The sequence below is a fragment of the Acipenser ruthenus genome, chromosome 1 (genome assembly GCF_902713425.1).
Source record: "Acipenser ruthenus chromosome 1, fAciRut3.2 maternal haplotype, whole genome shotgun sequence".
NCBI classification, from domain to species: Eukaryota; Metazoa; Chordata; class Actinopteri; order Acipenseriformes; family Acipenseridae; genus Acipenser; species Acipenser ruthenus.
Window position 1 is genome coordinate 55,794,088 of NC_081189.1, and position 288,358 is coordinate 56,082,445.

The 288,358-nt window shown below is 39.7% G+C and overlaps 3 protein-coding genes and 1 long non-coding RNA gene across 5 annotated transcripts; 1 reads left to right on the top strand and 3 right to left on the bottom strand.

Moving 5' to 3' along the window:
• Positions 1–44,680: 44,680 nt before the first annotated feature.
• On the bottom strand, positions 44,681–55,203 carry LOC117972586 (uncharacterized). The gene is made up of 6 exons (XR_004663625.2): positions 55,118–55,203; positions 53,787–53,996; positions 53,234–53,435; positions 51,013–51,171; positions 50,547–50,656; positions 44,681–46,347 (listed from the first exon to the last, which is right to left on the bottom strand). It is a non-coding gene; the product is annotated as an uncharacterized LOC117972586 (long non-coding RNA).
• A 13,568-nt stretch (positions 55,204–68,771) lies between these two features.
• LOC117421107 (proepiregulin-like) lies at positions 68,772–103,598 on the bottom strand. The gene is made up of 5 exons (XM_034035048.2): positions 103,462–103,598; positions 79,424–79,516; positions 78,276–78,405; positions 76,492–76,638; positions 68,772–70,895 (listed from the first exon to the last, which is right to left on the bottom strand). Exons 1-5 carry the CDS (start codon positions 103,493–103,495, stop codon positions 70,835–70,837), a joined length of 465 nt encoding a protein of 154 aa, XP_033890939.1. The 5' UTR covers positions 103,496–103,598; the 3' UTR covers positions 68,772–70,834.
• Positions 103,599–131,212: 27,614 nt separating this feature from the next.
• LOC117420600 (epigen-like) lies at positions 131,213–172,528 on the bottom strand. 2 transcript variants are annotated; one of them, XM_034034089.3, is made up of 5 exons: positions 172,339–172,528; positions 170,484–170,594; positions 146,213–146,333; positions 145,897–146,049; positions 131,213–135,434 (listed from the first exon to the last, which is right to left on the bottom strand). In XM_034034089.3, exons 1-5 carry the CDS (start codon positions 172,439–172,441, stop codon positions 135,380–135,382), a joined length of 543 nt encoding a protein of 180 aa, XP_033889980.3. In that variant the 5' UTR covers positions 172,442–172,528; the 3' UTR covers positions 131,213–135,379. The 2 variants fall into 2 exon arrangements, with proteins under 2 accessions (XP_033889980.3, XP_033889979.3); XM_034034088.3 differs by having other exon boundaries at positions 170,484–170,597; positions 172,339–172,527.
• Positions 172,529–188,308: 15,780 nt separating this feature from the next.
• LOC117420476 (albumin 2-like) lies at positions 188,309–213,206 on the top strand. The gene is made up of 13 exons (XM_059012916.1): positions 188,309–188,480; positions 193,331–193,388; positions 194,072–194,153; positions 194,446–194,654; positions 194,788–194,800; positions 195,242–195,339; positions 195,823–195,952; positions 196,224–196,444; positions 198,713–198,851; positions 199,148–199,371; positions 205,018–205,150; positions 212,712–212,879; positions 213,135–213,206. Exons 1-13 carry the CDS (start codon positions 188,309–188,311, stop codon positions 213,204–213,206), a joined length of 1,719 nt encoding a protein of 572 aa, XP_058868899.1.
• Positions 213,207–288,358: the final 75,152 nt, after the last annotated feature.

The following is a 288,358-nucleotide window of genomic DNA, read 5'->3' on the forward strand; positions in this document are numbered from 1 at the left end:
TTTGCACCATTTTGTGCTTCTCACAAATAGTATGTGTCTTAAATTCGAGTACAGTATAGTGATGCTTATATTAAAATCGCCAACAAAAGATGTGACTACCTGTGGCAATGTGCCCCGCCCCTGTGTGCATTTGTGTGTTATATGTTGAGTGTGGTGTGTTAATGTTGGTGTATTGTAGTTGGTACACGGGATATAATGCGGGTAATGAGCACGAGTGTTTAAAATGTATAATTGTATTTTGGCACGGGGATTGCACTTCACGTGCATTTAAAGTATGTAATAATATGTGAGCATGGGGTTGCACAGAATTAGTTCACATGCTGGGATTCAAGTGAATAATTAATTAGTAATTGAATCCCGGCACAACAGTATATATAGATGCACAAAACACTCACTCAGGGGTTGTTGTGTGTTCGGTGAGTGGAGAATGGGTGTGGAGAAGGAGAAAATAAAAAGTAAAACAAAGGAAAGTATTTTTACTCAGTTTGTTTGTACAAAAGTGCTGTGTCCTGTTTTCTGTTTTGTTCAACCTTTTATTTTTGTTTGTTTAATAAACGTACTGAGCGCAGCCATTGCGGATCAGTTTCACTCATCTGTCTGTGTGTTCCTTTCTGGCCTGACATCACCCCTGCAGCTAGCCTGTCACACTACCCGACTACACAAACAGCAGTGTGACTGACTGCAGAGAAAAGACGAACCAAAACATTACTGCACAATCTCAAATCATCCATGACATACATTTTCAAAGAAACGTTATTAGCTTCCTGAGGAATTCAAAGCCCTAACCACTACTCCACACTGCTGCCCTAAGCGCATATAATGCATGAAATGAGCACATGCATGATGTAAAAAAATGAAAAACTATAATAAAATGAACATTTCAAAAGAAGATATTGTGTAAACAGGTATAAACTGCTATATGTACATACACAATTGTAAAAACAAAAATAACATAAAAGGCTTTTTTTCACATTAGCCTACTGCATAGCATAGCATGACTTCAAAAAATGAAAAACTATTATAAAATAAACATTTTAAAAGAAAATAGTGTGTAACCAGTTGTAAACTGGTTATAAATAGGCCTACATACACAATTGTAAAATCAAAATAATTACTTATAAAAAAGAAAATAACTCTGTTCACATTGTGTAACGGGAATGCGCATTCAGGGTAACATTCAAAGTAACCCCCATATTAGCACAATCCACACAGATGTAACACTTATCAACTTGTCGTGTGCATTTACCACATACTGCTTTTTCACACTGGGCACAGATATCAGATGTTTATTGGTATTGTTTTCTGTTGCGTGTGTCACTTGATGCGCACTGTATCCAAGTTAAGCTGCGTTTCCCTGCCGCTTTGCAGTTTTCTGATCGACATGTTTCTGCCAAAGCTCCGTGGCCAGCATCATAAGATGATATTTTTCCCGGTGCATTCATTGTACAAAACAAAGGAATTGATGGCTGCCATGTCCAGTACATTGTAAAATACAGCCACTGGACACCGGTGATTGCTTTCATGGAGTACTACGTTTTGCGCAGATGATGGAAACTCTCTTCTCGTTTTGTTTACTCTTCCAACCAGGCTGTTTTGCTAATTACAGTGAAATAAAAAAATGTCACTGGTACCATTCATCCCTTTTCCTAAGCACGGTTACATCAGCCTAAGTACCACATTGTCACCCAGCCTCTGACCAGCTGGGAGAGTTTCATCTTTGTACAGGTATGGGTATCCGCTGCCAGCCAAAACTTGATCCCAAATTTGACAGGTTTGTTTGTCCAGCAACAATGTGCTTTTGTTGGAAACAGTTGCTTGTCCATGTAATGTTTTATGTTTAGCTTGAAACAGGCAATGCTGTTTTCAATGAAGTCGTTCCAAATTTCTGATGCCAAGGAAAATATATCTGTAGTTGCTCTCAAATCAAAACGCAAACATCTCAAGATTTATCGATAAAATTCTTGTAATAGTATAAGACAGCAGACTATATATGCTCACGTAGACAGCCAGACGGCAGTTCTCCAAGGAATTGATAAAATTACAATAGAGATTTGAATAACACGTATCTAGACTTCAAGAGCAATATTATATTTAAATACATACTGATGTAAACTCAGCGGAGGTAGAGATAACAAACTGGCTTGTATACATATAAAAAATAGCGTATTGTAGGTTATACAATAACAACAATAAAAGCATATATTGTTACAAGCTGTCAAAATGACTGCTTTTGGTGGTTCTAGGTAGAAGTGCTCATAACTTTTTTATTTTTGCAATTCTGACTTTCATACATGTATTTAGGAAAAGTCAAGAACAGACAACCGCATATCTTTCACACACTCAGAGTAATTAAAATTTTAAAAGTGAAAACCCTCAAAATGACTACCGTGGTGGTTCTAGTGTTAATACAAATTTAAGAACCAAGGTTATGAAAATCAAACATCTAACATGCAAGGGCAGCAGTGTGGAGTAGTGGTTAGGGCTCGGGACTCCTGACCGGAGGGAGGCACTGCTGTTGTACCCTTGAGCAAGGTACTTTACCTACATTGCTCCAGTAAAAACCCAGCTGTATAAATGGGTAATTGTATGTAAAAACAATGTGTTATCTTGTAACAATTGTAAGTCACCCTAGATAAGGGCGTCTGCTAAGAAATGTAATAATAATGTGAGTCTCTGGTTCATGTGAGTATCTGGTGCATATATGTATGTCAAATATATTGTATATACCCATACGGAAAATAAATATATTTTTAATATATGGAATTATATATTTTTTAAACCTGAAATGTATTTATAATATATTTTCTTAAACATGACATGTTGCTTAAATATATTTATAATATACTATAAATGTATTTTGTAAATCAACATATTCACATTTATACATTTTATTTTTCTAAATTATATTCAAAATACATTGTAAAATATGTTGTAAATAAATATATTCACATTAATATATATGCATGTGTAACCGCTCTTCCTCTGGGGAAGAAAAAGGAGGAGGATGGAATGCCATCAACTCGACTGGTTGGTTCATGTGAAACGGGGATATGACCTTGGGTAAAAAGGCCGGATTTGGACGCATGGAGACCTTAGAACCGTCTCCTGCGAAACGAGTACATGATGAATGCACCGAAAGTGCATGTAACTCGCCCACGCGTTTTGCTGATACAACCGATAGCAAAAATGCAGTCTTTATAGACACTAACTTTATATCCACTGTGAGATAGCGGGTTGTGAGAGACAGCAGGGAGGGGGTTAAAACCTCCCTGCGAGAGAAACATGTGCGGAATGCACCTTTTTGTTTGATTGTTTCTGCTTTTTCAGTTAATCAGTTTTGTTAATTGTCTTATTGTTTAGTTTAACTGTTTTATTATTTAATTATCCCATGCACCTGGGCAGTAATTGAGAATTTGGACCAGGTGCAGGGTATTTAAGAGGAGCAGTTAGACTGCTAAGGGCTGCTGAGTAGAAAGAAGCAGAAGAGAGGTGCTCTGCTTCCGAGCAGTGCAGAACAAAAAAAAAGAAGTGTTGTGTTAGTGTGTAATGCCAGGTAAACGGCTTAGCCGTCCTGCAAGTTAGTCAGGGAAATTACCTGTATAGTTAGTACTCCAAATCGGAGTTAGGTGTTTGTTTGTATTTTGTTTTATTTTTGTGTTTATTAAAATAATAGTGCGACAGTGCTGAAAATTCAATTTCTCTGTTTCTGTGTCGTATTTTTAAAGGGGCACGAACCCGTGAGTGGTGCAATCTTTTACACCACACTGTGGAGAGGCTTGAACGGTGCCTTGGTAAGGGCTTCTACCACCACATCAAGGCTCCATGACGGTAAACTGGTCGACCTTGGAGGCCGCAAGCGTCTTGCGCCCTTTGGGAACTGAGATGCCAGAAAATGGCAACCAGGTGATAACCCGTCAATGCGTACATGGCAAGCCGAAATAGCAGCTAAATACACTTTAAGTGTAGAGGGAGATTTCCCCTCATCTAGCAGCTTCTGCAGAAATTGTAATATCACTGCCATAGGGCAGGAGACCGGGTCATGGCCCTCAGCCAGACACCAACTCTGAAACAATTGCCACTTATACGCATACTGCGACCGAGTAGAGGGCGCTCTCGCACTCTGAATGGTCGATATAACCGCCGTTGAAAGCCCTAAGGCTGACAGGTGCTCCCGTTCAGGGGCCAAACCCATAACTGCATGAGTTTGGGGTTTGGGTGCCATAGCCCTCCTTGGGCTTGGGACAACAGGTCCGCTCGCAGAGGGAGCTCCCTCGGGCGACCGTGCAACAACTGCACCAGACTCGGGAACCATATCCTCCGAGGCCACCGAGGAGCGATCAGAATCACTGTCGCTTGCTCTACCCTGACCTTCTTCAAGAAGGCAGGGAGCATCGGAATCGGTGGAAAAGCATACAGGAGCCCTGGCGGCCATTCGTGAGCCAGTGCATCGACTCCTAGGGGGCTGTCGAGGTCCTTCACCGAGAACCATAGGGGACAGTGCGTGGTCTCTCGCGAAGCGAAGAGATCGACTTGCGCTGTGCCGAACCAGTCCCAAATGCGCTCTACCACCCGAGGGTGAAGACGCCATTTGCCTGCAAGAGGACCTCCTCTGGACAGGAGATCCGCTGCGTAATTGACCCGGTAGGTGAACCGCACGCAGAGAGGCTAAACGCTGTTGTGTCCAAAGCAACAGCTGTGTTACCATCCGGTGAAGACCGGGGGACCACAAGCCGCCCTGGCGGTTGATATACGCTACTACCGTGGTGTTGTCTGACCGCACCAACACGTGCTTGCCTAGAAGCACTGGCAAGAAGTGCCGAAGGGCGAGGTCCACCGCTCTGAGTTCCAGAGCATTGATGTGGGCCGACCTCCAGGGTCCTGACCACACTCCGCGAGTCCCCAACCCGTTCCAGACTGCTCCCCAACCGTGGTTGGAAGCGTCGGTTGTAATAACCTCCCTGCGGAAGATGGGACCCAAGCGTACGCCCTGGCGGATGTTCGACGGAACTTTCCACCAGCGCAGTGCTTCCCAGCAGGTTTGGGATACCCTCAACCTGCGGTGTTTGTCTCTCCGCGGATGCAACGCGAAGGCATTGAACCAGGCCTGCAGAGGTCTCTGGTGTAGTAAGCCCAAAGGAAGGGCTTGCGAGGCGGCAGCCATCAACCCCAGCATGCGCTGACACAGCTCCATGCTGACTGTTTCTCTCAACCTGAATAGGGAGAGACACCGTTCCAGCGAGGCAACTCTTTGTGGCGACAGGTTTGCTGACATGGACACTGAGTCCAGATGCAGACCCAAGAATTCGGTCTTTTGGCTCGGCACGAGGCGGCTCTTTTCTGAATTGACCTTCAGACCTAGCCGCTGAAGATGGTCTGTAACCATCACTGTGTGCTGTGCCAACTGCTCCTTTGACTGCGCGCAGACGAGCCAGTCGTCCAGATAATTCAGCAGTCGGACGCCTTGAGCCCGCAAGGGAGCTAAAATGGCATCCATACATTTGGAAAAGGTTCGAGGAGCTAGTGACAGGCCGAACGGAAGGACACAAAACTCGTACACCCTGCTCTAGAATGCGAAATGCAGATACTTCCTGTGACCCGGGCAGATGGGAACGTGAAAGTACGCATCTGTCAGGTCCACGGTGGTGAACCAGTCGCCGTGTCGGACTGACTGGATGATGTGCCTGTGCGTAAGCATCCTGAACGATAACCGCCGTAGGTATTTGTTCAGTACTCGCAGATCTAAAATAGGGCGGAACCCATCGTCCTTTTTGGGCACTAGGAAGTATTTGGAATAGAACCCCTGGTCGATCAGAGCAGGGTCTACTTGTTGAATGGCACGCTTCCTGAGCAATGCCTGTATTTCCACATTCAGAGCTGAGGACTGAACCGAGTCCTTCACTGCAGTTACCACCACTCCCCTGCAGGGGGGGGGGGGGTTTAACCGGAACTGAAGGGTGTACCCGGTGAGTATAGTTTTGCGCACCCAGATATCATTGGTGCATTGTTGCCAGGACTGGAGCTGTGGAACAGTGTAAGGGTGGGCTAATAGCTGCCTGGATGCCTCAAGGCTGCTTTGGCTGTGCTCGCTCACGAGGGGCCTGACCAGAGCCACGAGGACGTGACCTGCCACCTCCTCTAGGGCGCCATTCTACGCGCCGTGGTCTTGCAAACCCAGGCTGGACGCGCACTGACGGACCTACGGGGGAGGTCCCACTACCCCGTGGTTGCGCCTGCTGCTGTGGCGGTGTCCTACGCCATGGCTGTTCCTGAGGCCGCTTTGGCTGGAACTGTTTATGTGACCACATCTTAGCCATTTGCAGCGACGCCTTCCGCGCCTTGACGGAGCGTTGCAACATCTCCTCCACCGCCGGACCAAATGTGTGTCTGGGTGTAATCGGAGCATCTAGCAAAGGGGCCTTGTCAGGCTCCTGCACTCTCGCCTGCGAGAGCCAGAGCTGTCTTCTGGCCACCACCATAGACGCGATGCTCCTGCCCTGAGCCCGCGCGTTGAGCTGGGCTAGCTTCACCAGCAGCTGACTGAGAGTGCCTAGCTCGCTTCTGAGGGTCGCAGAAGGGCACTCAGGTAGGTCTCGAAGGAGTGCCGCCTGGTAAACCGTCAGTAGACTGGCTATATTAGACAGTCTAACTGCCTCCGTGGCCGCAGAGTACCCTTTTTTGAGGTGTATCTCTGTGGTCCTGCACTGCTTATTGGGGCAAGCTGGGTCTTTAGTAAACCCAGATAGTGTTGGCGTCTTCACTAACGCAGCGAACGCAGCGTCCACCGGTGGAAAGGACGCTAAACCGGCCTCACTAGCCCCTTGCATAGTAAAGGCCGAAGCCTTGCGAGACGTCGCAGGAGCAGAGGCCGGAGCCCCCCAAGTAGACTGCACCTCTTTAACAAAGTCCGGGAATGCTGGAAGCATCCTGGACTGATGGGACTGGGCTGAAGGCGACTTGAACAGAGATCGCCGGGGAAGCTCTGTCCCAGGCCAATCGATGCCCAAGTGGCGGGTTGCTCTCTCCACCACAGACCACACAGGGTCGTCAGTATCCATCACCTCGGACTCAGCAACCTGATCCGAGTGCTGGGAGGCTACCTCAGCCCCTATACTGTCCCCTTCCAGGATGTCAGATGCATCCCTGGAAATGGCATCAATATCCCAGTCCTGAGGTTGCAGTGGAAGGGAAACAGCCACTGGAGGTTGTAGAGGAGCCACTGGCTGGTTGGCGATGGGCCCAGTGAGTTGTTCTGGAGCCCGAGCATTAGCTAGGGACATGAGAAGAGACTGCTGTCCCATCATCATCTCCATGAACTGAGACATCTTGGAGGTGAGCTCTACCACCCCCGACCTGTCTCTGCATCGCCTGTCGCGACGAGGGGAACGAGAACGTCCTCTACGTCAGGGCGATCTGGAGGAGGACCTAGACTCCTGACGAGGGCATACGCTAGAAGGGGAGGGGCTGCGAGCCCTAGCACGTCTGGTGGGGGACCTCTGACCAGCTGTAATCTGGGAGGCCGGGCTCGTGGAGAGCTGCAGTCGCCCTGGCGGCGTCGCCGTAGACGACGGCGGGGCTGAGATGGTGTGGAAAGATCCCAAGGAAGGAGAGTGCCCACCCACTGATTTCTTAGCCCTTTGCCGAAGGGTGTATGTCTGAAAACCAGCGCAACGATGGCAAAAAGCCCTATCCGCCAGCGCGGATGCGGCGTGTTCTGGCCCAAGACATGCCACGCACTCATCGTGCAAGTGGCAAGACGTGCAACGATGGAAGCCCGACACTTCCATCGAACACGACATCGAAGGTGCGTCGAGCACCGAGCGTCTAGCGTCGAAGCGCCGAGCGTCGAAGCACCGAGCGTCGAGCGTCGAGCGTCGAGCGTCGAAGCGCCGAGCGTCGAGCGTCGAAGCGCCGAGTGTCGACGCGCCGAGCGTGTAGCGTCGAGGCGTCGTGCACCGAGCGTGTGGCGTCGAAGCGCCGAGCGTCAAGCACCGAGACCCAAGCGTGGAAGCGCTGCTCCAAACGCCGAAGCGCTGCACCAAGTGCCGAAGCGCTGACACCACGCAGAGCGAGTACCGAGCGTCGAGACGCTAGCACAAGACGCCTAAGCGTCAGCTGACCCGCAGAGCGGAGACGCTAGTGCTGGTACAGTGTCTTATTTGGTGAATACTTACCTTGGTGCTTAAGGGAGTATTGTGCTTTGTGGTCATCTTCTTAATGGTGAAAAGGGTTTTTTTTTTTTGGGGGGGGGGACGCTGCAGCAAGTGCTTAGTGTACTGAAGAGTGGCTGTAGGGCAAACCGTACAGCTACCACGCGGTGGGGAACACACAGCAGTGGAAGATTATAGAGGGCTGCAGCGCAGACTCCACCTACACACGCGGTCTAGTCCAGGCAAGACCGAGGCTGCAATACACGCGTGGCCAAGGCCAACGGCGCGCGTCCAAATAAAATATATATATATAACAAATATATAATATATATACAAACCCAAAAAACACACAATTAATATTAGAATAATATACTAATAAAGAAAAGACGAAGACCACGAGGTTAAACAAAAACACGATGTCGAAGCAAAGCGTGAAAGGATATATAAAGTAATATATAAAATATATATACACAATTATATAACCAATTTAACCAATAATAAATGCAACTGAAATAAACTCGGAGAAGGGGAAAAAACCAGCTCCTCAAGCCTAAGCTCAATGAGTACAGACAGTTACAGGCTCTAGTACCTACCGCTACCGATGCTGAAGACAAAAGAGGAAGAGAGTCTCCGCGCGCTGCGTATAGTAAGCTCCCAGGGGGGCGGGCTTACACGGCAGCTTTGCTATAAAGCTCAGCCAATCGCTACTGATGACGGCAATATCCTATACCTTGATGGTTATTCTCGACTTGAAAGGGAACTGGGCTAAGCCTAGTATTTAGAAGAAAAAAAAAGAGAGGTCAATAACAATCAAGGACACAATAGGCTGATCATATTTTAAGGCACCTTATTTATTTTATATTTAAACTGTATGCCCACCAATATGAAAAAAAGAATGAAATTGTAAAAATGTATTTCCAGTTTATTAGTGTTTTTTTTTTACTTTCATAGTTCTATTTTCAGCAACAATTCCATAGCTATTAGTGCATTTTTAATTGGAAGCAGCAGTTTTTTGTAACGTCTCATAGTTTCAGAAGAACAATGTTAGCAGGTCTACAGAGAAGCAGCCCAAACACCTGTTGTAATGCAAACAGCCTTTTAGCATATGTAGAAAGCTTTTCATTTTTGTACTTGAGTGTTTTATATACACTGAATTTTTACAAAATGTTGATATATTCCGTTATGTTTAAAGATAGTAGTTATTTTTAAGTGAAATTGCGGAATTCCATTCCTTTCTTATTTATTTGCTTCATATGTGTTTGGTGGAACACATGCAAAATATGGTGTGTGTCCAGGCACTTTACATTATGTAATATATTGTGAATACATTATATAATACATGTTGAATAATATATTTCTATAAAATACATGGACAATATAATTAATATATTGTTACCTGAAATTATATTTTAAATATATTTAAAATATGTTTAAGCAAATACATTGTAAATATATTTTCCATATAATGAAAACGGGCCAATTTTGTAATATGTTAACAATATTTTATATAACATTACATACATAGTACATATATTTTTCCATATATTTTATCATTCCCAAAGACTATGAGTTTTATATGAATAATATGTTTACAAAAATATATTTAATATATATATATTTTTTAGTATGGGTAGTGCTTCCTCTATGTCTTTGTGGAAGGGACTGCTTCCTGCCACAGGGTTTGTTTGGTTTTTTGTACATAAAGTTTGAAGTATTTTGAATATTTTTGTGAAATTTGATAGGTTAAGAACCCATTTCTGCAAAAACATATGAGCGCAGTGTGGCCAGTGATAATTAATGAATGAATTAATGACCACCTGTATAAAAGTGCAACTGAATGCCAGCTCCTTTGTTCTTCAGCTAGGATCAGGACGTTTTGTAAAACTGAGAGAGTATATGTTTAGTTTGGTTAGAGTAGTGTTCCTGGTACATCTCCCTTTTCATGGGAAGTAGCGCACAGCCAACCTAGAACAGAGTTTATTTCATAGCTTAGTGTTTTTGTTTACATTTGGGTTTGTATTGTTGTGAACACTTTTTTTTCAACCACGATTGAAAACACACACGCAAGTTTTTTTTTTATGGAACTGAATTACTTGCATAAGCATTTAATTTCCAAATTATGAAAAAAAATAATAATAATCTTATTGTGGATGCTGCTATTTAAAGGGTTAAATTCAGTAATCAGTAAAATTAAACAACTATTTAGAATGGGAAGATTGAAAACTGACTCCAAGTACTGTAGTAAAATACGTTTATGGTATTTGTTCAATTTATTGCACAACTGTGCAGAAATTCCACAGTACTTGCCTCATACAGTTTCATGTGTATATGGTGTGAAATGTCTGTACAAAGGTTGTATTTCAGTGATAGGTATGTTAACAAAGGTGGTTTTACAAATTGCCACATGTGGGAAAGTCCCCTGCATGTCGTGACCTGATGCTTTTTGGAATGCTTTGTCTCCAAAAGAAAGCTGATGAAAGCTAAAAGTCATATATTTTCTTGTTGAGGTAAAGGTGAGGAAACTCTATGTCCTGTCCCACTGTGCTCTCTCCCTCCCTGCTCTTTTATGTCCCACCTGCTCTCTTCTCTCTCTGTTAGCACCTTTGAGTTTCACGCTGTTGAAATCACCTCCCCTTGTTGCCTCCTCCTCATTGTTCTCTACCGCCCTCCTGGATCCTTTACTCACTTTCTTGATGAGCTTGACTTCCTCCTCCCTGCCCTCTACCTCCACCCCTGTTGTCCCTTTCATTTTCTGTCTTCCCAACACCTCTCTGCTCTCTGGCTGTTTCCCTCAAACAGGTCTGCATCACACCCAGCTTAAAAAAACCCCTCCCTTGATCCCTCATCCCTCAACTACCATCCTGTCTCCCTTCTTCCTTTCCTCTTTAAAACCCTTGAGCGAGCGGTACATCACCAGCTCTCTGCTCTGGTACATCAACACATTCTCTGCTCGACCCCCTACAATCTGGTTTTTACCTGGCACACTCCACTGAATCTACTCTCTGCCTGTGCCACTTCCCTCTCCTCTGTCCCAATTCTCCTCAACCTCTCTGCTGCCTTTGACACAGTCAACCAAACAATAACAAAACAACGATGCGGCTATGCCGTCATATACATAATAAATAAATCATAATACAAAACAATAAATTACACAGGGGTGGAGGGGGAGACCCCGTTTTAAAAATAAATAAACAAAATCCATGTACAGGGCTCTTCGCCCTGTTACAGCCTTCCATTGATGAACACTCGGTCGCTCGTGCCACTGTACCCCTCTGTTACGGTTCAAATTGCAAGTGAATTTAATGAATAATAATAACGTACATTAAGCCAATATTAAAGAATCTTAAATATAATTTCCTTTTTGATTATTCAGGAACGGTGAATTAAACTGGGTAGATAATGAACTTCAAAAAATAACCTTTTTTTAAATTTAGTAGTCGCACCAATTAGTTTTTTTTGTTGTTTTCTCCCTAATTTAATAGTGTCCAATTATTTTTTTGGTTTAGCTCAGCTCACCGCTACCACCCCCGCGCTGATTCGGGAGCGATGAAGACGAGCACACGCTGTCCTCCAATGCGTGTGCCGTCAGCCGACCGCTTTTTTTCACAATGCAGACTCATCTTGCAGCCACCCAGAGCTACAGCGTCGGAGGACAATGCAGCTGTGGGCAGCTTACAGGCAAGCCCGCAGGTTTGCCAGACTATTCACATTTTGTTGCTCATTAATGAACATTTCTCTACTGTGGGTGTTGTCGAGTCATTGAAAATGATACATTTTGTGTTTGAATTGAAAGTGGTCTCGAGGAGTTGAATGGGTCAAGTATATTTTCCTCTAGAGAAATTATGACATTTTGACATTACTACTGTGCTATTATGACTTTTTTTTCGAATGGCTCATGATGCTAATATAGCCTTCATCCATGTATTTTATATGTGAAATAACTGCAGCTTCTCTAATTTCATTCTTCAACATCGGTATCAGTCCCAGATGTGGTTTATTAGAACTAACAAGTTCTGTCATTTCTATAAATTTCTTCAGAAACTCCTCCAGTTCTTTCAGGAGATCCTTATCCTCTGGAGTTAAGCACTTCTTAAACTGACCAGTCTGCTTAGCACCTTATTTCTTTATTTCCATAAGTCCAAAATACTTTCAACCATGTAAAGTGTCGAATTCCATCTGGTGACGACACTTGCTATGAATGTGTTACAGTGATGCTGCTCCTGTGTACTGGTCTCAGTTTCAGTAGCTCCATCATTATCCTGGGTGACAGGGAACTCTGCATCAAGTGCTATGCCACTGTGCACTGCTTAAATCTTTGCCATCAATGAATCCATAGTTTCACGATCTTGAGTGTTTGAGATTTCTTCTTCTACATGCAGCCTCTGAAGTGCAAACAATTCACAACTGCCTTGCACCTATCTAACAGCAGAGCTATTTCTTTTACTTTGGAAATGCCATCGCTCATCAACAGTAAGTGGAAGGCATGTGCAGCACAGTGGGTATATTCCATTCACATGCAATAAACAGCTTTCTTTCTTCCTGTTCTCTGCACCATCATGTGTAGAGAACAAGTCAACATCTTCAACAGACAAGAAATCAGTACGTTTGCACAGACATGCTGAGCAACTGCTTCACCAGGTGTGTTTAGGCAGTACTTTACAGAATATAGTAACAATTCTTTTATCCCAGTTTTCATTTATGTATGCAATTCAAAGGCCCATATATGGTCTCCTATGATACTTGTCTGTCCATCCATCAAAAACCAAATTTAAAGTGCAAACAGACTTGAGGTAATTTTTTACCTTCAGTTTCAGGTCTAAGTATACATCCTGAAGTGCTTTTTTTCTGCAATGTTGACTGATCTGGAATGGAAATATTTGAAAAATTATTCTACAAAAAATGGAAGCCAGTGGTGGTTACTGTGTTGAAAGGCAGCAGATCAATGACAACCACACAGCAAAGTCTCTATTGAGTTCATATTGTGACACTGCTGCCCTGAAAGAATCTTTCTCATTGTTGCCAAACTTCAAAAGTGTCTGTTTGCGCACAGGAGCAGTTTTACCAACCTGGGCTGAGCTGCCTTCTGCCTTGCTCTTTGAGTTAAGACCATGTTCATCAAGCAGATGATCAGAAAGTGAAGATGTTTATGTCTACAAGCTGTAATTATCCACTCTGCTTATGTGACCTAACCATCTTTGTTGTGCTTGGTCTGTTGATCTTCAAGACAAAGTCCCCATTCACAGTACTGGCCCGGCCCTGGGCCACCCCATATTTAGGTCTGCTACCCCGTTCACATTTGTGTTTTTAAGGCGCTTTTGCACATTCACGTATGTGACTGAAAAGCAGGCCTAAAATGTGGCGAACTGCTTTTTTTATTTTTATGGCACGATAGCCTGCACTCAGAATGGAGCTATCGGGAGATACAGTAATCCTTTTGTAGCAGATGTTTGTTAATAGTTTTTTTCAATGCAGCACAGAAACAATGTTATGGTATATATTAAAAGAAAAAAAAACACATTGACTATTTTGACTTACTGTTATGGTGTGTAACAGGGTGACAGTCCGAGCTTACCCCCACCCACAATCACATTATTCTCGTAAGAACACAGAGCTACTTAGAACGCGGGAAACAGCAACTTGCTAGTGTTCACAGGTATAAATATTTATTTTCGTAATGGAAACTTCACTCAGACTGCAAATGACTATCAGGTTGTACACAATGACTGACATTCACAAGACAAACTAACGCCTGACCACCTAATAGACTGAACATCAGCATTACCCCTTCTCTTGGAAGATTACCGAACATATAGCTATAGAATAACATAACAATAACAGGCATTGAAATATAACACAGAGAAAATACAATTTTTTACACTTTACAAAAAGTTACAAGCTTACCAGTGCCATTGATCAATAAATATATACTTCAAATATTATTAAAAAAAAATATTCATGATAGTTCAACTCTGAGTCTTCGTCATCCAGATGGCTATTGTAAAATAATAGAGCTGCAGCATTCTCCAGCCAGATTGTCTGAGATGTGCTGGCGTTGAGCACTGAAAAGAATCCCAAGTTTTCTGCTGTTTTTCGTTTAGTTTCATTCAATTTATGTTTAGCGCTTACTATTATACAATCGTCTGCCTGCGAGTGTAACCTACAGCATTGCTGCATGAAGTACACAACAGCACATTACCATCGACTTGTTGATCCGATTAGGGATGATTGTTATTGTTTTCGGCATCTTTGAACAGCTCTGGATACTGACTGAAGTAAACTGAAGCCTCATTCAACACTGAACTTGAATACCAGAAGCAGTTTTATCATTACTTAAATTTAAAGCAAATTTGACTGTGTTAATATTTATATATGGTACTTGTATTGATTTGGTTATCAAACAAACAAAAAAAAAACTTTGACAAAGCATGTTTATTGCCCCTCCACAGATGTAATCGTAATCAAAAGACATCATAGAAAATCTGCGTTTTTCAGTGTTATCATAGAAAATCAAATTGGTCATGTGATATGAAAAGGCCGGCCCTAGTCTGCTTTGCATTCATACATATGTAAAGGACGGCCCTGGACCCGGATTTCAGGCCCTGCGCCGCATCAAAATGGCGGCCTAGGGATCGCATTTCTTTTTTGGAGTGTTCGCATATGAGAAAAGGCGGCCCAGGGCCGTCTTAAATCGTAAGTGTGAATGGGGTCAAAGTCTGCAATAAGCCAACATGATTTTTTGTTTTATTATGTTGACCTCTAGGCATTAAAATAAGTGATTTATATGAAAAGGTATACAAGGTTAGCGCAAAGATTTTCTTTTTAATAGAATAGAAATAAATAGAATATCTTTGGTTAGCTGTACCTGAGAAAATGCAGTGAAAACGAGCAGCCGTATTTAGCTGAAAACGAGGTATTCTCAGCACAGTAATAAGCTTTTAGTTTTGGTTTGAAGGCAGCAGGAGCATAGCCTGTGTTTTTTTTTTTTTTTTTTTGCTTGACAGACATTTATGCACAGCGATTTAGAGTTTTTTTTAGTTTGTTTGCACTTTGTTTTGTAAAATGAAACGGTTTGTGCAATTATTATGCACAGTGTGTTTGTTTCTGTAGGTTGTATACGCATATTTGCTTTGTATTTGTAGCGTATAGGCTACGTGCAACTACTGTTAAAATATGAACTGCTAAAAATGTTTGCCTTGCTTCAATTGGCACCATACATTTTCCGTCTTGGCTACTTTGCACTGCTCCCACCCCTGGGTATATAACTGTATGCCTGTTGGCTTATGATACAATAACTGATATATAAATGTTATGTTTACTCTCAAACTATTTAAAATGTGTTTGATAAACAGTAGTGTATATTTAATTGCATTATTGAATAAACTATTGATGTGATGTTGGTTGCCTATTGGCTTTTCAGCTTGTACTGTAGGAAATCTGTCCAACAAAACAGTTAATGATTGATCAGATCAGTAACCTCAATCTTTAGTTTTAGCCACCCTTCAAACATATTTATAGCATGATAGTATGTGTAATGATAGAACAAGGCTTTATGTTTAACCACCCCAGGAAAGAGTTGTATTAAATGTGACTATATTTACATTTTGTATTTGCAATCGGCAATACTGTAAATCATCCGTCTGACATTAAGAAGCCACTCCATTTTTTTTAACTATGAAAAGCATATCAGTAGCTTAGTTCTTTACCCTCTCTCTAGCTCCTCAAAGTCTATTTACCAGTATTAATTACAATAGCATACATCATTCTCCATCACAATTCTTAAACATCAGTCTATGTAGATTGATTCAGATATCTTAGGGAAACAAGTCTATATTGTGAAACCACTACAGAACAAAACATGCAAAATATATATACCGTATATAGTTAACTCTGTGTTTGTTAGGAATCACATAAAACATTTCTGTAAGACTATTTTAAAGGGAATCTTTTTGAATCTATAAAATAAACTGGATACCCTGAAACCGAAAAGCTTGATTTTAAGCCATTTTAATAATTTGTCGCCCCCCCTCTATTTGTCTTTGGATCAGCCCAAGATGTACAATAACCTGGAAACCAATTGAATTGCTATTAGATCTGATTGGAATATTTGTAATCAATTGAAGTGTGCTTGGGTGAAATTCTCAGTGTAGGTACTCATATGCGCAGCCAGGTGTAAATGTCAGGGTCTAATACTGTTAATTCCAGGTAAGTATAAGTTTTTATAATTTTTATAACCCTTTGCCCACAGGTTGTTTTGGATTTTGAACTAACCACCCGGACCTTCCCAATGAGTGTACAGGAACCACACAAACAAGCAAGTAAAATAATGATTTCTTTATCACAGGAAATTAGACAATTGAATTTGCAAAATCCCGTTTCAAACCACCTTGCACGGTATTTCAATACAAAACCTATTCTAAAAAAACACCTAAAATTGCACCAAGTAAAACCACTAAAGCCTTCCATAACACATTGTTAGCAGGCTACCTGTGACTTCAGGGGGATATTATTATTACAATTATTCAACTCCACACAATATATTACCATAACACAGTCCCGAACAATATAAGCAGCAGTTTGCTGAAACGATAGTTCCAGTATATTCACCTGAGCCTCAAAAGGACTAGAAAACTCAGTTTGTAGGTCCTGTATTTAACCCAAGTTGCCAAACACTGTTCCAGTAGAAACGCAAACAAGGAAAGTTGAAGGTAACCGATCCAAGAACCTCCTAATCTGTTTGTTTGTCCAGGTGCAAGACTTGTATTTAGCTCCCTTCAGTCTCAGTCCCCCCTCTCCAGCACCATGACACAGGATCCTGCAGCGGAAGAACAAACAGCACTACGTACACCCCGATCTCGGCCCTCCCTACACTGATTTGGTCTTCCAAACCGGCCACAGGTACTTACCTTAAGTAGGGTAGGACCTCGTGTCTCAGTTGTGTACAGTGAGCTGGCAGTCCATCCCTTGGTTGGTGCCTGTTTGCTCCTCCAGGGTGTTGGTCATGGAAGGGGGTGCCTTGAAGGGAAGCAGTACAACACCTTGTCATAAACCACCATCAATATTGGTAAATCTAAATATTTCTGCAACGTGCCTTTACTTCTGAATCACGTGTCAAACACCACACGGTCCTCGGTGCAATATTAACACTCTTCTTTTAATCAGAAAGCGCCGCTTCAGCAATATCATTCAAGGATAAATACTTAAGCTTTGCTATCAGTTTCTGACTGGTCCATCCTTCCATCAGGCTGCCATGTCTGTATCCTTCTGTATTCCCTTTAGAGTTCCAAATAATCCTTGTTGTTACCATCCCGGTCTGTCTGTCTGTCTGTCTGTCTGTCTCTGTCGGTCGGTCGGTTGGTCGGTCTGTCTGTGTCCTCCATTGGATTCCCCCTGGAACCACACACTCCCTTCCTGTACTTTTAGTTCCCTTTTTATAATGGGCTGTCAATGATTTAATTGGTGCAAATGGAAAACACCTGGCTGCATTTAGAATTGGGGAATGGGACTATTTTCTCCCGCTAATTACCTGTGCTGTATTACAAATAAAAACACATACTTAACAATAAATAACTCAACCACAGCAATACAAAATAAGCAACAATGTGCCTCCCTTTAGGTAATAAACAAAATAAAATGTGAAACTTAACAAGTGTAAAAAAACCTAAATACTAATCTAATAAATACAAAAGCAAACTAAAACAAAACATAATGTGCACAACCCAAATAATTATAGTCACTCGTGACATAAGCATTAAAAAAATTGACAATCTGAGAGTAAATGAATAAATACTTTTAAAATATATACATATTGGTACACGAAACATTTATGAATACAAAATAAGCCTTAAACAAAGCTGAACATACTGAAAGCTTTATACCCTCTGCATGTATCACTCTGTCATGTAATATAACACATAAATTAAACCTTAAATGATAAGTATTATCACACCATGCAGTAAGTGCTGTGGAGAGGGAATTTTGTTTCAAGATACCCTAAAAAAGGGATGATGTTAAAAAAGCAGCTGTACTATGAAAAAATGATACAAAAAGGTCAAACAATGCACAATAGGGGCTAAACTACCCCTCTAATTTTTAATGTACCAGGCACTACTCTTAAGTTGGCCATTTTAATCTCCATAGTATTCTCTGAAATCATACCCATACTTTTCAGACCCCGGGTACTCATCTACAACAGGACCTGGCCATGCTACAATGATAGCCTTGTATCAGAACATAAAATCCTTGTTTATTTCTTTGTTTTTTGTTTTTACTTATTACTTATCCTACAATAATATATTCTGTCTGTGGGGCTCCCAAGTGGAGCATCCAGTAAAGGCGCTCCACCTGGAGTGCAGGATGCACCCTATAGTCTCGACGTCGCAAGTTTGAGTCCAGGCTATTCCTTTGCTGACTAAGGACGGGAGTTCTCAGGGGGGGGCGTTCAATTGGCCGAGTGCCGCCTGGGGGTAAGGAGGGCTAGGTCGGCCAGGGTGTCCTCGGCTCACCGCGCACCAGCATTCCCTGTGGTCTGGCCGGGTGCCTGCGGGCTTGCCTGTAAGCTGCCCAGGGCTGCGTTGTCCTCCGACGCTGTAGCTCTGGGTAGCTGCATGGCGAGTCTGCAGTGTGTAAAGAAGCAGTCGGCTGACGGCACATGCTACGGAGGACAGCGTGTGTTTGTCTTCACCCCTCCCGAGTAAGCGCAGAGGTGGTAGCTGTGGGCTGAGCTTAAAAATAATTGGACATTACTAAACTGGGGAGAAAACAATAAAAATAATTGGCGACCACCATATACATATACAGTACATATATATATAGTCTGCTTCTTTGTTGTGTTTATGTGTAGATTAATTCCCATGATCGATTCCAGAAAAAAAATAGTCTATTTCAGGCAGAAACAGTGTAAAAGTGGACATCAAATTATTTTGTATTATTATTATTATTTTTTAATTCCTGGCATTGTGGTTCCTACACAATAAGCAAAGTAGCAGATAATACATTTTCGTAAAATAATATCACTAATATGGTTTACTTATGCCTTTTTTTTTTATGTACACACTAATGAAAACTCAACTGTAACTCAAATAAACTTTTCCAAAAAAATCTGAAAAGGGGGCATTATACAAAGAAAAAACACGTCACCGTTTTGTGTTTCATTTATTAAAGTTACGGTTGCCAACTGGACCCATAATTCCAGGACACTTTAATAAGGCAGTTCAGGTTTTTTTAGCTCACCACTAAATTACGAATTAATCAATTTTAAATCAACAAGTAAAGTGGGTGTGAATTGTGTGAGCAGCTTTAATAAATGTGTTTAATTGTTTAATTGCGGTGGCGATTCTATCCAGAGAGCATCATAACAACATGTATTAAAATCGTATTACTTGAAATTGTATATGGTAAACAATATCTATCAAAATAGTGCAATTCCATAATTTTGCATTCACCCACACTCTTTCCAGTTTAATGTTGTGGTTAAGGTTATATTTATTTAATATTTCTCCCTGCTTCATACAGTCTCTCCCCAATCAGACAAATACAGAAAATGAGCAAGCTGTAGATGTCTGATTGATGTAAACGATCCTCAAAGGAAGTAATTCCTGTCCCTGAACAGGTGTGTGGTTTTGGTAACAAGTAAGCAAAACAATTAAATTCCTTTAGTGACAGTTCATGCAATTCACACTCCGCTAAGAACCTTGGAGTCACCCTGGACCCCTGCCTCTTTTATTCCCAGCACATCTCCATTCTGGCACGCACTTGCCAATTCTTCCTGAGCAACATCCGAAGAATCCGACCCTTCCTCACCAACTGTGCTACCCAGCTCCTGGTCCAGGCCCTGGTACTCTCCCGCCTAGACTACTGCAACTCCCTCCTGGCTGGCCTCCCTGCGTCCGCCACCCGTCCGCTCCAGCTCATCCAGAACTCTGCTGCCCAGGAGTTTAAGCGACTTGCTCAGGGTCACACAGTGAGTCAGTCAGTGGCAGAGGTGGGATATGAACCAGTGACCTTCTGGTTACAAGCCCTGGACTTTCACCACTGGATCACACTGCCACACAAAGTACAGGCATTAAAATAAGTCTGGCATGGCGTACCAGTGAGTACCAGCAGAATTTCAACTATGGAAGTGTGTAATTATATAGTAATTGAGTAATTAGGTGTGTAGTTGGGGTATTTAAGGGAGCATGGTTTTTGCACTGTTAAGCTTTGACAAAGACAGTGTTGGTCGAAACGTCAGCTCTGTTCTGTCTTCGCAAGACTTTTGCAATTTTGGAATGGATCGGTCACTGTTTTTTGGAACTTTAAATGCATAAATATCAATTACTTATAATAGAAGTAAAATGGAGTTCATACATTCTGTGATAAAGCCCCTCTAGTCAGGATGGCCCAGAGCTTTCTCACCTCTTTTGTGTGAGTGTACCAAGAAAGTCTGAGTCAGTGTATATATTTTAGCGCAGTTTACACACTTTTATTATTTACAATGAAACCAAAACCAAAACAACAAATAAAATCCTAGCTCCCTTGGAGCACTAACAAACACAGTTTTCTTTAAACAAACCTAAACCTAAGGCAGGGAAGACTAACTCTTTTTACCCTGTAAAACCAAACACATATCTTGCAAATACCTTTCCTTTGTCTTTAAGTTTCTGTTCTTTGAAACCTACACCATACTTTCTTTTCCTGGTAGTGTCTACTCCCTTACACAACCTCCTCTCCTCTACGCTCTCCCATTCAGACTGTCTTCACTGAACCACCTTCCTAGACAAACATTTCCTTTGTTCTGTTATAGGGTGTGGCCAGCAGGGGAAATTGACTTCATGAATTGAATTCCCACCTGACAACATTCCACACTTTTCTAATTAAAATAATAAAGCAATTTATCAATTAAACCCTTTAACATGTGGCTGTGTAAAAGCATCCATCTTGACCCGAAGTTGTTCCTGTACACCTACAGCAACCTGAGAATTATGCCCATCGACCAGAGGTCCAGACATGAAGGCCAGGTGTCTGGGAGCCCAGGTCGAAGGATCCAACTCCCAGGCGCCTGACTGTTGTACAGGGGTGGTGGTCATGGCTGTGGTGGAGGGGGTCTCTTCACTTCCTCCCCCTTCTCTGTAGCCGGTGGCTGCTTTTCTGGAGACAGTGGTGCTTCGCCCTCTGGAGACGGCAGTGGTTCCTCTGGTTCCGTTGGTGGCAACTCCAGTTCTGGCGACATCAACTTTGGTTCCGGTGACGGCAACTCTGGTTCCAGTTGTCTGATTTGCATGTACTCTTTATATATATTAACGCAGGGGAGACATTTAAGGAGGACATAGAGATGTTTGGAACTCCTGTAAGTAGATTGTTCGTGCACTGGGCTTGCAACGTATCCAGATGACTTTTAAACAATCAAGAAAATCACACAGACTCATTTGACTTAAAGTTTTAACGAATCAGAGTAGTATTCGTACCCCTTCGGTTTATCAAATGCTTAATAATGAATCCAGTAGTTCACAGACTACTTCAAATCCCAGCTGACAGGCAATCTGGGTGTTTGTGGGAAAGTGGTTAACAGTGTGCAGGTGCAGGTGCAGGTGATCAATGAACAGACAGACAATTATAATCCAGGTGCAAAGTTGTTTAATGAGTTTGTAAATCCAGTGCCTGACGGCAAAACAAACAGTAAACAATAAATGATGCTAAGTAATACAGCAGTGTGTATTACTTAGATTGTAATCCCCAGGTTTGTTCCGAAATAATAGTCCTGTTCTTTATACACCCACACAAAACACAAAACACATACACAAGTCTGTTAGTGAGTGAATTAGTGCTCATGGTGCAAATACAGTTATTTGTGATACAAATGCAGTGCTATTCCAGGTTTGTGCTGGCCCTTGGCGACAGCTCCGGAACGTGTTAGCCGTCTACTAATAACAAGACACGATTGGAGACAAACAAACACAAATCCTCAGGTCCTTCCGGGTTCTTTTTCATTAACCAAAAAGATGGAACAGATTACATCGCTTCATCCCCTACTTATACCGTCACTCATGACCCCTTGGTAAATGATTGCAGCCGCTCCTCCAATCCACAGCTGCCACATAATTTCCCTTCCGGGTCGATGAATTAGAACATAAGAACATAAGAAAGTTTACAAATGAGAGGAGGCCATTCAGTCCATCTTGCTCTTTGGTTGTTAGTAGCTTATTGATGCCAGAATCTCATCAAGCAGCTTCTTGAAGGATCCCAGGGTGTCAGTTTCAACAACATTACTGGGGAGTTGGTTCCAGACCCTCACAATTCTGTGTAAAAAAATGCCTCCTATTTTCTGTTCTGAATGCCCCTTTATCTAATCTCCATTTGTGACCCCTGGTCCTTGTTTCTTTTTTCAGGTCAAAGAAGTCCCCTGGGTCGACATTGTCTATACCTTTTAGGATTGTGCATGTTTGAATCAGATCGCCGCATAGTCTTCTTTGTTCAAGACTGAATAGATTCAATTCTTTTAGCTTGTCTGCATACGACATGCCTTTTAAACCCGGGATAATTTTGGTTGCTCTTCTTTGCACTCTTTCTAGAGCAACAATATTCTTTTTGTAACGAGGTGACCAGAACTGAACACAATATTCTAGGTGAGGTCTTACTAATGCATTGTACAGTTTTAACATTACTTCCCTTGATTTAAATTCAACACTTCTTACAATATATCTGAGCATCTTGTTGGCCTTTTTTTTTATAGCTTCCTGACATTGTCTAGATGAAGACATTTCTGAGTCAACATAAACTCCTTGGTCTTTTTCATAGTTCCCTTCTTCAATTTCAGTATCTCCATCTGGCTTCCGCTCTGCTCACTCCACTGAAACCGCCCTCCTGTCTGTCACCAACTCACTTAAGTGTGCCCGAGCTGCCTCTCTCTCCTCTGTCCTAATTCTCCTCGACCTCTCTGCTGCCTTTGACACTGTTGATCACTCTATTCTACTATCATCTCTTGCTGACCTGGGGATCTCTGGCACTGCTCTGGCCTGGTTCTCCTCCTACCACTCCAACCGCACTTACCAGGTAACCTGGCTTAGAGCAACCTCCACACCTCACCCTCTCTTAACTGGAGTCCCCCAAGGGTCAGTCTTGGGTCCTCTCCTGTTCTCTCTCTACACCCGCTCCCTGGGCCCCCTCATCGCATCCTATGGTTTCTCATACCATTTCTATGCTGATGATGCTCAGATTTTCCTCTCCTTCCCCACCTCTGACTCCACCATCTCCCCCCATATCTCTACCTGTCTGTCTGCTATTTCCTCCTGGATGCACTCGCATCACCTCAAACTCAACCTCTCTAAATCTGACCTCCTTTTCTTTCCTTCCTCCTCCCCCTCCTCTGATCTCTCTATCTCTGTTCCTCTGGAATCTACCACACTCTCTCCCCTAAGAACCTTGGAGTCACCCTGGACCCCTGCCTCTCTTATTCCCAGCACATCTCCACTCTGGCACGCACTTGCCGATTCTTCCTGAGCAACATCCGAAGAATCCGACCCTTCCTCACCAACTATGCTACCCAGCTCCTGGTCCAGGCCTTGGTACTCTCCCACCTAGACTACTGCAACTCCCTCCTGGCTGGCCTCCCTGCGTCCGCCACCCGTCCGCTCCAGCTCATCCAGAACTCTGCTGCCCGCCTGGTGTTCTCTCTGCCTCGCTTCACCCACGCTACTCCACTACTCCGCTCTCTCCACTGGCTCCCGATCACCGCTCGCATCCAGTTCAAGACTCTTGTACTAGCCTACAGATGCCTTGACCAGACTGCACCCAGCTACCTCCAGACCCTCATCTCTCCCTACACCCCCACTCGACCTCTCCGCTCCGCCCCCACTAGAAGACTGGCTCTACCTCTGCTACGCTCCCCTGCCTCCAGAGCCCGCTCCTTCTCCACCCTTGCTCCGCAGTGGTGGAATGACCTTCCTACAGATGTCAGGACTGCCCAGTCCCTGACCAAATTCCGGCGCCTCCTTAAGACTCACCTCTTCAAACAGTACCTGTAGAACTCCTCTGTTTGTATCCTGGGACACTACCACCCTTCATTTAAATGTGCTTTATTTTGCTCTTATCTGCCCCCTATTTTACTGCATTTAATCCTGTACTTCAGAATACTGTAATCTGCCAAGTGTTTAACCTGTAGTATTTTGTATTTAATCATATCCTGATGTAACTATCACTATTTAATCATATCCTGATGTAACTATCACTATTATCTGCTGTATTATTGAATTGTGGTTTGTCACACTTGAACAAAAGTTATTGTATTTCTTGCTTTTATTGTATTACTTGTATTGTAACACTTGAAATGTATTTGCTTATGATTGTAAGTCACCCTGGATAAGGGCGTCTGCTAAGAAATAAATAATAATAATAATAATAATAATAATAATAATAATAATAATAATATAATGCACATTTTTATTGCCTGCATGCAATACTTTACACCTTTTTTCTATTAAATTTCATTTGCCATGTGTCTGCCCAGTTCTGAATGCTGTCTAGATCATTTTGAATGACCATTGCTGCTGCAACAGTGTTTGCCACTCCTCCTATTTTTGTATTGTAAATTTAACGAGTTTGCTTACTATACCAGAATCTAAATCATTAATGTAGATTAGGAATAGCAGAGGACCTAATACTGATCCCTGTGTTACACCACTGGTTATCTCGCTCCATTTTGAGGTTTCTCCTCTAATCAGTACTTTCTGTTTTCTACGTTAACCACTCCCTAATCCATGTGCATGCATTTCCTTGAATCCCTACCGAAGCTCCGCCCCTTTTCTAAATAACCGACTTTTTAACCCTAGGAACGAAGTGTCAAGCCAAACAGTCCAGGGTACTCTGTTCCTGTTACTTAGTGCCCTCACAGGTCAGGAGAGAGATTTACCACCAAGAATCATTGTCTTTCTGTCACAGTGTTCCAGTTCCTTCACAGGTATAATAGCATTAACACTTCAATACATTTATGGTTATAACACGTTTTGCCCTTAGGCTATGTATGCATAAAGCTAAAAACGCCCACCACTAAATCCTAAAGCATCCAAGATATCACTCTCCAATGCTAAAACATAAATCCTATACCTTATAGCAATTCATCAATATAAAAGAGATATACATTCAAAATAGTTCTTACCTTCCAATATTGTAAGTCGCCCTGGATAAAGGCGTCTGCTAAGAAATAAATAATAATAATAATAATAATATATATCTATATATATATAATATATGTGTGTGTGTAGAATATAATGTAAGGACAGGAACTGTCTTCAAAGGCAAAGAATTCTCTTTTGGTACCAGGGAGTTCCTGAATACAGGATATAAAGAATACATATAGAGAGATGTATTTTAAGATATAACACCTACTCTTAGACAAGGTTTTTGAGAGGGTTGTTGCATTTCAAGTACAATGTTTTTTTAACTCTTAATGGTGTATCTGAGAAATTTCAGTCCGGATTTCGTGCTGCACATAGTACAGAGACAGCCCTTGTCAAAGTTGTAAATGACCTACTGATAAACTCTGACTTGGGCTTTCCATCAGTTCTAATTCTTCTTGATCTAAGTGCTGCTTTTGACACCATAGACCACTCCATCTTATTAAATCGGCTCAAATACTTAGTGGGACTGTCTGGCCTTGTCTTATCCTGGTTTCAATCTTACCTATCTGATAGGTATCAATTTGTCTCTATTGGGGAGAAAAAATCTGCATTGACCAAAGTTGATTGCAGTGTTCCACATGATTCTATTCTGGGTCCATTGCTATTTTCATTATATATGTTACCACTGGGTGATATCGTCAGGAAACATGGTGTGAACTTCCACTGCTATGCGGATGACATCCAGCTGTATTTGTCTTTAAAACCTGGTGATACTTCTGTCAGGGTGTTATTTGCTGATTGCCTTGCTGACATCAAGTGCTGGATGTCTCAAAACTTCCTAATGTTGAATTCAGATAAAACAGAGGATATGCTTGTAGGCTCCCATAACCAACTAAAAAATGTAAGATTGCATGAGTTTGACCCTAGCAATCTTTTATCAAATCCTAAAACTGAAATAAAAAATGTGGGGGTTCTCTTTGATCCTGATTTATCATTTGAGTCTCATATTAGGGGAGTTTCTAAAGTATCCTTCTATCACTTGAGAAACATAGCCAAACTGAGACCTATTATCTCCTTATCTGATGCCGAGAGACTAACACATGCCTTTGTTTCTTCAAGAATTGATTACTGTAACGCACTCCTCTCTGGCATCCCAAAATGTGTGGTGTCCCGTCTACAGCTTCTTCAGAATACCGCTGCTAGAATTTTGACTAAAACCAAAAAAAAATGAGCATATCACCCCTGTTTTAGCCTCCTTGCGCTGGCTCCCTGTTCAATATAGAATTGATTTTACTCTTATTATTGACCTATAAAGCCTTGAATGGAGCAGCACCTAGCTATTTGCAGGAGCTACTGACCGCGTATCTCCCAAATCACACTCTTAGATCACAGGAAGCGGGGCTGCTCATTGTTCCCAGGGTCAATAAAATCAATACGGGAGGTAGGGCTTTTTCTTTTAGAGCACCTAAACTATGGAATGCACTACCTCCATGTGTCAGGGAAGCTGGGTCTGTGGGTATTTTTAAGTCTAAACTTAAAACACATTTTTATCTTAGTGGTTTTAATGCAACATAATTGCTAGCTTTTAATGATTATTTTTTAATAATTATTATTATTTGTATATTTTGTATTTTATTGTATTTGTATGTATTTATGTACAGTGCTTTGTGATACTTTGGTTTGAAAGGCGCTATATAAATGAAATAAATAAATAAAATAAATACTCAGTTTAATTATTCCAACCTGGGTTTAAATTATATTTCCCTTTCAACGTTAAAAACATCCTCTGCAGTAAGTTGGCTTTATTTCATGTATAGATGTGGTTTAACAATTAACAAAGTCATATTGGATAAAGGCTGGTAGAAGGTTCATAGCAAACTTCTAAGTCTGCAATTATAGATCTATTTTCACTTAAATCCAGGCTATCAAAAGCATAGTAAAAATGTAACAGTCCATGTGACAGGAATGGCTGAGTGGTCTGACGTCACGGCAGAAGAAGGCACAACAAAAACAAAAGGTATGGTGCAGTGGCGCGGGCGCCGTTTTATTTAAAGCAAACAAAAAATAAATAAAATATTCAAACAAAAACACTCGCTCACAGAGCAAAATAAAAGGGTAAACAAAAACAAATCATGAACACAAAATAACTGCAACACAGGTCAGGCTGGGCAGATTGCCTTCACTGTTCCTATGTTTACTTTCTCTCTCGTTCCTCCGTCACTCCTCTCGCACACTCTCTCCTTCTGACACCCACCCCGAGTTAGCGAGCTGCAGGCTTTTTATAACAGGTGACCATCTCCCGATTAGCAACAAATTAAATCACCTAATTAATTCGGGAGATGGCCACCTTCTGCACAAGTTTTAATTATGTTGTGGATGGGGCTTCCCATCCACATTACTAAACAGGATAAAATAAACAAACGGCTACGCCGTCACTTAACCAAAACAATAAAACATACGGCGCTCGCCGTCATAAATATAATACAATAAAAATAAATAAACAATACAAAACAATCTGCACAAGGGCGGAGGGGGAGACGCCGATCTAAAAATAAATAAACAATGTACAGGGCTGCTCGCCCTGTTACAGTCCCATATTAGCTATTCAATGCTTTAAACCAAACGTGACCTCCCTCCTTGTTTTTACAAAAATACTTTTCAGGCAAGTTTCAGACCACCTGCTTTCCTACCAAGATTATTCATCATTAACTGTAAACATTCTCTCAGACGTATGGCATTCTTACTAAATCTAAACATGGTCCTATGCTATTGCTCCCCCTCACTTGTTTTACCAGGTCTTCATGATTTAATGAAGCCATAGACAGTTCACAATATACTCCATTTCCTGTACCAGAAGATATTTCTTAAAGAGCAATCCTCTTAGAAACCTTGGATTTTAAACTGCTGACCAGTAAGTCTAGCTTCAGTTGCCCACACATAGTACTGCTTCGCTTCAGGCAAAGACAAGGGTTCCAGTCAATTATATTTCTTCAGTAAATCTACTGTATATTAAAGTTATTAAATACAGTCTGCACTATATTGTCTTATTTTCAAACTTAACAGTGCTCTGTTATAATAAAACATTTACACTTATATTCTGTTTGAATTATTCTAGAATACCTGTGTTTAGCTTAAAGACTTCTTTCATCTTACTTCTTTTTTTCTAAATAAGCTACTTGACTGTGAACATTTGAGTTAATTAAATGAGATGCTCGCTTCTGCCTTTCTCTCAAGGTTATAAGCCTTGGCACTGGTAGCTCAGACAAGTACCAGCTTAGCTCATTTCACAGGTGTTTTCTGGTCAGCATGACCCCAACCCAGCTCCGTTTTTACTCAGACTCACAAAGATCCAATAATATTTGTTTTTACTGTTATAACAGAATAAACAAGAATATTGAATCCTCTAACATAACTATAGGTTAATACAGAGTATATTATAACTTTTTTTTCTGAACAGTGTGTTTTAACAATGTGTTTAGTATTTCTGCTGTCTTTATATTCTTTAAAACACAGTACAGTTTTTACAACATTTTAACACACATGCAGTTTCACAAATGTTCAATTTGTATCCCAAAGATCAGCCTGCTTCCAGTAGCTGTGACAGTCTTGGGTCAGTTTCTGCTCTCAGTGAGTCTGTCAAAGCCACCACAGGTGTGGGTGACAGTCTTTAAAAGCCTGATACCTGCAAAAAACTTAAATCTTGTTATCTGGGCTCCCATCTCTACATTCTCATTCCCATCATCAGTGGGAAGACTTCAAATGAATTTAGCTTTTTCTATCAAAGAGCCGTCTATCTCTGCCGCATACACCTTTCACTAAAAAAAGGTGATTGCACCTTGTAAAAGGGAAGACGGGTTTTAGGGTCACTCGTGACACGTGTAGTGAATTATATATACATTTTATTTAAATATAAATTAGTCTCTAGTCGCCCACTCAGGGACGTCAAAATGTAAGAAATGAGACATACCATATTTAAGTTCTGGATCATGTAGAACTCGGATTGCCTGACAATAATCGACATTCACAGAACGTGTCAGAAATATAAATCAATATTTTATTTAAGAATAGGGTGCACAACGAATCTAATATTACAGAAAAGAATGGTGATTGGTTAAGATATGCGTGAATAGTATATAGTTCATTGATTTCATAGTCAAACAATTACAATGACCATAACAACATTAGCATACATGGTTAATATACTAATATTAATTATGGCTGATCACACAAAGTGTCTACTTTGCATTAGTATTTTCAATATACGTTTCTCGTTGTAATCGATCATGTTTCATATCAACATGTACGAGAATTAATTCAACTTCCCATTCAGAACGGAATCCAACATTCCAGTACCTAATTTAGCAAATTTGTTGTACCATGTTAATTTAGTTTAGACATGATCTACCAAACTAATAATATGTTATCAACTTCAATTGATTATATATTCAAATTAACTCAGAAATGGAGCAATGATCAAATTCTTTGCATTTATGAGGAAACTCCATCGAGTTGCACATTTCAACAAAACAAAATACATTTCTTACACACTCTAAAACAGGAAGTTATATTCTATTCCTAGAACAGTTTATGCACTAACTTGATAGCATTTACTACAGTTCATTTCTTGAGTCATAAAATATTTAATATTTGATATGTTGAATACTTATCGATTTTCAACAAAGAAGTCAATCTTCTTTGGTGATGAACACTGCAGCTTCTCTCTCTGGACACTGAAGCTGCAATGAAAGAAGATGATAATTTGCTTGGAGTACGCATTGCATTGCGTCAGCTCCCAATAAACAAATACTTATTTTCAAATGGAGATCAGCTTGTTGAGTTCCAATAGTCCTGCAGCATTATCTTTGACTTGTCGGGAGTTTTCCAACTGAATACAGTGGCGTTGATCAGACGTAAACTCACAGTTAAAAGAATGCGTTGCAATTGAAAAGTTATGTAGTTTGTAAAAGTGTTCTCGTTGCAAATCTTCTGTATGGCTAGTACATGACCTTAGGCCCAGCTGCTGGCTATGCTTCAGTTCGTTACATCAAGCGACATAGAAACAAAGACCCGCTTTCAGATCACGGCAGTGTCCTGTTTACTGGTTCCGTTTCTCGTAGAGCAAAGAGCTAGAGCGAGTGTTTAATGTCACGCAACGTGCCTAAACACTGGTTAGCTCATCTCTGAGCCACTCCATGGTCTTTCCCACAGCTCACGATTGGCAGTTCACTTGAATATCCATTGTCTTGTCAAAAGATGATTGACGGCTCTCCCCCCCTCTACTTTCTTGGGGGGTGTGAACAGGTGGCTTTGCAGGGGTGACGTCAGACCAGAAACACACTCAAAACAAGTAATGGCGGGGCAAATTGAAACGATACGGCGTTCAGTAAAAAATCATAACAGTACAAAAATATAAATTAATAAGGGGCGGACACCCCGTCACAGGGGGGAAGAAACTCACCCTTGTGTCTGTGTTTCGTCAGTCTGCCAGAATGGCCTGTGCAGAGATTTCAATTTGTGATAACGCAAAGGAATTTTTACGACTCTTCAAAGTTGCATCTAATCTACTTTAAGCAAGAGATGGGGGGGGAAGAGAAGAACCAAGAACATCTCAGTATATATTTAGTGCGGTTTGCACACTTTTATTATTTACAGTGAAACAAAAACAAAAACAACAAACAAAACACACATTTTATTTGTGCAGGGCCTCTGCACAATATATAATTGTGTTTTTTTTATATTAAATGGTTTATGACTGTTCATTACCTTTCGTTGTCACAACGCATTTCTGCATAGTGGTTTATTTTTGGTAATATACACAATTCGATGAAAAGACGAGAGGCAGCGATACTCTCTGCCTTTCCCTACTATTGAATTTGAACGTAAGCCGCTCTACTCAGTCTACCTTATAGTCTCGGCAATGAGTGAGAAAAAAGCACAGTGAGTCGCTGCCTTAACTGTGTCACCTGACTACACTAATTCCATTGCACAGTTAATATTGACGCATGCGTTCTTGCGGAAAAAATGCTGTGCAAACAACAGTTGGAAAGGCACAGACCTTCTCTGCCTTTGGGGGTGTGTCCTTGAGTTACCGCTCTTTTGCAAACCAACCAATTTATGCAAGCAAGTCTAACATCAACCGATCCGAAAAAAAAACAAAAAACGTTATATGTCAACTTAAACGGATCAAAACCCACACACAGAATCGGACCGATCAAGGGCGGCTCTCATCCCTGGCACTTATTTCCATTGAAAATGACTTTTAAAACTTCAGGCCACAGAGCAATTCTCACAGAGTTGTGAAACTGGCCAGTGCCTACCCAACCATTGACCTCACCGCACGTTACTGCTGTCACAATATCTCCAGTAATATCTGCTGTTATCAACAACAGTTCAAATTGCCTCCAGAGCTCATGCCACTCTGACTCTGCTCACAAAATAAAATGCATCCAAACTTTGGATGAATAGTTTCCATGCTCCTTTTCCTTTTGCTCCACGAACAACCTTGCTATTTCAGCATGTTCTTCCCCAGTAAGGGTGGTAAATATATTGCTTCTCTTTCGAGAGGCCATTTTTGTCCACCAGCAAAATCAACGTTTTAGGCACGAAGCAAAGGGAACGAAAAAAAGATGAACTTCAGTATAAGCCAAGTGGAGAGTTGCCTTGGCAACGAGCAGCAAAATAGAATAATGCACAGTTAAAATGTCTGCAAATCGGTGGCGGTTGGCCATTCAAAATCTTGCGGCAGTCCCAATATTTTACAACTTGGTTCAAATTAGGACAAATAAGACTGGCGGCGACAGCTTATGGCTGTGGCTCCGGGGGCTAGTTCGCACTGTTTCATCATACTACATCTAATGTTTTCCTGCCGCGTGTAAACGTTAGCCGCTATTACATTGGCTCAGTAAATCATGGGACTGATTCTGCACTAGATTGTCTAATTTCACAAACTTTGTATCATTTGAAAGTAATGTATTAATAAAACTGGCTTGTAATATTTTAATATGTTGAAATACTCGATAAAAGGTACTGACTTAGTACAGGACTGTGGCAAAATGGTTTGTAGTGCACAGGTGTAGAGGTGATGCAGTGATTAGAAACAACAGTCCAACAACAGTTCAATGGTGAAAACAAAGCTTTATTAATTGCTTTAAATAATAATACTGACTATACACAACGATGTGTAATGTCAGTAAAACCACAGGATTCAGTCCTGAAATAATAATAATACACACACTTTCAAACACCTACACGTTCACCAGTCCAACAGTGAGTGCTCCGGGTGCAAGTGGTGTTGTAAATATGTAAACAGTGAATACAATGGTGCAGTGAAGTCTGAGTTTGATGCTGGCTTAACAGCGACAGCTAATCAGACAGACAAGACAACACTAGAAACACTCACGGTTTCACTTTACTCCTCCCGGTCGTATCATAACCATAACAGAGGAACAGATCGCTTGGCCACATCCCCTAATATACCTTCAGTCCCGCCCCCTTCGGTTGCGAATGCAATCATGTCTCCTCCAATTCATGACTGACACATCGCCTACCGTATTAGGGCGAAGACTTCTGGTATTGTGGCTCCGCCCCCTTTCTGGATAGCCGACTTCCAACTGACCCTGGAATGAACGGTCAAACCATCCAGTCTGGGGCACCCTGTTCCTCTTACACAGCACCCCCACAGGTCGGGAGGGAGATAGTTGACTCGGATTCATTCGCTCACTGTCACAGGGACAGGAAATGTTTTATTTAAATAAGGGAAGTCACTTATAATACGGGACTGTTGTCAACCCTGGTCTGAAGATACTCAACTGCTAGCAATAATAATAATAATAATGGTTACCTTTCAAAACCTACAGAAGTAGCCAGGAACAAAACAGTTTTTTTTTTGTTTTTTTTTTGTCACTGAAATCAACCGCCAACAGCTGACTTTTTTGGAAAAAAAACAAAAAAAAAAACAGGGGAGAGCTCAAACGCACCGAGTCTGGTTCACTTGCTGGACTCAGTCATTTTGCACATAGGAAACAAACTATACAAGGTAACCTGATTAGGAAGTAAACATTTCACAGTTTAATTCATATTCTGAGGAAACAAGTAGAGCAACAAACTAAAATGGAACTACATTTGGGTTACCAGACTTCCCAGAAAAATTGAGATTGTCACAGTTTTAGCCATTAAAAAAGAAACAATCTTATGGATTATTTGTTTAATCATTCTGATTATGTGTAGACCATATGTTTAAATGGTAATAGCTGATCTAATTTTTAAATCTAGATTTAACATGTCAACCAGTTTTGAAAAAATTGAAAGTTGGCAACCCTAATTCAGAAAAATTAATGGGTATTTTAAGTTTATTTTAAAGCAGTTTGTATGTGCAGTATAATGAAGTCTGTGTGGTTTTGTCAAAAATAGGTAAACCGCAACCTCCAACATGGTGGTGCCGCAGTCTCGAAATTCAATGGGCGCTAGTCTTAAAAACAAACTTATACAATAAAATACACTTAGAAATATATGATTGTTTTGTGTCTAATGTAATCTAGGTAAATTGTACAATCCAAAGAATTATATTTTGTGAGATTTATATAATGCAGTGCTCCCTCGCTATAAGGCTGGTTATAACGCACCTCGATTAAAACGCTTCTACTCCATAAACAACTTCTCAGTCTAACTTCCGTTTCTGTCACTCCCTTTTGATAAAGTATGTAATTACTTTTTTGCTGCGAGAGGAGCTGCAGCTTTCTCCGGGAGACAGGACACTTCAGTTTCGCTTTATCCCTGCTCCGGCAGCCAAACCTGGGGCAAGCCCATTCCCTCTTCCCCTCGCCTGACCCCCTATCCTTCTCGCACTTGATTTGCTTGTCTGTCGCTTTGAACTGAACTCCCGACCACCGTTTAGCCAGGCTATTTATAGTTTAAAAACTGCTAATTAAAATGATCCATGAGTAGGAATGTTACCTTTTTTTTTTTTGTAGAAAATATAGCATTGATTAAATGGTGCTTTATGCATGGTTAATTCACGGAAAGTTAAATTTTTGCTTCACTATATGTGCATTATAAGAGGGAGTTATTTTATTTTAATTTACTAGAGTAATTAATGATAATTACAACACATAGAAATTGATAAAATAGTAATCTTAAAGTGCTCTTTTAACACGCGTATGAAAAACCTCAGAGTTTGAACCTTGTTAAAAAGTAACTAAGCTGATTAACTCATATTGTCATATGAAGTGCTTATTTGAAAGTATACTTGTGTAATTGTTAGTAACAATTGTAGTCCAGCCTTAGCTGTGATAAGTTATTAGAAGAATTGTAATTGAACAAGTTTTGTTTGGTATTTAAATAACAAATGCTTGTGTTTATCTAGAGTTATTTCGCTTATGAGTGGTAGGCGCAGGGCCACTGTCTGTGTAGTTAAGCTGAGGGAACTGTTAGCAGAGTGATGTCATCACCTGTTAGCAGAGCTGCACAGTTTGGACTGAGATTGAGACAGAGGAGTTAATGTACTGTGTTAGAATGAAATGTTGAACCTATACTGAATGTTGGGAAAGCAATAGGATTCCACTTGTACTGTAGTATAAATGCATTATTGAGAAACGACATATATAGAAGCATATACATTCAAGGAATAAGTGTTTACTTGTACTGCATTGATATATACGTGAAATGTTACCTCATGATGATTATCTAAGTTTTTTCCTTTCTGTACCATTAGTATTATTATCTAATAAACTGCTACAATATTTTAACCTACCTTGTTGTGGTTGAGGGTGATTTGTGTGTTCATTGTAATTCCTCGATCTTATACACATCATTAAATAAAATGATTATGATGAGGTCTTAATTAACGTGAATGAATATTCAGATTATTTAACAGATAACTAATAGATTGTCTGTGTTTAGTCGATTATCTAATATAGTATTCATTCAGGTTGATTAACGCACATTAATTTGAACTATTGTAATTATTCAAATTAATTAATTGTTTAAATTAATTATTAAACAAACTAACATAATTAGCCCCACACAGGTTTCATTGTCTTTTGCGACATGCAGTGACTTTTGAGCTCTGTAACCATAAAACTACTCAAACATACTTAAATATTTTAAGACAGATGTGTAGTTGATGATTACTGGGATAATCTAACTTCGATTTCAAAATTGCTATATTCACGTTGCATACACACTGTCCTCACAGGGAATAACGTGATCATGCCCTGTTCTTCCACTCTACATAAAGTACCCTGAAAGTATCAAATCCACCCTCATTCTTGACATTATCAATCAAGCTCTATTTCCAATATTTAAAGTGACAGTACCCTATTTTGGTGAACGGCCGACACTGATGCAGCCTGATTACAAAAAAAAAAGAAGGGAAGAGGCTTGTTGTGGTGATATCACTCCTTAGCAACAGCTGGCAGGCAATGAGAATCCCTACAGAATTAGTTTTTTTTGGTGAAAGGTTATCTTGACTTGTAAACATCCAATATACAGACTTCTCGGGGGTTAGCGGATGTTTTTACATTTTTTTTTTATAATAATGGTGCTATTTATTGTGGTTGTCTTATTTTTCTATTGCCTGTGTAACAAAAACTTCCCAGATTGCTGGCCTCCTTTTACCATGTAGATCCCCTCAGCAAGTAACTAATTAAACAGTTTACATATCACTGAAAAGTCAGGTACATATATTGCATTTTTAGATTATTTAAAACAAGAGTATTTTGCACAGTAACAATACAGTTGCAGATCCTAATTAAATAAATATTTCCTGATTAGTGGAATTAATAGATGTGACTGAATATGATGGGAAAATAACTTAAGGGGTGAATTTGATAAGCTTGCTTCCATTAAAGAATTGCTCTAGAACAGATTTCTTAATATGCATATAAAGTACTTTATTTACAAAATAACCTTTTCTTAGGTGCCAGGTTGGTACATTCCAGTCAGTCATGTATGCAATACCCTAAAGTTCTCTTTTGGAAAGCAGAAATTAGTAATATACCATTATTTTCTATATAGACATTTCACCTCTGTTACACATGCACTCTGATTTTACAGCATATTTTTGTAAAAAAAAAATGACAAAAGGAACATTTAGAATGAGTGGTCCCCTGCAGTGGCATTGCCAAGCCCATGTTGCAAGTAAACACAGCTTATGTATAGTGTGCTTATGGTTGCCCTGCCTGTGGACAAATAGGCACGTGCTGGGGGAAAGCATATGATAAGCCACCCACTCTTCCTAGCCAGCTCCCCAAATGTAAATAATTATTGTGATGAATTATTGTTATATTGAATGAGTTTCCCTGTCGTGTGAGTATTTGAAAAAAAATCCTTGTGCATGCGTCATTTGTGGTTGTATGTAAGTAATAAGACCCAACAACGTGGGCAGTATTGGGCAATACCGGACTGCTCGAGGGTTTTTCCCAGTACCGCCCACCCTGGAAGGTTTTATTGAGCTTAGAAAATGCAACTGTTACAAAAAAAATGACAGAAACAAGTTTTGTGGTTTAAATTAGGTGGCTCAAAGTTATCTGTCCAGGTGAAAAGGTACTTATGCTGGTGCTTTTTAGATGCCAGAAAATAAAAGCCTATTTTCGAAGAGAAAAGTACCATTTAACGCTGTGGTACCATTCTTCCAAAGGTTAATTTTACTGTATCATCCTACATGTAGGACTGTGTTGGTTTAATGTTGTTACTTTTTATTTATGTTGAATTTATTCATGTACAGTATAGAGTCAATTATCCAAACTAATTGGAACTGATACTAGTTCGCATAATTGATTTTACATGGATAATCGAACAGGTATTAATAACAATTACTGTACCTTTAACAATGTATAGAATAAAGTTAACATACACAAGTACTTACTGCACAAGTACCTACTGATGATATATATCTAGTAACCAGTGGTGTAGTCCTAAATCAAAAAGTACCAGAACGCCAACAAAATATAGATTTCTTAAACAATGATACAAATTCCTGTTTAATTTGTTCATTGAGCTTGAGGTGACATGTAATCGGTAATGCATGTGTAACAGGGTTAATCTTTCTTTGCACTTTATTTTGTATTTATAATTTAAGATGTGTCGTTTTTCTATTGCATTTTGATTATTGTATATTGATGTGGCTTTTATTTTTTTAAAGCACGTGTGAATGTGTGCAAGGGTATCGCGTTGTAATTGATTAATTAGTCCAATTGTTTGTGGCTGAATACTTTATAAAGCCTCATTAAGAAGAACGAGACAGAGCTGGGAGGAAGCAAAGCAGATAAATGAATACATAGTTTATAACATTACTGTTTTTTTTTCAATAAATGTGTAGCACTTATTTATTCTTTTGTAATATATATTAAATCTTAAATGTAAGTGTAGTTTTTGGCTGCTTTCAAAAACAAAATTTGGCTACGTCATCAGCATTTTTACTAAAAAGCATTGTTAGCCCTATTAAACTTTAGTACTGTAATTTCTAATAGAAGTTCCTAATGTTCTCTTCATTGCATCACAGGGATGACTGATTGAATCGTACAGTTGTGCTGGAATCAGGAGATGTGTGTGACTTGACTCTGCAAACATTTAAAATACGTGCCGGTAGACAGAGACTCAGATTCGTGTACTATCAGTAGTGGCACGTAGGGAATCTGGTTCCTAATGCCTATTCAATGGCTTGTGATTTCCACACGGAAAAGAGATCGCTTCATTGGTGCGCATCCATCGAAATTATTCTTAAGTTGATTTTTAAGTTAACTTAAGTCAGGGTTCTTCCTATTGAAAAAAGTATCGGAACCCTGTTCTGGCGCGTTCTGGCTCGAATACACCACTGCCAGTAACCTATTCTATCATATTAAGCATACAAAATTATAAAGGTTTACAAATCATTCAATTAATGCAATTCAGTAAAACTTTAACACCTATTGTTAAGGTAATGAAATATTGGTACTTCAACGTACCATATACCAAACTTTGGAATCATTAGACTTCAAAAATTCTGTAAAATGTTTCTATACTTTGATACTTGCTGTTAAGGCATTGTAATAACATGCAATTGAAATGAATAAAATAAAAGTTCTTAGCTGCTCAATAGCAGACAAGAACTCCAGCCCTTACTGACGAAATAGAAGAAAAATAAAGAACGAGGTGACTGTTTTAATTTGCTTAACTGTAACAATTTAAAGCACACAATGTTTCAGCTAATGTTTTGGTGGTCTGAATAATTTTGTAACTTTCCTTTGCCTCAGTCTGCTGGTCCTTTTTTTTTTGGCAGCTAAATCTCATTTTAGCAGCAGAAGCGGTGTGCTTAATACACCACATGTAATTCATCACATGATTACAGGTTAGGTTGATTAGACAGTACGGTTGATCACAAATCAGATAATTGACTTTCTACTGTATTTATTTTTAAATTACTTCTCAAACAACAAAAACAATATACAGGCCGAATAATTGTCAGCAACCTATGTGTAGTATTTTGGTTGTTACAGCTATATGCAATCACAAATGTCTAATTGTAAGCTTTTTTTTACCTGAGTGTTGATATATTACCCTTATGGAATGCAGTTTTCATATGGAGTGTCTCACTATTGGTTGTTATTTTTAGAAATACTGTACTGTAAATGGGTGACAATGAGGTCAAACGGTTAAGTTGTAAACAACAGCATATTAAGTAACATAAAACCTGCCCCTCCATGAAAATAGACAGTAAACGTATTATAACATGTAAAGATAACTTGAGATAATATATTAACATTGACTGGTAATGATTAGTCGGGTTTTTTCTATATAATGAAAATGAATCTGTATTGGAACTACAGTAAAATACCAGCATTTTCATCCAATTTTTCCTCACTGGCATCATTTTATATCTCCCGGTAACAACCATTACAGATGGATTATATTTTGTTTTAAATTGCTTATGATAGGTCTTTTCTGTTTGTCCGGCTGAGTGTTAACATCTATGATGAGTCTGTATCTGTATATGTCAGGAGTATGTCATATACAAGCTTTAAAGAGGAAATATTAGGTACAGGTGTGGAAAAGCATAGTGTTTTTATTATGATTCTTTAAAATTAGAGATGTACTGAGCCCCATATTAACTTCTCTAAATACAACAGGTTTTATGAGTTTTAGGGCTGCTTACAAAATGTAAAAAGTGTTAAAGTGTTTTTCTAACAACTTTGCTAGTCCTGCTTTTCAAGAAGCTGGGTACATTTAAACAGTCTTGTTTAAACATTTGTGTGTGTGCATAATGAATTAATTTATTTACTTACCTTCTAACCACCGGTAGTAATTATCATAACATTTTACATGAAAGGTCATGTTATGTCAATAGTACTTTGAGTTTACAGCCTGTAATGTACAGAAATGTGCTTTAGTAGTTTTCCAAGCTAAGTTAATGTCACAAAGTTAGAACCTAATTTGCCTCTATTTAAAACAATGTTTTAATGACCTACATTTTTTAAAGCAATTTTTCTGACGATTAGCTAAACCAGTAGTGTGCTTGACGGCACGGGCAATGTGCTCCTTTAATCCAATTATGTACCACCTGAAAATCATGTCTTGGATACCTCCAGAATGCTAAAGGAGGATAACTGCTAAGACTTTTCATCAAAACATGACAGAATTCATTCTAAATAGCTTGATATTTAAACTTAAGCCAGGTTATGAGAATAAGGTGCATTGTTGGAAGGCACAAGAATGCTGCAGTCCCAAAAATGACAGAAACATTCAGCACTGGATAGGACCATGCCATATCCACGATTTCCATTACACGAGAGTAGATGTTAAAACTTCATGCTGATTTGAGCTCGGCTCTCGCCAAGATAAGTACCAACTAAGACGTAGCTTTACAGTAAACTAATGTGATCCATATGTGTCTCCATCCATTTACGTTTCCTTCCATATGATGATGTAGATATCCTTCTGTCTGGTGTTAATGGCTGAAGTGTAATGCTGGCTCCAGGGATCAGCTTATTTTGCCTCCCTGGTGCATCAGCACACACAACGGCTGCGATGCTGGCTCCGGGGATCAACCACAGTGTGGCCTCCCCAGCGCATCAGCATGACAACCGTCTGGATTGAGCTAAGTAGGGTACATCTCTGGGGTCTTCAAGTGGGCACCTTCCATCCTCACTGTTTCGTCGACTAGCCCACGACACCTCAAGAGGGCTCGACGGTGATTCTGGCGTCCCAGCATCACCCCCCTCCGTCCCCCACTCAACTCAGCCCAGCTTACTTACCTGTACATCAGCATTTCTTTCTTTCTATTGTGCTTGAGATCCCCAGCCAGAATCTTTCTGTCTCAACCACAGCCAGTTGCTGCTCCTCTCTGCTGCTTCAGATAAGTTCTTCACTGTGCGACGCAACTCTTCGCCACTGAATCCGACGTCTCTGAGAAACCGGGTTGTAGAGAGTGCCACAAATCCTCGACAACCCACTTCCACTGGGTAAACCCGGACCCTCGCTGTTCCGCTTCAGTGGCTAGTTGAGCATACCACAGTTTCTTCCTCTCATACGCCTCATCTACAGCATCCTCCCATGGCACTGTTAACTCTATCAGGTGAACAAGGCGTGCTGATCCAGACCACAAGACAATATCTGGTCGAAGGTTAGTGGTGGCAATCTCAGGTGGAAAAATAAGCCGTTGACCAACATCTGCCAGCATTTTCCAGTCTCTAGCAGCTTCCAGTTGTCCTGGGCGAGGATTGGTTTTAACAGCTTTTCTTGGTGGTTGCTCTCCTGGGCGGAGGAATGTTGTCTTTTTTGTGTAATGTTTTGATGGAACAGGTGGCAACTTATTGGTCATGTTACGCTTGTCTACCAATGCTAAGGCCAAACATCGCAGCACCTGGTCATGGCGCCAAGTAAACCGTCCTTGGCTAAAAGCCACCTTACATCCTGTCAAAATGTGCCTTATTGTTGCAGGTGATGAACACAAAGGACATGAGGGATCCTCTCCTACCCAGAGGTTTAGGTTCTGTGGTGATGGGAGAACATCATATGTTGACCTGATGAGGAAACTGATCCTGCTCTGTTCCATTGACCATAGGTCTTGCCAGCCAATCTTGCGTTGTTCCACACTCTCCCATCTCATCCATTCTCCCTGCTTGGCCTGGGAAATGGCCTTTATACACCTCATCCTCTCCTCCTGCTTTTGCACCTCGTTGACTACCAGCTTCCTCCTTTGAGCTGGGGCTGCCTTGTGCCATGTAGGAGGAGCTGAACTGAGACCAAGATCCCCTCTTCCAATGGCATGGGAATTTAAATGCATTGGATTTTGTGGTTGAGTACCTGTTCAAAAGCCCCTAATCAAGAACCAGAAAATTCAATTTCAGTGGTGCCATGACCAGCAAGTTTGGACTATTGACCACTGGATGAAGGTCACGTGGTCCGATGAATCCCATTTCACGTTGTTTTGAACATAATGGAATGGTAAGGACATGGTTGAAATCTCATGAATCATTGGACCCTCAATGCACCATGCCACAGTTCAGGCCGCTGGAGGTTGTATGGGGAATGTTCAACTACTGTGATTTAGGAGCTCTCATCTTCTTGCAGGGCCAGGTGATGTTTACAGACAATCTAGGAATCTTGGCTGGCTAGGTACACAATGCTGTACATGTGTCCGGACACAGAGGCTATTATAGGATGACAATGCTACATCCATCAGACCCGATGGGTGTAGAACTGGTTTTGGATACTGTAATATAGACTTCACATATTTTTCCTGGTCCACACAATCTCAGGATCTTAACCCAGTTGAGGACCTTTTAGATGTGTTAGAACGCTGTATTAGGAGCCGTTTACATCCTCCTTGATGTAGCTACACTCCATCCACTTGGAGGAATGGTGCCAAATATCATCAGAAGCCCATTGCCATCGTGTGGAATCAATGCCACGATGAAATTCTGTCATCATCGTGACAAATCTCCTTTTAGGTACATTCTGGCCAGTCAGTGTATTAGTTTCTTAAAGAGGAGACACCAATTTTGCCATAACAATTTTTTGAGCTTAAGATTACTGTACTTAGACTACTTTCACGATTTTTGATTATTCGCGTTTGCATGTTTGATAATAGTGGGCAGATCGATCTAAAATGTTAATATTACGATCCTCGGCAGAGATCTGATAGAATCATGAGAATATACTCTACACATATTAAGTCAAGTGGAGAACAAAGGTAATACAGTACTATAGTATACCATGCACATTTAATGTTCTCACAAATGACTAGAATTGAATCGCAGTGTGTGTAACAAAACACATTTTAAAATGTTAAGGGCAGTATGGCAGTGCTGAGGACCTGCACATGTAAAAAGTCTATTTCCTGAATATGTCAGGGTTTTGTTTTGCATTTTTTATATTTATTTTTGTTGAAATTCCTATTTGTTGATTCACGCCCATGAACTATACCATTGCTGGTATAGTCATGTGGCTTTACCTGCTGAAACCCGCCCAAGGAGTTACCATTGCTGGTACCCTTGCAGCAGCTACCTGCAATTGCATTATAAACTGTAAACATTGTAAATAAACCCGGGTGGCTGTGTAGCGCTGTCAACCTCAATCCCGCTGTCTCTCTCTATCAATCTCTCATAGCCGATAACCTCATTCCTTTTACAGACAATAAAAAATAAACATTCTCATGAAATATATTGGGTTTTGGAGAAACAATGAACTCTGTTTGTGCTGTTGTATATTCAAGGAAATAAACTAATACATTCCAAAATGCTTTTTGTATATGTCACAGGACACACCCTTTTGGCTTCAGTAATGTCCTAGAACTTGTAGAAAGACACTTGTATGGAAATTAGAATGTGTCTCTAGTTTTATCTTACTTTCACAATGGGTGCACCCTGGGGTAAAAATATTTGATAAATAGGGATGAAGATGTCTCAACACACTTCAAAAGTGTTCCCAAACTGTGAGATATCATAAGTGGTTCCCAAACTGTGAGATATCATATGTCTGTGGAATCATTGAACCGGGTCTTCAGTCAGGGTGCCTAATGTCATGAGCCAAGCCAAGTTTGGAAACCCCTGCTATAGCAAAATCCTAAAGTGAAGCTGGGGCACATCCCTATAATGGTTGTTTTTCAATCGGGTCGATGTAGCAGCATTCAGGGTGTACATTATGACAAATCTGGGAAGAATTATTTTTTAATTTATAACCCTACTTTTAGTATCTCAATGGGGTTGCAATGTTGAAATGTTAAGGCTGTGACACAGAGCAATGAGGTAGTATGTTAGGACAGGTAACTATACGAGCAAGACACAGTGTCGGAAAATGTTGGGCGGGCTTCAGAGAATAGCAGTATGCAGTTTTTTTGTAATTTGTTTGACCTCATTGTCAGCCAAGACTGCCTGGAATGTGTATAACTCAGTCCTTCAGGGTGGCAGGATAGGGCTGCCCTTTTAAGATATACTATAGGATAAGTCCAAGGGATTGACATTTGGCAATTATCGTACTATATATATATAAGAGCATTGTAAATTGAGCAACCATTAAAAGCTTTTATCCAAGCCCGAGGCAAAGCCAGACCTGTGATAATGAGGGTGGTGTTTCTAGGTGTAACCAGTAACCATACGCATGTGAAAACAGCAACAGCTGGGCAGCACAGGAAGGACAAATATTGAAAATATAATTGGAATTGGAAAGGAATGCAATGAAAGTTCCTTCAACAAGTTATTTATACTATATCCTTAATATTCTTTTTTGCTATAGTAATTTTTTACCATCTGGGTGGATTCCATTGTACTATGCTCCATCTGTCACTTCCCTTATAAAGTTTACCAAGATAATTCTGCAGTTTTCCCATGTTTTCCTATGCTTATACTATGCATTTATCATTGTTTATGATTGGTTTTGACATGTTTTATCATATCTCTCTTTGCTTAACAATGCTTGTCTATGGTTAGCCATGTTTTCACTGTGCTATATTACACTTTCCTATACTTTTATTGTGGTGGCCTTTTATGAGGCTTATCCCGGCAAGGTAAAAGTTACCAAACTTCTGACCAGAAAGCACTCAATCAGTTAAATAGAAACTTCCAGACAAAATTGATGATTCTGCCACAGTAAAGTGTGTTTAAATAAACTGATAATATATGTTTTTTTTCTGTGTTTACTTTGATATACTATAGGAACTTGCAGTGTTTTTGGACAGTACTATACCATAGTATTTTATATGGGTTTCAGTATCTTTTACCAAAAAATAAATAAAAATGGACAGCCTAAACAATAAACTAGCTCCAAAATGTCTACAGAGAAAATTATTTAATATATTTAACAGATATATAATATTACTGATAATACTGGAACGTCAATGTACACTGTCGAGAGTTAATAATTCACTCTGGAATGAGTGGAAAAAGTGCTGTACCTCAAATATTTGAATTGAACAGACTGACAGACAAACACAGGAGAAAAATACAATTCAATTTATTTGTAACACTTTTTTTTATAAGAAGCACATATAAAAAAAAATAGAATAAATATTAAATACACAAATAAATATAATATAAATAGAATAGTGGCTGGTTCAGTGTGTATTACCAGGGAGTAATACCATCAAGAGGTTCTGGGGACAGTGGAACCTCAAGAGCGAAGCTGGAGAGGTTCCTGTCCCCAGAACCTAGAGATGGTATTACCCCTGGTTATACACACTGAACCAGCTATTATTTTTTTGTAATATATGGTTCCGAGTCTGAAAGTGAGAGTTACATTTATCGGTCGGGAGCAGGGAGATGCAGGCAACAGGATGCAATTCTATAGCAGGAAGTACTTGCCAATACATTGTCCAAGGCGTGTGGCAAATTGAGAAACACTGTGAAGCACGAACAAGAACTGGAAACTCTGAACATTTTTAAAGACTTTTTTGATTGGCGCTGGCACTTTGGTTGAGTAGATGACAAATTTGACGTACTCTCCAAAGAAGGTGCAATGGGAGCCGAAGATGTTCCCTGCTGTGACAGAGATAGGTAGCTCTTCAGCACTGCCAGATTGCTGGTTTTCCATATTGCTATTTTTTGGCTGTTTTTATCATGCATGTTTGTTCTATTCCTTTCAATTATGAGGTTGTCACTAGCGCAGGATGAATCAACACAATGCCCTGCATAGTATATCTCGCCCTCCCCGTCTTTTTTCTGGAATCCAGCAACCAATAAAAATGGCAAATCACACAAACACTCACACTTGCATTCAGCAAATCCAGAAAATTGTGAACCCTCCTACTTCTTTGCTCAGGACTGGTTCACATGGGGATTCTTGCGCATGACTGACACTCATGCATTTGACTGGGGTTCTTGTTTAAGTGTGAAATAAGGGGAAGTGAAAAGTAATTTTTTATTCGTCGTCAGTTTAAGAACAGTATCAGTACAAATGGAATTTATTTTTAAAAACTGTATCCGTTGACAGTTCTGGACAATTATATTTTTCACTACCTTCGGAATAATTTATTTTCCCCTGGACATACTGCATTGGATCTCAGCAGATGAGAAACAGCAGTGCTTGTACTGTAAATCAGATAAATAAATAAATAAATAAATAAATAAAAAGTGTCATAACATTTTAGTTTTTGTAATATATATATATATTTAAGTCTTAAATGTAAGAGCTGATTTTTGGCTGTTTTAAAAAACACAATTTGGCTACTCCTTGGCTGGCTACTTCCAAAATTTGACGGGGCATTGCAAACAAAATCTGGCAGCGTTGTAGCTGTTATTGGTGAGATTGTTAGCTGGTGTCAGTCCCTGCAGCATGGCTGAACATGTTGATGCGACATTTCTATTGCCCGTGAATCGGTGTTCAGATTCTCTTTCTTCGGTAATACTGTTTTCCTTTGAGAGAGCCATTACTTCACGTTGTTGGTTTTACTCGAGAGGGGAGTTGGCTTTTGGGTCTCCGCTCTGCATGATCCACACTTTCTGATGTATTTAAATGATAAGCCCAACGATAGTATTACTGGGTCTGAACGATAGTATTATCACTTTACATTCAGGGGTATTACAAGATTTGTTTTGGATGACGCACAGTAGTCTAGTCTATCCATATACTACAATATATTACACAGTTAATATATATATAAGAAACATTCTTGATGGGAGCTGCATCTTTAAGTTGACTTCCTGTGAAAAAAAAAAAAAAAAATTGCCATTATTTTTTTTGCATAAAGATATTATAACACTATAACCATGATTTAATATAATCTCAATTATTTTGTATATTCAGATCTCTAAAGGTGGTGATTTCAGTTTGATAGCATGTCTATAAGTTTTATATTTTGAGATTTTAAATTAATAATAGTATTTACTGTTTTATTAGAATCGTTTTTGGTCAAGAATTGACATACATGCCAGTGGTAGTAAAATATAGCATAACTTTCTTCAATAAGCAACACACTGCACTAAGTAAAAAACTGCCACAATTCTTCTAAGTGAGACACTATAAGTATGGTAAAGCATGGTGAAAACCAAGGTGAACCATAGTCTTGTACAATATGCATTTGGGAAAAGTATGGTAAACTGAGAAATACAGTGCAGATTTACCTTGGTAAACTTGCACTAAATTACTTTTTGTTCTTTGTCCTTTAAAACAGGTACTACTATACCTGTATCTATATCAGATACTACAGTCCCTTGTCATTTTAAAATGAGCACCTCCATACATAGTGGTATCATCTGAAATACCCACAATACCTCCATACCCATGGCTGTCTGCATTGTGGAGCTAAGAAGGAGTTTAAAGGTATGTGAGTTATTTCACCTTTTGGCAAAGTTCGAGGCAGACTGCCAGAGATCTTGGATTTTTGAATGGGTGTTTGCATAACATTATTGTGATGTATTGTCAGGAAAGTCTGACCGCTGCACAACGTCGGCTTGGCCGCCCATTGACAGTCACAAACTACCAGTTGCTTGCCAAGTCCATACCAACGCACGACAAATCTTGGTGGACATTGTCAGCTCCACAAACAGCCAATGTACAGCACAATGAGTTCTGCATAGAATGGGCTACAATGGGCAAGTGGCCTGACGGAAACCCCTGCTCACCCATGCAAATGTACAGCCATGTGCCGAGTTAGCAGGGGCAAAAGGGCATTTTGCCCCTCCAATATTTATTTTGTGATTATTTCAAATGAAAAATGTAAGCGCGGAGAAGGCTACAGCAATATTTTTTTAAGTTAGGTTAAAGTTTCCTTAATTTAGTTATTATTTTAGTCTTATTTTAATTAAAATGTTATCCAGAAGACATGGATAAGTGGATAACTCGTGAACCTCGTGACTCAAATGAACCAGATCAGTCTCTTCCATGCACTAGCGCTGATGTTTCTGAAATGTTAGAGGATTCTGAAATTGCTGCTGCATAGTAAATTTTGTTCTTTGTGCGAGAAGCAGTATATGTTTAAATTTTCAATGAAGAAAGGACAAGCCTTCATCTCAGTAGCTTTTGATAACGAGAAAGGCAACACAGCGATTTCAAAATCACACAAAAACTATGTGCCACAGGGAAGCAACATCTACAACGAGCAGCAGTTGTGATGCATAGTTCACCCCCAAGTCTCTGTATGCTGCTTTGGATAAAAGTGTCTGCTAAATGACTAAAATAATAAATAATAATGTACGTTTAAGTTACTTACGTTTTTTTGTCAGCATAACTGTATTGAATGCTGTGGATTATAACTGTTTTGAAGTTGACCATTTTAATTTTGGTATGTTATATTAATTTAGTATTTACGCTACGCTAGGGATAAAGAAAGTTAAAGAAGTGCTGCCCCTAATGTAGTCAGTGCCTATGTATACAGTGTAGAAACTACTGGGCCTGGCAGATGTTAGACAGACCTCTCTAAAGTTTTGGAGGACCGTTCTGATCTCAGATTAGTCACATGCCATACGTCCTGAATCACCACTATCTGGAAGAGACAAGAGGGGCAGTAGCTTCTTTCTTAGGACTCCTCAGAGGCCTGACATGAACTCTATTGAACACATCTTGGAACACCTCGATAAACAACTCCGGAAAACTCGACCACTACCTGCCAATTGCTATGAACTGCGGTCAAAATTCAAATTGCACTATGCCAAAATCTGGACCAGTGCATAATACAGAATCTCACTGATTCCATGCCTGCACTGATCAGATTCTGCTCAGTTTTGTGCTTATATGTTGTGTCTGGTATGAAACATGTTCCCTCTGTTTCAAGGTATGGTAAGGCACTGTACATGGTTCAGTGTGCGATTAAAAACTTACTTGTGGTAAAACTTTGAATGTTTTGTCAGGTCATCCCAAGCCTGGCACTCTCGCTAGCCTGACACCTATTAGTCCTGATTAGTGTGGAGTAGTGGTTAGGGCTCTGAACTCTTGACCGGAGGGTTGTGGGTTCAATCCCTGGTGGGTGACACTGCTGCTGTACCCTTGAGCAAGGTACTTTACCTAGATTGCTCCAGTAAAAACCCAACTGTATAAATGGGTAATTGTATGTAAAAATAATGTGATATCTTGTAACAATTGTAAGTCGCCCTGGATAAGGGCGTCTGCTAAGAAATAAATAATAATAATTAGGGGGCGTGCCTGGTAGTCAAGCTGCTTTTAGCCTCACAACAAAGCTTTTGATCACACTGTGCTGGTGGATTTTATTATTATTTGTTTATTTAGCAGACGCCTTTATCCAAGGCGACTTACAGAGAATAGGGTGTGTGAACTATGCATCAGCTGCAGAGTCACTTACAATTACGTCTCACCCGAAAGACGGAATTGGAATTCATTTTAATGATGCTATTTTTACTTCTGTGGTAAGTCCTGCTCCCACTTTCTTTATTCAATAATTTGATCCAGAGAGGTGGGCAGTTATCTTTTTTTTATTCTTTTCTTTTTAGTATTTAACTTGTACCGATTTTATTACAATTACCAATGTGGAGAATGGCATAGGATTCTTGTAATGAATGCTGTGATGTGTATTCCTTTATTTGTGTTTGTTTATTTTAGAAGGAGGCAGTTGCCACTATTTTTGTCACTTGATTTCTATTTTATTTATTTTTAATTGCTGCTTTTGTGTATATTTATTTAAGTGTACACGTTAGGAAATTTAAATAAGGTTGATCTTGTTTATCTTTTTTATTATTATATTGGACATGCTACAATGCACTTGATTGTAGTTACTGGTCAAGATGTCTTCATCCTGTTTAAAGCAAGGACATTTGCCTAGTACTGCTATACTCATTGAATGAATTGACACATTGTTATATACTGTAATACCCCGTGCTCTTGGAAGATAAAGCAGGAGACAGAATGCGTTGCCAGATGCAATGAATAACCAATTTATTTGTAGAATTAACATGTCCCTGTTTGGGCCAAGACCACGCCACAAAAACAATAAAACCCCCTAACTCCTTCCTTCACTCGCTGACCCCACTCGCACTTTTTAAGGTCCTCGCTCTCTCTCAGGCTCTCGCTATACTTCGTTCCCCGGCTTCAATCTCTATCAGTCTCTCACAGGCCTACTCGCACTCGCTGTTTCACACTGGAGTTCTGGCTGCTTGGTTTCGTCTGCTTTCGAACCTTCCACTCTCCCTGACTCACACTCTCCCGCGCAGGTGGTACTTATACCCCTCGTTGCTCCCGCCCACTCTACCTGGACTGACCAACCGGATCCATCCCTCGCTCCTCTCCCGTTTCTAAGTGGCGTGTTGGCACCCGCATAATACACGCAACATGTGCACAGGATAAGACAGATGAGACAAACAAACAGTCCAATAGACACACAACGGTGCCTGGGTCACTACAGTGCGATTGTATGTTCTAAATAAACCCTGTGTTTGTTTTTATAAACAAACTAAAAGTGGGAGGAGGACTTACCATGGAAGTAAAAACATTTATTTCCTCAATTTGTCTCCATTAAAATCCACCAGCACAGGGTGATTAAAACGTTGCCTCCATGCTACCTGTCCTACAGTTTAAATAGTGAGGCTATACCAGGCGCAGCTCCTAATCAGGATTGATAGGTGTCAGGCTAGCAAGAGTGCTTAGCTGGGTACACTTACTTGGGTGATAAGTTATTATTACATGCTATAATGAACTGGCATGTCATCCTATTGAATTGAATGGAGGCAATGGCTTGATGCGAACTGCAAACCGCCTGGTTCAAAGACGAACGTCTTACCAGTCAATGAAAGAGCAAAAGAGCAAGCTCTGTAGTTGAGAGGTAAGTATGGGTCTTATGCTGAAGTCAATATTATTAACTAATCAGCTGCTAGGTGGAGATTCATTACAATGCTGAACAACGCAGTATCACCCTCACACATTGTATACATTTTAATAAAATAGTGTAACATACCTGTTACTGTTTAGACAACAATGTGGCTATTCCCTTTATCTTGTTGCAGTTTTTCCTTTTCTTCATTTCCTCCATGGTAAAGTTCTGTAAATCTTTTCTGAGCTCTGCAACTGAAGAGATAACCAGGATTAGCATAAGTAATAATCTCGAAAAAGATATTAAAACACTACAAATGCAGATCAGTTGACTGGGCACACAGGGAAACAAGCCTGTCGTTGTTTTGCTCCTTTAAAAGTCTGTTTTGATGGAGTAAATACACATTGATATTCATGAAACTGGTATAGTCATCAACATTATAGAAAAGTGTGATGCATGTACAAATCATTTTTAAAAGGGGTGTTGAAAAGAAATTATTTCTTTAAAAAAAAATCTTGAAATTTAAGTTCCCCTTGATGTTTGTTCCCTACAGATAGCTTGACCAACAGTACCAGAAATTCCTCACAAAAAAGTCCTAAAATATACTCACTGGGCACAAATAATGATGACAACTGCAATAAAACTTATCAAAGACAGCACCGCAGCTATTACTACAAGTATAGATTGGGTGGCATCTATACTATCTTCTCTGACTACAGACGACAGCTGCTGAACACCACACCGCTCGCCGCTATATCCTCTGTTACATCTGTGGACAAGAACAAACAACAAGGATAAGAAATGAGCTTTAGTAATTCAATAAGATGCTTACAATTGAAATACATTAAATACTGACAGAAAACATATTATATTTTTACTAGAAATTCCCCTTGGACAAAACGTCTAAGATGTCTATGTAAGTGTTGCTCAGGATCAAAATAATACTGTTGTTTTGCAACCTGTACAATATTTAACCGTTAATCATGATCTAAAGGCTTATGCATGACCTACTGGCAATAATCTGTGAATAAATGAATTCCAGAAATGTTTACAGTCATGACAGCAAACACTTTCCATCCAAATGGAATGAAACCTATTATTATTATTATTATTATTATTATTATTATTATTATTATTATTATTATTATTATTATTATTAAAAGTTGAGTCAACCTTTGGAATTCAAATGTGACCATACCACTAGAAATAGCGCAATCCTAAAACAGTAGTGTTTTAAATGAACAGGGAAAACATGAACTGGAATTACAGAATAATTCTGAAAAAGTGTTAAGTATTATTTTCGTGATAACTGGGGCTAGGGCAATACAATTAAATAATAAAATGAAGGTAATATTAACAAGAAATTAATGGCTAGTTGAAGAGTAAGTAGGGGTTCCGAAATGTACCTGTAATTTTTCTTTTAATTGTTCATTATTTTCAAAATAGCCACTCTAGTGCACTGGGTTTGAGATCTGTCCTCTAAATCACTGCTGCAAGAGTGATTATATAAAGAAAAAAAACATAACAACAAGTGTTCTGGCATTTCTTTTCCATGCCACATCATGGATCCTCACACTATCAGTGCACTAGAGCGGCCATTTTGAAAAGAGCTTTCAAATAGACTTTAAAGTTATATGTGTAAAAAGTTGTCAGGATGTTAAGAATGAAAAGAAAAAATACAGGTACATTTAAACAGTTGTAGCAACACGTGGGGATGTGTTACACTATATTTTTCGGAAAACCAGCTACTTACTCTTTAAGCTATAGTATTTTTAACATTACCTGTTAAAAATACTGTGCCTATACAATGTGTATCACTGAAATAATATGACATGCAATAATTGACTGTGTTGTTAAGATTTGAGTGGTTTAAAAAAAAAAGTTATTACCACTACGTTTAAAGGTAATTCTTAAATATTTGCAAATACTGCAGACTTGGTGCTGGAGCAAGGTGGTCGTTCCTATGTACAGTACTAATAATTCAAAATGGATAGGAATGACATTGTAGCAGCACAAAGCTTCAGAGATGCCCTTATACCCTATTTACAAAATTGTAAGCAAACCCTCAAAACAGGCTTTAGCCTTTAGGTCCTGAAGTACCCAAGGACGCTTGTCTTGCTGTGTTCCTGGAAAGCTAACTTGTGGTTGTATGATAGTACAATTATGATTGTTGAGAACCGAAGGTCGGTGGGTGTTCTTTGATCCCATGACCAAGCCAACTGCCTTTTTACATCCAGGAGCTTGAGAGGATACTGATGAGCTCCTGGCTTCTGTAGGAAAAACGCCATCCCTGTAACTCACAGAGCAGCTGGCCAGTAGGGTCCACTGCGGCGCAGGGTGGAGAAACAGTCCCTATTGATTTTGCCTCACTAACCCGTGGCAGAACACAAACCTCTGCTCCCCCTGACTCCCCTGACACGTGATCACGCCTTTACCAGTTCAGCAACTCAAGCACCTTAAAATCTGTATCCTTACCTCAAAATATAATTATTTGACATTATTATTGGCCCTCAAGACCACAAAGACCTTCAACTTAAAAGGGGGTCAAGTGAATATTGCTTGTGCTTATAACAAAAGTTTTTTAAAACCTTGGTTAGTATCTCTTTCATAGTAATTAAAATAATATTTAAAATTACCTGGAGGGTTTAATAATGCTGGAGCTTTCACTATAGCCCATGTTAAATATCCAGACCAGCCCAATCTAGTTTAGTGACGCATAGTACAGATAGAGGTATACAGCAGAAAACATTAAAAAAGACTGTTGAATTTAAGTTTCTTCTAGCATTTCTAAATGTGTATTAGTTATGAATGAGAATATGCACATTACTTACATGCAGGTTGTTTCATTCAAATGTTCATAATGTACACACACCCCATGAATACAATATTCACTATGTGTTGTAGTACATGGGTTTGCTGTCAACATCTTTTTGTTGTCCTTTTTGTCCTTGTTCCTTTGCTTGTTTTTTCTTTTCTTCGTTTTTTTTTTCTTGTCCTGCCCTTCTGATTCCTTGGGCTTAGATACAGGTTGCACTGGAAAAACAAGAGATGTCGAGTTGAGGTAATGACAGGAATGCATTGCCATTAAATGCATTCACAACAATTTCCTTTGAAAAGCAGTATATAGTTAAACAGGTCACACATGTCTGTTGGTACTCCATCAACAGTAACTAGTATCACAAGTATGTGTATGCTTTTTTGTTGTACTGATAGCATTCTAATATTTTCAACACAAGCAATCATTCTTATTTAGTTAGTTATAGGCTGAACAACTGAGAATGCAAACATTTATTTTTTTGTAATGCTGTGAAATTTAAAAATGATTATATGCTAAGAAATACGTTCCAAACACTAGTTCGGAAAAATATGTCATAGAATATTTACCTCTTACTGTGTCGTCGTCCAGACCTAGCAATGAGTCTATAGGGACTGACAAGTCTCTTTCATTTTCAGTGTCGTCTTCTTCTTCCTCAGAGCTGTCCCCTGATGAAAAGTAATTTCTAGTACCATCTTGTTCATAGTTTGTAGTTGTAAGCAAAAGCCCCTCACTATCTTCTTTTTGTAGATCAGTGCCTATAGCTCTGTGCAGGCATACTGTGAAAAAAAAAACCAAAACATTTATATAATTTTGCCAAATAAATAAAATGTATTTATTCATAGATAACACATTTCATAATCTTCAACCTCCAATGCAATTACTGATGTGGGTTTAGTCTTATGTTTTACATAAGAGTGAGTCCCTTACAAATGGCAGCAACTGCAGCTACCAATGTTTCAGGGTTAATATGGTTTGACGTATGAGATTAAGAAATATGTTGACTAAGAATAAAAATCAATAAATAACACCTTTCTCACCTGTGAAAAGTTAGCCCATCTTATAGCTGGGAGAGATTTCAATCTTTAAAGATCTAAATGACTATTGTGTTCATAGCAGTGAAAATGTATCATTTCAGTGAAGGCACTAGCCGAAACATTTGTCTACTTGACTTTAGTTGAAATAATTGATTAAGTCAGTGAAGCTTTTTCACTCTCACTAAAAAATACTGTACATTAACAAAATAGAAATGGCTACAACTGAAGAGAGAGCAACTTGGCATGCCAGACATGTGGTTTATCATATGTTAATCACTTTAATTATTGCTCTTTAAAAACTCAAAGTTCAGTACCTTAATAGAATACACTTAGGTACGGTAAGTTTAGTTTGGTGAACACAGAGCACACTGAACCTTGATTAGAACTATTTTGGACAATGATCAGGACAGTGTAACCAGCTGTAACATTTTTGTGCTTGTACCACCAGTACTGTAAATTGTACTGTTGTGTAATTCACAGTACATACTTCTGAAACACAGAAAATAGCATTTAATCCAGTTTCTATTTTGTTTACAGAAAAACTTAATCATTGAACATGGTATGTGTTTTATTATTTTAGTCTAAATTATACCACACATTCACTAAGACCCTGAAGTAGATACTCCATTTTATATAAATAAAATGTTTCTAACGCCTTAAGAGTTAAACCCATGTTACAACAAGATGTTTAATTATAACTTTAGTTGTAACATACCTGGTGGTAAATAATACCATTAGCTTTAATCAATTACAAAAGACAACATGGCTTTGCTTTTTTATAAACTCATTCAACTGCTTATAGTGATTTCAAACAACTACATCAAAGTACCATCAAAAAATGTAATTCACAATAAAAGACTTACCTAAAAATATCAAAGATGTCCAAGTGAATCTGTTCATGTTTTATGTAGAGTTTTTTTTTTTTTCTTCTGCACTCACTGTGTGTCTTTCAGGACTACTGGTACAGTGCCTCTAGCAACAGAATAAATATATTTTGTGGACAAGAGAAGGGCGTGTCTATTCCTATGCATCCAATCAAAAAACAGTGTGTCAGCGTAGACACACCTAGAGGAAGTTTGTAGCCTGAGGGAAAGCAGGTATGTATAATGAGCATTGATATACCACACAGACATTTTCCTCAAAGTTCGAAAAATACAGGGTGTATAGGTATAAATTAAGCTGTCAAAAGTTCCCTCATATTCCCAATTAGATTCTTTAGGAAGCTATTTGCATGTGTAAAGGAGGAGTAGCATTGTCAGGGCTGGTTTTTCAAATAATCATAAAATCCAAATCGCTGGATAACAGTGATCTGGATTTTATGATCAAGATTACTATTATCTGGATCATTTTGATCCATTTTTTTTTTAAATGTCACTGCTGGATTACATTTATCCAGATTACAAAATATAGAATTACAAAATCCGGACCACTGTTATCCAGATTACAAATTTTGAAAAACCAGCCCCAAATGTATTAATGGATTCTCTATTTGCTTCACCTCTTGTGAACTCAGAAGGCTATTGTTTAAGTAATGTTAAGTACCTGACAACCTTGACTCACCCCTGACACACCTGTTCAGACAGCATCTGTAAACGTCACAACTGTTGAATATACAGGACTATATGGCACCCTATTGTACCAGTACTTGCATCAGCTTGTACTCGTACTGAACTGCTACATACCTTTTCGTATTCTACTATTGCTCTTAATTATACCTATTCACTGTATCGTGTACTTGATTTTACTCTTAGCTGTCCATATTCACTTTCTTGGTAACTGCGCTTATTTGAAATCATTCTTATCCATTTATCATACTTACTATGCACTCTTAATGGACTTTACTCGTATAAGCAAATATTTTTACTATAAGTGCTCTTAGTCAAACCCACACTTAAATGTAATTATTTACTGTATTCTTTACTTTGTTCTTATTGTAGGTCACATCGTTTGGCAGCCATATTGGATTTTTCAAAAACATAAAAATATGTTTTTACCGCTTATGGCAGAGATGTGAATCTTGTGGCACAGACTACCCTTATGCATATATTTAGATTTGTTCAAGAGAAGTCGATTGGTCACATGGTTCGGCGGTCAAAAATATTCAAACGTCTTCTTCTGTGAAAACTTTATGCCAATTGAAGCCGAAACTTTGCATACATAGCCTTGGCAAGGTTGTCTATCAAGATTGTTCAAGGCAAGTCACTACATAAAAAAACATTTATTACAGTATTTATCTAAGGTAGAATGTTGTAGACTTCACAGGTGTGCATTCTTAATGTTTATGTAAAACATACAATGTATTTTTACTATAAAGCTGTGGAAAGGTGGCATTGTATTTACTTAAACTTAAACAACAGTCAAGAACAGCTCTTCCAAACTACCAGTATAATAAAGAATGAATGGATGAATTACTGTATAGAAAAATGAAACTTATTTTTTATTTCACTGTTCAACTGCATTGTTCAAACTCTCAGATACAGGAGAGCATATATTGTCACGCAATGCTCTAAACATTTTTTTCAGTGAGATTGTGGCCTTTGTAAATGAGCATTTGGGTTTTCCAGTGAATACAATTTTAAATAAATACATGTGGCAATTTGTCAATTGAAACATGCAGAAGCTTTTTTGAACAAACGAACACATTTTTAAATACAGGTCAATTAAATACATTTGGAAAAAATAATACAAATTCACAATAATCACATTACAGTACATTCAGAAAGGAGACATCCACAAAATTTGAAATGAACAATTCTTTATTGCATTTTGACAAATGACCATGTCCATAATGAAGGAGGAGGACCAAGCAAAGAAACAACAAGGAGGCATAGATGAGAGGGCTATTTAAAGGAAAAGTTTGATTTCGTGTGTGATTAGTGGGTGGATTCCCCTTTCAAGAAACACAAGTTTCCAATCATAATTTTCCAAATTCTCCCCAGAATGATAAAAATATGCTTAATGGTAAACCTTTTAAAAGTACTATAGGGCAAACTGATGGATTGGGTGGTACTGTATGTTTTACATGTGTACCTACTGATGGGAATTGATGGAAGAGGCATACAGTAGAAACGCTGCAGATAAACTGTGGTGTTTACCGTGTAAAGCAAAACAATTATCCATGCAAGGGACACCCCCTTGTGTCAGAAAAAAAGAATGCATGTTGAAGAACCTTTTTCATATTTCTGTCAACTTCATCTACAAGGTAAGATTAATTTATGACACACATGCCACTACTTGCCTCCATACCTCCTCCAGCAAAATATCTCGGGAGGGGTTTGCAAAATTCTCCATTAGCACCACGGGATTCAACTGAGGATTAATACAATTAAACCTCTACTGACACCCTGTGAAATGGAATTGAAAGTTCAGCAATCTAACTGGGTGTATCACTCTCAAAAATGAGATAGCATTGGCTATAAGTCGATGTAGTTGATCATTCACCTTGAACTAACTTATTGAAGATTTGTGCTGGTAAGGAAGGTGTCTAGCTTGCATTTGCTCAGCATTATTGACCTCCATTCACTCATTCAGGCACAGTTTAATACTGCTTGGTCTGAAACAAACCATACAAGTTATCTCATTAAGTGGCAAAGCCTATGGAACGTGTTGCACAATTAAAGGAATTGAAGCTAACAAAATAGTTCCATAAATTTGCTCAGTGGTGCAAATCCGTTCAGTTATAAGTATCAAATGTGCTGTTGTGAAAAAAACACGTGTTTTAGCAAACATGTTTTAAAAATATACAGTGCCTATAGAAAGTCTACACCCCCTTTCAAAATGTTCACCTTTTGTTGCCTTATAGCCTGGAATTAAAATGCATTAAAATATTTTTTTTTTCATTTATCTATACATCCTACCCCACAACTTCCAAGTGAAAAAAAATATACTAGAAATTTGTAGAAAATTTATTAAAAATAAAAACTGAAATAGATTGGTTGGATAAGTGTCCACCCCCTTGTAATAGCAATCCTAAATTAGCTCAGGTGTAACCAATCGCCCTAAAATCACACACCAAGTTAAGTGGCCTCCACCTGTGTTAAATTGTAGTGATTCACATGATTTCAGGATAAATTCAGCAGTTCCTATAGGTTCCCTCTGCTGGGTAGTGCATTTCAAAGCAAAGACTCCATGAGCTCCAAGGCGCTTTCAAAAGCACTCCGGGACAAAGTTGTTGAAAGGCACAGATCAGGGGATGGGTATAAAAAAATATCAAAGGCCTTGAATATCCCTTGGAGCACAGTCAAGATGATTATTAAGAAGTGGAAGGTGTATGGCACCACCAAGACCCTGCCTAGATCAGGCCGTCCCTCCAAACTGGATGACCGAGCAAGAAGGAGACTGATCAGAGAGGCTACCAAGAGGCCAATGGCAACTCTGCAAGAGCTACAGGCTTTTATGGCCAAGACTGGTCAAAGTGTGCATGTGACAACAATATCCCAAGCACTCCACAAATCTGGCCTGTATGGTAGGGTGGCAAGAAGGAAGCCATTACTCAAGAAAGCTCACCTTGAATCCCATTTGAAGTATGCAAAAAACACTCAGGAGATTCTGTAGCCATATGGCAAAAAGTTTTGTGATCTGACGAAACTAAAATGGAACTTTTTGGCCTAAATGCAAAGCGTTATGTTTGGTGCAAACCTAACACACCGCATCACCCAAAGAACACCATCCCTACTGTGAAGCATGGTGGTGGCAGCATCATGTTATGGGGATGTTTCTCATCAGCAGGGACTGGGGCACTTGTCAGGATAGAAGGGAAAATGAATGGAGCAAAGTACAGAGAAGTCCTTGATGAAAACCTGCTGCCCTCTGCAAAAAAGATGAAAATGGGACGGAAGTTCACCTTTCAGCATGACAACGACCCAAAGCACACAGCCAAAGCTACACTTGAGTGGCTAAGGAACAAAAAGGCAAATGTCCTTGAGTGGCCCAGTCAGAGCCCCGACCTAAATCCAATCGAAAATTTGTGGCATGACTTGAAGATTGCTGTCCATCAACGTTCCCCAAGGAACTTGACAGAGCTTGAACAGTTTTGTAAAGAAGAATGGTCAAATATTGCCAAATCTAGGTGTGCAAAGTTTGTAGAGACCTATCCTAACAGACTCACAGCTGTAATTGCTGCCAAAGGTGCTTCCACCAAGTATTAACTCTGGGGGGGGGGGGGGGGGGGGGGGGCGGTTGAGACTTATCCAATTATGATCTTTCAGTTTTGTATTTTTAATATATAATTTTTTTCTCAATAAAAACTTTTCCCCCCTTAACAGTGTGGAATATGGAGTGTAGATAAGTGGAAAAAAATCCTCATTTAAATGCATGAAACTTCGAGGCACTGACACAACAAAATGTGAAAAAAGTTCTAGGGGGTGTAGACTTTATATAGGCACTGTATATCTGGTACTACTCTAGGTTAAATAAATATTGATAAGCCATGTCTACATATTGTGATGCAATTCCTGGGTCATTTCATGAGAGGGAAATTGTCCCCTCTCACTTACTGGCTTCTTTACTGTCAATAACCAGCCAGCTACTTCCTCTATTGACTGACATACTTGCAGCCTGTACCTGCTGGGGTGACTAAAGAGGTAAAGCAGTACCGTAAAACAATGCAAGCAAACTGGGAATGTTCTTTAACCTACTGTAGTACCAGATATCTGTAAAATGAAAATACATTTTTGTTATAACATATTTTCCTTAAAAACTGCACATTTGATAGCTACAAATATTTAGGTTTCATTGAAGAACCACAGTCTGAAAAGTATGTATTTCTTTTTTTATTACAGTATTTTGGCTAAAAATTTACACCAAAAAATTCAATTATTTGCGTTAGGTCTTTGAAACACAGGCTAAAACTTTATTACGTCACTGTAAAACAATGCATTAAAAAAATACCAAAGACTAAAAAAATACAATATTACTGTATTACATTATAATACAAAACTATTTTTTTTCTTTTATTCCTCAGATCAAAGACTTCAACATTTCAATTATTATTTGTTTATTTAGCAGACGCCTTTATCCAAGGCAACTTACAGAGACTAGGGTGTGTGAACTATGCATCAGCTGCAGAGTCACTTACAATTACGTCTCACCCAAAAGACAGAGCACAAGGAGGTTAAGTGACTTGCTCAGGGTCACACAATGAGTCAGTGGCTAAGGTGGGATTTGAACTGGGGACCTCCTGGTAACAAGCTCTTTTCTTTAACCACTGGACCACACAGCCTCCGATAATACAGTACGTAAAGCAATACATTATCATATAAATTACATTTTAGAACAATAATAGTTTTAAAAAATTCGAAGTAGTTTTAAGATATAGTGCACAAAACAGCAGTGTTACTCAACAGTTCATTTCACAAATAGAGCACTAATACATGACTTCTTAATATAAATTTTCAAAAGTGGCTAATAGTTGCCCTATTCAACTTTTTTTTTTTTACCTCAACTAATTTAATCTTTTAAATTAGTAGTTTAAATCTAAAAGAAAAAAAAAATGTTTTCACCAAAAAGCTTTGTCATGCAATAGACGTTTTCTAAATTACAACAACATTCAAAGTACAGAATATTTAAGAACTAATATAATGACATCATTTTTTACACACACTTCTATAAGATTACATCACACAGCCACAATCATAAAAGAGCATTAACAGGGTTATTGCACATGACTCATTAAGTTATTGGAAAGTCAAGGATTTAGGAATGTAATTGCTTCTTCTCACGCTATATGTGTATATGGAATCAAATGCAATTCTAAAACTACAAAGGTTTAATTTTAAAAAGCCTGACGGGTAGATATGTTTATACTACTGTATTAAGCGATGAGTTGCAGCTCTATGTGTTTTAGCATTAAATCTGAAGCGCATGTTAGGGGTGTTGCCAACTAACACATAAACCTATCCCCCCAAATACTATCAGCACTTTCAGTACATCACACCCCTTCCCTCCAGTTCACATAGTCCTCCAGTCGTTTAGGGCAAACTCTTTGGTGACTGGGCCGCTGCACTGGCGTCACAGAGTTGTCTGGCTCAGTGCTTAAAATGGGACTCTTAAGCCTCTATGACACACATGAGCGGCGTGGCACCGCTAGTGGGGAGTGGCAAAATGCTGCACATATCGCTCACCTTCTATTTCAATTACAGTGAACACACATTGACGAAAAATGACGTTGCGGAAAAGTGTTGCAGCAGCAGAATTTTAGAATGGCAAAATATCGCTCAGTGAGCGATATTTTGCTGCTCAAACATTTTCCCGCAGTGGCAAATCTGGGTCTATCCAATCAGGTCCCATGGTGTGGGATACGTCATGTCTTGATGAACTGGAATATCCATCAACATGGAGGAGCTACTGATAGCTGAAGTTTCTCAGCATCCCGAGCTATTTGATTATAAAAATAAGAATTTCAAGGATGTTAATATGAAAAATAACATCTGGTGCACAGTTGCACAGGCTGTAGGGATGCCAGGTAGGTTTTATTCATGTCTTACTTTATATATAGCCTAGTATATGAGCAGCACATGTACAATTAAAGCATACTGTATACCTGCAAACAATAGAAACTTCCAGACTGTCAAGGTATATGAGCTTACCATGAAAGGGGTTATGCTAAGAAATTACGGCTAAATTTGGAGAAATGTTGTACAGTGCTGGGAGGTCTTTCTTTTTTTTTTATCACCGCTTCAAAACCGTTGATGTTGATGTGTGTCCTCCAAACAAAGCAGTATTGCTGCACACCGCCCCGCTTCGCTCCCCGCTAGCGGTGACGTACCGCTCATGGCTTATTTATTTATTTGATATTTATGAATTTGGTTTAGTCCTGAGCAGGGGATAGAGAGGGAAACAGGTATATATACCTGTTGTTCCTCAGTCAAGGACAAGAGGTAGAAGGGCTAAGAGCTATCTGAATAGTTGAGTACTTTTTAATGTAATCTGTAAGAGCAGACCAGTGAAATTTTTTTTTGGAATGTTTCTTTATTGTTTTGTTTTGTTTAATTTGCCTTGAATTTGGTGAATAGTTTATTTATTTACTGATTTATTTTTACATTGAAACATTTGTTGATTATTATTATTTACAAAATACACTTTTGGAGGCCTAATAAATCTTTTTTTTATGAGCAACAAAGATCTATGATCTATGTTTGTTTGCTGCACCCTTCTGCCTCGCCTCCTTGACTGAGGAACAACAGGTATATATACCTGTTTCCCTCTCAGGACTTTGTAGCACTGGCTCCAGGTACAAACACTGCTTGAAATTGTTGAAAGCTTTTTCACACGATGCAGACCAGTTGACCTTGTTGGGACTGGACTTTCTTGTCAGGTCAGTAAGAACAGCAGGATTGGAAGAGAATTCTGGTACAAAACGACAATACCCTCCTACTAGGCCCATAAATTACCTCACCTGTTGCTTTGTCTTGGGGACAGGACTGTTAAGAATGGCATCCACTTTCCCTACCTGCGACTTAATAATGGCATCTCCTAGGATGTAGTCAAGGTGTTTGACCTCCTTTTGCACTAACGGCTTCTTTGGATTAACCGTTAGCCCAGCTTGTTGAATTTGTTGCAAGATATCGGACAGATGAAGGAGATGGTCTTCCCATGACTCACTGTAAATCACAACATTGTGTATCCTTCAGCTCCCCGAAGAACACTGTCCATCAGACGCAGGAATATGGCTGCTGCTCCATGCAGTCTGAAAGGCATAACTGTGAATTGATAAAACCCAAAGGGTGTTCTGAAAGCTGTCAATTCTTTTGAAGCTGGTAGTAAAGGAACTTGCCCGTACCCTCCGGGGCATGAGATACAGATCAAAGTGTGAGACAGCGTTCGCTTTACGGGGTTTATGCAGAATCTTTGCCTGCCGTCCTTCTTTGGAACCAGAACCACCGGACTGCACCACTCACTTTGTGAAGGCTCAACCACCCCCAAGCTCTTCATCACCTCCAGCCCTTCCTTCAATAGACGCAACAACCTGGCTGGTATTTGGGAACTGGCTTGTCTGATCGGCTCCTCTGATTTCAAAGGGATATGGTGTTGTGTCAGGTCTGTACGTCCTGGTTCTTCTCTAAACAGTCCAGGTGGAATACAAGCCCACACCTCTTCTTGTTGGGTTGTGGACAGATGTTCAATCTCCACTTTCTGGACTTGACCTCCAACTCGAAAATACTGTTCTGTGGGATCTTCTTCCTCGGTGATGGCTCTTGCAAACATTTGGTATATTCGGTTGAGGTTACTTTAAGAGGGGTTGACGTCGTAATCGGTACCTTTGTTGTGGTTAATGAGAGGAAACAAGGAGTGTGGAAACATGAGTGGAGTGTTTTGTTTACTTGTAACCTGTAGGTATTTGTCTTTGTGAGACTGCTAATACGAAGCCAGGAGCTGCAGCATGTAGCCAGCACTAAGCCCGGACTGCACTTGTACATACACCACCACGGCTGAAAGCACCGCACCTGCACTAAGAGCACACAGTCTGGAGACGTGTTTTAGTGTCTGTGTTGAGTGTCTGTGTTTTGTCTTATTATTTCGGGACTGCAACCCCTTTTGTTATATGCTGGCAATACCCATTGTTGGGTAGAGCCAGTCTTATTATTTAACGGTCTCAAACAAAGGAGGAGGCTGAATTAAAGAACTGTTTGAACCGTAACTTTGTGTCTGTCGTTGTCTGGAGCAGATGCATCACCTTTACACCTACGCACTGCAAAATACACGTTCACACCTGGTCTATAATTATCTCAAAATGACGTCCCAGAAGATTTTGGTGAAATTTTGTCAAGAAATACAAATTCATTTGTCTGACCAGGCATAGACAGAATTTGGATGAGATTTTATACACATCAGGACATATGTATATACTGTTCCAGCTGATTCCAAGCAAGTGGATATTTTTTTAAAAAAGATTAAAAGGCAAATTACTGAAAAGCAAATATGCTACTCCAACTTCTCCACACAAAGGACTGTCACGTATTCCAACCTGCGGCTACAGTACACATTATTTTGACCTTAGCCACGGAATGTGGTCACGAGGCCAATGCAGAAAATCAGGCGATACCTACTAACAATTGATGAACAGTGGTTTCTGTCAATTCTGCAATGTATTAGGTAGGTGGCGACAAAACACTTTAGCATTTACTTTTGTACATGTAAAAGCTCAGATTGTGTCTGATCAGTGAATGGGCACTGGGCCCTGTTTATGGTCATAAATGTAGTTCAAATAGTCATAATTAATCTTTCTGAAAACATGTTTTACTTTACAATTATTTTAATTTATACCACAAGCATGGTATGACGGGGTACACCCCGCCCCTGTGTTTATTTGTCGTTTGTTTTATTATGATTTAAATGTATTTTGTTTGCACTGTTGGTTTAGGTTGGCAGGGAAGGGTTAATTGCCTACCACGGTTGAATGATTGACAAGCAATTAAGCTCAGGCACAGCTGCATAAGAGAGGCAGTGACCTCTCAGTCGGGGTTGGGGCTGTTCAGAGGTGAAACTTGAAAAGTACTGAAAACATAAATTAAACCTGAATACAATGGCTACTCGTGCTGGATTTCGACCAGCACGGTACTTGTTCTGTTTGATTTACTGTCTGTTTATTTTGGCCACTGCGCTGTTTTGTTTTTGTTTAAATATTGTATTTATAACAAAAGAAAACAAGGGCATTTGCAACTCGCCCCGCAGTACCTTGGTGTGTGTAGTTACTTCCTGGTCTGTGACATCACCACTCAATCATCCTGTCCACATGTGATGTCGTTCATGGGCTCAACAGCACCTCCCAGTACCCAGGGTGGAAGAGGTACTGCGGGTGCATTTTTAGAACATTTTTTAATTTTTTTATTTTTTGAAGAGTGGAGAAGAAAATGGGGTGGGAGGAAGAAATGGAGAGGTGGCATGAACAGCAACGGCAGTGGGAAGCTGGAGGGGCTCCGCTTTGTGTATCATACAGAAGAGTGCCCATATGAAGATCCCGGCTTCATGAAGACATATGGAAGGGGAGAGGTTAGGAATGCAGTCGACTGGCTTTCCCTGGTCACCCAACAGCTACTGCCGTCTCCACTACCAGAGAGGGAGTCGCCACCTGCCCACAAAAGGAAGGGGAGGAGTGGCCATTCCCAGAGGCGAGCAGGGAAGCAGTCCGGAGTCCAGAGGAACCAGCATTTCCACTGTAAGCATTGCCGCTGCCAGCGTTGCCACTACTGGCTACAGGTCTGGAGGAGCCAGCCTGTCCACTGACAGCGTTGCCACTGACAGCGCTGCCAGGGCTGCAGTGTGCTGCACTGCTGTCAGCATTGCCACTGCCAGCATTGTCATTGCTGGCTGCATGTCCGGAGGAGCCAGCCTTCCCGCTGTCAGCATTGCTGCTGACAACATTATCGCTGCCTGTGTTGCCACACCTGGCTGCAGATCTGGTGGATGCAACATTTCCGCTGCCGGAGTGTGCCACACTGCTGTCAGCCTTTCTGCTGCCAGCGCTGCCACTGCGGGCAGCAGATCCAGAGGAGGCACCATTTCCGCTGCCGGGGTGTACCAGCCCGTTGTCAGCCTTTCCGCTGCCACTGCCGGCTGCAGGTCCAGAGGAGGCAGCATTTCCACTGCTGGAGTGTGCCGCACCACTGTCAGCCTTTCCGCTGCCAGCATTGCCACTGGAGGAGGGCATCACACCGTGGCCGCCAGGCCAACAAATAGAGCTGCTGTTGCCGCCAGTTCCCATCACCTGGGGGTCCTTTGCTGCTGACCCCCAGGGATTTGTTGTTGCCGGCACCCGTGGGCCCATTGGTGCCTCCGTTCCTGGACCAGGACATTGACCAAGACTTTCTGGCATTTAAGGCCATGTGTGCTATGCACAAGGGGGCTATTTGATGGTGTACACCCCGCCACTATGTTTATTTGTAGTTTGTTATATTATGATTTAAATGTATTTTATTTGCAAGGGTTAATTGCCTCCCCTGCCAAATCAATTACTGTGTAGAATGTGCCTGAGCGCGACTGAATGATTGACAAGCAATTGAGCTCAGGCACAGCTGCATAAAAGAGGCAGTAACCTCTCAGTCGGGGTTGGGGATGTTTAGAGGTGGAACTTGAAAAGTAAGTACTGAAAACATAAATACAATTGCTACTTGTGCTGGATTTCGACCAGCACGGTACTTGTTCTGTTTGATTAACTGTCTGTTTATTTTGGCCACCGTACTGTTTTGTTCTATGTAGTGTTTTGTTTAAATATTTTATTTATAATAAAAGAAAAACAAGCACATTTGCGACTCGCCCCATAGTACCTTGCTGTGTGTGGTTACTTCCTGGTCTGTGACATCACCACTCAACCATCCTGTCCACTCCTAGGTATATCAAGCGTGGGATACATTTTTGTTATTCCACTTAAGTGGAATAATATAAGTTGACTAACATGCTTACTGGAAATTGTTTCAAATGTGTTTTTGCTTACATTCCAATCCCGTGGTGTGCTGCTGAAATTCAGGATGGAGCTGTGCTTCGGTAGTTCTAACAATACTGCCACGGTATGTGTTTTATAACAACTTTAAAATGTCTGAAATAATTTGTTGTTTTGATTTTGGATTTCCTTGAGAACGAGTTTAGTCAAGAAATGATAGTTACTGATAAACAGGGTTGAAAATTAAATCACATCAAAGCATAGTCTGTTGACAGTGAAAGTAAAGATCCACCAAATAAAATAATCCCTGAATGAATTGATTTAATATAAATAATTGTTATTTATTTTTAAAAATATGCTTGTGGTATAAACAGAATACTGAATGATCGTTCGTGTAATACAGTTTTTATTCACCTTTGGAAGATGCAGTTGTATGCGTGTGCACCAGGTGATTGACGTGCTGGTTCCACCTGGCCTTCTGGCGGGGGTCCAAGGTTCCCAATGTGCTCAGGAGGGTTCGATTGAATCTCTGTGGTTGCGGATCGCCCTGGGGATGGTACAGTGTCATTTTTTTGATCCCTAACATGTGGAGAAGAGTGTATCCAAGCAGGCAGTCCATAATGCACAAAGTACTGGTCCCACAGTACTTTGTATATGGTGGAAGCCTTCTGGTCCTAGGTTGGGAATGCTTGGGCATAGCAGGTGTAATGGTCCGTCATTGACCATTTTAAGGAATAATGAGGAATAATAAAAGAAAAACAATAGTTTTTTTATTATTATAACGTAATACAGTAATATTGTATTTTTTAGTCTTTTTTTAGTCTTTTTTTAATACATTGTTTTACAGTGATGCAGTAAAGTATGTTTTAGCCTGTGTTTCAAAGACCTAACGCAAATAATTGAATTTTTTGGTGTATATTTTTTACCCAAAATACTGTAATAAAAAAGAAATACTTATTTGAAGCAGCAGAGAGGAGCAGCAACTGGCTGTGGTTGAGACGGAAAGATTCTGGCTGGGGATCTCAAGCACAACATAAAGTGTTTGATCCCCGGAGCCAGAATCGCAGCCATTGTGTGTGCTGATGCACCAGGGAGGCAAAAAAGCTGATCCCTGGAGCCAGCATTACACTTCATCCATCAACACCAGACAGAAGGATATCTACATCATCATATGGAAGGAAACACAAATGGATAGAGACACAGATGGATCACATTAGTTTACTGTAAAGCTACGTCTTAGTTGGTGCTTATCTTGGCGAGAGCCGACTTCAAATCAGCATGAAGTTTTAACATCTACACTTGTGTAATGGAAATCATGAAGATCTGGATACGTCCAGTGACTGCTGTGAATAGTGCAGCTGGCAAGAAGGGAAAGACCTCTTGACAGCCTGGAGAGACAGCTGTCCTCAGGTCCAGAGTTAAAAGTTGAATCCTTAGGTGCTAATGGAGAATTTTGCAAACCCCTCCCGAGATGTTTTGCTGGAGGAGGTATGGAGGTATGGAGGCAAGTAGTGGCATGTGTGTCATAAATTAATCTTACCTTGTAGATGAAGTTGACGGAAATATGAGAAAAGTTCTTCAATATGCATTATTTTTTCTGACACAAGGGGGTGTCCCTTGCATGGATAATTGTTTTGCTTTACACGGTAAACACCACAGTATATCTGCAGCGTTTCTACTGTATGCCTCTTCCATCAATTCCCATCAGTAGGTACATATGTAAAAAATACAGTTCCACCCAATCCATCAGTTTTCCCTATAGTGCTTTTAAAAGGTTTGTCATTAAGGATATTTTTAGCATTCTGGGGAGAATTGGAAAATTGTCATTGGAAACTGTTGTGTTTCTTGATGAAAGGGGAACCCGCCCACTAATCACACACATAATCAAACCTTTCCTTTAAATAGCCCTCTCATCTATGCCTCCTTGTTGTTTCTTTGCTTGGTCCTCCTCCTTCATTATGGGCATGGTCATTTGTCAAAATGCAATAAAGAATTGTTCATTTCAAATTTTGTGGATGTCTCCTTTCTGAATGTACTGTAATGTGATTATTGTGAATTTGTATTATTTTTTCCAAATGTATTTAATTGACCTGTATTGAAAATGTGTTCATTTGTTCAAAAAAGCTTCTGCATGTTTCCATTGACAAATTGCCACATGTATTTATTTCAAAATGTATTCACTGGAAAAACCAAATGCTCATTTACAAAGGCCACAATCTCACTGAAAAAAAACGTTTAGAGCATTGCGTAACAATATATGCTCTCCTGTATCTGAGAGTTTGAACAATGCAGTTGAAGAAATAAAAAATGTAACAGTTTCATTTTTCTATACAGAAATTCATCCATGCATTCTTTATTATACCGGTAGATTGGAAGAGCTGTTCTTGGTGGTCTGGAGTGAAGTACAGTATACAACCTTTAACTAAGCAGACAAAAATTACCCTTAGTACAGAAGATGCTGCCCTCCAATGGACAAAAAATAATACATTTTTTTTTTTATAAAGATACAGAAAGAATGCAATCCTACATTAAATATAGAAGGAAGAGAAACATATTTGATGTTATAAAAAGCAACAAAAACAGACAACAGCTTCAAGACTTTTTTTATACTAGGGCCCGGACCAAATCAAAACTTTGACAACCCACTAATCACACTTAACAAAACTGTATTTAATAGCATTTTCTTTTTATGAGTAGAAGAAATAAGATACTTACAAAAAAAGAAAACACTATTAAATACAGTTTTGTTAAGTGCGATTAGCAGGTTGTTAATGTTTTGATTTGGTCCCAGCCTAGGTTTCCGTAACAATTAAAACTTAAATAACTTGTTAATAATTGGGACAATCCACATAGTGGGTAAATATCACTTTTAAATATAACAACAATGCAATACTAATATTTATTTGGTAACTAAAATTGCATTACAGGTATTTTAGTTCAGATTTGTTGTTAAATAATGTACTGTAATACTGTGAGACTCATGTTTTGATACAATATACATCTATTAAATAATATATGTTAGAATTTATATTATATATATATATATGTTTAATTTTAAACAGGCTATACATATAGATATATAATACATATTTAAAATACGGTAACTGGCTCACCAGAACAGGGATGCACAGAATGAGTCATCTGTCTGCTGTTCAATCTATTTTTTCCTCAAATAATGCAACTTGTCAGTAAACATCACCCTGGCCTGGCTAAAATTATTGGGGCACCAAAGCCATTAGAAAGTACGTGTATAGGCAAGGAGGCACCATAAACTTTGATTTAATTCAGGCCTGTGTGGCTTATTCGGCAGCATTAACCAAACAAATCATCAAGCAGTCTGACTCACCACAGACTGAATGGCTGAGGACGTTTAGGTTAGGATTGAGGTGTGCTTGCAGAGATGACTCTTATGGCTTAAAAACATGAGTCTCTATTGCAATTTTACTGTAGCAAACCTGTGGCCTAAATGTGTCTTACAAAACTGCAGTGTCATGCCACAGCCAAACAGATATCTTCTTGGGCTGCTACTGTATTTATATCTGGAGTCAACTGAGGGACAATAATATTAAAACAGTATATGTCCTTTTTTGCAGGAGTGTAATTGGAGCCTAACCTGTAATGGAATAAAAGGTAATAAGTGCACATGTGATACCTATATTAGGTTAATTATATAAGTGGAATGGTAACTATGACAGCAGTACAACTGTAACAATAAATATCAGTAATGTAGTACAAAAAGTTAAACAATTATTTAACCCATGTTTATGAGATAAGTAAGTACTTATTATCTTCATAAATTTGAGTAAATAAAATAAAACCATGTGTTGCACAAAGAAGCAGCAGCAACAGAAACAGCTGTCTTGCAAAAAACAACTTCTTTATACAGTCATTAAGTAACTTTTCAGGTAATATTCATGTTGTTTGGAGAAACAATGGTCCATTTATATTTAATTGAACTAGTTTGACTTTTTTGTTAGTGAAATGTCTTTTTTTTTTTGCAGTTTGTTTTTATAACACTTTAAAGGGGATTTTTTAAAGACAATCTTGATATGTATTGTGGAAGTAGGCCACAAATGTAAGTTGAACATTCCAGGGTTTCAGATGGCATTTGTTGAGCATTAAGTCTCACAGAAGACTCTTTTCAAGATTGATGCATACAAAGCTGGTTGTGTTTCCATTTCATGTTAGATATAAATACAGTACTTCATGCAAGTTGAATTTCTTGATACTTTTTCTCTGTTGAGGTGCATTTATTCTTTTTAAACCTGCAACATAAAAACGGGTGTGGTTTTAGTGGTTAAACAATGTAATGGGCTTTGCAACAAAGTCAGGGAAATGCACTATATATTTTATACTGTTCATTATATATTATATTATGTGTAAAGTTGTTAGTACTAGCACAGAACAAGTCATAGAGAACACCATTTTGCAATAAAAACACTGTCCATAGACTGGCCCAATAATGGTGGGGTTTCCATGCAGTTTAGAAACGCCAAATTCTCTCTCCATTGTCATGTGATTGTGACGTAGCAGCACATACCACACACATTGATCACGCTATAGGAAGTGCACGGCCAAAACATGGTACGGTTAAAAAGTATGTTTTGTTTTGCACGGTGGTAACATGTCATACCTTATGTTCACGAGACTTCAGTAGTGCAGATCCCGTTTGTGAAGTAACCTCGAACAACTTTTTACTATAACTAAAAGCCCTACCAAGCAATTCTGTATTAACAACTGAGATCTGCTGGAAGCAGCCTTGGCAAGCTCTGACCAAATAGGAAACAATAAGCATACAGTACGAGGAGTTTAGAGATAAATATTCTTAACTCAATATTTGTTTTTTTATGTGACACCTTTTATTGAGCGTTTCAAATGATTGACATTTGAATCAAAATGATAATGCTTTATAGCTGATTTGTTTTATAAGGAAAGTTATAAAAAAATTGTAAAGGTACTACAAATTTAAAAAAAAATACAGTCCTTTACAATAAATAAATACATAAATAACGAAGCCCTTTGCAAAGCATAGAATATAAATATTTTTATCCTTAACACTTTTGTTATCTTTGTGTTTGGACATTGGATAGATGATTGCTTTAAGTCGAGACTTTTCTGTCCCTTATCAATAAGATGCAATCCATTGTACACTAGCCTTAAGTAGCTTCTATCATGGGTACCTACCAAAGACAAAAAAAGGCACGTTTGTACACCAAAATGTATTAAATTAGCATAGCTGGGAATTGGTTTCAGTGGTCTCCTGTATTATTGCTGTAGGCTACTGTGACAGGGAGCTCCGTTGCTGGTTCCTGCGCAAGTATGTGCAGCTGAGACGTGTTGCTGGGCAACTGATTGGGCGGATGGGCTCGCCAGCACTGAGCAGATCAGGTCCGGACTGGCTTGGGGGGGGCGTGCCCGAGGAATGCTGTGCAGAGCTTAAAAATCGTCAAGGCCACTGCCACACAGACGGGCACTGAGGGAAAGCTTGTTTTTTTACACCATGGAGGAAAGCATCCGCTCCGCCAACTACTACGGATGTGGTTACCACCTATCTGTGTTTTCCCAGGATCATCCCCTGTTTTGAGGAAGGTGTCCCGGGATTTCAATATGCCTACCTGGTTTTTAATCTTATGCTTCCACATCCATGTAGATTACTACAACACCACAATGCCAATGCCGGCATCATACATTGAGCAAAGGTCAGGTGAAGATATAATATTACTGCAATAGACGCACAATATCAATTGGTTGTCAATACTACAGTAGTAATAGTATGAATGTTACCTTTTGGATAAATATAGGATTTCTAAAGAGGGTTTAAACTTTTAACAATCCCCTTCCATTTGGATGTCCCGTTTCCTTTGTACGTCAGAGGTGGCAGCCCTAACTACGGAACCCCTTGACTGCAAGACGGTGCCTGTGAAGGCTGCTCAGCCAGGACCGTCACAATGACCCGGAGTCGCTGGGAGGCTGGGACTTCCAAAGGAATAGTAGTAGATCAGTTTAGGGGATGTTGATCACAAACAGTATAGAGAGGGTTACCATAGTAGGTAGGTAGGTAGGTAGAGTAGTAGGTTCCTGGAGTGGGACTTTCCTTTTAGTGGGACTAGCGCTCGCCATTTTGTGTGGTTTTGTTTATTAAATCCGGTGCTAGGGTTATCATTGTTGGTACCTGAGCGTCGGCCTGTGCTGAAAATTAATCTGCGCGTGTCAACACCAATGCTCTGTGTTTTTCTCATGATTATTCAGCGACGACCCACACATGTAACACATCACCCTGTTACAGCTACCAACTGCACCAGGCTTGAGCGACCACCTAGAGCAGTGGTGCGCGAGAGTCAGTAAGGGGGGCGTGAATATGACTAAAGAGGCAGTTCTGTAAACATTTAGTTTTTTTTTAAATGATAGAATTGAATAAATACATAAATGATAGCTAATTAGTCCAAGTTATTACCTTTCAAATGAGCCCTTGACGATCACTCTAGGGCTTGTAGAACAGGAGAAATTATGTTTGTATTGGTGAGTGTCAAAGGGGCACAAGTGTAAAAAAAAAGCACTTATATTTTAACAGTGCTTTTCCCAGATTTAATGTAAATTATATATTTAATGTAAATTGTATATGTTTTCCTAGATTTAACCAAAACAAGTTCAGATTTAGCTAAATACATAAATGTTAACAAACACATTCTTAACAGTTTTGAAATATGTACATTTTTTGGCATTATAGTATGCAGAGGAGGCGGGGAAGCAGAGACATTGGCTCTCGGAGTGTAAGGGCAGCTCTGCAGCATACAATGCCAAATCAAACGCTTCAATGGGTGGGGGCTCATTTAGCTTCAGATTTAGCTGGCAAAATAAATATTTATTTTGTGAAAACCCAGATTTATTTCTTTTGATTTAATTGCTGAACGATAATGTTTTTCAGATGTATCTGTTAGGTAAATGTTGAATAGCCAAGTATAAAAAAAGGATTTAAGTTACAAGTATTTTTCACAGATTTATTAGTTAGAAATGTTAGCTAAATGCTGACTCACCAAGTGTTAAAAACAAAAAAAAACTCACTGATTTGTTAGAAACCCAGATTTAACATGTCAGCTAAGTGTTGACTCGCCAAGTTTAAAAAAAGATTTATAGATTTGAAATGTTGAATTTATGATACGCGTTTTCAACATTTATAAATTATATCTGAAAGTAACATTTTCAAAACTTTTAAGAATGTGTTTGTTAATCCTAGAGCTGAAGTAAAATCTCTTAAACCGTATTAATTGAGCAAGATTTATTTTAGAATAACGAAAACATGAAAAAGAAAAACAAAACTGTTGGTTCCACAAATTTGTTCAAAAAGAATATTTTTTGGAGCCTTTAAAATTTTCTGAATACATTTGGAAAATAGAATGAAATGACATTTTGAATAAAGTAATATTGAAATGTATGATAACGTAAAATATACATGTTTTCAAATATCTGTATTGTATCTTAATAGTATTGTTTGCAAACATCATGTTGACTATTTGAATTGTTAATTCAGATGATTGAATCACTAATTCACTAATTGAGGGCCTGTGTTAATGTATTTACTGGTGAGGACTGTGTCGATTCACTACAGCTTGATGAAGGCCATCTGGACGAAATGTTGCTCTGTTTTTAACTTTGTTCTTTTTAAATAATAAAGAATGGAAATGTGATCTACAATCTAGTGTTATGGAGTTGCACCTCTGCTTGCATCATTTAAAAAGACTGCTGCGATACATAACGAAGTTCCAGAAAGTCCTGGGTGGATTAGCATCTACTGAGAAATTTGTTGAACTTGTATGGACTACCAGTATACTGGATCCTCAATAACAACAACCAAAAATATATAACCACAATCTACTGCAAGAGTCTTGCACTGTCCCTGTCAGACATTTATTATTATTATTATTATTATTATTATTAGTATTATTATTATTATTATTATTATTATTACACTATGTAACACAATTTTTGTTCCTGGGTAGTAAGTGTTATTTCCTAATTGCTTATGCCTCAAAAGTATAGAAAATGGCTATTATTCCCCACAAACTTTGCTTTTGTGACCAGGACAGTGATATTTTGAAATTTACCTATTTCCAATGAGAAAACGGGCGAATTTGTGTCTTTTTGTTCACATAAAGTCAGAAAAAAACAACATATGAATCCAAATTAACATGTATTTATACTAAAGTAATACAAAAATGACTACAAAAGATTTAGAAGTGAGTAGTTTTTCGAGATTTACGATTATACTGTAAATCACTTTCACGAATCAGCCCCCAAATGTAGTCTCCCATCATGTTGTCGTTATACTGTCCTTGGTAGCGGCGTTCAAAGTCCAGTATATCCTGGTGGAAGCGCTTGCCTTGCTCATCCGAGTACGCTCCCATGTTCTCCTTGAATTTATTAAGATGAGCATCAAGGATATGGACTTTGAGGGACATCCTACAGCCCATTGTGCCGTAGTTCTTCACCAGAGTATCAACCAGCTCCACATAGTTTTCAGCCTTGTGATTGCCCAGGAAGCCCCGAACCACTGCGACAAAGCTGTTCCAAGCCGCTTTCTCCTTACTAGTGAGCTTCTTGGGGAATTCATTGCACTCCAGGATCTTCTTTATCTGTGGTCCGACGAAGACACCGGCTTTGACCTTTGCCTCAGACAGCTTAGGGAAGAAGTCTTGAAGGTACTTGAAGGCTGCCGACTCCTTATCTAGAGCTCTGACAAATTGTTTCATAAGGCCCAATTTGATGTGCAGTGGTGGCATCAGCACCTTCCGGGGGTCCACCAGTGGCTCCCACTTGACGTTGTTCCTCCCCACAGAGAACTCGGTCCGCTGTGGCCAGTCCCGCCTGTGGTAGTGCGCCTTGGTGTCCCTGCTGTCCCAAAGGCAAAGATAGCAGGGAAACTTGGTAAAACCGCCTTGGAGACCCATCAGGAATGCCACCATTTTGAAGTCTCCTATGACCTTGATGCCATCTCAGAAAAATGCAGATATGTATCCACTTAGGCAGCTGGAACTAAACTGAACTGGTGGGCTTAAGGCCCCTGTATTTATACTACTATTTATATTACTGGAAAGTTCTAGAAAGTTCTAGAAGTTACTCCAAGTTTACTCAGCACTGAATCTATCTGGAATGTTCTGGAAAATAGGTAAATTTCAAAATATCACTGTCCTGGTCACAAAAGCAAAGTTTGTGGGGAATAATAGCCATTTTCTATACTTTTGAGGCATAAGCAATTAGGAAATAACACTCACTACCCAGGAACCAAAAAAAAAAATAATGTGTTACACGGTGTTATTATTATAAAAATATTATGTAGTGGGAAATGTGGGAGAGCAGGGTAGCTTATTGTAGATTACCAGTATTTTGAAAAATGTACTGTACTAAACATTTGAATATTAATTAGGTTATCTGCATTTGGAATTAGAATTTCTCTCTAAAAGAAAACTACATGGAAACCTAAATTACTCAAAAGGTACTACCAAAATAGCGTGAGAAAATGGTGAAACATTTTTATTTTTCCATGGAAACCCCCGCCAATGAGGCCTCTCGGACCTTACAACTACCAATGTCCTGTCCATTTATTAGTTGATATAAATGAGGTTATTCAGTACCATGTGGCAAACACATCCAAAGACATCCGTTGTGATTGCCCTATCTGACATTTTCTTTTTGCTGTCTTTTTTGTGTTTACATTTAGTATTTAATATGCAAACAGCACCCCTATGAACAATGTGTATTTCTATTGGTTTATTCTGTTCCCTATTGCAGCCTTGTTTGATGCTTAGCTGTATTAAAATACATATTAAAGGATTAGTATAGTTTAAAAATTAAAAGCCACCATACCATTTGTAGAAGAAGTAAAATGTAATCGCCAGAGCTGTCAAAAATAAAACTGTACACACGACAGTCAAAAGAATATATCCTTTACTCATTGGCTGGAAGACAAGTTCTGAATGAGCGCATCTTTCACCAGTAAAGCCAGCATCACACCTAGAAGGAAAGATAACATGATTAATAACACCACACACATATAGTCAACCTGCAGATCTATTTTTTTTTATCACAAACATTTTAAGATTTGTTTTTATTATTTCAATTCACCATTATAAAAATACATGTCCTCTGGACTTGTCATGACATTGTGTGGTCTTGTTAGTAAATGGCTTTAACAGTAGTCATACAAATTCATTTTCAAGTGTCTTTAAGCAGTATTTATAGTTCCAAGTTTGAGCAAGCAACTATTGACTTTAATTACAGTCCCAGTCAGAAACTATTTTTCCTGAGTTATAAGTGAGATTGACAGTACTTTCACCGACGGCTTTAATTCTAAAAGCTTTATTCATTCTTGTAGTTGTCACAATTTAGTGTTTGTATTTCCCTCTCATACTGACATTTTAGATGGTATGCAATCTAAGTGACTGTACTTCTATCACCAAGGAAATCATTTGTATAAAATGCACATATTAAGATGACTGCCAGTACAGCCTTGCTTAAAGAGCAACTTGTTGTGGGTTTGAAATATCACTGTTGTGTTAACTGATGTATTCTGGATGTTGTTTAAATCACTTTATATCATTGTCTGTTACACCTTGGTGTACTAGCTGTACAGAGAAGCCATATTTGAGAGCCCATCTGACGACATAAGGTTACTTACAATGACATACAAAGAGATTCTAAACAACAAGAAGAAAACCTTAGCTAAGACAACTGTGGTATTTCAGACCTGTACTTAGCCTTTAAGAACTGTAAACTGAATATCTAACATATTGGAACCTGCAATGTCACTATATAATCATGTAAAGGAACACACTTAGAATGGGCAACGGCTGCAGACTTCTATTTTAGTGTCTGCTAGTATATGTCTATGCAAAAGGATTGATGTATAGTATATTGCTCCCTCAATAAAAGATGCCCCTTTATATCTCAGAACCGGTTAGAAGGCGGTACGGTCATATCCATTTACCTGATGATGCAATTCCACCAGCACTTACATTCTTATTATAAGGCGTAACACAATAAGCACTAAGGTCTCTACACATTGGTTCTTAACGACAATGTTACAAAGACAGCACTTTTGACTGCAGAAACTGCATTAATAATTTACAAAATGATGTGCAGAAAGGATATGAATGGGGCAGTAAAGACAACAGAAACAGAAAAGACAAAGTTTGGTTGCATGTGGAACACAGAAAAAATTAAAAAGTATTTGATAACTGTGTATCCTTGACTTATATTTTTCACCATAATCACTTTACAGTAACTGCGGTGGAATGTAACTATTTATCTTTGCGGAAAGTCAGTTCAAACTGGAAACATTGTCAGCAAAATTAATAACACTCTCCTGCTAAGAAATAATGCTGAGGTTTCCTTGTGAATTACCTGGTACACTATTTAAACCAGTACCTGACACTGTATGACAGATAAACAGGTGATGTTCCCTTGACGGTATCCACCCAGCTAGGAAAGAAGTCATCCATTGCAAGCAGAAATGAATTGTCTTTGATGGCCTAAACTTAAGTGTTACATAAGGATCACCTCATAGACTTCCAACTATACTTGAAGCCCCAAAGGACTTTGCATGCAATACTTTATAAACAGAAATTCTTACTCGCGTGTGCTCCTCTTACCTACAAGTGTGTATATTTAGGTCCAGAAGAAACATGCACTCTCCATGAAAGCAAAATGCATCCAGTTCTGTGCCACATCTTTCTGTTTGTACTCGTTCCACACGAGGTGTCTCAAATGAAGAAGCTGTGACTGTTAAATATATAAAAATATAGATTACATTTTCTGATTGCTTTGCATATAGAGTATGTAATGTTACCTGAATTTTTGAAAATAGAGATCTATGAAAATATACTGTAAGAGATCCACATAATTAAGTGGTTGGAGCTAATAAAACAGTTTCATAAATTGTACATGTTGTGAACTTATATTCACTATATAGCTCTCAAATGTACAGTTTAGAAGAAACACATAATATAGCAAACATGTATTTTCATTTTAAAACATGTATAAGGTACTTCACCAGCTTTATTTAATGTTAAAAGCATGTTAGTTGGTTGGTTACTGACAGTAAGACATGAAAACAGATTTATTTAACTTAGTGTACTACCAGATATCATGTTTTTTTTTTTTTTTTAATGAATAGCATTTTACAGTAAACATTTACAGGGCTGGTATTTTTAGCATGGTAACAACCAGTTTTAAACAGTATTACAAGTAATTTCACATTTACACATACAGTACAGTTGCATCACAAATAAAATGTAGCATACAGTATGGGGCTGCAAAGAAATGAGTTCCAAAAGTAACACGTATGGTACAATAGGTTTTCTCCAGCCTATTAGATACTTCTTATAAGTAAAGCTGACAGTTTATCAGTAGTTTAAGTTATATCATTAGGCTTTTATGTGCAGTAACTTTCAAATTGTTTCTTAAAAAATACTTTATTTAGTCTAGCACTAGATGTAGCAGTAATCTAATCTAAGATACGCATACAACTTGAAAATTTTGGTTGCATGTGGTACAGTTGTTAAAGAAAAGGGTTTGTAACCAGGAGGTCCCTGGTTCAAATCCTGACTCAGCCACTGACTCACTGCATGACCCTAAGCAAGTCACTTAACCTCCTTGTGCTCCATCTTTCAGGTTAGACGTTGTTGTAAGTGACTCTGCAGCTGATGCATAGTTCACACACCCTGGTCTCTGTAAGTCGCCTTGGATAAAGGTGTCTGCTAAATAAACAAATAATAATAATGTGTAGTAGAATATACACCTGGAAGGTTATCTGCTGTTGTACACTGCAATTGTCCTGGGCCACATGCTGGAGACGGAGTTGTACTGCAGACACTTTGCAGCAGGTGAAGACCTGAGGATATGACAAATGAAACATGTATTTTATATTTTCATTTTATTTAAATTCTCTGACAATTTGCTCCAAACATTCATGTTATAAAGCAACCCTTGACAAATTCTAAAAGGGCCATGTTATTCAGGGATTAATCATTTAGAGATTGAAGTAAAAACAGATTTATAAAAAGTTTAAAGTTTGTGAATATTCTCCAAGTATACAGCACAATCTTTAATTGGAAAATTAACTGGATAATTCTGCTGTGCACTTGATGTTATTTTCACTCTCAAGCCTATACTTGTACATTTATGTTTTGCATAACTGATATATTCGTCAACTGGTTTTAGTAACAGAAGGTGGAGCTGTACAAATAGATATACTACATGTAAGATTAGTCTGTTTCCATCGTACGTTTATAATCTTAATTTCTAATGTTAACTCGGTAACAGTATCAAAAAAAGGGGTTGATAGCTAGGAGAACAGATTATCCAACTAATTTCATTTAAATGGATAGTTAATAGTTATAATTAAATAACATTGGGTGGGATCCTCAGTCAGGATGTCTGATGTTATGTATCTTGATGTTCAAAAAATTAAAATAAAAAAAATATTAGAGAAGATGGCTGATAAAATGTTATTAAACTGAGTCACAGTCTTTGATTTTAGACACAACCAGTATTTATTTATTTGATTTGATTTAAATATACAACCACACCCAAAATGTATCAAACATCCTTTTTAACAAGTGAGATACATGCAATTTAGCCTGAAAATAAGACCTAGACAGCGACTCCCTTCTAAATGAGTTGTAAATCAAGAAAAATATGCAGTTATACAAATGGTCCAGTTGGTTGCCTAAAGGCTTATTTGTTATTGCTGTGTCCACCCACATATATATATATATATATATATATATATATATATATATATATATATATATATATATATATATATATAAAAGATCTAAGTTTGAAAGTACCACATGGTACATTGAAGTGGGTTGTTTCACACTTATCCATGCCCACTTGTTCAACTTTTGACATCATAATTATTTTCTTCATATCACCACTCTTTAGGACAGTTAAGATGGGTGGAGTTCTAATTGGGAAGTGGTGTGAGACAGGGTTGTGCGACTATTCCTTGAGTTCTTAAAAATAATATGTTCTTCAATACTTCATACAGGTGTTTCCAGATAAGATCTGATTCAGATCCTTTCAGTAGCGGGTGTGATCAGGAGGCAACCGATACCTACCTCCATATGTTTTGGGAGTGTCCTATGATTAGTTGCTTCTGTGAATATGTACAGTAGTTTAGATTATTTCAGATTTGATTGGTCTGGAAGTGCTTTTGAGTCCCTGGTTGTTCTTGCATAATCATGATGACTCTGAGCTCCGTCTGACTCTTAATGCACGTAAGCTCTTGCTGGCTGGTTTGTCTGCAGCTAAGAAGGTTATTTTAGAGGGTTGAGGTAATCCCTAACTACCTGAGATAGGGCGGCTTGAAAACCCGCTGCCATTGCTAAATTCATTTATTTTGACAACAATTCTTAACCCCCTTCCTTTTTTTTTTTGTAAATAGTTAATATATCTGTATCTGTCTTGTTTTATATTCTATGTATTTAGATTTAAAAAAGGAAATGTATATTCTCTTGAAGATATGAGGAAATAACAATAATAAAAAAACAGCAATTCATCAAATAGTATTATTATTTTAAAAAACATACTCTGAGTATTTGTTTACATCTACAGGCAAAGGTTTTAAATGAACTACATATTGTTTTACCGGTTTAGTGGAGAAACTTTAGTGCTGTAAATACTGTGTCCTTAACTGACAAAGCAAGTTAGGACATAACTGATACACACGCCCAGGAATTTGTGTCAGGAAAGTTACAGTACACTGATATGTTAGGAATTTGGGAACAGTAACTCTTGTGTGGCAATATTTTTTTGAGGTTTGGAAAGTAAATCAGTAAAATCAGGCCAGGTGGGAATGGTTGGGTGTGGATGATGACAATTTGATCTGCCCATGAAAAAGCTTTTGAAGGTAGTGTGATTTGTTAAATAAGCTTTTTTTTACAATGCAATTTTTTTTAAAACACTCAATTCAATGCAGAGACTGCTGTTGTTGTTGGCAACAAAGACTTTATTGAACAATACGGAAATTGTAAAATGGAGTTGGTAAAGTAGGACAAGCCAAGCCTTTAACTGCATACCAACTGCATAGTAATTGTTTATGAATAGCAACTTTCACATAGTTTCTTTTACAGGATTGACCCTGAAAGTGCTACATTATAAAATAATTTCACATGTCAAGTTTGCATCCGTTTGTTTTGTCAGTCATGAAAATTATTTTCCTTTTTTTGTTTGCAGATAAGTCACTTAACATTGAGTCATGACTTCCTCTGCTGCTTCTTCTCACAGTTAATCACTGCGAGCAGTGCTCCAGATAAGGTTTTGCGTCAATGAGTAATTTACTCTCCAATGTAGACACTACTATGGGGTTTCCATGCAGTTTAGAAACTCAACATTCTCTCTCCATTGTCATGAGAATGTGATGTAGCAGCACATACCACACACATTCATCACACTATAGGAAGTGCGTGGCCAAACCACGGTATGGCTTAAATTGCCTTCTCACGCTAAAAACCCACGCAAATTGACCCCTAAAGCCTTAGCTTATGCTAACAAGACTTCAGCAGTGAAGATCCCATTTGTTACATAACCTCACGCAACCTTCTACTAGAATTAAAGGTTGTACCAAGCAATTTTTTATTATCAACTGAGATTGGCTGGAAGTAGCCCTGCAATCTTCTTTGGCCAAATAGGAAAAAATAAGCATACAGTACAAGGGGTTTAGAGACCTCTTCACTCAGTATTTTTTTTTTTTTTATGTCACACAATTTATGTAACGTTTAAAATAATTGCCATTTGACTCATAAAATGATAATGCTTTATAGTTTAGTTGTTTTATAAGAGGGCTTCTGTTTTTCGGGTTTTATTCATTAAATTTTTCGGTGATTATTTTTAGTTATTTTCGAGTTTTATACAGATCAGTTTTTTTCAGGGGCTTTCGCTTTTTATGTATTGTATGTAATTATTGTTTTCGGTTACTTTCCAAAATGCTTGGATGTTTTATTTCTGTCGAAATATGTATAGTAACTCGACAGTACTTGCACACCTAAGTTGTAACTTCTTTCCTTTGCTGTCTGCCTTCCACAACGAAATCCCTATGGTCACAGGCACATTCTTCTCTTTTTTTGTGTGTAGGCAATGTTTATCATTTTGCCACAATTTGCACTACTGTTTTAAATCCTCCAGGCAGGATTTTCAAAAAAACAGTGTTATTGTATTGAACTATAGTAATGACAGCTTTAGTATTGAACTATAGTAATGACAGCTTTAGTAGCAAGTGATTTTCAAACGAAATTTGTTAATAAAATGAATCCTAATGTTTTGAAATTGAGTCGACAAGGTCGTTAAAGAACACATTTCTTGTTAAAAAGCTTAATTGTCGCAGGTCACGCACATCACTTCCTACGATTGTAGGCTATAAATAAATACGTTTGTAGTGCCTTTTGGGTTTGTAGTTGTTAGTTCTTATACATGTATACTGTTGCAGGGCAACGAGAGATCCTCATTATGTAATTAATTGCACACTTCTTTTTCACTATTAGTGTATTTCTTTTGATTTAATTACACACAATTACATTGTTTTTTTGTTTAACAATGTCTATTTGTATGTCTATTTTTTCAAAATATTTAATTTCTTACCATTTAATATGACATGGTATTTGTTCTGTATATTTTTTTCTATTGCAGTTTCTGCTTGGATCATTAGTGTGCCGTACTGATTAATAGATACTAGGGCAATTTTTTTCAGCCACTTTCTACTATTAAACTATTACTATTAAAGGTGATGAAATGTGTTAAATATCCTATCTTTTGACTGTACAATAAATGAAACACTAATCAGCTTTTCTGAGTTTTGTTTAGAAGCTGCCCTGATTGCAGAAACAGGATTTTTTTTTTCTGAAGTAGTTATTAAGTGTGGTAAACAGTAATCCACGTAAGAAAACAACCAATAGTTGTATTTCCAAATACCCTTTTAAGAAGTTGTAAGCTGACAGGTGTCACTTAAATCGGAAAGGAACCTGTTAAATGTGTTAATTGCATGATGAAATGTCCTGCTTATTCCATTTTTCGGGACCAATCAATGATCATGAAAAAGCATCTTCTGACAATCTAATTTAGATAACTACGCATTTTATGAAGGCTAATTTCTTTGCTGATCTTGGCTGGAGTTTATTTTTTTGAGTCAACAGTATAGGCTGAGACATGGATCAAGCTGTAATAACATTAAATCATATTCCTTTTCTAATCAAATGAAATGTTGTCGCTTCTTTACTTTTGAAAGGAATACTATTTAATCTTTCTTAATATAAGCATAAGCATTAGCCTATGTAAAATGCGCAGAGAAGTTTTCGGATTTTTCTTAAACTTTGCAGGATAAAACAACTTCTAAATTAAATTTAACACAAAAATAAAAATAAGGGGTCACCAAATTAAAAAGAGGTTTAGCCTGCCTCTAGGCATCTTATTTAGATATTTTTTTAAAAAGAAAGATAAATGAAACATGGATGGTATTTTTTTTTGTAATTGTTGTAAACTATTTGTATCATATACAGTACTCAACTATCAATGTAAATAAAGTTTTTAAAGAAATTAAATGGGCACCTGGAGACTTGAAACTATTGTATTTCATTATTGCTAAAAACAACATAAAATATATACTTAAAGAAATAAATGTTCTGAAACATTAAAAATATTTTTATGACAAATGTGAAAACAACTAGTTCATAAATGGTTTTGTATTATTCACTAACATACTGTATGTTTCTTAGTGGATACCTCTGGTGAACTGAAAGTGAATATAGGTTTATTTCAATAGAAAATATGTTTCCAAATACTTTTGTCATGGCATGGTAACCTGATAGCACTGATTTCCGCAATTGTTGCCTATAACAATATAAACAAAAACACTGCGTGTTGTAGGTCCACAGAAACTTCCGGTTGACTTTAAGCCAGCGTAAATCTTTAAAATAACAAGCAGCTATTTCTTAAATTTAGCAACAGCAGAAAGAAATTGCTACCTTGAAAAATTAGCAATTAATATAGCCACACTACCTGATCCATTTGACAACGATGTAAGGACAAGATTATTTTCGAAAACGATGACACAATTTATATTAGCAGAATTAATAAAGTATACGCTGGCTAGGGAGTTGTGTACAAGTCTGGTCAAAGCCGTCTGTCTAGTGGTACATCACAGTTATCACGATTGTGTTGCTGGATAATTGGCAGGCAGGGAGAGGAGTAAGATGGCGACCGAGTAGCAGCATGGCTGTGAGCTCTCTGAGGCTGTAACAGGGTTTCTCTAACTCCCTTTTGCCTCTACTAGTTAATGAAGCAGGAGCAATTTAAGATTTAATACAATTAATCTTTAGGAATGTTTATCTGACTCTTATCTGTTAAATGCATGACTGAAACTCACATTTTCTGAAACCCCAGCGTTTATCCTGCTCTGTACTAAGTGTATTTGAAACTGGTGCAACTATGGCTAATAAAGGCAAGGGGAAAGTTTCACGAGCAGTACTGTACTGTGATATTAAGGGGGGTGTCTCATCCAAGCAAAGTAGTATGAACTCATCTACCAAAAATTATGTTGATGAAATACATAATTATTGTGTCACGCCGGTGACTCAGAGTTGCAAGAAATGGAGGAGTGCTTTGCCATTGCATTGCCCGAAACTCCCGCCAAATGTCCTGTTACAAAAAAGAAAAGACTCAATACAGAGGATGAAAGTGTTTCTGAGAACAACCCAAAGAGCACCATTTCAAATGCTGATAATCTAAAAGCTGTTAACAGCCTCTCTACTCAATTTACGGGTGTTGAGAAAGAAATTAAACAAAACTCGCTGTCGAGTACAAACTTATCGAAAAGCATTGATTTTGTTTGTGAATAAATTAAAACCCTTGGTGTCAAAGTTAAGGAAACCATAACAAGAGTATCTGTGATGGAGAAGCGGGTTGCTGTGGTGCAGGAGAAATGTGAGGATCTGGAACGCCAGGGAAGAAGATCTGCGGCTCTCCTTTTTCCCAGAAAAGGAAAATGAAAATGTTACCTGATGAGAAAAGTAAGCTGGGCTTTGTTGTAGACACTGTTCATAGGCTAGGTAATTTTTGGGATAACCGAGGCCCTCGCCAAATCATTATCCAATTCACAATGCAGGTATACAGGGATGCGGATATACAATAGTCAAAGAGCTCGGAATACGGTTTTCGGAGGACTTGACAAAAGCAGTGAAGGAAAAAAGAGCAAAGTTGTGGCCTTTGGTAGAAAAGGCTCATCGTGAAGGGAGAAGGGCTCATTTTAGAGGTCCTGATGCTTATATTGATGGAAAAAAATGGAGCCCAGCAACAGTGGCTCACTGCAATATCAATCTCTTCGATTCTTAGATATACACTCCAACATTACTATCTATTGTTATTGACTTTAAATTCAGGTCAGTATTTACAGCCTATGGGAGTTGGTGCCTTCTCTATACTACTGTTTATTTACATGTACTTGACTGTTAACTCTTATACGATCATTAGTGTTGTTGTTAATGTTTACCGTTGAAGACTTTTCGTGTTTTACCTTAAATGCAAGGGGCATAAGAAATACTACTAAAACAAAGACAATCATGCTTTTTTGTAAATCGTTGAATCCTAATATTGTTTTTTTTTTCAAGAGACAGAGTCGTGTGAAGCAGATTTCAGGTTTTGGAAATTGCAGTGGGGGGGATGAAGTTACACTATGTAACACAATTTTTGTTCCTGGGTAGTAAGTGTTATTTCCTAATTGCTTATGCCTCAAAAGTATAGAAAATGGCTATTATTCCCCACAAACTTTGCTTTTGTGACCAGGACAGTGATATTTTGAAATTTACCTATTTCCAATGAGAAAATGGGCGAATTTGTGTCTTTTCGTTCACATAAATTCGGAAAAAAACAACATATGAATCCAAATTAACATGTATTTATACTAAAGTAATACAAAAATGACTACAAAAGATTTAGAAGTGAGTAGTTTTTCGAGATTTACGATTATACTGTAAATCACTTTCACGAATCAGCCCCCAAATGTAGTCTCCCATCATGTTCTCGTTATACTGTCCTTGGTAGCGGCGTTCAAAGTCCAGTATATCCTGGTGGAAGCGCTCACCTTGCTCCTCCGAGTACGCTCCCATGTTCTCCTTGAATTTATCAAGATGAGCATCAAGGATATGGACTTTGAGGGACATCCTACAGCCCATTGTGCCCTAGTTCTTCACCCGAGTCACCCAGCTCCACATAGTTTTCGGCCTTGTGATTGCCCAGGAAGCCCCGAACCACTGCGACAAAGCTGTTCCAAGCCGCTTTCTCCTTACTAGTGAGCTTCTTGGGGAATTCATTGCACTCCAGGATCTTCTTTATCTGTGGTCCGACGAAGACGCCGGCTTTGACCTTTGCCTCAGACAGCTTAGGGAAGAAGTCTTGAAGGTACTTGAAGGCTGCCGACTCCTTATCTAGAGCTCTGACAAATTGTTTCATAAGGCCCAATTTGATGTGCAGTGGTGGCATCAGCACCTTCCGGGGGTCCACCAGTGGCTCCCACTTGACGTTGTTCCTCCCCACAGAGAACTCGGTCCGCTGTGGCCAGTCCCGCCTGTGGTAGTGCGCCTTGGTGTCCCTGCTGTCCCAAAGGCAAAGATAGCAGGGAAACTTGGTAAAACTGCCTTGGAGACCCATCAGGAATGCCACCATTTTGAAGTCTCCTATGACCTTGATGCCATCTCAGAAAAATGCAGATATGTATCCACTTAGGCAGCTGGAACTAAACTGAACTGGTGGGCTTAAGGCCCCTGTATTTATACTACTATTTATATTACTGGAAAGTTCTAGAAAGTTCTAGAAGTTACTCCAAGTTTACTCAGCACTGAATCTATCTGGAATGTTCTGGAAAATAGGTACATTTCAAAATATCACTGTCCTGGTCACAAAAGCAAAGTTTGTGGGGAATAATCGCCATTTTCTATACTTTTGAGGCATAAGCAATTAGGAAATAACACTTACTACCCAGGAACCAAAAAAAAAAAAAAAAAATTGTTACATAGTGTTATTTTTGCGCACGGATCCAATCATTCTGCCAGAGTAGCAGTATTGTTTCATAATTTTAAAGGTTCAGCTATTTCTTCGCTGATGGATGATTGTGGTCATTGGCTTATAGTTATTATAAAACTTCATAACAATATAATTACTATGGCTACAATTGTAGTAGGCTTAATGAAGCTATGTTTGATGCACTTTCTATAAAAATTCAATCACAATTTCCTAATGCTGTATTTTATTGTTATGAGGGAGATTTGAATGAACCCTCTGATAAATGGTTGGATAATTTTCTAAGCAATTTTTCATCACAGAAACCTAACCCTAGGGTAGTTGCCTTGTGTTCAGACCTTAATGTAGAAGATATCTGGCGGTCTTGTCATCCAAATGATACTCAATTCACATGGTTTTCTCATGATTTGAAATCTAAGTCTAGATTAGATTACTGGTTAATTTCCATTCATTTACAAAGTGATAAAATTAAAATAGAATTGACAGCTTATCCTTTAACTGATCACAGAGGAGTTATGTGATATTTCTCTCACAATACCCTTATACATTTATTGACTATATCAAGATTCTTTACAAAGATAACAATAGCTCAATTGGCCTCTCTAAATGCACCACACCAAGAATTAATTTTGAAAGAGGTATTCGTCAGGGATGACCTTTATCCCCTTTCTTTTCGTACTGGCTGTGGAGTCTCTTGCCATTCTCATCAGACAAAATAGATCCGTCAAAGGGTTTGAGATTGGAGATCGTGAATTTACTATTATTCAACTAGCTGATGTCACCACACTTTTTTTAAAAGATAAGGAACAGGTGTCGAAGGCTTTGAATACTTCGAAAATTTTCTCAGATGCTTCTGGTCTCCGGTTAAATCTAAATAAATGTGAACTTATCTATATTAAAATTCTAGCATTACTGTTGAAAATATCAGGGTATGTGATTTTGTGAAATATTTGGGAGTATATGTATGTAAAAAATTGAGCTTAGAGTAAAAAAGATGTCTCAGCTTTTCAACTTATGGCTCCACAGAGATCTCACTATACAAGGTAGGATTCTCCTTTCTGAAGCTGAAGGGATATCTAGATTGGTTTACTCAGCCTTGGCTTCTGTATGGACAGAAAAGATAAATACAATTATGTTGAATTTTGTGTGGAAGAACAAAACTCACAAACTAAAAAAAAACAAAACATTTTGTTTAATAGCTACTGTAATGGAGGTTTAAATGCTATTAACTTTACACATCTACTTAATGTTTTTCATGTGAAATGGATATAAAAAAAAAATCATCTGAGAACTCCATGTGGTTTCACATCCCTAAAGTAATCTTTAGTAAATATGGAGGCCTTAAATTCTTATTGAAATGTGATTTTGATTGTAGGAAATTACATGGCAAGCTTACAGAATTCTATGCAGAGAACAATAGATGTATTCTCTATAAAATGAAGTCTTTATTTATGCAGAAATTGATTGATAATTTGTTTGCAACCTTTTTGATAGTAACCATTTGTAAGACTCATTGAAATAAACTTTTTTTTAAAGGCGACTACTCTATAAAACTGCCAAAAAAAAAAAAAAAAAAAAAAGACGATTGGCGGCCAATTGCGAGTACAGTATTGCTGTGAGTGAAATTTCGGTTCGTCGGTGTGGGGAGCAGAAAGATAATTCAATTGGTAAATATGGCAGATAATGTATTAATGTTCTACCATACATGGTGACTTTTTTCATTAATCCAAATTTGGATTATAATTATTTTTTAAGTCTAACAACATAATTGCATTTAATTAAAAGAGCAGCTTAACAGTGCACTTTCCCTGCCATGGCATTAACTATTGAACATTTTATTTAACTGTGATGACAGTTATTATGGATTATGTGCTCAATGTTTGGTTAGAAATGTGTACCATTGGGCTAAAATTAGCAACTGATACTAACAGCATGATTTTCAAAAGGGGCAAAATAAGAACTAGGTCATAAGATAATTTGGGTCGCTAAGGCTAGGTACGCACACACTGCAGTTGGCTTGACAACCGTATTTACAAACGGCACTCGCTGCGGTTGTTTGTTGTACACACACACCTTTCATTACTGAAGTGAGTGCACTCCCTGTTTAAACAAACCACTGAACTCGGGCCATCATTACATGCCGATCGTGAGGTTTTGTGTGACAACATGGACGCTGTGTTTTTGTTTCTGCTTTTGGAAGAAAGTACTGTACGTAATCGATCGAGAGCTCGTCAAGCACAGCTATGATCTTTTCTGCAAAACCAGCAGAGATGCCGTTTTGCTTTTTCTGCACTGCTAAATACAGTGGCGACGATGTGCAGTACCATGACGGTAGATCGAAACATTTGGGCGGTCTTCCGACCAGAAGGCTGGTGGAAGCGACTTGAGTGGTTTCCAAATGACTGGATTGTCATTTACTGACATTTCCTGGAGTGCCAAAACACACAGATGAGACGTTCGGTATCGTTGGAAAAATGCACTGTGGCGTTTGGGGATACGAATTGTCCCATATTGTTTTATTTAAGTTGCAAAACCAAATATACATTATCTTTGTCTTACAATAAAATATTATACAAATGTGCTTTGAGTAAATAAAAAAAAGTATATTATATTTATGTGCTATTTACCATTGTTATGAATGTACTATTCATCAATATTACAAAATCAACTTGGCTCATCAGGCACCTATATATATATATATATATATATATATATATATATATATATATATATATATATATTATTTTAGCCATGTTTATCACACGAAAATGTCTGATAAACAATGACATCATTAGTTGCGCAGAAATCCACTGAGCACCAACTGTGGCTGTGTAAGTGCTGTTGTAATACACACACAGTTAGTGTGTATTAACTAACCGAACTGAATTAATAACCACACTCGATATTTGCTCTGAAAAGGATTAACTAGTGAGGTTGTCCCTACTCTTTGTAACCAAACTGTGTGTGTATACAAACTGTATTAAAAGCAAAAGGTGAACTCACAACCGCATTTAGCCTGTGTGTGTACGTAGCCTAAGTATAGGGCTTTCAAAGGGCTTAGATGAAATGAGTCATGTCTTCACTTGTTGATGCTTAATTGTTTTTTACGTAATAAAAACAAATCGCCGTTACCAAAAGTCTTGTCTTCACTCTGCATTTGTTTAATATAAAATTAAATAAAATCTAAAAATTGTAAATATTAAACTTTTTGAAATGTATACATCTTCTCTGTATGTTATCTACAACAGAGTATTTTTGTAAATACAGATTATGTTTGCAGTTAAAATGCAAACAAAGTCTAAAAATGAGTTTACGTGAGTCAGGCCTCCGGATAACAATGAATAAGCATATTTTAGCTTGTGTGATTTTGCTAGGTAACAAGAGTTGACTGTAATGCTTTCTACAAAATAGAGACAAAATGAAACATTTTAAAAACGTTTTTATTGATAATTATTTTTAAAAATACAGTTCAATGCTAAAGTTTTTATTTTGTACTGTTTAAAAAAACGACAAATACTGTAAGGTAGTTTTTTTGTTGCGGCTGCTGCAGGTGCTGTACCATATATTAGGCATTCAATGTGCACATTTATTTCATAGTATTATTTTAGGTACATTTATTATTTTAAATGAATGGTCATTATTTTATATAATAACAGTCTTTTTGTTACAAAAAGGCAGATGAGATAGAACATAGATATTTGGAAAAGTTCAGCCTCCTTTTAATGTTGAATAATAGGTAGGGATGACCGGGGTTGGTTGTCACACTTTTTAGTCTTTATTATTTTCCTCAATCTGGTGGCATTCTGCGAGGTTCCTCGTTATATTGAAGAATAACTCTTCATGTACAAATTGATGTTTTTTATTTCAGCATAACTTTATTCCAAATATGATATTTAGACAGTTGAAAATGTGCCGATCACCTGTTACAACCTGGCCCATACTGGGGTCGGTTGTCACAAAGTATGTTCTTGCTTTTAATGTAGACAATAATGCAACATTTTTTGTTTTTTTTAATAACATAAAGTTTCTACTGTGTACAATGACAGAAAGTTGTATTCTTACTTTTTATGTGAACATAAAAAATAGACCTATATTTGAAATGTTGACCCATACTACAAAATAATACCACAGCTTCCACAGAACCAGAGGACAAACAGTACATAATTCAATTAAGCATTATATGGTGACACACCTACAACCCGGTTTCGTGCAAAAAAAAGTAGAAAGAAAAAATATAAGACTTCTTCCTATAGGATTTACATGTGACAACCAACCCCAAAAACTATGCCCCAACCAGACTTTACATGATAATTTAATTCTCTCAGTACTACTGGGAGAACCTACTGTTTTTGTTTTTACACCAAAACATAGCTAGTATCTGGTTCTATTTAACATGGCCATCAGTTCAAACTCCAATACTACTAAGAGTTATAACATAAATAACAAGACATACATTTTTTACTTTGGGTATGAAAAAAAAATTGCTAACCTTTGTGTTAGATGGAATTGACCTCAAATTACAAGATGGTTGAGTTCCAGACAATAGAACACACAGTTCAGTGTTAGTGTCACCTGCCTGCGCCATCTAGTTTCATAGTTATGAGTACTGTGACAACCAACCCCGGTCTCCCCTATATAGCAATATACAATCTGCTCTTTAGCAGTGTACAATCTGCTCTCTTAATTCAAATGCCTTGCTCTCAATTCTGAGTCCGTGGTGGCAGTTACTGTAACAGCTATAATGTCCCTGGCCTAGATTATATTATAAACAAGTGCTATTTGCACAAGTTAAACCCTGATAGTCCCTTAGTATGAATCTACCTTCTGTGTTAAAGCATTTTAAAAGAAAACCAAAACAGACGTGCATTCTCTATGAAATGAGTGTTCTTTAATTTTAAGTAATGCATGTCATTATTAAAGCGTAGCTAAATTTACAATTAATTTATAATTACAAAACTCTACTTAGTATTGTACTATGTAACTTTTTTTGGCAATTATGTGTACAAGTTTATAATGTTCTATATATATATATATATATATATATATATATATATATATATATATATATATATATATACAGTGCCTATAGAAAGTCTAGACCCCCTTTCAAAATGTTCACCTTTTTTTGCCTTATAGCCGGGAATTCAAATGCATTAATATATATATATATATATATATATATATATATATATATTTTTTTTTTTTTTATTTATTTATCTACACATCCTACCCCACAACTTCCAAGTGAAAAAAAATATTCTAGAAATTTGTAGAAAATGAATTAAAAATAAAAACTGAAATAGCTTGGTTGGATAAGTGTCCATCCCCCTTGTAATAGCAATCCTAAATTAGCTCAGGTGTAGCCAATCACCTTCAAAATCACACACCAAGTTAAGTGGCCTCCACCTGTGTTAAATTGTAGTGATTCACATGATTTCAGGATAAATTCAGCAGTTCCTATAGGTTCCCTCTGCTGGGTAGTGCATTTCAAGGCAAAGACTCAACCATGAGCACCAAAGCGCTTTCAAAAGCACTCCGGGACAAAGTTGTTGAAAGGCACAGATCAGGGGATGGGTATAAAAAAATATCAAAGGCCTTGAATATCCCTTGGAGCACAGTCAAGACGATTATTAAGAAGTGGAAGGTGTATGGCACCACCAAGACCCTGCCTAGATCAGGCCGTCCCTCTAAACAGGATGACCAAGCAAGAAGGAGACTGATCAGAGAGGCTACCAAAAGGCCAATGGCAACTTTGCAAGAACTACAGGCTTTTATGGCCAAGACTGGTAAAAGTGAATGTGACAACAATATCCTAAGCACTCCACAAATCTGGCCTGTATGGTAGGGTGACAAGAAGGAAGCCATTACACAAGAAAGCCCACCTTGAATCCCGTTTGAAGTATGCAAAAAACACTCTGGAGATTCTGTAGCTATGTGGCAAAAAGTTTTGTGGTCTGACAAAACTAAAATGGAACTTTTCGGCCTAAATGCAAAGTGTTATGTTTGGCGCAAACCCAACACAGCGCATCACCCAAAGAACACCATCCCTACTGTGAAGCATGGTGGTGGCAGCATCATGTTATGGGGATGTTTCTCATCAACAGGGACTGGGGCACTTGTCAGGATAGAAGGGAAAGTGATTGGAGCAAAGTACAGAGAAGTCCTTGAGGAAAACCTGCTGCCCTCTGCAAGAAAGCTGAAACTGGGACGGAAGTTCACCTTTCAGCATGACAACGACCCAAAGCACACAGCCAAAGCTACACTGGAGTGGCTAAGGAACAAAAATGTAAATGTCCTTGAGTGGCCCAGTCAGAGCCCCGACCTAAATCCAATCGAAAATTTGTGGCATGATTTGAAGATTGCTGTCCATCAACGCTCCCCAAGGAACTTGACAGAGCTTGAACAGTTTTGTAAAGAAGAATGGTCAAATATTGCCAAATCGAGGCGTGCAAAGTTGGTAGAGACCTATCCCAACAGACTCACTGCTGTAATTGCTCCCAAAGGTGCTTCCACCAAGTATTATCTCAGGGGGGTGGAGACTTATCCAATTATGATCTTTCAGTTTTGTATTTTTGATATATATTTTTTTTCTGAATAAAAACTTTTTTCCCCTTAACAGTATGGAGCATGGTGTGTAGATAAGTACAGTACCGGTATATTAAAATGGCTGCACAGCGAACTTCATGAACATTTTTTGATGCAGCTTTTAAAAGAAAAGTAATTTTGTTTGCTGAAGAAAAGAGAAACTGCGGCATCTGAGATGTGTCAGAAGATGGAGATGCAATCGAAAGGCTATATAATACTATAATATTACCAGTATAGTACTTGTTGAAATGATCAACGTGGGTCCGGCTTCAAATCATTTATTTATATATCTTTTTCTCTACAAGAAACAGGAACACTTACTCACTTTAACTATGGAAACCCCACTAGTGTAAACTCCAAAGTCCTAACTCAAAGCTATTTCTGTCTTGCACTAATTTTGCTTGCGAACGTGACAGTCACATTGGCCAAATTAAACAAACAAGCACAATAAATCTGACTGAAATAAAGTTCAAAGTAATTTACCTTTTCCCAGCTACCATCAACTGCAATGACTGTCATTCAGTACTGTACTGTACATATTTTCTGTTCTCATTTGCATTTGTAATGTAGTAGGTGACGTACTCTGATGCTTTAATGTACAGATACAGTGTTCCCTGCCAGCATCTAGAAATTAAAAAGTAATTTAACTGTTAATTATTGTGTTTTTTTCATTAAGAGTTAAATGTGACTTGCATTCAGGGTCTTTTTTTTTTTTTTGGTGTCCGTATTTGGGGGTGCGACTTGAATTCAGGGGTGACTTAAATTCGAATAAACACGGTAGTTTAATTTCTTTATTTCCTGCTACGCAAATTAAACATGTTAATACACCATTGCAAAACCCATTAGGTTACACAAAATATGCAATGAACAATTTTTTGGATTGTAATGTGGTTAATTAAATAAAAAAAAACTGAAAAGGCATGAGGATGGGGTAGATATGAGGGGTGATGCAAGGCTATAAAGTGTCATGGAAAACGGCTGCAATGTCATGGAAAAATCATGGAAAAGTCCTGGAGAATGATTCTTAACCAAGGGTGGGACCCCTGCGCTACTTACTTTTCAATGTTAACACAAGGTAAGCACCAACTAAGATGTAGCTTTACAGTAAACTAATGTGATCCATCTGTATCTCCATCCATTTGCATTCCATCTGATGATGTAGATATCCTTCTGCCTGGTCTTGATGGCTGAAGTGTAATGCTGGCTCCAGGGATCAGCTTATTTTGCCTCTCTAGCGCATCAGCACACACAACGGCTTCAATGCTGGCTCCGGGGATCAACCACAGTGCGTTCTCCCCAGCGCATCAGCATGACAACCGTCTGGAGTGAGCTAAGTAGGGTACATCTCTGGGGTCTTCAAGTAGGCACCTTCCGTCCTCAGTGTTTTGTCGACTAGCCCATGACACCTCAAGAGGGCTCGTCAGTGATTCTGGCATCCCAGCATCACCCCCCTCCGTCCCCCACTCAACTCAGCCCAGCTTACTTACCCCAGCCAGAATCTTTCCGTCTCAACCACAGCCAGTTGCTGCTCCTTTCTGCTGCGTCAGATAAGTTCTTCACTGTGCAATGCAATTCTTGGCCACTGAACCCGACATCTCTGAGAAACCGGGTTGTAGATTATGCCACAAATGGAATATACTTAACAAAAGGCCTGCATGCACATATTATATATTAATAATAATAATATTGTATTCCTTATTGATCGCCTTGCTATAGCATCTTGACTCTCTCCAAAGACAGAATATGTATTTATTATATAGATTTACTGTCCATTAATTCGCTTGACAGATAGGTGAATAGGTTGAGGGGGACAAGACGGTGTTGAGAAATTCAGAATCCAAAATCAAGAATTTAACTAATGCATTTGGGCTGACCCAAGTTCCAACATTAACCCCAGACTACTTTTAATCTTGGTAACATCTTTTCATACAGCTTTCATGCTCCTACTATGGCACTTAAAAAATTGAACCCTGCAAACCAACTAATATCATGAACACATACAGTAGGCTACAACAATTATGAACCAACCCTAGTCTATTAAATAGCACATGATCAAAAGTAGAAGGCAGAAATGGTAAAAATACAACCAAAAAAGTTTACTGAGAAAATATTTCTAGGAGAACTGTCTACCTGTTGATACTTAAGAACATAAGAAAGTTTACAAACGAGAGGAGGCCATTCGGCCCATCTTGCTCGTTTGGTTGTTAGTAGCTTATTGATCCCAGAATCTCATCAAGCAGCTTCTTGAAGGATCCCAGGGTGTCAGCTTCAACAACATTACTGGGGAGTTGGTTCCAGACCCTCACAATTCCCTGTGTAAAAAAGTGCCTCCTATTTTCTGTTCTGAATGCCCCTTTATCTAATCTCCATTTGTGACCCCTGGTGCTTGTTTCTTTTTTCAGGTCGAAAAAGTCCCCTGGGTCGGCATTGTCAATACCTTTTAGAATATTGAATGCTTGAATCAGATCACTGCGTAGTCTTTGTTCAAGACTGAATAGATTCAATTATTTTAGCCTGTCTGCATACGACATGCCTTTTAAACCCGTAAAATAAACCAGTATTGACTTGAAACTGTAAAGTTGTAACAACAGCCTATAAGGGAATTTGGCAACTGACCTGGTCTTTGACTTCTTATCCAATATTTTTGTCTGTAAACCTTAATTAGTTTTTTTTTTCTCAATACTGCCAATACCACCACAGGGATATATAGATTTTGACCAGAACATTGGTCATTTATTAGTCTGTTCCATAATTATTTATGTTTAGTGTACCACATTCCAAAGGTCCCTAACTTCCACAGAACTTGATATGAATACTGGCCAAGACAGTCTTTTCATATACCACACTATCTGTATGAGATTTATGCAGCAAAGCTTCATTTCTGTCATGTTTAAATCTCTGACAGCTGCTGGTTTCCCTGCACTGTGTTCCACACATTAGATATATAAATGGAGGGAAAATATGCCTGCATCTCCTTGTCTTTTTTAGCCCTACTTTAACTTAGTCACTGTTAACAAGGACTGCACAGTATAATAAGAGCCTTCATACTGTAGGTATGTGTCTAATTATTATACACTGTACAGTAGTATAATTTGTGAGATATCCTAGCTAGCTACTTTTAATAGACAATCCTGAAAATATATAGTAATAGGAGCAATACTGTGACCCAATAGCTGTCCAAAAACATTTTTGGGTTAAGCAAAATTATGGTTGCCATCTGGATTGTAGCATTTCATTTAACTTCACTATTAGTACAAAGCAATGCCTACATTCAAGTAAAGGACTGATCAGAAGTTTTATTTTAATGAGCAAAATATCCCACACATGCAATGATACCCCAAACATTATCCATTTACAACACTTGGTTGGGACATTTGTTCTTCATTTTACTCAAATACATTTTAGGTTACTGCAATGGTGACTACAAAATTCAGAGACAGAACCAATTTTGGGTGTTGCTGCTTTCCCTGTACATGACAGGGATGGAGTTGGTATGTGTGCTAGTTTAATCCTGTATTGATACAGGATGTTTGTAGTTAGGCATTAGTCAGTTTGTGTTTTGAAACTAGACTGCTTGGCTGTTGCAGCAATCTTCTTTAAAATAATAAAAAAACTTAAGAAATTAAGAAAATATTTAGCTTTTAGCAAAATGTTCAAAGAATGCGATAGTGAGATAAAAAAAGAGATACTATCTTCAGTTAAATAACAACAACTCAATACTCTATTTCCTGCTCTATTGGCCAGGAACCAGACAAGAAAAGAAAGGGACAAGTAGAAGCAAAAGTTGGTCTTGTCTTCTAAATTCTGCAAAGATATCCAAAACACACCAAATATAATAAACCTGCATATCAAAAGATTCAGGTACAGTAGTCCGTTGCATATTTGACTGCCTTGGGACCAGAGAAAGGGCGAGAAAGTCAGATAAATTATTCCTGTTTTATATACCATTATACACAGCTGTAACAATTACTATATTCACTCAATTATTGTTTTGAGGTTCAGCTTTTATTAGGGAGCTCCCCTAAATCCCTTGTTTAGAAAGAAAGACAGGGTATTAATGCTTGTGATATGGTAGCCGTGTGGATGTGTGCATTTGCTGCTGAGTGACAGGCAGGGGAACAAGACAGAGGTTGAAGTTGATACGCCCCGCAGGTGAACAGGATTTATTTACACATCAACACACTGAACCGCTCATGTGACACTACCAGCAATGGTAGTGCACGGAGTACATACAACACAGTGTACGAAAACATTGGTGGTATCTACAAACTCTGAACTAATCTTCTCTGTTTAATAATAAACGAACTCCGGCTACTCGCCCGGCTATCGGAGGTTTCGACTTGCTTAGTCACTCTTCGGTATCCAACCCTGGTTCTCGCTCACTCACTCACTCTCTCTCACACACACACGTACACACACACCCACACACACACACGTCTGCAAATTTCAACTTCTTTTAGCCCAGTTGGCTTTGGTTTTGCAGCAGCCCTTAGGTGAATAAATGGAACCTTTTTATACCTGAAGCCCTGCTGGAACACACCTACCTGCTGATTAGATTTCACACCAGGTAATCATATGCAGCAGGCAGGCTCTCCCAGGAGCATCAGGTACTTAATTAAATAATTACAATCAATACACACTATTTACAATATACATTTACACAAAAAACCCTCTTCATGCACAGGGCTCCTGCCCTGCCACTTACATTAGTGTTGGGAAATGTACACAGTGGCAAAATGCATAGATTGACGAAAACAATGTGTAAGCACAACTAACTTTCGCTTTCCTGTAGCCATTTTGCATTAGGGCTGTATTGTATCTCAAGAACTTGATCATGACGGATAAATGGTTAGGTGGCAGGTGGACACACAACAGATTACTGTATACTGGTACATCTATTTTGCTGTTAAGCATTAATGTCCAGCACAGCAGTCAGTAGCTGCTAGAAGCGGTGAAAGCTAGGTATCCAGAGACATAGTACTGGGCATTTAACAAAAGACAAGGTCAATTATCTACAGGTAATGACCACTGCAGAGCATATTAACACTATTATAAACCAAACAAATGTTTGTTTTTTGTGTATGCAGACATTGTCTTTTTATTGTATTTTTATGTTATATATTGGAATGACTGCTTAAAAGTTGTCTTTTTTATGTTGTCCTTGAAAGCAAGTTTTAAGATTCTTGTCCTGTTATCTTTTGGGGAGCTTCTACCATTGGATAAATAGATCTTACTGCCTGGTATCTTGTGTTGGATCACTTTTATGCCACAAATGATGAGAACGACCAAATAACTTCCAGAGGCGTTCTAAAAAAGAGTCAAGATTCTTAATTATTGTATTACTTGGTATTACTTTCAACATATTTTTTTGCTTACTCTGCGGTATCCCTTTACCAGTAACACTGTTTTTCAAAGAGGACTTTCAGTAAACTGACAATATTTTTTTGTTTTTGTGAACATTTTGGGTGAGATCAATGAATCTTGCATTGAATTGATTTAAACAGTGACAGATCTAAAGTTTAAAAGAGTCAGATCCAGAACATTAATATAATCTGATCACTGTATATTGAGATCCGATGATATACTGACCTGCCTTATGGAATCTCTAACAATTTAATTTGGAACATTTATGTTTTATACTGAATGTAAATTATACAGCAGTTGTTATCTATATTTAAAAAATTGCAACACAAACCCACAAAACTAGGGACATTGGACTTCTACCTTGGCATTGCAGCATAGACAGGGACCATTGCTTCAAGCCTATACAAAGATAGTCTGAAATTAGGTGGGAGGTCATTAAAATTTTAAAAAGAGCTTACGTTATTATTTTAATAATAATAATAATAATAATTATTATTATTATTATTATTATTATTATTATTATTATTACTACTATGACTACTACTACTACTGAAATACAATATGAACAAGGATGCAGCAAGTTATGATTACAACAATGACATAATAGTAGTGCACTAGTGCAAAGATAGTGAATTAGCTGAAGATCCAGTAACGTGGTGCGTAGGTCAGGGAAGTCCAGTTCATAGTAGGAGGTGTAGATCAAGAGATCTACAAGTGCAGTCTAAACCTTAGCCTTAACCAATACTTTAAGCACTACAGAAACCAGGACTAGAGGACACAGTTGGAAATCCAGTGGAAAAAGACTTAGGACAAAGGGAAGGAGACACTTTTTCACGCAGAGTGGCAAGGGTATGAAATGGGTTAGCTAGTCATGTTGAGGCAGGATCACTTGGATCCAAGTTTACAAAGTTTTGAGATCAATCAGCTACTAGGAACCGACAAGTTAGATGGGCCAAATGGCCTCCTTTCGTTAGTAAATTTTTATGCTATTATATTCTTATTAAAACAGTTTTTAGTTTATATTGGTTAGCAGTGTAGAGTAGTGGTTAGGGCTCTGGACTCTTGACCGGAGGGTTGTGTGTTCAATCACCGGCAGGGGACACTGCTGCTGTACCCTTGAGCAAGGTACTTTACCTAGATTGCTCTGTATAAATGGGTAATTGTATGTAAAAATAATGTGATATCTTGTAACAATTGTAAGTCGCCCTGGATAAGGGCATCTGCTAAGAAATAAATAATAATAATAATAATTTAGCCATGTATTTATACCTTAGCGTGTCATAGTTTTGCTCAGTCAAGCCCCACCTTTAGTATCCATCCTACTGTTTATCTACTTAACAACTTCCCTTTTACGTCAAAACCCTAAAGTGTCGCACTGAGGTTAATTCTTTGGCATATTTCTTAAAGATAGCAAATTAAACATCTGCTGGTATTTACTGTACAAACACAACCAAATATTTATCCAGGTGCTAAGAAATGAAAATGTATCAGTTAGACCACATTAACATTCCACAATATAGTAGACAAATATAATAAACAATTTACTTCAAAAAGAATGTTCCAGAATCAGTCTACACTGACTATGTATATATATAGTCTTGATAACTGACTGCAGCAAACAGGGTGCCCACCCAGGGGCACTATCACTGGGTTCAGATATGTAAGAAATAACCTACGACAGGGTGTGCGGTAAGACACTTCTTACCGCACGTCCAGGGTGCGTTGTGAGGCCGAGTGCCTTCAGCCACCCAGGAAGTGTAGTAAGAATTGTCTTACCACACACCCTGGAGTGGGTTATTTCGCTTATAAAATGGCTACATTTTTTTTTTTTTTAATAATTACACAAACTAACTTTTTTAAGGAAAAAAAAAAAAGAACTATATTACGTATCCTTCCACTGAGAAAAATAGTCCCTGAAGACTGTTTGATTGTAACATATATTTTGTACTTTTTATTTGCCATAAACATTACATTGGACATTGCCATTTATAGTAAAATTTTCGAGATGAAATGACATTTGTGAATTGAAAGCAGACTAATTTCCCACATCTGAGGGAGGATTCATGGAACACTGGCACTCGAGGGAGAAGCTTCAGAGTGTTTTTTTTGGTAGGAAATGATCCTACTCAGGCTTTGCAGTCTTCAAGAGAAGTTGATCAATAATTTCTTAGGCTGTTTTTACACCAATAATTTCCCAAGATTGTAAACCAACATTAACTGATATGTGGACTAAACGACTTCCGTGGCAGTTTGCACAGTGCCGCAGTCCTTCCCGTCTGCAGCGAGCACAATAGAATTCTATGCCAAACCCGACCTTGTTTAAAAGCACAACGGTTGTGTCAGCAGACAGCAGCAGAGATTTTAATTGTGTTTTAAATATGTTTCTGAAATTGGAGGGTAGCGGTGAGAGGCATCTGTTGTGTCGAATTTAAAAATGGCATACTCGCTAGTTAGTTTTATAAGGTGATATTTAGTTTAATAAGTAGATGCCGCTGCTGCATATACAGTATATTACATGCTGAGACTTGCGTGGTGATTTCTCAGATGGCTTTTGAATAGTGTTACTGCTACTGCTTGCTACTACTGCTTGAGTTTTCTTTGTTCTGTTCTCTAACTAAATCAATAGCACAGTATATTTGCCAATTTTTCTGTAATTCTTAGTGACAGAGATGAAAAAAAGATTGTTGAGTGATTTAAATGCTGTTTCAGTTGTATGTTGACATTTTTACCTACAGAAACACTGTTTAGATAATTCTTACTATTAAGGCGTAGTAATGTTATTAGATCAAGTAAGTAAGTTGGTCCATGATTGGCTGAACAAGATCACATGACCGTGCGGTAATAATTGTCTTACCGCACGATCATGTGATCTTGTTCAGCCAATCACAGCACTTAATTTATCCAAGCCATTTTATAAAAACATATAACCAATATGTTTAATACAAAATATGAAGACAAACTTTGAATTATTCAAGACAAAAAAAGGGACTTATTTACACTAATCATTTAAAACCAATTTTTCATAATGAATTCTAATATTTTTTAGCTTTGAATTTGGAATCTGGTATCCTTAGATGGTCATTATGTAAGGCTTACAATGTAAAATTAAATATACCAGGTATCAGAGTTGTTTAAACAAGCAAGTGACTCCCAATATTGCCTTCTATCTTTCACCCATTTTGGCACAGGCAAGATCAATCTGACCCACATATTTTATGTTTTTTTTGCATTGCCCCTTGCATATCATTCTTCATACTGCCTTAGGTCAGAAATTCTAAAAGAATTACTAACACCTTTTACTCTTATGAACTCTTGTTAGTAACGGTCAATTCAGTTAAAAGGTACCACCCAAGATTAGTAATAACTTTCTTCCCAAATCTTCCCCAAAAATAATGTAGCTAAATTATTTTGGCAAAGCTTTTTGAGTGAGCCTACTTATTATACTTGTACAATATATTGTTAATCTACTTCACAGGAAGTCAGCTGGTTTGTTGTCTATGAATACTGACTTTCACAATCAGTGTAAGACAAACTCACATATAGTTAAATGTTATAAGTTTGTATTTGTGATAAATTAGAAAAAGATATATAATAAAATAAAACATAGCAAATACTTTCAGTAAAAGCGTACGTTTTTCTCAATAGGCAGGTTCACTTGCTCATCAATTGTAGTCATAGTTGATAAGATAGCATGTCCAAGGTATAGTATTTGCTATTTGCATAAGATAACTATTAGGAAAAAAATATTATCTACCTTTCTATCTATCTATCTATCTATCTGACATAAAAAACAGGAGATATGAGGATAACACTCACCTATTAATGACAGAAAAGCTCTGTAGTCAGTCATCTCCTAATCTCAGAATGCCTGTAGAGTTCACTCCTTGTTAGTGCGCAATGCTTCTGCAGGCTGAGGCTGAGGTGACTAAGCCTGTGGGCGACAAAGGAATGTATGTAATTACAACCACTTATCAGCTCTAGACCTGAGTTTGTCGTAGGTATTTACAACCAGTCAAGCGGGATCTTAGGAGCAAACTGGGCCGTTCAAGCAATCAATATTTAAAATAAGGGGAAGGCTGATGTAATTTACCTGTGTGAAGGAATATTTAACGAAAGTATATCTGATCCTATTCTATTCTTAATTACCATTTTAAATCTGTTCACATAAACACTGTTGAATTGGATTTTTAACTTTATCACTATCAACAGTTTTCACTGTTTAACAGAGAAAATGACTGGTAATTACCTAGTTAATTACTGCCTATGGCCCTAAGTCAAGCACAGTGCTGACAATAAGAGTCCCTCTCACACAGTCAAACACCTCTCTCAAACAGAGACTACCAGTTGTGTGGTGGCTTTGTGATGTGGACTAACGTTAATCAGAATCAATGAGCATTTGACCAGATTTTACACAGTGGAAAGGCATAAAAGGATGATTTGAAAAAGATAAGAACAGAATATGATCAGATATACTTTCATTAGATATTCCTTCACATAGCTACTTAAGTAAAATATAGTCGTAGGTTACCCAGAAATATAATTTTACAACTGACTACAGTTCTGGTTCTTGTAACTAAAGTTTCTATGTAATTTAACTTCATTTATCAGTGCAATAAAAATGTGTCATATGTTTAATTCAAATTGGTGACTGTTATTTGTTTCCAGAAAAGTAAGTAGGTAGATAGATTGATAAAGAAACAGAGGGATGTGAGTGTTGAAAAGATCTCTATAACACTGGATTCCACAGCTGGAAGTGACCACAAACAAGGCTTTAGTATTCAAGGTAGCTACATTCAGAACTCAATAGAACCTGTATTTTTATGTATTTATTTGATATTAGACATTATTTTGGATTTTTCAGTCAACAAAGGTTCATAACTGGCAGCGCTGTATGAAAAGTTAGACGCTTTCAGTGCTTTTCGGCTTGAGAAACATCTGTATTTTCATTGACCAGGACACACAGTAGTATGTGACCGTAAATATTCAGAAAGAACATTTTCCTTAAGTTAAAATAGCTGATTAAATATCCAAATTGGTTTTAAAGAGTTGTGTCTCCATCTAATGGACAAGTTATTGTTCCCAATATTTTAACAAAGCAATGGTGTCTTGTATGATACCCCATTTTGTAGACTTCTCAGGTGCAAAAAAGGTTTTTATCATATAGTTTAGGAAAAAAGGATGAGCCCACAAGCCAAATACGAATTGGACACATTTGATCAGATCATCTTCAATATGTAATCTGCAGACCTATATATGAAGGACCACATACCAATCATTCATTGTAGTTATACCTTAGTTTTAAGTCAATACAAATAGACCCAAAGATAGAGCAACAATCGATGTAATTGGACTGCCACCCTGATTGCTACTGTCTTGTTTCTTCCTCTGTATTTGCTCCTGTTTTGCCAAGTCTCTTTTTTAGCAGCTAGCTACTTATTGATCTTCCAAAGATAGGTTTGCAAATTTGCAACCATACTTTCAAGTGTCAAAATCTATAAAATCCTGGATTTTAAGATGCTCCACACACACATGCACAAACACACTAAACACTTTAAAATGCTTTTATATTGCTGTGTCATCCTTAATCCATTAAAAATAAAACAGATATGTAGACTTAAATGTTGGCATATAATGACCTCTTGTGGTGTATATCACTATTGACAGAATATGTGGGAATAGAATATATAAATAAACAGAAACACACTAGAATACAAATAAACGAAACCCAGTAGAATACAAATACTTCAAATGTTTAATATTATTTAAAAAGCACAAATTTAAAATCATATATAAGAGAAAAAATACAGTATTGATGTGGGAATACCTATTGAACCTCATTGCTCTGCAAGCATACTTCAATCCAGACCTGAACAACCCCAATCTTGTTGTTGGTTTTCCGATGCACTGAAACCAACAAAATAATTGTACTTGTGACCTGAGTTCAGTTGTATTATACACAATAAAACAATAGCTGCTTATTTAAATAGGCACTTTAACTTAGGAAGACATTTTATATAGTACTATACCCAGCACATAAGGCAAGCCAGTGAATATACAAATAAATAAATAGTGGACTCACTTGATATTGATGAAACCTGAGTGATATAATTTGTACAAAAACTCAGCCTGTCTGTTTTTCCTACCAGCAAAGTGGTCGAAAACAGCATCATACCAGCATGAATTTATTTCTAGAGCCTGAACAATCCCCCTTTCAATTGTAATAAGTGCAAGCGAGGAAAATGGCTTATGAAGTAAAAAAATCTACAAAGTTTACAAACCCATTGCTCACTGAAACAATATGCAACAACTAGCGTACTGCAGTGCATATGATCCACACAAAGCCTAGTAACAGACACGTCAAGTGTAAGTCTAATTATGAGTTATACTTATATTGTCTTAGCCAAAAGAAATACAGTAATAACTGACAGAGGGTGATTGAAGGTTACAGAAGTGCTTGGAATAAATACAGAATCCCAGCCTGAAAAAATAGCCTGAAAATGGGTGGGATTCTGACATTTTAGCCAATAGCAATACAGTAGAACTTGGAAAGGATGATAAGTTTGAAAATGTATGAAACAGACGCTAGAGGCTAAAGGGAAGCCACCAGCGATACACAGTTAACACAGATCTGTATGGCTATTGCACTGTGATTATTTAAAAAGTTACTTTTACAAAATTACACGTAGGCATAAGCCCGATTCATACGTGACTAAAAGCAGTACCAGCCTTTACAATAAACCATAATAAAATATTAACATTGGTATGATCTGTCCTGAGATTCTACAGTTCAGTAAAGCGCAACGATTCTGCATAACCAAACTGGGGATTGGGCAAAAATACAAAACATAATAGGCGACTCTTAAAAAATGGATGCTTTGAACAGTGCATTTGAAAGTATGTGTGGAAATGCATATCACTCAAGTGACAATATGATTATTCTAGCCTTTGGAAAAGAAGGTACAACAAAATTGTTCACTGTTTACAAGTCAAGCACAAAAGCGCCTTCTCTGGCCACAACATTGCATTTCATTTTGCATTTACCAACTTTTCTTGATTAAAACTAATCCACGTCTGGGAGGTTACTAGACGCCCTCAGCTTTTGACCAACTCTGAGGACACCTGGTTTTTAGTCCTGTGCGAATCATGCTTTAGCCTCATAGCCTCTCATGATGAGCTACCACCAATAAAGGGTATTATAGTTATGATTAAGACCAACCTAACTCTATAACCACCTGTTGTACTTCTGTAGCACCTTTCATGTTCATGCATCTTAAGCCATTTTACAAACATGAATTTTACGTACCACATCATTATCGTTCATTTAAAGATATGTTCAGCTGGGAAAAGGCTGAAGGCTTGACTTCAGTCTATAAATCACACCAATATGCAATGATACAACATGACATGCACAGGATGTTGTCCATGTCCCATTTATTATCAATTTTGCACCTGGTTATTATAATGTAGGTGTGCATAAATCTAGTTCCCTTTCAAGTCGAAATCTAGTTCCCTTTCAAGTCGAAAATAACCATCAAGGTATGGGATATTGCCGTCAGGCAGTAGGGATTGGCTAAAATAACACTGTGTAACAATTTTTTTTTTTTTTTTTGGTTCCTGGGTAGTAAGTGTTATTTCCTAATTGCGTATGCCTCAAAAGTATAGAAAATGGCTCTTATTCCCCACAAACTTTGCTTTTGTGACCAGGACAGTGATATTTTGAAATTTACCTATTTTCCAGAACATTCCAGATAGATTCGGTGCTGAGTAAACTTGGAGTAACTTCTAGAACTTTCTAGAACTTTCCAGTAATATAAATAGCTGCTCTATAATGTTAACAAGTACCCGTCTCTTCCCCTGGCTCACTCGGTGCACCTCAAAGAGGATTACAACAGCATCAAGACCTTGCTGGACTCCTTGAAGTATGATGAGTACGGCTGGGAGGTCATAGGAGACTTCTAAATGGTGGCATTCCTGATGGGTCTCCAAGGCGGTTTTACCAAGTTTGCCTGCTATCTTTGCCTTTGGGACAGCAGGGACACCAAGGCGCACTACCACAGGCGGGACTGGCCACAGCGGACCGAGTTCTCTGTGGGGAGGAACAACGTCAAGTGGGAGCCACTGGTGGACCCCCGGAAGGTGCTGATGCCACCACTGCACATCAAATTGGGCCTTATGAAACAATTTGTCAGAGCTCTAGATAAGGAGTCGGCAGCCTTCAAGTACCTTCAAGACTTCTTCCCTAAGCTGTCTGAGGCAAAGGTCAAAGCCGGTGTCTTCGCCGGACCACAGATAAAGAAGATCCTGGAGTGCAATGAATTCCCCAAGAAGCTCACTAGTAAGGAGAAAGCGGCTTGGAACAGCTTTGTCGCAGTGGTTCGGGGCTTCCTGGGCAATCACAAGGCCGAAAACTATGTGGAGCTGGTTGAGACTCTGGTGAAGAACTACGGCACAATGGGCTGTAGGATGTCCCTCAAAGTCCATATCCTTGATGCTCATCTTGATAAATTCAAGGAGAACATTGGAGCGTACTCGGAGGAGCAAAGCGAGCGCTTCCACCAGGATATACTGGACTTTGAACGCCGCTACCAAGGACAGTATAACGAGAACATGATGGGAGACTACATTTGGGGGCTGATTCGTGAAAGTGATTTACAGTATAATCGTAAATTTTGTGGGGAATAATAGCCATTTTCTATACTTTTGAGGCATAAGCAATTAGGAAATAACACTTACTACCCAGGAACAAAAATTGTGTTACATAGTGTAATTATTAACTCCCTTATTATTAATGTCCTTTAAAATAAAAATCCAGTTGACATTTTTTTACTCTTTGTGTAATTGTTATACAGTGCTCCCTTGTTATTTCACTATTCGATAATTCACAAATCCAGTTAATTCACAATTAGTTAGTGTTGACAGTAGATTGTACATGTACTACACTTGTACTATATAAGGGCCCTTCACCAATTCACTGTTTTCAATATTTCACTGTTCGTAGGTGTAAAGTAAGACAGATGGTAGTAATGTACTGTGAATAACTTCTGTTTGAGGGGAAATAAATATTTTTTTACAGCTCAAACAAATTATATTCACATCTATATGTTTTCACATCTTATTAGAGCAGTCATGCTCAGGCAAAATAAGCTCATGGGTTTTTAGTGAACACATGTCAGTGCAGGAATTTTCTTTTCTGCCTGCATAATGATCAAAGCTGTTGTATGGGTTTTGAGCAAAAAATGTCTCCAATCCGTGCGTATGCCCGCAGCACAAACAAACAAAAGGCAGGCAGTCTTCCCAGCGACAGCGTGTGGAAGCGACATCATGGGAGAAGTACGAGTGGACAAGTACAACACAGTTAGAAGCAGTTTGAAAGCAGGCTGACAGCTGCAGAAGCTAAACTAAACTTCCAAAAAAAAAAAAGGTCTTCAAGCCAGTAATCTGTGACAACTGCATGATGTGGGAAATCCGAGAAAACCCAACAGAGCTCAATCAAGTTTGTGTAAAGTGCCGCACGATCCAGGACTTGCTTCAGCGATTAAGCCTGCTAGAAAAGGAGCTGGAGGAAATGAGACAGCAACAGGAGCTTGAGGAGCTAACAGACCCACAATTCATGGAAGTCTGCACCCCTAGCAGACTGAAAGCCACCAGGGAGATGGAAGAGAGTCGAAACAGCTGGGTTCAGATAGGCAGAAGCAGGGAAAAAAAGAAACTTCGTCAAACACAACCACCAGAAATCCAGACATCCAATAAATTTGAGCCACTTCAACATTTAGATGACCAAAACCAACATCAAGAGAATGAAAGAAACAACATCCAGGACCCTATAAACAGTGCTGTCCAGGCAGCAAAAAGAAGGGGGGTCATGATTGTTGGGGACTCCATATTGAGAAACACAGCAAGCTCAGTTCGCAGTTTGGACCCCCTTACTACAACAGTGTGCTGCCTTCCAGGAGCCTCTGTCAAGCACATCACTGAGAACGTGGACAGGCTCCTAGAACGAACAGGAGACAACCCGGTAGTAGTCATTCAAATCGGTACAAACAACATTGGAAGAGACAGACCAAGATCCCTGTAAAACAAATTCAGAGAGCTAGGAAGGAAATTAAAAGACAAGACCAAAACTGGTATTTTCTGTGATACTGCCGGCACCTTGCAAAGGACCATATGGACAGCTGGAAATACAAAATCAAAATGCATGGCTGAAATCGTGGTGCACACAGGAAGGCTTCACCTTTCTTGAACATTGGAGCACATTCTACAACAAGGACTATCTATATAGGTGGGACGGACTGCACTTAAACAGAAAGGGAACCAATCTACTCGGAGAAAGGATCCTTGAGGAGGTCCAGAAGCATTTAAACTAGAAAGGAAGGGGGGAGAAAACAAAAAAACAGAAGGGAGACCACATCAAAACAAGGGCAACAACTCAAGTAAGACAACTATTAAATGTATTTATCTTAATGCTAGAAGTCACAGAAACAAAATGTTAGAACTTGAAGCTACTGCACTAACAAGTAACTATGATGTGATAGGTGTTACAGAAACGTGGTTGTCTGAGAGTGATGGAGACGAATATAATATTAGTGGGTACACACTATATAGGAAAGACAGGCAGGACAGAAGAGGCAGAGGGGTAGCGCTATACATAAGAAATAGTCTTGAAGCTCAGGTGTTTAAATCAGGACAAAGAAAACAATGCAGAATCAATATGGGTCAGAATAATGGACACAAATTCAAAGGGCATAATAATAGGAGCATGCTATAGACCGCCAAATTCAGACTCTGAGCAAAATAATCTGTTATACAAAGACATTCGAAATGCGTGTAGAAAAGGAGAAGCCATACTAATGGGGGATTTCAACTTCCCCCATATAAAATGGGAAAACCCAATGGGGGGGCACGATGGACGAAATTGAAATGGTGGAAATGACAAATGACTGCTTCCTAACGCAATTTGTCAAGGCACCGACTAGAGGGGAGGCATGCCTTGATTTAGTCTTTTCATATAATGAAGACAGAATTAAAACTAAAACAGAGGTCAGAGAGCCATTGGCAAACTCAGACCACAACATGGTCTCATTTGAAGTATTTTTTAAAACCCCAAAAGTAATGACTAAAGCTAAGGTTTACAATTTTAGAAAAGCAAACTATGAAGGTATGAAACAGAGACTAACAGAAGTAGATTTGAGTAAAATAGAGAAAACATCCACAGAAAAAGGATGGCTGTTTTTTAAAAATGTAGTACTAGAGGCGCAAAACAATTACATCCCAAAAGTAGACAAATCTAAATCCAAAACAAAATGGCCAAAATGGTTTAATAGATCAATTAAAAAAAATATTCAGCGAAAAAAAGCACTTTACAGAGCGTTTAAAAGGGACCAAAAACAAAGTACACAGAAAGAGTACTTGGAACTGCAAACACAAGTCAAAAAGGAAGTTAGAAAGGCCGAGAGAGATAGAAATCAATATTGCTAAAGGGGCTAAAACCAATTCTAAAATGTTTTTTCCAATATTATAACAGCAAGAGAACATTCAAAGAGGAGGTCAAATGTCTAAGAGACACAAATGGCAAAGTCATAGATGAAGAAAAAAAAAATAGCAAATATATTAAATGATTACTTTTCACAGGTTTTTACAAAGGAGGACACGGACAACATGCCCCACATGTCGACCTGTTCCTATCCAATTTTAAATAACTTTAGCATAACAGAGGCCGAAGTGTTAAAGGGACTAGGAGCTCTTAAAATAAACAAATCCCCTGGGCTGGATGAGATCCTCCCAATAGTACTCAAAGAAATGAAAGAAGTTATTTACAAACCGCCAACCAAGATCATGCAACAGTATCTTGACACAGGAGTTGTACCGACAGACTGGAAAATAGCAAACGTAATACCGATCCACAAAAAGGGAGACAAAACCGAACCAGGTAACTACAGACCAATAAGCCTGACTTCTATTATATGTAAACTTATGGAAACTATAATAAGATCCAAAATGGAAAATTACCTATATGGTAACAATATCCTGGGAGACAGTCAGCATGGTTTTAGGAAAGGGAGATCGTGTCTAACTAACCTACTTGACTTTTTTGAGGATGCAACATTGAAAATGGATAATTGCAAAGCATACGACATGGTTTATTTAGATTTCCAGAAAGCTTTTGACAAAGTTCCGCATAAAAGATTAATTCTCAAACTGAACGCAGTAGGGATTCAAGAAAATGCATGCACAAGGATTAGGGAGTGGTTAACAGGTAGAAAACAGAAAGTACTGACTAGAGGAGAAACCTCAAAATGGAGCGAGGTAACCAGTGGTGTACCACAGGGATCAGTATTAGGTCCTCTGCTATTCCTAATCTACATTAATGATTTAGATTCTGGTATAGTAAGCAAACTCGTTAAATTTAGACACAAAAATAGGAGGAGTGGCAAACACTGTTGCAGCAGCAAAGGTCATTCAAAATGATCTAGACAGCATTCAGAACTGGGCAGACACATGGCAAATGACATTTAATAGAGAAAAGTGTAAAGTATTGCATGCAGGAAATAAAAATGTGCATTATAAATATCATATGGGAGATACTGAAATTGAAGAAGGGAACTATGAAAAAGACCTAGGAGTTTATGTTGACTCCGAAATGTCTTCATCTAGACAATGTGGGGAAGCTATAAAAAAGGCCAACAAGATGCTCAGATATATTGTGAGAAGTGTTGAATTTAAATCAAGGGAAGTAATGTTAAAACTTTATAATGCATTAAGTAAGACCTCATCTAGAATATTGTGTTCAGTTCTGGTCACCTCATTACAAAAAGGATATTGCTGCTCTAGAAAGAGTGCAAAGAAGAGCAACCAGAATTATCCCGGGTTTAAAATGTCGTATGCAGACCGGGTAAAAGAATTGAATCTATTCAGTCTTGAACAAAGAAGACTACGCGGCGATCTGATTCAAACATTAAAAATCCTAAAAGGTATAGACAATGTCGACCCAGGGGACTTCTTTGACCTGAAAAAAGAAACAAGGACCAGGGGTCACAAATGGAGATTAGATAAAGGGGCATTCAGAACAGAAAATAGGAGGCACTTTTTTACACAGAGAATTGTGAGGTTTTGGAACCAACTCCCCAGTAATGTTGTTAAAGCTGACACCCTGGGATCCTTCAAGAAGCTGCTTGATGAGATTCTGGGATCAATAAGCTACTAACAACCAAACGAGCAAGATGGGCTGAATGGCCTCCTCTCGTTTGTAAACTTATGTTATGTCTTATGTTCTTATGTATGCAGAAATTCCTGCACAGTCATGTGATCACTAACAACCAATCAGAGCTCTTCGTTTGCATATGACATTGTATAAGTAATCAATAACACATGGCAGAGTGTGCAGTTGTTTTATACTACACACTACACACCCTGCTGTATGATTGCTTACGTGTCAATTGCAATGTATCCCTCATAAAAGCATAGCTAAGTAACTGTCTCTTGAGACTGTGTGGAGAACTCTAACTGCTTTGGACTGAAAAATACTTCATTAAACCAAATCATGTGGTACTACGGCCTTTTCAAACTGCTGGCCCAACCAAATATAGAGAGGGTACATAGGTGGGACCAGCCATATTGAACAGCCATTTTGACACATGATTTGAATGGAATGAGGAATCTGAGTCCTAGGGAGTTAAACATTTCTCACAGACAGGTAAAGACAGTTATTGAGAAAAATAACTATTGTGGATCAATAGGACCAGAACCACTCTATATAATTGCAAACATCATAAAGGGAAAGGTGAAGCATATCTGAAGCTACTTATTTAATAATGAACACTTTTTAAATGATACTGCTGTTAAACAAAATGTTGTTTACAATAATATGTGCAAGTATTTCATTTTACAATGATTGCATTGACCCAGAAAATAACTTCTGAAGCATATTGCTTCAGTCAGTCTATTAATCTTGGAGAAATAAAAAATAAACTACAGTACATCTGAATCTAAGCATACTTTATATTTTTCAATTTTATTTAACTGAACATAGAATATTTGCTCCTAAAATGTGACCTCCATATACCATGTCAAAATATATTGTTAAAACAGTCATATAAAAAGTTCAAAGTACAGTTAAGCAAAGGTTTCTTAAATAAGAGTCATTTTAGGTTTGTTGAGGTCTTGGGTGAGACTGTAAATGGCAGGGCGTAGCTTTGCAGAACAAAGCATTCCTATGTGATGTAAATAGAAGCTGACAATTTGTAACTGATGTCATGCAGTGTAGGTTCATGAGAAAATATGACAGATGCTGTAATTAGGAGCATTCTGTGTATACTTAAGGTAGTAAGATCTGCCACTATCCCTATCATTAAAATAGACCCTCATGAGCTGCAATCTGATAGGTTGCAGTTTACAGCATTTACAGTAAATATACTTTATTTATTGTGTAAATGTTGTTGTTTTTTTCTAAATGTACGGTAGTATTTTCAGATAAAGGACACTAAATACTTCTCAACTCGTAGTGAACAAAATCAGTGAAACTGGCTAGTTTAATTGCATTTTTGAATAGTTTATAAATAGGTTACTACATATTAACTAACCATTAACAAAAAATAACAACATATGTTAATATATATGTAGCAGGTGGGACTGTGTGGCTCTATTTCTGCAGTTAATTGCCCTTAATTAGTCACAGAGCCGTATGCAGATAAAAGCCCAGGTAAACGAGACACCTGATTCAGCAGAGCTGTGGAGACTCGTTTGGCTGCGGTATCAAACAGTCTGAACTTTAAGGTAAGCTGGCTACATCGTAGCATTTCCCCTTTCTATATTTTTCCTTTTTATTTGTGAAATGTGTTAGGAAGGGGCATGCCATGCCAGTGTCTGACTGCAATTGTCAGAGAATATAATTACTGACCAATTCCATTAATGAAATTTATAAGCAACGCATATAAAGAATCTGAACATGGCAGCTTTTCAGCAGTCCAAAAAATATGGTTAATTGAGTTGGAAGACTAGAAAGTAACTATGAGATAGATCAGTCATAGGAAGTTGTTCACCCTTGACAATTCTCCCCACCAAAAAATACAATTAAAAGAGGGAAAAAAAATGCAGAACTTTCTTTTAACTCGCTCCCCTTTTAGCGTTGGGCAACAATGCATACCAGACACATGTGACAAAATATAATTGACGATAATTACAATCTAATAAATCTTCTAACTGACATTAAATTGGCTTCAGGGATATTAGCCCAGTAACTACTGCAGAAAAACTTATATACAAAATCTAAAACTGATAATCAGATCATCAGTTTTGGGTGCATATGAGGTGCTGTCACATGGCTGGCTGAGTGGTGCCGTCAGATCCAGGAAATAAATAACACACAGGACAGATGAGGTGAAATGATGAAGGCGCTTGCTTGCGCCGGTTTATTATAAATAAAAAAATTTGAACAAAACACAGGACACGGCACTTTAGCCAAAATAAACAGACAAACAAAACAAACAGACACTAACAAACAGGGACGAACAAACATTTCTTCTTCTTATTATTATTCTCTTTGTTTATTTTACCTCCTCTCCACATCCGTTCTCCACTCACCGAACACACAACGCCGAGTGAGTAAAACGTGCATCTATATATACTGTTGTGCTGGGATTCAATTACTAATTAATTATTCACTTGAATCCCAGCACGTGAATTAATTATGTGCAACCTCGTGCTCACATATTATATACTTTAAATGCACATGAAGTGATGTGCAATCCTGTGCCTAAATACAATTATACATTTTAAATAACTCGTGCTGCACACACCCATTTATATCCCGTGCAGCCATCTCTATATACCAACATTAACACACGCAACATACAATATATAACACACAAATGCACACAGAGGCGGGGCACATTGCCAAATGTAGCACACATGGCCTCAATGGCCACCTCCCCCCTTAAAATCCCAAAAGTCTCGCTCAGAGTCCTGAACAGGGACTTAAAGGGGTTCGTGGGCGGCAATGTTGCCAGTAGCCAGGTTGCTACTGGCCATGCTGTCAGCTCCCAGACTGACTCCTTCAGCCAGGGCAGTCCTGGCAGCGGAAAGGCTGCTTGGGGGGTGGTCTCCTGACCTACCCCCTTCTTCGTAGCCGGCAGCTCCCTTTTGTGGGGCTCCGGCCACAGTACTTCCTGCAGCGCACGCGCTGCAGTGGGAGCAGGTCTCCTGACCTCCCCCACGATCTCCGGCAGCGAAACTGCTGCTGGGGTTGGTGGTCTCCAGACCTCCTCCCCCTTCTTCGTGGCCGGCAGCTCCCCTTGGTGGGGTTCCGGCCACAGTACTTCCTGCTGCGATGCGGAGCAACAGGCAGCCCCAGGCGATGCGGAGCAACAGGCAGCCCCAGGCGATGCAGAGCACTAGGCAGCCCCAGGCGATGCGGAGCACTAGGCAGCCCCAGGCGATGCGGAGCAACAGGCAGCCCCTGGCGATGCGGAGCAACAGGCAGCCCCAGGTGATGCGGAGCACCAGGCAGCCCCAGGCGATGCGGAGCAACAGGCAGCCCCAGGTGATGCGGAGCACCAGGCAGCCCCAGGCGATGCGAAGCACCAGGCAGCCCCAGGCGATGCGGAGCACCAGGCAGCCCCAGGCGATGCGGAGCACCAGGCAGCCCCAGGCGAAGCGAGGCTGGCATCCTTGGGCAAAGCGAGGCTGGCATCCTTGGGCGGTGCCGGAGTCAGGACCAGTCGTGGTGCTGTGGTTGGCCACTGTGGCAGTGGCTGCGGCGGTGCTGGCCCTCTTCGTAGCCACTGCGGCCGGGCTGTTTTCCGCTGTGCTCCCCTCAGCAGACTATGCAGTGGTTGCTGAGGAATGCCAGCATCAAGTCCTGGTACTTTTTCTTGTGAAGGGAGAGGCAGCTCCTGCACCTCTTCCCCTGGTGGTGATGGAGGCAGAGGTAACTCCTGCTCCTCTCCTCTTGGGGGTGAAGATGGCGGTCGGGGAAGTGATACCAGCAGGCATTTACCCTCTGCTGGTGGCAGTGGACCCAGCAGGCATTGACCCTCTGCTGGTGGAAGTGGACCCAGCAGGCATTGACCCTCTGCTGGTAGAAGTGGACCCAGCAGGCATTCACCCTCTGCTGGTGGAAGTGGCGGAGGTAGAGGCAGCTCCTGCTGCTCTACTCCTGGCGGTGGAGGATTGAGCAGCGTGTCGTCTCCTGGCGACGAAGGTGGGAGCAGCGTGTAGTCTCCCCCTATTGCAGGGGACTGGTGCGGCTCTCCCCCTATTGCAGGGGACTGGTGCGGCTCTCCCCCTATTGCAGGGGACTGGTGCGGCTCTCCCCCTATTGCAGGGGACTGGTGCGGCTCTCCCCCTATTGTAGGGGACTGGTGCGGCGCTCCCCCTATTGCAGGGAACTGGTGCAGCTCTCCCCCTATTGCAGGGGACTGGTGTGGCTCTGCCTCGGAAGGGGAAACCAACAGGCATTCTTTCTCTGCTGGTTGTGATGGGGACAGCAGGCATTTTCCCTCGAGCCCAGTGAGGGTGCAGGTAGGTGTGGCTCCTCCTACTTGGAAGTCAACCTGCTGGGGAAGTCCCATATCGGCAGCCAAGTAGTTGATTAACACGGCTGCTGGGTTCACAAAGGGCACTGGGTAGTAGTGTTGTTCCCAGTGTTCCCAATGTTCCCCATCTCTGGCCCACAGCAGGTCAACAACCTTTGGGAGGTCCTCCCAGTTCCACTCCGGGTCCGACACCCAGTCCAGCATCTCCTCAGAGGATGGGAAAGGCTCTGTCTCCTCCCTCCTGGGCTGTGGATGTTCTGGGACCTCTCTCTATTCCTGCTCCTCATCATAACGGAAAGGACAGTCTGCAAACAGATGCTTCTGTTCGCAGAGGGGGCACACCGGCGATGGCTGGTCATATCGCTCTGGGTTCCTGGCCTTCAGGCGGACTTCCTCTGTGTCCTTCACCTCCTCCTGCTGTTGCTGAGGTTGCTGCTTGTGGCCCTTTCTTCCCATTTTCTCTCTTTTTTTTCCCAAAAGAGAAAAGATTTTTTTTTTTTTACACAAAAACACCTCTCCTGGTCTGACGCTTGGAGGCGCTGTTATCCCACTTCAGACACCATATGTCACACGGCTGGCTGAGTGGTGCCGTCAGATCCAGGAAATAAATAACACACAGGACAGATGAGGTGAAATGATGAAGGCGCTTGCTTGCGCCGGTTTATTATAAAAAGGTTTGAACAAAACACAGGACACGGCACTTTAGCCAAAATAAACAGACAAACAAAACGAACAGACACTAACAAACAGGGACGAACAAACAGGGACGAACAAACACGGTGAGTACAAACACTTCTTCTTCTTCTTCTTATTCTCTTTGTTTATTTTACCTCCTCTCCACATCCGTTCTCCACTCACCGAACACCCAACCCCAAGTGAATGAAACGTGCATCTATATATACTGTTGTGCTGGGATTCAATTACTAATTAATTATTCACTTGAATCCCAGCACATGAATTAATTATGTGCAACCTCGTGCTCACATATTATATACTTTAAATGCACGTGAAGTGATGTGCAATCCCGTGCCTAAATACAATTATACATTTTTTTTGTTTGTTTGTTTTTTTTTTAAATAATTTAGTCGTTGCCAATTAGTTTTTATTATTTTCTCCCCAATTTGAAATGCCCAATTTCCCGCTGACTCGGGAGGGGCGAAGATGAACACACGCTGTCCTCCGAAGCGTGTGCCGTTAGCCACCCGCTTCTTTACACACTGCGAACTCACAGTGCAGCCGCCTCAGAGCTACAGCGTCGGAGGACAACGCAGCTCTGGGCAGCTTACAGACAAGCCCGCAGGCGCCCGGCCAGACTACAGGGGTCGCTGGTGCGCGGTGAGCCGAGGATACCCTGGCCGACCTAACCCTCCCTCCCCCCGGGACTCGAACTCGCGACGTCCAGGCTATAGAGCGCATCCTGCACTCTAGCGAGTGCTTTTACTGGATGCGCCACTCAGGAGCACTACAATTATACATTTTAAATAACTTGTGCTGCACACATCCATTTATATCCCATGCAGCCATCTCTATACACCAACATTAACACATGCAACATACAACATATAACACACAAATGCACACAGGGGCGGGGCACATTGCCACAGGTGCCTAAAACTTTTTTCAGGTATTTTTTCTCAATTTTACACTGAAACTCAAGCAAAAATAAGAAAGCATGACATGGACTGTGTTAAAGAACAGTTGTCCTCTGACATCACTCAGCTGTCAATATAAAATGAAAAACTACTGCCTGTGACATAATTTAATAAAAGCGTCTAATGATGGGCAGGCTGGTTTGATGTTAATCCAGGTCAGAATGCAGTACAGAGAGTCCAGACACATATACAATAATGTGTAAAAAATAATAATGTAATTGTATGTCAAAATAATGTGATATCTTGTAATAATTGTAAGTCGCCCTGGATAAGGGCGTCTGCTAAGAAAATAATAATAATAATAAAATAACAAAACACATGTGTAGTCAAATGCTTCAGACCATACATCGTCTTGTTCCACAGTTCTTTTCTACAACATACATGTCACAGAGTCATGTACTTCTATTATTTAGTCCACTGGTTAATCTATGTTGTCTACACAGCCCTCTGCCATTTTGCAACTGAGAGAACTATATATGTCACTGTGGAAGGGTGGTGGGCAATTCACTGACACAAGGAGACAGTACTTTATTTGTAACGCCGCTCAGGCGTACTGATTTATTTGAGGCAGTAGATGGCGCTGTTATCCGTGTTCTGGATACTGACAACAGTAACCAGAATCACGGCGTTTACAGGTATAGGCACAACAAGTGCTCGCAAATAATAATGAAAACCAAAGGCGAAAGAAAAAGGGAAAATAAAACACAGTAATAAAACTACAAACAAAAAGTGCTGCTTACGCAGTGCCCCCACTGCCGCTAAGCTGGTCAGAACGGGCCTCCGTCCTACGCTCAATTACCCTCTATACACTGGGATGGCCGGAGTTCCCCGTACAACTAAGCACGCCCCCTCGGGTACGTGGTGATTTCTGTTATTTCTTTTCCCGATCAATTATTTTAAGGCCGGCTGTTTTTCTCAGCCAGTTTTGCCTCGTTTTATTTTAAAACTGACGTCTTTCGTCAGTGTCACTGGGTATTCCCCAAACACGGCCACCCGAGCGCCCAACCAAACCAGATCTTATGGGCCGAGCAGTCTCCCAAGGCCCGCCCCTCAGCCACTCAGAGAGAGGGAAAGCACACACACCCTCTTCCCCACCTCTCCGTGTCATCGCCATGACCGACAGGCGGATCCCACGAGACTGCTGACCTCTACCTGCAGTAATACGGATGTGCCAGACAGTCAGTCCAGATCTCCCCTGTTACAGTCACTCAAAGGTACAGTAACCAAGAGAGAGATTTCCGAGAGTTTTCTCATTACGGTGAAAAAAGTGACATCACTAGCAATATGCCCCTAGGCCTGCAGATGTAACAGACCTTGGTATGATTAGCTGTTGACTTGAAGAAAATTGGCTGTTGTTTGTAAATCAGTTTCAATAATCTAGTGGAAAGATCCATAATCCTATTAAATAATTAATAAAATAAAATTTGTAGGTATAATATTAAGAAAAATGGCTTAAAGAGTAATTAGTGGGGTTCTGAAAAATATAGCGTTATACATCCCCACGTGTTGCTACAACTGTTTAAATAACGTACCTGTAATTTTTCTTTTCATTGTTAAGATCCTGACAACTTTTTACACTTACTCTAAAGCTCTTTTCAAAATGTCCACTCTAGTGCACTGGGGTTTGAGATCTGTCCTCTAAATCAAAAAAGATTCATGGAACAGAAGCAAGGGCTGCATGAAGGAAGAACCTTGTGAATACATGATTTTCCCCTTGGTCTCATGGAGAGCTGCCCTCACGGAGGTGAGACCGAACCGATCAGCCTCCAAGGCTGGGAAGCAATCGATACTTCCCCCCAAGGGGAACCTAGAAGTGATAGAATAGGAAAAAGAAAGAGTTATGATACGTTTGGCCGGGGGTCCCCTCGGGCTTGTGGAGGACGAGGCAAGCGCAGCTGGGCCTCTAAGGCTAGGAAGTGAGCTTCACTTCCCTCCCAAAAAAGGACACCTGTCTCCCCGCAACTGCGCCATCAATGCAAAGAAATAAAGGTTTGACCGAAGGTACTTTTTAAGTCAATTTTACAACCAGCTCAAAGGGGGGGTAATTTTTTATGTGTGGTCGGATTGGCAGGCTCAACAAACCCTGTGAATGGGGTAGCATTTGGTTGAAAACTTTTTGAGATACAGTGTTGAAAAAAAATAGCTGTTTTTTCTTTTTTTTTTTTTTTAAATGACTCGGACTGTTTTTTATACACATACAGTATATCTCAAAAAGTATAGCAAATTAAGGAACCACACTCGGCATACGCATAGTCCCGGGGGTGTAGATGTACAACGGGGTATTTATATTTTTTGGGGGGTCCTAGTTTTACAAAAATTGAACCCCAAAGATAATGGTCTGATGTCACTGCTGTCTGACGTCATTGCTAGGCAGAGTGACTTGCGACCATTCCATTGCATTGAATAGGGAGACAATGACTTGGCATTTTTAACTGATGTCACAGAGAAATTAAACAGCCTTACACTTTTTTCTATTAAATGTCATTTGCCATGTGTCTGCCCAGTTCTAAATGCTGTCTAGATCATTTTGGATGACCTTTACTGCTGCATCAGTGTTTGCCAGTCCTCCTATTTTTGTGTCGTCTGCAAATTTAACAAGTTTGCTTACTATACCAGAATCTAAGTCATTAATGTAGATTAGGAATAGCAGAGGACCTAATACTGATCCCTGTGGTACACCACTGGTTAACTCGCTCCATTTTGAGGTTTCTCCTCTAATCAGTACTTTCTGTTTTCTACATGTTAACCACATGTTAACCACTCCCTAATCCTTGTGCATGCATTTTCTTGAATCCCTACTGCGTTCAGTTTGAGAATTAATCTTTTATGCGGGACTTTGTCAAAAGCTTTCTGGAAATCTAAATAAACCATGTCATATGCTTTGCAATTATCCATTGTCGATGTTGCATCCTCAAAAAATCAAGCAGGTTAGTTAGACTACTGTCTCCCAGGATACTGTTACCATGTAGGTAATTTTCCATTTTGGATCTTCTTATAGTTTCCATAAGTTGACATATAATAGAAGTCAGGCTTATTGGTCTGTAGTTACCTGGTTCGGTTTTGTTTCCCATTTTGTGGATAGGTATTACGTTTGCAATTCTCCAGTCTGTCGGTACAACCTCTGTGTCAAGAGACTGTTGCATGATCAATCCCTGTGTCAAGAGACTGTTGCATGATCTTGGTTAGTGGTTTGTAAATAACTTCTTTCATTTCTTTGAGTCTCTGGGCCCCGCACAAAGGGTGATAGTTGTCATGTTTCCAGGTACTTGCACGGCAAAGGGCATTAAGGTTGCAGTGTTTGGGGTACAGCCAAAGGAGGTTGTACCCCAAACCAAATGTCTACGACACTTTGAACAGTGGTTCTAGGTGCTTCGGTTGCAGAAATGCACTCCGTTTAGTGAAACAGACTACGCAACGTTTTATTTAAAGGGCAAGGACTTATTTTTGTAATCAATGCAAAAAAGTGTTCCAATATACTCAGACTGATACTCTGATCGCAAACCACTTTGAACAGAGTGTCTAGGTGCTTGCGTTGCAGAAATACTCAAAAGTGATATTTACAGGGTTTCGGCCATCTAAGGACAGGTACTGCATGGGAAGGAAAAAGCCCAGGAACTTGAGCTTCTATATTCTTTATCTACATGTACTAGATATATTATGTGCCACTTTATAGCACCCTGGCCCTTTCAGAGCCTGCCTGACACCCTGCTGTAGATGCCCAGTTTAGCATACTACAGGACACCCAATTGTCGTGTCTTTTTTTTAAATTAAAAATCAGTCTTTGGGAGCACTGGGAGCAGTTATATACGACTAGTCTGATACCACAGCCCTTTAAATGGAGTTCATAGCTGCTTCTGTTGCTGAAAAACAGTTTTAGTTATTTTTAGATAGGCCTCAATATGACATTTGCTGCCGCCTAAGGACAGGCACTGCATGGCAACCAAATGAGCTAGGAACTTGTGCTAGGAACAGATACTATTTAACAATTTTCAGTCCTAGCCCCTTCAGACACCCAGTTGTACTTGCTCATAACGGCGTACCGTAATACTGCATTTCAGTGCTTCTAAGACATGCTACTGCATGGGGACCAAAAGAGCTAGACACTTGTGCTTCTAGATTCGTTATCTGCATGTCCTACAGCTACTGTGTACCAATTTGCAAGTTTCTAAATGGTTGTGTTCCTTAAATCTGCACTACAAAGTGACACTTTAAAGCATAGGGTATTGTGACGGAGAGCGAATGAATCCGAATCAACAATCTCCCTCTCGACCGGTGAGGGCACTGTACAACAGGAACTGCGGGCTTCATACTGAATGGTTGGGCAGTTCATTCCGGGGACAGTCGGAAGCCGGCCATTCAGGAAGAGGGCGGCGTTACGGTACCTGGAGTCATCGCCCTAGTACGGTGAGCGAAGTTTCAGTCATGAATTGGAGGAGACGTGATTGAACTAGCTATCGGAGGGGGCGGGGCTTAGGGTACTTTAGGGGGACGTGATGCCGTAATCGCTTCCTTTGTTGTGGTTAATGGGAGGAGACAAGGACGGAACCTTGAATGAAGTGTGGTTCCATTGATAAACTGTTGTGTTTGTTTTGCCAGACGGCTGATTCGAAGCCGGAGCTGCAGGGAGAAGCCAGCCCGGACCTGAACGCACACGAGCACCAGCACTCAGAGCACCGCACCTGCACCAGAGCACACAGTCTGGAGACGTGTGGTTGTGACTGTATTTCTTGTTTTGTGTTGGAATTATTATTTCGGGACTGCAACCCCTTTTGTTTTGTCGCTGGCAATACCCATTGCTGGGTAGAGCCAGCTTTATTATTTGAGTCCAGTTTTCGCTGGCAATACCCATTGCTGGGTAGAGCCAACTTTATTATTTGAATCCTCGTCAAGGAACATTAAAGAAACCTGACCTGTGAACTTTGTGTTTGTCCTTTGTTAGAGCACCTGGAATCACCTGTACACCGGAGCACTACAAACCACATTGCCACAGGTATACAGTGGTTTTTCTCGCCTCCCCTCACGCACACAAACATTTCCATGCAAAGCTGTGCTCTCCTATACTCAGCTCATACTCTGATCACAAAACACTTTGAATGGAGTATATAAGTCCTTCTGCTCCAGAAATATACACTCAATGCTGTTTTCATAGGATGGAAATGTTCCCTATGCATTTTCCCATAGCAAATGGCCGTCAGTTGAGGGCTGCTGTTGTGTTCCATAAGTCGACGAATCTTGGACCAACGAACTCAGGAGGGCTATCATTGTATGCACAAGAGTTTTAGCTAAAGAAAGACACCGGCCACAGGTTCTTAATGTACCTCACCACCAGATGGCGAGTGTGAAACCGACAGTGTTGTTATAATGGCATTCGCCATAGGGATCGGGGGGCTCTTGTCGTACCCCATAACTCAGCGAATTCTGTACCAACGTACTCGGGCGGGCACTCTCTGGGTGCACAAGAGTCTTAGCTAAAGAAATGGAGCATTTACATGCCACGGTTACAGAGATATGCTTAAAAACGTGGAATTTTCAACTTTAATCTTTTTTTTTTTGCCATAGACATGCATGGGAGGTGGGGTGGGCTCTTATTTGACCCCTATCCTTGCGACCACTTGTGCAAGGAGGGTCTTTTTAGGTGCCCACTGGTCTTAGCTATCCATAGAGTCTACGGTCAAGCCTCTATGCATGCGCAGCACGTAACTGCGCGTGCGTTTGTTTATTTAAAGTGACATACACACAAAAAACGTTTTAATAAAGGATTGCTCTGAAATTGGGCATGCAAACTCAGGCTGCTCCTCTGATCACAAAACACACTGAATGGAGCGTCTACGTGCCACGATTCCAGAAATAGGCCTGAAAACGTGCTTTTTTCATATCACCCTATATGTAAAAATAGCTGTTTGTATGGTGTATTTCTGGCTGTGAAAGTGGTAGGAGGCTGAAAATTGCTACATCATACCTGTAGTACATGCAGATAATCAATGCAAAAGCACAAGTTCCTGGACCTTTTGCTTCCCATGGAACAGCTTGCCTGAGTGCCACATTTCACTAGATGGCAGTATACTTGAAAATGTCACTTTTTTTGGTTTTTCAGCCATGCAACCACGTAGAAACTCCATTTAAAGGGACTGACAGTCTGTAACTGAGCCCAGTGTTTCTAGAATGATTCCTCCAAACACTGATTTATAAGGAAAAAAAAGAGACGAACACTGCTTTAAGTGAACTATGCACAATCGACCATCTATGACAGGCTCTCAAACAGTCTGTGAAAATGCTAGGAGGCTGAAAATTGCTACACAGTACCTGTAGTACATACAGATAATGAATACAGAAGCTTATTTAACATGCTTATTGGTTCCCATTTCACAACTGTTCATAGATGGACGAAAATGCATTATTGCAGTATACCCTAAAAACATCCCTTTTTAATTATTTTTCAACAATGCAACAACCCAGGAACTTTCCTTAAAGGCCTGTGGTATTAGACAGGTAGTCTGTAACTGGTCCCAGTGTTTCTGGAAAGATTCCTGCAAACACTGATTTATAAGAAAAAAAAAAGATTCAAAAATGGAATTTAGAAAAGAGCAAGACAATACTGTATGTATACAACGAATACATACAGTATTCATTGTATTAGCATCGAAACAAAAATGAAATAGTTATAATATTCTTTTAAAACCAAATATCACTCAGAGTGTTTGGAATTTAGCAGGTTACAATCCAGTTGAGCTGACAGTCTGTGATTGGCTCTTGGCAGTTGCAGGTAACCTACAGGATTGGTTGCTTTCGTCAATGCAAAGTATTGATTGGCTGATTTTGGTGAATAATAAAATTAATTTGGACCAATTGTGTCTTTGTTTAGTATTTACTGTCCAATAGATGTGTACTACGCTTAAAAGATACAGCAAATCAAAAAGAAAGCCAGCACTTGCACGGATTGATTTTAAATTTGATTCACAGTTGGTGCTGAGACGTTCCAGCGGGCATCTACCGTCTACTAGAGCCCGCTAGAGCTGGAAGCTGATTGGCTGATGGTACTGAATGGTTTTCTAATGTGTATTATTTCATAATCTTACAATATGTATATATAGATTGTGCAGCCAGAACCCATGAATAGTAACTCTGCATACAATTCATTTTGAAGCCTGACTACCTCCTGATAAACTGGAATGCATTCGCTCTCTCATTCAATCTTTTGAGATCAACCACTCTACTTTCTAAATCGAACCTTCTTTCACTCCTGGGACGATTCAATATTGCAATTCGCATCATTCCTCAAGGTAGGACATTTATTTCTCTACTGTTCATATTATTAATAAAGGCATTTTCCTCTTCCCCTCTAATTATGCAACTTCTCTGCCGGCTACTCTGGATTTCAATTATCAATAACTTTATTTTGAAAGCCTAACACCTTCCAGGTATCACTAATAACACTGCTGATGCTCTTTCTCCTTTACAGCCGAGCAGTTAGATTAGTCTTTAAAAAATTGTAATTAATCACTAACTTTCATTTCTAACTACCAATTTTCTCTCTTTGCATTGGTGGCGTAGTTGCGGGGAGCCGGGGGTCCTTTTTTGGGGGCAAATGAAGCTCACTTCTCGACCTGAGAGGCCGAATACATCACCCCGCCCTCCGAGAGGAAGGTTCCCGCTGGCCAGAGGAGACCCCCGAACAAATAACTTTAACTATATTTCGCTTTCCATTCTCCTGCTAAATCGATTCATTGGCATCCGTGCCAGTCTTCCCCTTCGGAGAGTAAAGTTTGCTCCCAACCTTCGAGCTAGTCATCGACTCAACTTATCGAAGGTGGCTCTTACAGCTGGGGGGGGGGCCACCTGGCCTCTTTTTGTTCTCCCTGCGGCCTCAACTAGATGACTCAGTAAGCCAGACCTTGGGTTGTCCTCCTATCCTTCCTTAGTTTCCCCTTGATAAGTCCCACGCTTCCCTTGGGGGTCGATCAGTTCAGCCTCACCTTAGTGAGGGCGGTTCTCTGGGTAGTCAAGGGAAAACCCCTATTCTATTACTAAGTCTAGAATAAAAACTTTGTCTTTATTCTAGTAGTCCATTTACGCAGGCCTGGCTCCTGCCTCATGAAGTTTTCTTTCATTTCATGTCTGGTGTTTTCTAATATTCTTTGGCGAAATATTAATTGTTGTGCATTTGAATGAACATCCAACCAAATTCAATCGTATTATGTGTTCCATAAATACCAAAATCAAAAAGTATAACTCGCCTGTTAAACAAATGCCAGCAGTAGATGTTTTTCATTTACAGTCACTGGCAACAAGCCAAATCACAAACATTAAACATAGACCCATTTTATACAGGTATCCACTGTACAATTGAATCCCACTTTTTCTTATAAAAACATGACATGATGGGCAGTGAGCAACACAGCATTATTCCCAGTCTGTAGAAATTTGAACATCTACATAATGTGTGTGTGTGTTGTTTTGCTCTGCAATTGTATTGTTATTGTGTAAAACAAGCTGCTTTACATAATATGAAAGTTAACTTTATGTATCTGGCTTGATGCTTTAGTTATATGTAAACTTTTAAATAAATTGATTTACTGAAAAATGTAGTAGTCGCTAATTCAAAATTGCAAAGAAATACTGTATTGGTTGAGAACGTATTGTAAATGAAAAATACCTATCTAATGCCTTGTTTAACCCGTTTTTTCCCAATTTTCTTTCCAGACATAAAACTATAAATATAATATTCCATTTGTCACCCTTTCAAATAATCTAAATCCGTTTATAAAAAAAAAAAATGTGGAAAGTTTGTGAAAAAAGTATGTTTTTATTGTCGGTCACAATTGTACCCAGTTGAAGAGGCAAGACTCCAGAGTTTAAATCCATAATGGATTGGTTTACCTCTCTAATGAACTGTTTGAACCCATGACGCCCATAATAATCAACAGATGAAACCATTCACTGAATGGCATGATTTTGTAGGACTTGCTGAGTTCTTTGAAGATTGGCCTGACCTTGTAAAATGGTTCACCAGTGGCTTTGGTGTTGTGAACAAGATGGACTGATGCCATGATTTCATCAAAGCGATTCCTTCTAATGACATCAGATATACTTACATTATGAACATAATTTTCTAGTGACCAAAACATGTGCCTTTGTGGAACAGTGATGTACCCAGAGGTAAGAAGAATCCCATAGAATGTTCGGAGCTCATCCATTTGGAGATTGAGTTGCTTGCCTTTGATCTGAGTTGAGTAGAGATTTGACATTTTGATTGTGATGTCTCTCAGTGATGGCGGATGGAGCATCAAGAAGACATCCATACAAACAGATAATGCTGACCCAGGATTTACTATGCTCTCTGATGCAGAAATTGTGAATAGTGTCCTTAACAACAGTAACCGTGATGATGACAGTGACAGTGAGGAAGAAGAGACCCCAAAAACCTGTTGAGTAGACTCCAAGACAGCAGCGCTACAGATGCAAGCATTAATTTCTCGGAATGAAGAGCAGTAGGATGCCGATTCTGTAAAATGTGTTCTCCTGAAGCAAACATATTTTGCCTAACTGAAACAAAAGACTATGATGGATTTTCACAAGGTTCAAAAGAATGACTTGCAGCAGTGAATTGTCAAAAAAGCTGTTCCGAAAAAAAAACACTTCTGTTGGCAGTGTTGGGGAGTAGCTCGCTAACAGCGATGCTACTGTAGCAATCTACTTTTTTCAGTAGCTTTACTACAGTATCTGGCAGTGTGCACTGTACTTTGTTCTTTTCAGTTGTCTTTTTCTTTACCCGGAGTACTAAACCCTTCCAGAACTCAGCAAATTGTTAATTTCTGTTTCTAAATTGTGTCGCTGGTGACACGAGGTGGTTGTCTGGTAAAGACTGGGGTTAACTGAGATCGAACATTTGCTTAAATTAGACATTTCAAATTGGGGGGAAAAATTATAATTGGGCACACTAAAGTTAAATAAAAATAAAATAGCTGTATTATGGCTGAAGGCGGTAACGAAGACCTTGACAGCACACCAGCAGAATGAGGGGAAACTGAATGTATTATTAAAAAAATTTTGGAAGGAAGTGCGCAAAGTGAATGTAGAGAAATTATTCTGTTTTATCAACAGCAACATTAGACTATGTTAAACCAGAACGACCACTACATTAAATAAAGGTTAACACATAGGTGTTTTTACATTGAGCATCCTTCTATGTCATTTTTATTTAGTCATTTTAGTCATTGCCAATTATTTTTATTATATTCTCCCAATATGATATGTCCAATTATTTTTAGTCTCAGCTCACTGCTACCACCCCTGCGCTGACTCAGCCGACCGGTTTTTTCACACTGCGGACTCACCATGCAGCCATCCAAGAGCTACAGCATCGGAGGACAACGCAGCTCTTGGGCAGCTTACAGGCAAGCCCTGAGGACACCCTGGCCGACCTAACCCCCCCCCACTGAAACGTACTGGGAAGTATATCTATTAGCCTAGAGAGACAGATGCTCTCCATGATATAAAGGTGGCTTTTTACGAAGTTTCTGGCTTTCCAAATGTATTGCAAGTTATTGATTGCACCCACGTAGCACTGTCACAACCCCAGGATAGGAAACATTACCACTCCATTGATGTACTAATGGTGTGTAATGCAAAACTGAAGATCCTTGATGTGGTCGCAGCACATGAGTCAATTGGACATTGTTAATGCTTGTCATAGGTGATGCCTGTTACAGGATCAGACCACCGTTGTCGGACCCCAGAACGCAGGCAGAGATTTCGTACAATACAGCACACATTTTTTTCATGCATTCCAGTCACACACAATGACACCTCATTTATCCACGGACTTCACACATCCGCGGACCTATGTCCCCCCCAAGCATGCAGATAAACGGAGTTCCACTGTACAGATATTTTAAATATAAATCTATAGATAAAAAAAGTTTGCTTTCTTGTACCTAATTACTTGATTTGTTGTAATTCAAACTCACTTCAGAGGTCTAACCGCAAATGGGCTAGGATGCATCAGTTTATTTATTAAGATCTAAGTATATGGCACACCTTGTTTTACTGCAAATTAATAAAGCACCATGGCAACTTAGCTACTTAGAATGTTCTATAGACTTGGGCTGATTTCCCCCCCTGAACAGGAGGTGTGTTAAAGGCATGGGTTAACAGGGTGGTAACAATTGCATATTGAACAGGGAAATGGGAAGGGAATCACCCACAATGTTTGTGTATAAATATATGTGTTCTTCCTGTTATAAATTAGTTCTCATTTTCTTGAATTTAATCCACTGATATCTGTGTTATAATGCAAGCATGTACATTGAGCCAGACAGAGACTTGTCATTGAAGTCGGTTGTAAACAATGTTTATATTATTGTATTAACGGTATATCTTGGTCTTCATATACAGCATTTTTGATCAAAAAACAATTTGTTAGTCTGTTTTTCCCTACAATGGTGATTCACTAAAGGTATATTTTTTAGTTAACCTGATGGACTTTTTGTTTTCAAACCTAAATGTTTTCTATCAACTCTGCCAGGTTTATTCATTTTTCACCAGTCTTTTATATTTGAATGTAAGTGGGCTGGCATGAGGTGGAGGGTCTTTTTCGTTGCCCCTTTGCCATAGTGTGGATTACTCTGTTAATTTATTTAGGTCACCCAAACAAACTGCAGCACAATAGCATTGTAATTTACATAAGAGCAGTGGATATTTTACTTTTCATATGACACATTAAATAAAATCTGTGAAATTTAAAAAAAAAAAAATTTGATTTTTTTTTTATTCAGTGTGTTCAATTAATTGAAAACAGGGTGTCTATCCATGCTCAGCAGTAGCATTTTGTTGATGCAGTTGACAACAGAACACACAAGAGAAAGATTGTCAACTGGAAGCTTTAGAAAAGTAAAATATGTCTTGTTCAGGAAGTAATATTCAGTTCAAAACCCATTTTTTCCATAATATATTTTCCTATCAAAGCCCAGAATGTGATTATTATTATTATTATTATTATTATTATTATTATTATTATTATTTATTTATTTATTTCTTAGCAGACGCCCTTATCCAGGGCGATTTACAATCGTAAGCAAATACATTTCAAGTGTTACAATACAAGTAATACAATAAGAGCAAGAAATACAATAACTTTTGTTCAAGCAAAGTACAAGTGTGACAAACCACAATTCAATAATACAGCAGATAATAGTGATAGTTACATCAGGATATGATTAAATAGTGATAGTTACATCAGGATATGATTAAATACAAAGTACTACAGGTTAAACACTTGGCAGATTACAGTATTATCTATTACAGGATTAAATGCAGTAAAATAGGGGGCAGATAAGAGAAAAATAAAGCACATTTACATGAAGGGTGATAGTGTCCCAGGATACAAACAGAGGAGTTCTACAGGTGCTGTTTGAAGAGGTGAGTCTTAAGGAGGCGCCGGAATGTGGTCAGGGACTGGGCAGTCCTGACATCTGTAGGAAGGTCATTCCACCACTGCGGAGCAAGGGTGGAGAAGGAGCGGGCTCTGGAGGCAGGGGAGCGTAGCGGAGGTAGAGCTAGTCTAATGCAGGCGGAGCGGAGAGGTCGAGTGGGGGTGTAGGGAGAGATGAGGGTCTGGAGGTAGCTGGGTGCAGTCTGGTCAAGGCATCTGTAGGCTAGTACAAGAGTCTTGAACTGGATGCGAGCGGTGATCGGGAGCCAGTGGAGCGAGCGGAGTAGTGGAGTAGCGTGGGCAAAGCAAGGCAGAGAGAACACCAGGCGGGCAGCAGAGTTCTGGATGAGCTGGAGCGGACGGGTGGCGGATGCAGGGAGGCCAGCCAGGAGGGAGTTGCAGTAGTCTAGGCGGGAGAGTACCAGGGCCTGGACCAGGAGCTGGGTAGCATAGTTGGTGAGGAAGGGTCGGATTCTTCGGATGTTGCTCAGGAAGAATCGGCAAGTGCGTGCCAGAGTGGAGATGTGCTGGGAATAAGAGAGGCAGGGGTCCAGGGTGACTCCAAGGTTCTTAGCTGAGGAAGAGGGAGATTCCAACCTATACAATAGCAATTCATTCCAGGTAAGATTGATTAAGCAATAAGGCATGGGTTGTGCTGGATATTGCCACTACTTGGTGTGTTGTGTTAGGCAAGAGACACAGTCAGACAATATTCAGCACAACCCATGCCCTCAAGTGCCTTATTGCTTTTATAAAACTGATTTATAAATGTTTAAGGTGACTGTTGGGATGAAGATTATTAATTATTAAGTAATTAATTTAAAGTCAAATTGTATTTATTTTTCAGAAAGCCAGTCATTTAAGTATTTAACAGCCCAATTTGTTTATTTTGTGGTATTAATTTCATTTCAAGTATTTTTCTAGCACGTCAATCATGGGGTTTCCATGCGGGGCAATTTACACGTGAAAATGTGATGCACGTGCACGTTTGGGAGAATTATTCGTGTAAGTCAGGTTTGTGGCCAAAAAAAAAATGGCCAAAGAGAGGGATAAGGTAAATCTCATTTACTTGAGTAAATGACGAAACACACGGGAAAACCCAAGCCCAGTTTTGCATGGAAACCCACATTTCACGTGTAAATGTTAATGAGCGTGTTTATCCTTAACTATAAATATTGCAAGGGATCAGGTCAATTGTTACTGTGGATTCCAAGACAGAAGAACGTAGTGACTGATTTTATGGTTAGCTGTGGTGTAGTTCACCTTAATGATAATGCGGGCGGCTTTTCTTTATTATTGTTTTTTGCTGTGTCTGGCCTGCCATGTTGTATATCTCTTTTGGGTTTACAGTTCTGTATAAAACCACTCACCATGAACTGTGACATGCACTTGTTATAGTATTAAAGCAGCTGTTTGAGAATACCCTTGCTGTAAAAACTACGCTAAAGTTAACCATGATGATAAGGTGAGCTGCTTACTAAATGTATGTAACTGAATTTCCTTGCTTTTGATCCCAGCTATGTCCAAAGACAATGCGTGTCTGCCCTCCACTCAAAATTGCTGGAGAGAGGAAGAAACCCGGGCATTAATAAGTGTAGTTAGTGACTTGGATGTGTTGAGCCAGCTCGATTGCCCGAAATGTGTAAGAAGCATGTGTACCAACAAGTGGTTGATGCCCTCTCAGATAGAGGAATACAGCGCACAGTCCCACAAGCTAGGGACAAATTAAAAAAATTAAAACAGTCCTACATGCAGGAACGAGCAAGGAGGTGCCGTTCGGGAGAAGAGGGACGGTCCCACGAGAAATGCTTTTTGCTTCAGTTACATCTGGCATAGCTATGTACGTGTTGCAGTGCTTCTGAAGAAGGGAGTTGACAAACTTGTAAATACAGCGATGAACTGTTGTTTTATTCACCCCAGCCTATACAGAGCAAATGCCACTCCCTTTTTTTCCACTAGCACAGGAGGCCGTACGTAATTCCTTTTTGGCTGCATATCTTCCTTTATCAGTTCCACTATAATGCTGAATGTTGCCCTGGTGACGTGAAAGGACTATCCACTGCAGATCTGAAAGAGTGATGCAGAACAACCTCTTCCCACAAGCAAGATGGATGAATATGTGTCCAAACCGTCCTTTCGCTTGCCACTGGCATTCGATAACAAGGCGTAAGGACTTGCTGGTAGAGGATGTTTGGAGGTTCAAGCTCCCGAAACAAAGGGAAAACATCCACTGTTCCCAATCCAGACAGCCTTGGGAGCATACGTGGAAGATGTCTGGCACAGAGCTTTAGAATCCTACGTCTCCGCTGGTTTTCAGCCTTGGTGATCAGCAATAACTGTGTTGGTCAGTTTCATTTTATATCTCTCAATTAATTTTTAATAAATGAGCCATAATATAAATTAGTTGAAACACATTCAATACTAACAACATGCCACCCCGCCAATGACATTTAAATAACAATTTGGGCAAGTAAAACACATTATTAACCAAACAGACACAAGGTATTTTGCTTTATTACAGCAGCTTAAATTCACTCGTGCACCAGTTCTCTGCGCATGGAAACCACATTTTCACAAAATTGCACTAGTAATCTTCAAAAACAGCACTTACGAGTACTTTACGCATAGCTAATTTCCATATCAACCCCCACCTTTCCCATTCATTTGCATGAAGTTGGGTGAAAAGCCAGGTTTACTCGAGTAAAATAAACTGAGCGAATGGAAACCCAAAAAAACATTTTACTCGAGACATTTCTCGAGCAAAATGTCTCAAGCTAAAAGAAAACATGCATGGAAACTCCACCAATGTTACATGTTTGTACCTGTAAAGAGAGTGAGTGCGTGGTAGTAAAGGAGAAGACAGACAGTGAAGAAAGGTGAGAGTCGGATGTTTAAGACAGTAATGTAAATAGTGTCAAAAAATATTAAAATATCTACAGTTAAAAATTAACGAAGTCAGGGGGCTCCCGAGTGGCGCATCCAGTAAAGGTACTCCGCGTAGAGTGCAGGATGTGCCCTATAGTCTGGACGTCGCGAGTTTGAGTCCAGGCTATTCCTTTGCTGGAGCTTCCAGGGGGCGGCGCTCAATTGGCCGACTGCCGCCCGGGGGGAGGGAGAGTTAGGTCGGCCAAGGTGTCCTCTGCTCACCGCGCACCAGCGACCCCTGTAGTCTGGCCGGACGCCTGCGGGCTTGCCTGTAAGCTGCCCAAGAGCTGCGTTGTCCTCCGAAGTTGTAGCTCTTGGGTGGCTGCATGGTGAGTCCGCAGTGTGAAAAAAAGTGGTCGGCTGACGGCACACGCTTCAGAGGTCAGCGTGTGTTCGTCTTCGCTCTCCCAAGTCAGCGCAGGGGTGGTAGCGGTGAGCTGAGCCTAAAAATAATTGGCCATTCCAAATTGGGGAAAAAATAATAAAAAATAATTGACTAAATTTTAGAAAAAAAAATAATAATAATTACGAAGTCAGTATCACAAAATGATGACGGATACCAACTAAAAGGAGAAAAATAAAACTGAATATCTGACAACTGGATCTGACCGAAGTTACAGAAAATGAGTGGAATGCACTACAAATAAAATACCAAAACAGCGTCTTGTTTAAAATAGCTAACTGGTTCGTAGTGCAGATTAATATAAACTGGAACATATGACAAGACACCTTGATGTCTCAGTATCTTCCTTGACAGGAGGTATTTTGACAGATGTTTTCTTTGATTTTGGTGGCGTAGTGATATGTGGTTATCACAGGTGGAGTGATTTGCCTTTGTTCCTAAGTAGTGAAATTGTGCTGGATATTGTAAGGGGTTGGAACACTGATGGACCAATCATCATGCAGCATTCTAACAAGCCATTTCATAACAAACAATGCTGTAGAACTCTTATAAACTAATGGAGAATAAGTCCCTGGGTCAGAACTCCTGAATCCCTCCCTTCCCCTTGAACACATCAGTTGTTTAGAGAGACATATTTCCAAAGAGCTGTCAGAGAGGGTCTATGTCAGGAGCTTTGTAGATCCTTTAAAACTCAAAAGTCATATAATGTTGTAAGAACCTGGCCATGTCAAAACCTACTGAGATGAGCTCAGGATTTTACACCAATTGTCGTTCGCCAGCATCCCCTTCTATGTCTTCATACTGCGCTGTCTGGAGGGCAGATCTGGTATGGGGACTTTTGTTTCTTGCATCTGCAATAAAAGACAGTTACATTGTGAGGAGAAGAACCTATGCTTATAGCTCAGTATGAGAAAAAAGTAACTACATCCATTCAAATTTCCTCAGTCCAACATATCAAATACACTACAAAGGTGTCAGTTTACAGACTGTGTCAATAAAACAGAATGCATTTTTGTTTAGTATATGATTCAGTGAAGCAGGTTTCTCAATAACTATGAAATGTTGGTCCATATTCAGAAAGCTTAAACTCAGGATACCAGTTTTTATTTTTCAATATATGGAGTGTGTGGATTTGTAGAGTACTTATGTTTTTTTCTTTACTAAAATAACATTGGAGATTCCTGAAACTCTTCTACTGTACATTGTTAAAGAAAACAAAAACAGTCTAGAACAGTTTTATGAATATTAAACTTTGTTATCCCTTTAAAAACAAGCTTTGAAAATGATTGCAATTACTAATGAGTTGTTGCACTCAATAGAACTGCAGATAACTGTTATTCCCCAGTGTGACCTGGACCAGTACATGCATTTGTTGAAAAATAAAAATATCCGAGTTGCAGAACCATTCAATTTTAAAATATTAGTATCTCAATATATCTCAAAACATACCCTCTATTTGCAACAATGTTATTTACCAATGTATTGTTATAAATATTGTTTGATACACTGTACTTACACGTCAATGATACCTCTTTTGAGTGTGCTGAACACTCATTCGTCTTACCAAGTGGTAGTAAAAATCTTGTGAATTAACTGAGTTGATTTTCATAGAGTTGGAGTCATAAGTATTGGTACCCTGTGCCTTAACTCAGTTATTTCACCAGATTGTTTTTACTACCACTTGGTAAGACGAACTCACTCAACACACACTGTATGTATATATATATATATATATATATATATATATATATATATATATATATATATATATATATCATAAAACTGTAAATAAACGACGCAGCATATTTTACAACGGTGCCTATTTTAGACCGGCGACTATTTGAGACTCTGCGTTTATTATGTAAGATCATTAACATCTGCAAATACTTCAGATGCAATCATAAAAAATCTGCCTGCACACAACCTTATAGAAACGACATAAGTAAAATACAACATTCCAGCAACGTCATTAAAGGTTGTGTCAGTGGGTACTAACAGTTTGTATTGTACACCCCCAAGTATAAACTATTTTGTATATATTTTGTATATATTGGTAAACAAGGATATGCAAAACATTGGAAAATGAACAAGCAGAAGATCAAATCTGTATTGCAAAGCTCAATTGCATCTACCACTGTTAATAATAATAATAATAATAATAATAATAATAATAATAATAATAATAATAAAACAGTAAAATCTACTACAGACAGCCGTGTAAATATCAGAACACAAGTGTGTTTAAGGTAGGCTTGCAGCACAATAAAAAAAAACATGGTTTTAAAATGAATACAAGCAATACGTTAATCTTTATTAACACATATTATATTTATTGTTCACATTGGTAATTATGGACAATTGATGAAAAATTAACCAGCAACGAATCTTCATTGCAAAACAACCGCATGAAATACAGTGTTAATATGAAAAAAATGCAACCCTGTAAATACCGAAAAATAAGTGTTGGCCCACAACACACTCAGAAATGCTTCAAACTGTTTTTAAGTTTAACAATAAAATCAATACAAGTACCTGTTTTATCACAAAATCAAAGCAAAAGTGACTAATTTGTTTTTATAATGTGCACATTGATAAATAAGAACGCTGGAAAAGGATACAAATATTCTTTGCAAGACTCAAATGCACGAAATACTGTTAATACAAAAGAAAAAAACACGTACAAATACACTAAAAGGCAACCCTGTTAATATCGGAAAACAAGTTTGTATTTGGCTTACTTTCAGCATGCTCAGAAAAGCTTCACAACTGGTTTTAAAATGAAAAAATGTATGCATTATGTGTATCTTAAAATAAATCAAATTCAGTTTTCTTATCATTCATCCTGAGCCTCAAGGTCTCTTCATCACTGCTGAAAAACAAATTGGTAAGCTCGCTGTACAGCCATGTGTGTGTATTGGCTGGAACATGCAGTATGATGCGCATTATATTATTATTCATAACCTGGCTTTTAAAACCCAGCGTCTATTTTCCAGCAGCCCCGGTGAGTATTGGAGACCGGCGATTATTTGAAGTTTTACAGTACATTATATATATATATATATATATATATATATATATATATATATACAGACGTGCTCAAATTTGTTGGTACCCCTCCACAAAAAACGAAGAATGCACAATTTTCTCTGAAAAACTTGAAACTGACAAAAGTAATTGGCATTCACCATTGTTTATTCCATATTTAATAGAAATCAGACTTTGCTTTTGATTTTTTATTCAACATAATATTGTAAATAAGAAAACAAATGAAAATGGCATGATGGGACCGCTAACCTAATATTTTGTTGCACAACCTTTAGAGGCAATCACTGCAATCAAACGTTTTCTGTAGCTCTCAGTGAGACTTCTGCACCTGTTAACAGGTAGTTTGGCCCACTCTTCCTAAGCAAACTGCTCCAGCTGTCTCAGGTTTGATGGGTGCCTTCTCCAGACTGCAAGTTTCAGCTCTTTCCATAGATGTTCGATAGGATTCAGATCAGGACTCATAGAAGGCCACTTCAGAATAGTCCAATGTTTTGTTCTTATCCATTCTTGGGTGCTTTTAGCTGTGTGTTTTGGGTCATTATCCTGTTGGAGGACCCATGACCTGCGACTGAGACAGAGCTTTCTGACACTGGGCAGTACGTTTCGCTCCAGAATGCCTTGATAGTCTTGAGATTTCATTGTGCCCTGCACAGATTCAAGGCACCCTGTGCCAGGCGCAGCAAAGCAGCCTCAAAACATAACCGATCCTCCTCCATGTTTCACTGTAGGTATGGTGTTCTTTTCTTTGAAAGCTTCATTTTTTCGTCTGTGAACATAGAGCTGATGTGACTTGCCAAAAAGTTCCAGTTTTGACTCATCTGTCCAAAGGACATTCTCCCAGAAGGATTGTGGCTTGTCAATATGCATTTTAGCAAATTCCAGTCTGGCTTTTTTATGTTTTTCTTTCAAAAGTGGAGTCCTCCTGGGTCTTCTTCCATGGAGCCCACTTTCGCCCAAAAAGCGATGGATGGTGCGATCACAAACTGACGTAACTTCACCTTGGAGTTCAGCTTGTATCTCTTTGGCAGTTATCCTTGGTTCTTTTTTTACCATTCGCACTATCCTTCTGTTCAATCTGGGGTCGATTTTCCTCTTGCGACCACGCCCAGGGAGGTTGGCTACAGTTCCATAGACCTTAAACTTCTTAATAATATTTGCAACTGTTGTCAAAAGAACATCAAGCTGCTTGGAGATGGTCTTGTAGCCTTTACCTTTACCATGCTTGTCTATTATTTTCATTCTGAGCTCCTCAGACAACTCTCTCCTTTGCTTTCTCTGGTCCATGTTCAGTGTGGTGCACACAATGATACCAAACAGCACAGTGACTACTTTTCTCCATTTAAATAGGCTGAATGACTGATTACAAGATTGGAGACATGTGTGATACTAATTAAAGAAACGAATTAGTTTGAAATATCACTATAATCCAATTATTTATTATCTTTTCTAAGGGGTACCAACAAATGTGTCCAGGCCATTTTAGAATATCTTTGTAGAATAAGCAATAATTCATCTCTTTTCACAGCTTCTTTGCTTTATTCTATGACATACCAAAGGCATGCAAGTATACATGATAAAATAGCTTTTAATTTCATCACTTTTCAGGAGGAATGAAGCATTATTTCAATGAGCTGTAAGGGTACCAACAAATTTGAGCACGTCTGTATATTGTGACAAAGCACAACTCACTCGGGTTCGTGCCCCTTTAAAAATACGACCCAGAACAATGAAATGGAGTTTTAAGCGCTAGTGCGCTATTTTTAATAAACACAAAAGTAAACAAAACACACAAAATACAAAAGCAAAATAAACACCTAGCTCCTCTTGGAGCACTAACTCAACTTCCAGGAACACCCTTCCTAACACGGGACAGCTAAGCTGTTTTCCCGTCCTTACAAAAACACACTGGTGTCACACCGCACTTACTTCTTCTCTGGCTACTCGGAGACAGAGCACCTCTCCTGCCTCCTTCTACTCAGCAGCGTAGAGCAGACTGACTGCTCTCCTTATAAACCCTGCACCTGGCTCTAATTTACAATCATAGCCAGGTGCAGGTGATAATTAACAATAAAACAATTAACAGAAAACATTCCGCACATGTTTTTACTGCAGAGAGGTTTTAACCCCCTCCCTGCTGTCTCACACATCCCCCCCCATGTCTTTTCAAGACACCGGCCATACCACGGCCACCTCCCTCCACCCTTAAAAGACCACCCAGCCTCAAGTCCAGCAATGTCCATTGCCGCCCTCTTCCACGGGCGGGCTTGAGGATGGGTCGGTCCTTCCGGCGCTGCCAGGAAGGGACCGCAAACCGGCGACACGGGACCCCACCGGGCTAACAGGGCCGACCGAAGCGTAGGCCGGGGCACTGGAGGATGCCGTAGTGGACACAGGTCTTCCCCTGGGAACTGGCGCAGTGATGTCCGATCCCCCAGGGGGAGCGAAGCAGCTACCAGGGGGAGCAACAGCGACGTCTGGCAGCAGCCCAGCGACGTCTGGGTGCTCGGGGAGAGCGGAGCAGGTAACCAGGGGCAGAGCTGTGGCCAGTGCTGCAGACTCCTGGGCTCCAGGTCCAGCACAGGGAGGTCCAGGAAGACCGGCAGGGTGTCCAGGAGCAAGGGGTGAGGGACTGGACGCAGCGGCGCCGAACTGGACTGTAGGGGTGGTGGTCGGGGCTGTGGTGGAGGTATGCTTTTCACCTCCTCCCCTCTGGGCTCCTCCCCTCTGGGCTCCGGAAGTGGCGGCTCCTCCCCTCTGGGCTCTGGAAGCGGCGGCTCCTCCCCTCTGGGCTCTGGAAGCGGCGGCTCCTCCCCTCTAGGCTCCGGAAGCGGCGGCTCCTCCCCTCTGGGCTCCGGAAGCGGCGGCTCCTCCCCTCTGGGCTCCGGAAGCGGCGGCTCCTCCCCTCTGGGCTCCGGAAGCGGCGGCTCCTCCCCTCTGGGCTCCGGAAGCGACGGCTCCTCCCCTCTGGGCTCTGGAGCTGGAGTCAGCGGGGTACCTCTTGCTTGCTCCCACTTTTGGAGTAGCAGGTCTAGCTCTGTCGGCTCCGGATCCGGTAGCCCCCACTCCTGTCTCCACTTCTTTGTCTGCTCTTTCTGAGCAGCGGTGTTACGATTGATCATTGCGATCAATTCTTTAAAATCCATTTTCTGGGTCGTAGGGGTGCCCACACACTCTGCCCGCATTCTCCACCATATGTGACAAAGCACAACTCACTCGGGTTCGTGCCCCTTTAAAAATACGACCCAGAACAATGAAATGGAGTTTTAAGCGCTAGTGCGCTATTTTTAATAAACACAAAAGTAAACAAAACACACAAAATACAAAAGCAAAATAAACACCTAGCTCCTCTTGGAGCACTAACTCAACTTCCAGGAACACCCTTCCTAACACGGGACAGCTAAGCTGTTTTCCCGTCCTTACAAAAACACACTGGTGTCACACCGCACTTACTTCTTCTCTGGCTACTCGGAGACAGAGCACCTCTCCTGCCTCCTTCTACTCAGCAGCGTAGAGCAGACTGACTGCTCTCCTTATAAACCCTGCACCTGGCTCTAATTTACAATCATAGCCAGGTGCAGGTGATAATTAACAATAAAACAATTAACAGAAAACATTCCGCACATGTTTTTACTGCAGAGAGGTTTTAACCCCCTCCCTGCTGTCTCACAATATATATATAAATATATATATATATATATATATATATATATATATATATATATATATATATTTTATTTTTTTTTTTTTTTTTTTTTTTTTGGTATAACATGGTACTGTAATCTGCAATACTGTTTTATTTAGCCTCTGATGACAAACCTGTTGATTGTATGTTGCACCTGTGTTTTGACTGGGTAGTCAAATCTATTAATGAAAATAAATACCCATAAACACAAACATAATTTTAAAAACTAATGAAGATGGTTGTGGCAAAGTGCCCCGCCCCTGTGTGCATTTGTGTGTTTTGTGTATGTATGCGTGCGTGTGTAAATGTTGGTGTATAGTCATTGGTACACGGGATATAAACGGGTCTGTGTTTCACGTGTATTTAAAAAGTGTATATTTGTATTTAGGCACGAGGAGAGCACAAATCACTTCACGTGCTGGTTAAATGTAATATGTGAGCACGGGGTTGCACAGAATTAATTCACGTGCTGGGATTCAAGTGAATAATTAATTAGTAATTGAATCCCAGCACAACAGTATATATAGATGCACATTTTCACTCAGTCGTGGTTAGGTGTTCAGAGAGTGGAGAACGGGTGAGAGAGAAGGAGAGTTAAAATCGTAATCGTAAATATAATAAGTGTTTTGTTTGTACTCACCGTGTTCGTCTGTCTGTCCTGCACCGTCTGTTTAGTGTTTAGTCCGTTTTGTTTATATGTTTCTTTTGGCTACCAGTGCCGTGTCCTGTTTTGTGCTGTTTACAACCCTTTTATTTGTTAAATAAACGCTGAGTGCAGCCATTGCACTCAGCTCATCATCACCACCGTCTCTGTCTGTGTATTCCTTTTCTGGTCTGACGCCACCCACTCTGGCCGTCTTTGTGACACGTGGTGTCATCGTGGGATAGCCGCGCCTCCAAGCGTCAGACCAGGAGGGGTTTTGTTAAAAAAAAATATATATATGCTCTGCCCATAGTCGTTCGGGCCCTGTGGATGATGGACAGTGAGAGATGGGAGGCCTATCAGCAGGAACACACCCCAAACACCTTGGAGGAAGGTGTGGAGTTTCTCCTCAGCTACCTGGAGGCAACGATAAACGGAACAGCAGCCCAGGTAGCAGGACCACCAGCAGAGGAGTACCTGCTGTCCCCATCTCCACCAGCAGAGGGTGAATGCCTGCTGGTTTTGCCTCCACAGCCCAAGCGGGAGACAGATAAAGAGGTGAAGGACAGGGAGGAGGAGTGCCGCCTAAGGGCCAGGCATCCACGGCGATGTAACAAGCCATCGTCGGGGTGCCTCCTCTGCGACCAGGATCACCTGTTCGCCCACTGTCCCTTCCGCAGTTATGGGGAGGAGCCTGAGCGTCCACAGCCCAAGCGGGAGGAGCCTGAGCGTCCACAGCCCAAGCGGGAGGAGCCTGAGCGTCCACAGCCCAAGCGGGAGGAGCCTGAGCGTCCACAGCCCAAATGGGAGGAGCCTGAGCGTCCACAGCCCAAATGGGAGGAGCCAGAGCGTCCACAGCCCAAATGGGAGGAGCCTGAGCGTCCACAGCCCGAGCGGGAGGAGCCTGAGCGTCCACAGCCCAAATGGGAGGAGCCTGAGCGTCCACAGCCCAAGCGGGAGGAGCCCGAACGTCCTACGCCTGAGTGGGAGGAGCCCGAACGTCCTACGCCTGAGTGGGAGGAGCCCGAACGTCCTACGCCTGAGTGGGAGGAGCCCGAACGTCCTACGCCTGAGTGGGGGGAGCCCGAACGTCCACAGCCCAAAAGGGAGGAGTCGGTGCGTCCACAGCCCAAAAGGGAGGAGTCGGTGCGTCCACAGCCCAAAAGGGAGGAGTAGGTGCGTCCACAGCCCAAAAGGGAGGAGTCGGTGCGTCCACAGCCCAAAAAGAGGGAAGTCGGGGCTTCCACAGCCGTAGGACCCAAGCTGCCAGCAGAGGGAGAATGCCTGCTGGTCCCACCTCCACCAGCAGAGGGTGAATACCTGCTGGTGCCGTCCCAAGAGCCAGAAGGGGAGGAGTTACAGGCTCAACCCCCTGAAAATTTTTTGGGGGGAGAAGGGCAGGATGCTGGTGTCCCCCAGCAGCCTCTAGCTATGCTGCTGAAGGCAGCACGGCGCGCACATGCCCAGCCGCCACAGCAGAGGGAGCCAGCACCGCCACAGCCTCCCTCTGAGTGGCCAGCATCAGCCCCATCGCCTCTACCTCCGCCACCTCCACCGCAGTGGGAGGACTGCTTGCCCCTCCCACCTCCACCAGCAGAGGGTGAATACCTGCTGGTTCCACCTCCACCGCAGTGGGAGGACTGCTTGCCCCTCCCACCTCCACCAGCAGAGGGTGAATACCTGCTGGTCCCACCTCCACCAGCAGAGGGTGAATGCCTGCTGGTTCCACCTCCACCAGCAGAGGGTGAATGTCTGCTGGTTCCACCACCGCCAGGAGCAGAGGAGCTGGAGCTGCCTCTGCCTCCACCACCGCCAGGAGCAGAGGAGCTGGAGCTGCCTCTGCCTCCGCCACCGCCCGGAGCAGAGTAGCAGGAGCTGCCTCTGCTGCCCGTACCTCCGCAGGGAGTACGGTGGCCGGAGCCCCAGAAAGGGGAGCTGCCGGCCACAAAGGGGGAGGAGGTCTGGAGACCACCAACCCCAGCAGCAGTTTCGCTGCCGGAGATCGTGGGGGAGGTCAGGAGACCTGCTCCCACTGCAGCAGTTTCGCTGCCGGAGATCGTGGGGGAGGTCCGGAGACCTGCTCCCACTGCAGCAGTTTCGCTGCCGGAGATCGTGGGGGAGGTCCGGAGACCTGCTCCCACTGCAGCTTCTTCGCTGCCGGCAGTACTGTGGTCGGAGCCCCACCAAAGGGAGCTACCGGCTACAAAGAAGGGGGACGAGGTCTGGAGACCACTTTCCCCAGCAGCAGTTTCGCTGCAGGAGTTCTTGTGGCCGGAGCCCCACAGGAGGGAGCTGCCGGCTACGAAGAAGGGGGAGGTCGGGGGACCACCTGCCCCCGCAGCTTTTTCGCTGCAGGACGGGACCAACAGGCTGTCAGCCGTGCCACTACCGGCAGGGGTGCTGACAGCATGGCCAGCCATGGGCCCACTGAAGCCTCCCTTCCCAGCCCGAGACTTTGTCCTGGACTGCTGAGTTTTTAAGGGGGGAGGTGGCCGTTGAGGCCATGTGTGCTGCGCACAAGGGGGGGTATATGTGGCAAAGTGCCCCGCCCCTGTGTGCATTTGTGTGTTTTGTGTATGTATGCGTGCGTGTGTAAATGTTGGTGTATAGTCATTGGTACACGGGTGTGGCAAAGTGCCCCGCCCCTGTGTGCATTTGTGTGTTCTGTGTTGTGTATATGCGTGTGTGTGTAAATGTTGGTGTATAGATTGGTACACGGGATATAAACGGGTCTGTGTTTCACGTATATTTAAAAAGTGTATAATTATATTTAGGCACGAGGATGGCACATCACTTCACGTGCAGATAAAATGTGTATAATGTGTGGCACGGGGTTGCACGTAATTAATTCACGTGCTGGGATTCAAGTGAATAATTAATTAGTAATTGAATCCCAGCACAACAGTATAAATAGGCACATTTTTAGTCAGTCAGGGTTAGGTGTTCGGTGAGCAGATACTCTAACTATTATTATTATTATTATTACTACTATTCTCTTTACCTCCGTCTCCAATCCCGTTCTCCACTCACCGAACACCTAACCCTGACTGACTAAAAATGTGCCTATTTATACTGTTGTGCTGGGATTCAATTACTAATTAATTATTCACTTGAATCCCAGCACGTGAATTAATTACGTGCAACCCCGTGCCACACATTATACACATTTTATCTGCACGTGAAGTGATGTGCCATCCTCGTGCCTAAATATAATTATACACTTTTTAAATATACGTGAAACACAGACCCGTTTATATCCCGTGTACCAATCTATACACCAACATTTACACACACACGCATATACACAACACAGAACACACAAATGCACACAGGGGCGGGGCACTTTGCCACAACGGGATATAAACGGGTCTGTGTTTCACGTGTATTTAAAAAGTGTATATTTGTATTTAGGCACGAGGAGAGCACAAATCACTTCACGTGCTGGTTAAATGTAATATGTGAGCACGGGGTTGCACAGAATTAATTCACGTGCTGGGATTCAAGTGAATAATTAATTAGTAATTGAATCCCAGCACAACAGTATATATAGATGCACATTTTCACTCAGTCGTGGTTAGGTGTTCAGAGAGTGGAGAACGGGTGAGAGAGAAGGAGAGTTAAAATCGTAATCGTAAATATAATAAGTGTTTTGTTTGTACTCACCGTGTTCGTCTGTCTGTCCTGCACCGTCTGTTTAGTGTTTAGTCCGTTTTGTTTATATGTTTCTTTTGGCTACCAGTGCCGTGTCCTGTTTTGTGCTGTTTACAACCCTTTTATTTGTTAAATAAACGCTGAGTGCAGCCATTGCACTCAGCTCATCATCACCACCGTCTCTGTCTGTGTATTCCTTTTCTGGTCTGACGCCACCCACTCTGGCCGTCTTTGTGACAATGGTACATTGGAAATATGCTGTATTTTCTCGGCTAATTTATCACTCTCTTACCTTTTTGTAATACAACAGTAGAGAACACCCATTGTGCCACCAATCAGCAATAAAATGCCAACTCCAATGGCAATACACCTTTCAGGGCCTTCTTCTGTGTGAGAATCCAAAAGCAGATGGTGGCATCTTTCTCCAGTGTAGTCTTTAGTGCATCTGAAAAATTATCAGCAGGAAAATCAATAGCAGTAGTGAAATCTTGAGAATCTGTAATGGGCATAAGTCATTTATGTTACATTCCTACAAATGCAATTACAAACATACAGTTCTATTTTAATGATCTACACAGTGCAAGATATACATACTGTAAAATAATTACCTGCATGTTGGTGTATTGAGTTCTCTGTGGTAACTGCAAATGCCATTCATACAGAAGCTCTGGTCATCCTCAGTACAAGGGCTTTGAAGTTCTAGAAGACGAGGCATCTCTGAACTGTTATCTGTTGGAAAAGAAAGGGGATAAAAAAACAAACGTAGTCACAGGTTATTTTATCACTCACTGGACATTCTTCCGTGCCTTTAGTGTTTTAAATACTAAATTGAGAGGAACGGTAGTTCCTTGCGCCAAGTTATAAGCGAGAGCTGCCAGAGATTCTCTATACAACAAGGATAGTTTACATGTTTTCAGGGTATTGGCGCAGCAAAAGTAAATCGGTCAAAAGCACCATTTCACTTTTAATTTGTAGTTCCCAACACTCGGGTGAAATGTAGAAAACAAAGTAAATACTTGTCATACAGTAAGAGAAGTAAGTCGCCAAAGTAAGGTAAAAATGTCCGTCTCCTTTTACTCCTGTGTTTTTTTTTTTTGTAGACCCCAGGCACATTTATCCACACATAAGTATATTACAGGACATCCAAGTTTAATGACAATTAACTTATAAAATGGCTTGGATAAATTAAGTGCTGTGACTGGCTGAACAAGATCACATGACCGTGCAGTAATAATTGTCTTACCGCACGGCTATGACATCATAGACCAACTTACTTACCTGACGTATTAATATTACTACTCCTTAATAGTAACAATTATCTAAACAGTGTTTCTGTAGGTAAAAATGACAACATACAACTGAAACAGCATTTAAATCACTCAACAATCTTTTTTTTTTATCTCTGTTACTAAGAATTATAGAAACATTTGCAAATATACTGTGGTATTTATTTAGTCAGAGAACAGAACAAAGAAAACTCAGAGGCAAGCAGTAGCAGTAACACTATTCAAAAGCCATCTGAGAAATCACCACGCAAGTCTCAGCATTTAATATATTGTATATGCAGCAGCGGCATCTACTTATTAAACTAAATATCACCTTATAAAACTGACTAACGAGTATGCCATTTTTAAATTCAACACAACAGATTTCAAAAACATTTAAAACTAAATTAAAATCTCTCCTGCTCTCTGCGGACGGGAAGGGCTGCGGCACTGCGCAGACTGACACAGAAGTCGTTTAGTCCACATATCATCTAATGTTGGTTTACAATCTAGGGAAATTATGCCGGTTACCGGCATCGGTGTGAAAACAGCCTCAGAAATTTTTCAGTTTCTCTTGAAGACTGCAAAGTCTGAGTAGGATCATTTCCTACAAAAAAAAAAAAACACTCGGAAGCCCCTCCCTCGAGTGCTAGTGCAGTGCAGTGTTTGGCTGTTCCATGATTCCTCCCTCAGATGTGGGAAATCAGTCTGCTTTCAATTCACAAATGCCATTTCATCTAGAAAATTTTACTATACATGGCAATGTTCAATGTAATGTTTATGGCAAATATAAAAAAGTACAAAATAGTCTTCAGGAACTATTTTTTTCTCAGTGGAAGGATACATAATATATTTCTTATTTTTAAAAAATATAGTCTGTGTAATTAAAAAAAAAGAAATGTAGCCATTTTATAAGCGAAACAACCCACCCCAGGGCTTGCAGTAAGAATTGTCTATTTCTTACTTGTCAACATGGAAATATACTAAGGAACTCACTAATTGTTATGTCTATATAATTTATATTAACTGATTTACTTCTGTTTTAAAAATGAATTTATATATATATATATATAGATATAGATATAGAGTGCCGTGAAAAAGTATTTGACCCCTGTCTGATTTTCTGCATTTTTGCATATTTTTGACACTGAATGTTATCAGATCTTCAACCAAAACCTAATATTAGATAAAAGGGACCTTGACTGAACAAATACACAGAAATGTGTTACATATTACATTTATTTATTAAAGAAAGTTATTCAACACCCAACGCCCCCGTGTGAAAAAGTAATCGCCCCCTTAGACTCAATAACTGGTTAAACCACCTTTAGCAGCAATAACTGCAACTAAATGCTTCTTGTAGTTATTGATTAGTCTCTCACTGCGCCGTGGAGGAATTTTGGCCCGCTCCTCCATGCAGAACTGCTTCAACTCAGTGACATTTGTGGGTTTTCGAGCATGAACTGCTTGTTTCAAGTCCTGTCACAACATCTCAATGGGGTTTAGGTCTGGACTTTGACTAGGCCATTCCAAAACTTGAAATTTCTTGTTCTTCAATCATTCTGATGTAGACTTGCTTGTGTGTTTCGGATCATTGTTTTGCTGCATGACCCAGCTGCGCTTCAGCTTCAGCTCACGGACGGATGGCCTGACATTCTCTTGTAGAATTCTCTGATACAGAGCAGAATTCATGGTTCCTTCAATGATGGCACAGCGTCCAGGTCCTGATGCAGCAAAGCATCCCCAAACCATGACACTACCACCGCCACCATGCTTGACCGTTGGTATGAGGTTCTTACTGTGGAATGCAGTGTTTGGTTTTCGCCAGACATAAGGGGGCCCATGTCGGCCAAAAAGTTCCACTTTTGACTCATCTGTCCATAGAACATTGTTCCAGAACTCTTGAGGATCATCCAGGTGCTTTTTGGCAAACTTGAGACGAGCATTCATGTTCTTCTTAGTGAGCAATGGTTTCCGCCTTGCTACTCTGCCATGAATCCCATTTTTGCCCAGTGTCTTTTTAATGGTGGAATCATGAACACTGACCTTAGCCAAGGCGAGAGAGGCCTGCAGATCCCAGACTTTCTCCATTTGGACAATATGGCTCTGACTGTGGTTCAGTGGAGCCCCAGAGCCTGAGAAATGGTTTTGTAACCCTTTCCAGACTGATAGGCATCTACAACTTTTTTCCGGAGGTCTTCATGAATTTCTTTTGTTCGTGGCATGATGTGCCTCTAGAACCTGTGTGCTGACAACTTCACTCTGATGGTAAGGGCCAAACTTAGTCAGATTTATACTGGGCAGGGCTGGCCCAAATCAGGCCTGGTTGTTAACCAAAGTACTCAAACAGCTGATCCTAATTATCCATTTAATTGGGTTGAGTTAACTAGGGGGGGCAATAACTTTTTTACACCTGAAGATTGCATGTTTGATTACCTTGCACACCAAACAAATTAAAGAAACACCAAAGAAGCACCAACTTTGGTGTCATTTTTCTCTGTCAGACTCCCTCTATATACTACTACAACCCACAAAAAAATCTGACCAAATACAATGTGAAAAATATGCAAAAATGCAGAAAATCAGACAGGGGGCAAATACTTTTTCACAGCACTGTATAACATAAATATATATAAAAAAAAAGGTCTGGCATGCGTGGGATTTGAAACTATAACCTTCAGTTTGCAAGCGTGTTGTGTTATATTGTCATCAGTGCTACACGATTAGTTGAGAAAACAAGCAGTATTTTGAAAGATGAAGTCAGCCAGCTGAGAATGCTCTAGACTTTGTTATAATGTTTACATTTTGGAGATTTTTCAAATCATCATCATCATCGTCATCATTATTCTGAGATTCTGATCTTGATCGCTGAAAAAAATTGGTTTCCTGTCAGTGTAACGCTCATTGTGGTCCCTATTGGTGCAAGGAAGTACGATTCCTCTACTGGTTGATGAGAGTAACACTATTTGTGATCCTCACTGGACAAAAAGGAACGTTAATTTCTGAGAATTATCTATGCTGAAGGATTGCCTATATATTTGGTAAAAGTAAAACATAAATAAATAAATACATTAATATAAATGTTGAAATAAATGAATACATAGACATTTATGTATTTATTTATCTTGATATTTATTTATTTATTTTTCACTATCTTATAAACGCTGACATTTAATACTGTATGAAACAAATCTAAATATTCAACAGTTCTTGTTCAATTGTATATTAGTGAAGATTTTTGTACATAAAAGTCGTCATGCTTTCATATATTTTTTACTTTTAAGTAAAAATATATATTGTAATGACCCAGATAATTGCTTTGTTGCAGTGTTGTCTGTTCAGTTTGTCTCATCTGTCTTTCATATGTTACATGTATTGTAAGGGGAACGGGTCACGTCATTATTTGGCATGGGAACGGGGAGTGACTGAATGAGTGGGGACAATGTGTTATTTTTGGGGTTGCAGAGCACATTGAGAATTCAACACCGTCTCCATGAAAATGTTACAATATACTAAATGAATGGATCAAGCTTATTATAGTCAAATCAGATAAAGGCTTTCAATACAATCGGGATAATACATAATCATTATTTACAAAATCTTCTTTGTCTCATAACTTGTTAAAAGCTGTAACTTTACTGCTGTACTAGTACAAACTTTATGGCATGAAAGATACAACATCTGCATTGGAAGCATGTTTTGGGTCCGATTCCCACACAGGGTTTATATTGCAAACTTTAAAAAAAAAGTATTTTATTTATGTATGACAAACACATTTTTAATGTGAAAAAAAAAATGTTGTTGATATGAATGACCCTTTCATTGAACATACATACTTTTGCACACGTAACTTTAACGTGTGTATGTGTATGTGTATGTGTATATATATATATATATATATATATATATATATATATATATATATATATACAGTATATATATATATATATATATATATATATATATATATATATACAGACGTGCTCAAATTTGTTGGTACCCTTACAGCTCATTGAAATAATGCTTCATTTCTCCTGAAAAGTGATGAAATTAAAAGCTATTTTATCATGTATACTTGCATGCCTTTGGTATGTCATAGAATAAAGCAAAGAAGCTGTGAAAAGAGATGAATTATTGCTTATTCTACAAAGATCTTCTAAAATGGCCTGGACACATTTGTTGGTACCCCTTAGAAAAGATAATAAATAATTGGATGATAGTGATATTTCAAACTAATTAGTTTCTTTAATTAGTATCACACATGTCTCCAATCTTGTAATCAGTCATTCAGCCTATTTAAATGGAGAAAAGTAGTCACTGTGCTGTTTGGTATCATTGTGTGCACCACACTGAACATGTACCAGAGAAAGCAAAAGAGAGAGTTGTCTGAGGAGATTAGAAAGAAAATAATAAACAAGCATGGTAAAGGTAAAGGATACAAGACCATCTCCAAGCAGCTTGATGTTCCTGTGACAACAGCTGCAAATATTATTAAGAAGTTTAAGGTCCATGGAACTGTAGCCAACCTCCCTGGGTGTGGCCCCAAGAGGAAAATCGACCCCAGATTGAACAGAAGGATAGTGCGAATGGTAGAAAAAGAACCAAGGATAACTGCCAAAGAGATACAAGCTGAACTCCAAGGTGAAGTTACGTCAGTTTCTGATCGCACCATCCATCGCTTTTTGAGCGAAAGTGGGCTCCATGGAAGAAGACCCAGGAGGACTCCACTTTTGACAGAAAAACATAAAAAAGCCAGACTGGAATTTGCTAAAATGCATATTGACAAGCCACAATCCTTCTGGGAGAATGTCCTTTGGACAGATGAGTCAAAACTGGAGCTTTTTGGCAAGTCACATCAGCTCTATGTTCACAGACGAAAAAATAAAGCTTTCAAAGAAAAGAACACCATACCTACAGTGAAACATGGAGGAGGCTCGGTTATGTTTTGGGGCTGCTTTGCTGCGCCTGGCACAGGGTACCTTGAATCTGTGCAGGGCACAATTAAATCTCAAGACTATCAAGGCATTCTGGAGCGAAATGTACTGCCCAGTGTCAGAAAGCTCTGTCTCAGTCGCAGGTCATGGGTCCTCCAACAGGATAATGACCCAAAACACACAGCTAAAAGCACCCAAGAATGGATAAGAACAAAACATTGGACTATTCTGAAGTGGCCTTCTATGAGTCCTGATCTGAATCCTATCGAACATCTATGGAAAGAGCTGAAACTTGCAGTCTGGAGAAGGCACCCATCAAACCTGAGACAGCTGGAGCAGTTTGCTCAGGAAGAGTGGGCCAAACTACCTGTTAACAGGTGCAGAAGTCTCACTGAGAGCTACAGAAAACGTTTGATTGCAGTGATTGCCTCTAAAAGTTGTGCAACAAAATATTAGGTTAACGGTCCCATCATTTTTGTCCATGCCATTTTCATTTGTTTCCTTATTTACAATATTATGTTGAATAAAAAATCAAAAGCAGAGTCTGATTTCTATTAAATATGGAATAAACAATGGTGGATGCCAATTACTTTTGTCAGTTTCAAGTTATTTCAGAGAAAATTGTGCATTCTTCATTTTTTGTGGAGGGGTACCAACAAATTTGAGCATGTCAATATATATATATATATATATATATATATATATATATATACAGGAAACACTTCTTAGATGTTGCCACCGCCGAACAGAAAAGACGACAACTCCCGCTAAAAAACTCATTAAAACAAGGTAAAAACAGGTACACTGAGGCATTTCGACATGGTGTCTTCATCAGGTATTGAAAGTGTGATGCACACAAAAAGTGAGAATTCATACATGAAAAAGTATGGACACTTTATTATTTTTTTCACTTACCTGTACCTTTAAAATAGGAACACGTCAAGTCCTCCTTGAACCTAAAGGAAAAGCCTAGTAAACTGCACTATTTGATACAGCCACTAGGTGGAGCAGTCTAAATGCAGGACAGCGCTATCAGTTAGTAGTGATATCGTGCTTTCTTTCAGTAGTAAAGCCGAGAGACTGCAAGCAACAACTGATTTAGTCCTGTCTTTACTTTTCCTATTTTAACAGGTTAGTAAGAGTCAATATAATATTAAAACGCCATAAATCACAAGGTTAAATGCTGTAGATTATTATTCTGTGGGTTTGGTGCATTATTTTGGTGGTTAAAATATGTATTTTTAATATATAAAAGTGCACATTTTGAATCGGCCGTTATAGTGGAGATTACCACGTGGGGATAATAATACAGATAGTGTTAGTCAGTGAAGACAAGATGGCGATTATGTTTTCAAAGTGAAACAAACTGGTTTAAAAGATATATAAAATGCTTGTGAAATATTACGTTTGAAGGTGTTCTGATAATAAATTTAAGCTCATATTATCCCGATGCCAATAATAAATGTAAACTGATATTTCTGTGATGTTTGTTATTCTGTGTTTCGTTTTGCTAATTAATAAAAGGTAGAATTTAGGCACAGTATAACGTGATGTAAATACATGTTTTGAATTACTAAAACTTATACCTTATTGTGAGTTGTATGTACTATTATTAACATTGCGTTCAGAATGCTTAGACTTGAATGATATTTGTAGTTGAACTGATGATTAATAATAGTGCAACATTGCCATGGAAGTAGTCTGAACGTGTTAAAATAGTGATGCTAGTTATCGGGCAGCAGTGTGGAGTAGTGGTTAGGGCTCTGGGCTCTTGACCGGAGGGTTGTGGGTTCAATCCCCAGTGGGGGACACTGCTGTTGTACCCTTGAGCAAGGTACTTTACCTAGATTGCTCCAGTAAAAACCCAACTGTATAAATGGGTAATTGTATGTAAAAATAATGTGATATCTGTATAATGCGAAATAATGTATAATGTGATATCTTGTAACAATTGTAAGTCGCCCTGGATAAGGGCGTCTGCTAAGAAATAAATAATAATAATAATAATAATAATAATATATACCAATATGAAGACTTTCTCAAAAGGCTTGTTATTTGTTGTGGTCTATTGCTATTATTTTATTTTTATGATTATTATTGTTATTCTCTGCACTTCTTCAATGAAGTAATGGATTATTTTATGTTTTAAAACTTTCAGTAGTAAAGCCGAGAGACTGCAAGCAACAACTGATTTAGTCCTGTCTTTACTTTTCCTATTTTAACAGATTAAACACTTTATCTTCTGTTTATGGACTCTCTGCCCGAGACCCGTAACAAAAGCAGGACTCATTAGATCTATTAAATGCACCTGCTACTCATTGTCATTACTAGAAATAGTAATCTAGCAATCAATGTATTCAATCCACATTGCATATACTTAACAATCTGCTATATATATATATATATATATATATATATATATATATATATATAATATTATTAAACATTATGGTTGAGTCAACATCATGCAATTGTCATATTAAACTAATCCTCCTGGAAGACCAATTGTTGCAGGTATAGTTTCAGTTATTGAACCACTATGTCAATATACAGACTTTTATTTACCCTTTGTCCGTAAACTCCTTTCATTTATTTCTGATACATGTGATGTTCTTAACCGTATTAATGAAATCCGGGTGCTCCCCGATAATATTCTTGTGTCACTTGATGTAACTAGTGCTGTCACCTTCTATTTAAATTCCAGACCCACCGATTTAATTGATTTGTGCTTAAATTCCAATTATTTTGTGTTTGAAGGTCAATATTTTTCCCAGTAAAAAGGTAAGACAATGGGTTCAGCATTTGCTACCAATTATGCCAATTTGTATATGGGATTTTGGGAGGAGAAATTCATCTACAACAATAACATATTTTTACCATTTATCTCTATGGCTTAGGTACATTGGTCTTATTAATATGGTCGGGATCAAACTCAACTTGATCATTTTGTGGATTATATTAATTCCGCAAATAGTAATTTAAAATTTAAATATGACTCTGATCTAGATAGAATACATTTTTTAGACTTGGACATATCTAATGGTAAGAACAGCACCTTACAAACTACTGTATTCAATAAACCAACAGATCGGAATTCATTACTGGCAAAAAAACATCCTCGCTCACTGATAAGAAATATACCGAAAGGTCAATTCTTACAGGTAGCACAGAGTCACAATTTGAAATTAAATCTGAAGAAATGCACTCCAAATTTATTACCCGAGGATATGACGACCGTATTCTTAAAGAAACAATGTACAAAGCTAAAGATTGTGATTGAGAGATACTTCTTAAAAAGAAAGTTAAAAACACTAAAAGTCATCTAACTATGTGTTTTACCTCTGAATTTCATTATTTGTCTAATGATATAAAGGGAATATTTTTCAAACATTGGCAGGTACTAAAAAGTGATCATTCCTTGAATTCAATAACAGGTAACCTGTCCCGTATTGCTTTTAAACGTGCAAAAACCATTAAAGACAAATTGGTTAATTTATTCCAAAAGTGGACAAAGCAATTACATGGTTATCTAATCCACCGGATGGTAATTTTAAATGTGGCCATTGTGTCCACTGCTCAAATACTTTAAATATTATTAATCACCCACGATCGGGTAAAACGATGAAAAGTCAAGGTTTCATTAGCTGAAATACCACAGGAGTAATTTATATGTTAACTTGTCTATGTGGACTGGTTTACATAGGTCAAATGAAAAGAGCCTTAAAAATAAGGGTCTCTGAACATAAAGCAGCAATTAGGAACCAAAATCAAGAATATGCAATAACCAGCTTTTTTTTTTTATAAAAAAAAAAGCTAGTCACGGATCATCTCCACACTCATTACAATTTGTGGGGTTGGAGAAAGTAACTCTACCAGCTCGAGGTGGGAATGTGATACTTTTGTTACTACAGAGAGAAGCATATTGGATATTTGCCCTCCAAACATTATAACCAATTACTCTCAATGACAGAGTCAATTTGTGTTCTTAATATGAAATCTCTGATTTAAGTCAGATATGTCAATTACATTATGTCAAAGTATTTTCAGTGTTGATAGTTTCTATTGTATGTATTTGTAGTATACTGTTGATGAAATAATATGAAATCATGATTGAATTTGGATATGTCAATTGCATTATGCTGAATCAATTATTATATTTATTTAAAAAAATGTATGTGGCAGATTGCTGATGAACATATGTAGTAGCCGGGAGGGGCACTCATTCTTTCTGATTGGGGTGGGATCAGCCAGACAGAATACCAGAAAGAAAATATAAACTAGACCACACTACTATGTCGGGCAATGAACATCATTTAATTAAATATAGGTGGTAAACTATACTTAACAAACAGAGCAGATCTAGAATCCAGTCACAGGAAGTGGTTTGCACTGCCTGTTAATTAAAACAATAACTAAACACAGAATTACAATTTAAAACCCCACTGCCTTTTAAAATACTAGAATAAAAACACACACGGCAGAATGGAGACCAAAAGCGCAGGCAGGGAGATACACCTTTAAATTCGGCAGCTCTTTCTTTCCTATTTGTCTTCCTACCACCTGCCGAATCAGGGTCCAGTTCCTTTACTCCTGCTGGCTGCGCGTTCAGCCTCCACTCTAAACAAACCCGAGTTCAATTCAGAATGGACAAATCAATCTCTCGAATGGATAAAATCAGGAATATTTATACCAGGTGCTCAGCTTTTCCATGTCAATCAATTTACACTTATGGGAGCTGTGAACAGGGGAGCATTAACGTGTTTGTGTAATCAGTGCAAATCTACAAAAAGTAATATGCCAAAATAAACATGCTTTAAACAGGGTGATAAAATCAAAAAGACAACATTAAATAAAAAGTGAATATACGACAATAATTAATCAAACGTGCCTATTTTAACGTAACGTGGGCAACCCCATTACATTCATCCCAGCTGAAAATGGAACATGCCCTCACGTTTAAAAAAGGAAAACCTACAACCCACTACCTTTCACCAATCTCCTATTCACACCTCCCATACGCTGAGCACCCCACCTTCAAATTTACTACAACAAAAGTGTCCAATTCCATCCTCACTCAACCCATAAATACAAACAATCAAACCCACACATACCATTAAAACACAGTCTGCCAGAGGAGCCCAATAAAACAACAACTAAAACACAGGAGCGGTACTTGGGTGCCTCCAGCTCTTGCAGCCTCTGTCCGGGTCTCTCCCAGTTTCCCCGGTGCTCTCGTCTCGGCACCCGTCTGTTCCTGGAACCACTCCTGCAATAAAACACTCCTCTGACAAGACAAAATAAAATGTAAACTGAAAGAAAGGCATTGCCACGACCGTGCTTTCTGTCCGAATAAACCAGCAGCCCACATAGCAGAATCCTCACAGCAATGGGGGCACAGTGTTCCCACCCTTTCCCTGGTCCTGCAGCCGAACCCCTCTGCTGTGGTCTGGTGGCCAAGCTCTCCTTGGGTGGTGTGCTCCCACTGGGAAGGCCACTGGTGGGGGGTGGGATCCTTAAGATTTCACCAGCCCACTTTTACCTCTGCACCAGCGCCCTCCCAAAGCTGCACACCTTCTTTACCCAACTGAGCTGGCCACCCGGCTGTCTCAAGCTGACGGGAGGTACTGAGGTAATGGTTACCACTTGAGGCATCTTTGCTTACGCGAGCCGCCCCTCTCTTTTCCAATTAAGGACCGGGCCCTAAGCCAGCCTAGCCATCACCCTGAAGGTGTCCTCTTCTCGGGGTCATGGCTGCCTCTTGCTGTGCAGGGGGGTGGACACTGCATGCCCCAGCTACCGCAAGACCGATGAGCCACTAGAACAGAGACACATGTTTCTAAAAATGTCCTTATTGCCCCGTTTCCCGCTGCGTATTTTGCCCAGCCGATCCGCAACACCCGATCCTGCCAACTACGCCATAATGTAGCACACAGGAGCGGCACTAGTTCTTTCTGATTGGGGTGGGATCAGCCAGGCAGAATACCAGAAGGAAAATAAACTAGACCACACTACTATGTCAGGCAATGAACATCGTTTTACTAAATACAGGTTGTAAACTATACTTATCACAGAGGGTAGATCTAGAATACACAGTCGTGGCAAGTGGTTTGCACTGCTTGTTAATTAAAACAATAACTAAAACTAAAGGGCAGTGTGGCTCAATACCTGCACGGAGACGTAGCTCACAAAAAAAACAGCAATAAAACCAATACAGCCTGTCTCCAGCACTCCTCTAAAACCCCATTGCCTTTTAAAATACTAGTTCAAAAGCACATACACGATAGAATGGAGACCAATAGCGTAGGTACCGGGTGCATCTAATGAGTCTAATGGTCTGAAACATCTCTGTAGTGCTGGCATCTATATTTTCTACAATAGATAGACAGGTGCCATATATATTAGTGGTGTTCCTGAATACGAATTCGTATTAGGATATGCATGAATAATGGTCTTCTTCCTAATATTAGTTTTGTCTTTCATTTTTACGAATATTAGGCAGTATTCATTGCAAACGAAGTCTTTGAAATCAATGAGAATTGGTATCTCATTTCAACCACGTCTCCCTCTGCGGGCTGGGACACTGGCAGCCAATCGTTGTGGGGGAAGAAGGGTCAGTCAGTGCTTCAGTTCATTTGATTCGAGAGGGCTGTATAGACCGTTTTCTGCATGACAACATAAACAAAAGGCACCGCGCATGCATCAGTGTTGTGAGTCCACAGAAACTTCTGGTTGAATGCAAACCAGCACGAAGATTTAAAATGACAAGCAGCTGTTTCTTAAATTTACCAACAGCAGAAAAAAATCTCTACCTTGAAAAATTAGCGATTAATACAGCCACACTACAACATTGTCAACCAACATTTTGCTATTGTTAAACTTTGCTAAATGTGGACATCAGTACGTACCTCTGAAAGAAATCTGTTCTGTAACAGTGTCGTTGCTTGCAATTGCTGTACTAGCTACATGCTAGAGGTTGCGGCCCCACCAGTTTAATTTAATCTTAATTGTATAAATAAGTAACACTATACACAGGGTCACTTTCATTTTTAATGTTTTATTATTTAAAAGCAAAGAGAAGTTAATAGTTTTAATACCGAAAACAACATAGATTTGTTTGTGGAATGGAACGGTATCATTGAACTCCCGACCAAGTCAAGTCACTCTGCCTAGCAATGACGTCAGACAACAGTGATGTCAGACCGTTATCTTTGGGGTTCAATTTCTGTAAAATTGCTTTTACTAACTTGGCTTGTGTTTTTCAGGCACAATAAAAGTGGATCAAACTTGCATCAAAAACACAAGCCAAGTTAATAGAAACAATTGGGGCAACCTTGGCCCCCATCGGTTTTACAGTTGTGCCTATTTGCTTTGTGCTGTGCAAGGTTGCCCCAATGGTTTCTTGAAACTTGGCTTGTATTTTTGATATCCCCACTTTAAATGGCCGGGCACTTTTGATAACTTGGCGTTTGTTCACATTTCCAATTTGTTTTTGTTTCAGATTGTTTTATTCATATTATAAGACTACTGTATACACAGTATTTAAATTGCAAAATCAAATGTCAATCCACATTTGTCTAATCACTGTTTTTTAAGCAAATAAAGGAAGATAAGTATGCACATTAAATGTTTATAACATTCTCATAAATCATGGAAGGGGTGAACTACCACTTTTTAGAAAACAGGTTTTGCAGACTCAATCAGCACCAGACAGTGGCACACCTGTGGAATAAAGATGAAGACTGCTTTTTGACAACAAAAAAAGCCTTCTCAAATGTTTTTATTTTTTAACATACAAATCACTGGATTTGTTTTTGCAAGGCTTGCTGCTGTGGCATTTAGAATTGTACTGAACTCCCTTACGCACATAGAAGCACTTCTTTGTTTGATAAAAAATGATCCTCCAGCAGACAGAAGACCAAAGAAGCTCTTCTTTTGTGTTTCTGTTCTTTGCTTGTTTGATATTTTCCATTTCACAATTTGAGCAAAATAATTTGCTCAAACCCCGAAATAACCTTTAATTTTGTTCTTTGATAATTTGTCAATGCTCAAATCACAAAATGGTTTTATTTGTCAGTCACTGACTGACTCCTGACTATGAGTGTAACATATACACAGATGAAATAACTAATTGCAGTACAAAATCAATAGCTAAAACAATTACACCAATAATTAAAGAACATGAAGTAGCAGTATTTAACATCTCTAAACATGAAGTTACTGAGACTCAAGTAACTGTCCTTAATAAAGATCTTTTTGTACCGACCAATAGGTTAATGCATTTAATCCTCATAAGGTAACCTGGGGTCCATTCAGACCCCACGGTGCTTTAGTATCAGTTATTATGTGGATCTAGTGACTTGATTTTTGTTTCCTTTTAGGCAGTTTTCAGGCACCCATCCTGTTAGACTATGCAAAGGATAATTCTAGTCCAGGTAGCCTGGTTGAATTTTCCAAATTGTTTTTGGTTTTGGGTCCGTAAGGACCCCAGGCATAGTCTATCAGCAGGCCCTGTAATAGCTGGCTTCAGGCTTGTTTGAAAGTACAGATTTGGAGCTTTCAAATGATGCATCACACGTTCCTAAGCGAAATTACAGCTAACCGAAACTGAAAGGCTTGAGTCATGTGACATGAGTCAGCTCCTAAATTTCGTTTGTTGCCTATTACTTGGTCGCTTCAACAGATAGCATTCCGGTTTCAACGTCATTTACATGCGCAGGCTTCGCACTTTCCATTGATGTCATGCATGCACGTCTGCATACTTTCTACCATGCCCTCATTCAGTGCTCCAGTGCTGTGATGCGCAGCAAGTCGGTAGGTGTGATTCAAGTGCCTGTAACTCAAAAATGGAAGAGCTAAGAACACAGTCAATATACCATGAAAGAAGAGGCTTGGGGCTTTCCAGTGATATCTCACATACCCGGATGACATGTTAAACTACTGCGTCCAGAATATAGTGGTGCCTTCACTTGCTAGGAGACAGCTGTGCACATTGGGTTTTTTATCCATTTTGCATAGCATAAACAGCACATTACACCAAATGATGGCTGGAAGGAAAAGCAAAATAAAGTGTTCATATACACATTTTCATTCATTCATTTACTCCAGTTGTTAGTTATATGTTGTTTTATTACTCCAGCTATTTTATTTATTTATTTATTTATTTGTTTGTTTGTACTACTCCAGTTGTAAGTTATATGTTGTTTTATTACTCCAGTTTGTAGCGTCAGGTTGGGTCATAATATCATTCTGTTTATGAAATTAACAGAATTGGAATATACAGAGGGGGGTTCCTAAGCCATTCTTTGTGTCTGCTTGGTTTTCTTCTCACAAACTCCCCCACTGACAAAGAATGCTTTTAAAAAGAGTTTTAAACTAAATACTGGACAAGAGGTTTATCTTCACCATCGCTGAATAAATCCTTTGGCACCAGGGGTGTCTTCCAAGAGGGTACAAACCAGATGGTTTTGAATGTTTTGACACCTCGGACAGAAAACAGTCCACCTCATAAATACAGCCAACAGGGACAAAACAGTGGACCAATTGAGAACACTGCAAGCCGTCTCGGAATGAGAACAGCCAATGGAAAAACACTCCACGTGGACTCGGGCACAGCCCCAAATAAACAAACTATCCCATCACCGGGGTGAAGAGAGGAGTAGAAAAGGACGAGTGTGACTTTCAATCGGGGCTCCCTGACACGCAGAACAAGGCTCTCAACTTTGACAATCTGAAAACCCTCAGCCTGCGATCGGCTTGAACAGAGATACCGTTTTCAGAAACTCTGATATGGGATAACAAACCCAGTGTTTGCCTTGGTGTGGGAATCTGCCGCTTAAGACGTCTAAAATCCTAAAAGTACTTGGAATCAAATCTCTAACTTGCCTTGATTGATCACTGGAGGAAGATAGTTGGACATATAATTTGAAGTCGACAGAAACTGAAACATATTAAGCTAGCAGTGCCGGAATCTGTGGTGGAATATCTCAGATATACTCGGACAAAGAGTGCACATTTTAGTGGGGGATTTGCTGTTTCAGTAGAATACCTATATAGTTAATGACTCTTGTTTTTGCAAAAACATTTCTTTCATCCCCTGGTGTGAAGACACAATGCATGGAAAACAGACCCTGGAACCTGGACTTTCCTTGCCTGCAGGAGAGCCTTTGAGCGCCTGTTTTGGATGACATACGGACCAGCTGGAAGAGGCAGCAAAAGTATTCAGCACGTAGTGTTTTTATCCTCTTATGAACTTGAGAATAAGCTGACCTCAAAGTAATTAATGTTAATTAATGTTTTGTTTGAGGTAGAATGTAATAAGTATTATTGCTTTCAATTCATGCTTTGAGTAAATGAACACTGTAGTAACTATTTTATTGTATGTGATTCATACAAATTGATGTGGGTTGTATGAGGCAATTATTTTGTGTTTAAAGCTAGAATCCAAATTAGCTGTCTTGATATTAGATAATTCTCGTAAAGGTTGTCTGGATGCAAAGAGCGTCTTTATCTCGCAAGAGTGAGAATTGCCTTCTGAACCAAAACATCTATATGAGACTGTGGCAGGGCGAGGAGCCCTGCATATGAAAAGGGGGCAGGGCAAAGCCGTACCATAAATGTATTATTTATTTTTAGAATGGGGTACCCCTCCGCCCCTGTGCAATATTATTTTGTATTTGTATTATTATTATTATTATTATTATTATTATTATTATTATGGTTTATTTATTTATAAATATGACGACAGAGACGTGTTTTGTTATTGTTTTGTATTGTTTCGCAGTGTGGATGGGAAGCCCCATCCACATTAAAAACCTTGTACAGAACATGACCATCTCCCGAGTTAATTCATTGTTTAATTATTGCTAATCGGGAGATGGTCACCTGTATATAAGCCTGCAGCTCTCTGCACTAGGGGTGGGTGTTCGAGAGGAGGAACGAGAGCGGAGGAGACGACAGAAACGAAACTAAAATAAATTAAATCTAGGAACAGTGAAGGAAATTTGCCGAGCCTGACCTGGAATACTTGTTTGTTTTGTGTTTGTGATTTGTTTTTGTTTGAATGTTTATTTTGCTCTGTGAGCAGTGTTTTTTTGTTAAAAAACCTTTTATTTATTTTGTTATTTAAAAATAAATGGCACACGCCATGTCTTTTGCCCTGCAGTACATATCTTTTGAATATCAAAAACTGTTGCTGGTGAGTAACAGATATTATATCTTAGTTTTTCAGGATAGAAACTGAAAATCATATACATTTTGGATAAATAATGACCAGATACACCACTGCAGAAACACAAAGACTAATTTTAGCCAGTGACACAGAATCATCTAGCGATGAAAGTATAAAGTAAGTGATGATGACTACTTGGATGGCAGGGAAACAACATCTGAAGAGGAGTATCACCTCTCTGAACAGTCGGATTCAGGCAGAGAAAACTGTTCCAATCAGAGACCAGAGGGCTGGAAGTGTAGTGGATCATGTTAGGGGGCAGGGCAATGATCGCGAAGCTGAACAACGTGAAGAACAGGCAGGGGGTCATGGAAGGGGCAATGACGACTTAAAGAGTGATGGACAGTTATGAAGATGATGATCCAGAATCAGAACATGAAGACCTTGAACAAGACAGAAGTATACATGCTAAAGACAGGGGTAAAGGCAGAGGTAGAGGGCGAGGAAGAGGTAGAGGAAGATGACGAGGAAGAGGAAGAGGGTGAGAAGATGTGCAGGAGCAAGAACTTAAGACAAGATAATGATGCTGAAGGCCAAACTGACTGGAATGCTGGGGAGGGACAAATGGTTGCTAAAGTGGCAAAATATGGAGAATGATCGTACATCGCCAAGGTCCACAGGGCATAATCAGAAATCCACTTGGTGTAGGAGCGGATAGTATTAGAGCTGCCTTTGACCTTTACTTGACAGATGAAGTGTCATCATCAGGGAGACCAATCGAGAGTCTACAGTGAGTGGAATGATCAACATCCACAAACCCGGAGGACTTGGAAGCCTTTTGACATGACTGAAATAAAGGCATTTATAGGGCTTCTGCTGTTGGCTGGCGTATACCACTCTGCACATGACGCGTTAGAAGAACTGTGGTCCACAAAAACAGGGAGAGCAGTATTTTGAGCAGCAATGACCCTCACAAGATTCAAGGCCTTACTGCACGTCATTCATTTTGAAAACAAAAACACAAGAGCAGAGCGTCGTGCAACAGACAAGGTAGCAGCCAGCCTTTCTATGTGCCTCGAACAGACATCACTGTTGATGAGCAGTTCAATTTAGAGGCCGCTGTCCATTCCGCCAGTACATCAAGAGCAAGCTTGCCAAGTATGATATCAAAATATGGTGGAATTGTGATACCCAAACCAGCGATCCGCTCAATGGCCAGGTGTACTTAGGCAGACAGGCAAATGAACCAAGGGTTATTCAACCAAGGTGCAAGAGCAATAAAGTTTTATCAATTGTAACACAACCCATGTGGCATACATGCTTAAGTGTCCTTGTGGCCTGATTTATGTAGGCCAAACTAAAAGGAACTCTGTATAGCGGAGCATAAGGCAGCTATACAGAATAATATCGCTGGTGCACAGTGAACTGTGGATCCCCCTGCCCACCTAAGCTCTCCCTACCCGGGTGGCGCTCGGCCAATTGTGTGCTGCCCCCTAGGAATGCCCGGTCATGGTCGGCAGTGACATAGCCTGGATTCGTACCTGCGATCTCCAGGCTATAGGGCGCATACTGCACTCCATCTGAAGCGCCTTTACTGGATGCGCCACTCGGGAGCCCCATATATATGATAACGTGTTGGACATTATGTGATTATGCAATAACATGTTTACATAACATAATATACATAAAATTATTTTTTAAATAAATATGTAGTTTAATATTGGCTTAATAGAATTCCAACTAATTAATTAATAGAATTAACAGAATTCCAACTGGATCTTGCTTGTTTGGTTGTTAGCTTATTGATCCCAGAATCTCACCAAGCCGCTTCTTGAAGGACCCCAGGGCGTCAGCTTCAACAACATTACTCGGGAGTTGGTTACAGACCCTCACAATTCTCTGTGTAAAAAGTGCCTCCTATTTCCTGTTCTAAAAGGTCCTTGTTTCTTTTTTCAGATCGAAAAAGTCCTTTGGGTCAGCATTGTCAATACCTTTTAGAATTTTGAATGCTTGACTCAGATCACTGCGTAGTCTTCTTTGTTCAAGACTGAATAGATTCAATTCTTTAAGCCTGTCTGCATATGACATGCCTTTTTAAACCTGGAATAATTCTGGTCGCTCTTCTTTGCACTCTTTCTAGAGCAGCAATATCCTTTTTGTAACGAGGTGACCAGAACTGAACACAATATTCTAAAAAAGGTCTTACTTCCCTTGATTTAAATTCAACACGTTTCACTATATATCCGAGCATCTTGTTGGCCTTTAGCTAGTTGAGGCACCTTTAGCAATAATAATCTCTTTTAAACAACTGGGATATTTTTCAATGAGCTTTTGGCATGATTCTCTAGTAATTTCTGACCATTCTTCAACGCACAATTGTTCCAGTTCATTCAAATTCTGAGGACTTCTCTTGTGCACAGCCTTCTTCAACTCATACCAAAGATTCTCAATTGGATTTAGATTGGGACTTTGACTAGGCAATTCCAGAACCTTGATTTTATTCTTCTTTAACCATTCTGAAGTAGATTTTGATGTGTGCTTTGGATCATTGTTGTGTTAGAACGTCCAGTTGCGCTTTAAACTTAAGTTTTGTAGCGGAGAGTTCCAGATGACTGGCCAGTATCTTTTGGTATGCTATCGACTCATCATGTGCCATTACAGGAAAAACAGCCCCATAGAAGGATATTCCCACCTCCATGCTTGACAGTAGGTATGGTGTTCTTTTCTTTGTACGCCTCACCAGACTTTCTCCAAATGTAACGACTACCAGTGTGACCAAATATCTCGATTTTTGTTTCATCTCTCCACAAAACCTTTGACCAGAACTCATATCCATCATTCAAATGCCGTTTTGCAAACTTTAAGCGATTGTCCTTGTGGCTTTTTCTTTGGCCTGCGACCATTGAGACCTTCACCATGCAATACTAAGGTTGAAATGGAAACCCCAGTCCCACTTGCAGCCAATTCACTGTGAATATATTTGGCAGTCAATCTTGGATTTATAAACCTTCCTCACAATTCTTCTACTTGTTCTTAGTGAAAGAACCTTCTTTCTTCTGACCGAGGGAGCACTTTGACAGTATCATGTGTCTTGTACTTACAGAAACAGAAACAATAGTTGAAATTGGGATACCTTCTCTGACTTTGTTGAGGTCTCTCATTTTAATATAAATCTGTTAGTTACTAAATCTAAATCTTCTACCTGTTCCCTTGACCCAATTCCAACTGCTCTGTTTAAATCCAGTTTCCCAGCTCTCTGTCCATTTGTAATGAGTATTCTCAATGATTCACTTAGAACTGGAGCATTTCCAAATTCTTTTAAAATTGCTGCTGTTACACCCTTGTTAAAAAAAACAAATTTGGATGCAGATGTGCCTAATAATTACAGGCCAATCTCTAATTTACCTTTATTGTCAAAAATCCTTGAGCAAGTGTTGGCACATCAACTCCAAAACTATCTTGCATCCAATGACCTGTATGAATTATTTCAGTCAGGCTTCAGACCTAAACACAGTACAGTGACAGCTCTGGTTAAGGTTGTTAATGACCTTCTGATGGTGGTGAATTCAGGTCTAATTAATATTCTCGTCCTTTTGGATTTGAGTGCAGCATTTGACACGGTTGACCATAAGGTATTGCTGAGTCACCTTGAGAATTATGTTAGCAGTAGGTACCTCTGGTACGGTTCTTCAGTGGTTTAGATCCTATTTATCTGACAGAGAAGAGTTTGTGGAAATGGGGAGTTTTACATCTGAAAAAATACATGTGTTAGCTGGTGTCCCTCAGGGTTTTGTTTTGGGACCTTTCCTTTTCAGTATTGACATTTTACCCCTTGGTCAGATAATTCGTTGTCATGGAATAAATTTTCATTGTTATGCTGATGACACACAGTTATATCTGCAGGCTAAACCTGGGGCAGGACTGGATGTTTCTCTTCTACATGACTGCTTGTCGGAAATTAAAATATGGATGCAACAAAATTTCTTGCAGCTAAATCGTGATAAAACTAAGGTGATGTTAACTGGCTCCTCAAAACAGCTTTGCAAAGCCAATAGTGTCAGTTTATTAATGATGGTGTGGAAAGTAAATGCTACGCTACAGCAAAAAATCTAGGTGTAATTTTTGACTCTGCATTGTCTTTTGAGTCTCATGTTAAAAACATCACGAAAATGTCACTTTCATTTGCACAATATTGCACGTTTAAGACCTTCTCTGTCCATCTCAGATGCAGAGAAGCTGGTTCACGCTTTTCTTTTCACACGCATTGATTATTGTAATGGTCTGTTGGCTGGGGTGTCTGGCAGGGTCCTTCAGAGACTCCAGCTGGTACAGAATTCAGCAGCTCGGGTTTTAACTAGAACTGCTGGATCTGAGCATATAACCCCAGTCCTGGCCTCCCTCCATTGGCTGCCAGTGAGGTTCGGGGTCGATTTCAAGATTTTACTTCTTACCTACAGGACACTTAATGATTCGGCTCTTAAAGACCTCCTACACGTTTATGCCCCCTCTCATGCACTGCGATCAGCTGATCAAAATATTTTAGTTGTTCCTAAAACTAGGCTGCGGTCGATAGGTGACCAGGCTTTCTCTTGTTATGCCCCGTGCCTATGGAACTCACTGCCACTCATTGTAAGGCAGGCCCCTTTGCTTGATGTTTATAAGTCTCTCCTGAAGACATACTTTTATACTAATGCTTTTAATTTTTTTTTATTGTATTGGTGTTGATTTTATTTTTGTTTTGCTGGGTCTGTTGTCTGTGTTGTTACTGTTGTACAGCGCCTTGAGATCTTATGAATGGCGCTTTATAAATTCAATACATTATTAAATGATTATTATTATACTCAAATGCTTGGAAATCTTGTATTCTTCTCCAGCTTTATGACTATAAATAATTTTCTGCCTAAGGTCTTCAGTTGGCTCTTTACTTTTTCCCATATTGACTTATTGGTAACGACAACAATCATCATATGCCTAACCCTTTTATACTCTCTAAGAATGTTCACCTACAATCCAACATTTTCCAGACTTTTCTAGAATTAGGTTCTGCATTATCATATTGAAATTTCTAGCACCTTGTAGACAATACTATCATAGCATCAAAGGGTATGGATAATTCTGAATTAGCATTTTTGGAGTTTTGCAAAAAAATACTGAAATAAATTATTGTAGACATCTATTTCTTGTAACTTTTTTTCCTCATCCACAAAAGCAAAACTTTTGTAAAAGATCTTTCCTCAAATTCTTTGTTTTCGATACATTTCTAGAAATTATAAATTTCCATTGGGGTATGTAAACTTTTGACTACAACTGTGTGTGTGTGTGTGTGTGTATATATATATATATATATATATATATATATATATATATATATATATATATATATTACATTCAATCAGCGATTTCTGACATTTACCGCACCATTTTGCGATTTAAACATGACCAAATTTGGAATGACCGAAATGAAATGTTTTTTCAGTGTTTGAGTAAATTATTTTGTTCAAATTGTGAAATGTAAAAAAATACAAACTAAGAAAATGATTTTCCTTTTACTCAATGAAGCCCATTTATTATTACATGGATATTATTATCTTTAATAAAAAAAGACAATAAACAGATGTTAAGGTTCAAATTGCAAGTCAATTTAATAAATAATAATAACATAAATTAAGTAAATATTAAAGAATCTTAAATATAATTTTCTTTTCAACAATATAGGAATGGTGCATTAAACTGGGTAGATAATAAACAGCAAAAAATATTTTTATTATTTTAATTTAAATAATGTCCTGTTCCTCTCCAGTTTCTCTGAGATACGAATACACCAGCTTTACATCACTTTTTATTTATTTATTTATTTATTTATTTATTTATTTATTTATTTAACATATTTCTCATTTTGTTGATTATTAATGAACATTTCTGTATTGTGGGTGTTGTCGAGTGATTGAAAACGAGACATTTTGTGTTTGAATTGAAAATGGTCTTGAGGAATCGAATGGGTCAAAGTTCAAGTATATTTTCCTCTAGAGGAATTATGACATTATGACGTCACTACTGTGCTATTAAGCCTTTTTTTTCTCGAATATATCTATATATATATATATATATAGATTAATTAGATGATTACTTGACTATGTCTGATTACCAGACCTGGGATATAGTTAGAAATATGGATTGTGAAAAGTAAATATTATTTGAAAATAATCAAATACATATCGCAGAAAGCAATTATTATTTTAAAATATTTAAATATTAGTAAAGTAGTTGAAATACATTAAAATACTTTAAACTCTTCATAAATATGCAACTGTAACATACATTAGGTCTAATTATTATCCTGCATTGTAAGCAGGTTAAGCATTGTCCTTGTTAACCACTCAATTATCTTTTGGAAACTGCTCTATTTTATATTTGATCAATTAATTGAAATATTTGAATATTTTATTTCAGTGGGTAAATATTTGAAAACAATGAAATATCTTTAACCACTGGTTTAATGGCCTGTTTTGAAGTTATTGAATTGAACATATTTGCATTTTCCTCATTTTCCTTATCAATCACCATGTGGTTATTGCAAGACTTGGTACATAATTATACATTTAGGGTAATAATTAGGTTTTAGTTTTTGATTATTCATTAACAGGGGTCTACTTAAATCGCTGTAAATTTATGTATTCTTCGCGGGTAGGTTATGGAATAAAATTAGGATTTCGCGGACCTGTTTAAACATTAAATAAACCTAAGTAGACAATATTTCAGAGCAGTATAAAAGCCTAAAAATAGTGGTACTTGCTTCCTTACTAAAACAGAGTGCTGTAATTTGTTAAAGGCAAGCATGCAACATCCCCCAGCACGTTCGTTGTCATGTTATTTGTCCCATCCAATAATTTATTTTATTAGTACCGAGTCAAAACAAAGAAAATGTGCCTATTTGGGTCTAAAATTCTAACTGCGTTTACAAAGTAAGCAGGTTGTTTGAAGCGAGGTTGCTATGCTAGATCGTACCTGTAGTACCGATTTAACTTGGCTACAACCGACAGGAATATTTTTTGTCTGCGCTGACTTTCCAGTTTTTTTTCTGAAAGCTGTTTATTTTACGTTCTGTTCAACAGCCTCTGTAGTAGCCTTTAGTTTAATGTGTGATTCTGAAGCTAAATAGCAATTGATCGTAATTTCTCCAAAGACACCTTACAAGATGTGCAAAACAGTTACCTCCATCTACATGTACATCATTCCAGTACATACACTACATGCGTTGCATAATGTAATCAGCCAATATACCAATATACTCATTACATATCCTTTTTTGCAAACAGTACCTTGTCAAATTCCATGAATTGGGTTGTTAATGTAGTAGAAATCACATACACTCTTTATGTTCCCAAAATGAATGAATCTGTATTTAAATCCAGTCTTATCTTTTTTCCCCTGTGTTTATTACCCTCATATGGCCACGATAAAGCTAATATGCATTGAAAACAGAAAATGATGGTTTCTAGTAGCTGTAACATACCTGTTGTGTCATTATACTCTTCGAATCCTTTAAGTGTGTCAGTGTTTTCAGGAGAGTACTCAGTCACCGTTGTTGAGGATGAGCATGCCACCATTATTGTAAATGCCATGACTGCTAAAAGACAGAAGAAGCTTTGAATCACAACGTATTCCATCTGTATTAGCATTATTACTGTGTACAATAATCACTGGTTAATTGTGGCAACTACAATAAGGGAATACCACAATTTTCTCCCTACACTACTTACAGTACCTACTGTATGGTTTACTGACATGCATGGTTAGAAACCTACTGAAATGAAAAGTATTAACGATTGAAAACAAAGAAAAAGAGCATGCTTGGCTTTCAAATACACTATTGCTGCAGAAGTATTTTCTTAAGCTCACAACTTACTACCTTTATATTGAACACATTTAAAGATTGTATCCAGTACCTTCAATTGTTACAGTAAAATATTGAAAGTAACTTGAAGTTAGGTAGAGTATGACTCACAATTCTCTTGAGGTATGAACTAACCACAGGGCATGCCTGCTCACACAAGCATCCTTCTATTGGTCTCTCTACAGGATGCAATTATTCCCCCCTGCTGATAAGGAATGATGTGATTCCAGGTGTACCTTTTCTCAAGTTACCACATTTAGCTTTTTGTCTAATAAAACAAATTGGGCACAGATTTTAAACAATTCACCTGAGTTGATTGATAATACACCAATGTAAACAAATCAGGCCCACTGACCATAACATTTTTTAATGTCATACTATGTTCAAGGGTCTCTGGTCTAGATTTACTTAACCTTTCCTTCAGGGCTCCAACTAGAAATAAACTAACCAAGCTGTTTTAGAGGGTTTTTCAGTGATACATCACAGCTGTTTTTATTTTATTTTTTTATTTTTCAAAAATGAATGTGTTGATCTGGTAAATGTAACATAGCATTTAGATATTTCACAGCTCCCAACAGTTTTTAATGCAGAATCTCTTTTTTTTTTTCTTGTCCAAAATATAAAATTAGTAAAAAAAAAAATAAAAATAGTATTTTTCAAGCGATGTATGTTGGCCTGACTTAATCAGGAAACTTCAGGCTCAGACTTTTATTGTTTTCAAATGTCTGTTCAGTCAGGTGCAAAAGGGAGTGTGCACAAAATGCAGGTATTAAGAATACAAGCCATTATGTGCACAAACAAAGGGATTGGACGTCACCTGCAAGAAGGAATGACTGTAATTCTAAGAATGATTATTGTGCGTTCACTTATCTCAAGCCAAGTCAAGCAGCACTGGCTTGGCAGTGGCAATTATTTAAATGTCGTCACAAAGCCCTCTAGTGATTTCTAAAAGTTTTTTTTTTTATCATAACTAATATCTAAACCCTTAACTTATTTCTAGTTTTGTAACTTGGAGGATTGCATTGTATTTATCTTTTTGTAAAAAGATGTGAACATACAGTTCCATTTTTAAAACAACCTCTGAAATGACAAAATCACAATTAAGCAACTCCTTGTTGAAATGCTTTGTACTATAGCAAAGTGGGAACAATTGTCAAAATCTTGCCAAGACACAACATGCAGTATTTCTCGAGCCACTATTTATAAATGTGTCTTTCAGACTTTATGTTTAAAAAATGCAATAACATTGGAAGGAATAGAGCCCTATATATTAACAACAATGTTCCGAATAAAATTAAATATACTGTACATATGTTTAACAGTGTATGCCAATACAAATATCATATCCTCAATCATTTTTGATTAGCCCCTTCATATTATCATATAATAATAATAATAATAATAATAATAATAATAATAATAATAATAATAATAATAATAAAAACATTAATTAAAAACGAAGACAATAACTTACCACCCAGTAACAAAAACCTTTCCCCATAAGTGACCATTATGTTGCTTTTACTTTTTTTAAAAAACAGGAGATGAATTAAACCAGCTTTTTCTTTTCCCACCATCAGAGTTGGAATCCTTTGAATTAGAAGTATGACTTGCCTGAAATTATATAGCTTTGAAGCAGATTCCGTCACAAAATGTCATCTGATGAAAAGAAACCAATGAAGCTGCATTTCATCTTATCTGGCAACAACCTTACAGGTTATTGCTGTTTTTCATTCAGCCAATAGCAAGTTCCTAACACAGGTAACACTACATGTCACACTCATGTTCCCTGTTGCCTCCAGCCATAAGCATGTAGGAGCAAAGTTTTGTGGTGGCATAAGGTATTCATCTAAAGCAAATAAAAATGTGCTTCATTGAAGCCCAGTCCAGTTTAACAGATTGTAAGCCTCAGAGATCAGAATGGTCACTACAATTCTTCCACTGTAAAAAAAAAAAAAAAAAAAAACATTCACATTTTATTTCCATAATGATGTCTTGTTCCAAGACAAAATGGTATACAGGTTTTTTTTTTTTTTGTTTTTTTTTCATTTTTTGTCACCATATGCATTGTGGACACCACTGTGTTATATTGTGTCCTGTTGGTACAGCACCACAGATGGAAAGACTTTAAATTTAAACTACTGATGAAGCTTAAATGTTTAAGGGAGTTTCCTTCATCAGCATCGAAGTATTAGCCTAACACTATGAAGACAGGAGCCAATGCTTTGTCTCTGACTCATTACACCGTGTAACAATTTTTTTTTTTTTTTTTGGTTCCTGGGTAGTAAGTGTTATTTCCTAATTGCTTATGCCTCAAAAGTATAGAAAATGGCTATTATTCCCCACAAACTTTGCTTTTGTGACCAGGACAGTGATATTTTGAAATTTACCTATTTTCCAGAACATTCCAGATAGATTCAGTGCTGAGTAAACTTGGAGTAACTTCTAGAACTTTCTAGAACTTTCCAGTAATATAAATAGTAGTATAAATACAGAGGCCTTAAGCCCACCAGTTCAGTTTACTTCCAGCTGCCTAATGGTGGCATTCCTGATGGGTCTCCAAGGCGGTTTTACCAAGTTTCCCTGCTATCTTTGCCTTTGGGACAGCAGGGACACCAAGGCGCACTGCCACAGGCAGGACTGGCCACAGTGGACCGAGTTCTCTGTGGGGAGGAACAACGTCAAGTGGGAGCCACTGGTGGACCCCCGGAAGGTGCTGATGCCACCACTGCACATCAAATTGGGCCTTATGAAACAATTTGTCAGAGCTCTAGATAAGGAGTCGGTAGCCTTCAAGTACCTTCAAGACTTCTTCCCTAAACTGTCTGAGGCAAAGGGGCAAAGGTCAAAGCCGGTGTCTTCGTCGGACCACAGATAAAGAAGATCCTGGAGTGCAATGAATTCCCCAAGAAGCTCACTAGTAAGGAGAAAGCGGCTTGGAACAGCTTTGTCGCAGTGGTTCGGGGCTTCCTGGGCAATCACAAGGCCGAAAACTATGTGGAGCTGGTTGAGACTCTGGTGAAGAACTACGGCACAATGGGCTGTAGGATGTCCCTCAAAGTCCATATCCTTGATGCTCATCTTGATAAATTCAAGGAGAACATGGGAGCGTACTCGGAGGAGCAAGGCGAGCGCTTCCACCAGGATATACTGGACTTTGAACGCCGCTACCAAGGACAGTATAACAAGAACATGATGGGAGACTACATTTGGGGGCTGATTCGTGAAAGTGATTTGCAGTATAATCGTAAATCTCGAAAAACTACTCACTTCTAAATCTTTTGTAGTCATTTTTGTATTACTTTAGTATAAACACATGTTAATTTGGATTCATATGTTGTTTTTTTCTGCCTTTATGTGAACGCAAAGACACAAATTCGCCCGTTTTCTCATTGGAAATAGGTAAATTTCAAAATATCAATGTCCTGGTCACAAAAGCAAAGTTTGTGGGGAATAATAGCCATTTTCTATACTTTTGAGGCATAAGCAATTAGGAAATAACACTTACTACCCAGGAACAAAAATTGTGTAAACAGGTTGAAAATATGCCCCAAAGAATTGGAGCAACTGATAGAAAATCTCAACAGTTATTGAGGATTGATTTTTAGTAATGTTAATTAAATTATGTTGGTGTTAAGGTAGCTTTAATGGTGTCTTGTGTAACTAAGGTATCTTGTATCTTATGTAACCTGTATGTATTTGATATATGCTTTTTAGATAAGCAGATGTGATTTTACACGAGTTAAAAAAATGTGGTGTGTAAGATAAAAATACTGAAAAATATGGTAATGTTCTTATTTTCATTGTTTTTATTTGGAATAAGTGCAATAACTCACATTTTTGAAAATAAATGTGTAGAATATATTTATGGCACACAAATCAAGTTACATCATATTTTTAAACATACAGTATATGTTCCTGGTTTGCTTTTTTTTTACATTAGGAATATATGTATGTAAATATACAGATATGTGCTGCATATAGGTAATATATATAACAGTATACAATGACTATATTTATAATTATTGAAAATGTGTTCTTTCCAGGCTTGGCCCAAGAATGGCACAGTTAAATAAGGCTATTATATTGAACATGTTCATTCTATCTTAAATTTTAAATGAAAATAACTGAACTGACCACTGTATGCCTAGTACTTTCATACAAGGGCTTATGATAAACCCCTACAGTCGTTGTTCAATACTTTTGATATTGATTTTGAGACTTGGAATGAGGATCAGTTGGCGAATACGATCAAGCTTTGAGGGAGGAAGGCGTGCTTTGAACTTGATGGTATCAAGAGTTACCTAAGAATTCGAGGCTGGTGGTGGGGCCGATGATCTTTTCTGAAGAGAGAGGGACCCCGAGGGTGGTGAAGAGAGATCTGAGGCGGTTGATTCTCTGGGCAGGAGGATGAGATGGAGGAGATACGAGCAGGAAGTTGTCGAGGAGATGGAGAAGAAATGGAACTTGATATGAGTTTAGGAGAATCCAGCAGAGGGCCTGGGATAGAGAATCGAAGATTTTCGGACTGCTACGACAGCCAAAAGTTAACTGGGTTGCGAAAAAATAGGAACCTTGCCAGTAAATACCAAACAGGCAACGGTGTGATGGGTGGGTTGGCATGACTTTGAATGCGTCAGTAACGTCGGCTTTTGAGAGCCAAGCTCCTTGGCCTGCCGATTTTGATGAATTTAATTGCATCGCAGAGTGTAATGTAATGAAGCAAGAATTGGTCAGCTGGGATGAGTTTGATAATGCTGTTAGTGGGGACGCCTCGGGGAGCTGAAAAATCAATTATAAGACGTTTTTTCCCTGAAATTTTTCGAGTAGCGATGCCAATGGGGTTTATCCTAAAGAGTGGAAAAGGAGGAGCTGCGAAGGAGCCAGACATGAAACCAGCTCGGCCTTAATTACAGATGAGATGGCTTGAGGGTCCAAAGTAGCAGAACGAAGATTGCTGCAGGTGAAAGAAGCATGAAAGAAACATGATAATCCAGTAGAAAAACCGTGTTCGATAGTTGACAAATATACGGTCGGGATGAAGACTGAGGGCGTCTGCGAGTGCTGGAATGTTGACGGGAGATGACACGGTTAGGGTTGATTGTCATTTCTTTCGTTTGAGAGGGCAGATAGACTTGGCGTGAGCGTCTCCACAGAAGTATGCAGAAAACAAAAATTTACGTTATTACAGAAGAATTCGTTGAAGTTGTTGCATATTTGTCGGTTGCCAGAAAATTTGATGGGCCATCCGAGCTTGTCTGTAGAGGTGGATGAGGAGGGGCTGAAGCATGAATAGGTCGGAGAGGGGAGGAAGGAGCACGATTAGCTGTAGAAGGAAACTGTCGAGAAAAGCATGCAGTGTTGGAGGAGCTTGCTGCAGCCGGTTTTGGGCAGAGATGGGTGGAGTGGCTTATGGAAGCATATACACCGCAAGCATACGCTCTAAAGGGGCTTTCATACCGGACGCGGTGCAGCACTGCCGTGCGGCAAAAGCAATGGTTTTCAATGAAGGCGGTTACATGCAGTGGCAGAGGGAGGCGGCACGCAAGAGATAAAATATTTTCAACTTTTGCCGCGCCATGTCGTGACGTAACCTACCAACAGCCAATCAGGGAAAAGTAGGAGGTTCCTTTGCGAGGAAGAAATAAAAAAATAAAATGGAGGAAAAGCTGTTGGCTTTAACCCTTTGCGGTCCATTTATTCAGCGCATCTCAGGCGCGTCGGGTCCAATTTATTTTCACACACGCAGTTTATTTTAGATGCGCTGTTTAAAAGTGTTTTTTTTTCACAGTAAAACAGGTTTAAAAGGCACTGCATATCAACAGGACACTCAGTACTGCATCTCCAGCCCCACCCCACCCGTCGTTCGCGGTTTTTTTTTTAACATTCATTTTGATAGTAGTGCATACCGATAAATCATCTCCTGATCACTCGTTTTATCACCAAACTCCATAATGCGATCCAAGTCATTATTTTATTACTATAACATCTAAAAAAAAAAAGCTCTGCAAATGTCTGTGATATTCTTTGAGTGCTGGATGCAGAAGCAGCTATCTTGTTTTGTTTATGTTCGTGTTATCTATGTGATGCCGGAGTTATCTGTATTCATGAGATACGCCCCTTTTTTCGGCTTCTGTCTGCTCCTATTGATCTCACTCATCCATTGAATGGTTTTCTCAGCTTTTTCCGGAGAAAAAACGACGAGAGACCTGTTTTTTGCGTCTTTTTGATGTCGGACAGGGTCCGACATTGGACCGGAAATGGAAAATTGCAATGTCGGACCAGGTCCAACATAGGACCGCAAAGTGTTAATTTCACATTTCCCGGCGTTGTATACAACAATTAATAGTTACCGAGATATTAATAAAAAAACTGCAGCATGGAGGTCTGTGGGTGTACAAATGGGATTACCGAGTGAATATTAAATATACGTAATTACTTAAGTGAGATAATATATATTTTTTGTGCTAATTATGCACATGCTACTATAACGTAAGCATTTTTTTTGATAAATTAACTGCAGACAGACTTTTAAAAGATAAAGCAAAACGTTTTATTTGGTGTACATGTGTTATATTTTAACAGTTTTTAATAAAATTAATAAAAATGTACATTGTATTTTTAACTTGGGGAAACCATGGGATTATTATAATTCTAAATTAATTAATTTGGAAGAAATTCATTTTATTGTACCGCATATAAAGTTTTTGGCGACAAGAGATTTTGACAGTAGCTGGCACAGTTTTAATAAAGTACAGTATGCAAGGCCATATTGGGGGATTGGGAAGCAATTACAAGGGAATATGGAGTACACTGCTGGCAAACTCACTTCAGAACAGGAAGCTAAACATCTCTGGAAAAATCTAATGAAACCTACCCAATGATTTACATTTTCAAACATACCAAACAAATGAAAATACAGCAGGCAAACAAAACAGACAGTACAGTATTCAGCAGGGTGTTTTAAGTTTACTGTCCAGTTTTTTTGTTTTTTTTTTACTTATCTGTCATTCCGTGTCAATGCAACCAGTCATAAACAGTCATATCAAAGAAACTATTAGTTGAGTGTTCAGATTTCAGATTTTGTAAAAACGTTTTACTAACTTTGTACAGATTTTCATCCAAATCTGAGACGTATGGGTGACAATGATGTATTGACAGGGAATGACCCATAAGTAAAAATGTAAAAAATTGGATAGTAAACTTAAAGACCCACTGTATTTATTTATTTACTGTATTTAAACAATGCTGTGCTCCCAAGCCACTTCACCTGGAGCAGAATTGAAGTATGTTTTAAAAGCCTCTTGCACTTCAAGCACTTCCCTTGTGGCGTTGTTGCTGCTCACTCGGGAGATGTCCTGCATTGTTGGTTGTTCAGCGGTGGTAGAGGAGCTTTGCAGAACAGACTCCCCATGTTGTCTTTTCATTAAATTGTGCAGGACACACGTTGCTTTAACAATGATCTCTGCATTATTGTGGCTCACACCAATAACACGCCTGTAAATGTGCCACTGTGCTGCTAAAATGCCAAACGCATTTTCAACTACTCTTCTAGCACGAGAGAGGTGGTAGTTAAAAATGCGCTTGTCATTTGGCAGGTTTCTTCCAGGTTAAAGGCCTCATTAGATTTTTCCGCATTGGAAAGGCCTTACATGTCCCACAATTACATATGGTACCGGTCCCAGGTGAACAACTCCAGGGAGAGTGGTGTCTTCAGGGATGTTTATTATTATCCTGATTAAAATGTTCCTTTCATTTTTTTTTCAGAAGAGGAGTGTCGCAAAAATGGAAGAATCTGAGGAACAGGTTTATAAAAGAAAAAAAGATTGAATGAGAGAAAAGTGTACTGTAGGTGGCAGTCAGCGGTGCTGGAAATACAGCCAGATGACGTCTTTCCTGACACCATTTATCCAGGCAAGGCCCACAACCAGCAACATGCCTGCAGAGGAACAGGATGAAGAGAGAGAGGAGGAGGATGACAGCAACCCTGGCACTCTCATCCATGACATGGAAGAGAAGCACAGCGAGCAAGAGACCGTTTCACATTATCCCTCTTCAAGCTCACAGGTGCCAAGACAGAAGAGGAGAAGAAAATTGACTGGCCTTGACAGCTTTGAGGAATCTCTTATCTGTCCTGAAAGACAATCACTACCCTCAACCACAGTCCACAGATGAGGATGAAATGTTCTCAAAAGGCTGCCTTACGAAAAAAGTGTGCGGCAAAGCTTAAAATTCACCAGCTTTTATTTGAAGCAGAATTTCTTTAATTTCCCCAATATGCCCTTCTATCTCTGCATTTGTGATCTTAAAGAGGGAGACTGTGAGGTTGTCTGTAGCTTGCTGTGCTCCTCTTTCATCTCAAGGACAAGAGTGCCAGGTTTGCTGACCTCCTCCTCTTCTCTCTCTCTCTCCCTCTGCAGGCATGTGAGGTTGTGGGAATTGCCCCTATCAATTGTGTCAGTAACCTGGCTGTTGACGGTGTAAGTTTTGCCTTTTATTGTGTTTTATGTTCAGAATAAACAGCTTGAGCCTTTTATTCAATCTTGTCTTGGTCATATTTCAATATTGGACTTTAACTATTGTTGAAGTCTTGAACATTGGAGCACATTCTACAACAAAGACTATCTATATAGGTGGGACAGATTGCACTTAAACAGAAAGGGAACCAATCTACTCGGAGAAAGGATCCTTGAGGAGGTCCAGAAGCATTTAAACTAGACAGGAAGTGGGGAGAAAACAAAAAAAACAGAAGGGAGACTACATCTAAACAAGGGCAACTCAGGCAAGACAACTATTAAATGTATTTATCTTAATGCTAGAAGTCTCGGAAACAAAATGTTAAAACTTGAAGCTACTAAAGTTTTAAACGAACAATCGCTATCCCTTTTTTTTTTTTTTTTTTTTTTTTTTTTGCTTTGAAACGGTAACCAGGTAAGCATGCAGTCTGGGAGTCTCCACACAAACAAAGAGAGGAAGCAGTGAGGTTAATATACGAAAAAGGGGGAGATTGATGGACGGAGCTGCCCTGACCAGGCTGAGGAAAGCTAGAGTGGACGGCATAGAAATGAGGTAAACAGGGAAAAATGCAGTGAAAACTCTTTCTACGGCATCCCCCGAATTACGCCTAAAGGCTAACATTTAGGATTTTGAATGCTTGAATCAGATCACCGCGTAGTCTTCTTTGTTCAAGACTGAATAGATTCAGTTCTTTTAGCCTGTCTGCATACAACATGCCTTTTAAACCCGGGATAATTCTGGTTGCTCTTCTTTGCACTCTTTCTAGAGCAGCAATATCCTTTTTGTAACGAGGTGACCAGAACTGAACACAATATTCTAGGTGAGGTTATATTAATGCATTGTAAAATTTTAACATTACTTCCCTTGATTTAAATTCAACACACCTCACAATATATCAGAGCATCTTGTTGGCCTTTTTTTATAGCTTCCCCACATTGTCTAGATGAAGACATTTCGGGGTCAACATAAACTCCTAGGTCTTTTTCATAGATTCCTTCTTCAATTTCAGTATCTCCCATATGATATTTATAATGCACATTTTTATTGCCAGCGTGCAGTACTTTACACTTTTCTCTATTAAATGTAATTTGCCATGTATCTGCCCAGTTCTGAATGCTGTCTAGATCATTTTGAATGACCTTTGCTGCTGAAACAGTGTTTGCCACTCCTCCTATTTTTGTGTTGTCTGCAAATTTAACAAGTTTGCTTACTATATCAGAATCTAAATCATTAATGGAGATAAGGAATAGCAGATGACCTAATACTAATCGCTGTGGTACACCACTGGTTACCCCGCTCCATTTGGAGGTTTCTCTAATCAGTACTTTCTGTGCATACATTTCCTTGAATCCCTACTGCATTCAGTTTGAGAATTAATCTTTGTCAAAAGATTTCTGGAAATCTAAATAAACCATGTCGTATGCTTTGCAATTGTTTCATTGTGTTTAATCTTTCATGAGTTTTTATATTAAGTATTTTGTATTAGCTATTCCTCTGCTGTAAGGCGTTATTCTTTAATGCCTAATGTGGCACAACTATGGGTATAAGGACTTGTGATGAGGTCAAGCAGGATAAATATATCTGCCTCAGAATGTTCCCAGCATAAATTGTGGCTCCAGTGATTTCCCAGAAGCCTTTAGGGCTGGAAGGCATTCAGCCTACAAATGGAAAACATCTGAATGTACTTGGTGAAGAGTCAAATATGTGTTAATTGATTGTTAAGATGATTAACAATACTCAAACTGTGTGGATGCTATGGAGTAGTGTGTGGAGGAGAAATGAGAGAACAAATCTGTACTGTTAAACTTGGAAAAATTACAACTTTGGAAACTAACTCAGTGGTCTGCAAATGTGTCGTCTGGCCTGCGGAAGCCTCCTTGGCAGGGCTGTATCAAGGGCGGAGCGAGAGTGGAACTTCATTGTAATATTGCCGCAAGGGGGGTGTCATGGGGGATTCCCCATATGATGTTTATATATTGTAGCGGCGGGGCAAACACAACAAACTGAATACTGTACACATAATGTTTCCTGTGTTGTCTGCTGATGTGAGGGGGTGTGTGGTGTGAGTCTGTTTCACCGGCTAATCTCTCTCCCTAGCAACCTGCCTGCATGTCAATTTTGCGTGTGTGTGTGTATGAATGCGAGTGGATATTGATGGGCCAATGGGTGATGAGTGGGTCAGTGTCCATAAAAGGGCATGCTGCGTGCCAATTGAGGGAATTGAGTAGAGCAGGGAATATGAGAGAGAGAGAAAGGCCCTTCAAATAAAACAGCGTGAAAATGATTTGATAAAAATAAAAAAAGCAGTTTTACTGTGTTTGCTGCACCCTGTTGTCTGTCTCTTTATTGACCGCCAGAAGCCTGGCACATAGCCAGCCACTACAATATATTTCTTGCCAGTAAGCAGAAAATCAAGTGTTTTGCAATATTGATTACAAAGTGCTTGCTGATTGTAGAATAAACAATACATTTGTATATCAGGTTTTGCACACAACGACATATTGTATTACATTTAAGTCTCGCTATGGTACTGGAACCCTCATACAGAGGAATGCACAAAAACATAAAAAGTAAATTAAAAAGTAGCACACATTTTTATTTTAAATTCTTGATTTTGTTTTGTTCATTGTGTTTCATTTATGCCTGGCTATGGTATGGAACCCTCATACACAGTAACGTAGAATAACCCTTTTTTTTTTTTTTTTTAAGTAGCATACATTTGTATTTTAAATGCTTCATTGCATTATAACCAATTAAATGAGAACAATTTCACTTTCCTTTTGCAATCAGCTTTATAACATCAGGTGTGAGTGTGACAGACTTGACGATAATCCTCCAAAAATGTACGTGCCCCTCATTATTTTGTTGAAATACCAAATTGCACAGTATGTCACTCAAAACCACTTGACAAATGTGGGGGGCACCGGCTGAACGACTGACGTTTTGAGTTATGTTTCACTTTCAACGTATCAGAATGTTAAAGTAAACTAATTTGTCTCTTAATAGATGCTATATTAATTTTACTTGACACACTATCACAATTGTTACTTTATTCCTTTTTGATTTGTTTTCAACCGGCCACAGTTTTTTCTTTTTTTATGGATCAGATATCAATACATTGCGTCGTATATGCAGGTAAAGATTATTGCTGCAGCATTGCTGCCAGGAATGCAGTTAAAGCTCATATAGTCCAGCGTGCACATGGCACATCTTAATGTACGTGCATCAAAAATACAGCAGCAGCCATACATAGGTTATTAAAATGTGCCATGTGCTCTGTACTATGATATGAATGATAGGTCAAAATACATTGAAATGATTCAGTATGTGTTCTCTATGCCATGCGCCATACAGCAAAACATTTGTAGAGCTCAATTTTTTTTGGGGGGGGGGGGGGTAAGTGGCCCACTCTGCAGCTGCCCAATCTGCAGCTGCCCACAGGTCATTTGGCCCACCATGAAATTTTATTTCCGACCCCTGCTGTAAAATGTTTTGTTACAGGAAGCCGTCCTGTTGTTAGTTAGGTACAACTGTCTACGGTGTAGTAAGTGCTTCAAGTGAAGTTTATTATTATTATTATTATTTGTTTATTTAGCAGACGCCTTTATCCAAGGCGACTTACAGAGACTAGGGTGTGTGAACTATGCATCAGCTGCAGAGTCACTTACAACTACGTCTCACCTGAAAGACGGAGGACAAGGAGGTTAGTTAAGTGTTTTGTTTATTTTGTTTTGTGTGTTGGAAGAACCATAACAAAAAGCATGTGTGTTTGAACCGTGAACAAAGTCCCCAGACGAATAATTGTCTACTATTACCACCCTGCACAGACCACACTACCATAGACTGCATTGATATTTTTGACAATAACAAATAAACATGTGCAACCTTGCATCAAAATCCATCTATTCAGTTGGGTCAATTCATTTGTGCCTTCTGCATCGTGATCTCTGATAGAAGCCCTACATGGATCTATTAAATACATGTGGCAGTAAGTTAGGAGTGATAGAGCCAGTGATAAATACTTGCAGTATTGAAAATACTGAATAATTTACTACTGTACTTTTACAGAGTTTGTGTACTAAATCAGTTTTCCACTAGATGGTGCCATTTAGATACATTTATACAAATACATGGTGTTTAAAGTATTTATTGGATAGTGTCAGATTTGCCAAAAAGGAAAATAAAACTTTTATCACAGTACAAATGTGCATTTTGTGATCTTTTGTTTACAGTAAATGTATTTGTTGTGATTTGTTTTAAATAAGTTTTGCAGATGACTGACCAATTAGCCTAGATGCTGGTGGCATAAAAGGCCTAGTGAGAGTCCTCCTTTTTGCTTTTATTAAGAATACTTGTCAATGGAGCTTATATATAATTGTCATTCTGCTGGCTCACTCATGGTCTTAAACCTTTTGAAATGCTAACTTCATATTTCCAATGCTGTCCCTTTGAGGGAAGCTTACTGTCAATCCACTCTCGTCACTAAAAATCTTCTAAACGAATTTGAGATACTTCATGATTTCCATTACATGAGAGTAGATGTTAAAACTTCATGCTGATTTGAACTCAGCTGTCGCCAAGATAAGCTCTAACTAAGACATAGCTTTACAGTAAACTAATGTGATCCATCTGCATCTCCATCCATTTGCGTTTCTTTCCATCTGGTGATGTAGATATCCTTCTGCCTGGTGTTGATGACTGAAGTGTAATGCTGGCTCCAGGGATCAGCTTATTTTGCCTCCCCAGCGCATCAGCACACACAACGCCTGTGATGCTGGCTCCAGGGATCAACCACAGTGCGGTCTCCCCAGCGCATCAGCATGACAACCATCTGGATTGAGCTACGTAGGGTACATCTCTGGGGTCTTCAAGTGGGCACCTTCCATCCTCTGTGTTTTGTTGACTAGCCCACGACAACTCAAGAGGGCTCGACAGTGTTTCTGGTGTCCCAGCATCACCCCCCTCCATACCCCACTCAACTCAGCCCAGCTTACTTACCCGTACATCAGCATTGCTTTCTTTCTATTGTGCTTCTATGGGTGAGACTTGGTTTTAACCTTTTCTTGGTGGTTGTTCTCCTGGACGGAGGAATATTGTCTTTTTTGTGTAATGCTTTGATGGAACTGGTGTCAACTTATTGGTCATGTTACACTTGTCTTCCAATGCTAAGGCCAAACATCACAGCACCTGGTCATGGTGCCAAGTAAACCGTCCTTGGCTAAGAGCCACCTTACATCCTGTCAAAATGTGCCTTAATGTTGCAGGTGATGAACACAAAGGACATGAGGGATCTTCATGCACCCAGAGGTTTAGGTTCTGTGGTGATGGGAGAACATCATATGTTGATCTGATGAGGAAACTGATCCTGCTCTGTTCCATTGTCATAGGTTTTGCCAGCCAATCTTGCGTTGTTCCACACTCTCACATCTCATCCATTCTCCCTGCTTGGCCCGGGAAACAGACTTTACACACCTCATCCTCTCCTCCTGCTTTTGCACCTCGTTGACTACCAGCTTCCTCCGTTGAGCTGGGGTTGCCTTGTGCCATGTAGGAGGAGCTGAACTGAGACTAAGACAACAGTTGCGGATCAATGCAGTAGGAAACCCCTGTCTTTATTATTTTTTTAGCTTTTAGTGAACAATGGCTCTAATTCTTCTCCTCTCACTCACAAACTCTTGTTCTTGTGTCTCTTCCCGTAGGAAGGACTCCTCATCCCAGGAAGCCGCGTCGCGTCAATGTCCCTCGCCTCAACATTCCTCACTCGTTTCCTACCCCTCGAGGGTGATCTTGAGCGGTTGCGGGCCTGACGGGCTGGAGCCTGCGTGCAGGGTATACTGTGCACTGGGCTCGAAAGCAGGTGGAGGGGGGAGACCCGGGTCCCCGAGGCCGAAGATGGTTCGTCCAGGCTGACCGAAGAGGTCTTGCCCATGAACTGTGCCATCCTATTATGCAGGGTCTTCTGTTTGGAACCGGCACAAATAGTGCAGAACGTCCTATCTACCAAGGCAGAAGAGGCGTGCTGTATGCCCAGGCACTTGACACACGATGTGTGTTTGTCCTGTAAGGCAGGTTCTTTTTGCAGGACGTGCACGGGTGAAAGCCTGACATTAATGCTGATAGACACCGAAGCGTCGAGATATCGAATCTCTGGAGCGTTGATGGGGCCGAAGCACTGAAGCACCGAAAACCTTGAGGGAATTGAGTGCGCTAACGCAAAAAGTGATTTAGCACTGAGGACGTCGATGCACTGAGGCGTCGAGGCCCTGGGGCACCGAGCTCCCGGGTACAAAGCCACCTATGTCGGGGAGCACTTGAACACCGAAGACACCGAGGTGTCGAGGCTCTAGTGCACCGAGGGCGCCAAAGCACAGAGGCACTGTGGCACCGAGGGTACCGCGGGCATCGAGACCTAGACACTGGGGCGCCGGAGCACCAAGCACCAAGCACCGAAGCACCAAAGCACTGAGCTGTGAGTCTTTGTCTGGGCTGCTTGCAGTCACACAACCAGGAACAGTGCATAGCTTGCAACGGTGTGGAGCGTAGCCTTCAGACAGTTGCAGGCTGGTCTGCGTGCAGTCACACAACAGGTGCAGCGCGAAGCTTGCACCTGAGTGGAGCAATCCTCAGATGGTCCTGTTTGGATTGCATGCAATACACAACTGGTGCAGCACGTAGCTTACGGCGGGTTGGCACAGTAAAGACAGAAAAGAGAGAGAAAGAGAGAGAGTTTAAGTTTTAAAATCCCTTTATTGTATCCAAAAAATAACATCTAGCCACAGTAAATATTTCAAAACAAACAAAAACAGTAGCAGCACTATCACGGTCCATTCAGGTCACTTTTAAAGCCCTTTTTTTGTTTTGACCTTTATAAGAGCACAATAAGCTCCCCCTCCTCGCTCACATCGCACACCCAGTCTCCAATGCACCAACGGTCTTTAAAACTGTCCAAGTCCTGCACCATTTGATAATAATAAAAATCAATCTTAATCCTGGAGACCATCAGGAATCTAAAAAAAACTTACAGCGTTACTAAAACCAGTGGCTAAAATCTTGATTTTAAAATGGCCAATTTCGCCTGACCCAGTACAAAGTTGACCAGTGAGCAACTGTTTCTTTGTTTAAAACTATATTTAATGTTAAAAACAAAGAGCTGTTTCGAAAAAACAATTCCCAAGGAAGCCAGCAGGTTTTCTAAAAACAGAAAAAAAGGCTGCAGCCAGGGGCAGTCTGAAAACAGATGGAAAACTGTCTCCACTGCGGGACAGAAGGGGCACTGATTACTGACCCCCGGCTCCACATCGCTTAAGTATCGGTTTGTGGGTATAATTCCATGCAGCACTCTCCACTGCAGGTCTCCAGAGCACTTGAGCAAGGGTAGTTTATATAAAACTCTCCAGACAGGGGATCATCATCAGGAACACTAAGGTGAACTCTCCACTTAGTGTCCCCCAGGTCCTTCAGCTGATTATAGTGACGCTTTTTAATACACATTTCATACAGTTGCTTTTTCTCTGCCACTTTCTTCAACAGCAGTATTAGCTGACTCTTCCTCCTCTGGCACTAAAATCAATCAGCTGGCCAAGCTTAGTAAAACCTGCTTTATAAAACACTGAAGACATATGTGCAGAATTAAAACTCTCACATTTAAAATTGGAATTAAAAATCAGGGGCTCTTCAAAAAAAACCATTGGTGCACAGCGACTCCTCTGATCTAGTGTTTTTTAAAATCCTCTATGCATTAAGCAGGTTTTTATAAAAAAACTATCCAGCCCGCTATCATTGAGCTGTTCTGGAGGTATTAAAAATAGGTGCTTGTCAAGCCCCAGCCCTCCTGCTCTGTGCAGGAGTGTGTGAGCCAGGCCTCTCCAACTTAGCTCTGGAGCATAGAGCAGCTTCTGGGCAGCCTGCAGCCTGAACACTGTCACCCTACTGGGGATATCAATCAGCCCCTGCCCCCCCTCTTCACGGGGGAGATACAGGACAGCCGGAAGTAGCCAGTGATGCCCACTCCAGAAAAACTGGACCAGACACTTCTGAATCTCATTTAACAGATCCAGGGGAGAGTCAAGACACACCAGCCTGTGCCAGAGCATAGATGCCACCAGATTGTTAATAACAAGTACCCTCCCTCTGAATGAGAGTCATGAAAGGAGCCACTGCCAGGTCTGCAGCCTCCCTTTCACTTTATCCAGCAATCCCTCCGTTCCGTTGCATGAACGCTTCTTTTCCAAAAAACATTCCCAATATCTTAACCCCTGTGTTTTCCCAGGTCAGCGCTGGGGGCAGTGATGGGGGAGTCACTCCCTCCCAGCTACCAGACAGAAAAGCTGCACTTTTTGCCCAGTTGACCCGAGCTGAGGTGGCCTTTTCATAGTTCTTAATGCAGGACTGCAGCACAGCGACGTCTCTGTCATTGGTGACAAAGACATTAAGGTCATCAGCATATGCAGAGAGCCTGAGGGGGGCACTGTTGGGTGCAGCTGGCACAGTCAGCCCTGTTAGCTTCTCCCTCAGCTGGTGCAGGAAGGGCTCTGTAGAGAGGGAGTAGAGCATCCCTGAGAGGGATACACTCAGATCATTATTTACTTTCACTAGACTAAAAACATTCTTATATAGGAGTCTAATATTAAAAATAAAAACAGGGCCAAAACCAAATGCCTTCAGTGTATGAAACAAATACTCATGGTCAAATATGTCAAAAGCTTGTTCCTGGTCAATTGAAATTAAACCAATATCAATATTAAAAAGGTCTCTTATTAAAAACAAGTTATCAAAAATGGATTGCTGTGGTACACAATAAGATTGATCCTATTTGTGCACGCAGCCGATTTGCCAGCGCCTTGGAAAAGATTTTGTAATCTGAGCACAACAATGGGACGGGGTGCCAGTTCTTAAGGTTGCAGAGGTCTCCTTTCTTGGGTAGCAGCATGATTACTGCCCAGCGGCAGCTCAAAGGCAGCTCTGCACTCCTGAAGAACCTTGTAAATGTCCTGTCCGATACAGTCCCAGAAACGTTTATATTATTCAGCTTGCAGCCCATCGATCCCGGGTGCTTTCTGGTTGGAGAGCTGCATGACGGCAGCAGTGAGCTCCTGGAAGGTAAGCGGGGTGTCCAGCACATGCCACTCCTCCTCACTCAGACTGGGGAGCCCCTGATGCAGTCACTCCATCTCTCCCAGGTCACAGTTCTCAGCCTTATAAAGATGACTGTAGAAATCCACTGCCGCACACCTGAGCTCCGGAAGCATAGAGACCTCTCTCCCGCAGGGCAGCCTCAGACAGCTCATCTGCTTGCACTCCGCTGTCTTCCTTTTCAGGCTGAGAGAAGGCAGAAGGCTGTGGGAGTGTCCATGTCTTTAAGCTCAGTGAAACGGGCTCTATCCCACCACTGTCTCAAACTGCCATGCTTATTTTTTTTCTTTTCTCCAATTCTCCCAAAATAATTTAAAATAATTGGTGAATTGTTTGTCTTCCAGTAGTTTTGTGTTAAAGTGCCAGTATGATTTTGAATGTGTTTTGGTGGGTAAAGATATAGTAGCAGATACAAAGTGATGATAGGTAATAGAGTTGGGTGAGATACTGCATGTAATGAATTTATTTATGATGCTTTGGTGTGTAAAACCAATTCAAAAGTGCCCAAGACAGCTGATTTTGATTTGACTTTAATCCATGTGTATTGTTTGCTGGTGGGATGACTATATATATATAATATATATATATATATATATATATATATATATATATATATATATATATATATATATATATATACAGTACCAGTCAAAAGTTTGAGTACACCTGGTTGAGAAGCTGGTAGAGACTTACCCAAAAAGACTCACAGCTGTAATTGCTGCCAAAGGTGCTTCTACCAAGTATTGACTCAGGGGGGTGAATACTTATGCAACCAACAAATGTTTTTTTGTTTTTTTTGTTGAATTAACTTTTGTGTCACAATAAAAAATATTTTGCACCTTCAAAGTGTTAAGTATGTTGTGTAAATCAAATGGTAAAAATCCCAATTAAATCCATTTTAATTCCAGGTTGTAACACTACAAAATGTGGAAAAGTCCAAGGGGGGTGAATACTTATGCAAGGCACTCTATATACTGTATATATACATACATTTTGTCTTTACTTTCCTCTCCTCTTGTTTCTCCACATTTCACTTCCTTCTAACCCCGGTGCCAATGATTACGCTCTGAATAAGCATGCCTAAGATGTCTCTTTCAAAATGCAAACACAGCACCAAGCACCCACTTTGCACCACATCAAAATCACTTCACAACGAAATGTTAATGACAACATGCAAAGCATGGCTCCAAAATCATATTCCAGCGGAAAAAAAGTTTACGCCAATTTTGAGCTCCAAAAATCGTGTCCAAACGACCTTTGTACTAGTGCCACTATTTTGCAACGTTATGAAAATTGGGCCCCTCGTCTTTGTTCCAAAGCTGTTCTAAATTTTTTAATTGAACCACTTAAAAACCCATCCAGTCCCTGAAGTACTTTATTGTAGCATTTTACCTGTTTCCCACCATTACTGTTCTTTCTCATTGATTTCTTCCATAAAAATATGAGCATAATTTGGAGCGCAGTTTAATGATTTTAACAGTGGCCTTAGAATAGTTAAACCTGGAGTGGAATGGCCCTCCAGGACCGTGATTGAACACCCCTAGCATACACAGTCTATTAAGTGTCTTTATTTTTATATTTTGGACAATTTTCTCAGTGCAGTAAAATGTTTGGAAACTCATAACTTACCATAATCCAAACTTAATTTGTGTTGCAATATGCTTGCATCAAAACAAAATAAAAAATGTGTTCATTCACAATTGGGGGTTTCACTTCAGGGTTAAACACTTTCCTCAGAAATAAGAAAAACTTGAATAATTAACATGTATGTGAATGTTCCCTTAAAGAGTTTCCATGGGCTATCCTGTAGATCTTTTGACAACCTCCAAAGACCACAAAGAATATTACCCGAATTATTTTGACTTTGATCTCCAATGTTAAATTTCTAATATAAATGATCCCTACTTTTGTAAAAATATTGTACTGATCTGAATAATTGTTTTCTTTGCATGCAACCAAAAAAAGTCAAGCTGTTGGTGTGGCTTTGCAGTAGTGTCCTAGCTTTGCAGTCTTCCGAACAAAGCCTTATATATATACTGTATATACATATACTGCATATACTGTATATATGTGTATATATATATATATATATATATATATATATATATATATATATATAATTTCAATTAAAAGGATGTTATTCCCAACTACCATATTGTCTTTCTCTTAACTTAAAGCCAAAATGCCTAAATGTTTCTCTTTCTTCATCCCTGATGTAAATCAGTGAAACCCTAGACAAATTACAATGAATGCATTGTTAACCTGCTTGAAAAGTAATTACAATTAAAAACTTAAAATCCTTGTCGCTTTTTCAAAATAAATAATACATAACCACTTAAGGAACAAAACCCCATTCAGAAGCGTGTAAAACCAGTATGTTGTAGCTGAGCCACACTAACAGCTTACAGCAACAAGAAAGAGACAGGTAATTGAAAAACAGCTACAGGGGTCCCACCACATACAATCTGTATTAAGATTTATTCTATGTTGCTTACCAACCAAAAAGTAGTTATAGTAGAACCTGTCATATCCGATCCTGTAAGATGTGATACCCTGTATTAACCGATGGACCTCCGGCATTTGTCTGTTGGGTCAGAAATATTCTGTGTATACTGATAACAACATATTGAGTTCACTGAAGACTGCAAAGTTGAGGGCAGTGGAACAGTAATGGCCATCTCAAGTAGCAGCATTTCTCTTTGACATAATTTACCAATCAGGGAAAGAAAATGGCAATGTTGATGGACTTTCATGCCAATGCTGAGCTATACATCTGAAGGGGGACTAGGAAATCTTTCAGAATATGTTATAAAGCTGAAAGATTCAGGTGGCATTGCAGTCAAGATTAAAAAGAACGTCTTGTCTGAGACCACTGTTATTGGCCAGGAATGAAGGCAGATATAGTGAAATGACATAAGCTATGCAATTGGTTTATGATGGCTAAAGTTGTACTTCGTCAGGTTTGTATATCATATATCTACGGTGTTTCTGACAGAATCCAGTCTAATCAAGGTCAAAACTTCGAGCGCCAGCTGGTTGAATGCTTACTGTATGTAAGCTTTATGGGCTTAAAAAGAGCCATACTAACCCATACCATTCACAGGGGAATGGGCAGTGCAAAAGATTCAACAGAACCATCCACAAATTGCTTTGCACATTGCCCCAAGAGAAAAAAAAATGCACTAGGCTGAATACTTGCCTGAACTGCTCTATGCTTACAATGCCACAGAACATGCCTCTTCTAGATTTTCTCCCTACTTCCTCATGTTAGGGTGAAGTACCCGTCTGCCCATCAATGTTCTGTTGTTTATTCAGGATTCTTCCCAGGGAATAATGACACCAGAGGATTGAGTGGTAGACCATCTCGAGGTTGAATGATGCCTGGGGAAAAGCTGGTAAGAATTTGCAACTAATTGCCTAAGCAGGGAAGAAGTGCCACGATCAGCAAGTCAAAAATGAGGCTCTGTCACTGGGTCAGCTGGTCTAGTTGAGGAATCTAGGTGTGTAGGGCAGGAATTTGATCCAAGATCTTTGGGGATCCACCCCATATATAATATTTGCGAGACTCCAACCTACTGGTCCTGTTTATATAGCTAAGCCACTTGTGTGTTCACATTTATATAGCACAGTGCAGTGTTCATTATGTTACTTGGGCTAGCACGCCACTGTTTTGTGGATTTGTTGAACTCCAAAGTCAGGTGGATTGTTGTGGGAATTCTTGTATTGCTGCATAACAGGAACAGTGGGCCCCACACTGGATGGTTTGACAGGTCATTCCAGGGTCAGTCGGAAGTCGGCCATCCAAAAAGGGGGCGAAGCCACAATACTAGAAGTCAGCACCTTACTGCGGTAGGCGATGTGTCAGTCATGGATTGGAGGAGACGTGATTGCACTCACTACCAAAGGGGTCGTGATACTGAAGGTATATCAGGGTGTGTGGCCGAGCAATCTGTTCCTTTGTTATGTATTTTGTTTGTGTTTATAACTGTTTATTTGTAATTATTAGACAGCTAAACACGGGAGCTATCGCTGTCAAGCTAGCATTAAAACCTGGATTACAACTACTGCACAACTATTTCTCTATGCAAACTACACATTGCTGTGTAGTTCCCAGCGCTATTATTGAACAGTGCAAAACCGAGACAAAGAAAAATAAAATAACTGTTTGCACCGTGAGCTCTGTCTGTGTGTTATTGCTGGAGCACTGCATCACCTCATGTTCATGAAGAGTTCTTTTTATACCACATGTATATTTTCTTGTTACTTTTCTTTAATAATTTCTAAATACACATCTCCACTGTTGACAGTTGTTATGTGGCATTCTAACCGGCTCCCTAAAACTCAGTACTAACAGCCATGTTACTTAGCAACCGCTTTAGGGTCCTTCAGAAACTGCCCTGTGAAGTTCGTCTTGCACATTGCTTACTTTATCTGTTAATAAAATTGAAAGCAGAAATCTGACTCCCCTCCCTTTAAAACTTAAGATCCTGATTGACTTGTCAGAAATATTTATTTCTTAGCAGACACCCTTATCCAGGGCGACTTACAATTATTATAAGATATCACATTATTTTTACATACAATTACCCATTTATACAGTTGGGTTTTTACTGGAGCAATCTAGGTAAAGTACCTTGCTCAAGGGTACAACAGCAGTGTCCCCCACTGGGGTTGAACCCACAACCCTCCGGTCAAGAGTCCAGAGCCCTAACCACTACTCCACACTGCTGCTCCTTTCATGTTCAGTCAGAATCAGTGAGATACTTAACTTTTTTAACATATTCAGTGAGAGACAACTTTTGTTGTTTTATTTTTAGTACATAACCCAATATGCGGCCGTGTGACTGCTGTAACACCTGAAGGATTTAAAGCCATGTAAGTACACTGCAATGAAGCATTTTTAGTAAGATGCTGTCAGTTTAATTATATCAAAGGCTGGTGGACTTTGGTTTAGATGTATTAGCTAATAAATTACCTCATGGTTAAGGAACAAAAAGGAGAATGGAAAGGGCTCAATGTACAGCTCAAGATTTTCACTACACATCGGCCCTGTACTATGGATTACTTACAGTATTATATAAAATCTAACTGACTATAAATAAATAGCTGTAGTGTAAGGTAAAGAAGCACACATAGTAATGGTTTTAAGTTTGATTTGTACAAAGCATCTTTCAAGTGAAATACTATTACATAAGAACTGGGATTTCTTCACTATGACCTCGAAAGGGACAGAGTAAAACAGTCTTAAAAGATAACAGCGGTAGACCTACAGATGTATGTATTTTCTCATTTAACATTGAGCTGTATGACAGTGTGTGACATTTACTTTTTATAAAGATGTTAATTTGATAAAATTTGATTAGAAATTTTTTTCTGCATAATTTGACACAACCTAATAGTTGTATTACAGTAATCATGTTACGTTTCCACATTTTCTGGGGGGGGGGGGGGGGGGGGGGGGGGGGGGGGGGTGTATCTCACAATATTAGTTGGTTTATCCCCCAATTCTTTTGAATTTCTGCTTATAGACTAAAAATGCATTTTTGTTTCTACTCTAGGGTTTTGGTCGGACTTTCTCAAAACCTACATCAGAGTACTTATGAAGAACTTATTCCGTTGGTTCAACAGTTAGAAACTGCTGCAAGTGCTTGTTGTGATGAGGGAGCAAGTGCTGATTGTTCAAAAAACGAGGTACATGTAAAATGCCAATAAGAAAATTGTGGTTCCCAGCTTTATTAAATATAATTTAGAAGAAAAAAACAGTACTGATTAACCAACTGTATTTTCCACATTAGAGCCCTTTTCAGCTGGCATTTATGATTGATAATGTATCTTCTCTTTTAAGATGAATACCAATTGGATTTAAATAGAATTTAAAAGGGACAGTGATATTAACCACATTTCTTTTATTTTTTTATTACAAATACTGTAGTTAGACCTTTTCCAGGGTGCAATCTGTGCATCCGAAGAAGTGACCCAGAAAAACCATCTTGAGGATTGTTGTGCCAAAACTGGGGCTGACAGACATCACTGTTTCCTTCAACACAAAAAACGCATTCCACGGGACAGTACTTTTCACGATGTTCCAAGAAAAGACAAATGTGAGGCATATGAAAAGGACCGAGTGGCAGCAATGGGACAGTAAGAATTAAGTCGTATCTTCTTTTTCCTTTTTTGTTAAAATTGTGTGTTAATCACTGTATTAGTAAACACTATTAAAGTCACACTGATACCAATTTTTTTTTAACATAACAGTGGTATCAGAATGATACAGTAACAATACTTTGGTACAGAAGTATTTTGCCTTTAGTAACAGTTTACAAAATCATTTATAACAGTGAACAACCCAAATTTAAGACAAGCTCACTAAGAACATTGCACAGAACTATAGAAATAGTACTGAATAATGAAAACAGACTATACATAATAATATGTCTGTAATATACAAAAATCTCAGATATCACGGAGAGACACTGATACACTGTTAGTGTTACAAAATATCTTGCACAATTTACAAGAAAAACATTACAGGGTTATATTTTTAAACATATTGCCGATATGTGTTAGTGATCTGCTATTTATTATCTTTTGACAATGATATTAATCTGTTTTAATGTTCCCTCTAAATGTTATTTTATTAATCTAGTTCCAGTTAAATAGTTAACAAAAAAAAAATCATAACATTGGTGAATGATGAAAATTATTATAATTTTTTTTTTCCCCCACAGGGTACTGCGATGAAACATACTGTTGCAGCTCGTATTGCCCAGTTGAAATCTATTTGCTTGGTTCATGAGAAATATGGACTTAGGGTTATAAAGGCCAAGTAAGAATATATTTCATTTTTTTGTTATAGCCCTTATCTGGATTGTCATACCCACATTTGGTTACCCAAACTATCCAAACCTATATAAATACATCAATAAAGCAATGTGTGTCTTGTAAACACTGCAGGGAATTCTGTAACCCTTTAATAAATCATTGAATGCATCCACGGTATCATGTCACACAAGAATTATTTACATTAATAAGAAATGTCAATGTTCAAATTAAGAACGTAAGTGATAAGAGATTAGTTTGCTATTCATTTTATCTATTTATTTTTGCATATAATAGTTAAATTCATATTTATTCAATATATTAATTGATCTTGTTTTAGATTTATTAATATGTGTTTATTTTAAACTTGAACTGAAGTGTAGCCGTTCTACTACTTCAGTTCAAATCATATTACAAAAATGAGAACTAACCTATTCTTCACATGTTTACATTACTAACAATGCATGATGTTTTGGGTTTTGTTTTTCAGAAAGCTTGTCCAGTATAGTCAGAAGTTACCACAAGCCACATTTGAAGAACTTGCAAAAATAACAGATCAAATTGCACATATGGTAGCCACTTGCTGTAAGGGTGAAATGATCAGCTGCATGAAAGAAAGGGTAGGTAGTTCTTTGTTCACAAGTATGAGTACCCTTAGAGTATGATGCTATCTCTGAGTAGGAGTAATGGCTCCTCTGAACACACGACTAAGTACTATATATGTTTTTCTCTGAATATGTCTAAGATGTATTTAGCTCTGAAATACAAACTGTTTATTGAAACCTGTTCAGACAGCTTGATGGCAATAACAGGAAGCATGACGCAGTCTAACAGACTACACACCAGGTAACACGGACATTACACAAGCTTTCATTTACATTTTTTTTACAGAAACAATTGGCAGATGATGTCTGCTCAAAAGACGAACTCTTGTCTAGAACCAAACACCTGGCAGAGTGCTGCAAGCTTTCGATAATCGAGCGAGGGAACTGCATTGAAAAGATGGAGGCTGATGACAAACCCCAGGATCTCTCAGAAAAAGATGACAGTTTCATTAAAGACAAAGACGTTTGTGAAAAATATGCCCAACATGGTGATCAGTTCCTTGGAAGGTAAGACTGTGCACTGCTAAGTAAAATGGGCACCTTATAAACGTGATGCTGTTATTAAACAATTAAAAATAATAACAATGTTTTAAATATGAATTATATTTAGCTGATTTCATGATTCAGTAACTACAACTTGTGATACAGTTTTTTACTTTATGTTTGATGAAATATTTAAAAACTGACAATAAATATTGCGCTACATCTTGCATGACAACACAATTAAGAAACATTTATTTATAGCAATAGCTATATAAACTGATGCCATTTAATTAGCCCACTGTCTGCCAGAAATACAACATACATATGTATAACATGGATCATGTTCATCACTGTTTAGTGTACTGTAAATGTAAAGCTTTCTGAATTACCCTAAAAGAATTTCAGATTACCCTATAATTACTGATGGATTTTTAAAATGTACCACTACATGAAATGTATAAATACACTCTCTAATACTGTAATATATTATCTCTAGAACATAAGAAAGGTAACAACACGAGGAGGCCATTCAGCCCATCTTGCTCGTTTGGTTGTTAGTAGCTTATTGATCCCAGAATCTCATCAAGCAGCTTCTTGAAGGATCCCAGGGTGTCAGCTTCAACAACTCTCAGGAACTGATAAAAGAGGAATGACAGGAAAAAAGAAAAAAAAAGATCAAACTATTTCGATGATTTAAACAGATGCAGTATTTTTGTTTGCCACTGTTAAGACAGACATTTATGCAACTATGATTAGGGAAGTAGATTAAGGGAGAGGGTGGCTGCTTCTGTAAGGATCACAAATGGTCATTTTCATGTATCTTCTTGTGTTGCCTAGTATATACAGATGAAAATAATTCAACATTTAATTAACAACATTTACTGATCAAAAATACAGTATACTATCTAGATCTAATTAAATGTCCAGTGTGCTTTTATAAGACATTGCTAAAGTTTAACAGAAGACAGGTATAAACAAAATATAGATATTTTTTGTTGAGTAGAATGCATTCCTAGCTGTCAAACAATCTAATAACTTGAATATGTTTGGTTTTTAGCTTTCTTTATGAGTTTTCAAGAAGGCACCCGGAGTTGTCTATTCAGATGATTTTAAGGGTCGGCAAAGGCTATGAAGCCATTCTGGACAAGTGCTGCAAAACTGATAATCCCTCAGAATGCTACGGGGGCGCTGTATGTCTTATATACAGTATATATGTCCTGCTATTATAAAGTGGATAGATTGTAGTTACAAATGCACTGCTGCAAATGTATGAGGAATTGTGTGTCAGTTAATTAATACATTGCATTAACATTGTACCTACTGTTGCAACAACCAAGGGGGTCTTAAACTAAAAAGCTGACTAAATATGAGCAATGATATTAGATAAAACTAAGAGTCCGCTTCTGTATCTTCCTTCTTAACTTGTTAGTTTTGCACAAAGGTGACTGCTTTTCCGTATTTTTTATTTATTTAACCCTTGGGATACTGTAAACCCGAAGAGCCATATTTTGGATTTCAATGTGCCATTTTTGGCTCAAGAGCCACCTATTTGACAGCAAATACGTATCGTTGTTGAACTAAATTATTAATTATTTCTTGGTTTTGACCACTAGGAGGAGCAGCTGGTACTGGCTATTAAGGAAACCTTAGTTCACTTTCAACAATTGTGTGCAGCCTTGAAGACATTTGGAAAAGAAGGTTTTGAAGAATTGTAAGTGTTACAGTTAAAGCTATTCTCATCTTAGAGAAATTAAAGGGATACTTCCTACCTTCTACAATTAAAATTTAATTTCTTACCTGTTTAAGTATGTAGTATGTGTGTTTTGTAGAATTATCTCGTTATTTCTGCTTCGATCATCATTTGCCATGCTCTCTAACTATACCAGAAAAAAATAATCTCATCGGGGCTATCCTGGGTTGATAAATACATGCTGAACCCAGCTCTTTGTCAACTAAATCTACCTCCAGCTCAGGCATCTCTGTCAGGTTGACCAGAGTTTGTTCAGTGCTAGCAAGCATGGAACAATTGGAAAGTGAGACCCATACAGGATGGATGAATTCCCTAGTGATTAACAAACTCCTCTTACATATGTTGAATGTGAAAACCTGGGTATAGGTAAACTCATATACATGAAGAAAGAGGGCAGGTTGAGTGGTAGGTGATGCATATGTTTGTTTTGATATTATTGTAATTTTTCATTTTTACAGTCATTTGTTATGATTTAACCCCTGTACTGGTGTAAAAGTCAAACCAATGTGATCTTTAAAGCATATCCAAATTTCTTATTTCAGCATGCTTGTGCAATATACAAGGATAATGCCCCAGGCACCTTATGATAAGCTGATGAGAGTAGCACATACAATTGCTACAGTTACTGACAGTTGCTGTAGTAAAGATGAAAGCCATTTGTTGCCATGTGCTGAAGAACAAGTAAGATATATTTTGTATTTATTTAAAACTCATTTTATGCACAGTATCTGTCAATAATGGTGTACTGCAGTACCAAAATTAAAAAAAAAATAACCAAAGTGTACTAACAGCTTTAATTAATTTATTATGTGCAATTAGCATCACATTTGGTTTTTATTTGAATTGAGTGAATTACATATATCCTGCCACAACACAGTAGATTCACGTATTAGCTGTCTTAAAACTAATAAGTCCTAAGTGTAGCAAAGGGAGTTATACACTACTATTAAATAGTAACATCCAATCTCTCATGACAGTTGACCAACGCCATTGATGAGACCTGCTCAGAAACTAACCCTGCGACTATAAATGAACATATTGATCACTGCTGTAATGAATCATATTCGGAACGGAGGACCTGCATTCTTAAGATTCAGCCTGACACAACTTTTGTACCTCAACCATTCTCACCCGATATGTTCCATCTGGATCCAGATATGTGTGACATGGCACCTAAAGAATTACTTGCAACCACGACCAGGTGAGAAAATGATGCTTCGTCATCATGCTTTTTGCTGCTACTATACCTCTGCCAGTTTTATAACATTTGTATATTTAATTTAATAAACAGCTGCCAAATCCAAACACGTAAAGTATATACCTAATAACAATTAAGAAAACATGAATTCTAAATTGTGTTGCATACATTTATACAGCTTATACTTACTCAATGGAGACATTAAGAAAGATGCCAAAATGTTTTCACTGGTTGCCTACAAGGGCTTGAGATGAGGTGAAATTGGGAGTGAGATATTTGAGAGTGAGACAAGATGAGAGGATTTCTCCAGTTGCTTATGAGGCTTGAGAGGGGGGCGAGATTTGAGAGTTTAAGAGTGAGACGAGTTTGAGAGGGATGGCGAGATTAAGGGATGGAGTTGGGAATGGTGCTTAGTAACACTGAGGTTAGATACTGATAGCAGAACGAGATCGGGTAGATGAAGAGTTTTCCCTTCTTGTCGGGTCAGGCAGCATCCTCTGGTTGCTAGGTGACATAGCGAGGGAGACACGAGAAGAGCAAAGGATTAGATATAAACACTTTCCGCCGGGTCAGGCAGCATCCTCCGACTGCTGGGCAACGTAAAAGTGAGAGAGAAAGAGCAAAGTTTAGACACATAACACAACAAATCTGACTCTCGCTCCCGACGGGTCAGGCAGTGTTTAGTGTAGAAAGAGACAGGAAGGGGATGAACAGGACAAAAGGACAGATCCTTCGCAACTCAGTGCAGCATCCTCAGGCAGCTAAGCTGGCAGCTGGGCGGCGTGGAGAGCTTAGGAAAAGTGTCTCGGGTCCGTTTAGGAGAGACAAAAACAGATACCCCCCCCCCCCTCGGTCGGGGCCCACTCGGCAGGTGGAGGCTCAGCCTACTGCACGAGGGGGCTGAAATAGTCCTGGACCTGAAATGGAGGAGGAGATGGGACAGCAAGGTTGAGGCCTGGAAGGCTTAGTGCATAAGTAGCAGAAGAATAGGATGTGGCCGGGGGTCACCTCAGGCCATGGTTGAGACGAGAGGCCAACCCGTACAGCCGGGGGAGTGAGACTCACTTCCCCCCAAAAGAGGACCCCCGGTTCCCCGCAAGAACCACACCGTGGGATAGAAAAGAGATCGCAGAGCCTCACACATAGACAAAAGCTAGAAGAAAAGAGAAAAGACAAAAGATGTTAGTAAACAACCTATGCCTATAAGCCGTCCGCACTGTGGAGAGGAACCCCCCCCCGCAGGGAGGAAACTTCTGGTGGGCCTGGGGCCCCCCACTCCAGGCAAACTAACGAGTGCTTGGTGAGCTGTGGCGATGTCTGCAGAGGATGATCTAATAGGTCCAGCGTCCCATAGACTTAATCGAGTGTTGATTGATTCCTGCCCTGGCCGCGGAGGTAGCTGCTCCAATCTGGAATGAATGGGGGGAGAAATAGTTCGAAGAAAGCCCAACCTGTGACAAGAGGGTGGATAAACGGGATGAGAACCAGTGTCTTGAAACTATAGATCTGGAGCTGTCGATGAAGAGGGGATCCGACGGAAGACACAGAATCCTTGGCTTAATTGGTCAGTTTTTGAAGATCTGATGTGGAGGATAGTGGTTTCCGGGGATTTGAGAGAGATCGGAGCTCCTGGGGCCTAGAGCTGGGAAGCTGGAAGTTGATGGAGTTGAGAATTCTGCACAGCGGAGAAATCCAAAGAAGGCGGTCAGGCACAGGTTTTCCATGACAATGTCGTCAAATGGGTTGAAGCATCCTTGCCGGAGAGCAGTGATGAGACGAAGGAGAAGGTCTGATAAGATTGGTTGTCTTGATGGAGAGGAGGAAGGCAGGCTATTCTCTATGCCTCTGAGCGTTAGGCGGATCTCTGGAACGGATGAGAGAGGAGGAGAGGAGATAGATTGAAGGCAAAATTGATACTGAATGCCCACTAGGTAGCATCTAAATAGAGGAGGGGGCTAAACGTAGAGACAGTCTGAGGTGAGTGATGAAGGCAAGGAGGTGCTGTAGGTTGTAAGAGGTATGAGAGATCCGTTTTTGCTCACAAAAGTGAGTAAATGAAGACCAGGCAGTCGAGTAGGAGGAACGGGTAGATAGGGCGAGAACGTTCTCCATGAATCCATGTGCTGATTGAAGGAGGCCGGAGAGAGAGTTATTCAGTACGAGCCGAGGGTTGGGGTCTGCTCCTGCGACCAGGTTGCAGAACTTCTGATGTAACTGTCTGTTTTTGAAGTCCTGATGAATACGAGGAAGTTATTTCCGGGGACATGAGTGAGGTCAAAGTGCTGGATACCTAAGAGATAATTCCTGATGGAGGAAGGGGTTGGTTAAGGGATAGCCTGAGGTCTGTCATAAAGGCATGGAGGTGCTGAAGGTTATAGGTGGTGAGAGAGATCCGAATCTGGGCACAGAATGTGGTGAAGGAAGACCAGGCAGTAGAATAAGAAGAGCGAGTGGAAGGGGCGAAGGCATTCTCCCTGAAGCTGCAGACCGATTGGAGGAGGCTGGAGAGTGTGGAGTTTAGTGGAACACCAGTTGATTGAAAGGAGGAACTTGCCAACGGTTGGGGTCTGCTTCTGGGACAGGGCTGTGAAACTTGTGGACCATCACACAACCTCCACCATGTTTAACAGCTCCAAGTCTATCCATTGTATTCCCCTTGATGTCCTGGTAACTGTTGTTTTTTTTGTTTTGTTTTGTTTTAAACCGATAAATCAACTGAATGAGCAGACATATGACTAAATTGCTGAGGCAGTCAAGCGCGCCGTATATATTATATTATATATATATATATATATATATATATATATATATATATTATATATATATATATATATATATATATATATATATATATATATTATATATATATATATATATATATATATATATACAGACGTGCTCAAATTTGTTGGTACCCTTACAGCTCATTGAAATAATGCTTCATTCCTCCTGAAAAGTGATGAAATTAAAAGCTATTTTATCATGTATACTTGCATGCCTTTGGTATGTCATAGAATAAAGCAAAGAAGCTGTGAAAAGAGATGAATTATTGCTTATTCTACAAAGATATTCTAAAATGGCCTGGACACATTTGTTGGTACCCCTTAGAAAAGATAATAAATAATTGGATTATAGTGATATTTCAAACTAATTAGTTTCTTTAATTAGCATCACACATGTCTCCAATCTTTTAATCAGTCATTCAGCTTATTTAAATGGAGAAAAGTAGTCACTGTGCTGTGTGGTATCATTGTGTGCACCACACTGAACATGGACCAGAGAAAGCAAAGGAGAGAGTTGTCTGAGGAGATCAGAAAGAAAATAATAGACAAGCATGGTAAAGGTAAAGGCTACAAGACCATCTCCAAGCAGCTTGATGTTCCTGTGACAACAGTTGCAAATATTATTAAGAAGTTTAAGGTCCATGGAACTGTAGCCAACCTCCCTGGCGCAGCCGCAAGAGGAAAATCGACCCCAGATTGAACAGAAGGATAGTGCGAATGGTAGAAAAAGAACCAAGGATAACTGCCAAAGAGATACAAGCTGAACTCCAAGGTGAAGGTACGTCAGTTTGTGATCGCACCATCCGTCGCTTTTTGAGCGAAAGTGGGCTCCATGGAAGAAGACCCAGGAGGACTCCACTTTTGAAAGAAAAACATAAAAAAGCCAGACTGGAATTTGCTAAAATGCATATTGACAAGCCACAATCCTTCTGGGAGAAGTCTTTTGAACAGATGAGTCAAAACTGGAGCTTTTTGGCAAGTCACATCAGCTCTATGTTCACAGACGAAAAAATGAAGCTTTCAAAGAAAAGAACACCATACCTACAATGAAACATGGAGGAGGCTCAGTTATGTTTTGGAGCTGCTTTGCTGCGCCTGGCACAGGGTGCCTTGAATCTGTGCAGGGCACAATGAAATCTCAAGACTATCAAGGCATTCTGGAGTGAAACGTACTGCCCAGTGTCAGAAAGCTCTGTCTCAGTCGCAGGTCATGGGTCCTCCAACAGGATAATGACCCAAAACACACAGCTAAAAGCACCCAACAATGGGTAAGAACAAAACATTGGACTATTCTGAAGTGGCCTTCTATGAGTCCTAATCTGAATCCTACTGAACATCTATGGAAAGAGCTGAAACTTGCAGTCTGGAGAAGGCACCCATCAAACCTGAGACAGCTGGAGCAGTTTGCTCAGGAAGAGTGGGCCAAACTACCTGTTAACAGGTGCAGAAGTCTCATTGAGAGCTACAGAAAACGTTTGATTGCAGTGATTGCCTCTAAAGGTTGTGCAACAAAATATTAGGCTAGCGGTCCCATCATTTTTGTCCATGCCATTTTCATTTGTTTTATTATTTACAATATTATGTTGAATAAAAAATCAAAAGCAAAGTCTGATTTCTATTAAATATGGAATAAACAATGGTGGATGCCGATTACTTTTGTCAGTTTCAAGTTATTTCAGAGAAAATTGTGCATTCTTCGTTTTTTGTGGAGGGGTACCAACAAATTTGAGCACGTCTGTATATATATATATATATATATATATATATATATATATATATATATATATATATATATATATATATATTTAGATCCAGGTATTGGGGGAAAGCTGGAGCGTTGGAAGCTCTGGAATAGAGCAGTTGCAGATTTAAACAGTAAACTAAAGCAACTTTTGCATGCTGCAATAGTGAGCAGATCTGAAGAGGGAGCCGAGATTTGCTGTAATGAGGAGATATTAACAGTAGAGGCAAGATCTGCTGAACGGGGAGAGATCCGAGGGAATAAACGATGGAACGCTGTCAGTAGTGTGCAGTGGCCTGCTGTAGAGAGCAGAGAGCTGCTGAGTGCGGTGGAAATTGGTATTTGAGAGTTAAGGTGTTTTTAGATGATGTCGGAGATGGGGCTGCCTTTGGGCAGAGATGAAGAATGCGTAGATCTGAGGCCACTGCAGAACCTGAGAGGATAAGAATGCATTGCTCGGAGGCTGCTGCAAAACCTATTGATTTGTTCAGGAGCAATCTAAGAGTGTATTGTTGATAATCGTAGCACATAGTTTCCATATGTGACTGGTAGCTCAAATTGAATGAAATGGACTTTGAAAGTTGTATTAAGTGCCTTGATGAAGTTGGGGACAAATGGGGAAGTACAAATCAGAGAACAAGAAGGTTGCAGGAATGGCCTGATGCAGGGAAGCTGGAAAATTAATGTGACGGTGGATTCTTAATATCTCAGAAAGCTGATAAGCTTGTTTCCATGACCAGGTCCTCGAGGGGAGGGGTTTGGATTTGAAAAAAATTCAAGTTAATATATGTAGCAAAAGAGGTTGAGGCAGGAGGGTACTGAGAATCCCTTGGAATGACAACGAACTGCAGGAATTGATAGGTTGGCTAGAAATGCTAAATGAGGCTGAACTGGGATCAGCTTCCACCCGGAAGAGATCGGCGGACGCTTACTGGGCAGGACGCCATGGAGGGAAGGTAAGACTGGCTAAAGAAAAGGATTTAGGATAAGAAAAAAAGCAGTGCAAAGCGGGAGAGAGCTCTCTACGTCATCCCCCCGAATTACACCTAAAGGCTAACATTTAGTATTTCTATATCCCTATTCTTGAACAATTTTGACGTTTTGACGTTTTATTTTGTATTTCAGGCTCCTGTATGATATGGTGAAACTGAAAACTACAATAACAGATGAACAATTCCTGACAATAGGTACCAGTTTCCTACTCCTGAAAGCCAAATGCTGTACAGATGCTGATAAGGCACTATGCTTCAAGGCTGAGGTATGTATTAAATGTCTGTGATTAAGATAATCCCACCCACTCCTGACCAATCCCATCACAATCGTGTAGTTCATATCATCCAATATATATTTTTTCTTTACTTTCAGGGAGAAAAATTGATTGAAACATACATGTTTAGCATCTAAAGGGATTTAAGGTAAATAATCTAAACTTTGTTTTGCATGATTTTGTAATGTATATTTGTTTAGTGTTGGCCATAAGTATTATTATTATTATTATTATTATTATTATTATTATTATTATTATTATTAATTTCTTAGCAGACGCCCTTATCCAGGGTGACTTACATTTGTTACAAAATATCACATTATAAAATATCACAGTACAGAATTTCACATTACAGATACGAGCAGTTATAAAGTACAGTAAAATCAGTAGAAAAAGAGATCAAATTCAAATAAGAGCAAAATAAAGAATACAGTAAGTAATTACATTTAAGAGCGAGTTCGACTAAGAGCAGTAAAAATATTTTTGAAAGCAGTTATTACTTAATACCTCTTTCAACAATATGTAAAGAACACAGGCAGACAGAATGCTAACATGAAGACTGCTGTGTTACTCTTAATTTATTCAGACTGTTTAAAAAAAGAAAAAACAGCAACACACGTTTACCTCTGTTTTTCTACCAAATTTGAAATGCCCAACTCGAATGTCAGCTCACTGTTGTAACCCACTTAATGGTCCTGGGGACTTAATATTAATAGACAGCTTTTCTTTCACTGTCATTCACCTCCTTTCACCCACCAAACCTAAGCAACAGATGTTACCAAGCTATTGAACTTAGGGCCCAGCCTGGAAAGTCCCTGCCTGATCCGTTGGAGTCACTGAGTATGAAGAGGTAATGCCCAAACCCAATAAAGCAATCCTTGTGGGTTTCCAACCAAGACAGGCAACTCCACACAACCAGGCTTCAAACCTGGGATCTCTGGGTCCCATGACTTACCTCCATGACTCCACCACTGAAATCCACAGCAACTGAAAACCGTATATGTGTGTCCATTACATATTTATCTCCCAGGCTACTGTAGGACAAAAACTACAGAAGAAAAAATTAGAGTGATTTTACAGTACAATACGTGTTTTCTCCTAACCAAGTAATGAGTCTTGGTATCATGTTGCTTCTTTATAGTTAATACATTTTTTTTTTTAGGTGTCACTGGTGATGACTAAAATGGAGCCAACTGTCCTGCATCTTCATTTATGTAGGAATATACCTGTCTTCAAACTCATGAAAATTATAAGGAATATTACAGTTTACACACATTGCATTTCTGTATTGTCTCAGAAGCTATATCTTTTCATGTACTATTGCTATTGAAATAACTGTACCATGGTAACTGTAAATTACCATCATGATGATCACCACTAATAATAAAAAGCAAATCAACTATGAAACTGTTCTACATATGCGCTCTACAGCAATGACTGATCTCATTTTGCCCTATAAGATATAATGGTCCATTTGAAAAGCATTGGATAGTTTAAAAATAAAAATATGGAGGCATCACATCAATTTATGTGAAGGCAAATGTCCCTGAAGATTTATTAGAGTATTGTGATATATTGAGTGAAGTACATTACAGTGTTTTATAAAATTCATCAAAAATATGCACTACAAGATTTTATTTGGATAACACTAAACACAGATTCATTGCTACTGTATTTTGGAAACTAAATAATAGTTCTAACATACAATAGTGAAATAGTATGTGCAGTTAAACCAAAACCAGCCATTTATTCATACACAAAAGAAAAAAGACACACCACATTACCTGGTTTCCATGCTGCTATCAGTGAGAAGGATGTCCTTGAGTTGATTTGCACAACTTTTCAATTCTTGGCGCAATTTTGGAGAGGCAGAGTCTGAGATCATTTTCAACTAAGAGTTTGTTCCTTTGTTTGGTCTTAATTGGTGTCAATGCAGAAAAACTGGTCTCACACATGTAGGTGTGCAAAATGGTAAAAGCACATTTATGGCTTTGTCTGACACAGGGTACTCCCATTGAACCCCCAACCAACAAGTTTGTAATGACTGGGAAGGAAATCTCAGCTTCAGAGAACTATCGCATGCTGTCCAGAGTCATTGCAGTCAAATTCCAATTCATGGAAGTAACATGAAGACTTCTGGCGAAGCGTTGATAAGTGGGTCACAATGTTTTGTTTGATGCTTTCAAATCTAATGTCAGTGCTATCCAGGTATTCTGAAAGAAGTGGAAACATGTCTTTACTCCATTCTCAATTCGAATTTTCCAAATGAGATGTTCCCTCTGGAAAGCTTTCAATTTATCTTGCAAAAGGAGACTATTAGTTTTATTACCTTGCAAAGATAAATAAAGTGAATTTACTGCGTTAAAGATATCCACAAGGTAAGCAAATCTGGCCAACCAAACAACATTTCTGAAGTAATCTGCCAAATCAGAGTTAACTCCTGACAGAAACTGCAGCAGTTCATTCCTCAGTTCAAATACTGGTCCTCCATCACCCGGCCTTGGTGACCTCTGACCGACGTCGAAGGTCGCTCCTCAAACGAGGGCGGCTCCTATCGGTCCAGAAGGCGAGATCCTGGGCCAAATAGTTCTAGGGGCGACGTTCAGCTCGCTATGCTAATCTTATTGATTCCTTGACCTATCTAGTCCAGGATCACCTTCCAATACTAGTTCTGCAAGTGTTTCTCCTCCACCTCCCTACCACCTCCTTTGCAACTGTATCTCCATTCTGGGGGTTGGTGGTCCTCAGTCACCCAGCCTTGGTGACCACCAAACAGTCAGCATCCCACACTACACTTTACATCTTATAATGTTGAGCTTTGATCTTTGAATTTCAATAATTACAGTATTTTAAAAGATCTGCCTTATACAGGGTGACTAAGTTTCTTGGCCACTTTAGACAGCAATAACTTTGGAATTATTTAGTATACAGGAAAAATGTTTTTGGAATACATTCACAAAACCATTTTCCCATTACGCAACAATAGCTTGCATACATGATTTGGCATGATAAACGGCTGACCAAAGCATTTGGGATTGGGGGTCACGATGTGATTCCCATTTTAGAATATGGTGCCCCATGGTGGCTTTTTTATTATTATCTTTTTACAAATAAATTGTGGTTACAGGCCTCCAGTGAATAGACTCCCAAAACAAGTTACCCCCTTCAATAAACAATCCCAATGCTATTCTGTGGCTAAGAAAGTGTTAACTTTATAGGTGTTAACTTATGTTGTCTTCATCAGAATTCATTAGCAATAGTTTAGCATATTGTATTGTATTGGGGTAGGTGGCAAAGTCAGGAAATTAAGAAGTATGTGTTCACAGTGTCTCAGGGTGATTTGTGGTATCTAACATTGTTACATTTAATAATAGATACTAAATAGACACACACAATTACTAGGATGCTTTCTAAAACCTGCTTGCAGAAAATAAGGGCATCTCCTCTTCTTCTTCTGTCACAAACAGGTAAAAGAATTCAAGATGATTCTAATCACAGAGTAGGGTGAAACCAGGTTACGTTTCATCATACTAAATACCAGGGGTGAAATTCTCAACAAAAAAGTGCAGGTACTCATATGCGCAGCCGGGTGGAATAGACCTGTATTTTGTTTTGTTTTTTTACACATAAACATAAAAACATGGAGACAATTTGAGTACCAATGAATAACTACTTCTAATATGTTTAGATATCAGTACATGACACAATAGAAAATATGCCTTAAAAAATAAAAATAACTGATAAAATAAAACCAATTCACCATAAACACTGCAGCTGAAAATACTGAAAGCTTTGTATCCTCTGCATGTATCACTCAGTCATGTACTATAATAATGACACATAAGTTAAACCGTAAATAACAAATATTACACTGTGCAGTAACTGCTATAGAGAGTGTGATGTTATAAAAAAAGTGCTATGAACAAATATACTAAAAGGTCCAAGTCCAAACAATGCACAATGTAACAGGCAATATCCCTAAAATAAAATTATGTACTTGACTTGACCATTTTATTTTCCATAGTATTCTCTGAAATCATCCCCATACTTTCCAGACCCTGGGTACTCACCTACATCAGGACCTGGCCATGTTACAATAATAGCCTTAGATTAGAACATATATCCTTGTTATTTCTTTTTTTTTTTAATATATTTTGTGTGATTCTCTGTTGTGTTTCTGTTTAGATTAATTACATTAACTTTTTTTTTTTTTTGAAAAGCTTCTCAAAGCTGAACAAGATGAAATGTGATGTAATGATGTCAGTGTTACACATACTGCACACCTTCTTAAATTGATTTTTCATCATGGCGTGATTTTCTTCCCCTGGACATTTTCTGGCAATCAGCTTTGAGAAGTCTTTTCAGTCTTTTTTAAAACAGCTTTGCTAGTCAACACAACAAATACTTAAATTATTATAATAAAACTGATTTTTTCCATCTAATAAAATAGGTTTTTAATATAGCCTCAAACTACATTTTCGAGTGGCCACACTGCCCATGTTTTTGTACAAAATACTAAGTACATTGTATGAAAAATAAAGACATATGAACTTCAATTTTTTCTCAGTTATTTCTATAAAACCAAAGTGTTTCTCATTTAAAAATACAGAAGCCCCTCTCAACAGTCTACTGGATCTTAATTCCCAGGCCCTTCTAATAACCTGGAGACAAAAATCAGGTCTTCCACTAGATTTTCTTTTTTATTGTAACAGGTGGGGTAACTGTAGCCAGTAGTAATTACCCATTCTTATTTAAACCTGTTCCGCACGAGCAGTGGGGAGACGCTGGCTGTTTTCATAGTGCTGAACTGTTGTGTGGTTGTGTGAACAGTTCTCCACCTGTTAGATGGTAAGGTGGTTGCATTTGTTTTCTTTTAGCAATCGGTTCCCCTTTTTTTTCTTTAATTTAGTCGTTGCCAATTATTTTTTATTATCTCCCAATTTGGAATGGCAAATTATTTTTAGGTGCAGCTACCACCCCTGTGCTGACTCGGGAGGGTGAAGACGAACACACGCTGTCCTCCGAAGCGTGTGCCGTCAGTCGACCGCTTTTTTTCACACTGCGGACTCACCATGCAGCCACCCAAGAGCTACAGCGTCAGAGGACAACACAGCTCTCAGGCAGCTTACAGGCAAGCCCACAGGAGCCCGGCCAGACTACAGGGGTCGCTGGTGCGCGGTGAGTCCCTGGCCGGCCTAAACCCTTCCCCCCCAGGCAACGCTCAGCCAATTGTGTGCCGCCCCCTGGGAGCTCCGGTCCATGGTCGGCTGTGGAACATCCTGCACTCCACGCGGAGCTCCTTTGCCGGATGCACCACTCGGGAGCCCCAATCGGTTCCCTTTTTAACTGTGAATGTATGTTAATGCATTTTTATACTATATATTGTAGTGTGGATCCAGGTGTTAAGGGGGAAAAATAAGGTATCCTGGATTCCGTGAGGTAATCTGTTGTTAATTGTTAAATCTTTTAATGTTGTGGTTGTAATCGGCTGTGCTAACGTATGTGTTTTTATATCTGCAGAACCAGGGCGTCAGCCAGTCGCTGTTTCTCTTATTGTGGTTGAATTGCAATTTTATGATATACAGTGCACTCCATTTATAAGAATCACATCCATTCCAGATGATTTGATTCTTATAAGCGGTTGATTCTTAAACGCGGACCGATATGATTACTGTGGTGAAGTGCTGCAGAATCAGTATGTTAGTTTGAGTATGGGCTTTGTTCCCTGCAGTGTAATGGGTTGACCACTAGATGTCATGAGTTCTTGCATGTGCGCACATCTCTGGAAAATCCATAGTTGTTTCCTTAATGAATTAAGGATAATGGTCAATTGGTTAACCTCTTGTTAAAGTTAATGACGCCTCGATAAAAAGTGCTTAGCCGATAGCTTTGTAATGGGGATATAGAAGAGTAAGGAGGTGGAAGTGTGCATGCATTGCGAAAGCAGAAGTAAGAGAAAGAAATCAAAACCAAAGAGCGAGTAAGATATCTGTTTGTTCCAGTACTATACTGTGCAAATACGCAGTCACAGTATACTGTATGTGTAGTTCCAGGGGGAAAGTATGAACTGTTTTGATTTGTATTTGTTTAGTTGGGTAAACGGCTTATCTGTCTTGACGTCAGACAGGGACCACACAAAGTATTGTTTAGTTAGTGCTCCAGCTAGGTTTATTTTGTTTTGTTTATTAGAGGTTATTTCCCCACCACACTGTAAGAAAAATAAAATCAACACCGGTTTTAAACTGTAAATCAAGACTCCAGCCTGATCATTTACACTGCCCTCGTCACATTACAATTAGTAAAAGCACCTCTGTGCATCAGCAGTTTAAATACAGTATACTAATGTCAGTGGTGCTCAATCCACTGAGGACAATACAAGTCCTCGTGGGTAAGTAACTTGTTATATGATTGCGATTATGTTTACTCAAGGGAGCAGAATCCTATTTTACTACAGTATACTCGAGAGGTGGTCGTCTCATGAGGGTGCCTAGTTTAACTGCCGTGCGGTGTTACATGTAATGGCCATTACAGTATTTTACTGTCAGGACTACCACTGTGGCTTACTTATTTTCAGTTGTGATGCAAATCTCACAGTTTTTCACTAAGCATAGATGCAATCCCACTACCTCTACATGCATATCGCATGATAACACTGCTGTACTCAGTATGTATTCAATGAATGTGTATTCACTTTATTAAAACACATTTTCACTTACACAGAACACAAAAAAACATGCCTGCATAATGCAGTGGCACACTTACTGTCTGATTATAAACAATGCAGTGTTTCCTGCATCATCGCACGACCCACATTGCGTATGTGCCTAATCACGTGAGATATGATCAAATAAAAAAAACACTTTATTGGCTGTACACACCATTGCATTTGATACAGTACCATACTACATGTAGTCAGTTTGCCCCAAAATTATTCTTATAAGTGGATTACTTGATTCTTACAAGCTGAGTATTTTAGCATGGATGATTTTGTTCCAGTGTTTTTGATCACTAGAGACAGACTGCAGGCCCAGAGACAGACTGCAGTTCAAACAAAAGACTTTTATTAAATAGAAAACACAAAATAAACAGGCACAAGGGCCAAACAAAAGGTTTTTAAAACACAAACAATAAACACAAAGTAAAACTTACAGAAAATAAATCTTCAAGGCTGAGCTTTATCTTCACTGGACTGCAAAAATTAAAAAAAAAACAGCACACAAAAGAAAAAAATGAGCAAGTAACAAAAAAAACCTGTTTGCTTCCTCAGCTACCTCTCTCTAATGAGGAGCTGAGGTCTCCTGTTATGTCAGGTGGCTGGTTGCTGATTGATTGTTAATTACTCCAATCAACCCCCAGTCACCTGACACAATAAACCTGGGCAGGGAGGGGAATTTAACCCCATCCCTGCCAATATTTACAAAGGCAGAGCTCTGCCACACACCTCCCCCCCACGTACAAAGTACACAGGCCACAATCGGCCAAACTCCCCCCCTTTTGAACCCAAGCCCTCCCCCCAAGAGTTCCCTTATGTCCCTCGGGTGGGCTATTTCAGCGGGCGGTGGTGGGCGGGGTTGATGTCAGAGCCCCCAAGCCTTCTTCAATGGCGAGGCCCCCGGACCTTCAAAGCATGTGGACTGGCAGGGAACCTGGCCCCTCCAGCAGGAGCAGCGGTGGTGGCACCTCTCGTGGCGGAGGGGGGAATGACAGCCCTTCTCCCTCTGTTGGAGGGAACAGCAGCCCGTCTCCCTCTGGTGGCGATGTGGGAACGGCGGCCCGTCTCCCTCGGGTGGCGGAGGTGGCAACGACGGCCCGTCTCCCTCTGGCCATTCTAGTGGCCTCTGAGGTTGGGCACCTCCTGCCGTCGCAGTCAGGTGCGCCTCCACTGAGCTCCTCTCAGCAGCATGTGCAAGGGCTGCTGAGGGGCGTCAGCCTTCTCCCCTTTTGGTTCTCTGGTCCGTGGCCCCTCCCCTTCTAGCTCTCGGGTCTGTGGCTCCTCCCCTTCCTGCTCTCGGGTCCGTGGCTCCTCCCCGTCTGGCTCTCGGGCTAACAGCTCCACCTCCTCTGGCTCTCGGGACGGCAGTTCCACCCCCTCTGACTCTCGGGATAGCAGCTCAACCCCCTGTGGCTCTCGGGACGACAGCTCCACCCCCTGTGGCTCTCGGGACAGCAGCTCCACCCCATGGCTCTCGGGATGGCAGCTCCACCTCCTCTGGCTCTTGGGACGGCAGCTCCACCCCCTCTGGCTCTTGAATGACTGGGGCCTCTCCCATGTCTTTGGCCAGATTCTCTGACCATCAGGGCGATTTCTTGGATGGACGCCGGGTGGTGTTGCCTTTCCCATTCATCCCACCTCCCCCCATCTCGACACCATCTCGACCTTGCAGCGGCCACACCAGTCCGCTGGTAGCACCTCTGGGCAGGATCTCCAGCGGTGGTCCTCCTTCCCACACCAGGAACACCAGGGAAAAAGGCTGGCTGGGTCCTCCAGCTGGGGTGGCAGCAGCTTTTGTTGCTCCTGTCGCTGCTGCCGCTGCCTGCTTCTTCTGCCCATATTTTATTTTTTTAACAAAAAAAAGCTCACAAAAAAAATTGCTATTCAAAAATAAAAAAAAATCCTGCAGTACTGCTCTGCGTCTCCCGGAGGCACTAAATCCCAGGACAGGGTGGCGCAAGGGATGAGGCCCAGAGACAGACTCCAGTTCAAACAAAAGACTTTAATTAAATAGAAAGCACAAAATAAACAGGCACAAGGGCCAAACAAAAGGTTTTTAAAACACAAACAATAAACACAAAGTAAAACTTACAGAAAATATATCTTCCAGGCTGGACTGCAAAAATTCAAAAAAACAGCACACAAAGAAAGAAACCAACAAGCAACTAAAAAAACCTGCTTGCTTCCTCAGCTACCTCTCTCTAATGAGGAGCTGAGGCCTCCTGTTATGTCAGGTGGCTGGGTGCTGATTGATTGTTAATTACTCCAATCAACCCCCAGTCACCTGACACAATAAACCTGGGCAGGGAGGGGAATTTAACCCGATCCCTGCCAATATTTACAAGGGCAGAGCCCTGCTCTGCCACAGGGGTTAATTCTTATATCAGTGATTCTTATAAGTGCATATATATTCTTTTATCATTTATTACTTAGATCATCCACTACTGTAACCTCTCTGTACATTTTTGTTCTTTTCATTTATTTTTTGGTTTTGTGGTTTCTTTAATTTGAGATGCATGGCTACTGTAGTGATGCAGCAATGGGTTTCCTAAATAAAGTACCTCAGGGGTCAGAATTTTGGATCCAAACATAGCCCTCGACCTTCACCTGGATGAAAGAGGAGGCCATGCAAAGTTTGGTTGCACTGGCTCCTGCGGAGTCCGAATGTATAAAGTAACAGACAGACAGATCTTCTACATATATATGAAATAAATGTAATAATTACCTTGATTGATTCCAGAATTCACAATTGTCTTATTTAATTATATATATAAAAAACTTCTATACAGTTTAATAAATAAATATTGCAACATGGTAATCAATTAATATGCTTCTTTGTTTTATTAATGTATAGGTTATATATATATATATATATATATATATATATATATATATATATATATATATATATATATATATATATATATTTATTTAACAAAGCATGGAAGGGACATTTATTTAGATCAATATAAATAAATATATATAGTGGTCTAAAAAAATGTCCCTTCCATGCCTTGTTAAATAATAGAGCTAGTTCTGCTAAGTCCCATCTTTTTTACAGTAGTTTCAGTCTGGCATATTTTTGGAACGGATTTTGTTGTGTGATGTTTCTCTTGTGCTGTTTATACCTGTACCGGTTTGTACCAGTATTTAATTAATATGCAATTATTAATTTGCTGAAGTTTAGTTACATTTTAATAAACAGTCAGTGGTAGCCAAAACCAGCTATTTCCCTGTCACAATACTGTCACGGTGAGATAACGCAAAAATGTTGCAGCTTTCTGACTACTTTAAATCAGCTGTACTTCATTAGTCATGCTACCAGGTGGCAAAAGAGTGCAGAAATGCATTAATAAAACACCAGGAAATGCTGATGACATAAAGACAATCATATATTTTGTCAGAGTGTTGCTAAACTGCACATGGTTTGGAGTTGATTGTTCACGCTCGTTCAAACTGGAGGAGTTCTAGTTATTGAACTAAAATCAATATAGCAGGTTGTATAAAAAGTGCTTACAAGTATAAATACCATACAACACACTCACCCTTTCTTAAGGGCACAGGAGATGATCAGTCCAGCAAGAATCTGCAGCATCCTTATAATATGAATGCAAATATGCATTTATACTTCTGGTACAGTACTTGTACACTTCACACTATAATGATTCACTACTCTGTATCAAATGATTATACAACCCTGTTAATGTTGTATCTTACAGTCTTGTTCAATTTGTATTTGTTAATATATGCATCACTGTGTCAAAACACCACAATACGGTACTGCACTATATGTTAACCTGAGAGAGCGTGTACATAAAGTGGCTTTTTTATAGTACAGTAATTTTATGAATCCCTTGCTTTCTTGTTTTCTTTTATTTTAACATGTTTAAACTGGGCAGTTACGTGAAGTGACAGCATGTAAAAAGTGAAAGTGAATTCCCAAACACATTTTTTTTTATTTTCAACTGAATCCATTTTGTCCTGCTAAGGGCTGTATTTACTGTTTTAAACCGATACTAAAACGTGCATCAATCAGTTTCCATCAGTACCGTTCAGTTATAGTGGCCTCTATTCATCAAAGTGCTGGTGTCCAGAAATTTGTTTCAAAATTTTACATTTTTTCTTAAATGGGGAGTGATTCATCAAAGTTCTATATAGAAAAAAACGTCATTCGGACTGTGGATTCTTTTGTTTCAGTTGTTTATGCCACATTTCTTCCCAATTGATACCTGTTCAATAAATTGTTAAATTGGCAATTGGATTTCACTGCTTTCTTAGCTTAGTTCAAACAGTTCAAATGTTTGTCTGTTTTAAGTGACGATAGTGAGGACTATATTTTAGATATAGAACATGAAAGTAGCATTAGAAAAATTAAAATGCAAAAAACTAAGGAATGTGAAACGGAAAGTTAAAGTTATTGATCGTTTTGCCAAACCTAAAACAGATGAAGACCTAAATATCATTGCCAGCAATTGGTTTTCTAGAAGTACAGCAGTTAAAGTAAGGAAAGAAATGCAAAAGAGTTTAAATCTAACGTCCGTGTAATTTGTGGAGACTTACATAGTGAGGATGAAATTGCTGTTGTTCCAGAACCTGTCCAGTAGATAAGTGAAATACAAATTAGCATTGTGCTTCTGTGGAAATTAATTTTGTGGTAGAATATGGGTTACAATTGAAGAAGGGAGATATGACTCAGAATAGTATGCAGTCTTTACCCTGGAATGTAAGGTAGGCATTAAAAAATATTGGTGGAAAAAAATGTATGTAGTTCTTGCTGTATATATGAGGAATGAAAAACAACATCTCCCGGAATTCCATAGCTATCCAAAAACACCTATTCACTGGCAATCAGTTTGTAAATTAACACGCCAGACAGGTATAAAAGGATAGGTTTCAAAGACAACAGCTGTCTGTGTGAAGGTAAGGAACTATGTATAGACCTGAATATGGTTAAAACAAAGTATATTAAATCTGTGATTTGTGAATAATATATTTAAAGTAAACCAGATTATCGGTCTGACTGAAAATTAGGGATCCTGTTAAATTTAGTTACCGCTCCAAAACAGGAGCAAGGATTTAATTTTGTTTTGAATTGTTTGTTAAAAGCAGCCGTGTTTGCACTGGAAAAGGGACCGTGGAACAAATAAACATATTTAAGCCTGGTTAAGCTCCCAGAACTGCACTCAAAGTTATACTGTAAATAAAGAAGCTTTGTCATATTAATTGTTAATGTATACTTGAATGACTTTTCACAAGCAATATGAAACGCTAAACTGAACAATCACAAACCCTTTTCAAGGTGTTATGTTTGAAATGTGTACCACTATAATTAACTAATTGTTGATATGATTGTTGAGTAATAACATTGTATTTTATGGTTCTGTTCAAAGCTACACAGCCACTTTGTCAGAAGTTTGGTAGAATGAATCAATCAAAGGGTGACTTTTAAAGATGGTGCTTACATTTTAATTTTATTTTGTGCAGTTATCAGGTTACTGTTTTTATTTCCGTTAAGTTCTTTTTTTTTGTATGTGTGAGGGATATGGGTGACTCTAATTTATCATGTAATATTTATCTGGGAAAAGGATTGGGTATTTATGGATGCTGAGAGTGGAACAGTTGAAGCCCCTTCCCAGTCATTTGAACACAGTAAAGCTGCAGATTCAGAAGTCAGATTCCACAGTGAACAAAGTTATTTTATAATCCAGGGCTGGCAATGGAACGTGAAACAAGCAATGTGATTGATCAAGCATGGTTCCAGCTGTCCGCATATTGGATGGATACGGACAGTTGGAGCCTCGTCACATATTCAAAATCATTGCGCTGCCTCACAGAATTTAAAGTACCGGTAGCCATATTGTTTACAGTTACAGATGTACAGTAACAATAAAATTAAAGAACAATTAAATGAACTGGAAGATAGCAAAACAGAAAAAAAATACCAAAAATAAATAAATAAATCGCTGTGTTGTTTCTGGACTGGCTGAAACAAAAAACAAATTGTCTCAACTGTGGAAAATGCACATCTTAAGAAAATCTTTATAAAATACTAAGGGATTTCTATGGAAATGTAAGAAATACCAATGGAGAATAATATTACATTTCAAGCTACATTAGTCTCCGAGCTGGAATAAACCGCTGTCTAAATGAAAATAAAACTGGGGAATCTGTCAATATACTCACTTTGTCACTTCAAATAATGTCTTTTTACACAAAAAGACACTTCTGCACATTATGCACCCCTCTCCGACACAGACCTTGAAAAATTACTGAAATCCAAGACGTCATTATTATTATTATTATTATTATTATTATTATTATTATTATTATTATTATTATTATTATTATTATTATTTTACTCCCGTTCTGCTGAAACAACAGTGTCTTAAATTCAAAAAAATGAATTCAGTGCTGTCTCCTGGTGGATCTTTTCAATTCACATCAAATAAATATTTACTTACTTTTGCATGGTTCAATTAAATCAGTTTACTCAGGTTAACTTAGTCTGTAGTTCAAAGTTATAAATGCGAGTACTTTTGTGGTCTCTTTATTGGCGTAAGGCAGGGGTTTTCAACCGGTGGGCCAGTATTTCAAAAACAACAAATATCTTTCTCTCAAAATGTACATCATTGGTTAATTCTATGTGTCTGAAAGACTTACCTCTTTGAATTATTATCCTATCAGGTGAGGTTTGGAAGATATGTGGGTTGGATTAAGAGACACGCATTCAGGTTTGTCGAAGTTTAACTCATTCTCTGCTCTCTGAGACAATAACAACAGCATAGTTTTGCTGCGGCAGATCAGCTGTGTCTGTGCCATGCCCTTACCACCTTCTGCCCATAATGAGGTGTAAGGTTTTCAAGAGGCTGCTTGTACACATAAAACATCGATCCTCCAATATAAAGCAGTAATTTTAGCTTAGAGTAACATTCTTTCATAAAATGTTTTATTCATTTAGTACAAATATATTGCCAATTTAAATTACGAAAGTTCAAATTCGGCAAAAAAAGATGGCCGTCAGATAAATAAAGAAGCTACATTTGGTGCGTAAAAAGGTGTTTGTTGTCATTTCAGATATGTTTAAGTTATATGAAAACTGATTACAAAAATCAATTTGATCTTTTTCTGATAAAATCTTTGCTCCAACAATAAACAAATTCTGATGCTTAAATACTTCCCATTCCCAGGAAGAATTGTATTATTTTAATATTTCGCCCACAGTTTTGGTTCTATTGACATGTCACTCACTTTTTCAATGACAGGGAAATGCCACCCTCACATTGCAACAGTACTAAAACTGTTAATTCTCAATAATGTAGCCGTATAATCAATACAGAGTTGCCTCTAGGACCTTGCGGAAGCACTAATAAACTGAGGCAGTGTAGATGTCGCACTTCAGGGGCTGGGGTACGATGTTTGATGTGAAACATGCAAATGTATATATACAGTGCCGTGAAAAAGTATTTGCCCCCTGTCTGATTTTCTGCATTTTTGCACTTTTTTCACATTGTATTTGGTCAGATTTTTTTGTGGGTTGTAGTAGTATATAGAGGGAGTCTGAGAGAAAGAATGACACCAAAGTTTGGTGCTTCTTTCATTTGTTTGGTGTACAAGGTAATCAAACATGCAATCTTCAGGTGTGAAAAACTTATTGCCCCCCCTAGTTAACTCAACCCAATTAAAGGGGTAATTAGGGTCAGCTTTTTGAGTACTTTGGTTAACAACCAGGCCTGATTTGGGCCAACCCTGCCCAATATAAATCTGACTAACTTTGGCCCTTACCATCAGAGTGAAGTTGTCAGCACACAGGTTCTAGAGGCACATCATGCCACGAACAAAAGAAATTCCTGAAGACCTCTGGAAAAAGTTGTTGATGCCTATCAGTCTGGAAAGGGTTACAAAGCCATTTCTAAGGCTCTGGGGCTCCACTGAACCACAGTCACAGCCATATTGTCCAAATGGAGAAAATTTGGGACAGTAGTGAATCTTCCCAGGAGTGGCCGTCCTGCCAAAATCTCTCCAAGAGCAAGGTGTAAAATTGTCCAGGAAATCACAAAGAACCCTAGAACAACATCCAGGGATCTACAGGTCTCTCTCGCCTCGGCTAAGGTCAGTGCTCCAGCAAATAATGTGATATCTTGTAACAATTGTAAGTTGCCCTGGATAAGGGTGTCTGCTAAGAAATAAATAAATAAATAAATAAATAAATAAATAATAATAATAATAAATGGGAGACAGAACCGGAGTTAAAAGGTAATATATAACATACTTCTAATTAATTTTTAATGTAGAGGGTTGTTGTCATAGGCCTATTAGATGGTTAAGACATAGAGCTAGGCTATGTAGAAATAGGCTAGTTATCAAAATTATGGCTTTAAAATACGATCCATACTTTAACTTAAAGTTACATACAGTGTTATTAACCCTTTGAGTAGTGAGTTCTAAAATGCACTGCCGGTCCCACGGGAGTGATTTTTTCTTTTTCTGTCTACTGCATGTGCTTGATTAATAGGAGTACAGTTTACAAACAAGCTGAAAGCTATATGTTTGTATGTATGTAATGAACACTGACGAAATACAGACAAATAATTTTTCCCGTAAATAAGTAAAACAAATAAATATAATGTTTTATTTAGTCATAGGGAAAGGTTTTGACTAAAAAAATAACAGGTAGACAATAAACAATAAACAACGGGGTGGAATAGCCACAACAACACATCCTACCAAAAAATGGCCTGAACTAGAGGGAGAGCGTGAGTGAGAAAGAGAGAGAGAGAGAGAGAGAGAGAGAGACACGAATAAATCATATCCGGGTAAACAGGTTGTGGGGGCGGAGGGAGTGGGAGTGTCTAATGCTTCAGCGTATAACACTCCTTGCATGGAGCAACGCACAGAGCTTGGTCCCACCTCTTCGCTGTCTCTTGATGTTGATGGTAAATATCCTTCACTTACGTCTTCACTGACACACTCGTTGACATCCGATTCAGTGGAAGACTTTGATCTATTTGAATTTAAATCGGAATCTGAATTAAGTATTATTTCTAATACTTCTTTCTCACTGAGCAATTTTTGCCAGTTTACACACATCACAGACATTTTTGTGATGGTTTATTGTATGTAATTCAGTCAATATCTAGGAGAGGGTGCTATAAAAGATGTTACAGAAACCTAGTGTTACAATATCTTGTTATCAGAAGTTTTGTAGGCTCAGTAATGCCATTCCCTCAACTTATTTGGCAGCAAAGCAACAGATTTGTTGCCAAGACATTTAGACTTCCTAGTGCGGGAAATCTAGAATTGGTTTTCGCATAATCCCAGAAAGATGATTCAGCCAGCACCTACCAGATGGTTCATCAGAACTTTGGACCAGTGGGATTCTCTAAAGCTACATTTTAGTATAGCTAAGGACTCACAGAGATGCTACTCGGCAAGTCTCCTGAATGACATGATGTCCGACCCTCATAATAAGCTGTACCTGATCTTCCTTAAATCAATTCTGGGTGACCTGAATAGAACAAACCAGCAGTTTCAATTGGAGACAGGTAGTCCTTTTGCAGGAACTGACTCTGTATTATCGGTCAGTGCTGAAACGGATAGATAGTTAATCCTAGTCACCTAGAGAAAGTGAATTCTTCACAACTGGTCATCTTTGATTTTGAAAAGTATCATCCCCACTGCAGCTGTGTACCTGGGATATGAATTTACCACTTTTGCTGACACCCTTCCTGACAAAGCTGCCATTGAGATGGTGAAGGAAAAGTGCAAGCGATTGCCAGCCAACATTAGTACTCTCGAGAAGCTTGATATGTTACATCCAAAAGAAGCCCTCTCTCAAATCAACAGACCAATTACAAGTATTTCCCATGAGTTCCAATCGATATGTGGAGACATAATGCAAACAGAAAATGAGTGGTGCAATCTAACTAATAAGACATGGAAACAAACAGATGAATCACTCTGGTTTGAGGTGTATGAGGATAGAGGTGCTGCAGGGGAGAGAAGATTCTGCCATGTGTCCTTGCTTGCATTAGCTATGCTGACACTCCCCATATCTAATGCAGCTGTTGAAAGAACCTTCAGCACTGTAAGCAACTTGAAGACAAAACTGAGGACTCGTCTTCAAATAAAACACTTGGAAGCCTCCTCCCTTCCTGATAAAGGTATTGTAAAAATGGTGGGGAAAGTCTGGAAATAGGGGGAAATTGAGTCACCAGTAGGGGGATTTTGTAAGGAGCATCTTGCAACCCTGCTGCCATATAGATGTAATTAGTTTATTTATTTAATTTAATTAGTGTCACCTGCCTGGAATTAACAGGCAGGTATTTAAACAGGACAAAGTTTGTTCTGTGTTGTCTCCAGTCTGTGTGAAAAGACCTGTGTGTGGTGTGTTTTTTTTTTTTTTTTTAAAGAAAGGAAGGTAGCGTGTTAAACCTTTTTGTTTGTGTATTGTTTAAAATTATTTTGTTTAATCGGTAAACGGCTTAGGGATTGAAAAAAGTGTAGTTAATACTCTATATGTGTTAGGTTTTTGTTTTCAGTTCGCTTTATGTAAAGTATGTACAAAATTACGCACGCAATATATATAGTCAAATGAAATATGTGGTGCATTTATTGAAATGTGGATTGTGTTATGTGGGTAAAACAAACAAAAAAAAGAATTAAAAACAGAATGTGAACACAAAGGTGCTATAAGGAATCATGACCCTAAATCATCAGTAGCAAGACATTTTAACCCAATGGGACATGACATCTGCACCCTTAGATTCTTAACCAGTTCAATACCCAAGAATCTAAGAGGGGTGCTGATCATGATGAAATACTGTTACAAAAAGACGTGAAATGGATACATATGCTTCGAACTGAGGGTTAACTGAGGAACTTTCATTGATTCCATTTCTGTAATTGTATTGTTACAAAATAATTACTTGTAAAATGCTGTGTACTGTTTTACTGTAATGTTGAATATTTCCCTTCAGAATTAACTATTAAGTAACTATTTGTAATAATCACCAATAACTAGATACAAATGTTATTAATTGTGTTTGATACACACTGAGCAAGACAATAGCCACAACACGTCTGTGCTTGTGTGTCTGCTGTTTAAAAAATAAATAAAATGAATAAATAAATAATTATTTTTTTAGTTGTGTAGTGTATGCAATTTCACTGTGTAGTATATGCGATTTTACTGTAGTGTATGCGATTTCACTGTGTAGTGTATACAATTTCACTGTATGAGATTTCACTGGGCGTGGATTTTCCTGTGTGTTTCGTCATTTACACGAGTAAATGAGATTTACCCTATCCCTCTCTTTGGCTGTTTTTTTGGCCACAAACCTAATTTACATGAGTAATTCTCCCAAACGTGCACACGCATTGCCATTTCACGTGTAAATTGCCATGCATGGAAACCTGTGGCAAAGTGGTAATTAGTAGCAGGTGTGGTGCGGATGCAGTAATCCCAAGAACAAACAGACAACAAAGTACGGGTGAAATGATTAATTTAATGATTATTAATCCAATGATCTGATGACCAGCCAGCAAATAATAATGAACTGGCAATACACAATACACAACAATGTGTATTGCACAGTAATCAAAAGGGTTGCAGTCCTGTAAATAATAAGCACAGTACTAACACACACAATTAGACACACACACACACAATCACAAGTCCAAAGTGAGTGCTCTCATTGCTTGTGGTGAAGTACAATATAATATGTGCTATACTTGTGAACAAGTGCTGATAACAATGTTAATCGTGACTGTAGTTCAGTGTTGATCCAGTTTTGTGCGGCCGTTGTGACAGCTCCGGATTCGTGTTTAGCCGTCTAGTGCTATATATCAAAAACACAGACAGTTACTAAACAGACACGAACAAACAAACAAAACACTCACGAATATTATACACAAAACCCCATGAATGTTTTCACTGATAACTGATTCCACATTGTCTATCATTAACAACTAGGCATGGGTTGAGTGAATCTTTCAAAATATTCAGCAAGTGAAGACAGCTACATGGCATTACGTACATTGTCTTGATCTTACATCAACCACACTATGTAGTCCACCTAAAGGGCTCTTAACAGTGAGGTGAGTGTCATCTATCATGAATTGTTCACTTTCCAAAGCAATATGTGCAGCACGATCACAAGCTCAATAACTGATTGGGACCCCTGTGCTTTTTCATCACAGAGCAGTCTGAGCAGATGCAGATGTTTGCACTGTCTGCCAAGCCCAGAATTAGGACAACTACAGATCTGTTCATGAAGTATCACAGTGTACATAACATCAGGCACAGAATGTCTTGGAACTTTAGCCACAAATTCCGAAACCCAAATACTTTCTCTTGCCACTTTTCATTTAACATTTCTTTAGCTTCAACTACACATTCATCTCATTTATTTTGCCTTTCATTTTTCACCCTCCCCGACTGTTGGAGCATAGCGAGGTATCCAAAGTAAGTAAGCACCTTGTTGCAAAGCAGATACAGAAGATCATCCAAGCATCTGTTGCTGCAGCCATGAAGGAACTGGTATTTCACAGTCAAAAAGAATCTAAAATATATATATATATATATATATATATATATATATATATATATATATATATATATATATATATATAATTTTTAAAAAAAGTTATACATGTAGCATCAGTAAATTATTTCACATTTCAGGTGATTCAGTGACAATTATGTTGTAAGGGTTTTTTAAAGACTTTCTTTGAGACTGATTTACACTTTCAAAAGTTGCAGATCCATTACATTTTAATAATCTGTTCTTTATGAATTTAATATAGGAATAACAACGAATATCCACTAATACATAAACTAGTATATAAATATATCAAAATAGTTATATAAAATCACTTGGTTTTATATTAAAATACAACCTAGAATAATTAAAATAAATGTGCAATTTTACTTTTTATAAACGAGAGGAGGCCATTCAGCCCATCTTGCTCGTTTGGTTGTTAGTAGCTTATTGATCCCAGAATTTCATCAAGCAGCTTCTTGAAGGATCCCAGGGTGTCAGCTTCAACAACATTACTGGGGAGTTGGTTCCAGACCCTCACAATTCTCTGTGTAAAAAAGTGCCTCCTATTTTCTGTTCTGAATGCCCCTTTATCTAATCTCCATTTGTGACCCCTGGTCCTTGTTTCTTTTTTCAGGTCGAAAAAGTCCCCTGGGTCGACATTGTCAATACCTTTTAGAATTTTGAATGCTTGAATCAGATCACCGCATAGTCTTCTTTGTTCAAGACTGAACAGATTCAATTCTTTGAGCCTGTCTGCATACAACATGCTTTTTAAACCCGGGATAATTCTGGTCGCTCTTCTTTGCACTCTTTCTAGAGCAGTAATATCCTTTTTGTAGCGAGGTGCCCAGAACTGAACACAATATTCTAGGTGATGTCTTACTAATGCATTGTAAAGTTTTAACACTACTTCCCTTGATTTAAATTCAACACTTTTCACAATATATCCGAGCATCTTGTTGGCCTTTTTTTTATAGCTTCCCCACATTGTCTAGATGAAGACATTTCTGAGTCAACATAAACTCCTAGGTCTTTTTCATAGATTCCTTCTTCAATTTCACTATCTCCCATATGACATTTATAATGCACATTTTTATTGCCTGTGTGCAGTACCTTACACTTTTCTCTATTAAATGTCATTTGCCATGTGTCTGCCCAGTTCTGAAGCTGTCTAGATCATTTTGAATGACCTTTGCTGCTACAACACTGTTTGCCACTCCTCCTATTTTTGTGTCATCTGCAAATTTAACAAGTTTGCTTACTATACCAGAATCTAAATCATTAATGTAGATTAGGAATAGCAGAGGACCTAATACTGATTCCTGTGGTACACCACTGGTTACCTCGCTCCATTTTGAGGTTTCTCCTCTAATCAGTACTTTCTGTTTTCTATCTGTTAACCACTCCTTAATCCATGTGCATGCATTTCCTTGAATCCCTACTGCGTTCAGTTCGAGAATTAATCTTTTATGCGGGACTTTGTCAAAAGCTTTCTGGAAATCTAAATAAACCATGTCATATGCTTTGCAATTATCCATTGTCGATGTTGCATCCTCAAAAAAATCAAGCAGGTTAGTTAGACACGATCTCCCTTTCCTAAAACCATGCTGACTGTCTCCCAGGATACTGTTACCATATAGGTAATTTTCCATTTTGGATGTTATTATAATTTCCATAAGTTTTCATATATTAGAAGTCAGGCTTATTGGTCTGTAGTTACCTGGTTGGGTTTTGTCTCCCTTTTTGTGGATCGGTATTATGTTTGCAATTCTCCATTCTGTCAGTACAACCCCTGTGTCAAGAGACTGTTGCATGATCTTGGTTAGCGGTTTGTAAATAACTTCTTTCATTTCTTTGAGTACTATTGGGAGGATCTCATCCGGCCCAGGGGATTTGTTTATTTGTTTATGTTATGCTAAAGTTATTTAAAACTGGATAGGAACAGGTCGACATGTGGGGCATGTTGTCTGTATACTCCTTTGTAAAAACTTGTGAAAAGTAATAATTTAATATATTTGCTATTTTTTTTCTTCATCTATGATTTTGCCATTTGTATCTCTTAGACATTTAACCTCCTCTTTGAATGTCCTCTTGCTGTAATAATATTGGAAAAACATTTTGGAATTGATTTTAGCCCCCTTAGCAATGTTCATTTCTATCTCTCTCTTGGCCTTTCTAACTTCCTTTTTGACTTGCGTTTGCAGTTCCAAGAACTCTTTCTGTGTTCTTTGTTTTTGGTCCATTTTAAACGCTCTGTAAAGTGCCTTTTTTCGCTGAATATTTTTTTTAAATTGATCTATTAACCCTTTGCGGTCCTATGTCGGACCTGGTCCGACATTGCAATTATTCCTATCAGGTCCAATGTCGGACCCTGTCCGACATCATCAAACTGGTTTTTAGTCGTTTTTTCTACGGAAAAAGCCGAGAAAACCATTCAATGGCAGAGTGGGATCGACAGTAGCCAAGACAAGCTGAAAAAAAAAATAAAAAATAAGGGCGTATCTCATGAATAGTCATACTTGCCCCTGGCATCAGATAGGGGCGGCCATAAGGAAACAAGTTGCCTGTTACTTAATCAGCGCACAGAGAATAACACTGAAATTTGCAGAGCTTTTTTGAGATGTTATAGTAATAAAATAATGACTTGGATCGCATTATTGAGGAGTTTGGTGATAAAACGAGTGATCAGGAGATGATCGATCGGTATGTACGACTATTATTATTATTATTATTTATTTATTAGCATATGTGAAAGCTATAGCGAACGAAAGGATGGGGCGGGGCTGGAGATGCCTAGTGAGTGCTTTGTTGATATGCAGGGCCTTTTAAACCCGTTTGACTGTGGAAAAAAAATACTTTTAAACAGCGCGTCTAAAATTAACTGCACGTGTGAAAATAAATTGGACCGGACGCACCTGACACGCACTTAATAAATGGACTGGAAAGGGTTAAACCATTTTGGCCATTTTGTTTTAGATTTGTCTATTTTTGGGATGTAATTCTTTTGCGCCTCTAGTACTACATTTTAAAAAAAAACAGCCATCCTTTTTCTGTGGATGTTTTCTTTATTTTACTGCAATCTACTTCTGTTAGTCTCTGTTTCATACCTTCATAGTTTGCTTTTCTAAAATTGTAAACCTTAGTTTTAGTCATTACTTTTTGGGTTGTAAAAAGCACTTCAAATGAGACCATGTTGTGGTCTGAATTTGCCAATGGTTTGCTGACTTCTGTTTTAGTTATTCTGTCTACGTTATTTGAAAATACTAAATCAAGGCATGCCTCCCCTCTAGTCGGTGCCTTGACAAATTGCGTTAGGAAGCAGTCATTTGTCATTTCCACCATTTCAATTTCATCTGTCGTGCTCCCCACCGGGTTTTCCCATTTTATATGGGGGAAGTTGAAATCCCCCATTAGTATGGCTTCTCCTTTGCTACACACATTTCTAATGTCATTGTATAACAGATTATTTTGCTCGGTGTCTGAATTTGGCGGTCTATAGCATGCTCCTATTATTATGCTGTGACAGGATTGACCGAGGTTTGAGACTCAGAGACAGTTTGAAGTTCAAAAATAAAGATTTTTAATAAACAAAAATACAAAATAAACAGGCACAAGGGCCAAACAAAACGGTTTCAAAACACAAAATAATAAACACATAAAACAAAACTTACAAGATAAGGCTTCCAGGCTGGGCGTTGCCTTCACTGGTTTACCAAGCTAACAAAACACAACACACACAAAAACACTTTTTCTCCTTCCAGAACTCTCCTCTAGCCAGGGCCTCTCCCCTGGCTTTTATCCCCTGTGGCTGGAGCCCAATTAATCAATAATTGCTAATTATTCAATTAGGGCTCCAGCCACATTCTCACATGTTTTCCTGGCAGGGAGGAATTTTAACCCCCTCCCTGCCAGTCCCAACCATGATCATAAAGACGGGGCAGTCCCCCGTCACAGTCATATCCCCCCCCCTTGTGCCAAGCACAACATGGCCTAAATGGCCACCTCCCCCCTCAGTCTCAGTCCCGGAAGAGGGGGAAGCACAGTGTCCATGGGGGTGGCCATGGTGGGACGTCCGGCACCACCCAATTCTTCGTGGCCGGCAGCTCCCTCTTCCGGGGCTCCGGCCACACACTATCTTGCCACGAAAGTGCCGCTGGGGGAGCTGGTCTCCTGACCTCCCTCCCCCTCTTCATGGCCGGCAACTCCCCTCCGTGGGGCTCCGGCCATAGTGTAGCGACCCCAGGCGAAGCAGGATCCCTGGCAACCCCAGGCGAAGCAGGATTCCCGAAGACCCCAAGCGACGGCAGCAGCAGCGGACCCTCGGGAGGCGACGGCAGCAGCAGCGGACCCTCAGGAGGCGACGGCAGCAGCAGCGGACCCTCAGGAGGCGACGGCAGCAGCAGCGGACCCTCAGGAGGGGGAGACGGGAACGGCGGCCCGGCTCCCTCTGGTGGCGGTGGCGGGAACGGCGGCCCGGCTCCCTCTGGTGGCGGAGGCGGGAACGGCGGCCCGGCTCCCTCTGGTGGCGGAGGCGGGAACGGCGGCCCGGCTCCCTCTGGTGGCGGAGGCGGGAACGGCGGCCCGGCTCCCTCTGCTGGCGGAGGCGGGAACGGCGGCCCGTCTCCCTCTGCTGGCGGAGGCGGGAACGGCGGCCCGTCTCCCTCTGCTGGCGGAGGCGGGAACGGCAGCTCGTCTCCCTCTGCTGGCGGAGGCGGGAACGGCAGCTCGTCTCCCTCTGCTGGCGGAGGCGGGAACGGCAGCTCGTCTCCCTCTGCTGGCGGAGGCGGAAACAACAGCTCGTCTTCCTCTGCTGGCGGAGGCGGGAACAACAACTCATCTCCCTCTGCTGGCAGAGGCGGGAACAGCAACTCGTCTCCCTCTGCTGGCGGAGGAGGAAACAACAGCTCGTCTCCCTCTAGGACAACAGGTGGAGACGATGGACCCTCAGGAACAACAGGCGGAGACGACGGCCACTCTGGCAACGGCAGTTCCAGCTCCTCCAGTGGCAACGGTTCCAGACACTCTGGCATTGGCGGTGGTGGCTGTGGCCATTCTAGCGGCCTCTGAAGTCGGGCCGGCACTTCCTGCCATCGCAGTTGGGTGCTCCTCCCCTGAACTCCACTCAGCAGCATGTGCAAAGGCTGATGAGGGGCTTCAGCCTTCTCCTCTTCTGGCTCTCGGGTCCGTGGCTCCTCCCCTTCTGGCTCTTGGGTCTGTGGCTCCACCCCCTCTGGCTCTCGGGACGGCAGCTCCACCCCCTCTGGTTCTCGGGACGGCAGCTCCACCCCCTCTGGCTCTCGGGACGGCAGCTCCACCCCCTCTGGCTCTTGGGACGGCAGCAGCAGGGGAACCAGCAGGCATGCTCCTTCTGCTGGTGACGGTGATGGAGGCAAAACCAGCAGGAACTCTCCCTCTGCTGGTGGACACCTGGACTGTGAACGTTGGGCCTTCCCCCTCTTGGGCTCTGGACGCACCGACTTCCCCCTCTTGGGCTCTGGATGCACCGACTCCCCCCTCTTGGGCTCTGGACGCACCGACTCCCCCCTCTTGGGCGCAGGACGTTCGGGCTCCTCCCACTCAGGCGCAGGACGTTCGGGCTCCTCCCACTCCAGGTCTGTGTCCGGTAACACCTCCGGGCAGTGGTGCTCCTCATGCCCGTACTGCATGCACTGGGTGCACCACTCCTCTTCCTCCCATGTCTTCCTTCCTCTCTGCCTCCTTCTTCTCCCCTCTGTTTGCGTGGGGCAGATGGCCACTGTGTGCCCATATGCCCCACAGCCAGTGCACAACTCTGCCGCGAGACTTTTTAAAAACAACTCCCCGTCGTCATCTGCCTCCTCCTGGGCCAGGGCGTAGGGGCGTCCTGCCCAGTTGTGGCCGTAGACTTCACAGCGCCCACACCAGTCCGCTGGTGGCACTTCTGGGCAGGATCTCCATCAATGGTCCAGCATCCCGCACCATGAGCACCAGGGGAAAAGGCTGGCTGGGTCCTCCAGCTGGGGTGGCTGTTGTTGCAGCAGCCTACATTTCTTCGGCTGCTGCATCTCCTGCCTTTGCCGCTGTCTGCTCTTCTTCCCCATTTAAATAAAGTTTCCAAAAAAAAACTCCCAAAAAAGAAAAAAAAAAAAATTACTGCTCTGAGCCTCCAGGTGGCGCTATCCCGTTTCTGACACCAACTGTGACAGGATTGACCGAGGTTTGAGACTCAGAGACAGTTTGAAGTTCAAAAATAAAGATTTTTAATAAACAAAAATACAAAATAAACAGGTACAAGGGCCAAACAAAACGGTTTCAAAATAATAAACACATAAAACAAAACTTACAAGATAAGGCTTCCAGGCTGGGCGTTGCCTTCACTGGTTTACCAAGCTAACAAAACACAACACACACAAAAACACTTTTTCTCCTTCCAGAACTCTCCTCTAGCCAGGGCCTCTCCCCTGGCTTTTATCCCCTGTGGCTGGAGCCCAATTAATCAATAATTGCTAATTATTCAATTAGGGCTCCAGCCACATTCTCACATGTTTTCCTGGCAGGGAGGAATTTTAACCCCCTCCCTGCCAGTCCCAACCATGATCATAAAGACGGGGCAGTCCCCCGTCACATATGCCCTTTGAATTTTTGTCCATTATTCTGACTCATATTGATTCTGCGTTGTTTTCTTCGTCCAGATTTAACACCTGGGCTTCAAGACTATTTCTTATGTATAGCACTACCCCTCCGCCTTTTCTGTCCTTCCTGTCTTTCCTAGGTCTCTTCCAAAGTTGTTTGTACTGTTGTGGACGACTACTACCGGGTCGTCTCCTGTTCGTTCTAGGAGCCTGTCCATGTTCTCAGCGATGTGCGTGACAGAGGCTCCTGGAAGGCAGCACACTTTTGTAGTAAGGGGGTCCAGACTGTGTTTCTCAATATGGAGTCCCTAACAATCATGACTGCCCTTCTTTTTGCTGCCTGGCCAGCACTGTTTATAGGGTCCTGGATGTTGTTCATCTAAATTTTGAAGTGGCTCAAATTTGTTGGATGTTTTGATTTCTGGTGGTTGTGTTTGATGAAGTTTATTTTTTCCCTGCTTCTGCCTACCTGAACCCAACTGTTTTGACCCTCTTCTATCTCCCTGGTGGCTTTCAGTCTGCTAGGGGTGCTGACTTCCATGAATTGTGGGTGTGCCATCTCCTCAAGCTCCTGTTGCTGTCTCATTTCCTGCAGCTCCAGGTGTCACAAATTAAAGGTTGAAGACCATGTTTATTTATTTATTTATTTATTTATTTATTTATTTGGAGGTTTAGTTTAGCTTCTGCAGCTTTCAAACTGCTTCTAACTGCTCTGTAGTTTTCCACGACTTTACTCTCCCACGCTGTCACTTCCACACGCTGTCGCTGGGAAGACTGCCTGGCTTTTGTTTGCATCTGGTGTACTGCTGGCTCCGCCCCTCGCCGTGTCTCAGAACGGCGGCGAATTTGAATCAGCTGCTCTGAGCTTCAGCTTGTTATCAGAAAAACACATGCAGCCGTTAGACTTTAAGCGGCAGTGTTTTCTGATTAAAGCAATTAAAGATGTAATTTCTCCTTACTGCTTCTAACTGCTCTGTACTTTGAAGCTCTCACAAGAGACACTATGTAACACTTTCATTGATAAAAGAGAGGTGATAAAGATTCTTATAAAAGCAGATGTTGGGTTAAGACGTCCTGCTGTGGTAGACCAGTGCCATCAAGTAAACAATACACGTCTCTACTACCCGACAATTTTATCACTCCTTCTGGACATCAAAGGAAAAGACAGTTCCTAGCTTGGGCTACAGACAAAATAGGCAGTTTGCAACACCGCATGGATTAAGAACAAATTACATGTTATAATTTGTACTTACTGTAAGACAAAAGGAAATTAAGAAACTACAAATATTCTTATAATGTCATGATTTTAAAATCATTACAGATGCACTCCACTTATCCATGGGACTCCAAGGGACAATGGAAATCAGTAATTTATAAACAAAGTACGTAGTAAACGCAATTCAAAATGCTGTGTGTAACTGTGAACAGAAGTACCTTAAATATAAACACGAAAGCTGAACTTATTTGTACAAAACATGCCACTATGGGCTGTACAATGTATTAAGTAGTACCATTTTACAAATTTATATTTTCGTTAAATGTAATTAAAATTGTATACGTTACACGTTTAAATTTTACAACGGCTGTGCCAACAAAAACCTAGAAGAATTAAAGTAAACAGTAGATGTTTTTCCTGCCTGATGCCACAGGTGCTGCCATGACTGTCCCGGATGTACCTTATTTGCGCAAAGATATTTCCTCGAAAGATTGTACAGAAATTCTCAAAAACTATCAAATACCTAACCAGAGTTAAATCCTTTTAAAAATTGTAACTCAAACTTTTAAACAAACATTTGTCTCCCAGACCATTGAAACTATTAAAACATGTCAATCAAGACATGAACCAAAAGTGACTCGTAAAACACCCCACATTTCATATGGACCAATTATAGTGGCATGTAAACAAGACAAGAAACACCCTATTTTTGGTTAGACATACAAACCATTGTTTCCCCAGGAAACATGCACTCTACGCGCGTTATGCTATACACACTTACATAAGCGGAATCACCACCCTGTGTCCTGTTGCAACCGCAGAAGCTACGAAAGACACTACTTTTGAAGCCCTGAAACACTACTTAAATCTAAGCATTCAAGAAAAAAAAAAATTCTACCAACAAACAAAGGACTGCTACCTGAAACTTATTGCTAACGTTTATTGTGTTTTTGCAGGTCTGAGATAAAAAAAGTATTGGTATTTGTATTGGACTCTGTGTACAGTTTTTGTGAGCACCTAAAAGTAAACTACAGAACTATGGAGTTGTCGCAGAAGGAGGACACCAAATTTCTTATCTTCCTAATTCTAGAAGCAACGATAATAACTGGATTATTTGATTTATTCGAACTAAGACTGCGCTCAAATCTGCACAATAAAAAGGATGGTAATTTTGCATTTTTATTGAAATTAATCGTGGGTATATCTAGAATTATGTTTAAAGTCTTTGATGTTATTTTTTTGGTGTTTGATATATACAATTATGTAATGTTTGGTACAAGTTTTAAAGTTCTGATCTTATCTTGAATTTTTTTTTTCTAATTTTGTAACTTCTGAATAATTTTTTTTTTAATATTAAGTAGTCTGTTTTCTTTTCTTTCTGTCCAATACGCACTGACAGGCATTTTGTATTATTAAATTAAACCATATTTCAAGTGTTTTAAGTAAACATATAGATTTATAGTTTTTTTAACAACTTTTGATTCTAGTCTTTATTCAGTACATTTGTTTTACTTGAAATCTGTGGTGGACCATTTTTACCCCAGACAAAAAACTAATTGATAAATATGTCTCACAAAATGTTCACAGAATTAACAGAATCTGCTGGGAAACTGAACACAGTCTAATTGACTGAAAACCAAGGTCAAATAATGTAAAACACATTGAACAAAACTGAAAAATTCTGCAAATGGTATTGTCACATTAGTGTGACTTATAGGGGAGTGTGGCAGGGCAGAAGCCTGCAGTGTAAATAGTATGTATTGTTGTGCATATGTGTAAATAAAGATTGTGTATTTTGAATACAAGTTTGACAGGGATGGGGTTAATTCCATCCCTGCCAGAACTCAGTGGCGGAATGTGGCCATTCCCTGATTAGATAATTAAGTGTTAATTTGGGAATGGCCACCTGTATATAAAGGAAGCTAAACCTAAAGCTAAATTTCTTTCGGTGGAGGAGTTGGAGGAGAGTTCCAGGTGTTCCAGTGAAGACGCTACCCAGCCTAGACATTAAGGATTTGTTTTGTTTAACCATTTTATTTTGGCCCCTGTACCCTGTTTATTTATTCCCATGTTTTTGTGTGTTTCTTTAGTTTATTTGTTAAATAAACGTGTGCAACAGCACTTTAACTGCAGCTCTCTGTCTCTGAATCTTATTCCTGCCAGTAACATCTTGGCCTGTGGCGCAATCCTGCCACAAAGAATTTCCATTTTTGCTTCAACTAAATAATTTATGTTTACAAAACTGAAACATGTAAGCTCTGTAATGCCGTTTACTAAAGACTAATGACTAATGTCACTACTGCTATGCTGGCATAAGGATAACAATGTAAATCAGATAATACAAAGTATCATCATACTTACATCATTGCTTCCTTCTTACTCATCCCTGTCCATTAAAAATATTTGTGTAATACTTCCTGAAGGTCCCTGTAGAAGTCTTTCCCACAAGGGAAAATCCGATTATTTTAGCTTCCTGTTTTCTGTGGGATAATGAGAATTTTTGTTTATATATATTTATTTTCTTTTTAATTATATTTATATAACACATACACTGTTTAAATGTTTATAGCTAAAGTGGATCAGAAAGACCAGTGTTATACTATATGTATTTACACCGTCATCATTGTAATGTCACAAGTTGAAATGTTTGTCTGCTTTAATTGGTTTTGTGCAGTGTTAGTTCTACACTAGAATCTAGTGTTTTCCAAGTTATGGATGAACTGCACAGGTTTACCCCACATCATTTTTTAAACGTGTAACAAAATAACAAAAATGTAAAAGTAATTATAACAACCAAAACATTTTAAACTGTATAGCAGGGTATACAACAAGAGCAGGGGTGTGAAACATACGGCCCACGGGGCAATTTTTGGTGGCCCACCCATTAGTTTCAAAATCAACCCGCCTCTTTAATATAACAACTGTATTCAACATGTGCACTCTGCATTGTATGAGTGACATTCCCATTAAGCCAATTACAGTTCACAGAGGTAGTAAAATAGCCAATAAAATGGCGAACAGGATGCGTTTCCTCATGTACACGTGTAACAGCACAGCACACGTAGTTTTGATTAGGATAGCGAAGCAAAGGCTTGTTTAAACTATTTATTTTACTTTAAAATCTAAAATTTAAAATCTGTTGCCAAAAAGGAAAAGATGAAAGAAATAAGTATCAATTGCATTACACTGCATTCTGCATCAACAGGTGCCATTAAGTGGAAAGATTGCAGAATTTGAACACGTATGTGTTCCTCCGCAGCAGGGGTTTGCAACATCGACAGTTTTATGCCTTGTTAAATGAGTTGGAATCGCAGTATGAGGATTTACTGTATTTTACCCATGCACGATGGCTGAGTCGAGGGGCAGTGCTGAAGCAGTTCTTTCACTTGCGTCAAATACAGGACTTCATGTCGGAACGAGGAAAACATCTTGTGCAGCTCAGTAATCCCCAATGGCTACTGGATCTTGCATTTCTTGATTACCTTACCGAACAAATTAATATTATAAACAAGAAACTCCAAGGGTCAAAGCAGATTGTAACCTTAATGGATGAAGAGGTGAGAGCTTTCAAAACAAAGCTGAATTTGTGGCAGCAACATGTGTCAAACCGAAATTTTGTTCACTTCACTGCGTGCCGAAAGTCAGTAGTTACACAAAGATACATCTGATGATGAAGACTACAAGTCCTGCTATAAAATCATTTGATTGTCAATTTCAAGACTTCCAGTCTCAGTGAAACGTCTTTCAGTTATTTACAAACCCTTTTACCTGTAATGTGACAAAAACCCCGTCAGATCTTCAAATGATCGATTCTCAGTGCAAACAGCATATGAAAGATAAACTCAACGAAGTGCACAGAAAGATTTCTACCAATATGTTCGAGTAAATGAGTTCCCCAAATTGTCAGAACTTTTTCTCAAAACCCTGCATTTATTTGGAAGCACTTACATTTGTAAGCAGCTCTTCTCCACAATGAACCTTAACAAATCAAAACCTAGATCTAGGCTTACGGAGAACACTCGGCTGCTGTGTTGCGAGTGGCTACAGTTAAGGATATACAGCCAGATATCAAGACACTGTTGTGAGAGAAGAAGTGTCACGTGTCCGGACAGAAGTCATACAAAGCTACATTTCATTGTGGTACTGTTTACTAAATCGCATTTTCACAGCCTGCCAATATCTTTTTTTTTTCAGCAGTGTTAAAATCTTAATATTTTGGAATATAAGTTAAATATTGAGACGTAGCATTATATACTCTGACATTTTTTTTTACTGTTTGACATTTCCATTGAAATAAAATACTCTTATTTCCTCCATTATATTTACATTTGTGATATTGAGTTTTTTGTCAGTGTTCTAGGAAAGCTGCTTCTAGTTATATCTGCCTAGTTTTGTACTATAAAATACATTAAGTAATAATGTGTTGATTAATTGATTGAAACCGTGCCTGCATACTTTTTGATGACTAGGAATCGTGCACTGGTAATTTTTTGTGTAAAGTAGTATATTTGAGTATATTGGCCTACATACATTTTCAGGTACATTTCAGGTACGTTTCACACCCCTGTTCTAGAGGCTGATTTGATCAATCTACACCCCAGCTGAATAAGACCCTGTTCACACTACTGGGCTGCCCCATATTTAGGTCTGCAACCCCGTTCACATTTGCGTTTTTAAGGAGCCTTTGCGCGTTCACATATGTGACTGAAAAGCAGGCCTAAAATGGACCTGGAGACAAGGTAATGCTGCTGCTTCCCTCCTCAGAATCGAAACTGTGTGCTAAATGGCAGGAGCCATATGAAGTGATTCGGGCTATAGGAAAAGTGAATTACGAAATTAGACAGCCCGATCGCCGTAATGAAAGAGAAATGTATCATATAAATGTATTAAAGCCCTGGCAGGCAAGGGAGGCCTTATTTATAGCCCCAGGCGAAGTAGAGGATGATTTAGGCCCCTGTCCAGAGACCTCATCGAAAGACATTTCGATGGGGGAACAGTTATTTCCTGATCAGCAACGTGAACTGCGTATGTTAATTGAGGAGTTCAACAATGTTTTTTCTGACGTGCCAGTCAAAACTAACCTTGTTGAATATAACATTATCTCTCCCCCAGGTGTCACGGTGCGAGTGAGACCTTATCAAATACCAGAAAGTCAACAAAGTGGAGTCTGCAAAGAGGTATGGGCGATGCTCGAGCTTGGGGCAATTGAGCCTTCCAGGAGTGAGTGGTGCAGTCCAATTGTGATAGTGGCCAAAAAGGAAGGCAGTTCCATAAGGTAAATGCTATTGCCAAGTTCGATGCATACCCCATCAAGCCTTGGGTCGATGAGCTTCTAGATAGACTGGGGACGGCAAGGTTTACTTCCACTTTGGACCTGATAAAAGGATACTGGCAGATCCCATTAACCCGCATTTCCAACACCAGAGGTGCTGTTTCATTTCACAACCATGCCGTTTGGGCTTCATGGTGCTCCCGCTGCCTTTCAGAGACTGATGGACCAGGTTTTACATCCACAGCGTATTTTGACGATGTGGTTATTTACAGCTCCAAGGCGAGATAATTTGGCTAGGATCACGGCCGTCCTTCAGTCTCTAAGGGTAGCTCGGCTGACAGCTAACTGGTGAAAATGTGCGTTTGCCAAGAAAGAGACACAATATTTGGGATTCATAATGGGGAATGGGAGGGTGAAACCCGCTGTCACCAAGATCCAGCTTTGAGCACTTTGCCACAGTTACCTAATATCATTATTAGGTTCATGCCTCCTTTATTGTTTTTTTTTTATTTTTTATTTAGCTAGTTGCTAAATATGTCAAAATTATTTTAGGGACCACATACAGTTACAAATAAAAAATGGCACACTGCTAAAAGAAAATAGAACAATTTTAGTCCTTGAAAACTTAACCAGGCCCATAATGCCACAGTAATCTGTGCATCACAGAACAAATCAAGTTGACCACGTTTGAGTTCCTTTTTGATTTATTTCACATTTAACACCAAACAGGTTTCTCTGGGATTTTTGCATGCCAATATTGGTGTGTAATCTTAGAAAATGTCCAAGAAGGCTGATCTAATTGCTGGCAGAAAACAATTTACCATGAACACATTTGTATTTGTTCTTAGGTATTACATGTTTTCAAATGAAAAAACAACCTCTCTCATGAACATGGCACGTATTTCGGGATGTTCACACCAAAGGTTATTTCATCAACAACTAATTTGTACTTTGTATTATGTAAGGGAAGTTGAAAATATAAAAGGTACTGTATACAATGAACTAGAAACTCATGGACTAGTCATTTTACTGTCTGTAATAACATACCAATGTCCTAAACCTATTGTTAATTAAAAGGTTGTAAAAGGGTCATGTGTTTAAAAACACTGCTTCTTTGTGGTCATGTGAGGCCTCATTTGAGAAGGCACAATCAAATCAATTTATGTACTTAAATGCATTGTTGTTATATTAATTAGCGTTATTATTGTAGCGGTTATCATCCTTCATTCTAGCTTAAAAACATGTTTTATCTAGTTTCGTTTTATTCGTTTAACCAGGAAAAAAATCTCTATTGAAATTGAATATGCAGCAAAGCATTTATACACAGCAGTTCTAAGACACAAACAAAAATATGAAGTCACTGCACAAAATCAGAGCAATCCACGGAATCTAGATTCTCAGTTTAAAAACAGTTAAAGATGAAGCAGTGTAGCAGGGTGCCCAGCAGTGCAGGAGGTTCCTATGCAGACTCAGAAGAGATTGACGGGAACCCAACGCACAGACGGAGTCTCCAGCACCAAATCTTAACCACTGTACAAAAGAGTGTAGCGTCAGAGTGGGTCATAATATCATTCTGTGTATGAAATTAACAGAATTGAAATATACAAACTTGGGTCTTAAGCCATTCTCTGCGTCTACTCGGTTTCTGCTCGCAAACTCCCCCACTGACAAAGAATGCTTTTACAAACAGTCTGCTGGACAAGTGTTTTATCTTTTTCTATCATTGAATTAATTATTTAGGCACCAGCAGTATCTTCAGAAGGCAAGCCAGACAGTTTTCAGTATGCTTTGACACCTCGGACAGAGAACAGTATCCCTCATAAATACAGCCGACAGGGGGCGAAGCCACGGACCAATTGAGAACAGTGGGCTGTCTCTGAACGAGAACAACCAATGAGAAACACCCCACATGGATTCGGACACAGCCCAAAATAACCAAACTAACCAATCACAAGGTGGAAGTCAGGACAACAAAATCAGCCGTGCGACTTTCAGAAACGCTTGAGTTTGCCCCATGAGAGACCTTCCCATACGAGCTTCCCATGAGCTCCCCACACTGGAAGTGTGCCCCACAGAAGGAACAGTGCTCCAGGCAAGAGAAAGAAGTGAGCTCCACCCACTAGAAGTGGCTTAGAGTTCGGTGGAACAAAATGGAAGCTAGACTGCTAGAAAGTTTCTGAATCATGGGAGCATAAGTGCTCGAATTCACGGAAGGCAAGGAACAACCAATGTTCTGAAGAGCGGCTAAAATCAGCTTTGAAGAGAGCCGTAGTCCTTTCCCTTCGAGAGACTGAAACAGTAAATGGAAGCATAGCCAGCAGCTGGACCTAAGGTCATGTACTAGCCGTAGAGAAGAATTGCAACGAGAACACTTCTACGAACTACATAACATTTCAATTGCAATGCATTATCTGAACAGACTTGGAGATCAACAAGCTGAAGTACCATCTTCTTTCATTGAGACTTCAGATCCAAAGAGCTGCAGTGTTCATCAACACAGATTGACTTCTTTATATGGAAATCGATAAGTATTCAACATATCTACTATTAAATACTTTATGACTCGAGAAAGTAACTGAAGCAAATGCTATCAAGTTAAGTGGATAAGCTTTTCTAGGAATTGAAGATTACTTCCTGTTTTAGGTGTGTAAGAAATGTATTTTGTTTGTTGAAATGTGCAACTCAAAGGCATTGCCTCGTAAATGCAGAGAATTTGATCATTGCCCCATTTCTGAGTAAATTTGAATATATAATCAATTGAGGTTGTTAACCTATTAGTTTGGTACATCACGTCTAAGCTAAATTAACATGGTAAAACTAATTTGCTAAATTAGGTACTGGAATGTTGGATTCCGTTCTGAATGGGAAGTTGAATTAATTCTCGTGCATATTGACATGATCGATTACAACGAGAAACGTATATTGAAAATACTAATGCAAATTAGACACTTTGTGTGATCAGCCATATTTAATATTAGTATATTAACCATGTATGCTAATGATGTTATGGTCATTGTAATCGTTTGACTATGAGATCAATGAACTGTATACTATTCATGCATATCTCTAACCAATAGCCTTTACTTTCTTTAATGTTAGATTAGTTGTGCACCCCGTTTTATTCTTAAATGAACTATTGTTTTATATTTCTGACACATTGTGTGAATGTCGGATATTGTCTAAGGGAATCTGACTTCTACATGATCCCGGACTTAACTATGGTATGTCTCAGATATTAACATTTGGACGTTCTTAAACAGGACACCTAGAGACTAATTTATATTTAAATAAATTGTATACCTAATTCACTACAAGAGCCAAGCTCTCTTACAAGAGTTGTTAATGACCTTGTATATTTCCCTTTGCACGCATTACCTTATTTGCACTGCAGGGGGCAGTCTTGTATCAAACCCTCTGATCCTGTGCTACACTTGCCTAAGGGAAATCGGAAGAGGTTAAAAAAACAGGCCAACAAATGTCAGCTTAATCAATCATGGGCAATATAGTTTGTACTTCTAATTTTTACCACAAATGTAGGCATTAAACTACAGTATAGGTTTAAGACAGAGACCAAGATTTGCAAAGTCTGGGAGATGATCCAAAATATAATTCATTTTGTTTTTGAAGTTTTCAAAACAAGCTTGTTCTTAATGAAAGCTTCTTAAAGTATAACCATTAACATAAAATAGTGTCTTCAGCATATACATGAGCAAAAATGAATAAACAAGAAAAAACAGAGGAAACTAAAAGGACAAAATACCTTGCGAAACTCCTTTCTTGAGCTCCGTAAAGTCAGATATAACACTCGATGAATGCATTGGTTGGTATATAAAGTATTATTAATGGTACAATTTAAATGGCTGGTTTCTACCTCACTGCAGCCGTTGCTACATTTTCTATGACAGTCATACATATTTTTAAATAACACTGCACTAAAGGTTAAGAGAGTAAGAAACTCATACAATTGACTGTTTTCATGGAAACCTCATTCACAACGACCTATAAGACACAGCTGTGTCCCCTTAGACTGCAGTGTATCAACAAGACATTCAAGTTAAACAGTGTATTAGTCATAAAAAAAGTGGGCACACTACTGTAGCTCATAAACGGAAAGGTCTAGTCTGTGAATGAGCTGAAACAAATGGCCTGTCTGCAATCTTGGACTATTGGACATAAACCCAGACAGAGCTGGAAAATATTGTTTACATGCTTCATTTGCACTTTTTGTTAACAAATTAAAGTTTTCAGACATGCGTAAACACCTCTTTTTAAAACACCAAAAGTATTTGCTTCGCATTTATGCTAGATACTTTGTAGAAAGAGCCATGTTTTGAATAGTTGCTTTATGCTTACCATACAGCCAGAACAGGATTACCGATAACTCACAAGTTGAACTATAACAAACTGAATTCATACTTGAAACCCCAGTTGTATGGTTTTGGCTGAATTGTATTATGCTGTAGTACACTTGTAAAGTATTAATTCAGAATACCCTTTACAGTATAAAACTTAAACGTTCTTTTTTTATTCTCTACTGCAAAAAAGTCCTCAATAACAATATGATTTCAGTAAAATATATCTGTCCATGTAAAATAACTGGCAATTTAGTTTTAGCTAATATATTTAGTATTTCTTTAGTATTACACAACTGTGCTCAAAAGATCCAAAATCAATGGACGATGGCATTTATTATCCTCACAAACCCCTCCCTTAGTGATCATACTATGGGTCATGCTAATTAAAATACTGACTGTGACCATACCAAAAAGGTTGGGTTAACATTCTTGACACTACTACAAACCTATTTGTAATCTACTACTGAATTTAAAAATATCTGAATTATTTTAGATACATAACCGGTATTACTTTTTTGAAGATCACTGTATGATGTGTTATTTAATAGACCACACAAAATCATGTTTCTGCAGAATGCAGTGATTGCTCCAGGACTAATTGATTGAGGGTCAATTTGGCTCCCTACCAAAATTTTAGGGGGACATTTTCTTTAGTGAGGGGGTCAGTATGTTTAATTCAACACAACCACAGTATTTTTATACAAGCCAACAGAGTTTATTGACCTTGTGTTTCTGAAAAACAACTAAAAATAAAAATGTAAAACTGATTTTTTTCATTTAGTATTCAGTCAGTAAGAATTATGTCTTTTGAAATGACATTGATAAAAATCATGGTAGAAACAAGGTGTCCCTACATTACGAAGGTCGCTTTTGCAGCTGTTGTGCAGAATATCCTTCTTTCCTTTTCATTTCTGAACTTTGCCAGGGCCTTTCCATAATCAAACTCCATCCAGTGAGGTCCCTCAACTCTTATGACAAGGAGGGGATTCAGTCTGTCATTTGCCAGTCTGTTCCTGAGGGCTGTCTTCAATACATGTTGTATATATGCTCCAAAAGGATTAAAAACCCAAATTACCATGCAATCTGAATTGTTAATATGTGAACGAATGTTATTAGAAAAATAATTAGAGTTTGCTAAAATAAATAAAGAAATAAAATGCCATGCATCATAGCCTGAAAAATTACATATTGATGTACAATATTAATCTAACTTACAATCAAGCACATCTTTGTAGAACATATCAAAGTAAACTGAAGTTTAAAAAATGTAGTGTCACAATTGACAAATTTCTGTAGTGGGGTTTTTCTTTATTGGTAGCACTTATTAGTTGAAATGTTGCACTTTAAATTGAGTGATTATTTTGTATTGTTACATTACTTGCTGTGTATTTGTTTTATTTGGGTTATTATTTAGTTTTGCATGTATATATTTCTTTCTGCACTTGATTTATTTTTCTGTTTATTTATATATTGTTTTGCACAGGATTATTGGGACAGAGACACTTATTTAGACATCCTAGGAACCAAATTACACCATCAGCTACCAGGTGTAATCAATCTCACCTGGATACGAGTTTGTTTCACCTAGCCCATAAAAAGGTAGAACCAGGAACAGGAAAGGAGAGATGCTTGGGAGGAAGTGCCCCCAGAGAGGGAGATGCAATGGACTGAAATTTCAAACAATGCATAAGAATACTTGACAATTCACGGACTGGATAAAGAATGAAGGGAAGTACTTTTAATCTACTTGTAATGGGTTGACCCACGTCACTCTATTTAGGCACTTTTGATTTTGTTATTGTAGTATATTCACGTTTTGATTTGTCACATTGATTCAGTGTTATTTAGTTTGCTTTATTTTAACACATTTGTAAAGCACGTTTATTTTTCCACGTTACTTTGTTGTAGATTTGCACAGATCTCACTGGCACGTTGATGCTCTCCTATTCTCAGCACCCATAACTGCTAATTGAATAATTTGAAGAAGCTGAGCACCTGGTTTTAAAAGATCTTGATTTCATCCATTTGAGAGATTATTTTGGTCCATGTGACATGAACCCGGGTTTGTCTGGAGTGGAGGTTGGACACAGGCAGCAGGAGCAGAGAAGGAATTGGACTTGTTTGTCTTTGGTGGGTTGGGGTGAAAAATGAAAGAAACAGCCACCGACATTTAGAGCGAGGCTCCTGATTTGCTTCCTGTCTCCCTCCGTGTGTGTGTGTGTGTGTGTGTGTGTGTGTGTGTGTGCGTGTGTGTGTGTTTTTAACAGTTTTAGACTTTAGTATTTTAAAGGCATTGGGCTTTTAAAAGAGTTGAGCAGTGCAAACCCCATGCCGTGACAGTATATTCTATTTTTTAAAATATAGTTAATCACCTGTATTTAATAAAACAATGATCATTGCCCTGCATATTTGTTGTGTTTTTACTTTTATTTTGTTCTGGTACTCCTGCCTGACTGATCCCACCTCGATTTGAAAAGTACGAGTGCCCCTCCTGGGTGCTACATACTTATTGCTTCAAGTTAAACCATACTTGGTTTTTGTAACTACAAGACTCTGGGGTACACGACTGGAACATGAGAATCAGCAAATAAGTACTTGACAATTCATGGATGGGAGAGAGATCTAAGGAAAGTCCTTCTTTATTAATTTGTGACTGTAGGGCTCGTGGGGAAAGGAAATTATAAAGGACTGTTTTTTGCGATTTACAACTGGACAGCAGCTCGACCTCTTCCGCATTATTGCCGTGACCCAGAGAGACCCCATAGCTACTGGGAGACTACGGAGGCGGCACCAGCAACCTCAGACAATACCCCTTATTGCCCATCCTGCTCTAGTCAAAGTTAAGTACCGGAACTAAGGTTAGGGGGGAGTCAGTGTTCTGATTTACCATGAACTTTTGAAGATGATATTTATCCGTGGGCTGTGGCCGCTACACTCATGTAACTATATCATAGTTCATATGATTTATTGTTGTTGCTATTAAGTCCCCCATATACATTGTTGTTACTAGTGTGTCTTTTCTATACTATTGCTATTGCTGAGCTATCCACTTAAGTATACTTTATTATATAGGACGACGTGAGGCTATGCGTCACGGATTAAGTTGGATAGTGAAATAGCTAACAATAGAGCCATAGAGATCATTATATATTTGGATGGTATTATTTATGTCTTGTGTGTAATAAAAATACCTGTGCAAAGGAAAAGAGAGAAAATAAGGCTAATATTATATTACTATATACTTACCTGGGTTTCCCAAAATCTATCACACAATAAGACACAGTGATATGCCTGCACAAGTATTATAATGCTACCATTTTGTGTGTGTGTGTGTGTGTGTGTGTGTGTGTGTGTGTGTGTATATATATATATATATATATATATATATATATACATACAGCTCTGGAAAAAATTAAGAGACCACTGCAAAATTATCAGTTTCTCTGGTTTTACTATTTATAGGTATGTGTTTTGGGTAAAATGAACATTTTTCTTTTATTCTATAAACTACTGACAAAATTTCTCCCAAATTCCAAATAAAAATATTGTCATTTAGAGCATTTATTTGCAGAAAATGACAACTGGTCAAAATAACAAAAAAGATGCAGTGTTGTCAGACCTCGAATAATGCAAAGAAAATAAGTTCATATTCATTTTTAAACAACACAATAATAATGTTTTAACTTAGGAAGAGTTCAGAAATCAATATTTGGTGGAATAACCCTGATTTTCAAGCACAGCTTTCATGTGTCTTGGCATGCTCCCAAATAAACACACGTATCTTTCCCACAATGTACAAAACACGGTCACGAGTCCTGGGTGCATGCTGTAGTGCTCGTGGTGGGTGATACAAGTTTATTCGTGTCAAAAGTGAAGTGCTATTCTGGGTTTTGTCCTGGCCCTTGGCGACCGCTCCGGAACGTGAAGCCGTCTAATAATTACAAACAAGCACTAATAGACAAAAATACTTTTATCACTGAGTCTCTCACAGGTCCTTGCAGTTTAACGATTCAAACCAAACGAAGGAACAGATAACATTGCTTCTACCCCTATTTATACCTTCACTCATGACCCCTTGGTTTTTTATGATCTGCAGCTGCCACATCATTTCCCCTCCAGGTCAATGAGCTAGTGTACCGAAGCTCTGTCTCTTTTCTACTTGACCGACTTCCTTTTAACCCTCGGAACGAAGTGTCAGGCCAAGTAGTCCAGAGTACTCTGTTCCCGTTACTTAGCGCCCCCACAGGTCGAGAGGGAGATTTACCACCAAGAATCATTGTCTTTCTGTCACACCCCCCCCCTTAGACAAAATCTAATTTTTTAAAGAGGTGGAGGTGGTGGGTTACGATGAAATTGAGACACTGCATTTTTTAAGGAAAAACCTGCAGAGGGATGAAGTAAAGGGTGGTTATTGAAAAACTGGAGCCCTGGGGAGACTTGAGGGGCACTGGCTGAGAACACGGGGTAAGGAGAGAGTGGCTGTGGGGGCCTACTAGGAACCCAACAAGGAAGGAAGAAATGCAGGAGCTTGCTGCAAGTCTGGGAAAGAGAAAGATGCAGAGGCCTGCTGGAGCGGTGGGAAAGAGGGAAGAGTGGACAGAAAAGTGGGGGCCTTTTGAATGCCTGTTTGAGGTCAAGAATAGAAAGGAGCTGCAGGGCTCTGTTCGAAAACCGCAGCTGAAAAGCCAGAGGGAAGAAATGCAAGGGCCTGCTGGACACCTGCATTGGTCAGAGAAGGGACCACTATGGGGGCCTGCTGGATGCTCATAGTGGCCAGAGAGGTCACTGCAGTGGGGGGGGGAGGGGTAACCTGAAAGGTTACAGTTGGAGGTACAGGGGGGGCTTGTTGGACAACAGTGGCAGGCGCTGAAACCCCAGGATGGATCGTGGGAGCAGCCGCTCCTGGATCCAGTCTCTGGATCCAAATGCTCCAAACTGCCAAATGAGCCTTAGATTGACTGATGCTATGAAGGTCCCGCCTTCGACATCTTCCGGATGTAGACACAGAGCTTTGTGGAGTTGGGGTAGTGGGTGTGGGGCGAGCTGGAAAGCTGTGCTGTTGTCATAATGACTGCGACAGGAAGGATGCTGCAAAGTGGAGAGAAAAATATTAAACAAATTCTCCTTATGTGCTGCAGATTTGAAGGGGGTGGTGTTGCTACAGAGGAAATGCTGGAGCCTGGGGATCGTCCAGTCTCTAATATCAGGAGTTGCAGGAGAACAAGTGGCCAAGCGGGAGCTGCGGCGGACAGGAGAGCGAGCTGGTTGTTGTGCTGGGCGATGGGGGAAAAGACAAGGGATCCGGTGCTGGAGAAGCAGACATCTGAGCAGAGAAGGTTGGAGTGATAAACACCGCCGATCGAAGTTGTTGTGGAGTTGACCCGGGAGGAGCTGGTTGAGCTGAGGATCTCGGCTCTGCGGAAACAGCAAACAGATCATCGTCCGACGAAATGGAATAATCAAGAATGTTCTCCATGATGCGTGCATGTACGATGAAATCGAAACGCAAATGAGAGGTAAGTGAAGTATTTATAGTGCTAACAATCTTAATTAGCTAATGTGTAAATTGAATGATTCAATCTGGTGACGTGGAGATTGGTGTCTGACCCTCCCCCCGAACTTGAGTTATAAATTTCATATAATGCAAAAAAGAAAAATATATTTTGTAAGAGCAGGTCATCATAACCTTGTGGTAGCCAAATACATATTCCTCCAAGAAGTATCCATACAAAATAACCCAAGCCAAATTCTGTCTGTCTGTGAGGAATGTACATTCCATTCTATATATGGAAATCTTTTTTAATTCAACCTCTCTTGGAAAAATACATTTTAAGTGACAGTAAGGGCTGACAAGGCCAAAAATAAATTGTATGGTAAAGGACACCACGGTGCCCTGATCTGACCCATTTTCTGTACTCTTAAGTAAAGGTCCACGCCATGTTCTGGTGACTCGGCTACAGAATTGACCCTTTCTTGAAGTGTCAATAGTTCTTCTGGATTCAGAGAAAAGGATATTTCTGGCACTTCAATAGCTTCGCTGTTCCAGTCTGCATCACCAAAAGCAGCATGTGCTTTAGTAGTATCATCTGGCTGTTGTACACCCTCCTCATTACCAAAAAGGTCTTGCATTGCTGTTAGCCTGGAATTAGACAGCTCCAACCTATGACCAATAAACAGTTGCAAAGGTGTTTCATGGCGAGCTACTCTCAGGCCATGGTTATTCCACTGATTCCTGAAGCGTTGCAGCTCTCGGTTTAGACATGGTAGAAACATATAGTGAAGAACCCACATGTGTATGTCATTGTCAACATCAAGAGAACCTCTTTCTTACAGAAAGTGAAAACCATCATAGAAAACATTGGTAACCCCGTTCCAAAGAACTCTTTCAATTTGCTGGTTGTGTACACTGCGTCCTCTGATAGCTGAAACTCTACCTGGACCACAAAGAATTTCCATGATGTCACACAGGTCATTGTTCTCTCCACCATGATCCACACATACATGTGATGGTATTCCATACAGTGATGTTGCACCTAAGCAGTGCTCCATCACAATCTCTTTATGGTTAAGGAGCTTGAGGAGATGGCATACCCACAATTCATGGAAGTCTGCAGCCCTAACAGACTGAAAGCCACCAGAGAGATAGAAGAGGGTCAAAACAGCTGGGTTCAGATAGGCAGAAGCAGGGGAAAAAAAGAAACTTTGTCAAACACAACCACCAGAAATCAAAAGATCCAACAAATTTGAGCCACTTAAAAATTTAGATGATCAAAACCAACATTAAGAGAACGAAAGGAACAACATCCAGGACCCTATTAACAATGGTGGACAGCCACCAAAAAGAAGGGAGGTCATCATTGTTGGGAACTCGATAATGAGAAACACAGCAAGTTCAGTTCGCAATTTGGACCCCTTTACTACAAAAGTGTGCTGCCTTCCAGGAGCCTCTGAGAATGTGGACTGAGAACATGGACTGGCTCCTAGAATGAACAGGAGACGACCCGGTACTAGTAGTCCACATCGGTACAAACAACATTGGAAGAGACAGGCCAAGATCCCTGCAAAACAAATTCAGAGAGCTAGAAAGGAAATTAAAAGACAAGACCTTTGGTATTTTCTGGGATACTGCCGGCACCTTGCAAAGGAGTATACGGACAGCTGGAAATACATACTCAAAATGCATGTCTGAATTCGTGGTGCATACAGGAAGGCTTCCCCTGCCTTGAACATTGGATCACATTCTACAACAATGACTATCTATATAGGTGGGATGGACTGCACTTAAATAAAAAGGGAATCAATCTACTCGGAGAAAGGATCCTCGAGGAGGTTCAGCAGCATTTAAACAAGAAAGGAAGTGGGGGAGAAATCAACAAAAAAACAGAAGGGAGACTACATCAAAACAAGGGCAACAACTAGGGTAAGACAGCCATTAAATGTATTTATCTGAATGCTAGAAGTCTCAGAAACAAAATATTAGAACTTTAAGCTACTGCACTAACACGTAACAACGATGTGATAGGTGTTATAGAAACTTGGTTATCCGACAGTGATGGAGACGAATATAATATTAGTGGGTATACACTGTATGGGAAAGACAGGCAGGACAAAAGAGGTGTAGGGGTAGCGCTATACATCAAAAATAGTCTTGAAGCCTAGGTGTTAAACCTGGAAGAAAAAAAACAACGCAGAATCAATATGGGTCAGAATAATGGACACAAATTCAAAGGGCATAATAATAGAGGCATGCTAAAATTCAGGCACCGAGCAAAATAATCTGTTGTACAATGACATTAGAAATGCATGCAGCAAAGGAGACGCCATATTAATGGGGGATTTCAACTTCCCCCATATAAACTGGGAAAACCCGGTGGGGAGCACGACAGACAAAATTGAAATGGTGGAAATGACAAATGACTGCTTCCTAACGCAGTTTGTCAAGGCACCAACTATAGGGGAGGCATGACTTGATTTAGTCTTTTCAAATAACGGACAGAATAACTAAAACAAAGGTCAGAGAACCATTGGCAAACTTAGACCATAACATGGTCTCCTTTTGAAGTGCTTTTTAAAACTCCAAATGTAACGACTAAAGCTAAGATTTACAATTTTAGGAAGGCAAACTATGAAGGAATGAAACAGAGACTAACAGAAGTAGATTGGAGTAAAATAGAGAAAATATCCACGGAAAAAGGATGGCTGTTTTTTAAAAATGTAGTACTAGAGGTGCAAAACAATTACATCCCAAAAGTAGACAAATCTAAATCTAAAACAAAATGGCAAAATGGTTTAATGGATCAATTAAAAAAAATATTCAGAGAAAAAGGACACTTTATAGAGCGTTTTAAAAGGGACCAAAAACAAAAGTACACAGAACGAGTACTTGGAACTGCAAACACAAGTCAAAAAGGAAGTTAGAAAGGCCAAGAGGGAGATAGAAATGAGCATTGCTAAGGGGGCTAAAACCAATTCCAGATTTTTTTTCCAATATTATAACAGCAAGAGAACATTCAAAGAGGAGGTAAAATGTCTAAGAGATACAAATGGTTAACATGTAGCAAACAAAGTACTGATTAGAGCAGAAACCTCAAAATGGAGCGAGGTAACCAGTGGAGTACCACAGGGATCAGTATTAGGTCCTCTGCTATTCCTAATCTACATTAATGACAGATTCTGGTATAGTAAGCAAACTATTTAAATTTGTAGACGATACAAAAATAGGAGTGGCAAACACTGTTGCAGCAGTAAAGGTCATTCAAATTGATCTAGACAGCATTCAGAACTGGGCAGACACATGGCAAATTACATTTAATAGAGAAAAGTGTAAGGTACTACATGCAGGCAATACAAATGTGCATTATAAATATAATATGGGAGATACTGAAATTGAAGAAGGAATCTATTAAAAAGACCTAGGAGTTTATGATGACTCAGAAATGTCTTCATCTAGACAATGTGTGGAAGCTATAAAAAAGGCCAACAAGATGCTCGGATATGTAGTGAAAAGTGTTGAATTTAAATCGAGGGAAGTAATGTTAAAACAGTACAATGCATTTGTAAGACCTCACCTAGAGTATTGTGTTCAGTTCTGGTCGGCTCCCTACAAAAAGGATATTGCTGCTCTAGAAAGAGTGCAAAGAAGAGCGACAAGAATTATTCCTGGTTTAAAAGGCATGTCATATGTAGACAGGCTTAAAGAATTGAATCTATTCAGTCTTGAACAAAGAAGACTACGTGGAGAGCTGATTCAAGCATTCAAAATTCTAAAAGGTATTGACAATGTCGACCCAAGGGGCTTTTTCAACCTGGAAAAAGAAACAAGGATCAGGGGTCACAAATGGAAATTAGATAAAGGGGCATTCAAAACAGAAAATAGGAGGCACTTTTTTACACAGAGAATTGTGAGGGTCTGGAACCAACTCCGCTGTAATGTTGTTGAAGCTGACACCCTGGGATCCTTCAAGAAGCTGCTTGATGAGATTCTGGGATCAGTAAGCTACTCATAACCAAACGAGCAAGATGGGCCGAATGGCCTCCTCTCGTTTGTAAACTTCCTTATATTCAAATGTTATCAGTCTGCTGAACCAATCTACAAACCCATAGATAACAATAGTCCACCTATAAACCAATAAAAAAGGGAAAAATAATATTCATTATAAACCTCACAGATTTTTAGCCAAACAGATTTCGAGTACAGCATGCATTATCCTACTGGTAACTGCCTAGAATTCAGAGACTTTAATGGTGTAAAATATGAATGACAAATGAAAAATATACACCAATGGTAATAAGAACCTTATGGAAACAGTACAATTTAATATTTTTAGAAACATCATTTGATTAATGACAAGAAACATTTATAAAATGTGTTCTTCACAGTACACTTTAGTGTTAGCCGTACACAAAGTTTTAAGATTCATAGTGCATTTATGTTTTATTTTGTTTTTTGTTTTTTGTTTTTAAAAGGGTTTATATTAAACTAAAATATACAAAACCAATTATTTGGTTTATAATAACAATAATGCTCTCCACAGCAGGCATTTCCAGCTAGATAACTTATGGACCTTCCCTTTGCCCAGAGACACAAGTATCACTTCAGTCATATCTAATTTATCCAGTAATGCCCACTGCATTGTACATCAATACTTAATGTCATAGTGCCAGCTGATTTGTGGTTTTAACTGGTAAAGTAAGTGTAAAGTTTACATCACACCTTTATAAGATTTAAAATGACCCATAATTGTAATACAGCCTGGTAACCCCAGTATTAGACAGTTTGCACTTATATAGTGCCTTTCGTCCTAATCCGGATCCCAAAACTCTTCACAATAAAGCCCCAGCTGCACCAAAGAGTGTATAACTGCAGGCCGGGGGCGTGCTCTGTGGCGGCTTCTCTGTGAGAGGACCGTCTATGTGGGAGGCCTTGCGCGGGCAGCTTTAAAATACATCATCAATGTAGGCGTTACACCCCTATCACGTGACAATTGACACTGAAGGCGTACACCCCTATCACGTGATAATTGAAAAATGAAGAAGTACCTCCCTGTTGCAAATTATAATTCTCTTAACGATTGGGTCCGTGTAACGCGTATGGTCACTTCAATTTTTGAATCGTCTTCTTAAATTGAAAAATATATTGTTTTTAAATGCTTGTCTTTGTTTGCTATGTTTTTATTTATGTTTTTTATTCTGACCTAAAACTTATATTATTTATTTATGTATTTTATAGCGTTATAAGTGCTTAATGTGCTTTTTAAATTTATTAACCACAATTATCAGAATATTGAATCCCGTATACGGTCAGTTGCTTCAGTGTTAAACAAAATATGTTTTAAACAACTGCAAGCAGCTGACCGTATTCGGGATTTAACATTCTTGCCGCAGGGATTGTGTAGACCTACATTTAGCTGATTATGAAGAATTCATCAGAACTATGACTGTAACAACCATTAATGTAATAATCTCCCCGTAATGTAATAATCCTCAATAATGTATTTATTGCTTACATGTGACCCAAAGCAAGACATTTAAAAATGAACTAATTTTGACACAATACCATTTTTTGTTGGGCCAACGTTGGGCTTACGTCAGCAGTTGGCCCAATGTAGGCATTTAGTCATTATCCCCAGGCAGGCCAACGTTATGTAAAGTGCTGTAGGACGGGCCAATGTTGGTGCAACGTTGTTTTTTGGTGGTTTGGAAACTGGGCCAACGTTGCCATATATTTCATTTTTTTAGTAACAAGCCGTGTCCTGCTGCAGACATGGCTGTGCCTGCCTGATTATTTCTGACTGTTCTGATGAATAGTTTATATTTAAAGTAGCTCATTGTTTTCCTAATTAGATATTGAACACATTTTTAAGCAAGTGCAAAGGGATATTTTCTTATATAAAGAGTTGTACTCATATCAAACTAGAATAAACAAACAGTATTAAAATGTACCATTACGTTATTCTGAGTAGAACGAATAATAATAATAATTTTCATTTTCTCAATGAGTTTTGCATTCTACTTTTTCATCTTTACTGTCAGGGGAATATGTCAAATGACAAGAAATCTAATGCAGTATTTAGTAATGTTCTGAACAACATTTTAAAATGTAACAAAAAAAGATTGAGGTAGTATACTTATAACAATGTGCTATTATTTAAGAATGAATCATTAAATTTAACTATTTATAGTAATAAGAACAAAACAGTATTTAAAATGATAAATTATCATAACCTAATGATAATTTTAATTTAAAATTTTAGAGGACTTTGTATTACATTAATCATTTCAAATGTTTTTTTTTTATGTGAAATACATTTGAATACACTATCTACCAGCATGCTGTTTTGTAATAGACTTTGTAAATAATGTAGTATTGATCTGTGTTATTAAAAAATGATGAATTGCCAAAACATGACAGAAGCAAGTAATTCCTGGTTGAAGGAAGTAATTCTGGGCTTGCCATTTACAGGTAAGGTTGCTTTTCTAATGCTTATGGTATGTTATAATCTTTAAAATCTTTCTTTTTCATTAATTTCCTGTTGAATTAATGATAGGCATCTATTCCAGTTAGAGTGACATTCAAGTTCAATCATGTTAATATTTGTAGCAAGTGCGTCAATAAGTAATGCAATTGCCTACATTACTTGTTGAGGTTATACAAACAATGTATAGCTTCTCTTAAATAATGTGTTTAACAACTGTAATCTAAGTACAAATAAAAAATCAATACCGACTTGTAATGACAGTGCTTAATCTCAGTTTTGAGAAGGCTCGTTTTCTTCCTTTCCCTAACCAATTAAATTGGATTGCTAGTTTATTTGCAAGTGTGCCTCTCATTATTCTTCTGCAGGTTTCCGGCGCACTTGATCCCCCAATAGCAGCTATATGTGCAACCTTAAAAAAAAAAATTCAGAAAAGGTTTCATATATATAGCACTCGACACAGGCTGCATTTTGATTTTTTTTTTGTTAATATTTTATAAATTTATATACAATATAATAATAAAATGTCATTCATCTGCGTGCATGCAATCAATAAGTATTTCACAATGTTTCACAAATGTCACAAACAACAGATACAGCTACATATTTAATTTTGATATGCTCATGGTTTATATTAAATAAGTTGAAACTGGGGAAGCTTTGTTTGAATTTCCATTTGCCTTTATATGGTCTGTGGACCGTTGCTGTAAATCATTAGCTCTGGCAGGGATCACTGAAAGGAATGTCAATGGCGGTTGATTTCCTATTAAGAGGGTGGGGGAGTCAATGGTCCGTATACAAGGGGAGCCCGTTGCTGTTCGGTAGGTTTGTTGTTTTTTTTTGTGCTGTTGTTGTTGTCTGTCCGCCAGCAAAGAATGAAGCTATGTCATTTCCTCTTATTATTTGGTAAACCCTGAACCACCAACATTATTAAATATAGTGAAAAATACCGGCTGAATTAAAAGTTCAGGTTGCTGGCTTTTCTTTTTTTAAATCAAAAGCCTTAGGGAAGTTTTGTTTGTTTCCGTTTGCCTTTATATGGTCTTGCTAGGCTTGAAGAAATACACTTCACACTACACTCTGGAGAAGAAGAATGTGTGTGTGCGATAATGCATCTCTGTGGTCAGGTGCAGTGAATGAATCAGGTCCACACAATCTTTCTCCCAAGACAGTCTGCGTGTTTTTAATAATAACAAAAATAATAACAACAACACAAATAAGTCCACCCCTTTACCAGCGATGGTATTGGGGGGTACACGGCAGCTCTCTTAATTGAAATAAAAAGTAAACAAAAACGGGACTTTGTCCGTCCCCACGTTCTCCGTGCACGCAGTGCTCTCGGTCCTGAGAAGCGTGCTGCCGTGAGTGGTGCGGTGCGGTGCTGTGCAGGGACATGTCCTATATTTTGCCGGTCTGCGGCTCACTCCTCCTCTGCAACACAAAACACACGTAATCCACAAACAAATAAATCAATACAGGCTCCGGCCGTCTGTTTTCATTTTCAGCGCAAGCGGAGGTTTTGACGTAGCTGTTCCCCTTTGTACCCAGCAAACTCCTCCCTGCAGTCAACGCGTCGCCATGGTTTCTCTAATAGAGGGCTGCCCCGCAGCTGACTGAAATGGAATCGTCCCAAGTACTTGCAGCTACGCGCCCCTCCTAATATGGTCACCTTCCGGTTTCCACCTACCACCGAGGTGGTAGATCTAGGAGGCAGCATACCTTCCCCTTACACAGCGCCCTTTCTAATAGGAAGGGAGATTTGCAGCATCGATCCTTTCTCTCTCTATCACATATCTCACCCCTCAGAGTGATGCCGAAGGAACACTCGGCCAACTCTACATTTGGATACGCATCAAACTTAGAGATGGCATTAACCTTCCGGAAATCCAGACAGAACCGAGTGGAGCCGTCCTTTTTGCCCACCATCACGATAGGACTGCACCACTCGCTCCGGGAAGGTTCAATGACTCCAAACCCGAGCATGTCCTCCACCTCCTTGCGAACGGGACCCCTGCAACTTTCCGGGATCGGGTACGGTCTCTCTCGGACCCTGAAACCTGGTGGAGTAATAATAGCATGAGAAATAACATTAGTTCTGCCGGGCAAATCAGAAAAAAAAATCACTAAACCTTTCCACCAACTGGAAGAGCTCACGTTTCTGATCTGGAAGTAACTGTTCTCCCATCGGAATGTTAGTTGTAGCTAATGGATTGACAGTGGGACCAAAATCCTCTTCTAAACTGTCACCAGCTGTAAACAGGGCCTCCCTTTCATTCCAGGGTTTTAGCAAGTTAATGTGATAAATTTCTGTCTTATTTCGGCGATTGGGTTGTCTATTTCATAATTCACATTACCAATTCCCCGTATCACCTCATATGGCCCCTGCCATTTAGCTTACAACTTAGACTCCGATGAAGGAAGTAGCAGCAGTACTTTATCACCTGGCCGAAAAGTCTGAATTCTTCCTTGTTTGTTTTACTGCTGCTCTTGGCGATGCTGAGCTAGTTTTAGGTTTTCTTGTGCCAAACGACCAACCAATTCCAGGCGGTCTCTTAACAGGATTACGTATTTGACTATGTTTTTGGAAGTTTTTGTTTGCTCCTCCCACCCTTCTTTCACAAGATCAAGAATGCCCCGTGGTTGCCTCCCATACAGCAGCTCAAAAGGAGAGAACTCGGTCGAGCTCTGAGGCACCTCTCTCACTGCAAACATCAGGTAGGGGAGGAGTTTAGCCCAATGTTTCTGCTCTTGGGTGACAAACCGCTTCAGCATCTGTTTTAAAGTCTGATTACGTTCCACCACACCGTCTGTCTGCGGGTGATAAACAGAGGTTTGAATGGACTTAATTTGCAACAATTCATACAATTTATTTCAAACACTGTGACATGAAGTTCGTTCTGTGACCAGTGAGGATTTCTTTTGGAATCCCTACTCTCGTTATAATTTGTACTAACTCTCGAGCAACTGCTGCGGCACTAGTAGATCTCAATGGTACTGCCTCTGGATATCTGGCCGCGTAGTCCACCACTACCAAAATGTGTGTGTATCCAGAGTCAGACTGGCTCAATGGACCCACTATGTCCATAGCAATGCGTTCAAAGGGAACTGAGATCAGGGGCAGTGGGACCAGCGAGGCCAGGCGAACCCGCCCCGGCGCTACTTGCTGACATTCCGGACACGCCGCTACATATCGCGCCACCTCACTATAGACTCCCATCCAATAAAATTGAGCCAATATTCGTTCCCGAGTCTTATCACTACCTAAATGGCCTGAACATGGGACATCGTGAGCCAACCGCATGATCTCACGTCGAAAAGACTGAGGAACGAGTAATTGTGTTACAATCTGGCTTGTGCTCGTGGCTTGGTATACCCTATACAGCAAATGCCCGACAATAATGTGGTGAGGATATGTAAGTGGCCAGTTACCCTCTACATCCTTCCCCTCAATAGACCGAACCTGCCCCCAGATGTGTGCCAGCGAAGGATCATTTTTTTGTTCCAAAGCTAGGTCCACATCTCGGTCCCAGAACTTCGGGATATCGAGCGGAGCTACAGTAGCTTCAGCACTGGGGGCCCCAGTAACCCGCCCCCGCAGGTCACACTGAGTCCCAATCCCCTTTCCCTTACATTTAACAGACTCTGAAGTTTCCCCCACCAAACCCCAGCCTTGTCTCATTGACATTCCTTCCCATTTTTCGACCCTCGGTGGAGACTGTGGAAGAGTGGATCCACCTGAAGGCCATACCATCGCCGCAGGTGCATCAGGAAACCTGCCTTACCTGCCTCAAAGGGCAAGAGTGGTGCTTTGCCATCGGCAAGGTCGGGCACAAACCACCCGACCAACCCCCTCCATGGCAGGAGGTGGAACTGCTGGTCCCGAAGACGGGAAGGAGGGGTGGTGCCAAGAAGGCAAAGAAGCAGGCTCCAGCGCCTGAGGGGGAGCGCGAGCATCCAGCGCCCAGAAGGGAGGAGCGCGAGCATCCAGCGCCCAGAAGGGGGGAGCGCGAGCATCAAGCGCCCGGAGGGGGGGAGCCCGTGCATGCAGTGCCCAGGCCTCCAGCAGCAGAGGAAGAATACCTGCTGCCTCTGCCTCCACCACCAGGAGGCAGAGGCAGCAGAGGCAAGTGCCATCTCCACCGCTTCCACCACCAGGAGCAGAGCAGCGGGAGCTGCCTCTGTCTCCGCCACCTCCACCGCTTCCACCACAAGGAGCAGAGCAGCGGGAGCTGCCTCTGCCTCCGCTACCTCCACCGCCAGGAGCAGAGCAGCAGGATCTGCCTCTACCTCCACAACCTCCACCAGCAGAGGGTGAATGCCTGCTGGTTCCGCCTCAACCGCCGTGGGAGGACTGCTTGCCGCTCCCACCTCCACCAGCAGAGGGTGAATACCTGCTGGTTCCATCTCCACCTCCACCAGCAGAGGGTGAATACCTGCTGGTTCCACATCCACCATCATGGGAAGGACTGCTCCTGCCCTGCCTCGCACCGCCCAAGGATGCCTGCCTCGCACCGCCCAAGGATGCCTGCCTCGCACCGCCCAAGAATGCCTGCCTCGCTTCGCCCAAGGATGCCTGCCTCGCTTCGCCCAAGAAGGCCTGTCTCGCATTGCCTGGGGCTGCCTGTTGCTCCGCATTGCCTGGAGAGCCACCAGTTACAGGGAACGAGGGAGAAGTGGAGCTCCCGCTGCCGCCTCCATGGCCAGGGGCTCTCTTCCCGAGTTTGCCTCCCGAGGGTCCGCTGCTGTTGCTGCTGCCGTCGCCTCCCGAGGGTCCGCTGCTGCTGCTGTTGCCTCCCGAGGGTCAGCTGCTGCTGCCTTCGCCTCCCGAGGGTCCGCTGCTGCTGTTGCCTGCCGAAGGTCTGCAGCTGCTGCCGTCGCCTCCCGTGGGTCCTGTTTTGCCTGGGGTCGCTACCAGTCCTGCCATGTGGCAGGAAATACTGTGGCTGGAGCCCCATGAAGGGGAGCTGTCAGCCACGGAAAAGGGGGGGGGGGTCAGGAGACCAGCTCCCCCAGCCGCACTTTCGCGGCAGGAGAAAGGGTGGCCGGAGCCCCACGGAGGGGAGCTGCCGGCCATGAAGAAGGGGGGGCAGGTCTGGAGACCACCCCCAAAATTTTTCTGGCCAGAGGAGCCGGCCTGTGTGTTGTCCTCTAGGACGCTACAGTTGTTTAAGGGTGGGAGGAGGACATCCCGCCGTGGCCGCCCCCCGGAGACACCTTGCTTCCCCTGTTCTTGGGCCGGGACTGCTAGCCGGGACTTTAGGGAATAAGGGGGGGAGGTGGCCGAAAAGGCCATGTGTGCTGCTCACAAGGGGGGGCATGTGTGGCGGAGTGTCCCGCCCCTATTATTATTATTTGTATTTTTGTTTGCGGCGCGGATAAAAGCGCTGCGTCTTTTATTATATTTAAACCCCCCGTGAGGATGCATGGCTGATCAGCTACTGATTATTTAACTAGCTGACAGTCATGCATCCTTACCAAACGCGTGTAGACTCTGGCCGAGGGGTAATAAGATAATTAACAACTAGTTAACCCCTCAGCCAGAGTATAAGAAGCGTCAGCTGTCCGTTCTGTGGTTGTTGAGTGTAGAGAGGAGGAGTACGGGAAGCGGAGAGAAAGAAGGACATTTAAAAACAATTGCTAAAACGTGCTGGAGTATCCACCACGACACTTACTTGTTTGTTTGTTTATTCGTTTGGCCCTCATGCACTTTGGTTTCTGTTTTGTTGTTTTTGTTTGAATCTTTTGTTTGTTTATTAAACACGCTGAGTGCTATTGCACTCAGCTTCACCCGCCCATCCACTGTTTGGTTTCAGTTACTTCCTGGTCCGTGACATCATCAACCTCACCACTTCGAGCCAGCCTGTCACTGTGACATTTTTAATTAGGCAGGAACCCCTAAGCAGTTACTTGCGTGTGTGTATGGACATGTAAGTTATGAAAGCAAATATGTGCATTTTACAGCCTTAAGTGTATTTGGATAAAAAAAGGATTTTAAATTCTGCAGTAACAACCAATATAATTAACGTGCAACCGTAGAAGGGTTGCACGTTCATCTGTGGGATCTATTTCAGAGATTTTCCTTTGCAGGTCTTGAAGGATCTTTTTGTTATTTCAGCTTCTATTTTACATTTCAGATTTACTAAAACAAACTATATTTATTTGTCCTAAACACTGGGTGAAATCAAGGAGAACGTTGTATGCAGTGTTATAAATTAAATAAACCAGTCAATTTACTTTGTGGGAAAACCACAAATGTAAACTACTGTTGTTTACACTACAGATATAATTTCATTGGTATTTTTAAGGGGGGGGGGGTGCTAGAGTCTTATCTTTATTTGCTTCATAGGGAAAGCAAATAAAGATAAATGCATTACATTTCATTTTCATTAGTAAAACATTGTTCACCTGTTTCACCTTTGAAGGTTACCATCCTCCATATCTCCTGGGACTCAGAGGTTTTCAGTACCTCAGCCATCATCTTCTTCCAATAGCAGTCAGAGGCCAAGGACTCCTTACACATCTGTATCCACAGGTACAGTACTCCAAATGTTATTATTTTGATGGTTTACATATAGGGGATATATTTAAGTGATAGAGCGTGTCGATGCGGGCTCTACCGTGTGGTAGATAAGCAACAGGAGTTACGCGTCCTGAGCAGTAGCCGAGGGTGCTAACGAAAGTCAAGGTCATCTACCACACATTAGAGCCTGCATCGAGAGGGCTCTGTCGCTATTAGAAAACTATTTATTTCTTTATTTTCTCTTTAAAAAGAACTTTAAAACAGATATCTACCTTGAACTTCTGATATTTAACCGCTTACTCCTTTACAGGGTCACGGTGTAGCCTCGCCTTGTGCCATACACATGGCGCAAGGCGAGACTACACCCTGGAGGGGACGCCAGTCCATCACACGCACACAATCACTCACACAGAGGGCAATTTAGAGTGACCAATCAACCTGGACAGCATGTCTTTGGACTGTGGGAGGAAACCCACGCGAACACGGGGAGAACATGCAATCTCCACACACAGTACTCTAGGCCGGATTTGAACCTAGGACCCTGGTGCTGTGAGGCAGCAGCGCTAACCACTACGCCACCATGCCGCCCTGAGGAAAATAGTCCCTAACATAATTAGAATAGAAAAACGACACACGTGGAGAAAAACCAGTTTTTTATTATTATTATTATTATTTGGCTAACATATTTATTTATTTGCGGTCTTACTCTTATTATAATTTATCTGGACATTGCCAGAAAAATTAACAGTACAATTGTTGAATAGTCCGTGTAGTATGTAGTCAGACTTGCAACTTGTTGTTGGAGGCGGGGCATCATTCAAGCTGGCACAGTGGATTGGCTGGTGCAGAAAGAACTGAAACAGGGTTGGCAGTTTGACTGGCTGGTTTTGATGGAGGTGTTTGGATCCAGCTGATGACAGAATTGTGGACCAATCGTGTCTTTGCTGTTGATTTGCTGTCCAGTAGCTGCGAATTGAACCTTCATTATGGTGTCCTGTCACAGACATGATTTCCCTTGTCTCTAGACCAGCATCAGAAGGTAACTGAACAGTAGTTGCTCTTATACAGTGGTTGGTGTATCTTTTGCTAAGCATTGCTTTTTCGCTCAAGGTAGCCATTAAATTGCCAATCGTGTTTTTCCCTTGTGGTTTGCAGGTGTACCAAATAGGTTGTGTGGCAGCATTTTCAGGCGAGAACGGCTTTGGCTGAAGATAGAAACATGGTGGATGTTGAGGCATTTTAGACATGTATTTAACAAGGGATTGTACTGGACACATTGGGTCACCAGGCTTTTCAAACATGCTGCCTCGAAGCATAGCTTTATTTGTGTCCGTTTTTGTGTGTTCGTTGTAGGTTAGAGTTGCATATCTCAAGCCATTTTCGGCTGTATTTACTTTGAAAGCGGTTGCGGGCAACGGTCACAGACCTTCTCTGCCTCGACGGGCAAAGTGTATCTGTAAATCAAACCACACTTTATACAGAAGCCCTCATCAGGAGTTAAGATGCCAGATGTTTTAAGTTTCTGTAGGTCAGGTTCAGAGATGAATTAATGTTTTTCGGATTTGTCTTTTCCGTCCCTGCACATTGTTTGCCGTGGTAAACTCAACATTGTGTGTAATGTTTACATTTCTGCTATAGGGGGGATTATTAAGATGCCTGTTAATGCCTGCCCTGATTGAGATGTAACTTGGCACATTGTATTGGTTTCCTTTGGCATTTCTTAAAGCATAAAAGTGCCCGTCGCTCATTTAATAGTGTCGCTATCCGTTTCAAATTCTGTATTATGGTGCTTTTCAGCTAACCAGTTTTTAAAAACAGATACTGACCATTTAGTTTGTTGTCTTGTTCTTAGTTCATTTTTTTGAAGTTCCAAGTTTTGAAGCTCATGTTCCTGTACGTTGAGATGTCTTTCTTTATTAGTTTTAGTACTGGGGATTAGTTGTTGCAGAAAATGTACCCACCCCAGTATTGATAAATTTCCGAATAAATCAAAATTGACATTCATGGTATCAATGTTTAAATAGCTTTTTATGTTATCAGAGTAATTGTAGATTAGAATGTTAAGGGGAAAAGTATTTATGCGTGGATTGATTTAAAATTAAATTCACAGTTAAGCACTTCAACGTTCCAGCGGACATCTATGCAAAATAGAAGCCCACTAGATCTGGAAGGTGATTGGCTTTTCGCCCTCAATCGTTTTCTGATTGTATTTGTGAAAAATTTTAGAAAACATTCCCTCTGTCTGTGTGCAGTCCACCACGCACTGCTGTTTTTTAAAATTATACAGTGATAACACTATGTAACACAATTTTTGTTCCTGGGTAGTAAGTGTTATTTCCTAATTTCTTATGCCTCAAAAGTATAGAAAATGGCTATTATTCACCACAGACTTTGCTTTTGTGACCAGGACAGTGATATTTTGAAATTTACCTATTTCCAATGAGAAAACAGGCGAATTTGTGTCTTTTCGTTCACATAAATTCAGAAAAAAACAACATATGAATCCAAATTAACATGTATTTATACTAAAGTAATACAAAAATGACTACAAAAGATTTAGAAGCGAGTAGTTTTTTGAGATTTACGATTATACTGTAAATCACTTTCATGAATCAGCCCCCAAATGTAGTCTCCCATCATGTTCTCATTATACTGTCCTTGGTAGCGGCGTTCAAAGTCCAGTATATCCTGGTGGAAGCGCTCGCCTTGCTCCTCCGAGTACGCTCCCATGTTCTCCTTGAATTTATCAAGATGAGCACCAAGGATATGGACTTTGAGGGACATCCTACAGCCCATTGTGCCGTAGTTCTTCACCAGAGTCTCAACCAGCTCCACATAGTTTTCGGCCTTGTGATTGCCCAGGAAGCCCCGAACCACTGTGACAAAGCTGTTCCAAGCCTCTTTCTCCTTACTAGTGAGCTTCTTGGGGAATTCATTGCACTCCAGGATTTTCTTTATCTGTGGTCCGACGAAGACACCGGCTTTGACCTTTGCCTCAGACAGCTTAGGGAAGAAGTCTTGAAGGTACTTGAAGGCTGCCGACTCCTTATCTAGAGCTCTGACAAATTGTTTCATAAGGCCCAATTTGATGTGCAGTGGTGGCATCAACACCTTCCGGTCCACCAGTGGCTCCCACTTGACGTTGTTCCTCCCCACAGAGAACTCGGTCCGCTGTGGCCAGTCCCGCCTGTGGTAGTGCGCCTTGGTGTCCCTGCTGTCCCAAAGGCAAAGATAGCAGGCAAACTTGGTAAAACCGCCTTGGAGACCCATCAGGAATGCCACCATTTAGAAGTCCCCTATGACCTTGATGCCATCTCAGAAAAATGCAGATATGTATCCACTTAGGCAGCTGGAACTAAACTGAACTGGTGGGCTTAAGGCCCCTGTATTTATACTACTATTTATATTACTGGAAAATTCTAGAAAGTTCTAGAAGTTACTCCAAGTTTACTCAGCACTGTATCTATCTGGAATGTTCTGGAAAATAGGTAAATTTCAAAATATCACTGTCCTGGTCACAAAAGCAAAGTTTGTGGGGAATAATAGCCATTTTCTATACTTTTGAGGCATAAGCAATTAGGAAATAACACTTACTACCCAGGAATTTAATTTAGGAACAAAAAAAAAAGAAAAACAAATATAATATTTTAGTTGAATCTTTTTTAATGGAGCACAGTATGTTTTGTTTTTTTTTCCTGACAAATTTCACAGCTACTGAGGAACATATTATTGCCATGCTAGTAAAAATAAAGGCTCAAGTGCAGCAGAACACAAAGATCCTTCAAGACCTGCAAAGGAAAATCTCTGTAATAGATCCCACAGATGAACGTGCAACCCTTCCAGAGAGGATAAACTTCCCCTTTGTCAGCTGAACAGCACAGATGAACATGCTGGTAGACCTGCATATTAACATCTAACCAAAATGGTCCCATGTTAAAAAAGAAAAAAAAAAAGTTAGAAACAGGGATCGACCAAATAAAGATGTGATTCAGTCAAAAGGGCCAAGTTCAAAAGGGCCAAGTTAGTAAAAACAGTTAAAACACAATTTAAGCTGACATTGAGCTGCCAAGTTTGGATTTCTGAATGAAAGGGGTACCAAGTTAGCACAAAATATGTCTTGTTTAACCAAGCCATGTTATATCATATCTTTATAAGGTTAGCCTATTTTTACTAACTTGTCCCTTTTGAGTCATATCACATCTTTATTTGGCTGATCCCTGTATCTAACGTGGCTGTTTTTGTACATGGGAAATAGTTTGGTCAGATATCACTTCTTTTGTATTTTAAGACAAAAGCGTATTTTTTAATACAAATTAAATTTTACAGCTTTCCTTGGATTCTAAATGTACATTTGAAAACAATTGTTATGTTGTGAATCCTTAATAGGTTCAAGCTTTTTAAATTAAAATCATAAAACTTTGAATGAGGTGTCCCATAGCTGTACAACAGAAGAAACTTAGTGCAAAGTATTATTGATGTCCAGCAGCTGGTTAACCAATCAATTTGAAAATATTTCTGGTAAAAACACAAAGAAAGCATGGCTGTTCCTCCTTCTGTTGTTCTTGGGGCATGCATTGACTGTATGATTCAGCCCCGATAGGTGACTGATTTTGTCTAACAAGTAATGAATACTAGTTAGAGGTACTCTGACCCTCAAGATCTAATCCAGTCCAGGTTTTTACTAGAAGCAGGTTTTAATGTAGCTAATTGAAGCTGCTAAGAGGCAATTAACTAATTTAGGACCTGGTTGGAATAAAGACCAGGACTGAAATAGATCTTGAGGGACAGAGTTGAGTACCACTGTTCTAGCATGTTAAAAAGAGACAAGCATTGCTTCTTTCAAGTGTGTCTTAATGATTCATTTAAAAAAAAAAAAATAAGTTTTACCACTGTTTGATATAATCTATAGCAGATATTAAGTTGTTCTTTAGTATGTGATGTTAGCGTCCAGATCCATTCAAAAACATAAGAATAGGGACAATCCAGCATTTAGAGCAGCTGTGGCAATACCTCAGACTGGGCCAACAGTTTAGTCCTGTATATAGTCACAGGAGTGTTACTTCAGCCTTTCTACTAGCTTGGCAGGAGTTACTCTGGATCAGGGTTTCCCAATCCTGCTCCTGGGGACCCACTGTGTCCTGCTGTTTTTCATTCTGAGCTCTCAGTTACTTAACTCAACCCTTAATTGAACTGATAATTTGCTGAATTAGACCTTTGTTTTCAGAACTTAAACAGTTGCAGAGTTCAAGTTACTTACAAAATGTTATACCTAACTTGAAATATACAACTGTTTAAGAGCTGAAAACAAGTAAAAAGGTCTAATTAAGCAAATTATCAGTTAAATTAAGGCTTTAATTAAGTAATTGAGATCTCTGTTAGAATGAACCCCAACAGACACAGTGCCCCCAGGACCAGGATTGGGAAACTCTGCTGTAGATGACAAACTTGAAGGTATGCAAACACTATATATTAAGAAAAAAAAAACTCACTTTCTGTTTTTCATCTTCCTCTGGGGCATCAGTTGTGTGCAAATCAGATGTCGCTTGTGCCTGAGGAAGTTTTCTTCTGGCTTTCTCAGTGTTTTGTGGAGGTAATTTTTGTTGTTGTTAATTTACTGCAAATAGTATAATATTAAAAACAAAACTTGATGTTTATTATAAGAACTAGTACATATTTTAATTGTATGAAAAGATTATGAATATTAGTGCATTAACTATGCGTGTTCTTGTTTTACTGGGGACCTTTTTTTTTTTTTTTTAAATCACTATAAGGGGAACAAACACAATTGTGAAGATGTGAAGGTTTTTATTGCTTTTATACTTCAGTGTTAAATTGCATATAATGTCCTATTATATCAACATAGCCACTGAGCTTCATTGTACAATTGATTACAGCCCTGTAGCTCAGCCAAGCACAGTTCGGGGAGTCTTACATTGCAGTTTAAGCTTTATGAATGTAGTTTGAGTACATTTTTAAACCAGTTGTATATAGAATGTGTACATGATACTGTGCCCACTTGTCTTCTCTTCTGACGCCATTCATGATTGCCTTTTTAAGTTTTACACCAGTGTAATTTGGCCATTTACAAGCTCCTTCTTTTACCATCCAGGAGATTGGCAAAAAATCAACCTCCTGTGAGTCATGGAACTCAACAATATGAAATATTATAAGGATTTCTGTAAATACAAACGTCTGTTTTAGACATTTCTGTATTAAATGACATTAAATAGCCTGATTGTTCACTAAGATGTCCAATAAACTTGTTTTCCAGATTAAAGCTTTTCATTAAAATTATTTTCAGTGTGATATTTTCACTTCTATTTATATAGAAAAGCCTCAAAAAACATTAAATAGCTGCAAGAATTGGCAGATGTTTTCACCCATTATTTTCAATCTCTGTACATCAATTGATATTTGTTAATTAATACATCAAATGTAAAAGGAACTGCAACAAAACTTTGTCTAGTGGGCATAAGAACGTATTTACTTCTAACAACTGACAAAGGTGCCATTTCTATCTTGTCACTAAGATTTGAAACCCTGTAGATTTCAAAAGCCACTGAGCTGAGAGGATAGGAATATTATTCAACAGTATTCCATTTTTAAAAAAGTATGTATGTTGCTGCTTCGTAGTACATAATGTTCTGTACAAGAACAATGCTGTCTTGTATTTTAATGCAGTTGTCACCTGTAGATAAACAGATTGTGAAGTCCTTGCACACAAGTTCTTCATACTGCTCAGACAAAGGAAAATCAAATGGAAGTGGCCCTTTGTTATGTTGTTCTGAACTCTATTTTTGTTTCTTCTTCTTTCATACAAGTAGAGCCAGTTTCTGATAATCGACGTACAATTTGCTGCAGTGGTAATTCTGGTTTTCTAATCAACTTTTTAAGCTTTCCGAGAAAACTTTCAAAAGGAAAAGCTGAGATGCTATCTAGTGGGCCAAATTGCTTCACCGCTGCAGCCAAATGTACAAGGTCATGAACATTGTACACCAGCATATCTTTACCATACAGATCAAAGTTCTTGACAAAGAGAACCATTATGTCATGGGCATAATCTGTACAAGCATGTGAGAACGATGGGCTTATAAAACACAGTCTTCACCACAAAAGTACTAGTCCAGTGTACAACAAAAACTGATGGAATTCAGTAACTTTCCACCTTTGTACTTCAAGTGACCTAGGCTTTTGACTGAAGTCTTTTGGCATATGAGCCTGTAAATCAAGTAATGCTTCTGATAGCTGATTGATAACAGTGCTACCTAATCTGCACTGCAGAGGTCCCTGAATCCACAACAGTATTAGTCTCTTAGTAACACCAAGGCACACAAGATGCATGTAGTCTAAAGGAAACTGTGAGACCAAGCCTATGTTAAGGTCACTCAGTAAGTGAGGGTCCAAGGTGACGGTCCTTCTCTCTCATTTCTGCAAAGGCAACGTCTATCCACAGTGGAGCATTAGTCTCAGGGAATGTCATCTTGCCATTCCACACACCCTCTTGTACACAGTTATCACATCCATGATAACCAGCATGTGATTTGACTTTCTTGACAAATGCACAAGCAGGTGCATCACAAATCATAGATGAAATTTTGACCTCATTATGGTTTCCCATTGTAGGTAATTACTTCAGCCTCAATGCATTTCATTTCTTGTACGAAATCGCATAGAAACTCTGAAACATTGCCAGGTTTAGTTGAACCACAAAATAATCCAATTGGAAATGGTTCTTTCAGGGACGGCTGATTGAACATCCCTAGAACAGGCCACAATTGTACATTTATACTTTAGAACAGTGACAGACCATCAATATGTATCTGTAGTAACAGTGCTCCAGTGTCCCTGAAAAGTGCTGGGTAGGTAGACAATTTACTAATTAAATTAGGTAAATACCAAAATGGTAACATGAGCTCCCTGTGATGTCCTTGATGTTGTACCTTGTGAATGTACCTAACAGAGTCCTGGAATCTTTAGGTACCAAGGGGTAATCTTTACCTATAATACCTATGCTAAGAAATAAATAATAATATCTAATAGGTCTGATAGTGCAGCATGTGGTATGTGGTGTTCAGCTGCCTGCCAAGCAAGATTATTCCTTATGTTGTCATCATTTGTGTCTGACTCATGTTCTGTTTTGGAGAAGTGACGTTCATTGTCAGTTTCAAATGTTGTGTCATGTTCATTTTGATTGTGTAAATAAGAAGTACTCGTAAATAAATGGTGTCCATCTGAATCAAAAATGTTGTCATGTGGTGTATGGATGTATTTTGTACCAACAATATGTGAATCAGAAATGTAATCTGACACAGGCAGTTCTAAAATGGAACCACTGTTAGCAACAGATACATCAGTAAATTGCTTGTTTTCCATTTCAGTTGCAATGGCTTGCAAGTGCTCTGTAATTTGTGCACACACTCTTCTACGTACTGTCCAATACAATTCAGGCTTGAATGGCTTCGTTGGGGTTCATCGTTTGGTGTCTTCTTCAGTCTAGCAAAGATCAAAGGCAACTGTTATGTTTGCAAATTATTTTTGTCAATTTGAAAAATGGAAAATGTCAAATAGCAAAAATAGCAAAGAGCGAAACACACACACTATATATATGGTGTTCTCTCTGCCTCACTTCTCCCACGCAACTCCACTGCTCCGCTCACTCCACTGGGTCCTGATCACTGCTCGCATCCAGTTCAAGATTCTTGTACTAGCCTACAGATGCCTTGACCAGACTGCACACAGCTACCTCCAGACCCTCATCTCTTCCTACACCCCCACTCGACCTCTCCGCGCCTCCTGCACTAGAAGACTGGCTCTACCTCCTCTATGCTCCCCTGCCTCCAGAGCCCGCTCCTTCTCCACCCTCGCCCCGCAGTGGTGGAATGACCTTCCTACAGATGTCAGGACTTCCCAGTCCCTGACCACCTTCCGGCGCCTCCTCAAGAATCACCTCTTCAGACAGCACCTGTAGAACTCCTCTTTTTTTCCCCCCAGACACATCACTTTTCTTTGAAAGCGCTTTACTTGCTCTTATCTGCCCCCTATTTTACTGCATTTAATCCTGTACTTTAGATTACTGTAATCTGTCAAGTGTTATTTAATCTGTAGTATTTTGTATTTAATTATATCCTGATGTAACTATCACTGACACTGTTATCTCCTCCGTTATTGAATTATATTTTGTCATACTTGTACTTGCTAGAACCAAAGTCATTGTATTTATCTTGCTCTTAATTGTATTATTACTTGTACTGTGATCCTTGAAATGTATTTTTGTTTACGACTGTAAGTCGCCCTAGATAAGGGCGTCTGCTAAGAAATAAATTATATATATATATATATATATATATATATATATATATATATATATATATATATATATATATATACACAGTGCCTTGCATTTGGACTTTTACACATTTTGTAGTGTTACAACCTGGAATTAAAATGGATTTAATTGGGATTTTTACCATTTGATTTACACAACATACTTAACACTTTGAAGGTGCAAAATATTTTTTTATTGTGACACAAAGGTTAATTAAACAAAAAAAAGACATTTGTTGATTGCATAAGTATTCACCCCCCTGAGTCAATACTTGGTAGAAGCACCTTTGGCAGCAATTACAGCTGTGAGTCTTTTTGGGTAAGTCTCTCCCAGCTTTGCACATCTGGATCCTGCAATTTTTGCCCATTCTTCTTGGCAAAATTGCTCAAGCTCTGTCAAGTTGGATGGGGACCGTTGGTGAACAGCAATTTTCAAGTCTTGCCACAGATTCTCAATTGGATTGAGGTCTGGGCTTTGACTGGGCCATTCTAAGACATTCAGGTTCTTGTTTTTAAACCACTCCAGTGTAGCTTTGGCTGTGTGTTTAGGGTCATTGTCCTGCTGGAAGGTGAACCTCTGCCCCAGTCCCAGGTCTCTTGCAGACTGAAACAGGTTTTCCTCTAGAATTTCAATCCTGACCAGTTTCCCAGTCCCTGCCGATGAAAAGCATCCCCATAACATGATGCTGCCACCACCATGCTTCACCGTGGGGATGGTGTTCTCAGGGTGATGAGCAGTGTTGGCTTTGTGCCACACATAACGTTTTGCGCTAGGCCAAAAAGTTCAATTTTGGTCTCATCAGACCAGAGAACCTTTTTCCACTTGTTTGCTGTGTCTCCCACATGCCTTTTGGCAAAATCCAAATGGGATTTGATATAGGTTTTATTCAGCAATGGCTTTCTTCTCACCACGGTGCTCCGGGGGATGTTCAAAGTTTAGGATATTTTTTTATAACCCAACCCTGATTGGTGCTTTTCCAGAACTTTATCCCGGACTTGATTTGATAGCTACTTGGTCTTCATGATGGCGTTTGTTTAGATATGCTCTCTAACAAACTCTGGGGCCTTCCAGAAACAGGTGTATTTAATCTGAGATCATGTGACACTTTAATTGCACACAGGTGGACTCAAATCAGCCCTGTTACCGGTCAACTTGGTTACATTTTTAGAGTAACAGAGTTGACTTAAGAAATTACTATGGCGTGGTTGTTTCTCATAATTTAATTATATTTAATTGCATTTAAAGGTTAAAATTGATTAAAAACATAAATGTGTTTATTTACAGGTAGATTTAGTTAAATGGCACTTACTGCTGCAGAAAAACAACAGCGCTATTGTGCACGCTTGTGATGCAGATCCATCAAAAAGACAAAAGTATTTGAAAAAAAGAATGGCAGACATGGCAAGAAAGGAAGTGGTGAAGTCAGTGTCAGTACTTAGCGAAAGAGAGAAGCGTAGCAAAAGGAAATACTGGCGAAAAGCTCAGCAGAAGTGCAGGGAAAAGAAAAGAAGGCAGCAATAGACTCCTTGGCAACACCTCCAGTAAGCCCAGATGAGGTCCATCAGCCAGGACCTTCAAGGTTAGAGTTAGGCTACAGATTGAGAAACTGCATGCATACATGCATGCCTACATGTATTTGATTTTAAAATATTATTTTTAAATTTAATTTAAATTATTATTCATACTGGCTTTACATATGTATTTAATATATTGTTGGTATAATGTATGCTTAAAAATACATTCAAATAACATCTATGAACAAAATATGTATTTATTATTATCATACTTTTTTTTATAGGCAACGCAATCGAAGAAGAAGAACATCTCGAAAGAGATGTGATGCATCCAGTAAAGGCACTCCACGTGGAGTGCAGGATGCGCTCTATAGTCTGGACGTCGCGAGTTCGAGTCCAGGCTATTCCTTTGCAGACCGAGGACGGGAGCTTCCAGGGGGGAGGGAGGGCTAAGTCGGCCGGGGTGTCCTCGGCTCACCACGCACCAGCGACCCCTGTAGTCTGGCCGGGCGCCTGCGGGCTTGCCTGTAAGCTGCCTGAAAGCTTTGTTGTCCTCCGACGCTGTAGCTCTTGGGTGGCTGCATGGTGAGTCCGCAGTGTGAAAAAAAGCGGTCGGCTGACGGCACACGCTTTGGAGGACAGCGTGTGTTCGTCTTCGCCCTCCCGAGTCAGCGCAGGGGTGGCAGCGGTGAGCTGAGCATAATAAAATAATTGGCGATTCCAAATTGGGAGAAAATAATAAAAAATAATTGGCAACGACTAAATTTATTTAAAAAAAAAAAAGAATTGGAAGGACTAAAGATTTATTTCATATTTGGAAAAATATAAAACGCTTGCTGAAGAAAAGTGAATCGCCTAGAGCAAAAACAAACAGGTTGCTGAAGAGCTTTCCTGCAAAATATGCAGTTCGGAAAACCCCTGTTTTCCATCATTCTTTGAGTGAAGACATAAAATTAAAGTATCACACTTCCAGGAAAGAGAGAGAGAGAATCAGATTATATCAAAATTGTTACTGGCAAAATAGTGAAAAAAATATCGACTGCAGAAATTTGCTCAGGATTAATTTGGGTTTTCAAAGAAGCGATGGCTGAGAAACAGACAAGTGAAAATGAATCCTTCACATTTGTAAGAAGAAAAGTAAGCAATCACAGATGAGATTAAAAATAATGTGGCCTCCTTTTATGTCAGAGATGATGTGAAGTGAATTACTATGGGAAAGAAGCAAACTATTACTCGGAACAAAAGAAAAATGCAGAAGAGATTTCTGACTGACACCATGAAGAATCTTCATTGGAGAATCCAAATACATCGATGTCCTAGTCACTTTTCTGCCACCTCAGACCATTTTGGGCTGTGCATCCCACTATTTCAGACAGAGACACCTGTCTCTGCAAACTCCATGAAAACCTTGGTTTTGTTGTAGAAAAGCTACATCAACTGAAGCTCATTAATGATTCTGACCTTGAATGCTTGGCAGAAAAGATCTGCTGTAGTCCTCATTCCAAATCATGCACGTATGGGGAACTTCCATTTAATAGCTCTTATGATGTCTTATGACCAGTGTTTCCTATTATCAGTGGGTAACCCAGACAGTGGACAAGGATAAACCAAAGAAAGATAAAGAAAAAGAAAAGGCACCTGCGATCACTATTGTGGTGTTCAACAGCCTTCTTAATAAATTCAGAAGGCACAGCTTCAACATAAAGCAACAATTTGCTTACTGCCGTGAAATGAAGAAAAGTCTGTCTCCAAACGAGTGTCTGCTACATGTCGACTTTTCTGAAAATTATTCCTGCAATTACAGCAGTGAAATTCAAGCTGTACACTTCACAACTATTCCTGCAATTACAGCAGTGAAATTCAAGCTGTACACTTCGCTTCCTCCCACAAGCAAGCAACACTACACACTGGAGTTTTGTACCTTGGCGCAAAAGCAGACCCTGTGTGCTTTGTTTTCACCATCAAAACAAAAGGCACCTCCAGCAATATGGGAACATCTCAGTCCAATTCTGGATCATGTGAAAACCAAATATCCCTCTGTATCGGTTCTGCATTTCTTCAGTGATGGCCCATGCACACAGTACCGACAGAAAGGGAACTTCTATTTGTTCAGTACAGAATTGCACAAGAAAGGATTTGCAGCCGGAACCTGGAATTTTTTTGAAGCAATTCATGGTAAAGGTGCACCTGATGGAGTGGAGCAGTTCTGAAAAAGAACTGCTGACATGTTAGTCAGCAAAGGGAAAGATATACTGAATGCATCTGATCTCTTCAGATCTTTATCTGAGGTAGATACAACTATCAAGTTTTTTTATGTGGACAGTCAAGCTGTAGACAAAGCCACAGATCAAATGCCACTGTTGTTCCTGTTGTTCCTTCAACCATGAGGGTCCATCAGTTGGTCACACTCTCACCAGGAAAGCTAATATATCGGGATGTTAGCTGCTTGTGCTCAACTGAGAAAAACCTTGATTGTCAGTGCTACAACACACAACATTTCAACTTCACAAATGGACCGGCAGTTGCATGTCCAAGTACCACTGTTTAGCAAATTCAGTGGCACAATCCTGATGTTCTTGGAAAATGGTGTGTTCTCAAATATGATGAGGAGCTGTACCCAAGAATCACTTTTGCAACCGATGAATCATACACACAAGTAAAATGCATGCATCGTGTGGGGTTGTGACAAAGATGGCTGCAGGGAGGAACTCAGACCAGAGAGAGAAACACACAGACAGAGACGGTGGTGATGCTGAGCTGAGTGCAATGGCTGCACTCAGCGTTTATTAACAAAATAAAAAGGTTTAACAAACAGAACACAAAACAGGACACGGCACTACACGCCAAAATAACCAGACAGACAAAACGAACTACACAGACAAACACGGTGAGCTTCTTTTACTATTATTTTACTTTATACTACCCTCCGTCTCCTAACCCGTTCTCCACTCACCGAACACCAACCCCCAGTGAGTGAAAACATGCAGCTTTTATGCAGTTGTACCGAGATTCGATTGCTAGTCAATCATTCAATTGGAATCTCGGTACAACTGCACGTGAATTAATTAAAGTGCAATTCCCCGTGCTCACATATTACTTTTTACTTGCACGTGATGTGATGTGCCATCCCCGTGCCTAAATACAAATATACAATTTACACACACGTGAAACACAGACCGCTTATATCCCGTGTACCAATGCCTAAACACCAACATTTACACACAACACGTAACATATAACATACACAGGGGGGGCACTTTGCCACATATACCCCCCCTTGTGCAACGCACACATGGCCTCAATGGCCACCTCCCCCCTCAGTCCCAAAGTCCCGGAAGAGGGGGAAGCAAGTTGTTTCTGGGGGTGGCCATGGTGGAATGTCTGGCACCCCCCAATTCTTCGTGGCTGGCAGCTCCCTCTTCCGGGGCTTCAGCCACACTATCTGCTGCCGCGAAAGTGCAGCTGGGGGAGCTGGTCTCCTGACCTCCCCCTCTTTCTTTATGGCCGGCAGCTCCCCTTCATGGAGCTCCGGCCACAGTGTAGCGACCCGAGGCAAAGCAGAGGCCCCGGCGACCCCAGGCGAAGCAGGACCCTCGATGACCTCAGGCGACGGCAGCAGCAGCGGACCCTCGGGAGGTGGAGGCAGAGGCAGCTCCTGCTCCTCTCCCTCGGGTGGTGGTGGAGGCAGAGGCAGCTCCTGCTCCTCTCCCTCGGGTGGTGGTGGAGGCAGAGGCAGCTCCTGCTCCTCTCCCTCGGGTGGTGGTGGAGGCAGAGGCAGCTCCTGCTCCTCTCCCTCGGGTGGTGGAGGCAGAGGCAGCTCCTGCTCCTCTCCCTCGGGTGGTGGAGGCAGAGGCAGCTCCTGCTTCTCTCCCTCGGGTGGTGGTGGAGGCAGAGGCAGCTCCTGCTCCTCTCCCTCGGGTGGTGGTGGAGGCAGAGGCAGCTCCTGCTCCTCTCCCTCGGGTGGTGGTGGAGGCAGAGGCAGCTCCTGCTCCTCTCCCTCGGGTGGTGGAGGCAGAGGCAGCTCCTGCTCCTCTCCCTCGGGTGGTGGTGGAGGCGCTGCCGGCTCCTCCGACAGCGGGGGTAGGGCTGGTGGCGCTGCCGGCTCCTCCGACAGCGGGGGTAGAGCTGGTGGCGGGCGTCTCCGCTGGGCTCCCTTCAGCAGCAAAAACAGCGGCTGCTGTGGAGCCTGAGCTTCACGCCCTCGTCCCTCCCAAAAAAAAATAGGGGTTTGGGCCTTCAGCTCCTCCCCTCCGGACACAGGACGCACCGACTCCTCCCTCTCGGGCCGTGGACGCACCGACTCCTCCCTCTCGGGCCGTGGACGCACCGACTCCTCCCTCTCGGGCCGTGGACGCACCGACTCCTCCCTCTCGGGCCGTGGACGCACCGACTCCTCCCTCTTGGGCCGTGGACGCACCGACTCCTCCCTCTTGGGACGTGGACACACCGACTCCTCCCACTCGGGCTGTGGACGTTCGGGCTCCTCCCACTCGGGCTGTGGACGTTCGGGCTCCTCCCACTCGGGCTGTGGACGTTCGGGCTCCTCCCACTCAGGCGCAGGACGTTCGGGCTCCTCCCACTCAGGCGCAGGACGTTCGGGCTCCTCCCACTCAGGCGCAGGACGTTCGGGCTCCTCCTCCCCTGGCTCCTGCTCTGGGCACTCCTCGTCCTCATGCCCATAAGCAATGCACATGGTGCACCACCTTGGCTCCCTCTGCTTCCTCCTCATTTTTCCCCTTCTCTGCCTCCTTCTGCTCACCTTCCTCCTTTGGGCTGGTTCCTCCTCCTCTTCCTGGAAGGGGCAGACAGCCACCGTGTGCCCATACACCCCGCAGGCAAGGCACCAACCTTGGTCCTCCAACCTGCCGAGGAGATCCTCCAGCTCACTGCAGCCGTCTCTCCAGTTCCAGCCTTCCATTTTTTTTTTTTTTTTTTTTTTTTTTTTAATTTACTTTTCCACAAAAAAAACTGCGGTTCCCGCTCTGGCCTGAGCCCTGGAGGCGCTGTTGTCCCGGTTCTGACACCACGTGTGGCAGGAACGGCTGAAGGGAGGAACTCAGACCAGAGAGAGAAACACACAGACAGAGACGGTGGTGATGCTGAGCTGAGTGCAATGGCTGCACTCAGCGTTTATTAACAAAATAAAAAGGTTTAACAAACAGAACACAAAACAGGACACGGCACTACACGCCAAAATAACCAGACAGACAAAACGAACTACACAGACAAACACGGTGAGCTTCTTTTACTATTATTTTACTTTATACTACCCTCCGTCTCCTAACCCGTTCTCCACTCACCGAACACCAACCCCCAGTGAGTGAAAACATGCAGCTTTTATGCAGTTGTACCGAGATTCGATTGCTAGTCAATCATTCAATTGGAATCTCGGTACAACTGCACGTGAATTAATTAAAGTGCAATTCCCCGTGCTCACATATTACTTTTTACTTGCACGTGATGTGATGTGCCATCCCCGTGCCTAAATACAAATATACAATTTACACACACGTGAAACACAGACCGCTTATATCCCGTGTACCAATGCCTATACACCCACATTTACACACAACACGTAACATATAACATACACAGGGGGGGCACTTTGCCACAGGGGTCCAACAGATTCTTCTCGCCAAATCATGAGGACATTTTATGGTACTTGCATGATGATGTCATAAGTGTGATTCCACCTCCACGGCCTGTGACTACCCGCCATGTGGAGATCTCCAAAGAAATATGGTCCAAATTAGTTGTGTAAACACACATTCTAGAAAAACCTAGAACAGATTTTAAAAAAGATGTCCATGATTGTTAAATACATTGTTCAGCTCTTCCACTTTGATAACAGTAACATATTGTTAATTTGTACAGCATGATGTTACATCTTGCTTACATTTGAAAGGGCCTGTCCTCGTTTAAATCATTTTGTTTACATTAAAAATGTTATGTTTTCAAATTGAATGCTTACAGCGCTGTTATGTATATTGTTATCATTATAAAGTTTGTATATTTACATCAACAATGATAATATTTACATTTAAAAACATTATAGTTCAATATTAAAAACAACTCCCCCCAAAAAACGTACCTTGTTGTATTGCAGTTGCATAATTATACAGGTCTTGGCTTAGTTTCCAAAAATCAGTGTGTACTAATGTAAGACAACAATCTGTTTATTGCAAATTATAAATGCATATATTTTTAGGACTGTATTACAATGGCATTTGTGACATCTATATCTGTGAAAGCCTGTTAAAAATAAACAAAATAACCACTGCACTTACTGTCCTGTCAATTATGTTACTTTTGTCAGTACTGTTACTATGTTGTCAACTATGTTACTTACAAATATATTACTCCAAAATATTTAATTTTGTCCTTTGTAAAAAACTAACTTGATTTATCCAATAGCAAAAGGTAAGAAAATGATCCATGCTAAATAGTTTGTGAAAATTAAGCTTCAAAGTTGTTTGTAGATTCCGTAATATTATTGAAACTAAAAATGGAATTATTTGATAATTATTTTTTTTATGCTTCAAGAATTGCATTTAGGGACATGGTATTTGTCTAAAAATGTTTGATTTGAAATGTATATAGCTTAAACATTTTTTCAGAGAGTTACCTATGTGTCCGTAACAGAGTTGATGCAAAATATAGTTTAAACAGGAATTTATGGCTTTTAATTTACAGGTTTTCTGTTAAGCTTGGCAAAAGTTTTTTTTGGTTATTTCCCTAAATACACACTAATTTTCATTTTTTTCACAAGGTCCAAAAGGCGCCCTATTGGAAGAATGACCCTATATACAGTGGCTCTCAAAAGTATTCACCCCCCTTGGACTTTTCCACATTTTATTGTGTTACAACATGGAATCAAAATGGATTTAATTAGGAGTTTTTGCCACTGATCAACACAAAAAAGTCCATAATGTCAAAGTGAAAAATAAAATCTACAAATTGTTCTAAATTAATTACAAATATAAAACAGAAAATAATTGATTGCATAAGTATTCACCCCCTTTGCTATGACACACCTAAATAAGCTCTGGTGCAACCAATTGTCTTTAGAAGTCACATAATTAGTTGAATGGAGTCCACCTGTGTGCAATTAAGGTGTTTCACATGATTTCAGGTTAAATACACCTGTCTCTGGGAGGTCCCACAGTTGGTTATTAATTTCCTAACAAAAACTACATCATGAAGACGAAGGAAATAAGGTTCTTCAAAAGCACCAATCAGGGGTAGGATATAAGAACATTTCCAAGGCATTGAATATCCCCCGGAGCACAGTAAAGTCCATTTTTAAGAAATGGAGAGAATATGGCACAACTGTGAATCTGTCTAGAACAGGCCGTCCTCAAAAACCTCAAAAGTATCCGGGCGAGAAGGGCACTAGTCAGGGAGGCCACCAAGAGACCTATGGCAACTCTAAAGGAGTTACAGTCTTCCATGGCTGAGCTGGGAGACACTGTGCATACGGCAACAATAGCCCGGGTGCTTCACATAACTGGCCTTTATGGGAGAGTGGTAAAAAGAAAACCATTGTTGAAAAAAACTCACATCAAATCTTGGCTAGAGTTTGCCAGAAGGCATGTGGGAGACTCTGAGACCAAGTGGAAGAAGATGCTATGGTCTGATGAGACCAAAATAGAGCTTTTTGGCCTCAACGCTACACCGCACATCATCCTGAGAACACGATCCCTACCGTGAAGCATGGTGGTGGCAGCATCATGCTATGGGGATGCCTCTCTGTGTCAGGGCCTGGAAAGCTTATGAAGATAGAGGGCAAAATGGATGCAGCAAAGTACAGAGAAATCCTGGTGGAAAACCTGCTGAAGTCTGCAAGAGACCTGGGACTTGGGAGAAGATTAATCTTCCAGCAGGACAATGACCCCAAACATACAACCAAAACCACACTGGACTGGTTTAAAAACAAAAAGGTCAATGTCCTGGAGTGGCCCAGTCAAAGCCCGGACCTCAATCCAATTGAGAATATGTGGAAAGAGTTGAAAATTGCTGTTCACCAAAGGTCCCCATCCAACTTGATGGAGCTTGAGCAATTTTGCAAAGAAGAATAGGCAAAAATTGCAGCATCTAGATGTGCAAAGCTGGTAGAGACTTATCCAAATAGACTCTACCAAATATTGACTCAAGGGGGTGAATACTTATGCAATCAATTATTTTTTTGTTTTGTATTTGTAATTAATTTAGAACAATTTGTAGATTTTAATTTTCACTTTGACATTATGGACTTTTTTTGTGTTGATCAGTGGCAAAAACTCCTAATTAAATCCATTTTGATTCCATATTGTAACACAATAAAATGTGGAAAAGTCCAAGGGGGGGTGAATACTTTTAAGAGCCACTGTATATATGTATATATATACAGTGCCTTGCAAAAGTATTCAGACCCCTGACCAATTCTCTCATATTACTGAATTACAAATGGTACATTGAAATTTCATTCTGTTTGATATTTTATTTTAAAACACTGAAACTCAAAATCAATTACTTTAAGGTGACATTGGTTTTATGTTGGGAAATATTTTTAAGAAAAATAAAAAACTGAAATATCTTGCTTTCATAAACATTCAACCCCTGTGCTGTGGAAGCTCCCAGTTTACACCGATGAAAGAAATTGCCCTAACAAGGACACAATTACCTTACCATTGGCCTCCTCCTGTGAACCATTAAAGTTGCTGTCACATTTTCTGGATAAAAACCCCACTGTTGAAGGATCATTGGTCAGGCTGTGAATCTGAAGGAAAATGAAGACCAAAGAGCATTCTACAGAAGTTAGTGATAAAGTAATACAAATGCATAGATTAGGGAAAGGGTACAAAATAATATCCAAGTGTTTGGATATCCCAGTGAGCACAGTTGGATCAATAATCAGGAAGTGGAAGCTGCATCACCACACCCAGGCACTGCCAAGAAAAGGCCGTCCCTCAAAACTCAGCGCTCAAACAAGAAGGAGACTTGTGAGAGAAGCCACAGAGAGGCCAACAATCACTTTGAAGGAGCTACAGAATTCAGTGGCTGGGAGTGGAGTAATGGTGCACCAGTCAACCATATCAAGAGCTCTGCATAACACTGGCCTGTATGGGAGGGTGGCAAGAAGGAAGCCGTTACTCAAAAAGTACCATCTGAAAGCACGTCTGGAGTTTGCCAGAAAGCATGAGAGTGACCCAGCTGCGATGTGGAAAAGGTTTTGTGGTCAGATGAGACCAAGATAGAGCTTTTTGGCCAAAACTCAAAGCGCTATGTGTGGTGCAAACCTAACACTGCCCATGCCTCAAGACACACCATCCCTACAGTGAAGTATGGTGGTGGCAGCATCATGCTGTGGGGATGCTTCTCATCAGCAGGGACTGGGCATCTTGTTAAAATTGAAGGAAGAATGGATGGAGCAAAATACAGGGTAATACTGCAAGAGAACCTGCTTCAGTCCGCTAAAAAACTGAAGCTTGGGAGGAAATTCACCTTTCAGCAGGACAATGATCCCAAGCACAAGGCCAAAGCAACACTGGAGTGGCTCAAGAACAAAAAGGTGAATGTCCTACAGTGGCCCAGTCAAAGTCCTGATCTCAATCCTATTGAGAATCTGTGTCACTATTTGAAAATTGCGGTCCACAAGCATCGTCCAACCAACCTGAACAACCTGGAGCAAATCTTCCAAGAAGAACGGGCCAAAATCACTCTGACACTGTGTGCAAAGCTGGTACATACTTACCCCAAAAGACTTAAAGCTGTTATTGCAGCGAAAGGTGGCTCTACCAAATATTAATGTGTGGGGGTTGAATACTTATGCAAGCAAGATATTTCAGTTTTTTATTTTTCTTAAAAATATTTCCCTCCATAAAACCAATGTCACCTTACAATAATTGATTTTGAGTTTCAGTGTTTTAAAATAAAATATAAAACAGAACAAAATTTCAATGTACCATTTGTAATTCAGTAATATGAGAGAATTGGTCAGGGGTCTGAATACTTTTGCAAGGCACTGTATATATATCAGGTGATTCCAGCGGGATTATTAATAATTTGTTGTTGTTGTTAATGTATGTATGTATTTTTTTATAACAAATGCCCTTATCCAGGGTGACTTACAGTTATTACAAAAGAACACATTACAAAATTTCAGTCTAGACACGGAGCAATAGCAGTTTGATAAGTAGGATCATGGCTAATACTGAGAAAGAAAAAAAAATACGGATGGTAGTGTAACAGAAAACAACAAAGTCAAAAAATGTAAATGAATTAGAATAGGTAACATGTACTCATATTTTTGTGACACCTGTCAAAACTCCAGAATCACGGTGGTACTTGGACCTGCAGCCTTATGTCTTCAGGGTTGTCCACTGAGGAGGAAAGCTGCATCAAAACGCAGATTTTTGCTCTCGGGAAGGCATTGGGGTGTAGGATTTTTTAAAGGACCGGTGGTGCCATTCTGAGGAGGAGGATATGTAAAAGGGGAGATCTGTGCTGACTGTTTGGCGCATGCATGGTGCTGCAGGAAGAGGGCAGCAGCCTCGTAAGATCTGCCTGTCACTTATGGCAATGACACAGAGAGGTGTGGAAGAGGGTGTGTTGGCTTCCCCTCTCTCTGAGTGGCTGAGAGGTGGGCCTTGGGGAGGGGGGGGGATTGCTGGACCTATAAAATAACACTCTGTTCCCTCAGATCTGCCCCTCTAGACCGACAACAAGCTAGCAGAAGTGCTGCTCTAAGAGACAGTGAACGGACGGAGAAAGAAAACAAAATGAAAAACCAGAGAGAAGAAAAAAATAGAGAGCGGGAAACCCTTGGGCAGACCCCCAACAGTGTATCAGAATAGGTGGAGGGAATGATAGAGTGTAGGATGGAGACCCGGGTTGTACGGCTAGCAACGGTCGAGGAAACGTTGCAGAGTGCAGCAACTTTATTTTGTAGTTTTAATTATCAGTTTTATTTTCTCTTTTTCTTTGTACCTTCTGTTTTTGATTATTATTTGTTTATGCACCTGCAAGTGTCTATCCGGCTGTATCTCATTTACCATTGCTGGTATTTGGGAACAGCGGACCTCTAGTGCCACCTGCCGGTGTTTAGCACTACAACTTTCTGTGAATTTCTCACCCTTCCACACAACCTTACCTAGTAGTAATGGACCACTTTACCAGGTTTGTGCAAGCCTACGCCCCAACTAATAAATCAGTGAATACAGTAGCAGAGGCGATCTTCGGGGACTATGTTTCCAAAATTCACCATGATGGGAAAAGAATTTGAGAACCAACTTATGGCAAGGCTGAAGGAACAGTGTGGAATCAAAGGCTCACACACCACGCCCTATCACCTGCAGGGCCAAGTTGAAAGGTTCAACAGAACATTGCTGGGAATGCTGAGGATGCTTATCGAAGAACAAAAGACTAGAAAGCCTCCTTGGCAAAAGTGGTGCATGCGTACAACTGTACAAAACATGAAGCTACTGGGTTTTCTCCATTTTAAATTGTTCGGATATTCCACAAGACTGCCTATAGATCTTCTGTTTGACTTGAGACCTGAAGGTGAGCAAGGGACTTACCAAGACTATGTGTATAAATGGAGAGATCCCATGACTGAGGCTTACCTGATAGCATCAAAGTCTGCTAATGAAGAAGCTGCAAGAGGTAAAGGATACTATGATCGCAAGCTATATGAAGCAGATCTACAGCCTGGAGGACATGTACTGATTTGGAACCTGACAGAGAAATGCGGTCCAGGCAAGATTCAGTCATATTGGTAAGACAAAGTTTACGTGATTGCTGGAAGGAATTACAAGGACAGCCGAGTCTTTGAGGTGAGACCTGAAGATGGTAAAGGCCGAACAAGAATACTTCAACGCAATTTACTCCTACCCTGTGACTTCTTACCTATCAGTTAGCCTGCAGACAGTTAGCCCAGAAAGGTATAACAGAAGAGATCATCTCAAGCAAAAGTGAAGACGCCAGAACAAAAGCCACAATTATTTGTTACTAGTTTGTTTACTAGTTTGTTTTATTTTTTCATAGATTGTATGAATGATTGAAGTTATGAATTAAATTACTGAATAAAAACATGCACTTACACATCAGTTGCAAAGATCTCTGTTTGAAAAACTAACATTGTTTCCCCATGTACTGCTTTATATTACAAAGCCTGTTGAAAATGCACATGTCCTTCTAATCTAGAAATATGCTGTACTGGTACTCTATCAATGCTTTTCTATTGTCAAAATAAATATTAATTACCACATATATTGTATTCTGAGTTTCAGATGTTGTTCCAAATAAGTGTTATTCTGTAATGTATATCCATTTTGTACAATAATTAGATATCTACTGTAATGAACACATTTTGAATAAAACCCTTTTTGGAATGTTGAGAACATGGGATGTTAAGTTGTAAAAGAAGACTAGGACACCAATCATGAAACCCCTGGTCTACTCTAGGATATTTTGCAACTAGAAAGTGAAGGCATACTAACTCAAACATTAATATATATGATCAAAAAATAGTCCCTGTTATGCTAAGAAAACAAACAGGATCCTAATTTGCACAATGTTTCATGCGTTTCATTTACCCAGTGTTTTTGAAAATAAGTGACACAGCAGCTTGTTCACATAAAGGCATTTTAATACCATTATTTATTTATTTATTTATTTATTTATTTTAAATTTAGTTGTCGCCAATGTTTTTTTTTACCCCAGTTTTCTCCCCAATTTGGAATGCCCAATGCCCAATTGTTATTTGTATCCCGGTTCACCGCTGCAACCCCCTGGCGACTCAGGAAACGGATGCTGGAACACGCATCCTCCGAAACGTGTTCCTGCCAATCCGTCATTTTTTGCACTGCGGATCCACCAGACCGGAGGACAACACAGATCTGATGGCTCCACTGCAGAACCACAGGCGCTCTATCGGCCACAGGGGTCGCTGGTGCGCAGTGAACCATGGATTCCCCTGCTGACCTAAGCCCTCCCTACCCGTGCGGCGCTCGGCCAATTGTGCGCCGCCCCCTAGGAACCCCCGGTCACGTTTGGCAGTGACATGGCCAGGATTCGAACCTGCGACCAGGCTATAGGGCGCATCCTGCACTCCACGTGGAGCGTCTTTACTGGATGCGCCACTCAGGAGCCCCAATACCATTATTTTGTAAAAAATAAAAATCTTCCCGGGGCAAGGGCAATAAATTTGGTATCAGTATTTTGTGTAGAGCATGTACGTTCATGTGGCAGTAGTGGTTAAGTGACACCCTGGCTCGTTTGTCTAAGAAAGGAATTCGAATATCATTATTTTATGGGAAAAAAGCCTTTTTAGTGAAGGGAGCAACGGCAATAAACGTGGGGGTTGGTGGTTGCTTTTGATTTATTACATCATATATACATGTTGCTTCAGAAATTGCTCTTATCCCAAATAATGAGTTAATAATAAACACTAAATAATGAATACATCAAACTTCAGGTTTCAGTCACATCCGAATATCAAATAAGTGTCTAACTTCAGCTGGGTCCCATGCCAACCGACAAATCCAATGGTAACAACACACTTTAGCTGTGTCCAAATCGTAAGACAGTGCACTGCATGCAGGTATGTGATTTAGGAGAGCACTTTGGCTTCTTTGATAACACTTTGCGATTGTAAACCCCTTTCCTTTTATTTATGTTACCGTATTTCAATTATGTCTGTATGAAAGCAGTTTTATCCAAATGTTTGTTTTTTATTTATATAGTTTGATTGCATATACATACTTTTATAATGTCTATAGGCTACATAAACACATTCATTTTAAATTTTCTGTTCCTTATTTTGTTTGTACAGTTTTGTACAATCATAATATACCTGTATATAGACACATTTCTGTTGAAAAGTGTTAGGTCTGTATAGGTATATAAACCCAGGGGTGAAATTCTCAATAAAAAAGTGCAGGTACTCATATGTGCAGTGTGGTTAATCTATTTATTTTTTTCTACACAAACATTAAAAATTTAGACAATTTGAGTGTCAATGAAAAAATACTTCTAAAATGTACAGATATCGGTACACAATACATTTTTCTATGTAAAATAAGCCTTAAAAATAACTGATAAATTATAATCAATTCACCATAAACAAAGAAGCTAAAGAAAACTGAAAGCTTGTACCCTCTGCATGTATCACTGTCATGTACTGTAATATAACACTTAAGTTAAACCCTAAATGATAAGTATTAAGGGGTGATGTTATGAAAACACAACTGTGCTATGAAAAAATTCTACAAAAAAGCCAAAGTTAAACAATGTACAAATCGGGGCTGAAATACCCCTCTAAATTTTCATGTAACAGACACGACTCTTAAAAAAAATGATGTACTTGACATTAATATCTATAGTATTCTCTGAAATCATCCTTATACTTTCCAGACCCTGGGTACTCATTGACAACAGTACCTGGTCATGCCACATTGAATTAGAACAGTATGCAAATCTTCATCTGGGGGTCACAATCTGGGTGTCTTGTTTTTTAACTTTATCAGCTGAATGCTTGCCTTTAGCTATCCAAGACTGGAGATAAGAATCAGGTTAAACTTCTCAAGAGGGGGACTGGCTAGTTTTATTAACAACAGAGCTGAGGTTCATTCCATTGAAAGTGCAAGTGCGTGTTGGAGTCACAATAATTTTTATCTGGCTGAAGCCTCTTTCACATTCAACATTTGAAATTGGCTCTGAATTTACAGCCCCCATCAAAGGTTTCATTTCTTCAGGCATCATTTTCCCTTCAGTTTCTGAATTCTCTCTGTAAGCACGTGAAACTGACTGTGATTCAATGTGAAAATGTTTGCAGAGGTTCTTCACTTCTGCGTCCCCATGCATTATATCCATTTGATCAGGAAAGTATATTGGGAACAAGACTTTGAGTTCTTCTTACTTGCTTGTATTCAGCTTCCCCTGTCTGGTCGCTATTCTTTGGCTTCTCATTGGAAGAGTGCACTGAAGTACAGTGCCTTGCGAAAGTATTCGGCCCCCTTGAACTTTGCGACCTTTTGCCACATTTCAGGCTTCAAACATAAAGATATGAAACTGTAATTTTTTGTGAAGAATCAACAACAAGTGGGACACAATCATGAAGTGGAACGAAATTTATTGGATATTTCAAACTTTTTTAACAAATAAAAAACTGAAAAATTGGGCGTGCAAAATTATTCAGCCCCTTTACTTTCAGTGCAGCAAACTCTCTCCAGAAGTTCAGTGAGGATCTCTGAATGATCCAATGTTGACCTAAATGACTAATGATGATAAATAGAATCCACCTGTGTGTAATCAAGTCTCCGTATAAATGCACCTGCACTGTGATAGTCTCAGAGGTCCGTTTAAAGCGCAGAGAGCATCATGAAGAACAAGGAACACACCAGGCAGGTCCGAGATACTGTTGTGGAGAAGTTTAAAGCCGGATTTGGATACAAAAAGATTTCCCAAGCTTTAAACATCCCAAGGAGCATTGTGCAAGCGATAATATTGAAATGGAAGGAGTATCAGACCACTGCAAATCTACCAAGACCTGGCCGTCCCTCTAAACTTTCAGCTCATACAAGGAGAAGACTGATCAGAGATGCAGCCAAGAGGCCCATGATCACTCTGGATGAACTGCAGAGATCTACAGCTGAGGTGGGAGACTCTGTCCATAGGACAACAATCAGTCGTATACTGCACAAATCTGGCCTTTATGGAAGAGTGGCAAGAAGAAAGCCATTTCTTAAAGATATCCATAAAAAGTGTCGTTTACAGTTTGCCACAAGCCACCTGGGAGACACACCAAACATGTGGAAGAAGGTGCTCTGGTCAGATGAAACCAAAATCGAACTTTTTGGCAACAATGCAAAACGTTATGTTTGGCGTAAAAGCAACACAGCTCATCACCCTGAACACACCATCCCCACTGTCAAACATGGTGGTGGCAGCATCATGGTTTGGGCCTGCTTTTCTTCAGCAGGGACAGGGAAGATGGTTAAAATTGATGGGAAGATGGATGGAGCCAAATACAGGACCATTCTGGAAGAAAACCTGATGGAGTCTGCAAAAGACCTGAGACTGGGATGGAGATTTGTCTTCCAACAAGACAATGATCCACAACATAAAGCAAAATCTACAATGGAATGGTTCACAAATAAACATATCCAGGTGTTAGAATGGCCAAGTCAAAGTCCAGACCTGAATCCAATCGAGAATCTGTGGAAAGAACTGAAAACTGCTGTTCACAAATGCTCTCCATCCAACCTCACTGAGCTCGAGCTGTTTTGCAAGGAGGAATGGGCAAAAATTTCAGTCTCTCGATGTGCAAAACTGATAGAGACATACCCCAAGCGACTTACAGCTGTAATCGCAGCAAAAGGTGGCGCTACAAAGTATTAACTTAAGGGGGCTGAATAATTTTGCACGCCCAATTTTTCAGTTTTTTATTTGTTAAAAAAGTTTGAAATATCCAATAAATTTCGTTCCACTTCATGATTGTGTCCCACTTGTTGTTGATTCTTCACAAAAAATTACAGTTTCATATCTTTATGTTTGAAGCCTGAAATGTGGCAAAAGGTCGCAAAGTTCAAGGGGGCCGAATACTTTCGCAAGGCACTGTAGCTGGCTTTTTAAGTTAGAAGCCAGGCTGTGATAGAATGGACCCTGTCTGATGGCTACATCACATGTTCTGCCTTTGTGCAGTGCAACAGTTTTAAATTCTTCATTTTTTACTGCTATTGATGCCGACACACCATGGGAGCCAAGTCTATCAGCCATACATTCAAAAACACGAATCTGTCTACAGATTGCCCTGTCAGCATCTATAATTGTGAAGTATCTATTCTGAAACTGTAAAGATATCTCACTCAGTTCTTCCAGTGCATGATTCCTAAATTCATTACAATGCCTCTGAGGAAAGCCTTTCTGCAAGTCCAGAATACATGGCTTTTTCTTTATCCCTTTCCACATTCTCTGAACTCTGCTTAAGTTAATTTTTTTTTTCTTTTTTTAAAATTTATTTGTTGCCAATTCATTTTTATTATTTTCTCCCCAATTTGAAATACCCAATTATTTTTCGGCTCAGCTCACCGCTACCACCCCTGCGCTGACTCGGGAGGGGCGAAGATGAACACACGCTGTCCTCCGAAGCGTGTGCCGTCAGCCGACAACTTCTTT

What these genes read in the sequence shown, in the direction of transcription:
- LOC117421107 (XM_034035048.2), bottom strand. Translation starts at nt 103,495, where the DNA reads ATGACTGACTACAGAGCTTTTCTGTCATTAATAG. An exon ending in AGCTTTTCTGTCATTAATAG is followed by an intron (nt 79,517 to 103,461) that starts GTGAGTGTTATC and finishes TCATATCCTCAG; the next exon opens with GTCTTCACCTGCTGCAAAGT. An exon ending in AACAGCAGATAACCTTCCAG is followed by an intron (nt 78,406 to 79,423) that starts GTGTATATTCTA and finishes TATATTTAACAG; the next exon opens with TCACAGCTTCTTCATTTGAG.
- LOC117420600 (XM_034034088.3), bottom strand. Translation starts at nt 172,441, where the DNA reads ATGGTGGGAAAAGAAAAAGCTGGTTTAATTCATCTCCTGTTTTTTAAA. An exon ending in AGAGTATAATGACACAACAG is followed by an intron (nt 146,334 to 170,483) that starts GTATGTTACAGC and finishes CTTTTCCAACAG; the next exon opens with ATAACAGTTCAGAGATGCCT. An exon ending in TACTGTTGTATTACAAAAAG is followed by an intron (nt 135,435 to 145,896) that starts GTAAGAGAGTGA and finishes CTTTTATTGCAG; the next exon opens with ATGCAAGAAACAAAAGTCCC.
- LOC117420476 (XM_059012916.1), top strand. Translation starts at nt 188,309, where the DNA reads ATGATTACTGCCCAGCGGCAGCTCAAAGGCAGCTCTGCACTCCTGAAG. An exon ending in TCAGCTGCATGAAAGAAAGG is followed by an intron (nt 195,953 to 196,223) that starts GTAGGTAGTTCT and finishes TTTTTTTTACAG; the next exon opens with AAACAATTGGCAGATGATGT. An exon ending in CACTATGCTTCAAGGCTGAG is followed by an intron (nt 205,151 to 212,711) that starts GTATGTATTAAA and finishes GGGCTATTTCAG; the next exon opens with CGGGCGGTGGTGGGCGGGGT.